This window comes from Temnothorax nylanderi, unplaced genomic scaffold (genome assembly GCF_030848795.1).
Source record: "Temnothorax nylanderi isolate EJ_2023f unplaced genomic scaffold, tnyl_v1.0 TNYL_tig0086_pilon, whole genome shotgun sequence".
In the NCBI taxonomy this organism is placed as follows: Eukaryota; Metazoa; Arthropoda; class Insecta; order Hymenoptera; family Formicidae; genus Temnothorax; species Temnothorax nylanderi.
The window spans coordinates 581,247-804,473 of record NW_027249148.1 but is presented as its reverse complement, the minus strand read 5'-3'; the positions used below and the strand labels follow the sequence as shown (position 1 = coordinate 804,473).

Below are 223,227 nucleotides of genomic sequence, written 5' to 3'. Positions count from 1 at the left end.
CGGTATGCGTCGCCTCGAACATCATTATAATTTATCGCCCTGTCCCTCCTTCATACTTCCTGTCACCTCTCTTTCTTTTTCACCGCGTTCTCCAACATCAACTGTCGACGATTGCGTTTTTTTGATAACTTTTTGAAATACGTGATGGCACTTTCGACGATTACGTTCTTATCTCTTTGCGCTTTAACGTGAATGAAATTTGGCTGAATATTTACGAGGTTGAGTTAAAATAAAGGACCATTAAGGATAATCGTGATGTTGAAATGAATATGGAATATTTATAATCCTTTCATCTGATGATCCTCATTTCGAAGGTAAATTTCAGGCAATTCTCGACAAAGATTTATTTTCAGGGAAGAACGTACCAAAATATTCCCGCACGAATGAAGCAGGATCTCTCCGGATATCATTTTTAATGCAAAAAGTTTACGCATTGTTTATTTCGTGTTCGATGTTAAAAACTATTATGTTACAAATTATATCCGTATCTGAATCCAAGGATTATTTTGCCACCGTTGAATAAAATTCGCACGTTTTTTTTTTCACGTGTCGCTTACTCGCGTGTGCGTGATTAAAAACTTGCCTTTGTAACGCAAATCAGCGATGCGCTGAAAACACTTTGCGCATAACGTATGCATTACACGCGCTGACGAAAAAAAAAAAAAAACAATAAATCCGTGGCCCAAACAAAACGCATAGAGACGAATAGGCTGTAAAATTAATTCTCGATATGTGTATCTCGGGTACGGATTGCAAACGTAATGGCCGATGAATAGCTCGTTATCTTCTCTTCTTCCATCCATATTGTTTATCGGTCCCGCGTATTCACGGTCTGCCCAAATTTGCAACTATCATATGCCACTATAATAATATAATAATATAATATTTTTGTTAATGTTTTAGAATTGATTCAGAATTGTGACTGTCTTACGAAACTGCATATTGTGTTTTTAGTGAAATATGAAGTTGATTTTTTTGGATAACAAGCGATCAAAAATAAAATAAGTGATAAAATATTGCTTGCCATTTAGAATTTTATATTAAGATATCAAATTGAAATTTAATGAGTGATCTTCTTTGATATCTTTAGTAAGAAAAAGTTAACTCTGAATTTTATTGGCGTAATCTAACATTTTCCACAGCGTCATATTAAAGAATATATTATTAATAAATTGATCAATAAAATATATAATAAATGCTTAATATAGATACAATATATACACTGAGAGAAAAAAGTCGAAGTATTCAGTAACAAATGTTATTTGTGACATTTTCTTCAATATTTATTGGTTATAAAAAAATTTGACTATGATAACAGAATATACATTTCTGTGAAATATACCTAATTTTTCTTATTAATTGTAAAAAAATTTTCGTTTATTTCTTGCTGGAAAAATAAATCTACCTACGGCAAACTTATATTTTTTTACAGCAATAAAATATTTAGTTACTATAGGATTGATCTTTATAGACAAATGATTTATTTCCGGGAACTAAATTTATTCCCTAGAAACAAATGTTCATTTGTTTGGTTACTGATTCGCATTGCATCATGCATATGGCGCGGAATTGGCGGACTAGTGGCAGTGCATTGTCGTTCCGTGGTTGCTGTGATCCTGTGATCCATGTTGAGTGTGATTCATATCGACTCGATGCTTTAAGTTGCAAGTTGCAATGGAAGACAAAGTGAAAAATATTTTATTCACGTTACGTCTACAACGATGGAGCGAGAATCTAATAAGTAAGTTTGCAACATAATATCTCTTATATCAGAGCAAAATGACGCTTTTCAATACAGACGTACTTTTACTTTTCTGCTTTGTTGGCTGAGAACGAATGTTCTTGATGTGTTAGTTCTATAAATTGCTGTCATTTTCATGAATGTAACTTACGAAATATACCTAGAAAAGAAGTATCTAACCTATTCTAAGTTGTGTAGAAAGTCCATAATTAATAATTAAGATCTTTTTTAGTGACGCTCATTACATGATACGTAAAAACAAAGTGCCACTTTGATCTAAATCTACTTTATTTAACATAGGGTATACAAGGCATATGTAAACATTGTTCTAGGTTTAACAACATATGCGCGAAATGTCCTGAAGATTTTATGCAGCGGTATTTTTTAAAACAGTAAAGTAATTTTTTTGAAAAAATTATAAATTACATAAAATTATAAATTGCACTAGAAAATATGTAATAAAATTTCTTTTTGTACTTATAACATTTTTGTGTTGTAACGTTTTCTACGAATACTTGAATTTTTCTCCTATAATTTTCTATAATTTTGTGCATATGTTGTTAAACCTAGAATAATATAATGTATATATTAAACTCCACATTATCATCAAATTAATTCCAATTTTTAGATAATGATGTCAACTATGATACTCTGAAATACATGACTATTAATCAGTGTCCAGAACTAGCTGAAGTTATACCATCGGTAGGTGCAAGAATTGCACTACAAAATTATTTCCGCAGTAATGATTTATGCAAAGAAATCAGTGCCCCTTCTGACAATAACCTTTCTCTGGCTCCGACTTCTATGCCTTTTGTGACTCCAACTTTGACACTTGCTCTTACGCCACAAGAGATATTTGACGAATCAGTTACAGAAGATTGATGAAACAGTGGACATGATGGTATGTAAAATTCTCCAGAACTGTTTAAAGTATGTGTGTAATATTACAAATAAGAAAAAATATAATTCATTTTTCTTATGTTTTGTTACATTTGCATAAGTATTGCTATATTTCTTGTCATATTGTGTCACATAATTTGTTACATTTCAATATAACAAATTGAAACCGCGGACGAGACCGCGTACATCATGCTGAAGAGGTGGCTGGACTCGTTCGAGTGGCTGAGGAGAACTCGCGTTAAGGATGGCAAGTCGGTCTATTCCTATGCTACGAACATGACCGTCGACCAGGTAAGAAGTGTACTTACCTGCATTTCTACAACTAACCAGCCTGACGTGTGTCGTACGGATGGTGGAATACATGAATGTTTATATTCTAGATAAATGAAGTGAAAAACATACTTGCAGACATGAAGCAAAAATTAGAAGTACGCTATGAGCTTAATTCGAAGAAGCAAAATAATACAGTGCAGAAGCAAGTAATTTGAAGAAGCAAAATAATACATTCTTTTACTGTATTATTTTGCTTCTTTGAATTATTGGATTCTTCACCATTTTACCATGGAGGTAGAGACGAATGAGTTGGACGCGCCGAATAGCGACATTGGATTGAAATTGCCAGAAATACCGACGGAAGAACCCTTATATATAAGTCTGTGTAGCGATAGTGACCAGTTTATATCGTGCGATGAGTTTTTTTTTCTAATACAAAAGATACGTGTTAGATTTTTGATCATTGATACTAGGCCGAAGGTCCATTATGAAAGTTCCATGATACTGTCGGAGAGATGTATTAACATTCCACAGATGTATTAATATGTGGAATGTTAATACATCTGTCCGACAGTATCGACAGTATCCGACAGTAAATGTCTATATTCCGTGCCGATCGAGTGGAATGCTACGCGAGAGACTCCGGCACAGTGCGTTCATGTAAAAATATTGAAGGAGATCCTTATCCATTCAGATTTTCGAGAAATGGGATCACGGTATAGTCTTATTATGCTTTATACCAGGATCACTTTTCTCGAAAATCTGAATGGAGGCTATCAGGAATGGCTGGAGCGGTATCCAGCATTTACAACGAATCCCAATATCCAAATACCAAATATCAACAATATCAAGAATGAGATTTTGGAGACATTTGAATATCCAGATTTGTTCGCAGTGTACTCTAACGAGGAAGAAGAGCGGATAAGAAAGAACAAATTGAATAACAAGAACATCGACGTGGAAATGGATCATGGTGACAACAAATCAGCGATATCCAGGCATATCAAATCGAACAGCAATGACACAGTTTCTCCAAACAAATCCAAGAATTTCGTTACTCAGGTAACGAAACATAAATCAATTGACAAACGGCCGTCTCGGGGCGACAGTGTGAATGGGCAACGATTGGATAGTTCCGAAAGTTCAATAGTTGCCCATTCACATTGTCGCCCCGATATTGTCTCCGCCTAAGAAAAGAAAGTTGATCAAAGTGTTACAAACGTGAGCGTGAAACCTATTATTATTGATCACAGTAGTAAACCAATCACCTTGAAGACGAGTGATCTACGATGTAAGGAAGTATTAAGATTTATGAAAAAGTTGAATGAACTGGCGAAATCGAAAGAGAAGCTTGCCAACGAATTGTATTAATTCAAGTGTTGTCATTGTATTTTTAACAAGATTAAAAAAACTGTTAAGTTATTGTACTCTGTAAAATAAACATATACAGAATAAATTAACTTTGATGTATAATTGTTATTTTTATGCTATGTTCCATACTATATTTATATTAAATTTTTCAGGAAAATGGACACATGTACAAAGTTTTTTTACATCTTTATTGAATTTATTCAACTTAAAGTTCGAAGGACAACTTTTCCCTTTTTAACAGAAAAATAAAAATAGTTCTTCCAATATCATGAGAATTTCCCAATTTCCAAGCCAATTTCATATTTATCTAAGAAATAATGCGATAATTAATTTTATTTAATGTTTTCATAACTTGTTTAATAGATCAAAAATTCTTATTCTAACTTTATAATACAAGTATATTTCTTCTAGCTCGACGAAGAGAACTGTTTGTACTAAATAACTAACAAATCATAAATCGAATAAATTCAATACAAACGTAAAAATATTTGTACATATAGGTCTGCATTTTTCACATCAGAAATCCATATTATTCTGTGAATGTAGTATAATAAAATGTATTCACATAAATATTTATTTCAATATATAATATAACATTATTAATTGAAATAAAATTAAATTAAGAGAAGAAATTATAGTTATTTAGCTACATTCAATTTATTTGTCAGAAATATATCGATTTATAAAAATTTTAAAATTTTGATATTTGCGATTAAATAACTTATGCCAAGGAAATAAACAATTATTTGTCATAAATAATACTTATTTCAAAAATGAAATATATGGTTTATTTACTAGAAATAAAATTTTATTTCGCCGTATTTAAATAAGAGATTTATTTCTATGAAATAAGGCTTATATCCCACAAATAAATTTTTAAGTATTTTTTTCTCAGTGTAGATAATAATGATAAAATTATATAATAACAATAAGATTTATGATAAAAATCGTTCAATATTTCTCTTTACAATTAGGTATGTGAAGAGCTGATAAAGTTCGGTTAGTATAAAATGATCATTGCCTATAGCCGCGAAAAGTCATCGTACGAGTTAAACGCGAATATTATCCACTCTCACGTGATTTTACTCGCTCATTAAATCTTGGATATAGCCTTCTCTTTGCCGTCGATACGAGAATTTACGAGCAATACATCCGCATTGCTTTGTAAAGGACGTATACATCCTGCGGAGAGTGCACTCTCATCGAATACGTGACGGGGCATCGAGGGTTGGCCGCAGGGCCAGTGGGCGTTCACGTGTCACGCGTGTCGCAACACGCGCGTGTTATCGCGCAAAATGACACGTCCGTCGCGGACGCGTATAACAGCCGGATGTAGTTTGGACGCGGGAAGACAGGAAGAGCCACGGAGCGAGGCTCTGGTCGACGTGACATGAATAAAAGATCGAGCGCATGTGTCTCGGGCTACTTTTCTCGGCGCGCCGATATTGACTGTCGTCTTGACGTTCGCGCCTCGATATCGTCCGCCGAACCGTTCGTCGTAATTAACCCTTTGAGTGCTTTTTCAATTGTTTTTAGATCTTCGCGCTCGATGAATATACAGACTGAAACGAAACATTTGCAGTTTATACCGTTTGCTTGACTATTTAACTTGTGGAATTGAATAAAAATTTATTTGAACATTATTCTTTTCCATTAAAAGCAATAATTTTTAATGTGAAAATCTGAGTGAAATTTTATTTTAAGGCAAAGTTTAAATTAGATGTGGAGATTAATAATTCATTTATTTCTCTACATTTATAAGGTTGATTTTTCAAAGAATTTATCAATTTATATAAAACTGATTTTAATACAACTTAAAGTTGTTGATACTATATATACAATACATATTACTCGTTATGGTTTAACTTCTTATCTTATTGTTGAAATGAAATCTACTTATAATATGTAGAAGAATTCTAATCTTTACATAGAAATAATAGAAACGTAAATTCTAGTATTATAATATTGAATCTCATTAAGCTTTCTTTTAATTCTGCATATTTTTTTTCTTAATGAGCTTATTGGCTGTTATGTGTGCGAATATAAGTTGTTCCATCACATTATATTAAGCGCCAAGGGTTAATGATGTCAGTAATAAATAATAGCATACCGTAACACTATACTCTCGCGTGAAGGGTCGCGATGCGACGTCAACGTAATTAACCTCTCCTTATGCTCTATGAGCATAGGTGAAAACGTTTGAATTTATATCAACAGAACCAGCATGGTATAACGTTTTATTTACATTATTTTTACTTATTTTAATTATTCTCTTTATTACTAAACATATTGTCAATTTTACACATTTCTTTTCTTTCTAAAGACCGTTTTAAATAATTTTGGAGGAAAAGTATTTTTATGAATAGCTCGAATGTGTGGTTTCTTAATTTTAGAACTACACACATAGATCTTTGAGACTCAGTAAAAATTTCAAGTAGGTAACTAGCTTCCTTGAAAAGTTCTTTTTTAAATATATTCTTTCAATTTACTAAACACAGGCTTAAATTTTGATTTTATGATTAAATCCTGTGATATTTGACATTCTACTGAAAAAAAATTCGTTGAAAAATATGCATTTTTTCAGAGTTATTTGTACAAATATTCAGCTGAATTTAAAAGATTCAGTATGTAGTGTATGCAAAAATATTGCAAGACAAAGTCAGAGAGAGAGAGAAAGAGAGAGAGAGAGAGAGGCGTACATATTTTCTTCGCTTTTGTTTAAAAATTTATTTCTTGAAAAACTTATTTGTTTAAAATTTTCTGCAGCGTCTTTAACTTCTGAACATCAGAGTTATTTTCGATGCCCGCTTATATAGAAAATGTAATAAATTCGAATATGAGTTTACAGTTTTTTTTTGCTAGTAATCATTTCTATGTTCACCTGGCGTACAGCGAACGCAGACAGATTTCATATGTCAAGGTGTTATAGGGCGATACGAATCAGTGATTGACCTGACTTGACAGAGCAGGGGATCCCTTTTGTTCCGAATTTCTGCGCCTCTCGGCGAGAATCACGCTTTACGCTTGTCAATCCACCGTTCATAAATTTGCAAACAAGGATTATGGACTTTATCACGAATTAATATCCCCGCGACACTCGCTGTGGTGCCACGTAGATCGCAGATATGGCAGAATTACGCTCTGACTTTATTACTCCGTGAGTGATCCGTTTGTGATTACTTTAGTTGAAGCTATTTGAGCAAATCTTTAATCCTATGATTGCTATGATAAATAATCTCAACGAATTAGATTTCTTCCCCTCTTTGTTCATTTTTTATTGTGCGCATTAATAAATCATATTTGCTGTATTGAAAACTTAATTGCGCAATAATTATAATTCGTATAAAATATAAAATAAACGGAATTTTATATACATTTTACTACGAAACGCAAAGTAACTATTCGTGTTTTATTGCTGCATTTTCAATCCGAGAATATATACGTTACACACGTGCAATACATACAACGCAGTTTTCTAGTCTTCTTTAATATCACTTTCGTAAACAGATGAGTACACATATGCGCAATGTAAATGTGAGTCACAATAGCGCTTCATTGCGAAGTAAAGAGTATAGTTTCCGATACTACAGGCTAGTAACCGGTACGCATCCGGAAAGTACTCTTCCGGCCGTAACGATAGAAAGGCGTTCTTTGTCCGTATAAATTCGTGCTCAAGGGATATTGAGGCATTTTTCTCCCTTTTAAAAATCGCTGATCTCCACAAAACGAATAGTGATCCTAACAGATCGCCTGATCAGTTTTATACATCGTTTATAGAACTGTAGGATGATTACGCTAACACGTACTGTTTCTGACATATCTGATAATGTTATTATAATTTCTGATATTATGAATATTATAAAATCACTATGCCTCTTCTTGTAAGTACTTTCGAAAGTGTCGGTCGCTAAGCGATAATACATTTTCAAACGCATGTAGAGACGATTTCCACAATATTGCTTGCGGAAAGCTTTTTCTTTTTTAATTTCCCTCGAATCTTTTATTCATTTAAAATGTTTCAATTAAAGTCAAATGTGCATAAAAGAACTAGCGGGGCAAAGTGAAAACGAAGAACTCATAATTGCATAATAATTCATAAAAAAAAGTCGTATTACCGTATGGCAGAGTCGTGTCCGCGGATAATTTCATTTGATTCGTGCCACTCAAAGTACTTTTTACGTACTTTCGTTTAACGAGCCTTATCAAAGCGAGCCTCGTCTAGATTCCCTCGAACGAGCTCCATCCTGCTATAGGAACAAGGGAAAAAAGCTGCTTAAAAGGTTGAACGAAGATTGCCGTAATTGATAGCATGATGGATAAAAAATGCGCACCGTTAATAGAGACAGGATTCCATCATTTTGCTACGTATGATGTTCAATTAGGGACTTTTGTAACCAGATTGTGACGGAGGAATGTCGAATAATATTACGAGCCAATCGATCTTTACAAATTCTATAATGAATGATCTCTCGCAGGTAATGTACCTGCAGGTAATCTACCTTAGTAGATGCAATATGATACGTCATTGTTTTACGAATTAGATAACCCCACTAATAAAATATAAATCTAATCTCACGTGGCTCTCAGACGCGCGAATCAGTCCGTTAAATCGCTCCGCAAAACTCTTCATTGCATTTTGCAGCAAGTGGCATAAAACCTTTTAAAAATGTTTATCTGCCTCTTGTTATCGGGTACAGCAACAACAGATAACAACAATGATCGCATGAACAGCGTAATCCGGTGTAACAGTTCGCTGAAAAATTCATTCAGCCATCTGTTTTTTTTCTTTTTTTTTCCTCCCGTTGTTGTTTTCCGATTCACTCGCGCTCGGCCAACGAGAGCGCGCGGCTCGGACGAGAGCGGCAAATGGGGCCTCTCTCGGAAACAATAGACAGAGGCAACGAGCACTCGGAAATGGCCCACTTAATCGGCCCCTCTCTGACAATATATCGATACTTCGCTCCGATGGGGCGTTGCTTTTGTTGCCGAGGACAACGCGGCTACCCGATATAATTGAGCCACAAGAGCTGGCTTCCACTTACTGCCGACAGTGGTGACTATAATTATGACCATGCGATCGTATCGCAAGACATTGCATTTATCGACTTACATATCATATCATTATCTACATTCTACCTCTGTTATAAATTTAAATATGTCAATATTCACGCTTGTTCCCCGTGTTTACGATTTCAGATTATATTCCTTTGAAATTTTATCGCTAATATATGTATATGCATATCCCGAATAATTTAATTCAAATGTAACGTCTATAAAAAAATCAATTTTAAATTTGAACAAAAAGCCCAGATGAGAGATAATAATTAATCCTTTTAAATATTTAATTCTAGTCATCTGCTCTGGGACTCGTTGGTAAAACGGGCACAAACGAAATTGTGAATACGTTGCAACTTGTCGTTGCTCGACAATGCAGTAAATATGTACTACCGGCGTTCGATTTGTTCTCGCGAATTCCTCCTACATTCATATGCACTTTCGTGGAAATATCCCCTATCGCGTTTCCGGACACGATCGATCCAGCTTCCGTGAACATTCGCGTGCAATCTCGCGAGGAATTCTTGTCGCGCAACGTGACCGACTGAAGACCGGCCGAACATAAGCACTGTCTATCCGACGAAATAGCGCGGATTCCGGCTATAAAGAAATAAACGGAAATATTCTAGGGACAAAAGCGGCACTTCTGAGTAGGTATGTGTGTGTGGCGTTCTTCGTCAAAACGTGGCACGTATTCTCGAACTCTAATCAAATGTTTACCCAACTCAGCGATTCTCGATCTAAAGATTCTAAAGCGAACGCAATCCTCTTTTTATATTTTCCAGCAAAAGTTTATCTATTGTGCTCGAATATAAAGATAATATAAACTTATTTTCTTTGTGAGAAATGCACATCTTTATTATATGTATGTATAAAATACAATGGTATTATTACATAATGCTAATTAAAGAGATATATTTTAATAAAAGCAGAGTTGTATATCGATTATTTATCTATTATGGAGAATTTTGAAAGAAAACGGTAGAGGTAGAGGTAAACCTTGATAACATGAAACGAATTTCATAAATAGAAGGCAACAATTTTTTTTGCTTTCAGTACGTTTCGAAATATTGACATGTTTCCTAACGCGAGACATGTAAGCGCGGAACCGTGTGTCTCTCGAGCTCCGTCATTGTATTAACATCTCGCGGAGAATTCAGTTTAACTTTACCGCAGCTCCTTGTGAGTGCATGTGAACTGTTTGTACTGATCGAATTCGACGGTCTGGACGCACCGTTGAGATCTTTGAGTGAATATATATCACAATTAAGGATAGTTAGAGCCGTTTCGTTTGTGCCGTACCGATCGATCCTCTCGTCTCCGATGACCGTCTTATTGACCGAAAACGCCGGTGGAATCGCTCTTAACAGTTTATAGACCTGAACTGCTAAACTCTCAGGAGGGAATTCACTTCTGGGAATTGAACAGGATTTTCTGTAAATTGGACGTGGTCTCGCAGGTAACGAGCTTGCAATTCTGCTTGAATTGCTATCGATACACATGTTATTGTGTCTTTAATGTTCGCGCCTCGATTGTGTTTACGATCGTCCTTCTCACACAGTCATATTTGTATCGACAGGCTACAGTTTCCAAACGATAAACTTTGGCTATCGTCCCTCGAGCGACCTGCTCTCTCCATCTTACGATGCAGCCACGAGATATTATTTGTTCCATGTTCATTTGCAAATACTGTACGAAGCCTGCCAGTCATCGTTATCAATGCAAAGGTCCCTGCAGAAGGTTCATGCATTACACGTGTACAGTGCAAGCTTACTATGTTAATATGATAATGAACATTGTCGATAGTAATTTCTATTGCGTTTCCTGTAGTATTGATAGAGTTAATCTGAATCTTTCTCTGATCAATTTTTATCCTTCAGTTCAAAGTTCCACACCGTTGATACCCCCAAAACTAACCACAGCAAGTAGCAGTATTTGCTCTACTTCGCCTACAAATAAATCCCCGGATGTGAAGAATCAAATCGATACTCCTGGTCCATCTGGAAATTCCAACAGGAATTTTCTTCATCCCAGCGTGTACAGTTGCAAATACTGCAAGAACAGTTGCACCGATAATTGTTTTCGCTGCAAAGGTCCTTGCAGAAAGCTCTTTCATTACACGTGTATACTGCAAGCTTACCGTGATCACATCACGATGAACCTTAGAATTAAAAATTTCTATTGCGTTTCCTGTAGTATTGATAAACTTAATCAGAATCTCTGTTCGATAAATTCAAGTCCTTCAGCTGAAAGTCCCAGAAAATTCTTGAAACTGGCTCCCATTACCACCCTCCCAACACCAATCAGAGCAAGTAGCACTACTCGCTTTAAATCGCCTGTAAAGAGATCTCCGTGTGTGAGGTGTTATACTTCTGGTCCATTAAAAAATTCTAAAATAAATCCCTCTAAAACCGACACTTCTACTTGTTCTATCCCGCCTATAGAGAAATCCCCGGATGTGAAAAATCAGATCGATATTCCTCGTCCATCTGGAAATTCCAACACGAATCCCCCCGAAGTCAACGTTTCTACTTGCTCTGCTTCGCCTACAAACAAATCCCCGGATGTGAAGACTCTACAGGTCCCAAAATATTACATGACAGAAGAATATTATGATTTTCAAGAACATATTACACAAGTACAGATGCACCTTCAAGAATGTACCAAGTACCTGAAAAAACATTCCAATACTCAGGTAAAATGTTCTGTGGAGACGTCCGTTGACATATTGAGCACTTTGAGCACTGAACTGAAGAAAACAATGCAGAATATCGACAGTGTACTATTAGACATTCAAAAGGAAATTCAAACTCTTGAAGCCCAGTATCTTATAGAAGAAATAGAAATATGGAATTCTTATATAAGGAACTCTAAACTGAGAGACAAGGAAGATATTGAATAGTTACCTATATGTATGTGCTATAACTTTATGAATTGTAATCAAAACATCGATGCTGTTTTGCAAATTAATATTATGTAACTTCGAAGACATGGATCTCTCGCGTATCTTGTTAAAATTCTTCTTGAAACGACAAATTACGAAATATTCTGTCTTCTTTCTCCTTATGATAAAAGTTCCCGAGAAGACCTCTTTATTTTGCCTTTAATTCTTTTAGAATTAAACAAATCTGAATCAACGAAGAATTTTTTTAACATCGCGACAATCGTAATTGCTCCCAAATTTATAATAACAATATAAGTTAAATATTTAAATTAAAAAATGACGTTTCCTACTGAAAAATGCTTCTTCGCATCCTAGAGCATTGCCCCGAAAATTCACAATATTGATTTATATATGTACATATATATGTACGTATAAAAGTTAAAAAAAAAAGTTATTTTTGAAATAATGTTATAAACATATATGTTTATAAAATTATTTCAAAAATAATTTTTTAATTATATATATAGATATATTGTATATATATATATATATATATATGATTAAAAAATTATTGTTGAAATTATTTTTGTATATGATTCATATATGTACAATATATATATTTCTTAGCCTTTTACAATGTTTACGGTATAATTAGGCTTAGTTTTCATGCGAGAAAGGAGACAGAATTACACAAATGCCTTGTTGAAAAATATAAAACTTATATTTTAAGATAGGACCCCTATGCATATTCACGATTTAATGCGCATTCTTGATTTAACCGACGAGGTTTAATCCGATATATTTTACGTTCCCTACAAAAATCATCTTATACGTGCTGTTATTCGCACGCTTCGTGTTACACGCTTGTATCATGTGAATATTGTATAAGTATTGTAAAAATATTTTGTCAGAGCGCTTTACACATAATTATATTCTATAAGTAGTTCTGAAATAATTTTACGAAATTATTTGGATTAGCTTTCGAAATAAGAAGCCCCTTTTTTCATAATACTGCTTTTGAATAGATTAATAATATTGTGCATTAATTGTCTGAGCCACTCATGAGATTTTATTCCTTCTTTTCTTATTATTGAATCATATTGCGAATGTGTCATCTTTTCCAAATCGTCGAGATGTAACGGTTTTATTTTTTCGCTTCGTTATTAGTTATTTACAGTTACGGAAAACGTGATAAACGTTAGTATTTTAACAAATAAAATACCAACGTAAAAATGTTATTAACGAAATACGTTATTAACGTACTAAATGTTTTGCTGTAATACATATGTATGTGTAGGTATGTGTAGGTATGTGTTGCAGTAGTATTTCATGAGATAACTGACAGCACGTGACAGCGTGCAGTCGATCTTTGTATCAACATATATATGGCATTCGCAACCTCGACCACTGACACATATCTTCTCTACTGTGTTCCAGTTATATTTCAAATTTATAAAACGACAAATTTACAAAAATGTAAAGGCGATATATCTATATATACACATATGTATTTGTGATTGCACGCTCGTCGAACTTAGGGAATGACTTTGTATACAGTCCCCGTTACGCAAGGAGTTTATTCACGATGTGCTCTCGAAGTTACGAAACATCTATTATTTACGTGTTATTCTCTTCGAAGTTTTATTAAATCAACTATAGCTTTTTTAAAGATAGACTAAATGTGAGGAAGGAATTTAAATCCTATTATTTCTTAGCATATATATACTTGATATACATACATATATATATATATATATGCATATACATACACTTGAGAAATTATTACATATATTTTGTACCACACATTAAATACATGTAACCGTAAGGGTAACTTTAAAACAATTACTGTAAGTGAAATTTTTTTAATCAATCAAATCTCTTCCCAATATTTAACAAACGAGAAATTTAATTTTTTTATACATATGTAATCTAATTATATGTATGTAATCTATGTTTATGTAATCTAATAACTATTTTTTACATATCTATTATAAAATCATGCTGCGTATATCATGCTTTTTCTTAAAGTCTAAAATCTTATACTCACATGGTCTTTAAACTAGACCGTCAAATTGTGAAAAGATCACATCGACATTATCAATGAAAAATATCATAACTGCAAAACTGTAATTTTTCATAAAAATTCTACAGCAACTTTCTCCATTTAAAAATTATATATATCTTGTATAATAATCATAAATATTATCATCGCAAACAACTATTTGCATAAATATATTATTTCTTCCTATCTTCAACGTTTTGTCACATTTCGCAATTTTAGATACAAAGAACGAAGAAAAAAGCGTTAAAAGCGAATAAAGTTATAGTGTCGTTTGCGAGGTACACATGCCAAAAGTCTGTAATCTTTTTAAAGAGCTACATATTTCTCCCGCCGATTGAGACTGGGATTCCGCCGGGATTCACACGGATCGATGTGCGCCGTTTAGCGCGACCCCATTGTCCCTTTGAAAGCGTCCCGATGCTCGCAGCTGCAACGTCAGATTGGGGTGCTTCGGTTGCACCTGCAGCGTCGTATGTACCGTCGCGCGCGGGTCAATCGTTTGCCTCATCAGGCAGGAATGCCCGGCGACGTCGGCGTCGCTTGTTAACAACGACGTCGCCTTCGCGAACAAACACGCGCGCGCTCTGACCCTCGGTAGATGTATCTTATATTAAACAGTATATATACGCTTGATGTACATAACGTGTGTATATACATTTCCGCAATCGACCGTGCGAGCTTTGCCTATCGACGCCGCGCCGGCCGCTTCGCTTCAGGGAGATTGCTCTTGATGCACCGAGCGTCTGTGAGCGTCTAATCATATCCACATATATTAGACGTATCTCTAAATGTATAAATTAGTGCGCATAATTACGGGTTACAAGAGACGTGTCCAATTACGTTTGAAATTCCATTCAGACATCGCGCGAAATAGAACCGAAGCTAAGAAGAAAGATATTGAAAAATTGTCTTTAATTGTCGGTCACTTTCTGCGTACGAATTTACTTCACATATATTTATATTTATTTATGGCAATAGTATATGTCATACATTCGTTCGCGTCGGTCACGTCGAAAATCAAGCTCTTCAATTCTACTCATATAATAATGAAATCGATATCTGCCCATCAAAATACGAGCATCGACGAGAAGCAAATATATGTATATAGAATCCGAATTATTAGCGCATTGTAGACTTTTTGAAAGCCGTTTGATAAGAGCGACGTTCCGTAATCGGAAACGATCACGGGATATACAGATGCATAATGTCGAACAATCGCAAATCCGTGAGCGTATACGATCAAACAGTGCATGACCACGAATGCCATCCCAACGTAGGACGATTCTCACGCGAAATCATGTGTCAACGAATATTGTTTAACTTATAGCATAGAATCGTTGACTTATACACAAGCGGTGAGATTGCGCGTGTCCGGTTCCAAGTCGCTCTGTCAATTACACCTGTTGCAACGCTTCTATTTGCATGTTTCCGTATCCGACCGACGAAGCCGCAATCTCTCCGATTTGTAGACGTTTCGCCGTTTAGTGTTGCGTTTAGTATAGCGCGTATTGTGTCGAACGTTCCTCCTCGGGCAACTAACTCGAATCGGTGCGAACTGCCTTTATGTGCAGTCACACTTTATTGCGCGTCGCGCGACTATCGCTTTCACGTTCACGATCGCGACGAGACTCGTCCCTTCACCCGCTTGTCTTATCCCCGACAATCCTAGTCGCCGAAAAAATTGTTTCATAGGCACACTTAACGCAGTTCTAGTGCACGTATAAAACGATCGTTATACGAAATTTAATGGAACGCTTATCAGTGACGAAGGATGCTGATTTTATGGCCAAAGGGCTAACGATTCTAGAGCACGTCTTACGAAAATAAAAGATCTTCATAGTTCAATTGTTACTTTCTCATTTAAATGAAATAAAAGTAGGGAAAATTATTTTAAAAAATTTTTTTATACATTATAATTAACACTAAAACTACCGAAGATTAAAAATGAAAATAAAGGCAAAATAAAGAAAAGAGAAAATAAATTTATAAAATTAAAAAGTCAGAGAAACAAAAATTATAATGTTTTACAAATAAATAATAATTATCTAAAAAAATGTCAAACAAGTCATTTTGACTCCCTTGATAATTCTATAGTTGTAAAGAGAGCGAGAACCAGCTTTGATGCAATATAATTTTTATTGCAATGAATGTACATGCGCTCGCATGCATATGCGGTGGGTTTAACACAAACGGAGGGTAAAATCGAATGAATGGGCCATTGTGATGTCGAGTTTTAATAGCTCCCCGAGCGGCGGAATGATGTAATGTCGAAGAATGGGTAAGGGGAATCTCTTGAGCAATAATTCTGCAATCTCGTAATTATTCCTGAAGCCTATTGTATTCTGGCGCACCGGGTCGAAGCCTAACCGAGTTAAACGGCAAGCATAAGGGCGCGCATACCCGGGGTGGAAATTACAGAGCGAAACGCGTACTTTACAAGTATTTACCTTGAAGAACTCTCTCCCCGCAGTTTTACATGCGAACCGCACGAAGCTCGCTATTAGCGGATTAATTTTCAACAATTAATCGACGAAGTGTTTAATTTCCTCTTCTAAGGTTTCTAAGGTAGCGAATATCGTTATTTCAAGGAAACCGAATTTTCACAACAATTAAAACAACAGATCAAACTTTTTTTCTATAATACAAAATTTTATCTAAGAAGGAAACGCGTGCGACTTATTTAGAGCAGCTCAGATAAAAAATAAACTAATTTTCTTGTACGGTTTAAAGCTTTATGTTCAAAGTTTAAGGTAGCATTGTTATCTTAAAGTAATACGTTCTACTTATTATATCGTTAAAATATTAATCAGATTAAAGATTAGTGGTAGGTGTATGCCTACGTATTGAAACAGCGTCAATTAATATAGTAATAGAGTACAAATTATTGAATACAATTCTCAATTAGCTCGTTTTAAATTGCAGTCTTATTAGAGTTTCCGTAAAAAGTTAATACTTATGTGACGAATAACACAACATCAATCGTATTGGGAATTCGATCTTTTTTACGTTTTACGACGAACTGCTTCTAACTCTCGCGAATTATTGCGATAAGCGCGCAATGGCCAGCGCGGCGCGTTTCCGACGTCGCGTTTATTGCAACCGCAACTGCCAAAATGTATCTCGATCGTAAATTGGATATCCGGGGAATAATATTTTTTACTTCTTATCGCAATATCGCCAGCACTAATACGCCGGCCAATGTTGACGACTGATATTTTCTCGGTGGTGCGGCACCGAGATGAAACCAGCTCCCTCGCACGCTCGAATCCCCCGTCGCGCTCGCAAACCGCTAAATTTTCCGGTGAGATTTACCGTGCAACATGTACCGGAAAGTGTCGCGGACCGGTGGCGCGTTTTGTGGCGAAAATATTTGCCACGACTTTTTCAATGTTTTTCAGTCGTGACGCGTGTGTGCGCGCGTGATATCGGCGCGTGATGCGAGCGTTTACACGAGTGGGCACATACGGATACGGATACATATGTACAGATACATACGCACAGATACAGATGTGTATATATGTATATGCTTGTGTGTATATATGTATGTATATGTCTTATCCCATGACGATGGAGGGTGTCGCTCACTGCCGGGTTTATCTCCATCCATTGTTTTTCAAACGAATAAACGCGAGCGTTCTCATTTATTGCTTCTCCCCCGCCCCCTCGTCGCCATGTCAAGATAGTAAAAGTCTCCTAAACTATACGATGGGATCGCCGAGGAGTAACTGAACGTTGTGGATTTTTCGATTTTGTAAGTGTCACAGCAAACTCGTTTCCCCGTCGAAACTCGTCGATTCAACTCGAATCACAAATACCTACTGTTGGCATCATTATCCTATCGAAAACCAATTATCTTACGAACGAGAACCTGAAAAGCACTTCGTAACGTAAATCAGAATGAAAACTTGTATAGCAATGTAATAAAGTAATCGAAGTGACTGAAATAAAATAACCATTTAAAGACATGAAACTGCCAGAAATAATCGATAAATAACTATCAACTATTGAATTTTTATTTTGTCGCTATTTATATCAAGCATGAGAAAACTGCTTTTGAAAATTGATTGTCCCAATTTGCGAAGCAGATCCACGTTATGGGATAGAAATGAATTTGTAATTAGGTCAGCCATCAATCGGTGAACGCTCATGCAAAATGCAAGTTCTTTTTATAGCTGCAAGTGCAAAACCTCCGTATATGCAAGTATACTTGCAACTTGACCACACACGTGACTGTGCGTTATTTCTTTCATTTCCTGTTTTATTAAACATTCTCTCATAAAGAAATTATAAATACGACAAACTCGTGTTATGTCTCGCAAAGCGAAGGAATTATCCGCAGAAATTTATCTGTTTATTGAAAATTCGACACTTCTACTAATTAAGGATGCTTTGTTAAGCTTCAGTATTCATTAGCTTCTGCGACATACAGAGTACATTTTTGATGAAAATAACAGCATTTTCATGAAAAATATATCGCAGATAAAACGAGATAATTATGTTTCGCATTATTAACCATAATTTTAAATAATCGATACTGGAAAATTACGGAGATTTTGTTTCAAAATTTATAATAGCGTACGTTTTAACAAGCTCGTGAGAGATAACCGGTCGTAACAATCCTGATACCCTTTTTTTTCGCTTCGAATGTTCGCTACGCTGGCGCAATTTATGCTCCGCGTTACAGAATTATCCGATTATCAACTGTCATAAAATTATTCTGAACTCGCGCACTGAAAACGATAAAATTTACGCGATTTAACAAACGAAAGCTCAGCACAAGAAGACATACAATTAGAAAATTTCAGAAAAACGCTACTTTCATATACTTTCGACGCCTCTCGTTTATTTATTTATTTATTATAGAATAGAAATGTTGTAGATGATTTTTATAATTCATTCTCCATAATAACGAATAACACTTGCATTTTTTTATGACGCTGTTAACTGAGCATCTTGAGAAAAAAGCCAAACTTCCAAAATTATAAAGCAGTTCCATTTATACTATGTTTTCAATCGCGAGAGCTACGCGAATCTTTTCATTAACAGCCGTGAAGAAGAGCTCGCGTTCGCTATTCCGCGGCAAACTTAGTATTGCGCGTTCCAAGGACTATTTGCTATGCCAGCCAGAAAATTGGAGAAGTTTCCGCATTCCGTCGGGATTTCCGCGCGGATTTCGGGCGCGCGTGTACTGATTTCCGAAATATTCATACATATTGGCGCCGAGTGTCACGAAATTTATACGCGGCACATCGGCCGAATACCTGCGAATTTCTCGTGCATCCGCGCATCAGAGCGCACATGATCACGCACCGTATCCCCCGCGTCCTATATACACGCGTGTGCAGCTAATCGTAAGAGGCACGATAGAAATGTTCGACGTGGTTTCCGTTACCAATGAAAAGTAGATACAGGATTTGTCGGGATTCATTTCCATTCGAATGTACTGACATTTCGAATACTCCTCAACCTCGATTCTTTTTTTACTATATATATATGATTTACACATACTTTTGCTACTGATTCGATTAATGCGATGAAAATATCTCGATGGAAAATAAAAAATTGAGTTGGAATTCATAATCAATAAGATTAGTCATATCAAACATCGAGAGAGCTATTTAAAAAAAAATGCATTTTAAAGTCATTTTAAAACCATTTTCAAATCACATCAAGCATTTCTTTTAGCAATTTATTTTTTATTTCTGCTGGTTCCACTTCGATCACTGCAAATTCAATAAAAAGATACCTTGATATTAAGTGCTTTCCATTTACATCAAAACTCAGATAATTCTCACTTGTGACGTCGTTCTATCCTTTTTGGCGATTAATGAATAATAAAGACAGAATGACATCACAAGTGAGAATTATCTGAGTTTTGATGTAAATGGAAAGCAACTATTAATACAGAGTTTAAAAAAATTAGGTATTATCTTCATTTCAAACCTTCTTAAAGTCTTCTTTTTGAAATGCTATTTTAGAAATTGATAATTCTTTTTCATCTAATTATCATCACGATTCAAAATGACAAAATTTGAAAACATATATAATATAAAACCATTTTTAGAAGAGAGAAAAAGAACAGAATGTAAACTTAAAAATTGTTATTATCGTAGAGAAAACTTGCATATCTATCTTTTCTATGGCTTTCTTCGAATTTTAGCCCTTGAAATTTCTATCTAACGTATTTATAACATAATGTATAACGGAATGTATTGCTAGGCTTTAATCAAATAATCGGTATTATTTATCTGAAATTAACTTGAGAGAGGGAATGAAGAGTACATAAATGCATCACGGAATAGTCAAGAACATCAAAGCAATAATTATATCGTCACATGATTATGCAATACAACGACAATATCTCCACATTATTTCATTGACCGTAACAATTAGCTCTGCATTATCCCTTCAAAGGATGATTGCGCGTCTATGTAGAACGTCTATCGGGAATCACGGTCGGAATGCGTAAGCAGAATGCAACGGCCATGCATGCAAGCTCGGGCATGCGGAGAAGGACCTCGCGCGCTATTCGGAAAGGACTAAACCACCAAAGACACCGTTCCTGTCTCAGATTATCCAGCCTTTGTAGTGTATGCAAAAATATAGCGTGTACATAGCTCTCGGTGTAGCTCTAGAGAAAATTGAAATTTGTATTGAAGTTGACTGAAAATTGATCGGTATAAAATACACTCCATTGCAACTGTCGATTTTGCTGGTCGGCGAGCTCATGATTTTACGGATGAACGAGAGCTCCGTTCGATTGCGCCGCTTTATAACGCGTTGCGAAGGGCTGCGTGGAACATCGTCGCTCGTTTAATTAAGGGTATACTCGCGGAATAACGAAAGGCGTTCGCCAGCGGCGAGGCGTTTTAGTGGCCATAAATTTCCAGTGCAGTCACATAACTGGGTAAAACGTATGTCGTAACAAGAACCGGACCCGCTCGCATTCGACCAGAGAGAATGCAATTATAAAGTCCCCATGCGTGTTACCCTCGCGCTGACTGCTCGTTAAAAAGGCGGTAGATTTTATTTTTAAGATTACCTGCCAATGTGAAGTTTTGATTCGTCTGCGGGAGGTCATTCTTTTCTATCCTGATCTATCTTGAAAGAATAAACTATATACGGCTCGTGTATGACTTTATTATTTAATTGGTTGAGATATGAACGAAAATGGTTTTAAACTATGCTTTCTCGATGCTATTACAAAACTATGATATTAAAATGATGCATTATACAATATGTATCCTTGATGTTTATAATTGTTTTCATATATTTTTATAGAGAAATCTCTTTAATATAAATATACGTAGCGTTAGACGATCAGCTTCTTTCCTACGAGTTTTACTGAGCTTCCGATGTGGGCAATATTAATCAGGTAGCAATAGGTAAAAGCAGTAGCGCTATTACGCGGCTTTCCACACGATTAATCGTAACATAGAGGGTCGTGTTAATTCGGAGGTATAAGTATCCTATGATTTATTCATAGTCGGCTCGCGCGCAATTGCGCAACTAATATCCAAAAACGTGGACATCAAAATCGCACCTGAAATGTTACTTAAGAAAACCTTAATCATTCAGAAACCGCCTAACTTCAAAAATATTTGCTCTACGTTTATAAAATTTTAATTTCTTGTTTTAGTCACTTATATATTTGTGTCATTTCTTGCTACTGTTCAACTCTTTTCATAAGTTTCTTTCTTTGCTTTCGATTCCAAATCTGTGAGAGAAAAGTACTTATTGCAACGCGAGAAACGGCGGAGAAGAAGCGGCGCCTATTCACAAAATCTTTAGCGCAGCACGCGTCGGGCTGGAAAGAAAATAATCCTTCTTCAGCGTGGACGAGACCTCTATTAATCACGGCTTTTCTTTGCACGTGTGAACGCGCCGTGCCGCGCCGCGCGATAACATCGGCGCGCCATTTAATTAATGTCCCCTCGAAAGAATGGTTTCCAATCGCGAGAAATTTATTGGCTCTCGACCGTCGCCTACATTCGGCCTTGTGGCTTCCAGGCCACTCTTCTCCTCATTTTATTTATTCCGTTATGTCTCGCGAGGATGCTTCCTCGACGAAGTAAACTTCGAAGATCTGGACAAAAGGCGCGCGTTCGATTTTCTTGTCCGTTAGTCGTTTCTCCACTCTTAACTTTGTTCCTAGAGTTGTGCGAAACAGGGAATTGCCTTACTATACTAGTAAAAGATAGAAAAAAAATAGAAATATAAAATCATGGTGTATTGCAAGTAGTATAAAATGTATTCTACTTCACTATTTAAGAATATCTAATTTGAAGGAAGAGATTAAAGTTTGTGAAGCTACTTTATTAAAATTTATATTTTACTTTAACATTGTAAAGAAGTTTTATAATATAATTAATACCAATAAAATTATCACAAAAAATGTGAAAATTAATAAAACCTTAATTACTTATTTCAAAGTACAAGAAATATTTTTGTCGTAAGGGAAATATAATTGTAATCTTCAAATTTAACTTGATTCTGTCTGTAAATGTGCCAGTTGTGTATTATATTTATACATAACGAAAATAGTTTTACGAATTATATATTCTCAGCACTAATCTTAAAGTTCACAAACACCAGCACCGAGCAGCAATCAACATTCTGCTTATAATAAAATACCTTCATTAATTACAGCTTACTTTACGTACAATTTCGCCCTTTCCGCTCTTTGTTTCACCTCATTTCCATCCTTGATTATTTCCACATCGTCGAATACGCAGCCGCCCTTCGAGACTTCACCGCGTCATGTTTCATTCGCTTTCCGCTCTTTCCGGCAACGTTGGAATTAAACTATTCCATCCGGTTTGAACAACAGTTTATCGAAAGGCTCGCGCGCAGAACGATCCGATCGCGTTCCAGCAGAGTCGTTCGCGCAGAGCGAACCCCGGCTAGTTTCTCACGTTCGAGCGTCATTAACAGCAAATTAATAGGCAACGTGAACACAGCACGTCGTACATTATCGGTTTGCAATGTGTCACGCCGCCGGTTTATAGTCGTTATTCCACCGCTTTACATTCGAGTGCACTTCTCGCAGCTTTAACCAAACCTCGTACGGTCTATTCGGTGCAAGTGCCGAGTATTCTCGACGTCAATCGAAATAATTGCGATAAAGGGATAAGTGTACTAGTAGTAATTTTGCATTTTTCAACAATTATACATATAATAGTAATAAAAGAAACATCTGTATTAATTCAATGGTTATTTTGAAATCGCTAGATATCGTTGTTTTCTTTACTGTTAGTTAGATATCTCTTAATTAAATATAACAATTGTTTGATATTAAAATTATTTTTTAAGCAGTCTTATTTTAAATTCTTGATTGGCACAAAGTATTTACAGGCCATATTTGCCATGTGATTTCTCCTTGATCTTATTAATTTTATCGAGATAATGGTAAATTATCGGCATTTTCCATTTTTTTTGACATCTCAGTTAATTCGATTGTTAAATTTTAGAAGGATTTTATATAGAAAGATAATTGTAGACAAATAAATTTTAAAATGGTGTGAATAAAATTTGTCATTTAAATTAGGCAACGACAAGTGTGGAACGTCCTGTATAATCCGCAACATAATCCGCTTTGAAACCTTTTTACACACTCTGGGTAATTTACTATACGTGTTTCGCGTTCGACCGACGGGCACGTTCCATTTGTCTATTCAAAAGGAAATGGCGTGGCACGTGGGAAACCGGATCACTATTCACTTCATCCCGCAGTCCGTCTGGATTTAGTTTCGGCGGTAGGCATCGCGAGTCTGACATTCACTCGATGATCGGAACCCGCACTCGCACACGCTCGTTTGTCTTGTTACCGCAGATTCGACGAGCACTTGATTCTCCGTCCCGAATTAGCCAGTGTTTCGAATGCTGTCCGACACTGTTGTTTCAGCCTGCCGGTTCATTATCCGCGCTTCCGATTTGACAGATGAACGCCATCGTGTTTGCATTAGGTACAGCGTAAAAAAACGGCGAATGTCGAAAGGACAGTTGATTTAAACTTAAAGAGATATGTATTCAAAGCGTATATCTTTTTACAAAATAAAAAAAACTTTTTATTGCTGGTAAAAATAGCAAAATACAAACTTACTTTGCGAAAAATAATTGCGAAGTGATTTTCAGAAAGCCATATTAAACAATCTGCAATAGGTACATTTCTTTTTTAAAGAGAAAAAATACGAAAAAATTATAGAAGAGGAAAATATAAGAATAGCTTATGTGGCTATTTATAAGAAATTCCTGGTCTTTTACAATTAGAAGAAAGAATAATTTTTTTCAAGTTTTTAAAACGTTTCCAATTAATAGTCTTATACATCTAAATTTCACAATTATTTTTCTTCTTGAATTATCTTTTGTTTCTACTTTTCTTCAGCTATTTATTGCATTATCATTTAAAAACATTTGCATATGGATGTGTATGTGTGTGTCTGTAATGTGTGAGCTCGGGTCCGTGGGTTCGCTAAACCCAAATGACTGTACGGGTCAGTCATCCCTGCGGAACAGAAGAACATTTGTTTTTTATGGTTGAACATCGCAAATAGAAATATTTTACTTATATTAGAGTTCACTTTATTGACTTTAATTAAATTCACACGATATACACATTTGATTCCTATTTCTAGCGACTTTTAACGCACGAGGATACGTAGTTTTCAAGCATTTAAGGAAAGAAAAACGACGATGCAGCGCGCTGCACAAAAGTCGTTGCGAAAAGTAGTTTCAACCACTAATTTCTAGTACTTTAATCGTGTTATCGCATCTTCGATGTAGCTTAGAGAAATTATACGCAGCGACGAGAGTTAATCGTTCCGAGGCGCGGAAAGCGGGAAGGGAGACGGGACTCGCACTTAATTGCCGAATCTAAACTAACGCGAAGTCTTCGGAGCGGTCGTGCATGCGGTATCCGGCGCGCGCGTACGGGATTCCAATTAAAAGTTGATTGTTTTCTCCCTTGGCCGCGGTTCTCCTGCCAAGTTTTTGACACGGCCGGGCCCCTCTCTAGGCCGTTTCATCGCGCAATTACCTCCGCTCGGCGAAAATTGGGTCGAGCAAACGTTCAATTTCTCGCCCCATTCCGACGTGACCAAGTGTCGTCTGACGCGATACAAAGAGCGCTGTTATCTCAGCTGTCTCGCGTATCTGCGACACGTAAAAGATCGCGAATCGATCGCATCGGTGAATCTGGCCTTCAAGCTATAATGGCACAACTTATTACGTAATCATTACCGAAGAATTGAAAAATTGTCTAAGATGTATTATATGCTCGACGCTTTATATTCTCGTACATTAATATGTATTCTATGTCGCGGGAACTATAAGAAAATGACGCTTGACGATACACGTACTTTTCTTTACTCTTTACCTATAATTTCATCAATTGCATGCCTCATTGCAATCATTTCGGTTCATAGCTTTGTGACGCAACTTTCTTATAGTATTACAGGCTGCGTGAGTATGTTGCGGAATAAAATATGAAAAGCAAAAAAACATAATATACAGAGCGTAATTAATTTAAATCACTCCTTCGTAAAAAATCCTTTAATTTTAGTGCATTTCTTAAATCGGATCACGTAATAGACCTCACGGTACCAGGAGGTTAAACGAAACTGACACTATTCGCCAGGCATTGATAATGATATTATTATTGAATTAACACTCTGAGGAACGCTAAACGAGAATTCGTCCATCGTGAATTCGAGTTTGAATACTTCTCCCGGTAGAACGTTTGCCTGAGTATGAAGACAATCCTGGGTAGTCGGTATCAAAATCGGTCGCGAGCCAGGATACTGGAGGACACCAGTAGAGGACACCGAAGTATACCGGAGGATGCTGAGGGAGTTCTTCCGGTCACTTCAACTTTTGATGGTGGACATGCAATTGTCCAGAGCGTTATTCCTTCCTCGCTAACCCACCATTTCTCCGTTTCTCATCTTTTTCTCTTTCTATCTTTCTCTCTGCCCCGCGCTTTGACTTCGTGGCGATGTAATTAACTGCTGTCAGTGGCACGTGTGCTCTAAACGAGGCTGCCGAGCGGGATGAGGCGGTAGGGTGGCGGAGATCGTCGGTGGCGAGCGAGCGAGGTGGCGAGGATAGTGGGTAAACGGAGGGGATGAAAATTTCGACTCCTACCTCCTTCTCACGCCATTGCCATTTTCGTTCCCATTCCTTCCTTCCTTCCCCCCCTCATATAGCCGATCTCCTCTCACCCCGTCGTGATCACATTCTCGCTTAGGCAGCCAGCCCAACGTTGGGCTCACGCCCTTATCTATCCACTTACCCCACTTTCCCATCCCGGGCGTGAAATTGATCTTCGCTCTTTGTTCACGTGCCCGACGAGCGAAACTTTCGGAAACTTTCGAAAGCCGAAAAAGCAGAAGTGCGAGATTAGATGTAGCGAGACACGAGCCACAATCGAGATAATATCGATTGTAGCGTAGAGTGTGTTTTTTGTCTTTCACAGCGAAATTTTCGATATAATAAATTTAAATAAAGAATACGAAAATAAAAACGAGATCTCTAATCAACGAATCTATAATAATGATAGAATACCGTTTATACACGATGTTTGTCATGGATTTTCTCAAAGAGTTTATTAGAGCTTGAACTATTTATTGTACCTATTTGGATTCCTTCGATTATTATGCGTGCTTTAAAAAATAATATATGAATTAAGTGCAAGGATTTTGTAAGAGATATAAATTAATACGATACATTGGGATTTGATCCAATGTTAACTGCAAAACATATCCACTCTAAATTCCGCGAAACTATAACGGAAAAAAATAACTTTTTCCACTTTAAATAAGTGTGAAATTAAAGCGGAATTATATATATAGGACATTGTCCTATATGATAATATCTTTTATAAATATAAGAAGCACACGTTTAGGCTATGTACGGCACGTAATTGCGACGGTTACCCCGTCGATCGACACCCATATTGCTCGTCGGCAACACTTAGCGACAAAAATATATAAGAAAATACAACTGGGAAGAGAACCGTCGCGCGCCGTTAACGTAGACGACAGAGGGTGCTCCAACAGCCTAACAGATTGAACAACAAAAGATCAGGCTGCCGCTATGGTTACGTTATTTTTGTCCGCTTTAAATATATATGACGGAAACCACAATCAATGACCATGTCCTTTACATTATTTGTTATAACGTCTGTCTTAATAATAATCACTACCAGTCCTACTTATATAAAGGATTTTAAGATATATGAATAAAGTGTCACGTTAAGAATTGCGTCAGTCACGCTTAAATAAAATGGACACGAAAGAAATCCGTTTTAACATTGTATATTCCGTTATAAAATAGAACTGTCCTTTCTATATAAGGAGGATATGTTTTGCAGCGTTGTTTCTAGAACATTTCAATGTTGTTATTTAGAACATTTCAACGATGGTCAGTCTTTTGGATAATGTATTGTATTCCGTACATTTTGAATAAAAGAAAAAATTAAATAAATAGATGCCAAATTTAGTACGAAAAGTCCCAGTCAAATGAAGATAGACACTTTCACGAGGATTTCATCGGAAGAACCAAATTGACGGGTCGACAAATTAGCAAGAATTACGTTTAACCCGATTAGTCCGGTCTGCTCCGGATATGGCGTTTGCATTAGAAAGCAGCTCTAGATTCCGGTTGCACGTACTAATAGTCGATGATGGGACTGTGAAGCTTAAACTAATTATATCAGTGACTGTCACCGAACGTAAAGCTGCTTCCATGTCCACATGCAATTTATTTGCCGTTCTCGTGCGTAATTGGATCATTTCCGGCTTAGTAGTTTGACGAACGATGTAACACCGATATCCGACTGAAGATGTTCAATGCAATTTAAGTGATGTCCATTGATATGATATTACACGATACATTTGGCGTTGATATTAGACGCAGCGCGTTTTAATTTCGTTATGAATGTTATGATTACTTGATATATCTGAAAGCTTTATCTAAAACTCTAAAAGCCACTGATATTTTAATTCTACTAATTTGTTTATAGAAAACAGCGCAATCATTTACATAACATATGTCTTTATAAGAACAAACATTTCAATTCTCGGATGTATAAAAGATTTTCAAAACTTTACAGCATTTATCTTTCTATGATTTTTTTCTTCCAATTATCTTCTCTAAAGTTTTTTCCTTCTTATATAGCGAGTTCTTAAAGAAACTTTATTTTTCAATATTATTTAACTTAAAATGATCGAAATTATTCTTCTACTTTTTAAGTCTCTGTAAATTTATTAGGAAGTTATCCAAGGATTAAGCAAAATGGTTCATTTATATTTAATATGAAAGTCAAAGTATCGGAATTTTTTTCCTTTAAAGCTTTATTATATAATCCGTATTTTTATATTGTAAAATTTTAATATCAGATATCCCAGATATTTAAAATGAAATGAGATTATTTTAAATCCATTTCATCAAATAGTGAAAAGTATTCTTTTCAATTTTTTATTCTTGATTTTAAATATTACTTGCTCAAACTTTTCATTGATGTTCTAATATTATAAAAAAAGTTATTTTTAAACCGATGTATATCGTTTTCTTTGTCAAATATGGCAGTAAAAAATCAAGTAATAAAATTTATGTCTCATGCATCGTAAAAAGAAGTGATATACTTTTATTTAAGTAAAGCATTATAAAACTATTTAAAGCCACATTTAATATAATTGTAGCAAACGACTATTTTGTGATTTTAAACTTTTATGTTTCACGCAATGATTTAAATACAGAAAAAATTTTTAAAAGTATTTTATATTATGTTTTATAATATTTTCATTTATATTGTAGGTATTCTTTTTATTATAATATAAAATCTATGTTATGACATTTATAATATTATATTAAATATACATTAAGCGTATCGTATAATGTGTAATGTAGTGTGCAGACATAATTCGTCGACCACCGAGTGGGCGCGAGACTTGTCACAACAGCGAGCAGGAGCGGGCACTCAATTGGACGTATCCTGTGCCTGAACGGTAATGGTCAACGACAGGCCAAAGGCAGTCCGCGATACCCTCTGGTTTAAAGGACAAAGGAAACGCAATTCTCTCATGCAATTTCCTCGCCGGCGCCGAATGAAGTGCCGGAATTTGGCACTTCAAAGACCGCAGGAGTGGCATTGTCATTCCGGTGGTATCTACTTTTCATTTCCTTCTTGTTAGCTTTTTGTCATGCCCCTATCGATCGCACGGTTACATCACCTGACTCTGGCACATGAGACAATGAAGAACGAGATTAACGACAATATAGTATGTTTTTATACCTGAACATCATGATACTTTACGATCATAATAAAATTAATTTTTTATGCGACAATTTTTATTTAAAAAATTGTCGCTTTGTACGATTTCGTATTATCAAAAATAGGAAAGGTACAGACGCCATTTTTGTCCGACGACGACGACGACGACGACGACGTTTCTTAATTATAAAATTTAACATTTCAGACTTTGCTTCACAATACCTCAGCTCGTAGGGTACGTAGCGGAAAATAAAAACACCCATATATGTAATTCGACTCCAAGCTATCGGTCAAGCCTACTTAGAACTTGATCCGTTCACTCGTTATTGAGATCTCAAAATCTCGGGTACTCGCAACTCGTGCGTTCGCGTAAATGAGTCACGGTGCGTCTCGCTCCGCGCGTACTTGGCGCGAGACACTACCGTGTCTCTTGATATATAAAATATATATACATATGTGATAACACGATAAAATTTTTACTGTGACATAATTTATGGAATTACGTTATATAAATTTTCTCAAAAACTAACATTTTAAAATATCTAAAAAACATGACATTATTTATAATCGTCAATAAATGATTGAAGGTATAAATTATTGTATATTGTTGAATTTATAGGCATCTGTTAAGTTTTTATTATCGATACTTATTGTTAGTTGAGAATAAATCTTATATCACGATTTAAATAGTTTTGGATTTAAATTCTCGTGATGGATCAAGCTATATATAATAAAGCGCTCGCGTATGAAAGATTCATTTAATTAATAAATTCAGCCTTTTGATGAATTGTCCTCGTGGAGAAGAAGCGTTTGCGTCTAATATGCCAATGGAACATAAAGTACACGTACATGAAATGCCATACAAAAAATGGCCATCGATATTCCCTCCACTTTGCCTCAATCCTGATTGGTCGAGTTAGCGGTCCAGGGGATCGATCATGTATCTTTTTCCCTAGCGCGAAAACGTGAAAAGTGAAAAGTTTCATACCATTGAACTTAATGGCGAAAATTTTCCCTTTTTATCTTTCCGCCCTAGGGATAATGTTACTCTGAAAGAAACTCATACTGCTCGCAGTCCAGTATCAGTGGTGCTCACCGACTGCGTGTTCCCACATGTTCTCTCTTTCTTGATTTTTCATTTTATACGGATAAATTAAATCTACTTTGCATAAACAGTGAGTATAAAAATCGATTAGCTTTTCCGATTAATCTTTAATTTAGCTTTTGTCAAATTTCCATTAATTTCCTTTATTCGCTGTATTCATATATGTTCGACTTAATCGCTATTATGCATATCGATATGTAAGATGGAAAATATATTATAAATAACATAAAAAATATACATTCTTGAAAATATTAGTCACTTAGAAAACGTAAGGTAAATGTCCCTATGGCCGACACCTATAAGGCCGACCCAACAAAAGAATGGCGTTGTCAAGCGTGACGAAAATAAATTCGATAAAGAGTTTCATACTGGTGGATAGCTTCATCCATGCACTTTCCAAAAATCGTAGACTCAATCCATTCCGTCAAGTATTTTTCTAGATAGAGAAGAATAAAGGCGCACTAGTGCGTGCCCCCTCTACCGACCAGCTGTTCCCAATTCCGACCAGGCATGCCCCCATCACCGACCACCTTTTTTCAGAGCATACGAGGCGGAGGTTTCAAACGAAAAATAAACATAAAAATGAACATAAATCAATGATAAACATAAAAAATACACATAAATCATGAAAATAGGTATTTTATTTTAATTTGATGATATCACACAATCAATATCAAAGAGATTATCACTGACTTGAACGATAAAGAGAATTCATAGATGATCAGATATGTAAAAAATAAGGAATATATATTGAAATACAATTATTATTGCTCCCATTTATATTATTATAAAATTTTTTCTCATTTCTTTACCGCCAGTCACAAAAATCTATAGATATTTCTGCGTAATGTAATCTGCGTAGCAAGGAATAAATTATTGTCATGTATGCAGACTTCGATCATAAACTCTACAGCATTTATGATCAAACAACAAAATTTATATTTTTTACAGATATTTTAGTGTTCGACAGTATACTGATGTTTACGTGTACGGTACTGGGGACATGCAGGCGTTTTGCTGTGTCTAACCTCGACCATCGAATAAATAAAAAAAATGACAGTTTTTGACTAATTTTTTTTTCCGAATATGGCAATCAAACTGTAACGAACCATTTAGCGCTCGAATTATTCCTTACAAAAGGATTTTGAACGAAATACGGACTATTTAGGCGACCGACAATTCTTAACCTCACTCTTAAGAATACGCGTGGATGGTGACGTGCGGTAAGAAATGCGAAAAAAATATATCTAATTATTGTATTTACTCTGCACGTTATAATCCTTTTGTACTGCACGAATTGCGGAATTTTTTCACTCCACTAATCAACGTGTTGATGAATCGGCAGCCTCGTAAATAACGTTTCACGTCAAAGTGGTCGGTAGAGGGAACATGGTCGGCCATAGGGACATTTACCTTAAGTGCAGCAAACATGAGCAATTTTTGCAATTTTTTTCGTTTTTTCTTTGTTACTAACGTGGTAAAAAAAAAGAACACGAAGCACGTGCTCGCGATATATCAGATTTAGAAAAAAAATGTTTCCATATTTTATTTAAAAAACTTTAAGAAACTGTTTTTTCTTTAAAATATTTAATTATTTAATAATGATATACATATGTTTTTACAAATTAGTTTATATTTTCAAACACTAGCACATTATTATCTAACCTCAATTACTTTTTTCACGAGACAGACTGCTTGTGCTATACATATTGCTAGGGCACGTGGCATACTAACACAGACAGTGCGCATATGCACTAGTGGCTCAGTTTCTTCCACAGACTTCTATATACCACTAGATTGCTCATTTCGCAGCCATTTTTGCTTCCAAGAATGGAGAATGTCATTGAACATTTTTTATACTCACATGTACAAATATATATAAATACACATATACAAAAACATATACAAATCACGCGTAACGAATATATAAACTAAACTTCTCGCACTTTCTACATCGTAAAAAGAAAAAAGGAAAGATGAGCCGTACAAGAAGTTTAGCTAAAAAGAACAGATCTATTATCTATTTTCAGAATAGAATCAATGCTTGAAAACTTGTTTTCTATTGCACAATGTTTCATGCAGGAATAAGCAAATTTTGAACAAGTTGATTGATTACACAGGCACACAAAAAAAAAGTGTCTTGGCCGAGACACTACACTAGTGTATTCCCATGTACTTTTTCCCGCTGAATCCGAATCCGAAGTCAGAATTGTCGGATTGGCTAAAATTTATGAGATAACCACAAAAAAACAATTTTTTTTGCCTTTAATTCGTGTTTTTGAGCATTTTTTGTGGTTATCTCATAAATTTTAGCCAATCTGACTTCGGATTCGGATTCAGCGGGAAAAAGTACATGGGAATACACTAGTGTAGTGTCTCGGCCAAGACACTTTTTTTTTGTGTGCCTGTGTTATCTCTAAATACTCCATTATCATATATAGTAATTATAAGAAATAATATGAGAATTTTACGATCGTTATATGATATACAATCAAATAGATTAAACTAAAATCGCAAATTAATAGCGGCCCGAGCTGGATCTTGGTAGCCAAATTATTATACACACATATATTTTTTTCCGTGTATTACACATAACTTTTCCAATAATAAGTAAACTGCGCGCCGACTAGATTTGTCAGACTTATAATTAACACAGTTTCCGTTGGAGCAAAATCTCCCTCTCTCCCCGCAATTAAATCGATTTGATTTAATCATTAAATAAAGAAATTATTGCGAAAAATATTACCTCAGCCAGGATTCGAACCTGGAACCTCCCACATTCCGTGAAGGGTGTCACGTACCAATTTGACCACTGAAGCATGTGGTAATATTTATCACAATAACCGGTTAACAGTAAATTGAACGTCTTTTTCAGGCGATGTAAATAAACAATAATTATAATTATAAATCGAAATTATATCTTTACTTCCTTCTCAATAGAAATAAAAATATACAAAATTGATTCACTAATCTCAAGAAGCATTATTGAAAATTGTTAATTACAGTTATTTGATAAAATTAATTTTGATTGCACTGGACGCGCTAATTACCGTTCGGCTAAATAAAGTTTGTATGCTGTATTTTAATAAACGGACAAAAGTGTGCTACTTTTGAATGTCAATACTAATAACATGCAAAAGCAAGCAAGACAAATTTATACTGTATAATGTTTAAAGATTATATATATTATATTATTATAATAAATGTAAAGTATTATAATGCAGCATTTTAGCGTTTTTATGCCAAAAAAAGGCAAGGATTATAACCTTCATATCTTTTATCTGCTTTCAGAGAAAGAATATGACATTCCATTATCCATTTGAGAGTAAGAGTTTGAGTCAATATCCCTATATCGGCAGGGTCTCAACAGAAGAGGAAAATCCTGTTGACTTTATCTATCAATTTGTGAATAAGCATTGTGATAAAAATAATTGTATCAAGAATCTCGCCACACTTGATACTTTAGGTTACATATATGGGGCACCTACCAAATTTCCAAAATATGGAGATTTTTCAGAAACATTCATTATGGTATGCGTATATTTCGCGGGATTATTGTCCTGTAGAAGTAATCACAATTTAACATTATGCTACAAGATTTTGTAGTATTTGACACATTTTGACATTTCAATATTTTAATACAGAGAACTTATGATTTCGATATCTCATTATTATCTTCATGGGATGCAACTATTACACTTACACTACCTGGTAGGAGTATATCATGGCATGAAAAAGATATTAAACACATCAATCATATGGGTATGTAATATTTTAATTGATAAATAAAATATTATTAAAGAAGAAATTTAACGTTTCCATTGGGAAGAAATTATAATTATACTTTCTATTTTATAAGAAATCGAGTTTCATGAAGCTGTATATCCAATCAGAGTCTCTATATACGAAGTATATAATCCTGGAAACATAATTAAAATTTGGGCTCAAGATTCTTCAAATGATCGGTGGATTTTATTGTGGGGTGGATCGCCTCAGATTGTGCCTCCGATATCAAGACTATTTTCCCCACCTTTACAGCTGTGTAACTTTAAAACCAACATACTCAAACTAGAATTTAAGCACAGTATATTAGACTACACAAAGCTAGACGCTGTGATGCTTATCGGAACGTCAGAATTGATCCTTCCCAGAAATCCTGAAGAGAGTTTAACTGTTCTATTAAAAAGACTTAACTGCATGTATTCTCACCATGAGGATGTCCATAATCTAACAGCAAATTACGAAAATGCACATTTGGATATTGACCATCTTCAAAAGAATTTTCCTGAACACTGTATTATTTGTAAAAGGTATTACATTTGTCAACATTAAGTAGATAGCAAAACGTGAGTGTGCAAATCACTGCTGAAAACAGTTTATGTATTGTTACCACAAACATTGCGTAAACACGAATGAAATCGTAGCTCTATAGAATTCATATTTATGGTGCTTTGCAGCAAAAATGTGTTGTTTCCATCAATAATATTTAAACTATATAGTCAATGGAGCTTCCGGGCGTAAACTGTTGCTACCAAAATGTAACAAATAATGAATAGACCATTGCTTGAAACAAATTTAATACTGATGCTGAGCATTTACAGACGCAGCTTTACATGTTGTTTGTACAAACATTCGTCACGAATTTACGCACATATTTCGTAAATATAACTGACGTTTTGCTATCTCTGGGAATATTCAATCTTTCTTTATTCTGTTAATAATAAAAATAAATTTGTTCCGACATTATTTGCAGCGATATAGAAAACAGTTTTTATAAGAATAATTTCGGGAATGAAAAGACATCTGTACTTCTTAGGAAGATAATCCCTGATTATATGAATCATATAGATGAATCCAAAGAGCTATCACCTGACAGTTTTTCTGCGCTTTCTGTAAAGTATTCTAAGAAGTCTATTTCTCATAAAAATATTTATTTCAATGTTATCTCATGTACTAAAGTTTTGTGTTTTTCTTTTGCAGGATGAAGTAATTCTAGAAATATTAAAGCACTTAGACTTGAAGACGTTATGCCTCATGAACCAAGTAAATAAGCGCTTCAATGATTTAACACGGGACCCTCTACTATATACACGTTTGAACATGCAAAATATCTGTTGTCCTACTTATTTTTATAATATACTTTGCTACTTTACACCTAGATGTAAATATTTGCAACAATTAGATCTCACATTATGCAACTTTTCTTCTTCGCATTTCGTGCAATTTCTTGAGAATTGCGGCAGGCATTTAACGCACTTACGATTCATTGAATGCAGATCTGTCGACACACACAATGATGTCCTATTCAAAATTTCAGAGATATGCAAAAATTTGAAAGGGTATATATATATATATATATATATATATATATATAAAGATTATACAGATATCAAAATTATTGTTAAGTTGCATATGTGACCAATACATATATTTTTTAGAGTTGGTACTGGCGGGATATTTTGATAATGAAGGATTTTCATGTCTCGAAAATCTAGAGAGCCTGGAACTGTTGGCACTTCAAATATCAAAAATAGAAGCTCAATATCTTTGCAAAATACTGCAAAAAAATAAACGTATGCGTGAATTATATTTGTACTATACACTTATGGGGAGTTACTGTAGTAAGGAGGGGTCCCCAGTCGACACCGTTGCAATAGAGTTAGGAAATTCGTGTCGGGACTTGCAAATAATAAAGATAAATGAAGCAGAAATTACATCGAAGGGTATTAATGCCCTTGCTGACTGTAAGAATTTACGAACAGTGGATCTTGGGGAAATGTATGTGCTACATTTTCTTTCGAAATTCTTGAAAAAGTTACTTCGATTTTATTTTTGTGATTGAAGTTCTGTAATTATTATATGGTTCTTGTTACAGAATGGAATCGGGAGTAAACCTTGATGATAGCTTGAGCAGATTGCTTTCCTCCTGTCAACTGCTGGAAGAAATATATTTGTATAGTATTGTCCTTACTGATCGCAATTTGAAATTACTAGCGGAGTGCAAAAACTTGAAACATTTACATCTGGAAAACGTGGAATTTGTAACACCTGATAATGTTTCCATTATTCTCGAACAATGTCCTAAATTGCAACAGTTGGTCCTCCTGGCCCACGATATTAGCTCCTACTTGATTAGCCAGTGGAAGAAAAGTCATCCACATGTGTTATACGACGATGAGGGTATATAAGATGAGGAGTATATATGTGAATATTTCTATCGAATTTGATTCGAAACCATAGAAACTTATTTATACTATCGGCATAAGTGTCAGTTCAACAAAGTACAACCGATTTGAGAGTAAGTGTGTTTAAATTCTTACTAAAATACAGTACAGATGTCATTACTAAATAAAATAAACAGGGACTTATAGATTATTCTTCGAAATTTGACATAAAAACCAGTAGAAAACGGCTATTCAAAATGATACAAATTATTAAAATCTCATCAGTAAATTTCTTCTTATAACTTATTAATAGCAGCTTATTCTGACTGTTTGATTGAATCTGTTTATATCTAATAGGTAGTTTCTTTTTTGATTATTCTGGGTAGGCCAACGAAATGTCATGAAGTCTTTAGATACACACATACGGACATTTATAAAATTACGATTTTCCGACGTTTTAGAACATTCTGAACACATTGGCATCAAAAACTAGATAAACAATTTTTTCTTCGGTCTTTTCTCTACCCCTATTTCATATATAATTCTTTAAAATTTGGTTGATTAGACTTAGCTTTATATGCGATCAAAGGTCCATGTACGAAGTTTATGAAAATAAAGCTTTCTCTATGAGTAAGCAAAAAAGATAAAACTTATTAAACGTGCTAATTTATCGAATTTTGTATTATCGTCTTTTGTCAATTTCGTATATCTGGCATATTAGTATTACATAATTTCAATTTTATTACACTGAGAAAAAAAAGCTGTTGTACTTCAATTAAAGTGTTATCACGGGGTGCCAGAAACATAAGTAGTTTATTCAATTGTATTATTATTAGACCCAATATCTGGATTATTAAATCAATAATTTAATTATTGGTATAATAATCCAGATATCGGGTCTAACAATAATACAATTGAATAAATTACTTATGTTTTTGGCACCCCGTGATAGCACTTTAATTGAAGCAACAGCTTCTTTTTCTCAGTGTATAATTTCTCTTACAATTTTTTATTGAAATAATTTTATTATAATTGATATTACATATAATTAAGTCATTATACACATACACACATATTTTTAATATACTTTAGAACTACACATTATGTAATAAATAAAAAAGTTATTGCATATAATTAGTAATAAGACAATTAAATAATGTAATATTATATAATATTACGTATAACTATATATATTCAGGATTTATATAATTCAAATTTTTGACATACATAATCTATATGTATATATGTATAATTAACACATTATATTTTCAAATTATAATCCTTTCGTGTTTCTAGTCTCTACCCACCCGAACTTCTCTGTCAATGTATTTGACCTATTTATTCATATTTCTACCTATCCATATCCTATTTACTTAACGCGTCATATATTCCTACCTACCCGTATTCATTAGTTTATTTAATTTATTGTTTAATTTATTAGTATTAATTAGTCGCGACCGCGAGTACCCGAGATTAGGGAAGTATATATTAAAAATTTCAATAGTTTAAAAGATTTTAAATTCGCGGCTAAGATTAAACTGAAGACGTCATCACTTTTTTGTCTCCGCGATTACATGCACATACATATGTATATATATATATATATATATATATATATATATCCATTAGTTTCACTGCGCTGTGCTGTTAAATTTTTTCCCTATTAACACGTATCGTTAAATACATTTATCGATGTTGGAACTTAGTAAGGTATATTAAAAGCAAAATGAGTTGGTGTGTTTCGTAATACCATCTTTTCCCCTGTATATTACAGCAAAATGCAGATAAATGAATAATAGAAATATAATTTCACGAGATTAATGGCAGATACACGAGCAATCAATGCAATCAAATCGTCCGATATATAATCGGGCTTCATTTCTTGACAATTTAACACGTTTTAATCGAGAGTTATTACTTGGTTACGCGCGATCCCCGGCGAATTTCGATACGGTGATCTCATTATTTTGTTGCGACGTGTGTATGATATCGAGCCCTTTCAGGCAAAATTGATTACCGCGGTAATCTATCCTTGTCCGACGGATAGGCGAGGGGTGTTGCAGATTGCACGCGTACTCTCTTCAATCATTTGCTCTCGTCTCGTATAAACGATCGGCTCGATTTTTAACTTTCGAACAAATTCCGATCGTATTAATTGCTTCTGCGTTATTTCGCCGGAACAACACCGCGCGCGCGCGCGCATTGCATTCATTGTCGCGGGGAAGCAGGGGAAATTAATTCGGATCTACCCCTTTTTTTTTCTCGCCGCGACCGCGGCAGTTTGACGGCCCCTGACAAACGGCTAACCGCGTTAGATCGATATAGCTGTTGAGTTTACCCTGCAGGCAGGTCTAATTGTGATCGGCCGACAGTGGTCGCACTGACAATTACACGGCGACATTTCTGTTGACGCGCTGATGGTTATTATTAAATTCGGTGCTCTCTAATTGTCCGCGTTCACAAACGGCGCGAGGAAAGTGATCGGAATAAACTGGGTCGCCATCATCCACCGATGGCCGTGATGAATCATTGCAAAATCCTATCATGTTCACGTATGAAAATGTTAAACATCTCGATACAAAAGATTACGTATATATAAATACCGATGCTACTTTTTATTATTAAATTGTAAGGAAATATCCAAATATCACATCTGATAGTTATTCTTGCCAAGGCAATTTCTAATTTTGATTCGAATTCATCGCTGTTATTCATTAAACAGCGTTTTTGCACAAAGCTCCTAAGATTTCTTGTGAAATAATAATTATAGCCGCCAGCGTGGCCGCCAGCCGCAAGTCTAATCGCTCTTTTGTTTGCTGTATTATAAGCACAAATATTCCATTTAAGCTACGACCCTCGCGAGAGGAATTTCTAAACGGAATCGCAAGGTGCATCGCGATTGCGCTGGCATTGTGCAAGCAGATGTAATAATAATAAGCACAGGATGTTTGCGCTACACTTTTATATTCTCTCATTTTACTCCGTTTTCAAAATTCATATTTGAAGTTTGTCAATACTACTAACATCCCACATCCTACATCTCAGAGAACATCTTTAGACATCGTGGCTTAAATATACTTTATTACAGATTTAACTAGAAGTCTTCTAGCATTAATAATTTCTGATTTACAAACAATTAAAAATTAACCTTTGCCTTTAACATTTTTCGAAAATTAACCTTATAGATCTTTGCCAAAATAAAAAATCTGGCTTAATCAAGTTTTTTTTATTTTTACTAAATCGTTGTGCAAAATTGTTGCTACATCATTAGTAACCTCGTCCACTTGTTGATATAATCGTCCGAAGACTCTAATAATCTGCATGATCTATCCTCAGCGTTACGCCATTATTGTATTTGATCATTATTATCGTATTTCACCATATTGCATCGTAATCGGCGTGGTTCTCCTCAGGTCATCGCGAGGGTTGAGTAAGGGGATAAAGTGGAAGAAAGAGCGGCCCTCCCTCCAGCTGGGATGCAATTTCGCGGCATTAATGTTGCAAGAGCGTCAACCGCGAGCGGTTGGTGCGCCGAGAACTCGAGCTTTCCTCCCTACAGACAAACCACCCTGTACTCGACCTGTTTTCACGAGGAGCGAAATTGCACGCGAAAATTTGTACTTCCCGCGAGGTGCGACGAAAGCCTGCCAGTTTGCCGATATATTTTTGAAAAAGACTTAATTTAATATAATTAGAGCTCTGTATATTTAATTCGAAAATTGAAATTATTTTTTATACAGTCATGTAAAAGTATTTGTATTATGTAATCGCATTTATAAGATAGTCAATAGATAATTGGTGAATTATATGTGATTCATTTAAAATATTTACATACAATGTGTGGGGATGGTAGGAATAAGAAGAATACAATAATCTGCAAATCATCGAAAATAGAAATAACCGCGAGATCAAAAGTTAATTTATTTAAGTTACGAGTATAATAATATATTTCTCTAATTCCGCAGAGATGTGAACTTTTTGATTCGATTCATCATTCGATAGTAAAGAGCTAAAGTTTTCTAAATTACTATCGACGAAACTATTCGTATATTGCACGATTATAGGCTCGCACTTACATGTACCGTGGGATACAACGTTATCTGTGACAGGTATAAATAACATACATCGCGTAGTTCTGTATACATGCATACAATTCGGCTACACACAAGCCGAATTTCCTCCGTGCGTATATAATGCATGTGCATCGTACGATGGCGATATACGCGCGTTGTACGATACGGCGCGTGTATCCATATTAAACGTACATATTTGCGTGTCGCCGGCTATTATGTACTTACTATTCCAGGACTGTTGAATTGGCAGGGTAGCAGCGCGTTTCCGCCGGTTTGCGCTAAAACACTCTTGATGAATTCCGGCCTCGCGCGAGGATCAACCAGGTCGCTTTCCTTTGTCGATCCGCCTTCAATTGCGCCGTCTATAAAAATTCAGTAGAGAACTTGTACTTATTTTATTTCTAGAAAACAATTTACGGAGAGCTACTATTAAAAGTTTATTATTTTATTTGTTACTTAATAAATGATTTAAAAGATTAATTAGAAATATTGGCTCGAATTTCGGTGACAGTTACACAAATGAGATCGAGAGAAGAAGAAGACGAAGAGAGAAGGCAGAGAAAGAGAGATATTTATTTCCTTCTTCAATCAAGTAATGTTCGTTAAATCTTTGGCAATCTCTTAATTCTCTTGTTCTATATTCATTAGCTAGAAATGGCTGTCAAATCGTTTTCACTTTTAACGAGCTATTAGTTTTGAATGGATAGTCAATTGGACATTCGTTAACAAGAGAATTCGGTAAAAGTTCACGTAGAGTCTGCGAGTGGAAAGATTTTGAAGTGGAGAGGACAAGAATGTGTTGAGTGTCCTAATCATTTTCGAGAGTTTAGAAACGGATGTTTATTTAATAAAAATTTATCGCTAAATTTGCTAGGTATAATTCTTCAATAATTTAAAATTTGTTAAAGATAGTCAAGATTTGCGGTAAAAAATATTGAAAAAGGATTGAAAGGATTCTTTTTATATGATTTTGATTACAAAAATAATTCTACTTTCCGTAATAAAATAAAATTCTTGTCGTATAGATAACATGATTGCATATTGGTGTATTGATAAAATATATTCCTGTATACTCGGAAAATTAATATTTTCAACATTTTACTATCTCTGCATTATATTAATAATAAATTCCAATAACGTGTGCGTTATACAATCAGCGAACATCTTTCCTCCGTTGGACGCCGCTTCAAATTTCATAACATTTGAACGAACGGAAAATTATTGCGTAAAAGGATGATTAATATAATTATCACATTTAGTAACCCGCGCAAATAATAATGGCTAATTTTTAAACGCGTTCATAATACTCGAAATTTGACACATGCTATTTATTTTATTTGTTGAAATTATAATGTTATTTGAATACAATACAAATATAATCTGAAATATAACATCCACGTATAAGTACAATGTGAGTGTCAACGGGTATGTGTTTTATAAAAATTTAATTGTTAATGAATACGAGTAATTATTATGCGCTTTTTCAGTGATATATTTTACAATGATCTCTCTCTTCAGCAAGAAGATGCGCAATTTTTCATGCAATTTAAATTTACATGATACTTTTAACGAAAGCTTTGTGTTAGTTCGTGTCGAAGGATTTTAGCGAAAAAATTATGTTTTGAAGATATCAAAAGATTTTTAATATAATTTTTTCCTCAATTAAATGCGACCTTGCCTCAGCAAATTTATAGTCGCGTAGCTTAATCGCCAAGCTTAGCGTGAAAAATCATAATTAGCCGATTAAAATTTAACTGGTCAAATGGCCTGTGGTCTCGCTTTGTTCGATGTTAGGCGTCTCTGCGTTTACCTCTTTATTATTACAAGAAGTCATCTGAGCAGTCAGCGCGCACGTGTTTGAACTAAAGCGCAGAGCAGAGGTTTCTGGCTTTCCCTCTGGCGTTTACACCTACATTCAATATAGACCGAGGCTATTGGAGATTACGTTACCATACATGTGTATGATTAGTTCAGATTAGAGCCGACCGAATCAGTAATGGCTGCGTCGCGTATTGCGTACATCCATTCGATCGCGCGCAGCTCGAATCGCGTCCCCGTCCGCGCGCACGCTATATATACAAACAATGAATAAAGAGACGAGAGGAAATTACATCGACGCGACGCCGCTCGCCAGCAATCTCAGCGTTGTAATCCGTAACAGAGGTATTAAAATGCCGGGCGAGCGGTCATTTATATGTCGGCGTGATATTGATCGAATATTTATAATGGGCATTTATAATGGGTGCGATCGTCGCATTGCGAGATTTGCGAGCGTAATATCGTCGCATTATCAACATAAAGCACGTATCAAATATCGGTCCGCGTCGTTGATATCGGGGAATGACGAGGAGGAATTCGCTGAAATATATATTATTCAGCTATACTTATTGAAAAATTGGAGGTATACTGCTGATCTTAAATCGCAAAAAATTCATAGAAGTGAAATCTTTATGAAGCAAAAGATTTGAATTACCGTTGAAAGAGACGAAAGAAACGAATTCTTAATTATCTGATGCATCTGACGATACAGTTTATTATCAGGCAACTAAACGCGAAATATCGTGAAAAGACTTTAAAAGACTGCATCACATTTGAAAGAGAACGTTGATTATCTCTTCATCGACGCCTTGTTTTCTCCGGAAGATGATCTGTCGCTTTATTGTCTATATCTCATTCGGTCGCCCGTTTACTTGAATTGACTTTAATACGCGACTGTCAAGGCGCGAATGGAATTGAACGAGTACGAGAATGAATCGGCGAAGGTCCGTAGAAAGATATCATAAGTCTGTCCCGTGTTCCATTCAGGAACAACTGAAGTTTCTCCGCCGCGAATCGATTTCCCGCGTTCGCCTTCGGGCGCTCGTCCGTTTCGTAATTTTTCGCGATATGCGTCCAAACCGGGGCCGCGGAAACTCGGTCAGTTGGGTCTCGCGATTTACATCGCGGATCACTTCCCAAGAACAACAATGCGATGCGTTCGTCCACGCGTCGTCGGTCCCGCGGGTAAGGTTTGCTCGTGCCGCTGGTCGCTTTCGGACCGGTTAACGCAGATATGTGTGTAACGACTTGGTGCGACCACCGAAGCACGTCGTAAACCGAATTGCCGTCGGCCCGAGAAAATATACGGCGTTGACGTTGTGGGTTGTGCCGGTGACGCGACCGAACGGCACCGCGGGATTGAGGTATCCGCGCGTCGGGCGTCCCGCGCTAGATGGAATTTTTATGACCGAATGTGTTAAAAATATTATCGCGTCGTGGGGCAGGCAGTTTCGCCCGCGGAAAGCGCCGGCAGGCTCATTCGGAATGTATTGGACAATGCCTACGACCGCACTGGGCGCGCTACGTATGTATAGCCAGTGATAAAGTATTCCGAAAATGTGATTCTATCGGCTGTGGAACATATGCATACTGTGGAATAGGAGACGAGTATAGCTTGAGAATAAAATCGTCTTTTGTGATGTATTTCTCGCACGGTCGGATTTGAAAAAAGGAAGGAACGGTGAGACGGTTCGGGGATATTCTCGGATATAATTTCGTAAAATTTTCACGTGTATCTCGTGAAAGCTAATTTTGAACTTTTGTCTTCAGTAATAACGTTTTACAACATTGTTAACGTATTTTACGGAGAAACTGTACGGAAATGGTTTTTTAGCTGTCATTTAAAAGATGCAGTACACCGCGACACGAGCGCGCGTTAATATAGAGTATAATTACACTCATGCGGGTAATTCCTGAAGTGTACCACGAATATAGAATAGCTGATGATATTGGAAATTGCAGTGTTGAGCGCCGCATGTTTAGAAAGTTACGAAGCGCTTTTAGACACGCTGCATTACATAGCCATTTCGCTTATGCATATGCAGAAACGATAATATGACAGCCCGCGAAGTATTTCGTTGTATATCCTCTTCTACGAGATTACCAGCTTTCTGGTACACGAGTGTGTCGAAACTTCCCTTGTCGACCTGTCCGTGTATCTAACTTCAAACCGTGTCGTAAATCGAAAGATACCATGCGAAAATGCCGCGTGAAACATCAACGGTAATATTGTAGGTAATATTGTAATATTGTAGGTAGAATGGAGTAAGGAATTTTCGTAGATTACGAGTTATTATACGTATATGAGAATTCACACAAAACGTTATAACCTGTTTCCTAAAAACCCATTAGGAATATTAGCGACAAAATTATTTTCTGGTTCAAAATTCGCCAAATTTTTTTATAGAATAAAAAATAAGACTGTTTGTATTATTATTATAAGTATTATTATATAGATTGTTTGTATTATTATTGAGAAAAGAAAGCATTTTGACAGTAATAACAAAAAATGCTTAACATATAAAATCTTAAATGAACGTTCTAAGTACCTTTTATATTTATTATATATATTTTCGCACATGTGTGTGCGCGGAAAAATATATTTTATTTATGTACGTTTAATATCCTAATAAGTTTATTCTTTTATTACGCATTTCTATCCCCCATCTCGGGAATTGCCACATATAATCTTCGTAATATCTTCGGATCCAGGTCTGAGCTTCGGAACATATATGTGTAGATGTATTTTATGCTTGGCGTATATATCAAGTTGACGAGGTTGCGCTGTGATATAGAACGACAGATTATTACACGGATTCTGATGTCACAGGTGTTGCTCCTGGTTGCCTGTCAACAGGTTTGCGTCGTCTGACTCTGTATGCGGTCAACATCGCTAGTGAAGCGTGTATATGAACATGAAAAGCGATATGCCCCAGATAATGCAAGTGATATTTACATTTTATCATTTAATTACGATGAATTATAAGTTATGAAATAGATAAACTACGTCATTAGCAGTTAATACAGTCGGAGTATTGTTAATGTGTAAAGAAATATACTTCTTTTACTGTGTACTTCTTTCAAACTGACTTTATTATACAATCCTGTTAACACAATTCTATCTCATTTTTGCTTTTTAGAGATACACGATATTTATACAAATATTAAAATAGCAATTGAGAGTAGAATAAAAAAGATAAAACTAATATTTTTTATCTTTAATAAAATCGAAAACGGGACAGCACCACTGCAAATCCAAGTGTGTTATTTTTACACGCATAAGCATTTTTACATGCATAGTTTCACAAACGTCGGTTAACCTAAGGTTAAAAGTCAATTGACGTTTGTGGAACTGGGCCATAAACGTCTAAAAATGACACATTAGAGATTAGACTGAAACTCTTTTCACATATTTCTTTGTTAAATTACGTCATTTAACATGTTCAATCATATGTTAAATAAAAATTTAATACGTTCAATCGTGTTAAATGACATGATTTAAAACAGCATGAAAAGTGTAAGAAGAGTTTCAGCTAAAATAACACACTTGGATTTGCAGTGCAATGATTCAAGTTTAACTTTAAAAATTGCTATATAAGAATTTATAATAATAAATCGTGACTAGTAAAATTTCATTTATTTGACGTGATTATTTCTGTTCCGATTACAGGACACTCTGTTGCAGTCAATCTTAATTATAAAATCTATTTCTATTTCTGAAAATACTCAGAGATTTTCATTTATAGTTCATTCACTGTTAATATATAAATATTCCGAAACTATTGCCGCATCGTTTAGCAAAATTAGCGAATATTCCGAGAATTTTCAAACAGTCGACAAAATGTCGATAATAAGTAAATTTATCGTTGTACTAATTCTAAAATTTTAAGCTTGAAGCAATCATTTCTCTCGTAGTAGTGACAGATTAGCGGTAAGAGCGTAAAATTTTAACGAGCTATGAATAAGAGAGAAACGCAATCCAGAATATAGTGACAATCTGAATGCAGTGATACTGCAGTCGAAAGGATGACATCGGCGAAGAAGAACGAAAACAGCCCCTCGTGGTTTGCACGTGCACAAACAGCGGATCTTAAATTCCGCACCCACCGCAATAATCCCCTCTGTCTCCTTTCCCCTCCCCTTATCTCCGCATAGCCGAGTGAATGACTAGCGTAATTGCCGACGACCCAGTTGCAACCGACGCCGGGGGTTGCATTTCGAATACGACAGCGGGGCGGAGGTGGAGAGGACGAGCGAAGGGTGAGGGCGATGGAAGGGGCCGGGTTACGTTGCGCGTCAAGATTCCGTCTCGCGATTCCGTATCGGGCGATTAATCATCCGCTCGCGCTTTAATTACGATCGCCGGTGCTTTACACGTGACGACGGGGGATACGCGCGAATAATCGCACGAAGTTACTTGTCGGGCTTGTGCGAGCAGTTCCCAGGCGAACGTGGGCGTGCATTGTGTGTGCATTTTACATAGACAACCCAGTCTGCAAGTCGCCCCATTCGAGCTAGTCGAATCCTTAATATTTACAAAAGCCAATATAAACGCGAATTTTCGACCACTGAACGTTGCTAGGGGGTTGAATGGCGCTAATATTAATAATATAATTATCATTAGCTTACGCATTGTGGTCAAGAAGATTATTATCCAGATAGCATGGAAACATTCCGCCAATGTTGCAACATTCCAGATATAAGCAGGAATATTGCAAAGTTGCTGCAACGTTACTGGAATGTTCAGTGCTGTACGTTTATAAGCGTGCGCGTTATTATTTTAATGCAACAAATTGCAAGATTATTGCGATTGAGCTCACTTTGAAAGGGGAGATCGTCTGATGTGCTATTAAACGCCTTGCACGTACGGTTTCGTATGTATTAATACATCTGCACGCCGCCCGCCGTCGTGGCTATCGCTCAATTGATCAACTTCAACGGCTAAAGTTACCAACTATTCACGATAGAGCGGACACGATCGATAGCGAAAGGGCTTTGACCACCATCGCACAAAGGTCTCGTTGTGCGCATAGCAGAACCGTCAGCGCAAAGGTCTATTTAGACGGAGCGATTTTTAATATAATACCTTAATACCGTCACGTCGTTTTGCTATCAATTTTATACATAGATTGACATTTAGGATAATGTGCCATCTTGAACGAACTAATTTCAGACGTTTTTCTTATCAATTTTTATATTACATAGATTTTACATAGATTTTTATATTTTATAAACGGTGCATATTTTTTGCGATAAAAAATTTATAATAATACATAACGTATTGCATTTTAATATTACAAAGATATTTGAACGAAAAGCGCAATGAACGTGACATTACAATTTCGAGCGATAAAATCTCTGTCTCTCTCAATATCGAGCTGTTATTCAAAAGATAATATACCTACTCTTGTCTGCACATGCTTCCGAATTGAAATGCTTCGCTAGAAAATTTAGACGTTTCAATCGATCCGACAAATAAAATTATACTTGCGGAATTCGTCAGAGTGAAAATTTTGTCAGAACACGTATCGACTGTTACGATAAATTGACGGTTAAATATAGATGCATACCGATATGTGCAGCGCATAGCACAGATGCTGTGCTCTGTTTGGCAGACTCATAACGTTGGCGGCGTTCGTTCGGGAAAAATTTTTGCGCGGGTCGTCGCACAGTTCGCGCTTATCAAATATTCGGTGATTAAGGTAGGTCGAGTATATAGTTTTGTAAATCTATTTTTAAATCTGTTATCTGATACCGCGGTGTTTTGAAATGCATGCATTTATAAAAGACTCGATATCACGCGTAAACAATCTCTATTCTTCAATAGTAAATTAAGCGATAAACTTAGCGAAGTGTTAGAACAAATATGTGTATAAAATGTAAATTAATATGATATGAAGGAAAAAGGGAAGATGGTCGTATTAAAAAAATTTTTTTTATCTTTTTCTTCTTTCTTTTTCTTTTTCATTTTTCTTCTTTAATTTTATGTAATCTTCCGCAAGTGTTTTAGATTATTACGGATGTATAACAACGAGTATTGAGTTCATTATTTTTAAATATATATATCAATTCGTCTTAGAACTTAATTACGACAATAGAAGCTATTATTGTTTCTAACAGTATCGGAAATGAATATTTCTGCATCAGATAGATGCAGAAGGTTGGAACGCGATGCAATCAAAACACCGTGATGCTATTTTAAATTGCGCCGCGATTAAAAGGTTGCGGCGGAGGGATTTGATATCGTTTCCTCTCTCATCCTCCCTGGCTTCTCTTACAACATATTCGCTATTAGCGAGGTATTAAATTCTCGGACTGCTCGGCTTGGATCGCATGTCCGCTCCGCTTGTAGTGCACGTGCTCTGTTCGCACGCGAATGCGATGGAGATCGATATTATTTAATTTCCGGATGTTCGAATCTAATGTTTTTTTTTCGTCTAACAATGACGTGCATACATAAATGGTGAGCACACATAAATGTGAAGTCTAAAAGCGCACGCATTTCAGACATGGACATCTCAATAAGAAATTCCTTTTAAATTCACACACAAGTGTATTATTAATTAAATGTGTGAAAATTAGATCTAATGAAAAATTAGAACATTAAAAAATTTGACAAATTAACAAATTTTAGATTCTTAAAAGTTTGAAATAAATCTGGTGTTCTTCGTACTTGAATATGAAGTTTTAAAATCGAAGAAATTGAAGAATATATCTTGAGAAATTATAAATGTGTGTAATAATTGTAAATAAAATATGAACGGAGTTGAGAAAGATTTAGGAAGTAAGGTGTTAAAAGCACGTACACGATGAATGAAAGACAGAAGAGAATCAGGGCAGGATGGCGAAGCGTGATTGGAAGAGTGTACGTTAAATTGCATCACAGAATAGAATAAAAGTTAATTTTTTTAAAACTAATTTTTAGTTTCGTATTGAAATAATATATTGATTACAGCACATGTACTATATTACGAAGATTTTAAAGAATATCTAATAACTATCTGGCTAGACAGAAATTCATTAGTTAATATTATGTGGGCGGTGACATTTAAGAAAATAATTGCTGAAAATATACAGTGCTTTATACTGATGTATATTTGAATTGCTTCAGTATATTTGAATATACTGAAAAATTGAATCGCTGATGTTTAAGAATGTATTTATATATATTCTAGTTACGTCCTAAATATTCTCTACTTTTATTGCAAATAACTCGATTAGTATAAATAAGTATCTGGCCAGAAAATGCTTAATTATTGTTTAATTATATTATTTAAGAACTTCCGTTCCGTTTTCAAATAATTAAACAATAATTAGTTTCAACAAATAATGTATCAGGCATTAAAAATGTGAAAATTAAGTTTTTGTCGTAAATCTCAACAATTCAACATTTAAAATACGTATTCTGATTGAAAATTAACAAATAATATTTTACGTTCATTAGATATGCATGTACTGAATCAGTGATGAATACTGTCGCAATTTATTTTAGTATTAAACTTTTAATATTATGAAGTTAAATTAGTAATGCGTTTTGTTAAAAAAATAATTTGTTATTTAATAAGATAATTTTGTAATATTAATAAAAGATTATACATAATATTTATGTAGTATGCTGTTTTGTAGATATAATCTTGAATTTAGTGATTTATCAAATTTCATAGTCAGAATTCGAGTAATTTATAGGTACATTGAAGTTTTTTCGTGAGACTGAAACGTTCGTTGCGGTTTTGTTCCTAATCAGCACAAGTCCTATTATCGACTGTAGCCATTCGTAGGAAAGAAACCACTACGTGCTCTGCAGTAATTAACTCCTACCAGTTTCTATGCATAAAAAGCGCATTGTTGGCGCGGTGGCAGTTACTTAGAGGTAATTTGTTCATCTAATTGACGGCAATTTCACTGTTTTATGATGGAATAATGGAGACATAATTAAGATGTTTCAAATTTATCATTTAAAATTTAAATTCATCATTTTATTTAACTGTGAATGCTAATAATACATTAAGTAAGTAGAATATTGATTGAAAAACCGCAGTAAAAATAACATCTTGAAATTATTATCTGTTAGATTTTTTCATTAAATTTTATCAATTCGCAGTTTGTAAGAGTCAAATATCATCCATGATTTTTCTTTGCGTTGCTGTTTTATTCTTACGAGTTTTATTCTTACCGTTAATAAAAAATGGCAGTTTTTTAATTACAATAAATAATGATAAAATATTAAAATGTAAAAATTAAAAGATCTCTCACTCAGTTCCTCGAGAATGAATGTATTTTTATATTTTCATCAAAACAGTGTGGTTTTTGTATTTTTCAATCAAATCGAATAGTGATTTGCTGCTATTTTTTCGGTAAATAATGAAGCTAATAGTAGGATATATTCGGTCTCACAGGGCTGGCTACAAACTAAGTTTACTCGTCATTATCACACTAACTATGTTGCAGTTAAAGCAACGACAGTTTCGTCGTTGCAGTTTCGTTTACTCGCGCACGCTTCCGTTGCTTCCGCCTGTCGGAAATGATGCTTTTTACGTGTCACTGCTTCGCCTCTCTTATTTCGCGATGCTACGATTTTATTAAGCAGCATAGAGGAACTTGACGTTTCTCTCGATAATTAACGAAAGATATCGAATCACGTTACATGCGTATTTTTGGACGATCTTTTGTTTAATAGATGTTTCTTATTTGCGTTAAAATTCATTTTTTAACTTGATTTTATATATGGAGGGGTAAAAACCACAGTGGTGTAAGTCAAATTTTTAAAAATATTTTTTCGTGTGCATAGATGCAATTTATATATTGTATAGATTGCATCTATGCACGCGAGAAAAAATTTAAAAAAATTTGACTTACACCACTATGACTTTTACCCCTCCATATATATTTTTTAGCTTATATACCATTATTTTTAAATGATACGTGTTAACTGTTTGAATAATTTAACAGCAGAATATCATAAAAATATATTCTTCCATAAATATATAGTTACGTAACTTAAATGTGATTAAATTATGCACAGAAAGAACGAGATATAAAAATTTAAACGCACACTTAATATAGAGTAAAGTACATATAGTATATATATAAAAATACTGTTTGATTTATTTGAGATTTTATTAACAAGACATTCAATTAATTTACGATAAATTTACATTTAGAAGATTCGATTATTTGTATAAATTGGTAAAGCTATTTAAAAGACATTTGACAGCTAGAATTGCGACTTGAAATAGAATTATATGGATTGATTGTCCCAGATTTTAAAAAATTATGTTGTTTTTATCTCTTTTCACTTTTGCTGTTGCGATATTAAAAAACGTATACTTTTGGAATCTCGTAATCCATTTTTCGAAGCTACTTTTAGCGTTAAGAGGAACAGAAAAAGCTTTCAGTTTAAATGATATAAATTATTCGAGAGAAATATCTTCTGTGGTTTAATTCGGTGATTTTAACTGCAATGTACTATGTCTCCTAAAATCTCTTACAATCGAATAAATTATTTTGATTCTATTTTCATCTGACATAAATATGTGTTGAGTATTCCGCGCTTTTTAATATTGTATGAATTAAGCATATTTTTATCTCTTTAAAACGCCAACGTTGTCTACAGATAATTATTTTGACGAACATAAACTGCCGTGAGTTTAAAACTCAATTTAAAATTTGACTACATTTTACAAAGTGCAACTTTATGTTGGAATATCTAGATAGAAATATTTCCCTTTTCACAGAAGCATTTATCAAGAGAGATAAATTTCTTCTTAACGTGGAATTTCAGAATATCCTCTAGCGGATTAATTTTACGAATCAAACTGTTGCTACATTAATAGAAAAACATGTGTAAATGACGTGGAGCGGTATGCAGATTGTTCGATTCGTTCGCGGCTAGTTGAGGAGATGTACGTGTAACGCGAACTTGTAACAGAGCGCCGCAAGATCCAGAAACGCAGTCGAGGGACATGACCTACTAAAGAATGGACGTTCCCAGGGAATGCCGTACACATGGGTCGTTACGATTTAGACGTCGACGTATGAAATGGGGCGCACGCTGCCCCGGAATTTTGCAGTTCCATCCGCATCGCTTCTGCCCCCCGCGGACCGCGCCCTCCCTTCACATGGGATCGCATCTGCGGATGCAATAAGTTGCGTTGGCTCCTCTCGTATTTCTCTCCAGTTACCGCCGTGCCGTAGCATCATGCATTATCATGGTAAGGACCAAGTCCGGCAGCGTTCTATTGGAACCATCCTGACGCGCGCGAATTGAAGCCTAGCTCCCGTGTAGTATCGGCGATCGATTTGTTCCGGATATCCGATACAACGTTATAGAAGAATTTTTCTTAGCGAGCCATATATAGTACGAAAGATGCGGAACGTTATATCTTCAGACTGAGTTAAATGGCGTGGAACGTTCGAGCTTACAAAATATAATCGAACAGTACTCTTTGAGAGTCAATGAAACTATGACTCGCAAAATCCGAAATTGAGCGCATTATTATACGTTAAAAATGCATATCATTACGAATCACTGATATTAACGTGTTGCAATGATGATGCACAGAATATTGCGGTAATGCCTACGCAAAACTTTTGGCGATGTTTAAATAAAATATCTTGCTACCTTTAAAGACATCAGACATAGTAGATACACTTAGTGTGTTATTATTTGACTAGCGTCCTGCCGTCTCGTTGGATAAACGATCCCGGTATGCTCTAAGATTTGTACCTCTGTCTTATGCAAGTGCCAGGATCTTCGCACCGTAAATTAACTAGCAACGTCTTGCAACTAAAAGCGTTTGTTTTCGTTGCGGTTTTCATATATGCTGTATTCACGAAAATGTACGCTAAGGCGCACTTTCGTTCTGAATTTTGCGCGTTGCGATAAATCCGTGTTAACGTAACCAAGACAATGTAATATAGTGTGCAAGTTGCGGCACGCTATTTGGTATTTCCGCTCTTATTCGCGCTCGATGAACCGTATGATATGTAAAGAATAATAAAATAGATGGAACTGACGTTTTCACGGTTTAACGCGTATAATTCGACTGCTCGTATTCGTGAAACTTTTGCTTTACGGTCGGTTGGATTTGAGCATGGAAATAACGCCGAAAATGCACAATGCATCAATAAGAATACAATTTCAGCTAGCTTTATAATATTTTAACATCCAGGTCAAAATGGTACAGAAATCTATCATGCGCGTGCGAATTATATGAAATATACGTATACCCGAGAAAATTTTTTATATCTCTATTTTTATTTGTGTTATATTAAAAAAGATAGAAATATGTTTCATATATCTCCAAGCTTTGATTTTTCTTCGATAAATATCGCACGATTAACGGTACGAAACAAAGTAAAGAGAACTTATAGTTAAAAATTTAAACTGTAAGTTCTTTTTACTTTGTTAGACTTAAAAAATTGTGACAATAAGTTCTGTATAAATATTCACGCATACTTTACGATTGCGTTATTAATTTATGAAGATATGTATATATCCATTTCTCTCTCTTCTCCAATAACAGAAATCGGTTTATGGTGTGTCAATTATTTGCTTTCGAGCAGTGATAAAGCGAGAAATGATATGCCTGTCGATATTTTTAGTTTCCCTGCTCCCATTTATCTTCTTTCCTCCTTCCTTTTCTTTGCCTCTTGTTCTAGCTATTAACCGTTATCGAGACGATTCTTATCACATGAGAGAGGAACTCGTTAGCGCACGAAGACCATAAATCGCAGATGGGAAACAACGGAGTTCCGTTTCACGAATACGAGAGGGGCTGCTTAAATCCCCTATCGGAAGCATCTCGATAGTTATCAAAGGTCGTTTGATATCATTCGTATTCTCCATTAATACTCTCTACGATCATACGTAAGTGGTAATATAACCGTTCGTGTAAATAGAAAGATTGTTGAAGATTATTCCTGGACGATTAATGAGCACTAAAACTCCGTTTAGTCCTACAATTACATAGACTATAATACGTACAAAAAAAGGGAGTTTACAATATCGCACAAGAAGCTTTCTATATAATTATAGATCAATAAATTTAATTAATTACTATTATCATTCTTGAACATATTTTTATCGTAATTTATAATAATTTTTAGAAATATTGTGAAAGAACATTTTACACGTATTCATGAGTTAAAAGTGTTCGTACTTGTCGATCCTGGTCTTATTATTGGCTCGAGCAACGCGAGTGAGAACGATCGTTAATCACGGTAATTTGTTTAACGTGTCAATTGATTATCGACTCAAGTCGACCAAACGCGGGGCTTCCTAAGGGGCTTTCTGAAAGCGAGAGATTCATGTTGCACGAGGCGCTCGCTTTTTCGCGATGCCGTTGCATTTTTCCGGTGAACCGACGTTGAAGAGGAGCATCGCTTACCGATCGGCTGTATCAGGTAGCGCAGCGATGCCAGCAACGGCAGGATCAATAGAAACGGGGCCATGACGGCTTCGATTCAGACGTCCATCTCGCGTTCATTCACGAGGCCGGTCTGTAACAGAAAAAAAGCGCATGCAACCATATTAATAGCCCGCTGCAGTCTTCCCGGTGTTGAATGCACTGCAATGGGCTCTTCATGTCGCGGAAACCGACGTTCATTATTTCGATAATCGATCAAGTATCGTCCAGAATGGACGAATCAATTCATCCGTTCCCATTTCGCGCCAATAGCAAGCCTTTCATCTTTTATCCTCTTTCCTGTCAGAAGCATTTATTGCATTTTTGTTGTGCCTTTTTGCGGATACAAAAAGCTTCTTGCCCGTTAAAGATAAAAACTATCTTTTATTTGTGACAAGATTCAAACTGATACGAAATCCACGTTAGTTTCAATTTTCTGTTGTCTTATTTTGCTACGATTGAAAAATATATTTGACATGATAATATTATAAAATAGATTTTAATAAATATTTAATCATCTTTATTGTAGTTATTATTAGATAGGTTAAGTAAAATATATTAAATATATTAGATTTTACTTATAAATTCACATCTCATAATATTTTCATAAAATATACTTTGGATTTTACAATTTTATTGGTAGTGATTTAATCCTATTAAAAATCAAGTAAGTTTTACATCAAATATTTATATTGCAGTGTTGCACGAATTTAAAGCTGAATTAATAACCACCTCATTATAATAATAACTACAGATGTAATGCATGAATTATTTGTTAACTACAATAATTACCTGAATAATCACAATATTTAACTACGTAATTGCTAGTTAATTATGTTATTAACTAACTAATTATAATTTATAACTCGCGCGTACTAAAGTAACTGACATCTATGTTGCTTTTATTGGTATATATAATAAATAATCATTATAATATTATATTATTGCAAATTATAAAATTTACGGTAGTATAACATAATAGATTTTTACACAAAGCGTGAGTGAGTACAAATAACGATTTCTCTATAAGCTATATATGTTATTATTATTGAAACTCCGTAAGAAGATTACGCAAAGACGTAACAAGCTCTAAAAGGAGCAGAAGCTTTTAAAGGATTAATTTCCTGCTCGTAATTAGTTACAGGCATTGCAACTTCTGTGTGTGTAGGTATTTGTTTTGCTTCCCATGTACTTCGTCAGACTTGTTACGACGCCGCAATTATGGTACTAACACAAACTTTATAATCAGCTACCGAAAACTAGAGAACTGCTGCGACATGGTCACTTCATTTGCGATAATTATAATGCTATCCGGGAAAATCGTAGCATCGTGAGGTAACCAAATCGAAGACGTATACCTTAACAATTTACCGATTTTCTTTCAAGAAGTATGCAAGTACGTATCAGTGTTTATTTTATCGAACGCGAGAATATTAGTCACAGACAAGACATTAAAAAGAAGTTACCTTCTCGAGAAACTCGATTTTCATGGCGCAACGAATTATCGTCATTTCATTGCGTTCAAAGGACACTTAGCGCCGCGTCGGTGCGTGCAAATGCATAAAAAATAAAGTTTTGAAAAGAAGGATCTTTACAAAAAATAAAAAGAAAATCAAGATTATGTTCACAGAATATTCGCGGAAGCTATGATCTATTTAAGTATGAACACGTGATATACAAATGTATATATAATTTTTACATCTCATCCAGCTATACAAAATATTATCTTGAATGACGCGCTATTCGGATTTATTCTTGTCATTTTAAATCTTCGTTTTTTATTAGTAAAATAAATGGTAATAGTGTAGATTTAAAGAAACTTACGAAGTTAAGATTGAAACAATGACAGACATTTTATACGAAAGAGTTGATCCGCTAAGAAAAGTCTCGGTACGCGACGTTATTTGGCTGCATAAAGAAGCTCCCGGGATGTATCATTCGCGCTAGTCTAGTCGTTCAATTTAATAACGGCGGTCTGACACTATACGTGACCGGATTTCTATTCAATAAGTTGTAGGAGAAGAAGGTAAAGTTCTCGCGCGAACTCGACTTTCAGCGCCGCGTTCGTCTTTTCATTAATCTAGGAATACGAGTTTAATTCTCCTAAAATGGTAAATCTTCAGGATATATTATCAAATATTACCAAACACGTGGCAGCCTCTTAATTATACGTCTGATAATAAAAATGATTGAACGATTCGATAAAAACACGTTTTTTTTTCATTTATTAACACATTGCAAACAGAAGTAAAATATATCTCACAGTGGTAATTCTCATTACAACTTTTTAATTAAGTTTACGTTAAAACGCTTCACGAGAAGTATGAATCTTTTTGTGTTGAAATATCATTTGAGAATAATAGAAGAAAAGCGCGAATCTCTTTCTCGTAATTTCTTTTCCTGCTCAATTTATTATAAGCAACTAAAAGCAAATAACAAATAAAATTAACAATATACTTTTCAATGTGCATCGTGAATTATTATATGTTATTTGTTTGTGAGTGTATCAAATTATGTATAATTAACTAATCAGACGAGATACATATATTTTTAGTGTACATTTAAGAGTCTGAAAATGGAAAATGAGATATTTAAAAAAGCATAAATTTTTCTCCACCACTTTCCCTTATTTCTGTCCATTCATTGTATACAGATCTTCTCGTGGTCTTTCTATTACAAGCATTCAGTGACCTTAACACCGAGAAAAGCTTCGAACTCTCGGGAGAGAACGGCCCCGTCGCGGCAAAAAGGCGTGTGGTCACGTTATTTTGCAGATCTTCGCGCAAACTTTTTTTTTCCTCTGAATCAACTGCGCCGAAGAACGCAGAAAGGGGATGGGGCGCAGCTGGTGCTCAGGGGCGAAGAGAATTTGAATAAAACCTACGAGGAATAGGGCTTTACCTTATCCCATTCCCCTTTCGCGTCGGAAAGAAATGCAAGTTCTGCGCTTGGGAACTCGTAAAAAGCCACGCACAGTCTCTCGACATCGGCGAACCGAGCGCGGTCGATCCATAATCTCCTCTTTCCCCCTTTCCCCTCCGTTTCGCATTTGCTTCCGGTCGCGATCGCGAATCGGCCGCCTCGAACATTTGCGAAACGGTCGATTTGCGGCCCATCGTTCCATGCGTTCGCGCGAAGATACTGGAAGATACTATCCCGCCGCCGCGCTGTCGCGGAATATTCTCTTCGTTCCCGTCGCCTCGTATCATTTAGAATCGTTAAGAGCCATTTCGCCGATGGCATTATTCCCCGCCATTACGCGAATATGGAGTGTAACACGCCTACCGGGAGATTACGCGTTTTACTTGAGACAAAGGGATAGGATTGAAACGGCGGATGCTGCGAGCGAAGCCGTTACGCCTTCGAACCGAGGCGAGGTTTAATGCAACCGGCAACGCTTTCGAGGGAAGCGTTTAAACAGCATTTATATGCGCTGACATAACCGACGAGCTTTCTGCACAGCGTAATAGTAATTATCTTTTGTAATTATCGACACTGCGTTGCGACATTTCCGTAATTTTGACAAATCACAATGCATTTACGTGCGCGATCGAGACGAGCCAGAGATGTTAATAAGTTTTTCGTCGCAGATACGGAGAAGGAAGAGACAAGATTTATATAAATCGTATATATCTTTATCAATAACTACGTTATTTAAATCCAAGCGCAAGGTAACAAGATGGAAAGTTTGAATGAAAGAACTGGAAACACCTGACATCGATTCTGCGAGGACCCATTATCTACACGTCCGTTGTTATCCGTTACACAAACCGTCGTAATACTTTGAACAAATATTTGCCATTGGACTTTCGTTTGTAGTTATTCTTTCTAAAGCACACAAGATCCAATCTTAAACAAAACATTTATTCTAGCGGGAAATCCAGATTTTATTCGCACAGTGACTTTTTCAGCGGGAAAAATTTTATTCTCCCATAACGTTGCTCGGCCGGTCTATCAGATGGGCTAATACTGAAAATAATCTGGGTAAGCTTCGCTTTTCACACTCGGCCGTGAAGATAGGTTATGACTTAATGTCGCGACTCACTCTGAGCTTACGTTTAGCATAAAAATTTGCGAAGAGATAATTAGCTAATTGTGACAAAGCCAGACTACAGTTTTTGCATAAACAACGTTGCGGAGATTTCTTCACGTGCGCACTTAATCCCAAAAACTTAATTTTTAGGAAGAGACCAATGTCTCTCGTGATGTTGCCCCGGATGAAAATCAACTCGCCTGATAGAATGCCGCGACGCGGGCAAAAGTTCCATTCCATTCGCGCTGTTTTCAGATGCGCGCCACAACCACGACGACGCAGTTGCGCATAGTGGATATTTTACTTGCATGGGTAGCTATGCAAGTATGCGTTGCAACACGCCTCGCAACGGCATCCCCAGCCATCGCATCACCCTCAAAGCGCTTGCTTCATTTAACCAACAGGCCACGAAGTGGAATATTCTGTCGGGTCCTATTCTCTCCGCCGTCCTCACGCCCCATTTCCGGTTACTTCTTTCATACTTGTTTCCCGGCGTATACCCGTAAACGTCTTTAAGACGACGATTATAATTTTTAACTCCACGGTAAACTCAGTGTCTTTCCCTCTTTAAAGTTTAATTATAGTGAAGTCGGAGTTGCTACGCGCACATAAAATAATTAGCATAAAACAACGCGTTGCGACGGAGTTAATTTTATGCATGGTCTTTTAATTGGGTCATATAAAAGTAAAAAGAATGGATTGTGTAAGACATCATAGTTATCTCTCTTGAAAACATAAATTTCTTCAACTGTATAACGTTTCTTCCAGACGTTGAAATAAACTTAGGTTTTTATTGTATCATATGTTACACAACTCATATATGAAATTAAACTTACAAATGTTTAACTTGAAATGAGAAAAATACCAAAAATTATGTTAAATGTGTGTTTTCTACATGTAAACTTGTTATCGATATTTATTTCTAATTTCTAACATTGCGCGATTTTTCAACGTTCTCCGATGTTATTGCAGATTTTATATTCTAATTTTTGTTCGTTTATTTTCGTAACGAATTTATGCTCATTGCAAAATACCTGTGAAACAGTTCCTATATTGTTTTTTTTTTCTTTTTCAATCTTGAGCTCATTTATTTCATGAAATAGAATAATTCCATCTTCTCCATTTTGTAAAATTTCTCGACCTATGACTGCCGACGATTTTTTGTTGCCCCAGATGTATTTTAATACGGTACTGTGTCTGTTTAACATGATTAACGTGATTAACGTGCAGATTTTCGCAGCAGTATCTCTGCAAATCTAATCACCAGCGGAATTGCACGGAAGTAAATCCGCGCGAGATAACACAAGTTCTGCAGCAGCAAGTCATTAATCGCGCATTGATCTCGGCTGACATTTATTTCGCCGTGCATTTTACATTAAGATACATTTCATGACAAAGAAAAGCACAAAGAAATTGTCATTGATATTACATGCAGTGATAATCTAACAATGATTTAAATGCCAGAGAAAGTTTCAACTAATTTAAATATATTCTCTAACGCAATTCTCTCTGTCACACATTTTCCTGGTACGTGATACCAGGAAAACGTGACAATCGTTATTCCTTAATTATTATATCACTAATTATGTACATTCCAACGTTGTTCGGCGCTCGCAGTGATCCAAACTTATTGAGAGCGAAGTTTCTGTATGCAGAACGTTCGTCCTTGTCACACCAATTCGTTCGTAAACTGTCATCTTCGAGTCAGCTGCCAGCCATATCCTGTATGAACGGTAGGTAATTCGAGCCGAGGTTCCAACTTGTCCATCCGCCATATGCGCGAATCCGCCGCAACTGTGCACCCAGGCGTCGCGCGTCGACGGTACCGCGTCAAGTTCCCAACGGACACTCGCCTATCATTCTCGCCCAACGGCTCCCTCGTCTGTTCAATATCCCGCGAAGTGGAATATCTGACTTCCTCTTAGATTCTACAGTTTAGTCCCTCGTTCGTTCACGCGCGAACCCATACAATGACCGAAATCGTTTCCCACACCCGCGGTACCACATCACCTTCAGCACACTCGTCATCAAACACTCCCCTGAAAGCTGCGGAACGGGACTTCGGTACCTCGCCTTGTCAGATTTTGATGGCCGCTCATCTTGTTTTCTGAGTTTCTCGAATGGCTCCCAACCCACTACGATCCGACCCGATTCAAATGAAAGTACGAGCGCCGTGTGCGCCGTAGTTCCTATTTTCCATGCCAAGCGTGCCACTTTTCGTTGTTTCAGGGAAATCCCGTTGTGCAAATTCTGCTCGTCGGAAATCCGAGTCCGGAAAAAAATTCCGTCGTATTTTTTAAAAAGTTTGGCTCTCTGTTGGTGCCGAGTAACGTTTGAATGCATAATAACAGTGTAATTAAGCAACAGCTAAGCAATTTGCCCATTACTATTAATAACGTTTATACAGTAACATATACATACATTAATATCATATTTATTATTATGTTTCAATATGTATCATACATTTAAATATGACATATCAATATATCATATTTATTATCTTATAGTGCAAACTTTGTACATAAATGTATAGAGTTAGACATTTTCGGTAAATTAAAATTAAAATTAATTAAACTTATTAAAATTCTTTTTTAATTAATTATAAAATTTATTAAAATTATTTTCAAAATTAATTTCTATTCCGAATTTTTCATTTAATATCATAGACATGACGAAGAGATAAAAAAGTAGCCAGCTTAAGAAATGGAAATTTTCAATTCCATTTTCAATTAAATCCAGAAGCATTCAGTTTCCAACGAACCTAAATGGATCGCTTTACAAACTAAAGGATTTACGTACATAATCTATATTTTCAATGATAGTGGGCGTCGTCGTGTAAAAAAATGTAGTTATGTGAGAAAAACAATTTTATTCCGAGCGGCTTATCTATACTATTGCAGCATTCGCGATACTTTTTATTATATAACAGATTACAACCAAACGTATTATTCACGTTATGTAGAGAATTTCAATGCACGATATCAAATTGGCTCTACGGCACGAATGTTAGATATAGTTAACACAAATTTCATTTTTATTGCACAACGCATCGCGTTTATCCGCTTATCTAGCCTGCTAAAATTTTGCTTTTACTTCGATAGCGTTAATTATCGCGCTTCCCCTCGCGCGAGATAAAATTGTATAATTACATCGATATATAATATTAATCGATTCGATTAAAACATGTAAAGAAAATTACCCCGCAGTTACTGCGTATATATAAACTCGTTGATGACACATATATACGAACGTGGAGGATGCAAATAGATTTATCAATTCGACCCATCTATTACATGGGAACACAAAAGCGAATCGCCACTAAAGACCACGAGCCCACGCACACACAATCGCATCCTCTACTAGTGATCCGCATCGACTATTTGATTATCATAAATAGCATCTGCAGCGAGAATCGCGTTCTCCACGGGCAGACAGTTCATGCCATGAGCGCGATAACGAAACGGAATATCGATAAAAGTGTATCTATCTAGCTTAGAACGATTTAATTTCAAGATAATGTCATTGCCAATATTCTTCGCTGTCGTCATTTCGCAATCTCTGCGTTCTATCGTATACACTCTCCGATGAAAATCAACGATTTGAAACATTTAAAATAGCATAAAAATCTATGTTTGCTTGATTGTTAACTTAAATTAAAATAAAGACATCTCAAAGTAAATTAGATGTAACTTTGTCGACAATTAGTATCCACAATAATATTCATATGTATATGACATATATGCTAGACCTACTATATTTGCTAAAGTTTTTAAATTTATTTTACTTGTACCACGAAAGAAACTTGTTGTAAAGTAATGTATTGATATTAAAAATTAAAAATGAATTCTTATAAGAATAATTGAAGAGATTAATTGAAAATAATTTATTATTTGAAATTAATCTACATAAATCTTTTTATTAATTAAATGTGTGTGCAAATTATATTAATTATAAAACTATATCCAACTATGTTACTCTTAAGGATCTGTTTTCCTAAAAGTGCAATATTTACTTGAAATAAAATGTCAAGGAAGTTCTTATAAAATTTGATAAGTATACTTTCTGAAAAGAAATCGTCGACTTCCATTCGATTTCTCTCGTAAGAAAAATCTATTCGATGTCTACGGGTTAATATACATTATATGTATATAGTCGCATTTTTTCACCTAATCCTAATTCTTACCTACGATGAGAAGCAGCACATTATATAAAATCAACCGTTACATAAAAGTGGAAAGGAGCTAGCTCGGACGTTGAATCGGGTCACGGGCTATTTGCTAGTAGGATTTTCGGTGACCGGTCGAGCTTACGAAGTAGCTTGGTATTTTCTTTGAAAGTACAGTAAGGTTGGGTGAATGAGATTAGACGGAAAATCGGATTAACGTTAAAAACCGGCGCTTCAGAACAAACGTAGGGATTGGGCGTAAGAACACATGCCGTTTGGTAAACAAACAAGATAATAGAGTAATGTAAGCGGTACTTATCGGTGACCCAACACAGATTATTAGATACGGTTAGTAATTAGATTAGCTTGACCCTTCTCGTCGAAAGATTATTTTGAAATTCTTGCAAAATCGCACTAATATTGCATTATATTCTCCGGCATTGTCGTGGAATAGTAAATGTTTAATCCAGTTTGCGACAGAGCCAACGGTGGCACAAAACCGTTTGCATTATTTTTCGACGCCGCGCATAAAAATTTATCTTTTTATTTCCCGTCATCACGTGCGCGCTGCTGTTCATGTATATTACAACCATGCCCCAATCAATGTTAAGAGTTCCATATATCCATTAAGATCTTCAGCAAAAATAATCTCCACGCGCATAGCAGTTTTCCCGAATCGATGATCGGAATGGCGCGGAACTCAGAAGTACCGCGATATTGGAAACTTTGAAGAACCTTTCAATGCTCGATTCAATAGATTAAACGAAGAAGAGACGTACCTATACCTACGAAAATACTGCGGCGTGAACAACGGGGCGAGAAGGGACGATCGTATAAGGATCATTTCGTTGCATGAATCCTACAAAGCGACGAGCGATAAAATGCATCGCGTTAAAACATTGAGTAACGTGTTCATTCTTCATTCATGTCTTATCCAATCAGGCGACAGTACCCCACAGAAAGCAAAGTTCCGGGGTGAAACTCAGTGTCTCGAGGAGCGAGTTAACTGGGAAGGCCATTAGCATAGCCCGGGGATGAGTTTCGGTTAATTTCGTGGTTAGCACCCGGGACCCCGCCCAAAAGTACTACCGTATTCCGGTAGTTCTCCCTCGGGATTTCCGCCTGCGGGGTTAAAAATTACGGCGAGCGCTTGATGGCGATTGCAACTTTATTCGCACGCGCGAAAAATTATCGCTGTTATCGTTGCCGCGTAAGCCGAGTAATCGTGAAATCGAATTTATGTTAGTCGTGAGTTATTTGTAAGTGGATAAAATTTATGCGATTGAACTCTATTTATTTTTATGTTAATTGTCATAAGATTATACTTAGAAACCAAATCATATTCATAAATATTCTATGTTATACCTTAATAATTACTTTATTCTTTTATATTTCAATTTTTAATATATTTACTTTAATAATTTCTGATAATTTCTGATTTCGAGAATAACGAGTAATAAAGCAACGAAAAGATGCTCCTGGAAACAAAAGATTAAAATAGAAAAATGAAGAATCATAGGCAGGACTGAGCTTCTGACGCTCTTCTAATTCACGCGATGTATTCTGGAAGCATCGTTGCTCCTATCATGCGAGCGAGTTTATTTCTGAATACCGTGAAAAATATTACATCTCTCAACTTTGCACGTCGCTGCTGCGAAACGAAAATATCGAAACTGGATCGGGCAAACTGTGAATAACGAAAATATCAAAAACTCTAGATATTTCGAAAATCGGAATTTCCTTACTATTTTGGCTCGCTTGCAGCTCAGTGGAGGCTGTGCAACGGAAGCCAATCGCAATGTATGCCGTTGAATTCCGCCCGCATTCGTACACCCACGCTTTTCGGCTATGAGTAACTTTCGACGTGAGCCACTGAACGACTGAACTCCAAGCGGCTTCGCCGCTTCTCATTTCGCGCGCGGAACCCAAACGTTCGGGGATGCGCATTCATAGAAGCGTGCGTACGTGTTTCTATGCACTTCATTTCGAACGCTCGCCGTTGTGCAAAGTTATCGAAGCATATCCTTATCGTCGCACACCATACGAGAAAAGCAGAAGACAAAGGAAGAGAGGAAAAGAGAGCGGGGGAGTGACGAAATAATAATGCATACCATGTTGCAAAGACGAGGATGGAGTTTTATCCTAAATAAAACGGTTCGATGTACAATCTAACATTCGTCGATCCTTACGTTATTCCAGGGTATCACGTTCGTCCTTTCAGAGTTTTTGTTTTTTTCTTCACATTTCTCGTTGTCCTCATTTTCCTTCCCATCGATTGTCATTCGTGTGTTTTACTTTCGGTGTACTCGCATTTTTCTTGCCTCCGTAAATATTGTTTTTGTTTTTAACGCAGGACTAGTTTGGAGTTTTACTTTTTTAACTTGTTCTTTTTACGCAATAAATATAAGACTTTTCTTCATGTTTTTTCGGGGGGAAGAAACAAACAAACAAACAAACAAACGATTGTAAATTGATCAAGAAATCTGTCATTAAAATTAAAGTAAAGTTTTGTAGGATATTCCGTAAATAATGAAAATTATGATTTAATGTAGACATATTTTTCCCGCATGTCTATAATTACATCGCAACAAAATTGGTTTAATTAAAATATATGTATATTGATTGTAAAACATTAATAGTTTATAGTAAAAAATATAATAAGTGAAAATCTTTAGGGGCTGTCCTACAAATACATATATAGGTATTTTGCTTTTCTAGTGTTACGTCGACTTCCTCGATGAGTGATGGACAATGGCGTTCTACACGTGTCGAAGTACCTGACATCCTTCGACAAACAGTTCGTCCAGCCGTTTAATTTAATCCCAAGAGCGGTAAGTTAATTTCTATTTAAGGTTCTCTATTTCTTGTATCTGCGAAACTTTTTAATAGAACGAAGTTTTTCGAGCAATAAATCTGACATCGAATAAAAGCGTCGCGTTCCAATTTATTGAGTCGCTTTCGACGGGGATGCATAATACAGTGGCAAGTGGCACAACGGCATTTACATCGAGCGGTGATACGTCGCGGCTTGACAAATCGTCTCGTTAAGAAGTTATTCTCCGTGGCCATCGGTAGTCTATTTTCTGCGCCATGAACGTGCATTAAGTCGTTCTAGCAACCGGAAGACAGCTTAAGTGTCTCGAGATACCGTACCCCGTTTCTACTTCTTCTCTCATTTTCCGTTTCGTTATCCGTCATTGTCTTTGGTCCGCTCGTCAGGCTCGTCGCTATTTCTTTAGCTTTTTTTCTCACGTTATCGCAGCTTCTTCGCTATATCCCCCGTCTTTCTCGCGAAAGATTCTAATGGCTATATTTTATCGCGCTTCGAACATGATATAAAATATAATATATATATACAGAAGTAATGGAAATAAAAAAATGAAATGTTAGACATTTTTTTTGCAACGTATATATTGCGATATACGCCGTGTAAATATTTTGTAACGCGCAACCTGTTATCCTAACATAATAAAATCGCGGAATGTAAGAATAACATGCAACGACGAAAAATATGTTAATTAATGTCGCGTGATCAAGCGACCTCGCAGCATAGTTGTCGTTGTTTATGATGCTAAGAACAATACTTTCGTCGTGACGTATTCGCTGTATAACGCACGTGTGAAAAAAAGATTTTTTATCTCATTTTTAGCCACCGGGACGGGAAAAATATATTTTCCGTGTCCGCGCGCGGCTGTGACAGTCCTTTTTCAACACGCCGTATAAAACATCGTTATTGCCGACAGGACTAGCTGAGATATTTCCATTCAACGCACATTTCTGCGTGATGTTGCGCGAAAAAAAATTAGCGGTATTAATTACTTGGACGGCGACGCGGCGTCAGCGAGGGGCAAACAACGCGAGCATAATATCGCGCAAATATTACGTAATATTCGCAAGTTCTGATAAATTTTTATGTTTTCTTAATGCAAATTCAATTCGGGTACGGCTGAAATGCGGACGTAATTGTTGTCGCAGACTCGTGGGATCTCGCGAATTGATATGCGTTAAAAAATATTTTCCCTGCAAATACGAGTCCGCGCAAATATTCCGCGTATCGACGGACCCCGCTTTGATCATCTCTCGTCTCATTTTCTACCCGCGAATGGCTTTTCAACAATTCTCTTTCTCTCTTTTTCTCACGATTTCATCATGAGATTGAATATTACGTGTGCAAAGTCGAGGTACAATATGCGAAATAAATGTTTCGCATATATGTTCTTCTCGGCGGATTCATTTAAATTAATTATCGAATTGATTCGGTCGCTTTGGACAGTTCTCACAATTCACGAGTAATCAGTATATATAATAGTAAAGTACATCATGTACGTAATATTACAGTCCACTCGTGCGACGACCGCGACCACGTGAGGAATTAATTTCGAGATGGTGCTTAGACTAACTTGGAAATTTGCATACGAAACGCGCGCGCTCCTCGCGCTTCGTTGCGAATTACAATGTATTCTAATTCACGCCGTAAGCTCGTGCGTTGCGTCTTCGCTTGTCGGATGTAAATTACAGCGGTATATCGAGCATTACGGGATCTCCGAAGAACTCATTTTCGAGGATTACGTCGGTCGCTTCTCGCGTATCATACCGAATCCGGCTGCAATCCGTAAGGTCTCTCGGTCTCTCGCACGGTTAATTTACGCGGTAATTGCAGTTACAGTTGATGGATTTGCCGCTGACTGTGTATTGAATTAACGGCCGAGTAATTAATTCCGCGTTAACCACGTTATCGGGATGAAAATTGCGCGGATGCAAATGCGTGACTTAACGTTTTATACGCGCTCGTAAAATCGAAACGACTTTATTACGGCCGTTTGTAGCGAAATTATCAAACGGTCATCAAAATTTACTCGACACGTTCTAAATTTCCCCGTATATTATAGTGTTTCACACGTCGCGTAATTAATATTTTTCTTTGAGACAGAAAAAATGGAGATAGACGCAAAATAAATTATTGCACAGAGTTAAGCCCCTTACACACAATAGGCGATAGCGACAGCGACAAAGTTGCCGACAAAGCTACAGCTTTTGTCGGCAACTTTGTCGCTGTCGCTATCGCTATCGCTATCGCCTATTGTGCAAGGGGCTTTAATGTGATAACTACAATATAAAAAGAATATTAAATCGGTATGCGTGAAAAATGTGACGCGAAATGCTCAGGCATGAGATCCCATGATAATGTATCTCGAATATCGTTATCCGGAGATTGATCGTCGTTTTACTGGAATATGAGAATTCATGCTTTCGCCAAGCCCCATATCATATTGATATCACAGGGATTTAGCTGAGCCGAAAAAATCGGGTAATAAAAGCCACTATATCGAAGTAATAAGCGTCTGCCGAGGCACGTACGAAATTTCTGCGGCAATCGGGAACATATTCCGTGCATCTGTTCCGTCCCGCTCACGTAGTCATAACACGTATGTCATCAGACGGATCTGATTAGGATCTCGGCAAATGGGTACGCCGCGCTATCCTTTTAGCCGCGCAATCCTAACACAACAGAGCTGTAACTCCATTCAAATTTGAGCCCGAACAAAACGCTCCGGCTGTAATGAGAGTCTGCGCTTTCCGAATCTACATTATGCTGTGTTTTATATATTTGAATCATGGCATACAGTGGCATAACACAACATAGACTCTCAGGTTTTCCCTCGACAGAACGTATTAAACATCAAACGAGAAAAATACTATTTATTTCAACATCAAGGTATAAGAACCCTTAAGTTAGGTACGATTAAAGGTTAGCCTTTTAACGAATGAAATATCAAGTGGATATAAATAAATTATGAAATTGTGTGCGTTTAAAACAACATTATTGGTGGCATGCATTTATTTTAATAATATAATTACCAAAATTCACTTGTCTCCTCGGGCATTTATCGATTTCAAAAATCTATTAAATGTCCAAAAGGCCGCGATGTTAACACGACCGCGATCGACAGATTATTATCGCGCGATTTAATATTCGATTTAGGAAACGGCCGTTACTCCAGCTAGGACCGCTATTAGCTCGGTCAAGCGTGGACGAAGTTTATGATACGAACGACGATGAATAATAGCGTTATACGGAAAATCGTTAGTCCGCCGTTAATGGCGCGACCTCGCTAGGAAATCCTGCCGGTAAACACTCGTAAACTCGATTCGTTCGCCCATCTCGATAATGGATATCGAATCGCGCGCACTGCTCCGCGAAAATTCTGTCATTCGTGTATCGGAGCGTGTGAACGATAGCATGTGAACGCGTATCCAGCGTGGAGCCTGCGCAAAATGTATTCGCAAATAAGGCAAACAATTTTTGAATGTGTGCATATATATATATATAATTGTATTAGTATATGCGTTATTACATACGAAAATATGTGCGTTAATGTTTTTTTTAAATATAGTATATAATATATAATATATAACTTTAATATATATATCTACGATTATTTTTGTCAATATCTCGGTCGCAAATCCGTAACAATTTTAAGCCCCTTCTCTCTAAATTTGTGTTGGAAAAAATTATTTGGTATGTAAAACAGTCGCGCAACTCCCTTTTTAAATAGAAATTTATTTTCCCGCAAATGAATTCGCAAGTTAGCGATTCAAACTGTACTTAAGTATGCGCATTATAATAATGCGAGTATTGAAGTTTGCAGCACACAAGGGACTTTAATATCAATTATTTATACGCAAAAAGCTAGTCCACAAACGTGTTGGGGTGAGCGTTACGCCAGCAGATCAAAGTAGAGTCAGCAATATAGCATAGTGGTATCACGTGCTAATGCCTTTCGTTAAAATTGTTTGCTATGGAGCAAATGGAGTTTCGGTTCTTTCGCGGAGCGAACCACTAACGAGACGTTAAATTAAATATTGTTTTATTTCGCTTCGACGTAATGCGTTTTTTGCCCAGTGTAACATAAAGTGCAGTCTTTAATTAAGTATAATAGTTACGCGCCATTGCATACGTATGCACGTTCGTGAACGGTAATCTGAAATTTTTTAGATGTACGTTATCGTGGAATCACGAAAAGAGGAAAGAAAAATCCAATTTATCTCGAGAAGATAGTCCCTGAATATTTAAATCTCTTGCTGTGCAATACTTTTGATGCGCCGTGTGTGACTCAGGAAGATTGTAGTTCTTTAAAACTACAGATAGGAAAGCTCGTATTAAGGAAAACGAATCAAGAGTCAATGATGAATTATCGTAAACAATTGCGCAATTGAAAATAACGAGTTAACGACGAGATGCTCATTAACATTTTACACGAAACGCAAACGCTAGCGATCGATGCAATTCTTACAGCACGCGGTAAACAATGTTATAAAATTCGAATCTTTTGCAAGCGTAACGAATTCGAGCACGAGTAAGCTCGGGAACAATACGAAGCCCGAGAGCCCAGCGAAGAAAGCAATTGTCGCGCAATTCAGCGAGAGATCAGGCGGGAAGGAAAATGCCGGAAGTGAACAGGACGCGGAAGCGGTGGTTTTCGCCCCGAATTCCGTTCGTTCACGAGCGAAAAGAAAATCCAGGATGGTAGTTTTACATTCGCCCGAGATGATCCCGAGGTAACTCGCCGAAGACAATTGCGAGGAAACCAATTCGGTAGTAGACTTTCCGTTTTTTTTTTCCTCGACGTTTCTTGCAGCACGAACGAACCGAAAAGGATCGGAAATTATCAGATAATCGCGAATAATCCGAAGTGATCTAACGTGCAAAAAGTTGTACGTAATGAGCGTTTTTTCTTTCTTCTAATGGATCTTCTATCATCTTAAACGCTTCGCTAATATACATATAGGTATATATATAGAACATTCTTAAAATTTCCTCATTGTCCTTCTTACCAGTCATAGACACTGCAATCAATTTGCACAATCTACTTTTCATTAAAAATTTTCAAAAGGTCTTCAGTTCTTACAAATCTTTTAAATTTCTAGCATCAATGCATTGACGACAGTATTTTTTAAATCGAATGAATGTAATTAAAATTAATTCAAGCATAAAATAGTATATTACACTACAAGGGCCGAAAGTTGAATTTTCGGCCCTGCGCGTCATGATGCCCCGAGGCGAAGCCGAGGGCATCATGACGAGCAGGACCGAGATTTCAACTTTTGGCCCGCGTAGTGTATACGATTTTTCTTCATAGCCGGTCGAAAGTACGTTATTAAGAACAATATTGATGACTATTTTTAAGGTTAAAGGGCGTTAAGGTTTAAGGTTATAGAGGGCGCGCGTGTACTTCTCACAGGGAGTAAATGTTAAACTTTCGTCCCTGCTATTAGGGACGAAAGTACGTACTTTCGACCGAGATATGAAGAAAAATAGTTTTGTTACCCATTTAAAATGATTGTTATAAAGGTTTTTAATGTGAAATAATTAATAATACAATTTTTTAGTGTCCAAAGGCAATAATATTTCATTCCACTTCAATCACAGGTATTATAATTAACAAACTTTATTTAATTAATATAATATATGTTTAATAAAAGAAATATATATATATTTAATATATACATATATTTCATATATATGTACATTTAATATATGTACAATATGTACATATAGGTATTTAAAAAATATTTTTTAATTATAAAATTGTGTTCTATAAATTAAACAATCCAGTTTGACAGTTTGCGATATCGTAAATTCTGATCCCGGAATTTAATGGATTTGATTTGTTCTTTAATAAAATTACTACCAAATTATTATCTATCGCAACCAGAATTACATGAGGATTCAACAAACACGGCTTTATTCCTCTGTGAGACATTCTGTCGAGAATTACTTGTGCGAAGTATTCGCGGATCTCTTTAACCGCACGTTTTTCATCTCACTCGGCATTTTCTCCTGTAATTCTGCGAAGAACAGGTTGAATGCAAGCTGCAGTCATCTTAGGGTGCATCGTCTTGAAGCGATTACGCCATCCGACTCTGTGGTCCTTATAGCCCAATAGGAGCATTTACAATAGATAGTTTTAACGGTTTTTTTTTTGTTATAATTATATAATATAATAATACCAATATTTGAATCTAGCCGAAATGCGAATTTAGAAACGAGATATACAATAGAGATAAAACTGTTTTAAATATGTTTAATCAATATTCAGTTTGCTTTGCAACAGAAATATAACGTTGCTTTGCAATGAACATATTAATTATCGTTTGGTTAAAACACAATAACTATATAATACATTTGTACGCTTGAATTTCAACCCGCAGAAATTATTCTTTTTTATCCCAATAATAACCTTTAACAAACACAAAAGATCCAACTAAATTACTTAACAATGAACGCGTAGGTACTTGGTATTTTAGTAGCATACATGCAAACAGAAAAGTTGTCGGAGTTTAATTTTCGAGGAAACAGCGAACATGAGCCAGCTTAAGGATAATTGAAAATACCGTACAGCTATAGCGAATAAAATTCTCAGTGGATTAAGGGCAATAGAGAGGTAAAACGCTCACTTCTGAAATTGACGAGTTACAAGGAGAAAAGTACAAAGCATCTCAGTGTTTTACACAAAAGTTACGCCGCAAACTACTCGGAAACTGCAGTAGTGCTCGCAAAAGTTGAATAATGAGGATAACCAGGAAAGTATGACCGTGCGAGAGCATACTGCAAATTTTATTTTGCTAAAAACATGATCTTTTCCACTTCCGTCTTCGCATTTCTTATTTATAGTGCCTCATAGACTCATTGAAGCAATAAAGCTTCTCTCTCATTAATTATATCACAAACACAGATGAAAGTCTCTGAAAAGAGCTTTCGTTATTTAAATCTTAAGTGTTTCAGAAAACTTAGATTTCGAAATTAATAGATTGTTTCTTATACGTATCGATTTAATAAAAGTTCTTTATCTTCGTAAAACTAATTAAAACTTGGCCATTTTATCTTTCCAAAAACAGTTAAGTTTCCATTTCGCTCATATTCATACATTTAAAGATAAGAAAGAAAAGATCCTTAAAAGAATGATTTTCGACACGGAAATTTTTGAAATGTATAAAAAGATTATTAAAGAAACTGCATGTTTACTTCCCACATCATCAGAAATTCTTGCGAGGTTTTTTCTTTATCTGGAAGAGAAAAATTTAAGCAAAATGGAGACGTGGATTTTCGGGTAAATAGCCGTCATTTCTCTATGTTTTAGCCAGAGACAAATAAAATATAACAAGTGTAATTACGAGAGGTACTCATTAATGAGGACGTCGCGACGCGCGACAGCACTGCGGCAAAGTTCCGCTAAAAAGGGACTCGAGGCGGCGGAAGATATTTTTATGTACGGTTGGGTGAATCGTCCACTCGCGCAATGTAACCTTCATAAACCATCACCAACGATCGCCGCCACGATGCACGGCGGTAACGATAACTCGTGGGTGTTCTGGCGTTTCGTTGCAGGCCAGCTCGTTGGGTGAGTCGTTGGTGGCCGTTTGCATGAAATTATCGTGGCGCTCGCGAGTTTTACCGCTGGGATGCAAAAAGCGGTATACTAAGTGCGCCTCGCTAACTTGCGGCTAACTCGGTGGTCGCCTGTTTTCCGTAGAGGGTGTCCCCCGAGCGATTACCGTTGTTCCTGTTGATGGTAAGTTTGTCGACCAATTTAAGACAGGCTTTTTCTTGATTTGTTTATAACTTCTTAGCCATAAACATGAATTCCTTCAGTGTAATACTAGATAGAACATAGTTTTTAAACTGAAAAAAATTACTCATACTTATACGTACACAAAGAAAATGTTGTAACATAAAATAAGAAATAGTTCTTTTTTATATTTTATTGAAAGATAACGATATAACTACACATTACAGTGTGTTATAGTTATTATAAAAATTACAACGTACATTATAAAAAATTATCAATATTTTAAACTTGATATGAATTTAAAAAATACAAGATTTATTCTGTAATCAATCAATTTTTTATATATATAATAAATTACTATATTGATATTACAATTTTGCTACAATATTTTCTTCGTGTATGAATACCTTAATAGTTGCATAATAAATTGTATATAATATTGGATAATAATATTGAATTAAATTGAGGTCAATCGCGCTGCAGCCCTTCAATTTCGATGTTAAGTAACCCGGTAATTAGACCATTCCGCGAAATTTTCGCGAAAGAAAGATTGATTTTACATTCATCAAGTAATTTGTCAAGAACACAAACTGCAGAGTAACGGCGAGACTGGGTACATACGAAGCATAAAAAGGCGCGTTCGTAAGCGCGGCGCAGAAACTTTAGCAATTAATTTTGTATTTGAGTGCACTTTATTCTACTGCGCGATACTTAATTCACGAATGGCAGCGCCGAGATAAGGACTGTTTGCGTTTAGAATGGGTCGGATGCATTACCATGTACAAACACGTGCGGGATACTTCCGTATTCGTGGCGCACTTGAGAAGAATAGAAAAGATAGATCGAGAGAAGGGCATCAATTTTCAAATTCATCCTCAAGCAAGAACAAGGAAAAATTAATACGAAAATATCTAAAAATTGTAATATTCTATAACTATATATTCAATAAACGGTAATATTCAATAGCAATAAAAAACCAGATACATTTTATAATCAATAAAATGAGATATTTTATATAAAATTTAAAAATAAAATAAGACTCGATTTAAAAAAAACTGCGTTGCAGTTACAATATACTGAATAAAGTCGATAAACGTGGTCGAAAAATATAACTTGGAATTTACCGATCTGTTAACAGCGGACGCGCTAAATAGTCTCTGGTTAATTACTGCCAGCAAGCACGAAGTTCCTTTGTCCTACAACTCTCATTTTCCACAATCGCAACGAAATTTACCAGATTCTCGTTGCCGGTGAGTTTCTGATGCCGTCGACGAATTGCGTGACGTACAATTTGCAAACTTCACCTTCGCGTTAGCGATACAGTGACACGGTCCAGATAGCATGCTTAGTCCAATGGTCACTAAACGGAAATATCTGACAAATTTTATCACAAAACGGAAAAAATCAAGAATTTATTCAGTTCGATTAAAAATATTTTTAGAATCTTGTCAATACAGACAGTAAAGGTTCTTTTGTCTAGATATTATTAAAAAGATATAATTAAACAGAAATAATAATTAAATAACATCCCTAAATAATATGACATAATTATATATAAATGTTTTGCTGTCAGACAAATTTTTTAAATGACGTGCCTCGCTTCGTGCCTTTTCATTATTTTTCCAATTTATTAAAACGCACCATATTTTTCGCGGCGACTCGAACACAGGATACATCGCGTGTTAAACTGCCAACATCAACACGATTTAATTCGGTTAACAATATCAGCTGAATTTTAAAAGCACAATTATTATTTCGATTACTATTTCATTATTTTGACATAACATTATTCCGCCAGTGTTGTTCACTGAAATGCAAAACACGCTAGGAATTCAATTTTCAATATCGGAAACTTCGATAGTATGTTCAATATTGTAAGTATGATAACCAGCCATACGATTAAATGTCAGGGGATATTATAAAAAATTATATAAAAGAGCTCTCCCCCCTTCGTTCTCAGTCTTTTTTTTTTCAATTTTTATGCTAATAGCTTTTCTTCCTAAAATTCATCTTCAATATTATGGAATCCACAAAATATAAACCCAATACGTAGATACATCGGATATTCTCGAGGATACTTTTTATTTCGTTGTACATCGGTCATCAGCTGATTGCGCTTGGCTTTGCGGGACGTCGACGTAGACACGTAAAGAACTCTTCCTTCGCCACATTTCTTCTCGCGGTGATAAGTCAGACTTTAAGAGACCGCGATCGCAGATATCTTATCTACGGTCTCCCTTTAAAGGCGCGTTTCCGTCGCCGATGTATGCGCGCAAAACCACCTTGAAATTTATCTCGGTGTACGTTATCGTTACCGTAATCGTTACCGTTATCGTCGTCGACTAGAATGGAGTTTGAGAACCGCGGGAGGTAGAGTTTTCACTACGCGGACTATTATTAACTCGTGATAGATAACTATCGATCATTAAATCTATCGACTGTTTTTAATGCGCGACATCGCGAAGAACGGAAAGTATTAAAGTTCAAGAGCTTCAGCGACTCTTATGTAATTACTAATTTTTTTTCTATCGAGAAGGAGAAAAGCTATTCTATTTTATTATTTGAACAAATACCCATTCTTTTTACCCGTGCCTTTTTCGCAGAATTCTGCAATATTCATTCTCTATTGAAATAAAAGCAGTTCTGTATTTTTTATTTATTAATTAACTATTTATCAAAAAGAAATCTATATCTCTCTAGTAAAAAATTATCGAAAGAGAAATTCACTATAAAATCGACTGCAAAAATTATTAGCTACTAGATGTTCAAAAAAATTTACTTTATAAATTAATATTACCATATTAGAAATCCTAATAATCTTAATAATAAACTCTTAATATATATTCCATAGCTCATTTTAATCATAATTTACCATATTATATTCATTTCCTGCCAATCCCTTTAGTCCGTCATATTTGAACATTCTCTTTCCCTTTCTGTTAATTGCCCGTCGTCACGACGTGATTAAAACTTTTTCCACACCCTCTCTTTTTTTCCTCAGAGCTACCCCGGTAATAACGATTATTTATTTCATTGTCGGATATCGCGCGTGTCCGGCCACGCTGTCGCGGGCCGCTGATTGCAGTGTGTTACGAGAAAAGTTTCCGCCGCCACGGTGGCAACGAGCAATAATGACGATTCCCGGGATTTTCAGCAGTTTTCAATCGCGCACTCTCGTATCTGAGGAGAATATAAACTAATTTGGGAAAATTCAATATCAAAGAGCTCGCAAGACACGTTAATTTACTCATTCGTTATGCTAAAAACGAAGGAAAAGAAACCGTACAGAAACGAGAGCTAAATTCTAATCTGAAGAATCATAATGATCTTTCTTTGGAAACTTTAAAGAAAGAAGTAAGCATTTTGAGAAGTTGTGTATCTTAACTCTGACTGCACGCATCTCGCGAAGTAAAATTCGCGGCAACGCCGTCCAGATTGCATGTTTCCTCCGGTGCGGAAAATTTTCTGAACATAATTACCCGCGATCAGCCGATCTGAAATATCCCCGATTCGCCGCGAGAAAGAGTATTACGGTACTTTCGGAAAGTTCATGATCGGAGTGGGAAAACTTTTTAACGTCGCTATTCGCAGCGAGAAATTTCCGCGACGCGGAAAATGCGAGATCGCGCTTTATTCGTACTATAGTGCTGTGTAATTAATTCGACTAATTGCGAGGGGTTTGGGGAAGCGAAATAAACGCGTTTTCCAATAGGAGTCTCTAAAGCACAATTGCTCGGTGTAACCGACATGAACGTGAATTATAAAAAAGTTAGTAGATTTATTGAGTTTATTCCAATTAAGATTAATCCCACTGTTGTTACAATAGAAATTGCAATCAAAATGATGTTACGATAACATACATTCTGCTGCGTGTTAGAATAGATATTATGGTTAGATATGGTTTGATATAACAATTCGATATAACAATAAAATTAATGGTACGGCTTGATATAATAATAATTAAATAATTTGATACAATTTCTCATGCAACAGAATTGAATAGCTAAGATTGCCTTAAACGTTTCAAAAATTATGTAAAATTGTCGCGACCTAAAAAGTCCTGCAACTTAATTAAAGTCACAACACGTAACTAGTAGAAAAATTTGCCAGTTAGCAAATTTATTGTTATATATATCAATTTGTTGCGACAACGCTAACCGGGTTACATTCGCACAATCCATACGCACTCTAAAAGAAATCATGATTAAGCATTTCGGCAAGCAAATGCATTATGTTATAAAACTCGAAGTAAAACATTGAAACATTTTGAAACCTACTTTGTCAACGATGAAAGCAAAGAAAGTGGATCGACGCCACATCCAAGAACTCCCTATCAGTGCGAGAACTTGTGAGATTCCGGCAACACTGTAACTATACCTGAAGACTGCAACTAATTGTAAAGTAAGTTCTTTTATCAGTAAACATTGAGTGAACGAACATTCGTGCAAAATTTTATGAGAGATTAGGCGGAATTCTTTTCTATAATAAGTGTGACTCTATATACTAGGAGGCTGACTAACGTCTAGTCTCGAGGGTCTAGCGTTTACTCTGTCATTATTTTCATTAGCAGGGAGCGAGTTGTCATATCCGGTTGATCAGGGGATATTGCTGGCCTATCAATATTGTGATGTGAGATTCCGTTTTGGGCATATTTTCGTTCGAATGACAGTAAAAATAAACAACTGCGCCTGTTATCGCGAATATCGCGGGTCACTCCGGTTGCTGCTTGTATCGGATTCACTGAATTCAGTTTATCGATTGAAAGTTGTGCTGATTTACTTAATAGCCACGATGTATTCTATATACGGGTCAACTCGATCCCTCCGACATTCACGCTGCTTTTCAAGAAAATTTTTGACTTATAGTAGGAGTGCGATTAGCGTTTTTTCCTCGGCTTATCGCATTCAGTCTGCATGGTCAGCTGTCCGTTGCTGAGTCTGCTCGGTGGTTGAGGAGGTGTGGGTGCAGGTCAATGTCAGCGCGCCTCAAATATCGCTATCAGCTGACTGCCTGACGGTTGCGTGAATATCTCACGTCGACTTTTTTCTTCCGATATACGTGCTCCTTGACTTTATCTCCAGAGATTTTTGGGATTTTGTATGGAACGTTTCCATGGTTCTCTATTGACAATGTGCCTTCACTTCTTGCAGTATGAAAATGTTTTCTAGGATATTTCGGTAATCCTTCCAAGATGTTTGGACTGTCCTACTGGAAATACCTCTATAATCTCTCTTGGATGTCTTGGCGACCCCGTTGCTGTCACAAATTATGTTGTGCCGCTCCAGGCACAACGGGATTCTCTGTTAAGGTTCGTCTTAGGAGCTCTTTGGAACTCCGAGTCTCTCCCGAGAGAATTTTGCACAGATGTTTGCTCACTCAGTGTTTATTAAAGAAATTACAATTTATAGCATAAAATATATACATATATATATATATATACATGTAATAAAATTTTTATTTTTTAAGATTCAAGGCAATTTGGAAAAGTAAGCTCATCAAAATCTGCAGAAAAAACTTTCTGTCTTCTCAAAATCTCGATATTAATTAAAAATATGTTTCCGGAATTCTTGAATGAGATGAGACAGAAGAATGTCTCACATGTCAGTTAAAATACTTTTATTTCCGTAAGTGTTGTATTACGCGTCCTGCAAAATTTTTAATCTCTTCTCTTAATATTCTGCATTAGAATATCCACAAAAGTAGAATAAGCTTGAATTTTCTCGGCTGCGCAACATTTTCCTAGGAGGAAAGTTAATTTAATTACCGCGTATTTTAACGAGATTGTAAAAGGTAAATGTTCAAAAGTGGAATAAATTCATTGTTTTGCGCTATACCGCGACAGAACAAAGAAACACGAGAAAATTCTTGATACACGATTATATCGTAAGCAAAGCATTGAAGCTGTAACGTGATTAAATACAAAGTAGACTGCATAAAGTAAATTTTACGAAATCAGGTGAGATCGTGCAATCGCGGTAATTGTCTCGTATAATATAAAAACAAGATTTCATTAACTAAAAGTAGACAGATACGCAAAACTCATCACTTCACACGACTACGCGTTTGCATAGTCTGTAGATCTCTGATTATTATTATAAGATTTATATATGAAAGACGTTCTTTTTAGAAAAAAAGAAATTACATCTGTATATCATTGTTTTCGTATAGGAATTCCTCTGGATATTCAAACAAGATATTAGAAAAAACTGCAAAATGTAAAAATTTAAGTACATTATTTTAAAATAGTTATATATCCAGACCATAGTCTTTTAAGATATAATGAAATTAATTTAATTATTTTTTTAATAACATCGTCACAGTAAATAACAGTAGGTAAACTAATGAATCCATCAGTAATCAATAACGTTTTAATTTTCGTTTTGTTTTTATTTCAGTAGACCTCCGCTCGCTCTCTCTCTTTCTTTCTCTGCTGCTCTCTGGCAAAATAATATACGAATAAAAAATATATTTTTTTTTCAATTGTAACTTGTCTGTGTGGTGATCGTGTGCAACAGCAAAGGAAAACATTATCGCGGAATAAATGGTGCAAAACGCACTGACAATGTCTCGACCGTTTACCTACAGAAGCGTCATCCATGCAGATAGATTTTGCCGATCGATGTAATCTATTCCAACCAGCTATCGGGTTAGCGTAAAATTCGCACGATGATTCTCCCTCTCCCGCACCCCCTCACTCGGTTCTTCCGCTCGCAACCCTCGTTCTCTCTTTCCCTCGTTCTCTCTTTCGTCTTTCTACCCTTTAACGGGGATCCACCGCTGCCGATCGAGGTCAGACACTTGGATTTCACACGATTTATAATGCAGCTCTTTCGAATAGGATGGAATACGAAAGAGAGCACGAACCAGAAATACGATCATCATATACGCGAATTCGTTGCGAATATCCTCCCACGCACCACAAAAACCCCCGAAATCAAACAAAACACTAACGCCTACGATTACTTATAATTCTCGATTAATTAATTATTAATTTAAAGAAGCTAGTGTCTTATATAAAGAATATTAATATACTATTTCAAACAAGTAATACATATGTTTAAAATTTAGTAAGAATATTTAAGGAGGTTCCGTCACTACAAAAATATGCAGCCAGTTTCATGAAATTTTAATATGTTGTTCTGGAATGCAAAATAGAATTATGTGAATTTTTTGGGAATTTTTCACCGTCCCGTTTTGAAAAAAATCTACTCCAAAAATTTTAAAATACAATTTTTGGAGTAGATTTTTTTCAAAACGGGACGGTGAAAAATTCCCAAAAAATTCACATAATTCTATTTTGCATTCCAGAACAACATATTAAAATTTCATGAAACTGGCTGTATTTTTAACATAGGTTCTTATGGGAAATGACATATTGCACACCTTCAGAATGAAATAAGTGCAAGAAAAAATGCAAATGATAAGGAAAAAAAAATATGCACATGTAACTTAATAATTTACAAATAAATGAGTGAAAGAAAGGGGAAGGTTACCGCACATTTCGTAGAAAAATTAATTATTAAAGCATAAATTGCTTGATTTTTCGTCTGCTAGACTGCCACGATCGTGAGCAGCTTCACGCACTATACACGCGGCGACCAATCAGAGCAATCCTTTTCATTCCCACTACTTCAAACGCTAGTGCGCTGTTGCCAGAACCCCCGCGTCCCACTACTCCCCCCGATGAAGCAACCGAACCTCCTTAAGATTACTTCGTACTTTACGAATTATCAATTCATGTGCGTGTAAGAAACAAAAAGCAATTCTCCAGAAAGCCATTCTTACATCAAACAAAACAAATCAGAAAATAATTATAAAATTGCACTTTCTCAATTTGTAGTTTTCAAAATTAGTAAAATTTAATATCTACGATTTTTCTCAAGTTTCCTTATTTAATCTTATTAAAAATCTTGTTTTTTATTATAGATATTAAAAAATTAATATTTTTAATATCAGAAAAATGTAACAAGTTTCATTTTTTTATACCTATTCTCTTTCATATATGCAATTCGTTATATCAAGAATGAGATATTCCACTTATTATCATGATAAATGCCATTACAATTTCTTCAAGATGTAAACCAATACAAGCAATTTTAATAAGATTACATTATAAGCAATTTCAACAAGAAAATACTCGGCAAGTTTCAAAACGTTGGACGGTTTAGAACGAGAACGTGTTTACCCCAGTATACTAACCCTAACAACCCCCGATAATGCCTCGACCGGAGCCGACCGCAACAGCAGACGTCGAGTTTGGCATTACAGGGGCTAAATCCCGTCAAACCAATCACGGCCCGGCCCACGGCTATGAGATGTCCTTCAATCACTTTCCTACCCTCCTCATCCATCGCCGGTACCCGCATTCTCCCCTAAATTGCCCCCGTCGTTTGCGTTTGATATGTACTTGTAGTGTAATTTACTGAAAGAAGGCACTTACAAGTAAACCTGTAATAGACTTGGGAAATTGACAGGGAAATATCTATGATAATTTAACTTCCTGCTTTATTGCGATAGATTTCTTAGGAGGAAATTATTTAATATTAAAATAACGTTAATTTTAGGCATATTATACGTCTATAAATGTACGCCTACAGGCGTATGTTTTGGTAAAATTCCATTAATTTTCACGACATGATACGAATATCATGTGAAAATTAATGGAATTAATACAGAGTAGTTTTAAAATATCTCACATACAATTAAATGCCTTTAAAAACATGTAATTATTACACTTATCGCACAAATCTATTGATTACAACAGGCGACACTGCATGACACTAACCTCTCATTTTTTGACAAGTTGCGTTCGCACATGCGTCCGGCGATCGGGACTACTGATACTTTTAATCTTTAATGTACCGGACACTTAAAAATATCGTTTTAATTGTTATTTTTAGGATGAATTTCGTCAAAACGAGTTTCTAACTAATTTTTAAAATTAGATAATTGATTATTTATTTACATATATAATTAAATATTCAATTTTCATACTATTAGCTACATGCTTACGCTTAACGAATCTGTTAACGATTGGCCATCATTTTGACAAACAACAGACACGTGCTCATTTAATCAATTTTTTTAAATACAAAAATTTTTAATTAGGTTTACTTCTTTTTCTCTAATTGATTGTTAAAAATTAAAGTTTTTTTTACAATAATTATTATTTTCATTTTTAATTGTTCAAATAAATAGTAAGGCCGGTATTCATAGTCGAATTTTATATTTAAGACTGTCTTAAGTATGATCTTAAGATGTTATGAACCAATCACAGAGCCGTATTAGCATCTTAAGACATTACTTAAGACTTGAAATAAGATTCGACTATGAATACGGACCTAAGTATTTTTCTCCAATGTGGTCGGACACTGGGACGTGTCCGTACACTGGGACGTTTACCTTATTATAATTTACATAATGTGGTGTTTTGAAAGTATTTTTGTATATAATGCGTTGAAAACAGCTATAAATGCCAAGCGATCGTCGTCGCACTCGCATTTACGATATGTATGTCTATCGGTATAGTTCAGTTTTGTTATTTTGTTGTCTGTTTAGCTATCCGCTACGGTAAAAAATGAAGTATTCTTTGTTTGTTTTACTAATTCTGGTGATGGCGATTATGAGCCGTGAAAATGTCGAAGTGAAATATATATACGAATGGAAATATGCTGATTATGCGTGGCAAAGTCAAGAGCAAATGGAAGTCGCGGTAGCTTCTGGCAATTACAACCTAACAAGTGCTTATTATATGATGCATCCAAAGCAGATGGTAGGTTGATGGCAGGCTATTCAAAGAAGTACTGATTTTATACAGAAATATGAATACTTCTATTATGTTAAATGACAGTTTATGGTTGTATAGCATTGAACTACTCTCTATAATCACATTATGATCTATATACATATACATTTGATTATATATACTTCAATATTGCTAATGTAATAGATAGCATTATTACGTCTGTGAAAAATTCGCGAAATAAATATATCTTTTAATAACGCGCAAGTTCCGTTTAGAATTTTAGAAACAAAATTCTTATAGATGGTAGAGTATTCATTACTATACCGAGAGAAATGGGCCCTAGTTCACCTGCTACTTTGGCAACAGTAACTGATGTAATGGGAACAGGAGGTCCACTTTTAAGTCCATATCCAAATTGGAGTTGGCATACTAGTAGGTGTATGTGCGATGGTATTGTAAATGTTCACCGAACGCATGTAAGTATTAATATCTTTCGTCCCAACGGTTTTTACATCTTACAGTTAGGTATTGTTTTTTAAATGACCAACAATTTATTATGTGTTACACCTATATGCACTGCAGTCAGCTTGCACAATATGTGACAATATGTGAAGTGAAATTTTTATTTTCCCCTCAGATTCGATGCAATCATCTTTTTGTTCTGGATAACGGCAAAATTGGACTCGATCAAATTTGTGATCCAAAATTATTGATTTTCAATTTAGACGATGATACGTTAATTAAAACTATTCACATTCCAATTGAGCTCGCCACTAATCAAACGGGTTTTGGATTATTGGTAACGCCTTTAGTTTATGTTCCCGGAAACTGCTCGCGATTCTTGGATGAAATGATTGTTAGTATGTCCTCTCTTTTAATCACAGTAGTACACGGAAAAAACAATAATGTTGTATTAACTGCATTAGCTAACAGCAGTCTAATTGAAAATAATTGTGTCAATTTAATAACACAATATTAACGAAATAAATGTCATGCTTTTGTTTTAATGAAATGTTATTTGTCTAATACTGTTATTAAATCAACAAAGTTATTTTTAATTAGACTGTTATTAGCTGTTAATACATCATTTTTTCCGTATACATATTCGCTTATACAAATATTATTTAGTTATATTCAATACACATATATAAATACAGGTATTTATAGCTGACATGCAAGGTTCCGGTTTAGTGATGTATGACGCATCTACAAAGCGTATATGCAGAGTCGAATCTGATTACATGAAACCGACTTCTACTTTTGTTTCCGTAGCAAATGAAAATTTTACTTATGTGGGCGGTATCTTCAGTATGACAATCATTTACGATGGCAAGTACTTTTTAATACAAAGAATATTGCTTCAATTTTAATATCTGAGCTTATTATGGCGAATGTTAAGAATTTTATAATTCTAACTTTAAATTAATATTTGTACCACATTTTTATTTGTAATTTCTTTTTTTTGCTTAATATATATTAACACGTACATGTCATGTATATTTATGTTATGCGCGCTGATAACATAATCCATAAAACATAGAAAACTTTCTTGCAAATAATCAATAGCATTTCGCTGATTTTTATGATCTTTTTATATTATTTCTTTTATAAATATTTTAGACTTATATTATGCTGCTGTATCGGGAAAGGAAATCTATAAGATAAAAATGAAGACGCTATTAGAATGTCCAAATAAAGAACAGGCTAATAAACAAAGTAAAGTTGTGATTAAATTATCAAGCCTATCAGGACAGATAGCATCAACGGCGGGACATGCAATACTTTATAGCGATTCTTTGACAATGTCTATTTTAGGCACGAACGTTTGTACGAAATCCAATAAAAACACGGTAAGATATCTGAATGCACTTATTCTTTACGTATTAATCGATAATAAATTATTTAAAATTTTATTAACGATTGTCACATCTAATAGTTGTTACTACGATTTTATCGTTGTTAAATAAAACATTAATTTTAAGGTGGTACTCGCACAAGACTTCGAAAAATTGCAAACTGTATGTTCGCTGAAAGTTTCATATTTTTTCAATGAGGTAACGGGTCTATCAAATAGATTTCAGCGTCACGTTCTTGGTACCATGGATATATATGAAATAAATTTCCGCTATTTCACAATGAATTTAGCAGAAGTACAGAATGAAATTTTCAGAAGTGCAAAAGGAGATATGATTTCTCCAACCACTACTAACGATAACTTTTGGGTATCATGGTTACTTAACGTATTGAACGAATATTTTCACATATGTACACGGAGAGAATTTTTTGTTATATTTTACCCTTAAATTCACTACAAACTTGGGACAACTTGGCAACCAAGGAATTTTTAAAATACACAAAAGACATTTTACAAACAACGTGATAAAAATTACCAAGCAGATTGGTAAATTTTGAAAAATTATTGAAATTTTCTAGATATATTTTAGTAAAATTAATCGAACATATTTTATATTTTAATGTAATAGATATTAATATTTTTTATTATGGTAGATATTAATCAGAATAGCTCGCATAAAATTCTTGGTGGTACATGTTGTCCCACAACTACCATGATTTCAGGGTAAATTTTAAGAGAAAATTCTCTCCGTGTATGATTTAAATTTACATGTACAATATGTATTATATGTATAAGTCTTACATACATAATTCTACTACAAAAAATTAATCTGTTTCCTTTTAATTTAATTTTAAGAAAATTTGAGGATTTGTGAATTATACATACACATAAAAATAATAAATAATAATTGACATCTATAAGTAAATAATAAATTATTTAGGAAGAGTTTTCCAAATATAATCTCCGACTATTATCTTCCAAATATAACTTCATAAAATAAACGAGCACAGTAACAACTGTGCCGCAAACAACGTAGAACTACGTCAACTGTCACTATTTCATGTTAAAGTATTCAGCGAAGGAAAATAGACGTAGGGCTACGTGTCAACTGTCACTATTATTTAGCGAAAGACAGTTGACGTAGCCCTACGTCTACTTTCCTTCGCTGAATACTTTAACATGAAATAGTGACAGTTGACGTAGTCCGATATAAATACTATAAAATATAATTATAGGATAGCGCATGAATTGCTATTTCCACGCAAATGTGTATTTCCAAAACGATGATTATACTGAATAACAATTAATACGTCATTTATTACAATTTTTCAGACTGTGATTAATTCTTTACTATTTGTGGTTTTATAAATAATAAATGTTACATAAAAACAAATGGTCGTTTTTTATATAATATTTTATGCACTATCTTTTTAAAGACATATCCACAAAACGCATTATCACATTGTTTAGAATTCCATTCTTTTATAATATCTTTTAAATATACAAACGAAATGAGTATCTTGAGCGGAAAAAGTGCTGGCATAAAACCTTGAGAACCCTTACGTAAACGTAGGTAAAGCACGATGGGAGTCAAGCACAATATGTTCATCCGATTTTACGAGGCAGAGAAGGGAAAAGGAGATGAAGCCGCGGACGGAAAGAAAGAGCGGAGAGTGGATCGTACTCTTCTACATCCTTCGCGAAGGGCTCATGAATCATGGCACCGACTAGGAGGTAAAACTCCTCATCCGTTATCAGCTTGGCAATAAAACTCTTGCCCCCTTCTAATAGACACGACACCCCGCCATCCCATCGCCTTCGATCCTTTCGCAACCCAGATTCGCCCGGCGTTCACCACGGTCGGGAGAAGAAAAGTACGATTCACGTTAGATAGTGACAACTTCAGTATGAGATATCTCTGTACCTGTCCGATTGAGTTCTCCGCGAGTCTCTTCCTTTTTCATTATATATATGACGACATATTCAAGCTTGAATTTGAGAAAGAATTCAAAACTTTAGATATTTTACAATGAGATTTTATTTCATTGTCAGAGATTGTAAACTTTTGTTGTCCATTAGATATATTTACAGGCCCTGTTATTTTATTACTCTTTCCTTATTTTAAATAAATTTTTGGGTGTAAAACTCTTTTTTATAAAGGACAGTATAGTTTATATACATATATATAAGTTTTCAAAATAAATTACTCCAAAATAAACTAATTTATTGATATATCTTTTAATTCATAGTTTTTTATTTAGAATTAGTCAATATTAACTAAATATAGAAGTGACTATCTAAATAAAACTTTCATGTAAATAAAAAAATATATATGAATAAAGTACATATATGTTTCTTTAATTTTATTTATATCTCCTTTTTAATTTGTATAATCATTTTATTTACCTATACAACTATTCTTCTATCTTACAGATAGTTATTAATAATTAAGCTAAATTAAAAACTTTTAAATCAATTAATAGGTAGGTCAAGTAATTTGTTTATTTTAGAATTTAAATTTATTTTGAAAGTCTAAATTAATTTAATAAATATCATGTAAATCACGTTTGTAATCCTGCACGTTCTGCGTATTATTATGGAAGTGTTAAAGACATCAATTTGACAGCATTACTAATTTCTAAACGATTGAGAAAGTACGGAACGCAAATCGAGTTAAGCGCAATTTCAAGCGCGAATGATCAGCTTGAATCGGCCGTGGTATAAAAAGCGCCAATCTTTCATACCATTCTTTCTCGTTATCGTCGCAGATCCAATAATCCAATTAAAAGTGGCGGTCATATCATTCGCAGGGCTCATCGGTGTCGTATTCGTCGGCCGGTAGACTTCTCTGTCGCAAATGACGTAATTCGTTTAAACGATCTGTGTGAGATGTAACAAACGCGAACGATATTTCAGAGAATTCTCTTATTTGCTTCAGCTACGTGCATTAACGTTACCAGCGATGCAGTTCATTAATTTCTTGTCGATCACCGCCCGACTTTCATTCTGTACTCATAGAGAGGAGAGCCTAGATTATCCGATGATCTCAAGGGAGAGCAGGATCAAATATAGAATTCGATTCGAGAAAGCGAACAGTGATGCAAACAACTGATTCGATCATCGATTGTGTGGTCCTGTATTTTATTTATTTTACCTTTCTGTTACCTGATATCACGCAAAAGTGTTACATGATTTGCACTAATGATAATCTTAAAACAATCACAGTCAAAAAAAGAGAAAGTGATTATTGTTATTTAATTCGAATCTTTATTACATTCACTTACGTATAGCCGATTTTATAAAATAAACCACAGTTTAATAGAAATATCAGTTAATCTTTTTCGTTATAATGTAAATACACGCCATTATTCCGGACTTATTCCATTTTCTCTAGTCTTCCTCCTCTATCTATTTACCTACTCGCGTTCACCTACGATCCGGAGAGAGATAGCAGTAGAGATATATTGCTCCAGTTACTTATTCCATGTTCCGACTTTTCCATCTGACATCTCTCTCTCTCTCTCTCTCTCTCTCTCTCTCTCTCGATCTCTCTTACACACAAACACACACACACACACACTCAAGCAATCGATATCTTGCGCCTTACCGATCGCCGCGTTTATCCCGCGAGAGGAAAAGCGACAAAACTTTAGACGGCGAAAAGTTTTGCCGTTACAATATAAAAGTTTCACGCGGCGAAGGAACGGACAAGGATCGCGCGTCTAACAAACGGGAGCACGCTCGTAACGCGGCGCGAGCGATCGGAATTGCGCCGCGCTTCAGATGCATTCGATCGCGCGCGTTTCTCTCTTCCTCCAACCCCTCGCGCGACACGACGGTAATCGAATTCCACGGATTCGCAATTATTTCGAAAGTTCACGACCGACGGTAGGTTTAACGACCCGTACGTGATAACGATGGGCGCGATCTAGAAATCCATGTCGACCTGCACGGGTGTCGCGGCGCCAGATGTATTTCCGCCGTACGTGAGGTCGGGCCTAGACGCGCGGAGGTGGAAAATCTTTACGTTACGAAGCCTCGAATTCAAGCAATTATTTTGTTTCTCTCTTTACTTCGAGAGATTTAAGACGGAAACATATCGAATAAATCCGATGATGGATTTAACGTTTGCACACATACTGCACTTCTGTTGGTATAATTAAAATACACCGAAGTGTATGTGCCAAAAGGTTTGTAACACGAGAATCGTTAATTGTCCAGTTACATCGCGTATTTCGGGATGTCTCTTGTCTCTTTTATCGATCGCAATCAGTCTAGCCATTCATAATCTTTGACGGCTCACGGGTTATATCGGGCTTCTAATTCTTTTGTTCGCCGCCCATTCGCGTCGTCCGTATTTTCGACGAGTGTCAAATCTGTTCCTGTTATTTCGAAAGCTCCCATTCCACCTCTCTCTCTCTCGTCCGCGCTCGATACGCTCATCCGGCAGGATGCAAAGGGTAAATAAAATAAAAGTATGTATCGCGGAACGATTTGTGGAAAACGGAATAAAATCGTCCGGTGACGCGGACATCGCTCATTTGGCGGAAATACTTGTGACGGTTATTATACGGCAGATCGCGCACGCACACGAACGTATGTAAAAGCAACCATTTACAGCTTTAAACCTTTAGCTGTCCAAATCGTACATAATATGTACAGAATATCGTCCTTAGAATCGGTAATAAAATACAGCAATTGGTCAAAAAACAGCCTTGACCTAAGGGCGTAATTTTTTTTTAGTGGTAAAGGTAACAGTAGAAAGTGTTAATACATTCGCGTAATCAAATTTAATTAATTTCTTACATGCGAATATGATGGCATTTACTACGCAATTCGATCTGCGACTAGAAAGTTGAAATAAAAATTTAAAATCAAACAAAGCTGTCCTCAGATATTCAAACTTTATTTTCCGTTCAGCGCATTAAAAATGGAAAATCGCTTTTGACGGAGACATAAACGTTTTCACGTGACATATCTGCCGATGCAAGCTTTCCCCAAGATATTTAAAATGACATTTAAAAAATAATAAGAGAAGAAACATTTTAAATTTATCGTATGCGCCAAATATTTCAAATGCTCGTCACGTTTGCTTCCAGCTTCAAATATTTTCAGAAAATTACGTTTAATTTTTTCCTTGTGGAAAGCCGAGGGCAAACCTCATTATCGGGCGATCTTGTACAAATTGCCTGTCCGAACGCGCGTTTCGTAGAAAAAAACTCTCTGTATGTTATCGTGGGAAAAGTGATACAATAACGCGTGCTACCGCCACGAACGCATTATCGTACCCTCGTTTCAATGGCGATATCGCCCGATGACGAGAACTTATTGCTTTTAAAAATATATGTCAACACGAGCAATCGATAATTCGGCATAGTCGACATTAAATCACCTCGCTTTGCGGTTCGACCGCTTTTTCGTTGCACGTCGGATTAAACGTTGCAGCGACGGTGCATCGTGCGATCGCGTGTAATGCCCGTTTGCATTTAAGCTTAAATGTCAACGTCACGGTAGTCGAATCTCGGTAGTCGACGGACACGTATATCTCTTGTCGAGCAGAACGAAAAGGAACTTACTCTCAAACATCGCGAATAACGCATAATGCACTGACTCACTCGAAATCGCGATGAAGATGAATTATTCTCGCAATTGTATCGCATTTAACGGATACGCGTTTATCGGCACCGAGGTAACACCGGCGTTTTTACAGCGGATTAGAGAGGCTTTTGGCTTTACCGATCGCGCGATGCCAATTTTATTAATCTCCGAGTCCTCAACTTTGCGAAAGATAGATAGCGTTAATGCGACCCGGCAACCGCGGCGATGCAAAATGACGCAAGTTGCTCCGTTTAAGGACGACCTCCCGAATTGCTTCCCTATCTCGTATCGCGCGTAATCGGATTAACGTAAGTTCTCCCGTGTTTTCCTTTAAGTTCCGGTTAACTTTCCACGGGAGTATCCGTGACGCTTGAGCGATCCGAACGCTTCAGCGACGTCGCGGTTATATCGGAGTTTGCTTGTTGCATGTCACGAGCACAGTTACCACTTGTTACCCCCCCTCCCCGCAATCCCTTCGCTTCCCTCTCAATATTCTCTAAATCTTATTTTTTTATATTGAGTTAATTAAAAAATCGTGAAACCAAAAATTTTCAGGAGGAAGGACTCTTACAATCATTATATTATAATATTATAATGAAAATCTAATGATAATTAATTTTGTTAAAACAATTGTTTGTTGTGACGAAATGTAATAATTATAACTTTTACAAAACAAGTACATACAAACTATAGCTTGCATACACGGAAACAGAACAGTTTTGCTGAAGTATCTAAAAATTTAGCTAGATACAGATCTGAAAATAATTTTGTTGCACCATCAAAATAATTATGTAGAACACTCAAATTGATTGCTAAAATGTCAAAACTTTTTACAGCATTATTATCATACTTCAGCGACCTACTATATAAATATTTTGATGGTGCAACAAAATTATTTTCAAATCTATGATACTTTTGCACTTATTCCTATTGGTATCAAATTTGATTCTTTTATCCGTTTACCGCCTATCGCGGAGGAGCATTGAGATATTCTCATCGAGTGACACATCCGATATATATTTGGTCTACATAACTTTTATACATCGCCGTCGCCGCACGTGGACAACGAAATGGACCGATTTACAAAAGCGTTGCAAATTTACGCCACACGCGAATATACCTGTCGATCGAGGAATTTATCATTGATTTGCGGTCCGCGAATTTGCGGGGGCGTCGGCCGCCGAGGCGTAAATTGCGACGGATTAATCGCGGATCAGACGCGCATTGAAACGCGCGCGCACGAATAATACTTCGTCGAATAATTCTCGCTCGTTTCATTATTTCCTTTCTCTGTCGTGCTCGAAATACGGCCGCGGAAAATAATCACGCCGGATGGTAAATAGCTTTTTGGCTCGTCGAAATAATTTAATTCCCGATTAACGATGTTATCTCGCTGGCTGGGCTAGATGATTTTGCCAGAGCGATATTTCAGCGCGCCCGGGAGTTCTAGATTCACACGCGCTCTCATCAGTTTCGTCGGTGAAGTTCAACATCTGTTTCGGTTGCCGCATTTCCGATTTTTATACACCGAGTCTTTTTTTTTTTCATTTTTAAGCCGGATATAAAAGTGCGATGGGGTTTTCGCTGCGCTGTCAAAAATGGCTGTTAGCGGCCGAGCGATTTGTTTTTAATCCATTTTACAGTACGTATAATACAAGGATTTATCCATTGTGCTCGCATTAAATACGGATGATTGACTAATTGAATTAATAGAATAGCATGTATTAGTGTTAGTAAAATACTGAGATGTTTAATTAAAATAAACACCAATTGAGACGCTATCGCACTTCGGTAATGCGATATTACGTCGTCTTCTCTAAAACAGCAATCACGCGATCAACGGCCGTGGACAGCATCAAAATTCCGTCAATGTCAAACATCGTAGCCGACAGCGGCATTCACCACGGCATTCGACGTATTAAACCATACGTGTTAAACCGTAACGGTTGCAAACCACTGGCTCGTGAATTATTCCAAGCTCGGCGGGCACAAATACGGGTAGAGGGAGTGGGAGTCAAATATCCTTGTCGCGCGAGCACAATTTGTATAGTCCTGATGCCCCGACGTTTATAAGACGCCTGGAATTTTCGTCGTGGAAACAATGCCTGTCGTGCGACGACGCTTCGGTCGCATTTTATTACGCGATTACGTACAGAAACGTTCCGGCGAATGGACATAAATCTCGCTGATTTTCGTGGAGGGACAACACCGGGGCTGTCTGTATTGCGACTGCCGAAAATCAAGAGACACGCCACATCGACAAATTAGTGTGTCGGCGCGAGGTGTACGCCGGTTAGCAGAAGCGCAAACGGTTTATTTCTTTCTCGCAGAAGAGAAAGACACGCGTGTCAACGAAATAATTGGCACACAGTCGCTCAATATGAACCCGGTTGTTCAAGGCGCTTCGTGTTTCAGCGCACGTGACAATTAGGTGAAAAGACCGCGCGCATAAATTTCTAGAAAGATAGCGTTCTTTAATAGGTTCATTATTACAGATTTATTTAAATGCTTAAGTACATAATTAATGATATTTGTATGTAAATGAATAATTAATATAATTAATTATATATTTTACATATAAATGAATAAGAAGCATGAATAATAATATAATTAACTAGTTGTTAATATCCAACGTGTTAAATCATGCGCAATGAAAAAATATTTAATATCATTTTTAATACTTCAACATCTCATCGCTAACATCATTTCCTGCGACACGATAACAGAACGCAATTCCCGGCACGTCACTTCTAAATCCTATGTATACAAAAGACAAATGTCTTATCTGGCAGATTGTAAATCGCGCTCGCGAATATTCATGCGACGTCGCCGCGCGATTTGCATTCATCATTGCCCGCTCGCGAATTATAACACGAGGTCTCCTCTGCCGATCGATATTAGCGAATTCTCTTGCCGGCGCGCATATGCACATCACGCGAATTTCCCGAGTTTCTCCACACGACTATTCGCGCTTCCGTTCCCGAAGTTCCATAAAGAATCGACGAGCAGGGAGGAAATAGCTTTATTTTAATTCTTGAAGACATCGTGCCACTCGTTCTTATGCCAAAATTCTACGACATTGTTCCCCGTCGATCTCTAACGTTGCGAAACTACTCATGAACTTTATAGGCTTTGATTATCATATCGTTTATACCGTGTATTATATATAACAATAGAATACATAGATAATATTTCCTTATGTTTGCCTAATTTATTGTAATATATGAATTTATTATATATGACTTTATCTTGCATCTTTGGTGTGACATATAGTTTTACTGGACGTCTAGATATAATTAAAAAATTTTTTTATTATAAAGGCATACAATGAGATATGTGTAAATTTGAAAAAATATATATAGAAACTATGCATATAAATAAATTGTATTACTGAAGACTGCTTTATATCCGTGTGTCTTCGCAGAAAAATTGAAAGAGTTTTATTTATGACAGTAATTTCTGCACACACTGTATATAAATTTAATTTCAACTAAATTATAAATTTTGATTATTCCGGTCTATTAGATATTAGGTTACTGTTGGCTGTTTACTAGTTTCGCTTCACTAGATTAAAATATGAGATAATATTAATATTAATTATTATAATTAATTGCATAAAAAATTTGTAATTATATACGCATCAAATACATTAATTAACTCAATAGTAATTACTCTAACACCACAAATTGACGCGATGATTATATTAATCAATAATAAGTTCAGCTCATTACCACGATAATGTCAATTAATTTCTTCTCGCGGAAGTTGCGAAAGAAAAATCCAACTCGGGAAGAAATGCAAATGAATGTTTGTCGATTATACAAAATCTCGAGGGACAGAGCGAGAAGTTAACGCCGCAAGAAAACGCTGCAACGGGAAACGGCATCAATCTCTTTCTTTCTTCGCTCTCGTCGCAAAAGTGTACAAGGCTAATAATTTCTAAACCATCCTTGAACGACTCGGTGAAGCTAACCGTTTATCATCGCGGGACACATTCGGAACGGGAATAAAGGGACGGTTTTCCGAAAGGGGGCCCGAGGACGACGGTAGCGAGATCAGATGAAGAAGAGCTGCAGTCAAGATTGGCGAAAATACCGTGGAAATAATGCCGAGCGTGCGCGTCACCGCGCGTGACATATGAAGCGAAAGGATTTATTACACGCGCGTCACTTTCTGCCCCGATTTACCATGTACGCGACGTAACTGCACTTTTTGCGGAGCATCATACGCGCCGTTCTCCATTTCCCTCTCCTGCGTAAATTGCGTTTCCGTCCGTCTGGTTAATGCGATGCCTCTCGTCAGCGTAGAGTTGCTCGAAATCCGATCGATCCGATACGGTTCTCATTCGCGGTTTACGTATTTCGAGATGGGTCGTCGACGGTTTGTGACGTAGACCGAGTAAACGCGATTCTATAATCTGGCCTAACACGCGTGATATCTAAGTAAACGTTTGTCTGAAAGGCCTGGCATATTTGGGCAAAATATTTTTCAAGATTTTTAATATCAAAGAACGATCGAAGACATCAACATTTTCGCGATCTCGAATGGAAAAAATTTGATTGTACTGAAATCACTGATATTATATTCTCTGAATCTTTGTTTCTTATGGCAAATCTCTGCTATCTTTTATTTTATTTTAAAAGTCTGTTTTAAATTAATAAGAAATCGAACTAAAATTTTTTGCGAACGTAAGATAACTGTTGGCATCTAAATTCGGAATCGCTCTTGAGAAGGATTAGATTTAATCCACATAGGTTTATGTACGATTTGGAAATGTGTTTGGAACTGATATAAATTTATTAATAGACTCGTCACAAATTTTGTATCATATTTTCATATTTTTATACGTAGAAGTGTAAAGATGTAATAATGTAGAAATAAAGATAATATCAGATTCACCTCGTTTCCGATCGTAAAACCAATAATGAACTATCCTATATATACGTGATATTTTGTTACTAGGATGTGTATAAACTCGAGTTAACTCGCTCACTATCCGCGGACGCAAACAAACTTGCTAAAAATTAACTAGTAGCATGAACATCCTTTTCATCGGTGTACACGGAAGTTACTTCTCGTGCTGCCGCAGCTGATGCGAGCAACATGGGAACGGTCGACGCGCAGCCCTTCGACGAGACAGATTAACATTGTCGATACGTCGTCGATGTCGATCAACGTCCGTGACACGGGAACGCATTTGTCGTATATCTGTTAGCGGGGTGGCGTTCCACGACCGATGGTACACGAGTTGCTCCGCACGAGGTTACAAGATGTATTTAGGAACATTAGATCAAAAAAATATTTATATAATCGAAAAGATGAATGGATTTTTTTTATCAATTCAACAATTTTGCGATATTAATCCATTTTGTATTTGATAACCGATGCGTTCCGTGTGATAAATTTGAGAAATTCTTATGACATATTATAATAAGTAGAAAGTTGGCATATTTTTTTATTATCTATCTTTTATTTTAATAACAAAAAGATTAGGGAGCCAAAAATATTTATAACGGTTTCTCTTAATTCTACTCTGCATTCTACTTAATATTCTATTAACTTCTATTAACTTAATATTCTATAGGTCTACAATTTTTATTAGATAATTAGATATAATTATTAGATAATTTATTAGATAAAAATAGCTGATTCTTCATATCTATCACATTAAATCGAGGAAGACTCGTCCTAAAATTTTTTTTTGTCAATGATCTTGTACATTTAATTGGTCAATATGCAAAATGATTGTATACCATCAATAATGCGGACTCGCACAGGTTTTCATTTATTACTTTATTATTTTGATTCATTTGATAGTGTCATTGATGCTATCGATATGTATTAAATTACGCGATTGGTTATCTATCGTTCCGACATATATCAGTGTGAAATTTCGAAACCAAGTGCTTCTATATATTTTAATACCAACGCGACTCCTCTGAATAAATTGTGGCGGCAATCGAATTAATGAAAATCGGTATATATCGACTTAATTCCGTCACTCGTTGTGTAACTGCAATCGATGTGACGAACTGCAGTGACGAGTACTTATATCAACCATAATTCTGGCAGAGGCATGCGTAGCCCAGGGATATGACGAGGCTCGTTAGAAAGCTCTTTGCCTCCATTATTCTCCTCATTCGCCTTTTGTTTTCTCTTTTGTGGTTTCCTCTTCTCCTTTGAGCTAATAATCACTGAACATGATTCATATTAGAAAGCCCCCTTCCGCTTCGAGTACGGCGCAGTCGAATGCATTGCAAGTAAGCTTTTATTTCGTTCTTCGTTATTGCTAACGAGATACCATTAAAAACCGCTAGTTTTACGAGAGTTTACATAGTTGGAAAAGTTCACTGTGCGCGCAAATGCCTTCGGTAGATATTACTGCCAGAATAAAAAGCAATAGGTCAGAACAACTATGGATCACAAGAGAAACGCAGTCACGCCGCGGGAAAAACAGATATCAGCATGTATGCGCATCCATTTTCTTTAACTGAATATCTTGCAATCACATTTCGCGCGCCTTTCTCTAAAGCCCCTTGCACAATAGGCGATAGCGATAGCGATAGCGACAGCGACAGCGACAAAGTTGATGCCGACAAAGGTAGCTTTGTCGGCAACCTTGTCGCTATCGCTATCGCCTATTGTGCAAGGGGCTTTATATCTTTTATATCAGAATTGAGTTCTATTTTAAATTATTTGTATCAAGCATTATTGATTGACTTTATATTTCTTTCATTATATTTTTCGAGATTATTTAGACTATTTAGAGCGCAGAAGAATGTATGAATTAAATTATTCTCTTTCACTTTGTTAATAACAGAAACAATTATATATTAATAAATAAATTATATATATAATTTTAGCTGGAGTAACTAAAAAGTACACTACCTTACCATTAAAAATTTTCTTTTTATTATTGGTGTAGAAACCGAACACTCAAGATTACTCATCAAAGTATATACCTCTTATATGTACAATGTATACATATAGAATTGATTTTAATAAAAATGTCAGCAAAGAAAATATAATTAATCGTAACAGCATTGAAAGAATATTTTATAATTACTGCGTTAACAGAATTTATAATAAGGACATTTCGATGGCCCAGATATCACAATTAAATTTTTGCACATTAAATTCGGAGAACTTCTGCATTTGTATTTTCTCATTAAATAATATTTACAGCACGGTATGCGTTTATATACGGGGATTGATAGGAATGCTCGGATCTGCAAATTTCACCGGTAGAAAATAAACTATCTTGAGAAGAGGAGATTTATCTCGAGTTATGCCGGCCAGTAGTTACGGCGTTCGTGGTCAGACGTATTTCACAGCGAGCAGTAGTTACCGCTCCCGCAATTCATACGCCAGGAAATCGGATGAACTGATTAGATTCTAGATACGGTCGACACCCGCGGCGACATTGTGCAACAGCAGGTATAAAGGTCGATACCGCGATCTTTATCTAAATTGTAAACTTTGATGGTATTTCCTGCGCGATACCAGAACATTTCAATACGCCGAAATTAAATGTTGCAACGAGATTTGAAATAATAATAGTAATAATAATAAATTTATATTAATACTAATGAATTTATTGAATGCAATAATATAATAGCAAGTAGTAAAATAAGAAAGTAACAAATGATGAACGCCATTTGCAAATAAGAGGCGAGATTGCAGCTAACAGGTCGAATCGATATTTAACCCAATTCGCGTTGTTAATTTTTAATTTAATAATTTGGTATCTTCAAATTAATGTACCTATGAGATAAAATTTATTTTAATTTTCAACGATTGCGTGGTTGCATAAAAAGATGCCGTTTTATTAGCGTTTCTCGTCATGTTTCTTGCACAGATGAATTTACCGCACTGGATTTATTGATTTTAATAAATTTATGGGTCACGAAGATTTCCGTGGCTTATCGTCAGTGAAGCCCCCGGATTTATATACGTTTGGGAAATTAATATCGTGCGAATGATATTAAATAAAACATTGTGATCATCGATTACCGTAAATTGATGAGCTCTACACTCGGTTTAGTACTATCGTTTAGTCCTCATCGTGTTTCATGGTTCCGGCCGTTCACGGGTCAATGTTATGTATATGAATACTGCAGTTTATCATGTGTGCGGCGCGTAAATACACGCGCAAGCACATACACCTATGCATACACACGTAAAGCATGCTGCTAGTAATAGATACTGCATTTGATTAAAATATTAAATATAACGTTATAGAAAATAAAATCGTTGCGAAAAGCCGGATTTTGTTGTTGCTACCAATTTTTTTATATAACAAGAGGACTGCAAAATATTTGTTAAGTCAATTTACCTCTGGAATTTATCATGTTAGAGAACTATTTTGTTTCGCTTAAAGTCAACATATTTTTTAAAATCATTTGTAATTTTTCTCTGGCTGATTAAGTTACTAGCGACGTGATTTTTTTCTGTTCCGTGATTCAACAGAGTACTGCAGAGTACTTTATGCTCTTTCAAGTACCTATCAGTAGAGTAGGAGATCACATAAAGAATCACACAGTACTCACTTCAATGCGTAGTATTCTATTGTAGATTCCTTTTTTTATGTTCTGGATTCTGGTGCTCGGTCTTATCTACGATGCACTGCGCGACCGAAAAAAATGTTCTCGGAGCATTGTCCGTCTCTTCGCGCGGCCGGGTCGTTACCACGAGCTCGACACGCCGGTCCTCGTCGATAATTGGCTCAAAATGTGTACACTTGCGTCGGCGTTACCACGCCGTAGGCTACGCCACACGTTTGCGTTTGCGGCTGCCCCGAAGCCGCGCGTTTCAGGTTCCGCCGACGACTGACTATCGCTTTTGGGCACGGCGCCTGCGCCCCTTCTCGTCCACCTACGATCCTGCCGCGTGCACCACGCGTCTTTCTGAACCTCGAGGCCAATAATTGTAGAATCAGAAAACAACGAGGCATATTGACATATCGACATATCGATTTAATAATCGTTAGGAAATGCTCAAAGACGATGTAATTATGCGTCAGGTAGCATTTCAGTTTGTAACTGCTTCAATATTTGTTTAATAAATTTGTTAAGACAATAATTAATTGTTTAATAGATAAATTGTTTAACTTTAAGATGATCAAGAAATAATAAATATTAATGATATTATAAAATAATTTTGTAACGTCACAATTCAGATTGAAAATTTCTGTACTAAAAATGTTCCACTTCATCCTACCATCTATTATAATTTCTATGAAATTTTACATTTTATGGAACTTTTTTTTAGCCCAGCAACGCTTTTGAATAATATCGATTACATTGTCGCGATTTATATCATAAAAAGCCCGCGTTGCGGTCAATTCGCATGTCAGGGTTGATCGGCCATCCGTGATTTTCGAATTAATGCGTCAAGTGGGACCTGCGGATGTTACCGTTTGTATATTCGCTGGAAATTGAATTTTCGGAACGATGCCACCATGCGTAGGCGCGACATTTCACTGGGAAATTCGTCCCATTAAACACGACGCAAGGGCGTTATCATTATGACGAGCGAATAAATAAGGACGTTAACCAACGAGTGTGTAAATGCGACTCTGCGACGCGAAACAAAATATCACGTGTGATAATAAAATGCAGCCGACGCTGTCGAAGCTTTTGATTGTTTGAGATTAAAATAAGCCGCCAGTCGCTTTCTCACTAACGAGTCGTCCGCGCTTAATTGGCAACGAGCCGGGTTCCGTTACCTTCGCGAAAATTTTGCAAGCAGAAATAACGTGCGAATTTTCTGTCTTCTCTCTCACCTTAAAAATGCGAAAAAGTAAAAATTGAAATTTGAAATTCATCGTCGCGTCAATAAATATGAATATATAAGACGTGTATAAAATTCATATTATGTTTTAATATGAAAATGAAAAATCACATAACGGAATCGTTTAAATAACTCTCAAATCTGACTGTGAAAATATTGAAGTTTCGATTAAAACATTTCATCAGATAAGCTGATAAGAGATAAATGAAAACCATGCGCGGAGCGTATGATGTAATTTGCCGAGATTTAATTGACTTCCGGCGATATTTCTCTTCTTGATTTTACGGGAATGGTCACCGATTTTCCACGACGTTAACGACCTGCATTTTGCAATAAAAATACTCGAAAAACCGCGCGTGAAAATTCGTGCCAGGAAATGATGATGTTAGGCGGCGGCAGCGGCCAAGGAAAACGCGAAGGTGGATAAAAAAATGGGCGCACGCGAAAATACTCTCTCGCGACCGTAACAGATTGGCAGTGGAACTGTCGGGTCAGCATTTTCTTGCAGGCACCGGGGCCAGGAGGCTTCAGATTAAAAGGTTCGGAGCCCGCTCGGCCGTAATAAGAGTCAGCATCTTTCTCTGGGCAATATTTCACGTCATTACACACCATTTCACCGCAATTAAGATTTGAAAATTTTGGCCGCCCGCGGTTTATCCAAGACTCTTTTTTCCGGTCGCGACCGCTCCAAATGTGACCCGGTTTGTTGGTTAATTATCCGTAGCCTCCAATCTTTGATAACACCATTTGTGAGATGAATCAAATACTATACTATTTGGAAGTATAAATAAAAGTAAGCGTTTGTGATTTACATAGAATATTCGCATAGAGTAAAACATCGGAAATGTAGGCAGATATCAAAAGTATTAAATAATCGTTAAAAAAATGATGTCCATTGAACGATCATTGGGAAATTAAAAAAAAAGTAATAGCTATTGTGATTTTATTATTAGAGAAACATTACATTAATTTAGCTTGTATGTTCGACTATTTTTTCTTAATTTTGTGATTTATGTAATAAATTATTAATACCTAACGATCAATACAATAAACGCGAGTTCGAAAGCTGCTATTTATCGGAAATGTTTAATTTCAGATTTCCTACGGAAAGAATGGTTTTACTGAAGTATTTAAAAATTTAGCTAGATACAGATCTGAAAATAATTTTGTTATACCATCGAAATAATTTTAGTAGGTCGCTGAAGTATGATGATAATGCTGTAAAAAAATTTTGACATTTTAGCAATAAGTTTGAGTGTTCTACATAATTATTTTGATGGTGCAACAAAATTATTTTCAGATCTGTACCTAACTAAATTTTTTAATACTTCAGCAAAACCGTTCTTTTCGTGTATAATATATATTTAACTATAATTTAACAATTCTGGCTAAGAAAATGACTATCGAAAATGTAATTTATAAAATAAAGACACGTTACAAAAAGCGAGCAATAAATTGACAGATATGCAGTTTCCTTGCAGCACAATATCTATTTTATTTATATGAAATTTAACGCGCGAAAAAAACGCGTCTCTTTCTTCTTCAGAACCTAGATAAATTGAAGCAAAGATCTACGTTTATTTATATCCAAGTCTTTACGTAACAAATATATGCAAATAGAATGCCAGCAGGAGCGACGTTTATATCCGCACTGTGGAAATTTCAATTTCGTGCAGGAGGAAAACCTCGCACGGCGGATTGCGAAGGCACAGATAGCGCGACGAAAGTGTGAACGTAACAACATGTAAATCCTATGAAAAAGCGAGAAATGGGAAGATACGCGCTTGTATGAAACTTTGGCGGCCATTACGCGAGCGACAAATGCGACGGAAGTTCAGAAACGCCCTCGTGTTTTGCGAAACGTGTGTCTTTTCCCTTGCCGAGGGTATTCTTGACGTCGTGTCGATCGCGAAGCTTATAAACGACGACGAGGACGACAACGACGACGACGAAGTAGTAATGCCTCTCGAATTCCGTCACTTCCCGCTTGGCGATTTTTACGAACTTTGATCGACGCTGGTTACCTATACTGAGAGCGAAAATCTAGGTCGTTGCGCATTGCCGAAGTCGACGAGACGATTCGACTTCGATCTCTGACGTTACCCTCGCACTTCCGGAGCTCCGTGTAATCTTGTATCATACTCGAATATCCGCGTTGAGACGAGGGCCTGCATTGCTCTCTCGCTTTGAGATTATTCGTGCCGCGCGATTGTTCGGCATCGATTCGTGTCGAGAATGTTGCATTCTATTTCGATATTTATTTTTCATGGAAGAAAATCAGAGTCAGAAAACCACACGTTAGATTTGGATAATCATGCATTGCAGATTCATTGGTTTTTTGATAATAATCTTAATAGTTATTAATTTTTAATTAATATCGTATAAAATATGTCTCTTGGTTATACCAAGTATTGTCATACCCGTTTAAATAACTTTCTTCTTTGAAGATGCTTATAGGACTGTCCATATTGTCTGAGTATTACATCGATTACCCTCGAGGATTGCCTCGCATAAACCGTTTCGTGTGCCAAATAACAGCTCTTTCGTTCGGCCGTTTTGCCGTCATTTATAAATCATCACGCTCGAAGACACCTGTTCCCAGCGGATCATGCTTAGAGCGCTCTAATCGGATTTTCGACGGCTCTCGCCTTCCGGTTACGGAACCGGATAATCGCATTGGTCGTCTCCGGCACAAGCGGCATTAGTTTATGGCGTTGATTCTCCGCTGCGGCGCGGCGGATGCAACGCGAGCGATTCGATTACAGGGCTGAGTGTATCCGCGATCGTGTCGCGCCGCGAATCGAAGGCCGAGTCCCGCGGCGAAATTGCGTTACGCTAATTGCCAGCACCGTCAGATGGATCGCCCCCGTCCGCGTCAAATTTGCTGCAAGCTTTGCTCGTGATCCCCTCTCTGCTCCGGGTTCAATTAAGAATACCGGCGATTTTCCCCCTGGTGAAACGAGCTCGTTCCTTGCGCCGGGCATCGCGAGAGAATTCATAATCAAATTAATTCCATTTCACGCGGCACATTTACGCGCAATGTAAATTTGCCAGGTCGGTTTGCGTCGATCAGTTGAAAAATTTAGCCAAAAATTTCATTCGTGCACATCCCTGTTATTACGGACGAGAGGAAATTTCATATCGCGAGTCGATTATTACGGATTATTTTTTTTTTATCTCGGTTACCTTGATGGTACAAAACCTTTTTCGAACGTACGGAACAGATTTTTGCGCTGACGCGCGCATCAATTTTTTGTTAGCTCGCACGTTCGAATGGCGGCCCCACGAGAGGTGAAAAAATTCCGTTGTATTTCTGTTGTTGCTGTGACGGGTGAGACGGATATTTGCATTTACGAGTCGATTTGGGTTTACCGAATTTGTCGACGCAGCGCAATTTTTTGTTCGTCCTATCTTTAATCCGTCCTAACGTCGTTATCAATGTTCGGTACCTCGCTCGAAATTTTAAAGACTGTTAATTACAAATTTTAATCACGATAAAGAAATATCCGATTTGTCGGACTATGGAGTAGAGATAATTTTATTTTTAGCTTTTTAAAAAGTACAAATCTTACAGTTCGTTGTGGTGAATAAATTTACGGCAAAGGCATAAATAATTCGCAAATTTCCATAATAAGGGACGTTCTCCGTTTCCTTTTGATGGAGATAAAAGAGCGTCTCATTATGTAATACCGAACAATAAAATATTCAGGAGATTTTCGCGTTCAAAGTGCAGAACGGTCGTCTGATGTAGATCACAGCTTTGATTCACAAACGATCCGTTAAGCGTGTTACCTCTTTGGACTTTGGCTGTCATCTCGCGACAAATTTGTTCAAAGACAGCGCGAAGGTGAAGAATGCGGGTGAATAATGAAGTTTTGCTAGGAATGAGATGTCTCGAAGGGTCCCGTATTGGAAACCCGGCGAGCAGATTTCGCTAACGACCAAAGGAAGCTTGGATAAAGAAGCGTCTTGGCCACAGTAATCCGAGCTTTAGGAGCGCAAACGACAATGCGCGGCTTTGTCACGCCTGAATAATTTATAACAATCATAGAGCGCCATATAATGCACGATGACTGCGCTAAGAAGATTCTTTGTCCTTGCAGGTCGACTACTGCATAAAATATGTAAGGCGAATATTTCCGATTTCCTTTTCGATAATTCTAAATATAATTATAACTTTCTTTATGTGAAGAGCGTGGAGTCGATAAATAACGATTATTTGCTAGAAAGATGCATATGTATTAAAAGACATAAAAATAACTCGTCCTTTTTCTGCACGATAAGGACAATTTTTGGCGCTTCAGTAAAATAAAAAATTACAGCGTTTGTCTTGTCTAAAATACGATCTTTTAGATTCACTCGGGCGCACATCGGTTTGGCGACGAAAATGTCAACGAAACCATGCGGTACTCTGTGCGATATGTTCGCGGTTTCGATTTACGGCGAGCGGTCGTGCAAGTTAATCAACCTCGGTCGAGACATCTGGCCATCGTAAAAACATTTACCGAAGACACGGGAAGCTTTTTCGATAAGGGTGGACCGGAAGAGCACTTCGCGAGTGGGACACGAGAGAACGGAGTTGGCTAACGAACGGACGGGCGATCCAACCGCGAATACGTGAACTGACCGTGAAAGTTTCTGAGAGCTACGACGACCTCTGAAGTTCTCACGAGCCCGAAGTTTTCGTTGTGCGACGAGGTGGAAAGCTGAGCAAAAGTACATCAACCGAGACTGAGTAGCACTTTTTTTTTCGAGCACAACGACGCCGACGACGTCATGTTTGCGAAAGAGCACAGATTCCGGTGCTGTTCGTAAGATTGATATAGAAAAAGTTGTCATACAATTATTCAATCACATTTGACATTCTTCGCAGTGTGAATTTTATGATGCTGTCAATAAATAAATGATTTTTACTTATAAGTACTTATATTCCTATCGACTTCTTTATTTCAAGAAACAGCAAATTTGCAAGTTCTTTAAAGGAGAGTTATAGCTTTTTATCCGATTTATAAAAGTTGTTTTCTTTTTGCCCCTTTAACAAAAATCTCAATTTGCACGCTTTACTTAGCCTGTATTACATTCTCTTAAATTCGATATATTCTGTGCATGGAAAGCTCCACTTAATGCTGAATTTTGATTCATAGAGAATCAACACTTTTACAGGAGGAATATGCGAGAGTAAAATTGAAGAACACTGTTTACTTTAACATTTTCCATCGCTGATATTTACGTAATAAAATAAATACTCGTGGTGAATCCAAGCAAGAGGTTTGAAGAGCTTTTCTTTGAAGCATTTCATAAAGTATGCGCGGTTACGTACGATCGCAAATACGTTTGATAAACGGCTCATACTATGGAGATGAAGGAAAGCTTGACGAGCGTACGCGGAAGTACTATAAAGAACAATACGATCCCATAAACGAGTCGCAACGTTTATTCGGAAGTCATACCGAGATCACGCCTGATCTATCAAATTTTTCTCACGACTCTATATGACGTATTTTCGCTGGTCTCACACGTAGTGCGCATCAGACGCGGATGCCCGGCATTCACAAACACGTAAATTCCTTGCACGAGATCTGCATTCAGGTCGCGGAAAGAAAATTGGGCGATATATGATATCGTTTTGTTCAGATTCTTCGTGGCTCAGATTTACTTCGATTTATTATGAGATAAGGAAAAAATATATGTTATAGTTATAATTCAAGAAGACTGCGTAAGGCTTTAGTCACTCTTCTCACGTCTCTATTAAAGATAAAACATTTCAGCAACATGTGAAATTTACGAGATCTAGAACGTTGGAAATTACATATTATATATTTTTCTAACTTCTCTATGATATATCTCGCGATGACATATTATGTTTAATTTCTAACGTTTTAGGTTTCGCAAATATAATGCAGTTACTGTGTTTGAGAGAGAAAGGAAATTAAAAATAAAAATATAATATATATTAAAATGTTAAAATAAATGTGAACAACTTTTTTGGAAGTTTAAAATTAATTGTTATTTACTTATTCGTATCTACTTGACGAGAGGGTGGATCGCATGTATATAGTCTCAATCGCATGTAGGCAAATTATTTTGAAAGAAAACGCGCGGAGAGACAAAACGGTGGTATACGATCGTTGCATTCGTCAATGTATTACGCGCCAGATAACTGAACGCTTGAACGTGGAAATCCGTTCCTTGTCAGTCGCTTCCCGACAAAATACCACGAGCAGCGGCAGCTTTCTTCCGCATGCGTTCACGTACGTATACGAGCGAGCGGAAACAGCTATGCGGACGTGCAACCGAGACACGAGAACCAAAAGCCGCGCGCGTGTGTCGCGGCGCATAGCTGAGACATATAGCTGAGACGTATAGTGCTCGGTTATCGCCAACGCCGATTCGCGGCGGGATGTAAATCGCTAAGAAATTCCGATCTACACGAACGAGAACGGAGAAAGAAGAGGTGAGCACGAGAGTGTAATATAGGGCGGCAATAGCGGTGACGGACAAAAAAGCGCGTTATATGTGTCACCAAGCAGGAGAGAATACGAGCGGGAGGAACAAGATGCAAAGAAAACGCTTGAAATTGTGTTCGACCGTGTTACAATGGATACGAGTTATCGTTAGTGAGGGCCATTCGAAGCGATATGCATTCGCTATTTTCAAACAAACCACGTAAACGCTCGTCCGAAGATATCGATATCTCGCTTCCGGACATATTAAGGATATGGTAAAACTGAAGCGATTTTGAGAGCGCGAAACAAATGCGAAACCGATTGTTTTACGAGTTTCGTTACAAATGTTTCCGTTTAGCATCCGCGAGAAATTCCGTGGATATAGGTTTTGCAGGCGAGCGGCGAGTAAGTGAAAATTTGCTGGATAAAAATGCGTCGTGAAATCGGTCGTTTTGAAAAACGAATATAATTTACCGTAAATTATAGCACTGAATTATTACGTTACGCGAATATAATCGTTCTCACTCAATTTATGATAAATGCAATCAATAATATTAATAGTATCAATAATATCAAGGAAAACAGGATGCATGCAAATGTTAAGAACATAGAAGAAAACCGGAAACAAAGTTGTAAAAACGTAAGAGATAAGAAACAAGATTTTATTAGTGAAAAAGATCAATGAGGAGTATAAATCAAGCGGAAGGATAACGAGGACGAGAGGGACAAAGTGCGATTGACCGAAAGATAGGGACAAGAGAGATGTAATGTCGCAAGAACATTAGTGATAAAAGAATGAAAAAAGGCTGAGGAGCTGAATAATTAACCATAAGATAGAAGGCCAGAAGAAAAGCCAGGAATAAATCATTAAGATTGTGCGAAGAAATACTTTTGATGATGGAGCAAATATTGATCATAAATAAGCGTTGATAAATTGTAGGCGATTTAATTCGCCTTATAAAATCTATATACTTAACCGTTTTTACTTAAAAGTTGTGCGAAATTTTACATAACACTGTGCGTGTTGAACTTTATTATATTTCCTAGAAAAACGCTATAAATAATAATCTTATCTTTTTATTGTACAGGTTGCTTGATTGAGGATATCATTGTGATAAGATATATTTAATCCTGAAATGTTTTAATTCGAACTTAGCTTACAGTTTCAGTTTTGAGTCCAGAAATGCGATAAAAACAAATCAATTTGTAGAGGCCACCCGCTGATTCCAATATTTCCAATTAACGGTCCTCTTTTTGTGCATTTTTTATATTATTTATTATTTATATTTTATTTCTTAATTTATAATTAATTTTATTTTAAAATCAATTTAATATTTTATATCAATTATTATATCAATTTAATTATTAATAAGTTATAATATCTATTTGAAGGAAAAGATATATCTTATTTGATTGAGAGCATTCATTAAATTATGTAAATTAATTTATTACTGTTACTTTCGGCCAAATTCTTGTGTTTTGAAAAATATAAAATTATATAAAATTACATAATTTTAATAAATCGTGAATTTTATTCGAATTATTTAATCCGGTATTCGTGTATTATTCCGCGCATTCAATCTGGAAATAATAATTACTTTTAAATTAGTGACACAACTTCAATGCAGTACATGATATATTCAAATTTATCATTTAATATAAATCTATTTTACCGTTACAAAACATTTAATGCTTTATATATAATCTAAATGATATTTTAATTTTAAATATAAATTCCAAATATAAAAATTCATGTATGTCAAATATTCTATTTTATAATCCAAATTAATTTAATCGAACGGGCTACATCGCTACATCAAGTTTAACAATTGAAGAATAAATTTTATCTTGGTTAAAATATATATCAAAAAGCATTTAAATTAATTTATCATTATTATTTTACATTAAACATTTTTGCATTTAGAAGTAAATAAAATGATGGAGTTCTGATAAATGGACATTTCTTTTTAATTTAATATAAATTATAAAAATAAAATTGTTGATTGATTATCACATACGTATTAATCATCAGAATACGACGATCGCACGGCTCTCTTGACGTTAATTATCATGCGACGCGAAATACATATGAAATATTATTACATAAACAGTCAATATAGTACACGTGGCTTTTTATTACTTGAATTATTTATAATTCAGTAATTCGTTTACACCTATTATTCCGCGCTCTTAATTGGTTGTCCCTCCCTATATGAAATATTTAATGCACAATAAAATAAACGTGCATCGAATATTTTTTATCTCTCATATTTCAAATTAGTAATTTTTCGATCAGTCGTTACCTTTGTGTTGATTTATTATCATTGTCTAAGATAACGATTAATTTTGTTAGACTCGTTAACAATAGGCCTACATGGTTTTACATGCAACAGTTAAAATCTACATCTGGTGATTGTGGGATACCTACAATTTCAGCTGAGAATGAATAACGATCGAAAATTTCAAGCGTACGAAGAGCGAATCGAAAATTAGTTGCAAACATTCTATCAAATAAGGATAGGTTCTGTACAAAGAAGTATGTAGAAGGATATAGAAGAGATCTATAGACATGAGAGAAACGAAAAAGGTTGAGAGAGATTGAAGAAGAGATGGGAAGAAAATATCAAATGGTTGCTCGAGGTCGATGTTTAGAGAAAAGCAAATGCATGCCCTGCGCAGTTACAAAACGTTGCGTGCCAGTAGCTACGCTGCTTTTCAGCGACGATACAGGATGAACGACACGAAGACGTAGAAAGAGGAAATAAGAGAGATAAAGGGAGAATCGGTCGAGTCGATCGCAATAAAAGAATCGATATAACGCGAGAGATAAAGCGCGGAGGACTGTTGTGCTAGAGAAGTTGCGTTCTAAGCGAAACAAGGAACAGGGAGAGCTCCGAAAATAACGGCGAGGGAGGAAAGAAAAGATTCGTGCAGGGGGTGGAAAAACGTGCGTCTCGTCGTAGTCGTAGTCGTCGCCGTCGTCGTCGTCGTTTGGGTTGGCTTCTGTCGCGCGAGCAAAATTGCGGCTGTTTATCTAACCCAACCGACAGAAATTCCATTTCATCTTGCGTCTCGCATTTACCGCGCTGCGTTCTCTCCTTATTCACCACAGGATATCGCCGTCTCGCACTCCTCTCCCTTCCCTGCCCCTCGCTCTAGGCCATCCTCCACAGCTTTTTCTCGTTGACTCTTATTTATTTCATTCGCGGCCATTCTCACTGTGTACGCGACTTATCCGCGTCCCCCATCGGGCCGCAACTCACAGAGATAAGTTGTGGCGCGCCCGGGAGAGCAGCGTACGTACCTTCGTACCCTCATACGCCAACCCTCTAATACGCCTACGAGTGGCCTTCCGCATTACACAGTCATTCCCTCCTGGCCATCGGTCCACGTCTATCCGAAGACGGACTGCGTCATCTGAATGTGCTGCGCGACGTGCCGTTTCCCGCCGGATGCTGTCTCCCGTTGATAAGAGCCTTTCTTACCCCCACGTCGCGCGAAATATCATTTATGATACGTATCGCGAGCTTGACGAGAATTTAGCATGCAGCTTGAGAATATTTCCACACTTGCTTGCGTGGGCTACGTTTCTCTGTCCGAATTCATTTTTCACTTTCCTAAATCAGCCAATTTAGTTAAAGTTGTATAAGGAGCCATCAATTTTCTCGGAAAAGATCAACAATTTAGAGAGAGTGAATAACTTTCTATTGTTGAAAAGGTTTCGCCTTAAAAAGTCGAGTTTAAAACTGTGATTTTCTGTTAATAAAATATACACAAATAACAAATATTTACAAAAAGAATAATTTTTCACTTTCTCTTTGTAAATCGTATTAAAAACCGATGCTGGCGCAAATATGCAATATCATTTAACTTGGTACGTTTACTCGTTAAATTACCTTTTGCAAACTACGTATGGCAAACATCATATAATTTTCAAATCTGTGTACAGATTTAATAATTAGCTTGTTTCTCAACCAGCGGTGGATATAACGTTTTATCCATACGGATTTGTCGTCGCGCTCGATTTCATCGATAACAAGTCTCAGTTTTCGCAACTGTCGCGAAATCGCGGGAGAGTGGCCATCCCACGTAGGGGCAATATCTATCGGCAATAGAGAAAATAAAGTTTCCGCGGCCCCGAAGTTTTCGCATCCGCGTGACCCGCGAACAAGAAACTTACTCTAGATTTTGTTTCGAGGTTTCGCGGATACGACTACCGCGAAAGCGCGCGCGATAGCGTGGATTATGCCGCTTTTTGGGTATCACCAAACCGGTGTGTGTGTGCTCTCTCGCTTATAAGGCGGATTATACGGCGAGCGATCCGTGGTGATCGGCTTATTTCCTTCTTTCGTATTGTGGCGGCGCGGAGCGTGTGATTTAAAATTATAGAGAAATATCCTTGCGTGATATTCGACCGTGCGGTGAACTTATGTTCGTTTCCATTTCGACGTTGACTCTTTATTGAATATAAGCTAACGAGCGTGTAAACCAGTTATATTTTCTAAACAGTTCTCATTTTCAAGCGTAAAAGCGCTTGGAAAAAAATTTAGCTATCTCTGTTCCGCGACGTAATTTATGTTCCAGTCGTCACGATACGTACTTCCAAGCGTGCGTAATTTATTCTGGAACTAGGGGGTATGTGTGCAATATGTACGCGCGAGAAACTCCGGCACGCTAAAGTAGTATAGCTAATGAATGCTTCGCGATAAATATTTCATAATGTTCCCTCGTGTCGACATTTTATATTTCCTTGATCGCGATCTCTTATAAAAAAAACGCTTTCTATCGGGCAAAATATAAATAATGGCAAATAGAATTCTCATAATCAGTCCAAATCTATCAAAAGTTTATGTGATATTAGTTAGTATTAATTCTGTTACATTAATGGAATACTGCACTATAAAGCAGTACGTTACATTAATAACATTATAGCGTTTAACAACAGTTTATCGGAATAATAATTTAGTATATTTTTCAAGTTACAAAGTTGAGAGCGTTCCGTTAATGAAATTTCAATTTCGGTGGAATCTCTATACCGAATATACAGAGTCAGCCGAAGGAGGATAATGTATAATTTATGAGTTTATGACTTATAGTTTATACAATACAGTAAATAGACAGCGGTCGATAAAAGCATTAATGTGTTGGATCGTGAAACGTGATGTTGCTCGTAATTTACATATGTTTCACAGAAACACTAAACTTTAATGAATTTACGATAAAATAACCGTTCAAACATTGAAGCAAAGAAATCCCAGGATTTTAGCTTAACAGATAATCTCGTATAACCTTTCTATTTTGCCTCTTATTTATAATGTGTATATGACATCTACTCTTACTCATTTAATTATAATGACATCCATAAAGAGAAACGAACACGTTGCAGGTAACGAATCTTCGCTCTGGGAAGTGATTATTTTGGAAAGAAATTTGATAGAAAAAACGAACATGATGACGAGACTCATTTTTATCCGTCTCTTTTATCTCGCATATATAATGATCCAACGATATGCGAAATCGCGCGCGTATTAAATGTTTTAGTACGCGACCGGATGATTTATCGTGGTCGACGTTTATCGCCCTTAGCGGAGAGTAATCCAAGGATGGACCGAAAAAGCTTTTGATCTTCACTTACTCGCGTCGTAATGGCTTCTGGCTCGTCGATTTAACGTTTCTTAATATAACATATGTATGTTAAATATACCTTGACAGTCAATATGCACTTTATAAATTTTAGAAAAGAGAATGCATCATATTTAGATAACAGACGTATTATCACAATTATTCTTAATAGAAAAATAGATAATGTAATTGATTAGATTTGACAATCTTATGAATGTTACCTCTCGAGCTTAAAGTTAACGAGAGTTTAGACTTGCATCAACGTTCGTTTTTTTTATTAGTTTATAAAAAACATTATAGAGTGTTCTATAAGAGAGAAATTTCGAAATTATTTGCTTACACTAACATTTTATGCTAATAAACATATCGCGAGTGCAAACACGATATATAGTTGGAGTGATTTACGCAAATACATTAATATTAACGATACACATGATTATATATGTGCAACGATAATTGACAATAAACACTAGCACTGTACGTGATGAAATTCTACGTTTACTTACGCGTGACGTTTAATGGCCGTATATATTGTCGTTCATTAAAGTTTAACGAAACGCTGCACCTAATATTAAACGTTATTTGACGCAAAATGTGGTTGCAATTGTACACAAGAGTATAGAAATAATAACCGTATATTTACATTCAATGATAAAACACAAGGAATGAAGAGGATTGGCGAATGGCATTATTTTGCGACAAAAAATTAAATGTTCAATATTTTACGATGGAACTATGTAAAATTACCGTTCTACGATCGACAATAAAATCCATCATAAATTGAAATTTAGTTTCACATTATTTTAACTGAATATGATTTTAGTTTTTAGCAAACACGCATTTCGCGAAATATAATTCTCATTTGTTTATTATTCTCTTCAATCTATTAAAAAATTCGTCCATTTAGTTAGTCGACGTGAGATTCGCCGCAGAGTGACGTTCTCCATTCTGGCGGGCAACGAGATAAAAATTGTCGTTTTACCGACGCTGAGCTTTAAGAATAACAGCAGCGGGTTTGAAAGACGTTTAACGCCGGTCGAGTCCCATTAATCTCTCGGGCGCTGTTACTCGGCTGCATAAAAATATGGCGACACGACGGCAGCATGAATAAAAATCCGGGCTTTATCCTTACGCCATTCTCTCGACGTTTCCCTTTTTCGCCGTGATGTTTTGCATAAAATGGCGTTGTGCCCCACTGTTGTAGGATTGCATCGCATTGTGTATCCTGCTGTTTATATCTCGTTATTAAGACCCGTTCTTCCGAGAGCGATTTAGAGCGGTCACGGGAATGGTCATCGTGGTCGCGATGTTCCCACCGTTAATCTGGTATCACCATGAGAAACCGTTGTAACCGTCTCTCTCTTTCACCAAGGTAACGTCCCGCGTCTGACGTCCGGTCGATTAATGCTCAGCCACAAAAGCTCCGAAGCTACCGCGAGCGAATATTAATCTTTTTTTTTTTTACCGCTACATTGTATCTTCGCAGCATTCAAGACGCGGGGGGAGCCGGTGGAATTTTACCAACGTGGACAGATAGCGACAAAACGGGCTGAAATAGCTATTCAAATTTTAAGCGACATAAACGGTATCTTGTTACTGCTCTGTTTGCTACGACGTAGCGGATAATAAACCGGCCACGCGATGCGTGAACGACTGTATTAGTTTCTTTATGCTTATGTGTACTCTTTAATTAGACGTATAAATTATACACTGCAATTCAGCACAGTTGCAAAATAAACTTTATGCGGAGCCCGCTATATATTTCTTTTATTTTATTTGTTAATTTACTTTACTCAATTATTAATATGAAGATCATGCATATGCATTTGTATTAAGGATATGAATATTAAATTAAAAACTTAATTACCAACTAAATCAATTTAATTGCCTACTTAAAATTATAACATTTAATTATTAATTAATTACAACACGAAAAACAGTTCGAAAAAAGTACAGCAACTTTCAATATATGACATAATTAGTATTTTTTTAAATATTAAAAGAATTTTTTTATTTTGAAAAAATCCACTTTGATATTTTTAAAATTTTCAGCGTAGAGAAGTCTTTCAAAGATTATTTGAACCTTGAAGTCTACAATTTTCTTAATCAGAATCAATAGTGCAGCTGTTAACCGTAATTCATTCCCTTTTTTTTTACATCTCGTATCTTTTTCTCTCGCTCTATTTTCTCTTGAATCTCATTATTAAATCATTCGCGGTCTTTGCTAATACTAACAAATGCGCGAAAGTCCTGGCGTCTTTACCGCGTGAACCATGCAAAAGCGTCAGTGCCATCGACCAGCGGCGGGCACGCCAAAGTGACGCTGGGAGGAACGGACGATTTAGTGCCGGTCGTGCTTCCCCGTGGTGCAAAGCGAGCTTAACGCCGTGGTGGATCTCAATAAAATCGCAGAGCAGTAAATAACTTAACGACGGTCCGCAGCCGGACTGCTCCCGCGAGGACACAACGGGGAGTTTCCCGGCCAACTTCCCGGCAAGTTCGACGTGCCGTTGTAACTACGTACCACCCGGCAGTAGATATTACCGCATGGATGTGGGAGCGACAAGCGAGACTCCGCAGCATCTGCGAGTGCAGCTGGCTCTCGATATTTCTCCCGTTTCGTTCGCGACGCGGCTGAGCGCCACGACGTTTTTCACGGCGGGATTTATGGAAGACGATACTACTCGCGGTTCACCTCCGTTTAACTTGACCAGTACAAGTATGGCGAGAAACATTATTCCACATATATTCCCGACACGCACAAACAGTCCTCCGTGTTATTACGGATTAATGGTTCATTTTCGTCCAAACTCACTAGGAGGGCGAATATTCGCCAAATGGTTGTCGGACCCTTAAACGCATTTTTTCCCTTGCTTTATGTACCTACATTCAGTTACGAATAAGAAGAATGATTAAAGTAGCGAACGTAAAAAATGTATGTGAGCAACAAATAAGATAAAGATTTCAAGATTTTATTTATGAATATTGGAAATAGTTATACACAAACTTGTAATTATAACGGATTTAACTGCAAAATATTCTATAAGACAAAATAGCAGTTTTAAATGTCTTTTCCTAAAAACGGTATTTTTTTACACGCCTTTATTGGGTTTCGCTTCATTAAACGCCTATTATCAATTTCGTTAAATCTAATCTCAATGCAACTGATGTAGATTATTTTATTGATACTATTAGGAAGCAATTCAATTTAAAAAGCCGATTTAGTTTCTTAATTGTAGCACGGTTTTTTTTCATTATAGTCACAGATAAATAGTATGCTTTTCAAGTGATCAATTGAGTGTATAACCTTTTCCATCCTTTATCAATATTAAATCTATCCCGAAATAATAATCATGTTAAATTAATTTAACTAGCCATACGAATACGCTTATCATTGTGCTCTGCAAGAAGGTACGCGCGCGGAATACGCTGATAAGCGAGCCATATGAATATATCTCTTCGGAAGGTACGTATTAAGCACAGAGTGTGAGCGTAAAGGAGACAGAGAGAAATGGAGTCGAAGGAAAAAAGTTGCCCCGTCGCGAATTCCACGAAACGGACGGATGGCGCGGCAAAATAGCGGCATGGGGTGCGGTATAGCGGGGTAAGAAATCCGTTGTACGTGTTAATGATTCTTTTTACGAGGACAAACGACCGCGGACGATAAATGCCGGGAAGGGTGGATGGAGCTCCGGTGTGAGGGTGGCAGGCGGGGACGGAAATGGGGGATGTCCGTGAATAATGATCTCCCGGGCGAGCTGAGTGCCATTGCGAGACACTTTTTAATCCCTATCACCGATTTCTCCAGTTATGCATGGTCGGCACGCGATTAGGTACAGGGAAAGAATGGGAGAGTAAATGTGTTTTGTAAATTGTCGTTTTCGTCGAGGCGAAACTGATATAGCAAGCGATTCCCGTCGTTTTTCTCCGCCTTCCATTGTGATATAATGATATGCGATTTCATGTAATATAATTCTTCATATTTCTTAAATCAGGAAATTTAAATTTGTTAAAAGCTTTACTTATGGTTTCTTATTTCCAAGAGCCCGCAGTTCGCATTCGTAATGTTAATCTTGTGTGTATATACTTAAGGAAAAAGACCATTAAAACTCGGATCTTCGGCTCATTAGAGCAGCGCACATCTTTCTGCGCTTTATTAAATAAAAAATGTATATGGTCAAATAAGGAAAAATATAATACAATAATGTTCATCATACGTAGAACGTTACATATTCAAATAGAAATAATAGATTATTTATGTAGATATTACAGTTATTAATTTTTTAACTTTTAATTAAATAATATCTTTATTTATGTAATAGTATAGATAAAGATTTAGTAATATATGCAATCGCGTTGTGGAAATCACATCGTAGACAGTCAACGGTGAATAAAAAAATTGCAAATTAAAATTTCGACTTTATATGTATAATGCAGTTTGCATTTTATTGCACACACCAAAAACTTTGAATATTGAAAAAATTGGAATTTTTCATGAAGCATCGAGATATCTGCGAATGAATGCGAAGCATATACATTGTGCATACTGTCCAATAATTAAAAGCAAAATTTTTAATTAATATTTTTAACAACTTCACAAAGCAAATGCATATAAATGTTTGTCACATCTCGCGTATTTACATGACACATATGTTTGCTGAACAGTATTTTTAATTAAATTTATTTTTCTCGACCGTATTTTGTTCCGCGACTATTTTTGCTTGATTTCTGAAGTCTGGGATTTGTTGTCGGAATGAAAAAGTTCAATGTACGATCAATTGTACAGCCCAGTTTTGGATTCTTTCCCTTGGCATTAACGACTCGTCACAGATGATATTTCCCATCCGCTTTTAACTTTTTTCTTCGCACTTTCAAGACCTCCCTTTTTCGGCAGCTCTACTTTAAGTTCTTTTCTCACACATACATAAAGTAATATTTTATACGCAAATAAGAAAAAACGATATAAGCTTATAATTAAATGACTGCTCAGCCATTGTGTTGCTCAGTGTTGCTACTCAATCAATATCTCAATATCTCAAAATTTATTTACTTTTGCTATTGATAGATTTAAGTTATATTAATTATTTGAGCCAAATGTAAACGCTCAGTATAATAAATAAATCGAACGATCTGTATTTCGCTCTTGAAACTATGAATATCTCATGATTTTTGTATATAAAAAGTGCTTTTTACTTGACTGAGAACACAGAAGAATATTCTTAGAACATACTTCTTTGTTCAGGTGAGAGTCATCGAGTGATATTTTACTTTTTCTGACTTCCTCTCCTCTTGATGTTTCCATCGGAATTTCTCAGCGCGTGCTTTTGTCGCGATTGTTCTTTCAGTTCGAAGAGCACGTACGTTTCTGAAACGTTTTGATCTCAGGATCGTGTCTATTTGCCGTCTGACAAACTCAATTACTATATCAGAAACTTTATTCGCGAAAAGATGTGTGTGACGAAAAGTGAAAATAAAGCAGACTTTTTAGGTCTTACTTTATAAGAATTCTTTATAATCTTGATTTTTTTCGTAATTAAAAATTCTTTAAATCAATATTCGCCATTTTTTAGTTCACAAATTCGAGATGTTTGTTTTTAATTTTATCTATTTTGATTACAAAGTACTTTTTTTGTCCTTCCAAAATTACAGATAATTACGTTAACATGTAAAAACATTCATAGATCGATGTCCATGATAAATTTGATTTTATTAACTTGCTTTGAAAGGAAATGCAGTTCCGGATTTCTATTGGTGGCGAAACGTATGATCACGATCCTGACCTCTCGTAAAACAGATTCCTCGCGATGTACGTTTGACGGTGCACGTGCTTTGCATCGATATATTTCCGTGTAAATTCGACATACGCCCCCTATGAGATTTCCGGGTTGCCTTGCCTTGCCTTTGTCGACATACCGAGAGAATTTGCTTTATTTTTTAAGAGTTTCCTTTAAGAGCTAAACCTCGAACGTATACTGAAATATTGAAATCGCGTAGCCATTTCGATACATTTCTTCTCTTTTCGCAACGAACAAAGAAGAAATATCTTTTGTAGTTTAAAAAATTGTCTTATTTATATATATTTGAGACTTTAAATTCAAATTCTTATTCCCCGAGATGTGAAAGAAATGTATTCCAAAAAGTGTGTATATGTAAATGTAAAATGCGTAATACAGTTAATGGAAGAAAAGCAGCGATTGGTTTCGCGTTGGAAAATCGCAACGCGTGTGCGAGAAAAGTTCCGAGTTTTGTAGGAAAATGTTCTCGCCATCGATGATTCCATTAAGCGAGATAGTCTTGTTTTATCGCGGCGCGGCGCGGGCGTTCCGATTCTCGATTTGAGTTTCACGCCCGTGTATATGTTCTCGTTTTTGTTCCCGAGGCTCTGACACTCTCGCTCGTGGGCGGGCTCCTTATCGAAACGGCGCGTATGCAGAAGTGAGATGTAGATGCAACCGAGGAATCGAGCTGCTTTTATGCGGGGAGAAGAAGCCCGTGTATATGCGAGGGGCAAGCGAGGGAGAATAAAGTAGGAAGCATCGAAGTTTTGTTCCATTTCAGAGCAGCGCTCCCAGGTGGCTTTGATATCGTAAACGCCTCCGTGCAGTATTCCCGCTTTCCCCCGGCTCTTTTGTGCACGTTTACTGCACACGTTGCTTGCCTGACATCCTGGGACATAGATCTTGCCGGACAGCTTTCCGAGCCGGTCGGTGCATTAAATTTGCGGCGACTGTTAGACCGATCAATGAGCCTGCATCAGACTGTCGATACCAATTCTCCCTCTAACGAGCATACCGACGAAATTGCTTTTTACGCTTTCGTTTCTCAACCCGAGTATTACGAGAACGAGAGTGACGCGGATAGAAATATAGGTCGAAGAGGAAGAACTCCTCGCTCTCACTAATATATAAGATAATATTCCATTATCTTAACATAAAACTGGAAAGAGACTTGTGAGTAGCGTTGCGAATTCGAGTTACATTGTTTTCCTTCGCGCGTGCAAAGGCACTTGCGAATCCTCCTCACTTTATCCCGTGTATAGAGAGGATACCCAAGCATGTTAAATACAAATGCTCTCAATCTCGATAGCATTCGCTTCGTGATTTCTTACTAGCCAGTGCCGCACATATGCATCGATCTTTCTCCGTATCTATCTATCTGGCCCCGCTGTTCTTTTTCTTTCTCGTACAAAAGTACATACGACGGTGAACGCGCGCGTAAATCTTGATAGATAAATCTCTGCGCACAAGTTGAAACGATGTCCGTTTCATCGTCCGCTCGACAACCTGCACGGTTTTCTCCAAGCAGCCTGATCTTGACAAACGTTCTCACATACCTTGTACAATTTTCTCTTTACTTCATTTTTATTCTTTACTCCACCGTGAATAGATATAATACAATTCAATAGTGTAATTTATACTTTTAATTAAATATTTGCTTTTAATATATCAATACTAAATATTTATTTTATATAGCTTGCAAAATTATTGGTACACATTAACATTTTTAATACTTTTAAATCATCCTATATAAGAATATATAAAACTTCGCTGCGAATCTGCTATGTATCCTTTATGCAAAGTACTACAACGTGTAATAACGGGGTTGAAAAGTGCATTTGATATTTATGCGTATTGCGTTTGTGAAAACGTTTTGCTTTACTATGCAATTTCGTACTCCACTTATCATCGAGACTATAATCGTAAAGCAGCTAGAAATATTTCCAGGGAAAGGTTCAAGAGATGGAAAGTAACGGTGTACTTATCGACGTTTATATAACAGTAAGAATATTATAACATCATTTTATATGTATATATTTTGGGCCTCTATAAGCGAATTTGCAACTTTTTAAGCGTTATTTGTGAACGCTAGTAAATGTATATAAAATTCTCCGAATACCTAATTTATCATCAACTTATCACCTGCTTTATCTACATCGTATAAAGCGCATACGTTTATAGCCTTATAATTGGCAGAACATATCGCATTCTCCATCTGCTCCGGCTTATCCCAAAAATAATTAACGTATTTCTATTTGTGCACGACTTTCATTTTAACGCTAAAGTTGATAGTTGTCTTCGACAGAATTAATATAGCAAGTAGATATCTATCTGCTACGCTAAAAATGGGGCTTCCTCTATTATATAGATATATATAGAATCTATTATTACACACAATAAAATAACGTAACCAAACAGTATCGAGACATGTATCTTACAAAAAGACGAAGGCGATGATGATCGGTTGTAAAATATTGCATATAGTTAATATATAGTTTTTTCTCGAATTTATATAGAAATGTTTTTAAAAGCCTTATTATATGCAATCTATAATAATCTATAATAATAATTGCAGCCTTGTTAAAAGTTCTTCGATATAGCATTATTATGCATTTATACGGATAATGACACCTACAATGACACTTGTTGCATCTAGTGCGCAACATGTAACATGTTATCTTTTATCAATTTTTAAGAAAACAATTTGAAACCTCATCCATTCTCTGAGATTTCTTTTTTTGTTTTTACAATTGTAAAACAAATCACTATGTTGGATGTCAATTATATCGCGCGTGTCCGATTTTATTTTCTTATATTACAGTCGTTGCAAAAATGCGAGGATTTTATCGTCGAATCTGAAGCGCCCCGACGTCGTTACTGTCATTCCTTGCAGGCGCAGAAACGACAGTGAAATTTACGAGCCACCATCAACGAGAAAGCGGTGTCTCAGCGTGAGAATCAATTAACGCTCGCCACAGAAAACGACGAGCGGAGAGGCGAGAGATGGAAGAGCAGAGGGCGAGAGATTTGAGTTGAGCTTCTGAGGAGACGGAGACTCTCGTCTAGAGGATCACGAAGATCCGGAACCTTGCGGCCGGTCTGTAAACACCGACGGACCGCCGTCGCTCTAAACTAAGCAAACGTGTTACATCCGATGCATATGCATCGGTCATTTCCACTTGGCTTGGTCGCATAAATTCTGATTGGGACCCTACGCGCTGTATGCGGTGACGGTTTGCAAATCAGACGTAGAATAGTCTTGCGGCGTTCGTCAAACAACTCCTCTTCCTCTTGATCATCAGTACCCCATTCATTATAATCTGCCTGTCAGCTGCCCCTCATTGAGTTTATCGTCTTTAACCCACCAATGTACTACGGGCGTTAAATTAACCTCGCTCGAGTATGTTATACAAAATACATGCTGACAAGCAGCAAATTTTGGTATTCCGTCGAGAATAAAATCGAAAGGATACTTATAGGGTCTGATCAAGTTTCTTATTATGAAAACATCGACTTTCTGTTCTTCAAAATCTATACATGAATAAAAGTCTAGAATACAGTAGTATAGAACACACTAGTCTGTATGTAAATTGCTTACATATTTAATTTTGGAGATATTGATTTACTAAAATTTTAATTTTAATTTTAATAATTATCTTAATGTTAATTCATTATTTGATTTTAATCTTAATAATTATCATTGATTTTATTATTGCTATTTGGAAATGAATACGATAATAAATGAATACTATACCAAAAATATTTTGCTTTTGTCTTTCTCTAGTATTGGAAAAAGGAGAAGAGAACTAAGATCTCTGGGAAACTTAGAAAACTTACTTTATAACTTTATATCGCTCGGTTAAATCGGCGGGAAGTAATCCGTTGATAATACGATAACACGTGTAATAACAAAAAGAGTGGCGGAAGATGAGCGGTAATTAAATTATGCTCACCCCAAATAGCTCGGTAAACATTAGCAATAGCGTACACGGTCGGTGGGTGACGGCGTATTAATTATCCATAAGTGGGCTTACCCTGATCACGCAATTGACCGATTTAAAGTAAATTAAACACTCGAACGTACGTTTGTATTGTCCCCTTTGCAAAATAGCGCGACCGCGATGCGGTTTACTTTTTAGTTCTTGCAATTTATTCAAAGTTATATCCCAGCGCGTGAAACTCTTTCTCTCTTTTTTTTTTCTCTATCGTCTATCCACTGCACGTTTAATCGCGTGCCGAACAAGGGAACGCTTTTATCGGGATGGTACACAATTAGATTAATAAAACTTTGCAGCGGTGCGGCGTTCGCCCGGTCGGCCGCGCGTTATTTCACGCCGCTTGTTTCGCACGGGACCGCGATTCTATAAGGTTTGAGAATAGGATTTTACGTGCCCAACGCGATTAAATGCTCGACTCGCGTCTGCGATTATTGTGCCGCAATCGTTAAGACCAGGTTGTTTTTTTTTTTGCGACGGCGAGGGCACGTCGCCGTCGGATGTGTTTGCAAATTTTACGGCCAAACTGATTTTCTACGCTCACTGCAGTGGGATAATTGCGAAAAGCTCCGGTTTAATTCGGAAGCTGATTATATTTAAATCATATGCATAAGACACGATGTAGATGGATAAAGTAGAAAATGCTCGATTTACGAAAAGTTGCAATATGAAAATTCATATCTCTCGCAACGTATATTTTAATTATAAAGCTTAAACACTCGTAATTGTCTAGTTAAAATTTTATAACGTTATATTATAAAATTTTTAATTAATTTTAAAGTCTTATACACAACATGCCATTTTCAAAGCCGCTACATGAACGAAACAAAAAATTTTTCTTTATTTCTCAGATAATTTACGAAATCGATTGTTAAAATTTGTATTTAAAAATTATATTAATTGACTTTGTATTTTCACACATTAAGATCTTCAATATTAAAAATGTTCTTTTGAGTCTCATTTTTGTTATGATAAAGAGAAGTAAATTATTGAAAGAAACGATTGAGTTCCTAATGTGCGAAGTATTCTAAGAGTCAGATAATTACCGCGATGTTTGCAATAAAACTTCAAAAAAATTTGTCCTTATTTTGTTGGACTAGAATTACTTTAAAAGTCCGCAAATAGCTAGAAAACACAAGAAAGTTTATGACCTTAATGATGCATCTTCATCACATGCACTTTTTACTATTTGACCATGCTGGCGAGCCATTTTTACAACGTCATAATTGTTTTTCTGGTTACGTCGCAATTAACCGAGTGGTAACAAAGAGGCATCCGTATGCATTCCGCGTTTTCCGCAAACGCATAGAAAAATTTACAGAGATAACAACACCGTGAAAATTTTATTCTCTCGATATCAAAGATATATCTGATATTTTCTTTATACGTTAAATCCGGTTGTTTATATTCCTGTTCTCCTCCAGCTACCCACTTGGCTTTGAACATCGATATCTTTCGCATTGTACATTCGCCGCGTCGCGTGCCCGTTGTTTTGCGCGACAAAATTTATGGTATTGACATTATACCCGTTCGTATTAATAGATGCAACGCCAGCGAACGGGCGCACGTACGGATGCATCGCGCAGAATGCACACGTGTGTCCTTGCCGCTCGTGCGGCCTCAGCAGTGTTTGGACACGATTTAGGGTCAGGTGCATCGCCACCGTACCTGGGAGATACGCAAATGAAACCGGGGCGCGCGGAAATACGCTCGGGATTACATCAAACTGGAATTATATTCCATCGAATCATAAAACATTGCTGAAACGAATTGCACTGCCGCGACACTATTTTATCCTCGACAGCCATAAGCTGTAGTATAAAATACTTATAAAACGGAATGCCTTAAATATAAACAATGATTTCAATATTCGGAGATCGAGACGAGTTACCGAGAGCAAATAATCGGGGGGGTAAATTTCTTGTTATATTTATATTCCTTCTTTATTGTTTTTGTCTTCTTAATTCTAAATCTCGTTGATTTAAAAAGTATATAATTAATATTTGCGATAGAATGTGTCTGTTATTAATAATATTTTTTTCGAAAACAGATTTCTTAATGCTGCTGGATAATAAAATTTGGAAAAGGTATATTCTGAAAAATGCAACGGTTTGAGGGTGAAAATGGAAAGTTTTGTCTTCGTACTTTAGTGAAAAGAATGGCTTTTGTTCCTCTAATTGAAAATTTTCCCGGAACTTCATACCTTCTTCAGAATGTCCGATTCAATTAAATTTGCGTTAGCATTTCTTTCTACGACTTTTATATTGGAGCAGAAAAGTGAAGTTCGAGAGTGATTAATAACGGAATAATAATAGTTAACCAATTTGCGAAATTGTGAATAATCTGTCAAAGCAAAAATTATGAAACTCAGATAAAGTATGGTTTTGATATCAAATTGCGATGCCGGTTTTACATATCTGCTATAAGATTACAACTATCTTCTTTTTTCCTCTATAGAATTATAGAGAACTAACGCTAATAACTTAATAACGCTCCGAAATTATACATTTATAAATATACGTAATATTTTTAGTTAGGATTATCCCAATAATCTGCGTTATACATATTTTTATTTAATATGAAACTCCTGTTGTCACACCCACGACGAGGTATGGAAGGAGTTAAACTGTCCGGCTGCAATATCAACTACAATAAGTCCGAGTATAGATCCGAATTTCAGACCACAATCTCGTTCGCCAGCTACGAGCTCGATACATCTCGTGCTGGTGTGGCGGACGATTATCCTCTAACCGAACAGTTCGTGCGGCGAACCGTTTCGGAGATTTCGATCCTGTCGGCGGAATTTCGGAGGCGGATTAGGTGTATTTGCGCGCGTTCACGTAGACGTATTTCGTTGCGAGGGCAACGGATGACAGCGCGACGTTCCGTTCTGATCTGACGAAGGATCATCAGGGACGTCGATCCCGTAGTGACGCGCGTCCTGGCGACGCGACGCGACGACGGCGAACAAAACGTATTCTCTGACGCGGCGAAATTGCACGGCGGGGCTCCACCTGCAGCGTATCGACATCGGTTTTACGACGGCAGGTTGGAAGAATACGGGACCTTTCTGCGAGCTCGTTCGCTTTTATGAAATCGACTATTGTTACGACGTGTATGTACTGTATGTACGATCGGCACCGGACCGGCTGAGGTGACCAGCTGCCGGTTCGCTGTCCGGAAGCTGCCCGGAGGGCGAGCGAATGAGCGTGTCCGAGAAAGCTGTCGGGAACGGATACGATGACGAGTCCACGCGGGAAGGTGGAAACAGCGAGAACGGAGATGTACAGATTGGTCAGAAACGAGAACGACAACGAAAAAGAAAATAAATTGATAAAGACGGGAACATATAGCTCGCTGAAGAGAAAAAGGACAGAGATAAAATGATCGAGAAAGATAGAGGCGCATACAGGGTGTCCTGTAAGCTGATGTTCTTTCAAGATTCTACAAAACTGGAGTCAATTTTGTTACAGTAATGCTGTAACGCTAAGTATTTAGTTGAGCATTGAACTTCTGTTAAAATAAAGTACAATTAAATTGAATTAAAATCTTCTTTCATTAGTTTGCTTCTTTTAATTCGTGAAAACTCTTTAGTCTACAGTGTAGAATAATTTTGTAATTTTTGACAGTTCTTATTGTTAAAGCAATAAACATAATGTCTTAGTTAATCTTCGGTTTATTTGTTGAAGGTACATTAGCTTCTTTTGGGACACCTCATATACAAAAAGCCGACGCAGGAAACAGATAAAGATAGACAAGGCCAAGGAAAGAAGGTAGATTTATAAGGACGGAGACACGTAGTCCATAAGAAGCAATGGGCGAGGAAATGAGAGGGGATGTAAAGATGTGGACAGACTTCCTTTCAGAGGAAGGCAGGAAGAAAGGTAAGAAAGAGGCAGAAAAGAGAAATTTTCGCGATTTGATCGAGAGAGTTTTCATGAGTAGCTGTAGTTACGGCACGGGTGATACGTGAACCGAATAAAATCCGATGTCGAAAATATGCTCGCTCCAAACACCGCCTCGCGCCCGCCAAAAAAGCCGAACCGACCGCCCGAATCTTCACGATGCGGGATCTTTATTTCATGTTTTTACGGTCTTATCCCCGTTCAAGTGACTCGACTTTGTTCGTTTCCTTTCTCGGCAAGCTACCCCGTCGAAGCTTCGATCCGCACGGTCAACAAGCGCACCGGGATATCGATGCATATGCAAACAAACGGCGAAGCGTAGATTTTATGACTGCTTCGATACGTAGATCCATATTATGTCAACACACACACAATTTGAAAGAATTTCTATCTACCCACTTCACCGGGAAGAATCACATTACACAGATGTTTGCGACGAAGAGAATGTCTTTACAAGTTTGTCCAGAAAAGAATAGAATAGAATAAAACCAAATGGTAGAACAGAATGCAAAATTAAAATTTTGCGAGGGAAATAAAACCAATTAAAATCAGTATTAATAGATGTGTGGAACATCGTTTCAAATTAACATTTTCACTTTTCACAAATTACACGTTACAAATAGAGCTTTCGAAATGCCTTATTCTTAAGTATTTATTATTATATATAAAGATAACAAAATGGTTTTTTTATTACTTACGTAATGCTCTCTCTTTGTGTCTTGTAATTTGTAAGAGTTGATCAATTTGTAATACGTTATTAAAAATTCTTTCTTAGTCGATGGTATATGTAAATCATTTATGTAGCATTTTACAAGTCGCGAATTAAGACCAGCAGTCAAGACAAATCGGTGAGTTAAAAAACGAAGTATTGCCTGCACAAACAAAAAGACTAATAAAAATAGCAATACGGCGAGACGGTACTATTGAATAAAGATGAGTTGCCCGTTACTAAATATACAGATATAAGATTTTCACATAATCTCGAGAGATAGCTGCGAATAGATATTATTTTTCCGTATCTTCCGTTATCTCGATATTGCAATATATTTGCAAATATACATACGGAATGCTTCGACAAAATTTACATGCGCGTATCGAGTATATGTTATATATACTCAATATTATTAAAATTTTTTTCATTTGATATTATTTTCGATATTATTTGTCAATAATGACCAGCGGAAAATAAATGGAAATGACGGTAGACCATGTTACAATAATTTGCGGATAGCAAACACATTTATTAGTACGTTTGTCAGTAACCTTAACATCACAATGTAACATAAAAATTTAATAATTACACGACTAATATTTATATATTAAGTAAATATTTGTTGTGTGTTTTACATAAATTTATGTCATGCATTTTATTCATTATCATATTATTTATCAAATACGTTTCTTCTTGAATTATATAATTAATTTTTTACAATTATTTTTTATAGAAAGAAAGCAGAAGAAATTTCAAAAAGTTAAATATCACATGTCTAGCAACAATAATAATATAATTAATAGATCTGATAGAAATCTTGATACTGTAAAGTAATAGTATTAAATTTTTCTAGGAAAATTTCGCCGTCCAAGACTTCAAATTTATCTTCTTTTTTCCTCACACGTATGAATCCTCTCCGTTTCCTCACATCGAAAAATACTTACGGTGCTTTTATAGAACGCCTTGCACGAAACGCCGTGTAACCCCGAAGGAAATACGATCTGAAATATAACCGGATTAGTTTTTCTCGGCCTACCGCGAAAATCACTTCGCTGCTGTCTGACCATACGGCAGACTCTTTCTACTGAAAGATTTTCTTCTTTCGCATATCCCGTGTAAGTACGTATATGCAGCATTCCTATTCTCTCTTTCTTTGTCTAGTTTTTTCTTCTCTCTTGCCTATTCGCACCAAAAATTCTCTTATACGCAGAAAATCACGTAAATGTAAATAAACAATAAATATTTCGAAAGAAACAGAAACAGTTTTTATGTTGTGCGGATAATCGGCAGATGGTTATAGCGAAATGGACGAGCGGATGAGGTTGCGCGATCATTCCGGCTTTATGGGAAGCGACGATGGGATAAACTCTCAAGGGATCAAGGGATAAGAACAATTTCCGCGAGGTTTCATGGAACGGAAGAGTGACGCCGGCACCTTGATCCGTACTCTCCGTGACAAGACCGACGGACCACCTAACTTTTACTCCTTTCCTATTCTGTTCTCTTCCTCGAACTTAAACGTGCAGCGGAGAAAAAGAGAGTTGGACTCGAAAATCACATCTAAATCTATACCAATGGCATTTCTTTAACGCGCCAGATTTTAGATAAGCTTTCCTTTAATCCAAGAATACAATCTGATACAAAACTGAAGCGTAATTATTTAATTTGAAAATTAATGTTATGTGTAAAAAAACATCATATTTATAATATTAATAATTTAGTAGAGCCATTTATACTAATATTAGTTAAAATGAGAGTTCATTCTTTATCTCGTTTTAAGTGGTTTTTTTCCCACAAAGATATACCGTTTTATATAATTAAATTCTGATTAAATTTAATTTTAACACTTATTAGAGTAATCGAATATTTAAATTTGTTATATCAGATTATATTAGATGTTCTAATGTTATATTAGATATAAAAATTGTTTTTTTTCTGAGAAATCTATTATTAAATTAATGTATAACAAAATTAGTTGACAGAATATATCTTTCCTATTATACGAACAACGTCGGGTTATTCTTTGTGATATTTTTGTCTTATCTTTTTGTTTTTTCTGAACTGGATATGGATAATACGTATGACATTTTTGCAACAAGAATATTATCAATATTCGTATTCTGTAGCTTCCACATCGTCATCGCCATTCTGATTAAGAAAATATTATGCACTTCGTATGAAAGCCCGAAATGGTAATACATGTCAAAATTAGAAGATTCATATTTGTTCTGCTCGGACAATTTCATTTCGAAAGTAGCGCGCATCATATCAGTTGCATACATTCATATCATATCAGAGAACGCATTATAATGCAAATGTAGGTTCCGAATAACTCTCGTGTATTTTAGATTCAGTTCATTCCTCTAGTTAATTCGACCATTTTGCTCGGCATAAAACCAACCAGTGTCTAATCAGTTTTATGTTAATTTCTGTTATATGTATTAGTTATATGTTAAGAATTTTATTAAAATATATAGTTTTGACAATATCTGTTTATGAATAATTATAAAATAATTATAAGTGTACATGTTTAATCTTTATGTATAAATGTCACGCGAATTTTAAAAATATATAAACAGCAATTTTCAACTGTGTTTCGTAATAAATTTCAAGTTATTTATTTTTCAATGATATGAACGGTCTTAATGAAAAAGAAGGGTTATGCAATAGCTTCTCGAGGCATCATTTCGTCGTAAATCCAACCAAGATATCCTGCACACGACTGCAATATGAGCGTATTTACGTTTTAAATCATTTATACAGACTTAAGAACGGTTCATTTGTCATGAAATAAAAAACCCGGTCCAGCAGTTTTAGCGAAATAAACCGCAAAATCGTGTGATTTAGTACGTTTTATAGGTACAGCCAGGCCCTTATTCTCGACGTGAAGAGGAGCAATTAGAGGTAGACGTAAACAGCCGGTGATAAATTACACGAAGGGCTAGTGGGCCACTAGATCAATAGAGACTGCCGAAAACGTCTTTGTCCTGTGCAGCGTGGTGTTTACACGCGCGCGTATATAAGCGAATAGTTCTGGTATACATGACGCGACAGACGAAATAATAGCGCGTACAGCAGCGTTCATGAATTCTGAACTACATCAAGTCACGAATTTGATATCGTTATCTCTTTTTGTGCTTTCACGAGGATTTTTAATTTTTTTCTTAATTTTTATTTTTACTACGTGAATTGTATGGTATGATTCATAAATCATCGAATACATTTAAGAATCGTTCAGTATAGAATTACAAGATCATATAGATAATTAAGAAAATTTATAGAATTAAACGATTATTATATTGTATATATTATATAATCTGACTTAATAAAATGAATAATTATTGTATTATGTAAACTGATGTCCATCAAATTAAAAACCTATTAGAAAATTAGATCTTTATTGCAAATAACGTCAGCTATAATTTTGATTTATTTTACCGCAAGAGTGCAGGTGATGCACAAAGATAATGATCAGATTGATTAATAAATGTAGTAAAAAAAACGTGCAGCGGTAAAATTGACTACTAAGAACTTCGTTAAAAATAATATGCAGGATAAGAATAAGTAATTTGTATGCACGTGCATCAGTGTCGCCCGAATTCTATTTAATGAAAATGTATTCCGTGATACGATCGCTTCTTGGTCTCGGATATTGTTTTTTCCCTCTTCGCGTCGAAAAAACCTGGTTCGGAAATGTTGGTTCGCGAGCCAAACGACCAGTAGTTTCCGCCAATGTGGCCTGACAATAAACATTGGACTTGTCCGGCGGATGCTCTTACGCGGATACATACCAGGAACAATAGCATTTGCGGCCATTGACTCGAATTCCCCTCAATCTTCATTCCGTTGCACGTCTTTTCCAATCAGGGACTAGCTCTGTTGCCGCTCCATTTGTTAGTTTATCGACTCATCGTAAATTGCGTGTAAATATGCTCAAGGTCCATTAATGCTTAATGTCTGTGTACCGAACGAACGAAAATTGATGCGGAGAAACGTGAATATGAGATAAGTAAAAATATACGTATTTTATTTTCGCGTATATTTTATTTAAAAAGGTCTATATTATATACATTTTAAGCGTTTTATATTGTAAACGTAAGTTACAAAAATTGTGGAAACTTAATGAGAAAGCTAATACCTTTGGCTAATTGCCGCAATAATATTATGATAATTTTTAATATTTTATGTTAAATTGCCAAATCTTTAAATATGTGTGTCGAACGAATATTAGAATATTAAAATCGATAATACATGTTCACGGCACAAACGGAGCGGCTACACCTTCGGACAATGCAAATGGCTTAACTTAGCGAATTTATCCTAAAAAAAGAATCTATACGGCGGCACCAGATCGCAAACGGTTAATATCGGATCTAGTATCGGTTGCAGCTGTTCGGAAAAGCCGAATGAAACACGCGTGAAACACGATACCGAGCGCTTCAGCCCCCAAATTGATTTGATATATCGCGATACATACCCGCTCGTTGTGTCTCTCTATTTTTTTGGAGATCTGACGACGCGAATGTAACACTGAAACATCCACGGATTGATATCTTTGTCGCGCGCACAAAAGGCTGTTTTCTAAAAAATAAAGGACCTCTGAAAGTTGAAAGGATTCTCTCGCGTTACTGTTTCTTGTTGGCACGAACGCAATCAGACAAAGAGCTAACTTTTACAGAAAACGGAACACTAGTACTGTGTGACTTTAAAACAATTTAAGTGTAAATCTATACTTTTAAATTTATCGATGAGGATTAGTGATGCGATAATCAATTTCAAGTGTAAATCCATATACTTCCGAATTTATCGATGAAGGTTAATGATAATCAAGAGAGATGGATTTAAAGCATTGAAGAATTATTTTCGGAAAGAAGCATCAGTACGACTATCAGGGACGACTATTAACGAACATTTTGTATATTGAGAAGATAAAACGGTGTTAGTCACAGTGAATTTATTGCGGGTAAACAGCAATTAATTTATTAAGCTTTCGCAACGCGCATTAATAAGGATACTGAGAATACATTTACTCTCAGTTTAGCGAGTAAATTTATCTTTTACCTCTCCAGTTTTGGGTACGGGTTGTGGTACATGAGTACCGTGCCAAGGAAACGAAAGCGAGTAAACAACTTTGACTGCTAATGCTCAGAAGACGAGGAGCACTCACAGATAAGAAGGTAAACAAAGATGCAGTTCGCAGAACCGAACAGAGTCCAAGATGCACCCTTGTAAACAGCATCTCGATCCTTGCAACCACAACGTAGTAGCTACGTCAGGTTTACACGAAGCTAATAGAGGGAAGCAAGCCAAGTGGTATAGTGATATGCTAGACATCTACTCGTTTGAAATTAATGATTAAATTACAGTGAATTGCGAAGCTAGTCGGGTTGCCATGGAGATACAAATGATTATTAATAAGTTTAATTTTCGTATATATTTATAGGTACACACATACGCGTCGCTATACTAATATATTATTTATAAAATATTTAATTGCGATGGGGGGAGTTGTCAAGAGAAGTATTTAAAGTCATAATAATAATGAATTTAATTATCAGATTTTTTTATTTATAAGTCACTACTTAAGGGAGTAGACAACCTTGACAAGCAAAAAATTTATCCTTTTTTTTTCAAGTTAAATATTTAAGAAATAAAAAACTCTGAGTATTTGAAACTTTGGCACATAATTCTATATTCTTTTATGGCTTAAAAGAAAAAGAATAAATTTATGGTTATTTTAAAAAAGGTCTATTTTTTTTGCTTGTCAAGGTTGTCTACCTCCTAATTATTTGCTTGGCACAGTCACAACTCGAGAATACTCTCGATTGCTTATAAATAAAACTAAAATAAGCGAGGCATTCACCACACGATTCGTTACTATTTACGTGCAAACTCCGCGTTAAGAATTAAAGTTTATTCGTTTCTATTAAACAAAGTCGTGAAGTTTAGGTTTATAATATTGAAAATCTAGCTTGATCGTTACTCGAACCGTGAAACAAGTGGTAAATTTTTAACTGTTAACGGGAGAGCTGAAGAAAAAGGAGGAGCTATTGTTGCGCGTTGCAATGAATTCTGTAAAGCTCGGCAGTCTCGTGGGCCTTGAATGTTTCAAGAGCGGTGGATACAGATCGGGCCTGCGGTTGCTGGCATGACACTAGCAATCCATTCGGCTGTGGAGAGACGCGAAGCATCGCGCGGATTTAACGGATAACGATTATAGCCGCCGCGCTTTTTCCGTCTTTCTGCGGATTTACGAGCGGGCAACGTCAGCTCGTGGTATAAGGCGGATTCGTCGGTATATCGGATATTTTTATCGATGCTCGCGACGGGGGGGAGGGCAAGAGGTTGCTCCCGATGGCGCGCGATGGGTCCGGAGATTGGGTCGAGCGTGAGCTGAATCTCCTTTTGAATACGGATGAGCGGTATGATGAAATTTGCACGCGCACGATCGCGCGAATTCGTGTATTCGCGCGCGCTTTAAACGCGTTCGCGACCGATTTGAATGGCCAAACGGATTTAGACCGCCACGTGTTTCCAATCGTCAAAATCGCGGCCGCCTAATCCGGAATATTTTTGAAAATCACGGACCGATTGTTACTGTATCACAATGCACGTCAATTGAATAAATCAAGTGTACATTTTCGCGTGAGGCTACTGATTATTTATCGTCACTGTGTGTCTCGCTTTTCGTTTTTCTGCGTAAATTCACATGTATTTAATAAGCTTTTGATAACGCGATTGATTCTTTTAAATAAAACTATTGAAAAATGATCCATGTCCACATAGTCCATAAAATTGCAAGCTTATAAATTACCATGAAATATCCTTGCAATATTTGTTTCGAAATCTATTCGAGATAAATATTAAAATTCTAATGGCATTCAATAATGTTTAAACTATCCATACAGTTTGCATAAATTCACATTGATAGCACGAAAAAAAATAACGACAAAAAATAAAAATGTATGACGAACATAACTGTATTAAAATCTAAAATATGAGTGATTCGTTGGATGTCTCATTCGTTTGACATTTTACTGTTTACATAAATCGTTCCGTTTTTATTACCACGCTTTAATGTTTTCGGGCTGCTTTGACAGATCCCAAGTGAATTTCGTTATCCTCGAAAAGGATGACATACTAACATTGCCGTCAATTTATGTAAGCTTTCACGAGGCCAATGCGGCTTACGCTTTTTACGATGTCCAATCAAAGATAATGTCTTCCCAAAATTTTAAAAATGTTTACTAACAATGTCTATCGAATTTTATGAAATTTTTCGGTAATAAAATGATAATCAGATGAACTCAGAAAGTTTCTTACAAAATAATGTTACAGAATATCATATGTCCGCAAGAGTTTATTATACTAATAATAGTGCGTTATGCATGTGGCTCATATTATTTTATATATTAACTCATTTCGCGATAATTATTAGACTTCATTACAGTTGATAATGTTATAAATGCATTCTGAGATCTTGTTACCGTGCTGGGAGCATATGTATGTATATTTATACGTTGAAATATACGCGGAATTTTGTTCTATCGATTCAACGTAGCTTTATTTATTATACCGTCGAGATTTCGCATGAAATAGTAAATGGTTAGCAGTAAATACGCTACAGGAATGTCGATGGTGATCTCCAGAGGCAAATCATGAAATCACTATAGCAATTGTGTGACGGAATGCCCGATGGGATTTTCTGGATACGCTAATGCCACGTTTTGTAATTCGGCAACACAATTTTCTAACGTTTTTATGGCACTTAAAACATTTGATACAAGAAAGTAGCTATAAAATAAAATTTGTTATCGTCGATTTATTGAAATTTAATTTATCAAGTTAATATGAAATATGAAATATCTCCCGTTGCCTTTTGTTGTCACATTTTTAAGTGGACATAGATTCCAGATTTGCGACAGAATTTGCTGGCATATATATGCAATAAAAAATTTCGGCAGATTTTCTTAAAAAAAAAAAAAAGTTAGAGAAAAGGAAAAAGAAAATCAGAATGGCAATTGGGTAATCAGACAGAACGGGATCGTTCTAGTCTGATAAGTGGCGAGTCTGCGAGCCTAACATTTGAAAGTCGAGAGATTTAGAATGGTCGTCCTCTTTGTCGAGTCCGTATAGCCCTACGTTTTCCCTTCCCGATCTCCTCTGCCCCTTCGTCCACAGATAAGGTAGGATCTCTTATTTTCTCGAGACGTAAATCACGCGACAGACGTTCCAGTTTGTACGAGAGGGCTAACGCGCGCGAGAAAGGGAGAGAGAAAAAGGGTTGCAGGAGAAGATAGAGCGCGACTGAGACTGGAGTAATCGCTGGAAGGGTGGCGCAAAGAGTTGCGCGAGACAGAGACAGGGGGACCAGGGCGATTTGCATATCTCATGAAAGGAATAATCGATGCCACTTAACGTACTCTCTCTCTCTCTCTCTCTCTCTCTCTCTCTCTCTCTCTCTCTCTCTCTCTCTCTCTCTCTCTCTCTCTCTCTCTCTCTCTCTCTCTCTCTCTCTCTCTCTCTCTCTCTCTCTCTCTCTTTAATTGCGACGGACTAAGCTCGGAAATCGCTTTTGAGGCATTCCAGCAGGCAGCAATAAACCAGGAACGAGACGGGCACGTCATGTCGTTTAAATGATAAGCAGTCAAGTGTAAGTAGGTACAGCGTAACGATCTCGCGAGAATAAATTTGATCGAGAAATGAACGTTCACTGATAACAATAAAACTGCGCCGATCTAATACCGATAGATAGATATTTTACGTTAATATATTCAGTTTTTACAAAGCTATGTATGTTACTGCACTATCATTCATGACTGAAAACAGCAGCTTTTCAGTTATGAATGATCAGCAAATCACCCCGATCATAGAAACGAGCCATATATTAAGCACATGATTGATTTTGCTACATCAATCATGTGGTACTTGTCAGTTAATGGTACCATCGAGAAATTGAACTCGAAATCAAAGTATACAGAGACGTTATATCCGAGCCAAAGTGGAAAGGCTGGAATTACAGAAATGAGAGAATCGACTTCGGAAATATCAAGACCGAGCCTGCACAAAGAAAAGCAGAAATCGAGCAAGAATAAAGTTGCGAAATCGAGAGGAGGATCGGAGGGAAGCCAAAAATTACATGGATACTGCATACTATTCGATATATATTCGACGGCGGCGCATTGGCGCCCCTGAGCACGTTTACGTGATATTTCGTCGAAAATTAAATTCATAAGACGAGACGCCAATCGCGTATTCATTGGGCACATCGCCAGTCAGGGGGAGACGTTTGTGTTTTTCTGACTAGTCTCTCAATAACCGCATCTGGCACGCCGATCGAGTTTGTATTTTGCAGATATGATACGATACTTTCAAGAATTCATAAGCGATTCGGGTTTATACTGGCCATATTAGATTATGATTAATTCTTGTATCATATTGAATATCTCGGGTTGTTCGGATTTATAGAAATTATTCGTTAAAAAAGATAGTTTAAGCACGAAGATAGTGGTAACTCGGATAAAAATTTTTAGAGAATGTTAAACGAAATACATTTATAAGTAATTGTATTTTTGTAAACAACTGAAAAATTTTGAATTAAATATAAATGTAATATTTAAATTGAAATGGTGCTGCGGGGTCTCTAAAACCTTAAGGAATTTAATAGACCGTTTTACGCGACTAACACAAAAGCTTTGACCAGTTTATATCCGCTATCCCGACAGATTTTCAATATATTTTATTATAACTTATTTTACGAGAATATTGCGTCATTATATTTATATATTAATAATATGCAAAAGAGGTACTTTGGTAGAAAATTACTAAAAGGATTATTCATGCATCAAAAAAATGTACACAGGTATACAAAAGTATACACGGAGAACACTATCGATCCGGTTTATCATGTTCTCGTAAAAAAAAAAAAAAAAAAAAAAAACCTTGATTTAAAAAATAATAATTTCATTGAAAAACTAGTGAAACTTATCCATTAGGTTTTTGCTTCTACAACTTGTCACACAACTTATTCGGTCGAAGAAATTAATGATGCCACCATTACATTAGTGCATAGTTGCAAAATAATAACGCAAACACTTTTTCCGTATACGCATCACCACCAGTATTTCATATTCTGAGAAGCTGAACATTATAACTATCTATGTTACATTTAAAAAAACTGCAAAATTTAGCATATCAGAATACACTGAATATTCACAATGTTTCCCGCATTACGTTTTATGATTAAATATTCAAAGTGCTCAACATTTTCATTTTAATGGCTGTCGTAACATTTTGCCATTATTTACCATGCTTACAAATGTATAATGTAATACGCGGTTTAATCGTTATGATCGTTAGCAAAACGAAAGGAAGCATTTAAAACTATAATCGTATGTCTTGTGAGTTCGCATAACATCGAAAAAGTTGTGAATCGATATTGCAATAATTCTCAAAAATGAGGAACCTAACAATAAATTTTTGCCAGAATTATTTTCGTTAAATAAGCATGCTTTGCATTAATATCGCGTACACTTGTGCGTTATCGCTAATTGCGTCAGGCTATTGATTAAACGTTGAAATATTTAATTATACATATATAATCACATTCGTATTAATTACTGATAAGCTATCGATACAGGAATTTATTTTCGACGATTACTGCATTGCCGTGATTGCATTACATATTGGAGTAGCTCTTATTGCGTACAAACAGAATCATATATTTCATCCCTTTCCAATTATATTTTATATTTTTATCCGAGGGGTAATCACGCCCTCTGATTATGGGGCTTTATTTGCAATCGAATATCCAAGGAATAATCCATGCATTTATTGTCGCGAGTTCTTCAAATTTTCATGTAATGCTAATTCAAATTATCTCAGAAAGAGATATATTATATATCTAAAAGATCCACTTTTGCTCGCCAAAAGCCGAAGAAACTTCCGTAAAACTTGGAGTTGCCCTTAAACTTTTTACGACGTCTTTGCAGTCTATTGGAATAGTGATAGTTTGGTGAGGATTCATGCGAAAGGAGATACGATTTAAGCGTATTCGCGTACGTTTCAGTACAGTTAATGTAATAATTAAACAAAAGACAGACAGAAAATATAGCAACAGTAATTATTCATGTATTATGGATATTATAATGGATATTATAATGGATAATAATATGTAATGAATAAAAAGGAATAAAAATAGCGAGTAGCAACGTTTCATAATGGAAGCTTTTGTGAAATGTTTGTTGCAATGAGATTTCTACAATGTATTTAGATTAAAAAAAAAGAGAAAAAAAGAGAAACAATAAATAGATGTTACCGTCGCGATAATAATTCCAAGGGTTTTGCTTCTCCAGCGCGCACGAGCTCTGGAAATGCTCAAATAGTTATGTAACACAAAACAAAGTTAACTCTCGAAATAAAAGCTTTAAAATCCTTAACCAGACGTATATGGATAGGATACTACGATAACATGAAATTCAACGACCGTGAGAGTGGCTCGAGAGATAGCGTCTGGCTTCAGATTTTGAAGTGTTATAACAAAAAGCAATACCAATAGAATTGCTTGCAATGTACAGAAAAAGAACAAAATTCTCGATGCTTTAGGTATTTCCTAAGACAGTATATAATATTGATAATAAGCATCACGCTTCATTGACGAAAATAATCCCAGCCGGCAAAGGCTATGCTGAAACCACACTTTCATTTTGAATCTGAAGCACAACATATTAGATGTTGCGTTTAAACTTTAAAATAAACTTTTATTTAAAAAGAGAAATTTGACTGCAAGTGCATTGTGCATTTCTGTAGTAACTGTGTTTAATTATAATATAGTGATTTTTTTTATTAAGTCTGCTTTCACGACTTCCTTACCTAATTGCTATGATAGGAAACGACATGCGATGTTTATTTCGTTGTAATATTATTTCGGCCACTTGCAAATGTAAAATAAATTATCTTGTGCAAGACCAGAATTGTTTTTCTTAACGAACGCATTTTTATCGCGCGATGTCAATTTTTAATGATATACGCTGTATATTGCACAGTATAATATTTTGAATTTTATCACGTAAGCTTAGGTAACGTTGCAAAATACTAAATACAAGCCTGGATTTATCCTACAGTTTTATCTTTTTAAGATAAAATTTATATATACTCGCGAGCTCCCCTTGCTGAATCTTTTATTCTTTTTTCGTGAATTTCTTTTTTAACTACATCAAGATAATTTCGCCGACGCTGTATTAAGATAATTTGAATCATTCTCGAAAATAGATCAAGTCTAACAAGCATAATAGACTCCCGGCTTTAAGACCGCTATATGACGCTTCCGCCAAAACTGTGACAACAGCCTCGCTCAGGCAATTTAAATTTTACAGCTAGTCTTGACATGCAAGCGGCATTATGCATGCCGGCCGTACATGCCGGGTTTTTCTGTTAAATGTGTCCTCCTCGCATTCGCGAATTGCAAAATTCAATTCGGACCTACTCCCCGTTACCCGTTATCCACACGCGAATACATTTTACGATGAATATTTCACGGCTTATGCATTTATATTTTATCGCGCTTCTCTTAGCAGCCTCCGATAATCACATTTTACAAAGCATTTCAGACAGACACCGTCAGATGAGATTTTAGAATGTCCGCTCGCTTTTTACGTGATTGGAATGCAGACGAGATGTTTGAAATGTCAAAGTCATAATACATTTGCACAATTCGTGAGGCGTTCTACGCGGTTACATGATTATTTATTTTCTCCAATTTGCTCAGCTTTACTGTAATACGAAAACGCAAAATTTTCTCAAGAAAAACTAGTACTTGATAAAAACCGAAATTTATTCCTTCTCTGCGACCATTAAAGTTTGAATTAGATTTACAATTTGCGTATAGTTCGCAAAAGAAATATAGTGAAACGATACGATAATAGTTTTTACTTAGTACGAACTTTTGAGCAAACTTTAAGTCTATCCTTTTTACTAAGTTTTTTAAGGAGAGAATTTTAGAGGAGAGTAGGAAGACACAGGACCGCGGGAAAATATCTTTTATTTCCGTTTATCCCACATTGAGATTCTTATCCTACCGCGTCGGTTCTCTCGAGCAAGTTTGGTTAAAATACAACATTTGGAAATACTCGCGTGTTGTGCGGAGGTACTATTTAAGTTTCAGAACAAGGCAGCTTTTTTTATTTCAAGACGTTAGGGCTTACATTATACGATCGATACTTGTGTTTCTTTGGTTTCAATTTCTGGATTCGAATCTCTGCTTTTTTAATAAACAATTACACCTCGTTCGCGTATCAAGAGGATCAAGTCATCGTGCGCTGACAGTTAACTTTAAGCAATATTAAATTTATCTTTGGATCAAAGTAGAATCATCGTTACGTGCATGCAAGCAGAGCTCAATAATCAAGCATGTTCGTATCGCGTGTGCAGTTTATATGCAGATAGGTACTCGGGCACGTTCACAGTGAATTTCGCCATTGACACACCAGCAAGACGACATGGTTACTCATTACGTATACTTAATTAGAAAACTTCGGCACCGCTACATAGGACGGGAATAAATCATGGCGCGGCATCTCCATCGCGTCTGACCGAGCTTGCTGCGCGTAACTGCACCACGCGATAATATGCACTAAAGTGATAAAAGACTAGAAGTGATAAACGACGCGAGAAGGAAGCATTCCTTATAATCTGTTTACTTTCCTGTTTAGTGAATCTTGTATCATAAACAGTAGAGATAACCGAAAACTGTTATATCTAAATATTTTTTGTCTACTTGCTTTAAAAATTTTCCTGTTTAGGCCACACGATTTATTTCAATTTCGCTATTCGTATCATATTTTTTTACATTTAATATTTAACAGATTAATTGGCGAATTAATCTGTTAAATATTAAATATAAGTAAATATAATTTGTTATTTGGTATATGATGATATGTTAAGATTTATAAGGGATTATACGCGCCGAGATTAATATAGAATTAATTTCCGAAATATTTTGTAGGAGCATCAAAAAATTAAAAATTAATTTAAAAAATTTCAGATATTTTTAAACGGATACCGTCATATTTTATTTCGAACGTCAAATGTTCGCGATCATTCTCGTTTTTTAAATTTTTGAGCTTAGATCGTGATTTATTTCAATTTTGCCAATTACATCTAAAAACCGATCATTACTGAACATCGGAAAAATTTCTCATCGAGAGAAAGGTCTGATAGAACTTGATTTGTTACTGACGGTGTTGAGATTTAAGTTTTATTACAAGAAACGAATACACTAGATGGTAACGACGACGTGACAAAAGGCGTTAAATTATAAATCAACAGGCAAGCTTGTAAGCTGCAAGGAACTTTAGTCAGTTACTCGTTGTAATGTCCAAAGTTCAGTATACCGCAGTTGATGACTCTCGGCGAGAAATGACGTGAAATCCAAATGAATGTTATATCATCCAACAGCAAACAATATTGTTGTTACTGCACGGAGAGAATTTTCTCTTAAAATTTACCCTGAAATCATGGTAGTTGTGGGACAACATGTACCACCAAGAATTTTATGTGAGCTATTCTGATTAATATCCACCATAATAAGAAATATTAATATCTATTTCATTAAAATATAAAATATATTTGATTAATTTTACTAAAATATATCTAGGAAATTTCAATAATTTTTAAAAATTTACCAATCTGCATGGTAATTTTTATCACGTTGTTTGTAAAATGTCTTTTGTATATTTTAAAAATTCCTTGGTTGCCAAGTTGTCCCAAGTTTGTAGTGAATTTAAGGGTAAAATATAACAAAAAATTCTCTCCGTGTGTAAATATTTTATTCTCGCGAAATAAATTTTTATGTTAATATAAATACATCTTGTAACTATATTGCCAGTGCGTTGCAAGAATTATTTTTAATATTTGGCAATGCAAAAAGAATTATATATATTTTTAATAACATTTTCAATATAATTGATTAACTTTAAAACAATCGATATGAAGAATTCTTCGGCAATGAAATATTTGTTAGATTTCATGCCATTTTATTTTGCTTTGAACAATACATTGTTCTTTAAGTCGTCATCAATAAATATAAATGGATGGACTTTGAAAGACTAGAATAAAATTGGCACACATTTTAAAATAAGTAAATTATGTAGAAATGTGGTTGTGAAATTTCCTGTTCTTTTTTTATCTACGTTTTATGATATGCATATTAAAAAATATTGTTTCCTTGCTGCCATCTTACATTATATTTAATCCTGGAACGATATAAGAAGAGGTTAAATAAAAGCCTCAAATTCTATTTTAAAAATATCTAAGAAGTGGAACGAAAGAAAGAAATATAGAAAGATACCTAAATATTAATATTTAATATTTTTCTCTATCATGTGTTCAATAAATAATTTATTTTTATTTCTCTCTTTAATACAACATGTAAATATCTTGTTCTCCAATCTTCATTGTCCGTTATGAATGTTGCTTTCTTATACATATGATAAAGCGATGATTATAAATGTTCCAGGATTAAACCTTTACGCTAATCTATTCTAGCCCATCCATTTCAAGGTACTGGATCAGTGAAATATTGTATCCATTTGTAACAATACTCATAGATCCATTGCCATGATTAAAATAAATAATTTGACACTCACCGATGCGATGCGTAACGACGGAGTTATAGCTACGTTGCATATCTACGTTGATCTGTAATTCAAATATAAAATTCATATTATAGCATGATTTATGCATATTGAATTTATAAGTAATATTAAATTATTAATAAAAATAATTGCCCCCATTGAATTTCTTATTCGTCTCTTTTCTTTATTTAATAAGATACGCAATATCGCTTTCGAAAAATCTTTTTCTTAATTCTAAACTTATATAGAATTTTGTAAAAAGATCCGTTTCTTTAATTTAAATCATTAAATTAAATAACGTATGTAAACGGGAATAGTTAGTAACAAATTACTCACCCCAGAGTTGCTCCGTCGTCGCCCGATGCCATCCAGGCCTCCTCCTCCTCTCAGATTCCTTCATCGCACTCAAGTAGCACAACACTCGCGAAAACACAGTTAATTACGACCGCATTAATTACCAATTATCTGAATACCACGATTGCGCGATACTTTGGACGGCACTCCCAACGCCACCGCCTTGATACGCTTATAAATCATTAATTACGGAAGTTTATAACGGGCTGATAATTTCTAATTATTACTGCAGACACAAACTTCTTACGTATCCATGCATGTATCGTACCATCGTTGAATATAAATTCAATGATACGATATGGTACGTCTTTATATCTATATCACGGTATTAAATAATAAGAGAAATCATGGTATTAAAATTTTGATACGCAACGATACAATGTTTTTCATCTACACGCATACGCAACGATGATACGATATACGAATATGTTATAAGTCTGTATCCGCCTTTAACATATGTAAGAAATGATCGTGATTTGGCTCTTGGTACACGGAAAAAAATTTAGCTAAATTTAGTCGTAAAATAGGGATAACTAATTTTTTTGCAGCAAGAGCTATATTTTTTGCAGCGAGAGCTAAAGTTTAGCAATAGTAGCAAAACCTTTTGTTCTCGCTGCAAAAAAATGTTAGTTATCCCTATTTTACGACTTATTTTAGCTATAGTAGCTAATCTTTTTTTTCCGTGTACGTGTCGCTATCGCGTCTCGAGAGGTAATGCGACGGAGCACGGAGCGGCTCGAGAATTATAGCGCGACCTTGGCTGCGTTCGGGGAGCGCGCTATTAGCGCTATTGCATCATTCTATCTTTATCGCTCATCAAGTGTAGAACAAGGATAGAATAAGCAAATAGCGCTAATAGGGCGCTCCCCGAACGCAGCCCTTGTGTAAAAACATACTACGTCACGCGAAGACAATGAACGCCGCGCGCCGCGCCGCGCGCCGAGCCGAATATTTAACGTAAACAAATTTATTCATTATATTTCAAACGGTTTTCGATATGAATGCGATGAATCATCATATGTTTTATACTTCGTTTTGTGCAGCGTCGCTTGATATAGTTTCTATGATTAATTCTATTTGATTAAAAAAATTGTTTTAAAAAAGACTAAATAATTTGTGTAATAATTAAAATTCACTGTATTTAATTTGTTAAGATAGCTGATTATTTCATTTTATGGATTTGTTAATGTCGCTTAAGACACTACTGGTTAATTTTATAACTTGAGAATTATATTACTAATTATAGAGTCGATTATCTTTGATAGTATATAATCGTAACGTTAAACATTACAATTCATTTAAAGTGATTCAATTTAGCTTCTCGCGAGATATGGGTTTATTAATCTTTTGTATACTATTTGCATAATATAATGCTGAACGTTGTTGTGAGTGGTTCGAATGATGTTTATTAATTAAGCGGGAGCGTGATAAAATGGATTAAATACCAGAACGGTACCATTAATAGCCATCTCACGGCATTTAATTTTGATCAATGCGCCGTTTAAATCGTACCATCAGCTAACAGAACGGTAAAGTTAAATCGCACAATACTTAATATGCGGCCAACCAAGCTATTCCGTGAGCTCTTCGTTGAAGAGCTCACAGAAAAATTCAAGAGTTACTTATTGATCTTATTGTTCTAAAATAAATATAATGAATATAATTAATTTTCAGAGACACTAATGAAGACATTATAGAATGACAGACGATTAACAAACTCCTAGAATACGTTCAAAAATATGCTTTAGAATAAATCTTGGTTCACTTTAAGGCAGAAAAAACCTTTTGGAAATATAATATAGGATGTATATTAAATTAATAATATTAAAAAATTTTTTTAAATTGAGATATTAATAAAATTTTTGTTACATCTTTATATATCAAATATATACGAGTAATTTGGAACGACTGCTGAAGGCGAGACGCGCCTCAAATATTCCGAAACCCCGTCGGGGCGCCACGTGAAAAGTTCGAAGGCTCAATTTCGTTAGTGAGTTTCGCGGCAGCACGGCGATTCGTCGGCCGTGTGAAATACGAGCCTCGAGAAGAACGTAAAACGAAATTAATCTCCGGTCGGCAACGGAAGCGCAGCCTGGTTATAGAATTGGCTGAGAGCCGGCTGCGCGCCGGCGAGTGCGGGAGCGCACGCTGAAAGGGCGTACGGGGGTATACGGCCGGGGTACGGCGCGAGATCGTCGAATGTCGCCCGGAATGAAAATTGGTATAGACGTCGCTCACCTGCACAGACCCATATTGTATGACACCGCGAGAGATTCGGATGATTTATTAGGTAATATCACGGCTCCGGGCGAAAACCTCCGCCCGGTCCGCTTTTTCTTCCTCCCCGACCTTGCGCCCCCGCGCGATCCTGTAACAGAGTATAACGTTTCTGTGTGTTCGCGCGTGCGTATACATGTGTGTGAGTGTGTGTATGTCCTCCGTCTCTCCGCTTGTGTTATCCTACCTCTTTCTACCCTATCGTTCCGTACACGTTGTGCACGAGACGTCGATTGAAAGTATGACGTTAAAGAATCCATTGACGAGATTGAGAGATCGTCCGTATAACGGGTCACGTTTATTTTCAGGGGGCGCGGATCGATTCGGATATTTGGTGTAGAACGCTCGAGAACGATATTTTGTTTCCTCTGTACAAGCATTGTGATCGCGAGAACGTTACTCTCTGTCTGTTCTTTCTTAAAATCTATTGGTTCTTTGATACTTTTGTCAAGGATGTATCGAATCCAAAAATTATAAAGGAATGATTATTCTCTCGATAGGTCCGAATATTGTACATGGCAATCGTATTGCGCACAACAGTTATTAAAAATTATTGGTTATTATTATATATAGTTAACATCATTACGTTGCTTTTCATCATTCCATCATAATTCCCTAAGGTTCACTCGACGACAGATATGCATATCCGCATTCATAATGATACGAATGACGTAGACATTTGCGGGCAAACAATTAAAATTAAACCGAGGTAATTATCTCTTCTGTGAAATTAAATATATGTCGCAATTATATTTAGCCGCTTGCTATTCTTTCTCGCAGCTGCGCGCTCACCACCAGTCTCGTGGGACGATTATCAGCTGCCAACGAGCACGGGGCAAACGTTATTCCCCAATGATCGCGCGATAATATGAAACGTGTGCAATCAACCCGCGATAGTATGTACCGTTGTAAGCATCGGCTTCAGCGCGACGGCGCGGCGCGGCGGCGATGAAATGTTGCGCGCGGCTGCGCCGACGAAAATTAGGAGCATTTCCCAATTTTCGTCTGGATATGACGTGAAACCGCCGCGGCCGCCGGAATCAGGAATGCTCTTGTACGTGATAGTGTTACCGATTTCGCCGCGAGGAAACCGCCGCAGCTACAAGCGGAATGATAACGACGCCCGCGCACTTATCTCTCCCGCCTGCACTTTATGTTTCGTGATACCCCAGAGATATCCGAAATAACACCGACCGACGCTTAGACTTTTTATAAAGCCACTCGATTTAGCTTTTTTACAGCGATTTTTAATGGACCTATCTTCAAAGGATCTGCGGTCGTCGTTTCACTCTGTATATGTTTATACGTTGAAATTTATTTTATGCATCTATTCCAATCGATTTTTTTGTATGAGGGGGAATTTATAAATTTCCGCAAAATTGTACGAATATCGCTTGATTGAGCGAACTCTCAGTTTCACGTTTCCAACGTAAGAGAAAAACTGATATACATTACGCACGATTACCGCGAGTAACAGGTACATTGCATTGCGAAGAGCCTTTAGATAGGATTAGGCTTTAGAGGTCGTGTAACATTTTACCTGTAGTTTACTTGTGTGTACATTCTCTGCAATATCTTGTGGAAAATATTACTGATGCGCGCACTCATATCATTATGAAATATATACTTTTGATCTCGTAAATCAACGATGAAAATTTTATTCGCCGGCCGGTACTATGCAGATGTGGGCGGGTTTGCACGTCGCACATCAAAAAGATTTGCCTTGCTCATCTAGCGCGACAGACGCGAAACATCGCGGTGAGGGTAGTGGAATCGCGGGGATCAAAGATTTCTCCTTCAATCTTGCTGAGTGGTGTGGCACGAGTAATTTTACCGCGAATAACGAGCGCTGCCACTGCCGGAGCCGCCTCGCTGCATGGCATCGAGCAAAGTGCCTTTTTTTCGGGGGTGGTCGCGCCCTCCCGACAGGGAGGGTTAAACCGATTCCGCAACGTTTCGGCTGCGCGCCGCGTCCTATATACCTGCGTTGCATGATACGATTTCAGACGTCAACTGGCTCAAAGGACGAGCCGGGAATAACGCTCAAAGCCAGGACCAATTGAGACCGATGCAATCTCGTTTCGTGATCGAGCGATGCAGCGCGGATGTGCGCCTGATCGACAGGTTTCATCGGGATCAGCGTTACATCAAACTTTTCAAACAGGAGAGGCAAAAATAAGAGAACCAGTACGCGAAAGAAATTGCTATACAAAGAAATGTTACTGAATTAATAAGAGGGAGATATTTTGAGATTTTCTTATTTAATCTTTTCGTTTTGTACAAGAGCGATAATAATAAGGCAGTCGCACCAATTTAGGAATAGAAAATTATACTACCGTGAAGTATATACTTCTCTCATTATCACGATTCGATAAAAAATCATATATCTAAAGTGCAAGATAAGAGTATGTATTTTATTTTACATTACATATAGAAAAATACTTTGGTTTATTCTTTTTAATACTACATTCTAATTTTGCATAAGCAAAGTATTTAAAGCAAAAAGAATGTTATGCGAAATGAAATTAGAAAAGGAAAATCTTTAGCTTAAACTAAAATTCCAATTATCTCATAGTTATTACAATATGTGTCTACGCCTAATAGTAATAACTAGTCACGACACGAAAATGTACGAGGCTGACTTTACCGCTCTCTTCACTTGACATAAAGACATGTCTCTTGATATTCCACGACTTTACAATATATTTCAAAACTACCGAATGTCTTTTTAATGAGATAACTTAAAATTAACTTTTCCTTATCAAAAGTGCCGGGAAAAGTCTTCCCATATTATAACTTTCTAATTTTTTGCGTCATGATTTCTGTTCCAACATGTCTTTGTAACTATATCTCAAATTAAAATTCACTTAAAGCGCATTTCAATTTAAATTAAATGTAGAGTATCGTTATCCATTTAGCATCCTGAAGTTTAGCTGGCAAAAGACTTCTTCTCTTTTAATCATTTGTAACTCTAATTGTTCCTCAACATTTGTACTAAGAAAAGATCTTTGAAAAAAAAATTCTAAAAAAAAAGAAGTTAACAACTCTTAAAAAAGCGAGCGAAATGTCACGAAACTCGAAATAATATATGACAGTTATTGTATAATGATAACGGCTAGCGTCGGTGAGTCTCGAGAAAGAGGATTCGGATTTTAACTCGGTAGAGTGGCCCGCACTGTTGACACATCACGTCGCGGTCGCCGGCATTATTGTACCAAAAATTGTAACAAATAACATCAACGTTTTCGCGAAAAAGAAACATTGAAGAAAAGCTCGGCACTGTAACTATACTACTATCCAGCCGACTCGACAAAATTAGCAACTTTATTAATTTCCACTATGCCGATATTAATAACAATTTGTATATCTTACAGAATCGAGAATATGTTTAGCTCCGTCTTCTCTGTACGCGCCCGATACCACAGAATGATGAACGAATGACTTATAAGAGACAAACACGAGATCCTTGCCGCTATTTGGCTTGTTTCGCATAAATCTAACTGGCTGTCAGTGTCACGCGAAAATATTTATTCTTTGTCAAGAATCTCGAAATTATGTGGCACTCATCTTCGTCTCTATTTATCGAGTATGTTAATATTGAAACAATTTGTCTATTCTCGTCCTTCTTGATACAAGTGTTAAATGAATTGCATCTCACTTCTCAGCATAATTCCCTTTTAAATTTTTTATCACAATTCTAAACTCTCGATATACCGGCGTCCCTGCGATACATGTTTAATAAGATCTATAAATTGTATTTCAGGATATATGTACGGGGCGGAATCGTCCCTTTTTACGTCAGCGGTTGCAAATCGTCGGTTTATATTTGTTATTCCGAGCAGGGTGCCAGAAGCAATCTCCCTCGGCTCAGGGAGAAAAGGGAGACTCGTAGAGAACGGCGAGACTCGGCCATTTGCGAAGGCGGATGGGAAAGAATTATCTCGTTGGTGCTGAAAACAAGTACGCCGATTGTTTCCTTTTTCCGCGACCGTTCACTGAATATTTTTAATTTGCAAAGCTGACACAGCGTCGCGTCGTGTACAAAGAACGGACAGTACGGTGCACGGACAGTTGCACGATTACCAGGCCATCCGATACGTTTCGCGTTAACGGACGCTATTTGTATATGATCGCTTTGAATTAAAAAGGATTTTACAAAGCTTCCAGCCGCTGATAAAGCTTTTTCATAAATTAACTATATATTCATTCCGATGGTTCACACAAAGCTAATGCAGAATCGAATAAAAATCCTCCGGACAGCTTTATTATTAATATCTCAATTGAATTTATATCGTGGCGGGTCGGCGCGATTTCCGCTCGAAAAGCGATATCTTCCGGCGTTAAAAAAATATTATGGAGCCTGTGAAAATGCAGCGCCCTAATGATAGAATTAATTGTTTCAATAACACTGATAAAATATTTATACGCGAATATATTAGGTGTCGTATGTCATAAAAATTTCACTGTTATTTCAGCGTACAATCGTATCCCATTAACTCTTCATTTTTTCTTATGCTTCGTGACCTCGCAGGACTGAATACTTCCGTAACTCCTGTAATTTTTTCGCGCATAAAATAGCGACTCTACCTGTATATAATGCGAGAAAATTATCTGTCATATCAAAATTGTTATATCGTGAAAATTTCTTATTTCTACTTAGAAGAGCAAAAACGAAATACTTAAATCTTGACGAGCTTAGTGAACAGTGTAAAGTTCAATTCTTGTGAGAAAATAAAGTATAATAGTTCATTATATAAATGATGATACGAAAAGTTCATAACGGTAACTTCTGCAATAACATTCAAAATCACATATTATAAAAGAATATCAAAATAAGACTTTACCGGTTTTTAAATCAGTCAACTTTGAACTTAAATCTCTTTTTTAGTAACACGAGAACTGGTTCATGTCTATCTTCTGAACATTATGCTCATCCTGCTCTAATAAATGATTACGATTATTTGATTATTGATTGACTCATTTCGTAAGAAAGAAAGCGAGAGAGCGAGAGAGAGAGAGAGAGAGAGAGAGAGAGAAAAGCAAAGATAAAAAGAATAACGTGTCGTGTTTCAATGTTCGACGGAGCGTCCAACGTATTCGCGAGAGATTTTATCGGATTCTAACAAGACTAGTCTCAGCTTTCTCTCCTACTCGGAGCTGAGTTTTCGCAAAGGACCAGTTCATCGTGCTCCTAATTTCGTTTGCCCGGCCGGGATTTCGGTGACTTTAACCCGAGAAATCCTTGAGATGCGGCGCACTGCTCGCGCACGCTCGCGCGCTTCTCGTGATTTTTCTCGTTTCTACGCTGAGAGCACTTCTCGGACCATCCTCTCTTCTATACTGCCGGAACTTTCTGAGGTTCTTTCGCTTCGTTTTTTTTCCTTCTTGCAAAAAGAAAACGGTAAGACGGCAGGCAAGATAAACTTTGCGCGCGAAACCTGCGGGTTTTCCGTCAAAGACGAGGACGAACGGGGTTAAATAGGCGCCTTTTACATAACACTAGGTGAATCGACGTTTTTTTGCGACTGATTGCAATTCTTTAATCTATTAAGAGCTAAGCGAATAAAATTGCTATTTAAGCCTCGTTGCGACGCAACTAGGAAACCGTAATGAATATTTGGATGCAGGCAGACTGCTTAATTCGAACAAATTAAAGTATTTTAAAAATTCCTCTAACATTTAAAGCTTCGTTTAAGTAAAGATTAGTAAGTAAAGTTAAAATTAAATAAAAAATAAAATTTTTTCACTTACTCTTAAATTATATTTTATAAATGTTCTACATTTGCAATTTTTTTATTATTTAAAAGTTGTTAGAACATCCAACATTTTTATTAATGGAAGTCAATTATGAATTGTAACTCGAAAAATCCAAGACGAAAAAAAGGCTTGAAGCATTTCGTCTATGCTATAAGAGCACTTGATAATTACATATAAAATTATCTCAACCCCCTACAAAGTATTAACTTCGTTTGGATGCAAATTCATTTAAAAGGGGCGAGTCATTTTTCGTCGATGCATCCAACAGCGAAATCCTGCCCGAGGGAACTCCCGTGAAATTAATAACAGTTAAAAATCGCATCGGACACGCTTATTCCGGCATAGTATAGCTGTCCTTATTAACGGCGGATATTTAAATCACCCGGCACGTTCCTGTGTAAGTAAGTGCGCCGCGTATAAACCGACTTACGGCGTAATATAGCCCGCCGCAGAGTGAATTATATTTCATTTATGCGCGTTAGGATTAGCGGCCATTAGTCAATGTTATATCTTAATTAGCATGCGCATCCGCTACCCCGTTTACGCTGAGCTTAATTTGACATTTCTTGCATCGCGGAGATACGCGGGGGAGAGAAATCGCGATAAACAACCGCGACAATCGCAATAACGAATCTCCACGTTCTGCAGTAATATTTTTGTACTTTACCAAAACGAACGTCTTGTATTTTATCCGGATAATCTCCATAATCCGAATCGATTCTGCTTCATGAGAACTGACTCTTTCCGCCAAGAAAAACCGATTTTGCGATAAACTGATGTGCTTCTCTTGCATCTTATTATAATTCTTTCATCGCTAAAATCGCGTGATCTTGATTCTATTTTTTGCTTCATATCTTCCTCGTCGTTGTTATTTTCATGAATTCTTTTTATTCATGATCCCTTATCTATAAATTTTCCGATTATCTTGTAGCGTGGAAATTTATATGATAATATCTGTTAATATTATCAGAATTTTACGATGCTAAAATAATTACATTTCTATTACAGAAATTAATCATCTGATATTCGTTCAAAAACAACGTTGTGACTCGTATTTGTATTTTTAAAGCTCTTCGAAGTTTTTCAACTTGTCCTGTTAAAGAATTGTACTTTTCTCTTTCTCCTCTCTTTTAAGAATATAAAAATTGCGATAACCAAGTTGAAAAATCTCTGAACAGAGGCATTTCTTTAGAAGTTTAAGTAGGATGTCGAGAGATCGTAAAATTACGAGCGTAATTATTTGAAGATTATGACGGGCTTGGGTACCCGCCATTAATTCCACCAATTTTCCTCCATTTTACTACAAGTTTCGAGTTACCTTCCTTTTTATGCGTCGCTTTTACTTCGTCGCCGCCATGGTTTTTATGTCATCTGAAGACCGTTAATTGGCAAGATTAACAGCCGACGATGCGCCGTGTAAAACAACGTCCAAGAAAATTACTCTGGCACACTTTCGCCCCCATCTCAGGTCGATACCCAGAAAATGATCGCCCGCAGAAAACAACTGCAGTTTTTCACAGCATCTTTTTCGTACCCGACCCGGATGACGTCGACGTCGTTAATTGTTTCGTTGCCGCTGCGAAATATTGCCTTCGTGGCTGATTTTAACGAAGAGCTAATCACACGTAACAAAAACCAGGAACGGAACAATGAAGTATAGGAGTATCAAAAAAGGATTAATTTGACGCAATTGAGAACGAAGTGATTTATCCATCGGATTTCGCGAAACATTTAACAGATACCTCCGAAATTTCCCTATTTTATTTCGCATGAAATAGAATAGAAAATTAGATTTATTCGTTGATTTGCATTTCAGAAACTTAACAGTTCATGCGAATAAACTAAATAAAAGGCGGTAATGGCGTAAAAGAAACAGAGAAAAAATAGGTACTTTATCTTCTTTTTTGAATATTAAGAACGTATTTTCTTTCTGATGCATTTTAGAATCTTTAATTTTAGATTGCAAAATAAATTATCCTGACCCATGTTTGAGACAGCGGATTAGGAATGTGTTAATTATCGGAAAATCCTTCATGATTTCCGATAACATATTATATCTACAAAGTTATTTTTGCCATCAGGAAAATAGCTAATAGAATCGAGACATCTATAGAGTCTATAGATCAAAGAAATGTGAAGAAACTGTTATATAGAGTATTCCATAATTATTGTACAATATTTTAGTAGAATATTAAACTGACTATTACTGAAAATCAGATGTGTATATGTATGTGGAAGCGCGTATAATTCACGGATTTCTTATTCGTAAAAATTTGCAATCTGTAAAGGTAAATATCTCCGACATTTTTTAATGTTTTTGGATATTACAATCATATTCCCGTATTCATGTAACCATGTTTTACGACCACCATAAATATTCAAACCGAAAAAACAGAAATACACCCAAGCGATATGCATCTGCAATGCGTTTTTTAAGCAAAGAGCTGAATTAAATAGATATTTCATTAAAACGTGATTATTTTTATAAAGTAAAATATGTAAGATTATCAGATCATAAAATTTCACGTCCCTTTTACTCACTGGTCTGTCATCTTTACTGCAAAAAGCGTATTTTTATCTCGGTGATATTGAAGCATTTATGCGAGGTAAACTGCGTGTACGGTCGATTAAGTTAAATACTTTTACCATAAATACTTTTACCATAAAAGACTTAATTGAATTATCATAATCAAGTTGCCATCGTTTAAAAGAGATGTTAACCGTGAATGCTATAAATATCCAAGTGAGACAGAAAACAATTATACGTCTAAATAAGTTGTATTGATAATGCACTCATGCCGTGCTGATATATAGATCAGAAAATATTTTGTCTGAGACAGGTATAAAATTACTAAAATCACGGAGTTTTTAAATAACGGAGTAACAAGCGGAGTTCTTCATTATTCAAAAATGATGCGACAATTGCATTGCTGTTTTGAAAGCATCAAATTTACAAGCTGCAAACTGTGTAAAATTAATGAAGTTTAATGCTTCTGCAAAACTGTATTGCATTAAACTTTAACAGACTCTAATTAATTATGACTATTATACAAATGTAACAGCAAAGCGTAATAAAAATGATCTGAATATAAACGTTTATTTATTGTTACGTGTTAAAATTGAAAATAGAAGAAAGACTTAAGAGATGCTATACTGAGAAAAAAAATTGTTAATCCGAAAAAATATTTAGTCCGATATGTTCAACTAAACATTTTAGTTAGTTAACTAAACATTAGTTGTTTTAACAATTTATTTAGTTTCTTTAATCAAGAATTAATTAATTCAACTAATGTTTAGTTAACTAACTAAAATGTTCATCGTTGAACGTATCGGACTAAATATTTCTTGGGATTAACAAATTTTTTTTCTCGGTGTACCTGAGTTATTCATATCGATAGAATAATTACTAATTACCAATATTTTCTAAATTAATGTATATTGAAGACTATTCCCCTATGAAGTTATCACGTTTTCTAACGCAAAAAATGCGATTTTATGTCGTAGATGTTAAAGCAATTATACGCAAAGCGAGTTGTATACCGCAATTGCAATACCCATTACTGCTTCAAATTGTGAAAGTCGGTGTTACGCTTGTCCGCTCTGCACATTCGCTTTTCAGAAAGACAGCTTTCTGCTTTCTCCGGTCTGCTTACTAATAGCTTATTCCGTCACCGCGCGATTGTAACGAGGAACCTTTGAGGTATTCCTTCACCGTAATCCAGAAAGGTCGACGAGGGTAACTTAGCCCTTTGTCGACAGCATGTCGGGGTTGAAAAACGAGCTAGCTTCTTTCGTTTTTCTTAAAGATCGCCTTTGCCTTCGATGCGCGAAAAGCTGCAACTTGCGTGACGCGATTGGGTTTCAAGATCACCTATAGCTGCTTGTCATGTATAACGTGTGCTTAAAAAAAAAAAAGAAACATTTTTTTCTCTTTTTTATTTTTATACGTCAGTTATAGTAATTGCACGCTTATTGATCTGTCAAAAATATATTTATTTATTTTAATATACTTTTTGAGTAATTTTTCATCGTTGCGTCAAAGTTAATTTGCAAAGAAATAAGAAAAGAAAGAGAGATTATACTTTAATTATTCTGTCATTGTGACTGTATTTTAGTAATTATAGTTTAAAGACATCAACCATCAGCAAATATAATATTTTTATTTAGCATAATTTAAGCTACCTCTGTTCAATATCTTATTTATGAATATAAGATATAAATTAAGTGCAATATATCGATTCTGTTATGTGATTAACTTGTTTTGATCTGAGGAAAAATAAGAGAAAAGTGTTGCTTCATGTCGCTTCTATTTCTATCTTCTACTTTTCTGTCTCGGGAAAGAGAGGAGATTTTTATTTGCTAAGAGAGAGAGAGAGAGAGAGAGAGAGAGAGAGAGAGAGAGAGAGAGAGAGAGAGAGAGAGAGAGAGAGAGAGAGTACCAGTAAGTAAATCTTATGAAGAGAGAAAAAGGGAGAAAACAAAGTAAAAAAAAAACTAGTTTAAAAACAGCTCTATTTATTGTTTTTACCTCGCGGAAAAAGATTGACGCGCGCCCACAATTTATTTTTCCTCTCACCTGCGGATATTAGCGAGATCGAGTGCGATTCGATTTATTAATACTATCGCGAAAAATCATCGTTTTTCAGCAGCAAACGAGTAAAAATCGCGCCCAATGTATTTTTTCGAATTCTCCATTTATTACCAGCGCAAGCATCCCCAATTCTCACGTAGGTAAAAGCAGATAGTGCATGTTTGCCGTACACATGCGTGAAAATACGCCAAATCTGCATTCGTTCGCACTGTTTACGCGAAAAATTCGCAATGCGTTTGACTTCTCTCTTTTCATTTCTGATTTTTTCTCTCTTTTTTTTTGGTTCTATTCAACAACGGATTGCGTCGCGCTAACAAGCCGATGGCGTGTTATTTAACCGATGAATTTACACGCACGCAAAATTGTATGGTCCGACGGGGAGGGGGGAAGAGGAGGTTGATGGAAAGAGAGAGGAGGATGAAACACCGCGCGGCGTGTGATGCGAGCTGAGTCTCCCCCGAAAATTCGACGCCTGGCAAAATCGATGACCGCGAGCGTTTAATTTCGCGGTATATCGCGATGAATTTTGTTCTCTTATTTTTTTGTATTATCGCACTACCGCGACCGGTGTAAATTTCATAGTTAATGTTAACAGCTTTGCGGTGTGTGAAATTTTCCGGTCGCCTCAATCCCAACATTAATTCCCTGCCTGCGCGCTCCCGCGTGTCGGTTCCGAATGCGGTTGTGCGTTGTCCTCGAATCGCGGGTACAGCGCGAACGATGAATACGAGCAGTATAGACGATGATTCTATTCGCAAGCAATGCTGACATATCGATTAGAACGTATGTATGCCGTTTACGATTCATTATCTGCGTTATTATGCATATATTTTTTTAATGTTATGCAGCTTTCATGTTAAACTCTTTTGTGTTAAATATTATAGATTTCTTTGTATTAGGAGAAGCCTTGTCTTTTTAAGGCTATTTCTAACATTGTTACAACGCTTATCTTTTTTTTAATAAAATTTAATTAATTAATTTTTTATAATTTTACATGTTATGAAATATGTCATAAAATAAATATTCTTATTTATTTAAATTAAAATTAATTAATAAAAATTACTTTCTAATGTTGTAATGATTTTATACACATTTTATACATACATTTTTTTATGTCTAGATTTAAATATGGAAAGATGTTTGATAATATTTTCATCTAAATCTATTTAATATACCATGTTAAATTTATTTGCGTAATGCGTTATTAATCCGAAAGCACGCAATGTTATCTGATCTATGTATTTTTCAAGGAAAATTTGATAATGCGCATAGATTTGCTTTCAAGATTTATATTACAGATTGTTAATTCAATACGGTGGATTAAATAAATATTGTATTATCCATATTATATTATTTTAATATAAAATATCACATTCCCCCCCTTCACGGTTTTATTATTACATATATTTTTTTCACATTGTATTTCATTATGCCTTTCTAATAAATACAAGATGAGAAAAATGTTAGGTACGTATATAATCATGAAGATATAGATATAAGAAAAAATTAAAAAACTAAAACATAAATTGCATAAGTGATTAAAGTAAGCGATATATAAAACAAAAAAACAAAGAACTGCAAAAATATTAAGAACTCCAAGATTTAGCTCTTTTCGATTTTCCTCAGCTCAAACTTTATTCTTTATCATTTTTTGTCATTAAATAATTTACTCATCATTGTTTACTCGATTTCGATTGTCGTGAATATATCTCTGTGCACATATCTGTACGTCAGATATGTGATGGGACCTACAATTTAACGCCGATTCCGAACATAGAAAAGTTCTCATGGCAAGATTACTCTCAGTGGATTTGCCAGTACACTTTCTGAGGGGTGGCGATCGAATAAAATCCATCGGCTTTTGGTTGGATTTGAACTCGGATCTTCGGCTCATTAAGAACAGATTACATCTCTCTGCGCCACAATCGCCACTATCAAACGATATTAATGGAAGTATATCTTCTCTTCCATTCTACATATAACTTTCTAGAACTGATGGATGCTTTCGAACAAAATTATTCTTTTATATAGACTGACTCGTGTTGACGTTCCATAAATTATCTCCCGTTTTAGATTGCGGAGGACCGTTCCCGGGGTTTAGGGTTAACCATTCAATTAAGCTTCCTCCCCGGCGAGGAAGACCTCCCGGGCCGAAACCTCGAAATCTCGCGTGCACAAGCCGGACGACAAGAGCTTGCGTTTACGCGTGCACGATCGGTCAACTGGCATATCAATTATGCACGCACTCGTACGCGTCGGCCCATTAATTTTGGCCGCGCTTTCCATTAATTTCCATCAATCTGTCAGTAATTTTCTCCAATCAATCACCTTCTGCCCAGACACGCTCCATGCGATACCTACCATTCGCGCGTATCCTCTCACCCTCTTGCTCCGGGAGACGCGCTCTATCTTTATATTAAATTAATGGTTGGCGAGGCAATTTCGTTTGGCAATACGGTTTCGCGCAACAAAGTAATCGCGCGCCGCGCATCGTTCCCCTTTATCTCTCTTCGTTCCCTAAAAGCTCCCTTCGTTCCCTTCCACGCAGGAAATTTCATTTAGCGCCGGAGGTCCGTGCATCACGTATTCGCGGTTTTCGTTTCGTCGCTACCAAATGAGGCGACCGAAATTCCATGGCCTTTGCCATTTCCGCCGCGAAACCACACATAGCCACGTACAGTCGTATCTTTTAACCCCTATCTTTGCAACAGACGAAACATGCGCCTTAAAGCAGGGACGAAGACTGTAAATGTTACTGATACTTTCGATATTATGAGATAATTCTACGATATTTTATCTTCTGCTTGTAAGAATAATTAATAATTTGAAAATGTAGCAGATAAATATTACAGTAATATTGTATAAAAATTATATAACATATTACTTAATATTGTATTAGTTTTTATATTACTAGAAAAAATCTTCTATTTTATAGCAATAAATATATATTATATGTATATATGTATATACATATATATGACGTGAGATCCAATATATATATATACATATTGAATCTCACGTCATATTACTACTTTAACTGGTAAAATCCAGTTATCAATTACCTCAATAGATATGTTAATTTATCACTCACCAACCCCGATGCGCAACAGCGGAATTATATCTGCCACGTAGCTACGTTGATTCTGTAATAAACAAATAAAAAATTCGTATTAAAACAGTGTTCAAAAAATTTAATGTTTTAAACGTTTAAAGTTTTTAACTTTTATGCGCATTGAACGTTTGATTCATTATTTAATTAGATATTTGTTTAAATAATTATTATACACTTTCTAAAAATAATCTTTACATAAATCAATTTTTATCAAATATTAAATTATTCCTTTTCTTCTACTATTATTTCTAAATCATGGTGAAATAAAAAGGCTCAAGAATAAACAAAAAAAATTACTCTCATACAAAATAAAAATTAATATTTACCGCAAAGTTGTTCCGCAGGCGCCTGATGCCTCTCCCAGGCCTCCTCCTCCTCTCAGGCTGTCCTCGATCTTGGGTTGTTAGCTCCCTCGATGCTCGACACAACTCCACCAGCATCACACGCCGCGTAAGTACACGCAGATAACTATAATCGCGCGATATTTAATGCGTCACTCCCGAAAACGTAACAACCGATTTTGTTTGTGGAAAAATCACCCGCGATAACCGTATTATCTCGACGCGTTCAGAGCCGGACAACTGACTCGATTTGCCCGATTAAGGACTTAGCCCCGCGTGGTCAGTATGAATAGTGTTCGACAGAGAGAAGAGAGATCCTCGAAAAGTAGAAAGCGAACTCTCTACAATGAGGATCATCTCCCCTCGCCACCGACACGTCTGGTAGCGACCCTTCCACGCACAGTGAAGTCAAATGATCTGGGCAGTTCTTGTTGATGCGATCCAGGCCGTCCCCGTTCAAGGACCACGCACGAGACAGCCGTCACGTCTGAGAACGTGGAAATTGACGCAGTTATATGCTATAATTGATTAAAAACGACGCGACGATCCCGAAATGCGAATTAACGGTCGATTCTTTCCGGCGGATTCGGACAGCGAAGAAACGCCGGAATTCCGAATAATCCGACGACTTCGAGCGGCACTCTCGAAAATGAAACGCGACGAACCGTTTATACAATCGGCGACGATTGAGTTAAGTTTCCTCGGTTCTTCGGTAAAACCGGAATAGCCTGTAAAAGATAAAATTACGCGTACGTTTAGGTCGGTACACTTGGTTGAGATATATAAAAATACAAGTACGCGAGAATAGAAATATGCGAGAATAATACTATAGTTGAAAGGATTGTGTGTAGAAATATATATATAGAAATAATTTTCTTAGTATGTGCGCGTAAAATCATTTTTAAAAAACAAATTGAAAGAACAAATCAGGGTAGAATATAACATGTTTTGTTTACATAATTTTAAGTGGGTATTAAAAAATTTTCAAATTTGTTCGAAACTATTCCTGAAAAAACTATTTTTTTATCGCAAGCGGCAGTCTCGAAATGAAGTAACTCGCATCAAGATCGAGATCGAGAAAACCAATCAGCATCGCGGAAAAGACACAACAATGAACTTTCGATGCCTTTTTCAGAAAGGGAATCCTTTATTTTATTTTTATCATTGAGCATTTATGATTGTACCTAAACATTTGTCTGACAACACGTAGGATTTCATAACTTTTATAATTTTATTTTTGAAATCACGGAGCGTTCGCCTAACGAAGCAGAATAGAATTCAATCAATCAATCCTGTCTCCGTCTGTCAGACGCGTTGCGGTGACGCGCCATCGGCCGTGGGACAGCCGGTGACCAAAAATACAAGAGTACGGCGTCGAAGTTGATCGGCGTTTTAGGCAGACGAACGAAAAAGATGCGTTCATCGAAACGCAATTCTCAGCTAATACCGTTAGCCACGTCGATACGTCAAGTTACGCCTCCGTGTTAAAAAGCAGTCGCGATAAAAGGGAATGGCGAAATCAAATGATGCTCTGTATCGAAGTTTCGCAGAATGAAATCGCAGGTGTATATATACGCGACACTCGTAGATACGAGAACGCTGTGAGAAATGCGAGTAAAATTGTTCTTTTACAAGTTTAGAGAAGAAGTTGCCGAGTTATTCTCTAACCATGCACATATATTTTTTGTTTTAGCAAAAATTAATTTAATAGTTAATTAGTTTAGTTTAAGAAGTTTAAGGTCTAAGATATTTTAGCAAGCGCACTTCTCGTGAACTATCTGAATTTGTTAAAATGCTGACGACGTATTAAATCTATTACGGATGTCTGATTAAAAAAGTATGCTCGAAACGCTCAGGTTGTTTAAATATATCTTACGGTCAGAAAACCGTAATCTATATATATATATTTTCTGACCGTAAGATATATATATAGATATATATAGATATCGTTTATATAAGAGCTAGAGAAATACGAGCGTTTGATATTATCGGAATTATTAACTTTTAATACATATGATACATGGTTTGATTACATATGAAAGTTTGAAACGCGCTACAAAATTTTCGAGCTCGAAAAACCGCGAGTTTTTTTCGTTTTTAAGAATTTTATTATGATGTGACATTTCTCGTTGCATATCGCATTGCCTAACTATTTGTGCTTGCAACAATTTTATCTTTATCTATGATACAAATAAATGTTTATTAAGTTTTAACAAAAAGGAGAAATAGAATAATCGCTAAATGTTTCCATTATTCATGCAGCATTATTTGTGCGGCAAAATTTTGGCTACATGAAAAATTCATTGTCAATAAATCCTCCTACACATGTGGAAGAAAGGATTCCGTGGAGCCGCAAACTTGCTTGATACAAAGTTAAAATTGACTCTTCGAGGTAGAGAATCTTGGGAAGTTACTAAGTAAGTAACTTTGAGAAATTGCCTCCGTCTATTTCTATCGATCAATCGACACATTTCCCATTCGACATCTCCCTATTCTTAACGCATGAGTTGATCGATTAAAGATTAAAGTAATGCTATCTTAATTTGTTAGCAATTTTTGATTCGCGAGTATCACCACGGTTAAAAATGCCGCGATGTTAGCGATAATCAGACTAGCAAATTTTATACGCGTGTCATGAGAGGATTTTAAAGCATCTGTCAAAGTAATTGGTTAGTCACTCACATACAGTTTTATTGGAGCGTTATGAATTGAAACTTTCCAACTGTTAAAAAGCTAAATGTATAAGCATACATGTTTGTGACACTTGTAATTTTTTTCGTAAATTCGTTCTGTCACACGAATGAATATTCAAGATACGAATTATATTGAATTTGCAAAAAGAGAAAGAAAAATATTAATGCGCGTTGTAAGTTGTAAGCGGTAATGATAGAAACAAATAACCGGCTTTATTTGAGGAAGTGTTCTCGTTTGCTAAAATGATATCTACGACAGCGCCATATTGACCGTCGTAACACAGATGTAGTGCTAATACAGTGACCCAGTGATGTGTATGGGGCTTAACTCTGGCGCTATACGCTATAAATATATTTCCTATGTGGAAAAAGGGTGGCTTACGGCTCTTTGCCCACTTCGATATCGGCTTTTCCGTGTCATCAACAACAGTCTTTAGTACGAAAAAATTTCCGATCGAAGTCTCTATAGAACGCAGGCCTTTAGTGAACGCTGCCGTGAGGTAATGCTGATTTAGTTATTGCATGTTGCAAAGATACATAGCTTATTTTATAGCAACATTAAAATAATGGCTCATTTCTCTTTGCATTTTATTATTATTATTGCCAAAGAGAGAAAAATCGCAATGGAACATAAATAATATAATTGTATGTGTTAATGATCCGTATATGTTTCGAAAGTTGCCCGTAAATCTGACCAAGAAGATGAAGGAATTAAAGAAGACTAATTTTTATGTTATCTAGAAAGTAAGTAAAAAAAGTAGATGTTTGTGAGACGCATAAAAGGCATCTAATTTTAAGGTTTCGTGATATTTCATTTCCCTCGTGCATTTTTTTCACGCCATTAAGAGTTAGTCCCCTTTTTTTTGCGTTAAACGACGACCCGCTACGAACTTCGGCGAAACGTTAGTGAAGTTTCGAACTCAGTCGAAAGTTTCCCCACGCAATAATACTTGCCACGATTTATTTTCAAGTTCCTTAAATATTTCAAGAACTTTCTATCGTTTCGTTGGTATGAAATAGTTTCCATGCCGAAGTAGGCCGAAAGTTTCGTAGCTTCGACAGGAGACAAAGTGCACGGTGTGTAGGTGAAATTCACACCTTACGACACCTTAAGTGTCTCTCGGGTAAAATTCTCGAGCTGACACGATCTGTGACGTTTGTCGATATACGCATATGTAAGTAAGAGCTATCAAATTTCTAAAACCAGAAAGCCGTTTTACACTATGTCGATATAATTTCATGCTTTTTTTTTAATTTGTTAAATATATATACATAGTCTTAAATTAAAAATGTATAACACACTGCAGAGTAGTGTAAATTCTATATTCATCAAGTTCGGTAAATATCATACAAATGTCAAAATGTCGATCACGTTTTTCCTGTCGGCGGATTCGCCGAGCTAGGAGAAGAAAGGGGAAAGAAATGAAAATTTAACAATACCTTATGGTTGGTAATCGATACCGGGAAACGTTCCGCGAAGAACTTCGAAAAGATATCGGACGGTAAGCGAGTTCTCACTGCAGGGAAAAAAAACTATGGCAAGTTGCCAGCGATGAATCTCCTACCATACCTCTCAAGCGACCTTACGAGCCCTTGCTTTTTCCTCCTTCGGCCTTTCTTTCTCTCGCGCTTGTCTCCTTTCTTCTCGATCAGTGTTCGACCGCACGACACTTGCCGTATCGCTGTGACCGCCCCCCCCCCCTCTTTCGCCCTTCTTCTCCTCTACTACTTCCACCCCTCGCTGATTCCGCTGGGGATGAAGGATCTCGTGTGCAATGTGAATTCTGAGGATCGATAAAGTACCTTAGCTACCTTACGTCAAAAAGAGGACTTCTCGATCTTTCACCCTCCTCAAATCTCGGTCGTCGAACTTGTGCGTTTTCCTCGTCTTTCTCGTACGTCAAACGTGACTGTCATTCGAGTCTTCGTCTTTCCTTTTCGGAAATTCCGATATCCGGTGAAAGCCTATTGTGATTGGGATTTTGGGATCTGATGATTCGATTTCATTCTAAGCATGATTTAGCGATTCCGTTTTTTCTGTTTGTCTACTTTTTCTTTGAAATCCTTGATTTGAATACTACAGCGGTAATACGTCATTTATGGTATACCTATGCACACTGAGGGAAAAATATTGTAGAATCAACAAAACAATTTTGTTGATTTTTCAATTTATTGATCCAATTATTTATTTTATTGAATTAAGTACACGTCTATTATTTGACCAAAATGAAATAATTGAATTCTGAAAATGGTATCATACAAAATCATTTTTTTTAAGTTAATGATCAATTTTGTTAACTCAATAAAATAATTTTGTTGAACCAAGAACATTAACGTTTTTAAAAATAGTAAATTTATTCAAAGAAATATTTAGATAATGTTATATTATGTATAATTGATAGTATAAAATATTTAGTTAAAAAGAACAAATCAATATAGTCAACAAACAAAATAGTCAAAAGAACAAAAAGAACAAAATATTTTGTACAAATATTTTGTTAAGCCAATCAAATCATCTACTTGGAAACATACAATCTTCCGGTTTTATTAAATACACAATATTTTTTTTGAAAAAAATAATTATTTCTCTCAGTGCAGGTTTTCCCCACTATCTCAAAATAGAGCATTTCTATGAAACCTTTCATAAGTCGAAATGGCGTAAAGTAAAGAAGCAATTACCATTAATTTATGTGGAAAATTTTTTTTTTATAAAAGCGAAAACCCTTTTCGGATTTCATTTGATTAGCGAAAACAGGTACTAATGTAGGTCTTTCATAAAAGTGAAGTGGCAAACTTTCAAAAAGCAGGGATACCCGTAGGATATATGAATTTACATTTTTATTTCTGTGTTTTATTGATATTAATTTCGATTGTACGCGAATATTTTTTATGTAATTTATTCCATATGAAATCATCATGACCATAATAATTGATGAGCCAGTAAAAAAAAAATGGCGAAAATTAACAATGGCAACGAAAAATTGTATCAAAAATTCTTTGTATATATCGAAATAAAAATATTAGTATATATAACAGACAAAGAGCATATATAATAAATTTCAACAATATTGAGTAAAAGATAAATAATAAAAATTCTAAAAAATATAAAACATTAAAAATTTTTTGCGCAATAACTGTGTTAAGGAGGTTGGTTCGTTCTTTGTGCGGGGAAGGGGCGCGCGGCAGGGGAAAAGCATATAGGTTAGATTTTCGTCGCGTGAAATAAACGAATTTTAGCAAATAAATATGTGGAATGCATTTAATTGCTGTTTCTTAAGGTTTAAAAAGAGTTGATTATACAATTGAAACCCAAATACGTTATTATCCACATTGAAATGTGGAAATAATAAATGTGGTCCTGTTTTATTTTTACAATTTCTTGATAACTATAAAGACGAATCATTTCAGTCTTCGAGAAAGTTCTTCCTAAATATGTAAAGAGTTATTTGCACCTATTTTCACTAAATTCTTATCATTTTTAATATGCTTTCGAGAGTTACATTACAGGTTAGGTAACATTTCTGCTGTGTCGCCCGTGTATAAGAGAGAGACAAGAGTATAACTTCAATAATTAATTACTCGACAACCATGCAGACGATTGTCTTCAACTTTGGCATGGACGACAGATTCCCATAGACGAATATTCTCCGTAAATTTGAACTAATTCTTATCAAATTGATTTTACTAACCACCCTCCTTAATATGAGAATTGGAAATATTTTAATTAATTTATTTCAATTTAAAATATAAGTAGTAAATTTGAATTTGAATTTCATATAGTGCTTTATTATCATGCTGATTATTTAAAATTTTTTTTTAGTTTTTACAATATTTTTATTAGATTATTTTTTAGAAAATAACATAACAAATGTGAAAGCACTTCTCTGTATAAAATATTATAAACATTTTAAAATTGTGTTTTTAATTATTATAAAATAGCGGTTATATCGCAGGCACGATATTTTATGGAATAGATACGAAAATCGGTATCGATGGAAATCGAGTGATTAATATTAATGCAACGGCCATATACGAAAAAATCGATTTCTCTTTCATATTTATGGATATTTAATCGGTATATTTAATCGTTAATAATTGAAAGATAACTTAATTATTGCTCCAAGTAATTACTCGGGAATAGTATAATTAATCGTTTGAGCATTATAATGACTTGGCGGTTTATAGAGGCATGATTGATCTATTTCATATATGTATATATATAATCTAGCAAAATACAATATTATATAGCCAAATAGCGGACACACACAGTTATTACTTGTTAAATATATGATTACTTTTTTGAAAAATCATGTCAAACTCGCGCGATTATCCTTCTCTTTGCCTCGATCACATAAATAGCAAAAACCTCGCACGATTGAAACGAAGAGGTAACGCAAAACGTCAATTATTATTAAGCAACATCCCGTCAAAATCTCCGTAACTGATTTGCCGTAATGCTTGATATCACGTATATTTACACGATTAACTCGTTGTCGAGGATTTGTTTGCACTTTTTCCTTTTTCTACATTACCGAGATTGTTGTTCCCATTATGGACGCATTTCATTTTATGCAGTACGGCCTATATTGCCCAGAATACTTGATTATGGCGTCAATAACATTCACGGCTTCCGTATTCTGTTTCCGTCGTCGCTTGCAAGTGAGTTCGATCGTCGAATATCAATGCGGAATATAATAGTGACCGTTTCTATAAAAATTTGACGCAGAATTATTCGCGCGCCCGTATCACAATGAAAACGCACAGCGGGACGATGTGACGGGCAACGTGATCCTTTCGGCATGTTTTAAAAAATGTTATCGATCACGCTTTTGTTTGCTAAAATTTAAAAAACTGAAAAATTTGTTCGTAATTATCGGCGCTCAACTTTTTTTAATTTACTAAAATCAGTGACTAATGTATATATTAACAAAAGCAAATTTGAACTCTCGCTATATCACGTAATATTTTAAATTACAATTTATTAGTTGCTAAAAAAATAGTTTTTATTTTTATTTTATTAACTGACCTTTAATGTATTAATGTTATATTATATTAATGACTTTCTGCTAATTGGGTTTATTTTTTACTACTTTTTTTTATTATTCATGTTGCTCCCCCTCTTTGTTGTTCCCGGGTTGTTCCATATGCTCAAGTAATTCGAAGTTTTACTACCGCGGAAATATTGCGGAAGCTTGAGTATGTCAGATTACTCGGTAAAATACGCCGATTCATCTTGTCGCTTAAGTCTAGTTTCCCGAGTCGGCTGTTGGACGTGGCGAGATGTAATGCGAGGCAGTTATGAGAGATTGTATCCGAGCGGACGTGTATGCACGTTATGTTAAAGTGAAACTCGCGTGTTCGCGCGCGCGTGTTTGAGACCTGATAACGAATATCGGATTGATGGAATTTGCAATCGGCGACAATCCCAACAAAAACCGCTCAAGCTAATTTGCTAGCGGGTCAAGCGCAACGTGTACGCCTCGTAATTACGTTTCACTGACATTGCTAGCGTTATAAGCGCGTCAAATCTGTAATCATCGATGTAACATATCTTCGTACAATTATCGGTGTAGTAAAGCATGGCTGGCGGTAAATTGCACGTTTAACCATTACACGCCCATCCAATTACACGCCAAAATCGCTAATTGGCACTTTAATATCTAAACAGCGAGGATACAATATAGAAGGGACTGTGTTTGGCATTCCGTTTTGAATATTGAAGTCCACTATTTGCTTAGAAATGGTAAACACCATTCATCTGATAGATCTTCGAAACGCGGATTTAGTTGCAGATTTAATCTCTATAACCGACCGATTTCCATTTTGTTAGAAAATATTTGTATTCCGGAGGAGAAAGGGCTTAATTCGCCGAGGTGTAGTTTACCTTTAATCATTTATATCCATGGATTTATTGATTTTCAACAATCGGATTTCTTAATCTGCCTTCTATGATATTTATAATTCAGAATAACTGCACGATTTCTGCGGCGTTCCGGAAATTAACAACAATTAATGTTTCATTGATGTATCATATAATAGGACACCGCATAGTGATACGCAGAAAAAAAAGAAGTATTAAATCAACTGATATACTTGTATTACTTGTATATGTATATATTCTTATTAGCCTAGTTATTTTATAATAATTAATGATTAGCTATAAAAGATATATGACAATGTCATGAGACAGTTATAATGAAAAATTGTATAGTAAAGATTAACAATTGACACACAAATATATAAATCAGAATTACTTTGTTTCAAGCAGCGTACCTACTTTTTATTTTTGAAATAATTAATTGATTAATTAAATTTTTATAAACCATACTTTCTCATACTATTTTCGAAAGAAAAAGATATTGTATAAATTATCGTATTGTAAAATGTATTTAAAAAATTTGGATTGAAGCTTATATAAATTTTTGTTTTGTACGATATTTTATAATTTCCAAAGGATTATTATATGAAATGATATTAATACATATATGTATATTAAAGGACCATTCGCTATATTTCTATATATTTTCTACTTATACATTAGTATAGTAGAGTACGTTTATTATTTTGCCTGAATAAATCGCATACGTCTTCCGAAACAGGCTAGTTATTTCCTTAGCGATTGAATCTCGCGTTGTAAAGTACTGTTGACCGTGAAGCAACTCGTAAGTGCGCTTTCCTGGCCACAGTTGACCTCTTAAAGTTTTCTCAAGTACTATTTTATTCATATATATAATTTCAACAAGTATTTAATAAAAGAATAATGTCTTAATGAAAATGCTTTCTCAGATATCAACTTTCTACTCTTGACTTCGCGTTTATACATTTTCTGCATTTCGAACAATAAATAGTAATACGCTGTTCTTTTATAGCGATCATTATTTCACATTACAATACAAATTAAATATGCTAGATGAAATAGATATCTGAAAACATGATTCAATAATTGTTCGCGCGACAGAACTTCGGCTGAGTAAGACTTGCGAAATACGCGTTCGAATTTCCGCGTAGATTTGTAGAAAGTGCCGAATCTATTATAGTGCGCGGTAGTTAAATACTGCAACAAGTGATAAATGTAAAGTTAATATAAGTTTTGTTTACCAATTAAAGGAGTCGACACTCGCTCAGAAACAAACCCGTACGTTCCGCGTTTTGCAAATGAACGCGAACGTAATTAAGATAGCGAAGGGGCTTCGTCTTCCGCGCGGGCGACTTAATTTACACGCTAAAAATACCGCGGCGAGTGTCGCCACGTCGCGCGTCACTAGATTCGGACGCGTACCTATGCACGGACTACGGTTTCACCCTCCACTGACGCCTCCCGTTCTTGGTTTCGCGTTCACGTACATACTTATCGCATTCTGAGAAACAAATCATACGCAATCGCCTTTTATGGTGGTCGTTATTTCGCATTATAATATAAGTCTAATACGCGAGATGAAATAGATACCCGAAAATATAATGATCGATTATTCGTGCATGCGATAGATATTCGGTAGAATAAGCGAAATGCGCGTTTCAACAGATCGCCAGTATACGAGCGCCAAATCTATTTTACGCGATAGTTAAATATTACAATAAGCGATAAATACAGATTTTAATATAGCTTTTGCTTACCGATTAAATGACTCGCGACGCCACTCGCTCTGGAGTTGATCTGCCCCGTGTCCGTGTCCGTTCTGTAAAATGAATGCGAACGTAACTACGTAATCAAGATGGCGGAGACGCTTCGTCTCCCGCGCGGTTAGCTTTACGCGTCAAGAGAATCGCGGCGGCGCGGCGGCGGCGGCAGCGGCGGCGCTGTGCGTCCTGCTCTTCGCGTTCATGCTTTTCTCGCATTTCGAGCAACAGATAATATACGCCTTTTATGACGGTTATTAATTTGCATTCTAAAGAATAGGCGGATTGATATTCTAAGTAGGCGCAATGTCCAAAGATATGATCGCCGTTTTCTCGATTGTCCGCGCGACACATTTTCGGCCGAAGTATTACGAAATACGTATTTAAAAAGATGATCAATATACGAGCGCCGTACAACGCGATAAATACCGCCGCATATAATATATGTTAATGTATGTTATGCTTACTAATTAGCCTAATTGCAAGACACGACGCCACTCCTCCCGGAGCCGATCCGTCTCACGTCCGCCTCGGTCCGCAAATGAAACGGAGTTCAGGTGGCGGACCCGTCACCCGTCACCCGCGCGGCCAACTTCACGCGTTCAGGAGCGTCGCGTCGCGGCGACGACGCGGCGACACCGTTCGTAAACTTCACGTTCATGCACATTTTCCGTATTTCAAATAAAAAATATTATACGTTTGTTCTTTATGGCGATCGTTATTTTGCATTATATATGCAAAATTTAAATATAATGTAAGCTTGAAAGATGAAATTGTAGATAGATATCCATGTCGAGTCGATTGTTCGCGCGGTAAATCTTCGGCCGAACAAGTCTTGTGAAATACGCGCGTTCGAACAGATCGTCACTGTACGAATGCCAATAATTAAATATTGTAGTAAATGATCAATATACAAAGTTAATACAAGTTTTCATTTACCAACCAAACGCATCGCGATATCACTTGTCTCGGAGTCGATCTGTCCGCGCCCGCTGTTCTGTTAATAGTGATCGGAAGGATCGCGATAAGCCTGATATCGCGTAATACGACGCGAGTCAAATAGATGATTAATGAAAATATATATTTGGTCGATCAAATAGGCATCAAACTTATAATTCTCGCGAAAACACATTATGTAAAATTGTATTATTAATAATAATCAATATACTTATTATGCGTTCTGGTTCTTTTGTTCGATTTTACGATTTACATTTCCAATTCAATATTAACTTCTTACAAATTACAAATTTCTACGTGAAAATTAAAAGCGTATTCCAAGTTTTCTATATTTTTGCTTGTATTGCTTTCAGGATTAATCGCTCGAATTTTTTCGAGAACGCAACAGGAATCCTAGAAGCCTTCGTGAAACAGTCAGAACTTTTGCAAACCACGCATATTTGGCTTTACATCGGAATTTTTCTAATTAAAGCGAGAAAACTTCGAATTGATCGTATGCCAAGTAAGTACTATTCAGTTAAAAATTTTTTTTTTTAATAATTGATTAATTAAACGCAAAAAATCCTTAAAATCTAATATTACATTTCGACGATTAAAATTTATCCTCGTTTCGACTGGGAAATAAAAATAATTTTTAATTATTTCTTTTTAAAATTTTTACGTCTCGGAGGGAGTTGAAATTATGTGACTTTAACAAATCAAGAAAATAAGTCGCCACATTTTCTTTAAATTTTATTAAAATTACACATGCACACATGTTATGCAGCTTTATCTAATTCCTATTATCTCGTTCATAGGTAACCGCATCTAACTGGCTATGCTGCAGAATCTCATCCCAGCGGCCGCAGCCGAACGTCGGCGGCACGTACTCGTCATAAAACTTGCGCGTCTTCTTGCCGAACTTGTCGCGCCGTTTCTTGCTCCTGCCGGACAGGCCGATGCTCGTGTCGTCATCGCTGTTCTCGTCCGAGCTGTCTAATTCGGACATATCAACCACCGACTCGTCGTGACCGTAACGCTTAATTTGCGTCCTTCGCCGGGGTTCAGATATCACCAGCTCGTCCTCCTCCTTCTTCTCCGTAGTATCGATCTCTGCCTTCTTCGCCCATTTCTTCCAGAAGTCGGGATCATCTATGTTGATGTCCGACCGGTTCGACGAGCATGCGAAGCTCGCCTTCGAAAAGTCGTCAAATTTCGCTCGGCTCAAGTTTGTGTTCGCTAACATAGCTTTTATTACAATTTATTTCCAAAGGTGTGCTGAGTACAATTTCGAAGAGGAGTAACACTCGCTTGAGTACTCGCGCAGAAATTATACTTGTTCTCCGATGCGGCCGAATCGTTCGGCCGCAAATAACGCAACGAACGACCGCGACGACGCATCCGCGCGAGCTGTAACGAGCGTAATCTACCGGAAACGCGGTCGGCATGCGCGTTACGGAATAAAATACTTTAAGACGAACTTCGAATGGTTCGTGAAACCGGTCCTCTGAGCGTCAGCGCGACGAGCCGAAAGCATAACGATCACAATGGAACGGAAGTACGCGTCACGTACGTGCAATCGGCCGCGCCTCCGCGATTCGTTCGCGTCTGTGCACCCGCGAGAGGATTCATTCGCGAGCATAGCAGCTTATAAAGGTCTTCCACGACCGCGAGGGCGACGGGTAAGGGAGTAGCGGGGGAAAGAATATCTCTCCGTGGGATAAAGTTTTAACTAGTAGCTCGGGGTGGTCGGAAACTCCGGTGGAGCATATTCGAGAAAATGGCTCGTTAAAGAGTGAGGCGGCGCCGAATCAGGAAGCGGCGCACGATAGGAACAGAGGGTCAGGATATGGGGGTGTGAGAGGAATGGGTGGTAGTAGATTGCGCAGGGCCCCCGGAGTTATAAGAGGCGGGGAAAGATAGCGAGTTAAGCATGCAAATGCTTACACAAAATGTAACGTCGATGTCGCCGCATAACCGTCGCCGGTTGCGCTCCCGCGGTCCTATCCGTATCACACCCCCTTTTCCCCCTCGCTCTCAAGAGCGCCTCCGGTAAACCGATGCTCGGGCTGTACTCAACGATACGGGAGCAATGCAAATTGCAATGTTGCATACATAATATATAGGTATGACTGCGAACGATCTTGGAGACACCGACTCTCGAGGATCTCCCACGTCGAAGGATCCTTATTCGGAAACTGCTGTCCGAGAATCTATCCGATGGAGAACGTTCGCGCCTCCCCAGGCCTTCTCCTCCCTTGTCCTTTCTCCGTTGTTCCCTCTTCAATCACTCACTTGTGAAGATACGATTAATTACAATCGCGCGCACATTAATAAACGATTACACGGCGCTGTACTCTCAAAGTTATAATCGCACGACTTATACTTTAATAAATTGCGACGGTAGAATAACGTAAAAAAGTATGAAGAGAATTACCATCCACTCAATATTCACGGCATCACGTAAAGCGCAACAAATCTCAAATTTATATTCTACGATTAATAAATGTTAAAATTCGAACAAATGTTAAAACGACTAATTGAAATGTGATAAACCGATGGGGAATTTAAAGCGCGATATGCAATGTATTTTAATTCAAACGCTGTCGGGCAAATAATTTTCCATGGACATCACGATACAATATATAATTCTCGTTCTCTATTATTTCGATTCCAATTTCAACTGAATCACGCAAAATATTTGTTTCAATAAAATAGTCGTCGCCTCGACACGCAAATGATATGCAGGAACTAGTTAAACACGGTTGCAGTTACTAATTGTAATATTAAATTGCGTATTCTTGTCCCGATGTCGTTACGAGAGGTAACGGCGACGACACATCAGCTCTGTTTGATCCTTTCGTTAAATTGATTTCTACTCTTAATTAATAAAAATATAATGGGAGTCGACCGCGTTAATTTTGCATTAGGGTCGAATAATACAAGGATTAAGATTAGTTGGAATTAGAAACGGTCTAATTAACGGCATGTTAAAGTCGCTGAAATTCCGAAGTTTCTCCAGGAAACCCCGATTTTTTTATCTCTGATTTTTACCTCTGATCGCTACAATGCGATTTAATTTGCCATGGATCGTTCACGTGTTCTTTATGATTTTTAAAGTAGTCAAACAAGCGAAGTCCTGACAGAAGTGTAAGTAGTATCGCGTTGAATGACAAGCTTAGGAAATTGTGACAATTAAAGATATTTAAAGAGCTTTAATTAAATCGGAAATATTGGCGCATATAATGAATTTTCGAATGAAATACAATATGCTACTTAAATGTTTTTCGACTAAAAAAGAAGTATGTAATATTATAGAACTAATACTGTAATTAATGGAATAAATGTATGAGATTAAGTTGCGTCAAGAATGATGTCATCTTCTTAAATTAGATGAAATGCGCGTAATATGCGATATAATAGATTTTAAATAGAGGATTTTAGCAGCGTTTTCGAGTGATATTCAGTCAGTAAATAATTTTGCAATCCAATTTGGTATTGATCAATTAACATGTATTATTTTGACAGAAAGATATAAATACATATTAATATCATTTTTCTTTAATTACAGAAGAGAAGTCTATATAAAGTTCTAAAAGATTTTGTAAACATAATGGCTGAGAAGGAAGAAGAGGAAGTTACAGACATACTTTGGGTAAGTTATCTTTTGCAACCTTAAACTGAATTATTAATTCTTACGATAAATTCTTACATTACATTGATTTTCCTAACATCAATTAGTTATACTGGTTTGCTTGTCTCTGTCGTTCCAAAGATACAGAATCTAAGATTCGAATTGAACTAACAATCGAGGAATTAGTTGCTTGACATTTTTCCTTAAGTAATTTCAACAGAGACATAAAAATGTTTGAGCGTATTGTTAATATATTTGTATATTTGTTTTTCAGGAAGAGACGAAGACTTTTGCTGTGGAACAGCAACAATGCTTGTATGATAGTCTTGAAATGGCACGCGCCACTGCCTGCTCGCTCGAATGTCATGATAACGCGACGATCTTGTGAATGTTCAACGTTGGTCTTGGCGCTCGGCGATCGCAAACACAACGCGCCGTACGCAGTAACAACAAATACCATGCTGCGTGCTGGTCGAGTTCTTCGAAATATGTAACATTTTGAAAAATGCAATTACGCCGAATATTCTATGTACTACGCCACGTTTACGCATTGTCGACGCTACCATTCGCACAATGAGACTTCGCAAGTAGAGCAATATTGTAGACCTGTATTGCTTTATCGGATCGACATTTTTCTGACAAACGCTTTTAATTAATATACGAGAAGGGAGAAACTTGCCAAACACACACACACACACACACACACACACACAGCGAGCTAATGTGAGGCATATCTATCCATTGTCTTCGGCTGGTGGATTGATGGATTACGGCAAGAAGATACATCGACCTGCCTATGCACAATTGCGATCCGCTTTCGCATGGCCGTCCGCCCCAAGGCCGCTTTTAATATCCGTTGAAAGATAATTTACAGGCAGGCCGGGCTGATATCACGTGCAATTAACAACCCGCAATTGGAATGCTAGACGTCTTCCGCGTTCAATTTTGCAGGCGCAGGTAATTTAATCTGCAACATTCGTGAAAAAATGTCTAATTAATAATGTGTTGACATATTAATCGGCACACTGAAAAAAAAAAATATTTAGATCCAAGAAAATATTTATTTGCATAGTACCAATGACTTATTTACTTAATATAATCACATATTTATTTAGAATTAGATATTTTTACTTAATTTAAGTAAAGATATCTAATTCTAAATAAATATGTGATTATATTAAGTAAATAAGTCATTGGTACTATGCAAATAAATATTTTCTTGGATTTAAATTTTTTTTTCAGTGCATTCGCTAACTGAAGAAGTTCGCGAATAATATTCATCGAAATATGAAATCATAAACTCGTTTCCGACCAACGTAGTTGAAAAACTGAAAAAGTTATACCCATGTTTTTTTAAGCCGGTATAATGTCGCTTTGCGTACACTCATACGTAAAAAAAGCTTGGGGTAATTTAACTTCTTGTGTTTCTGTCAATTCATTTCAACGCTGCAACCAAAAGCAGCAAATATTTTCGGAGAACTTTTTCGTTTGATATTCCGTCGGGATTATAAATTCAAAGAGATATTCTATAATATAGAGATCATCAAAAGAGAATATTTTTACATTAGAAAATCTGTCTAAATTACAGTAGACCCCCTATAATACGAGGCATGCGTTCCCTGTTATATGAATCCGTGTTATACACACACAAGTCACATAGATTATACATATATAGATTATGCATGCATATGGCAACACATATTTACAAGAGATGTAAGGATTTATTATAAAAAATGTAAAATGAATATTAAAGATGTAACAGTAAAATATTTTTTATTTTACTTGGAAATATTAAAATTTTTCCGCTGTGTTATACGAATTCGTGTTATATGAATCCATGTTATATGGAGTCTACTGTATGATAGAAATACATATGTTTGATAAAAAATATATTTAATTACTATATATTGGCATCAGAAATCCTAGAAAATAGAGACATAAAAATAAAAATTATACGAATTAAATTATTGCATTTTATCTGAAAGTAACTTAAGAACAAAACGTAAACCTCTATAAAAATAACAATTTATTTTCGCTCAACTCTACATATTTCAGATTACAAAAACGATGTTATTTATATAAATACGTTATATGAATAACATGTGTGTATACTAAATTGCTCACCAAATTAAGCAGCGAAGCGCAACGTGCGACTCGTATCGTTTGCGAGTGGCGTTATTTACTTATCGCCGGCAGATCCCAGAAGATGTTTCGCCGACGTCTTCGCCGATATCAGAGAGATACGAGTGGCATGCCAATTGCTCGGCTTGTTCCGCTCTTCTTCGCTCGTGCAGAAGCAACCGTGCCGGAATATCCAGAGACGTATCACCGGGGAATTCATCGCCATCCAATTTTGTCACGCGACCTCGCAGAACGTCACGCACGAAAAGTCGCGGATATGCGCGTCAAGGTTTATATGTCGATGCGTGTGCGTCGCGTACGATAGATTTCTGCTTCCGATCCGTTTTCCATCCCCCGATACGCGATTGCGAGATTTTTTCCATAACGCGCGTCGCGGAGCATTGATAATCAAACAAAGGTAATTTCAATTCAAATTTTATTTTTTATCGTTGCATACCTTCCTTGCTTTTTAATATGTCTATCTATGTCCTTTCTCTCATTGTCGTTTTTGAAAAGTAAACGGTATATAAGTTTGACGGAAAGTTATTTAAAAAGCCAATTTTCTGAGTATGTTTATATGTATACTACACAGAATGTATAATAGAATAATTATTTTGCATATTGAATTAATTTAAAGTTATAGTATTAAACATTAGACATATTTACAATAAACACTAAGATGCATAAATTATACATTTGTAAAAATTATAATAACATATATGGCAAAGATTTTTAAGATTTGCAAATATGTCTTTTATAATTCTGATATAATTCTTCTTCCACTCGTTAAATGAAAATTGGAAATTACATCAGTGAGTAGGTATACATACGTTTTCATTTAAATTTACAATTTTAATGTATGTGAATCCTTGATATTTGCTGCGATATTCGATACATTCTAAGCGAGCGAACGGCGAGACGAGAAGAATAAAAGGGCGGCTTCCATACGGTCGGAAAGAATATCTTTTTCCCCTTTGTTGTTGCTTCGCGCGGCAGTTGGAAAGTTGTAAACGGAAGATCTTCCGAACCAAGTTTCTTCTGGTGAAGAGAATATGACGCGCCTCACGTGCAACGAATACGAAATAAGTGTTTATTCAAAAAAGAGGAATAAATGGATGCAGCCATATCTACAAAAGCACAGAAATGATAAAACCGCTTATAAATAGCACGTTAGAGTGCCAACAATAAATTATACACAGTAACATCGTACAGTTAATAATAACAATAATTTTATTATATGTTTAATTTATAGGCAACTTGAAATCGTACATACTGTACTAAACTATAAGTTTTTTAGCGCTGATTAGTTATTGTTAGACAAAAGATACAAACTTAATTTTCGAAATTTTGATAATCACAAAATGTAATTAACAACATATACACAACTTTTTTAATTAAAAACATATTTCAACTTATTCAAAATATATTTTATTCTGAGTTTACGATATAGTTATTACGTCAAACGTAGAAAACAGTAGAATACAAAGTTAAATTAATATCCGGAATTTCGGCTTATATAAACACAGAGTAACCGCCCTCACATCTTTACCATAGAATACGAGACAGAGGAGTACTCTGGAGTCGTGACAAACAATTTGTCCGTGAAACCTCAGCTTGACTTGGAGCCAGAGTTTAGAATTTAGCCAACCAATGCAGGAGATCAATAATTCCGAGAAAGTAGAGAAGAAAATCACAGAAGCATCTGAAAACAGAAATAACACTTAATATTTTGGCCTTATAAAAAATTAAAAACATATAGATATAAAACTATAATGCTATACTTTAAATATTTCATTATCCTTGCTGTTGCTCTTTTGTATATTTTTCAAAAACTAACAGTAATTAAATACATGAAGCTCTTACGACGAATAATTTTAGTGAATTTATGGATATAAAGCAAAGAAGAAAAGAAATTGATTATCTAAATAATTAATTCCATATATGGAACATATATGTTCTTAATCATTGTTCGTGTTTGATCTAAATTAATGATATAGGTAGGTGTAAGGAGATATTTATACCTAATCCCGTTTAGTTACACAATTTGCACTTTGTTTTGATAAAATTTGTAGTAAGATAAACGTTACTAAAAAGCCATAGATCATAGTATTAAGGCACTACTTAAAAATGCAATTCCATTGATGTGTAATTTTGTTTAGTATTATAAGTGTTTCGACAATAAATTTGCTATATACTTGTAGCACATTCTTGACTATCAAACTTAGCTTCGTAAGTCGTGCCATTTACTTATATAAGTATGCTATATTTGTTTATATGGATTTGCAGGGAGGAGTTGGAGGATCGCAACTGTTAATACCGGCCGCGGCCCTACGGCCCTTTTCCTGCATCTCGGCCAGCCCTGACATCACACTCGCCCTGAATGTGCCATGTCCCCCGACTGCCGAAAGCCTGCATGAACAACCTGGTGAGCTATACTCCACACTTCCCAATCACACCATCCAGCCGGTGTATCGGGCAAGTCCCCTCCAACGAGGTAACGCGAGCACCACCACTTCTGAAACACCGTTATCTGAAATTAATTTTTTTCACATCTTTTTCTTTCTCTCTCTTCACTATACTGCAACAATACGATATTTCACTGCAGGATTATTATTACAATTGCGATTTTCATAGATTTTCGGAAGTAGCAGGTTGGCGAGAATAAATTTATCCTGAGAAAACAAAAGGCAATTGTATGTTTCGGCCAAGTACGAGATGCTATAAGAATTAAAATAACAATATTAATGCGATTTTATTCGTATTTTACTGGAGAAGCTGCAAATCAAACAACTACATCTCAGTTTGTTGAAGAGTGAAGCCCCTTTCATTTCCATATCAACTCAACCGCAAGACGAGGGCGTTTCGAAAACAAAGTTCAGAGTTTGCTCCTCAGCTTTTCTCGCTTGATTTCGTGGAGGCGTGCACCGAGTTTGTTTATAAAAATCGAATTAGTTGTTAAGCTCTGTCTACACATCCGAAAGTTGGAGACTTCCGTAATTGACGAGTTCTTCAGAGACAAATCTTCGTCTTCTTCGCTTGATTTTGTAGTCTAATTACCGCGAGCACTCGTAGATACATAAGAATTAAAATCTATTGCTAGAAATATCTTGCGTTTCTCAAAGTAACTTCTCTTTGCTCTCTCGATGAATCGTTATCTAGTTTCGTGTGGTAACGTACTTTCGACGACAGTTTGTAACAAGCCATAAATAAAGGATAGCAGCAGGCTTTCTTTGACCCATCCATTCTTTCTGCTGGCCCGTTTCCAACAAAATTCATTTTTATCGCTTTGTGGACGTGAGTACGTGTCGAGTTAGCGCATTGGTGATGTCTGAGGACAGTAGCAAACTCATAACTGAGCTAAGTTTGTGGTGCAAAGTCCTGCCACGGCGTGACTCGATTTCTCTCACGTCGTCGAAAATTGTTCTTCGGAAAATTTGTACCTTTTGGCCGTCGGTGAACGTTGGCTGAGTAAACGAGACACGAGAGTAACATCTAATGTCAAACGGCAGAAGACAACAAGCGAGCAAAAGGAATGTAATCATGGACGAACGAATTTTTATTCTTTTAGAAATAACAATTAAGTGAACAATATTAAAATAAAATCGTGGATATTCTTTTTCTTACTTATTGGATAAATAATCTAATTTTTTTACTTGCTTTACATCATAAATTGTTAATTTAAATATATTAAAACATAATTAAATATATTGCCACGAAATTGCAATATAATTAAATTAAATTAAATAATTTCTGAAAAACAATTTGCACAATGAATTATGCACCTCTCTATTTTCGTTTAAGTTCTTATTAGTCTGTTATTATTACGAAATGAGTGAATTGTATAATGATTTAAAACTTTCATTATTTCTTTGATGTACCTACTGCAATGTAGTAAAAAGCAAAATAGTTTTATCCGACATCTGCTTTTAAGCTCTCTTAATCTATTTTCATCAAGTACGCTAACCAAGTACTTACATTAAATTTACGTGTATTATTGTACAATATTTTATATAAAATTATATTAAAATAAAAGCTAACAAATATTTATATATTTAATTGTTGAAAAGATATGTCTGCAAATGTAATAGGTCTGTAATATTATATTACAATTATACGTACAAAGAAATTACTCACGCATATAATAATATAAAGTTTACCTATGCGTACGTCATTAAATTCGCGCATCTTATACTCAAATACTTTACATTGACAGATCTATCTCTTTACAACAAAGTAATCTCTTAGCCCAGATAAAAGAAGTAAAAAGAATTGTGAAAGAAATTCAATGTACCTGCAATGAAATAAAAAGTATAGACAAGTAACGTGATATTACAGAAAAGTATTAAAGAGTTTTGTAGAAATCGGGAAAGGAGCTGGCTCTTTGAATCCTTAGAACAATTTCTCGAGATAAGGAGTTACCAATGAGAAAGTATTTTCTTAATTATCATTCTTCTGGATACGGTACCAAAGAAAAGAAATAGGAGAGTATTGGAAAAGGAACCTCGGCAAAGAAACTCTTGACTGATGCGCGTTTCGAGATAGATAACAATCTGCTGCAAGAAGTAAAAAACATTTGCTTATAACTCACTTTGCAAATGAATGCTTTGATATACTTATAATAGGGAAACTTTTTTAAAACGCTAATATATCTTAACGGTATACATTCTATCTTGTGTATGTGATGACGTGGATTTATACATACATTTATTGCGAAAATTGTTTTCCTCTTTCTTCGCAGTTTTTAAAAGAGATTAACAAGAACATAGCAATATAATTCTTTGCCTTTTAAACTTGCCTAAGCGAAAGAGAGACAGAGAGAAATTACTATTAAAATATTCAATTAAGTTTTTTAATTAATTTATATGATTTTTCACTATTTATCACTTTTCACGCACAATGAGACCATCGCAAAAAAACACGTATAAAAATATACTGTATTCCAAATAACTGTTTTTAATTCCACAGCAGTAATAATTATTTAATAAATCTATGCAAACAGGAACAAATATGAAACTATAAATTTTTGTCAATGTTATTCCACGATTTCGACATGCAACATTTGTTGATATTTGATCAATATAATTTTAACCCTTTATGTGCAAAGTTTATTATCGTGTAATAAACTAATGTATACACGATATAAGCTCGTCATTTGAGAGCAACAAGTTCAGAAATGACCGGAACATTTTATATATTATTCAACGTTACAGAGTGTCACAGAACTCGCATACTTTTCTTAGACCACACGTGGTAAAAGTTGTATATTCCCAGATGACAATTCGTGCGGGGTCATGTTACCTTCACGGCGTGATTATCACACCGTGCATGCACGAACGCATCATGCTCGCTTCACGAAGTGATTTTGGCATACGTGCGCGCATAGAAGGTCGCACTATGCCATCACGTGTGGTTACACGTGTGATGGTACAGTGATTACGCACACGTGATGGCATAGTGAACACACACGTGATGACATAGTGCGATCTTTTACGATTAATATATAATTGATGATGAATTATAATATTGATAGTAAAAGATCGCACTACATATAAAAATAATATTTAAATATTTAAATACGTATAAATTCGGGTACGATTCATTGTATCAGAATTGTATGCGAGTTTGTACATATATAGATATATATAGGTATTATCGCTCCGCGTGTACTTGGCGCGAGACACTGTCTCTTGATAATATTCGCGCGCGATTTATTATATTATAATATTTAATAACAAAATGCCCGCATATCGATTAAAAAAGCAATTTTATTGTAATTGTTATTTTATTATATCATTATTATTTTTATTATTTTATTTAATTATTTTAATTATTTTAATTATTTTATTTATTTATTTATTTTATATTTTTTTATTATTTTACTTTTACATTCCCTCTGGAATACTTTCTCTTACAATTAGATTCTCAATTTCTTTCCTCGCTGTGAGACAAAAGGATGGAGTCGCAGCTGATTAACCGAGGGTAGTTATCGTTGAACTGCCGGTGGAGCACATGGTTATGTCGATTAGCCTGTCATTTTTGTACCTTGCCAGTTGAATATAAACTTTGTCTCCAGACATGTGTGCTCGCATAACTGATATAAGGGTTTATTTGTTGCAGGTTGCGTTCGAAGAAGTCTGCGTGACTGCGTCAATTGTCACACCGAGTCAATTGTTAAGCTCTTTTCATCAAGTCTCCTAGGTGAGTGTTTTAAAGTCATGCTTTTCCTCTTTTCCCCTTTGAAAGAAGGGAAACACTATGGAGCAATAAATTACATTTAGCTGCCAATATGGAGCAGCTTAACTGTGAATGCTGTTTGTTGCCTGTGTTTATTATTCCAAAAAACCGAATTAAATTCGCATACATGTTACTTTTATCTCGTTATCTGCCAGATTTCATGCAACGGCACAATCATTGCTACACACTGTATCTGAAAGAACACTGTGCACAGGTATGTGTAATCGATAAAGCGCAATGCATTAACCAATATATTAATTTCCTTTTATTGTGTGATTTTTCTAATGTATCTGACAAAGAGCAGCTTGTTATTGGATGACTAAGCCACGCTCCACTATTAGACCAGTCATATTAGACATCGAACCTTCCAATTAATCTTCCCAGGTTGCAACCACCATGAATCGCTTTGATTTGAGGTGCTATAAGTGGGTTTTATTTTGCTTCGCAAAATTAACGCGCAATAAAAAGTTATTAACAATATCATCAACAAAAAACACGATTTTTTAAATTTTTTCTCAAATATCTCGAAAACTAAGCAAGATAGGGTAACTAACTATACGTACCTTTTTTGTAGGGCGTAAAATTATCTACAATAATGATCTGAACAACATTTATCGTCAAGTTAGTCGTTTAGCTTGCACGCGTCGTCAAAGTCCGAGACTCGGATCCCGAAAACCCTCGATTTCATTGTTTTTTTTATGTTGCGCCGGTGATTTTTTCCGTCATTTAAAATGGAATAAAAAATCCCCAAAAAATCACACATCATCTGAGAACGACAAAGAATACTTTTCATGATGCAACCGATTTTTTAGACCCTTTTTCTTTAGTTTGTAGCTATGTAAGCAAAAAATTTTGATTTTTTGGAATAGTCTTAGTTTTTCGCTGTTTTCTGGCCTTATAATTTATTTGAGACGAATTTTATTGTATGCATCTTGTTGTGGACGAAATTTGCAACAAAAAAGGACCCTTGTATTTTTTTCGTACGACAAACGCTGATTTTTTTATTGACGCGCAAAGTTATACAATATTGCGCACAGGTCGGATAACGCTTGTTTTACACTAAAATAATTATTTTTTATTAAAATTTACGTGATTTTTCGCATTATTATTGAACCATATTGCAAAGCCGTTTTTTGCACGCTCTACAAAAAAGGTACGTATAGTTAGTTACCCTATCTTGCTTAGTTTTCGAGATATTTGAGAAAAAATTTAAAAAATCGTGTTTTTTGTTGATAATATTGTTAATAACTTTTTATTGCGCGTTAATTTTGCGAAGCAAAATAAAACCCACTTATAGCACCTCAAATCAAAGCGATTCATGGTGATTGCAACCTGGGAAGATTAATTGGAAGGTTAACCCCCTAAATTAGTCTAATATGACTGGCCTATGTATATATCTCGTTTGTTTCGTTTCTACTTGCAAATTCAGATTTTATACAAATAGCACTATTTCTACAGAATATAAATCAGTAATTGTCAGTGACGAGAAATTTGACGGCGCATAAAAGCAATTGACGACTATTTTCTGGTATCCGATTGAGTTTTATACTGAACAAAATTAAGAACACATTCGAGGAAAGAGTTAAGATGAATAATGATCATACGTGCGAAGTGTAAAATTATTTTTGAGTCAAACAATGGAATTTCTCATCACATCTATGTACGCACAAAATGGAAATGAAATATGAAACTTTATTCGGAAATCCAAAAGTTACGTTATTGCGTGATAAAAATATTTCAAAATTTTATATATCCGTTGAGCCGTTTATTTTTTCCAAGCTATTTTATTCGCTTTATACTAAATCCCAGTATTTAATATAACTGAAATTTTGGGTAAGCCGAAATTGTGCCTGTCACTGTGTTAATAATAAAATTGCAATAGTATGCAATATTAAATCAAATTGTTGAAATCTAATAATTAATTACATAATTTCGCTATAACAATCGGTTATGCCTATATAAAAATGTGCGTACATAGCACAGAAAAATGTTAAATAACTATTACTTTGGTTGATTAAATATTCCTGAGAATATTCAATATTCAATAATCAGTTACAAATTTAATGTATATTTATCATAAGAAAATCAGGCTCTTATAATTAGTATTCTAATATTACGCATAATTAATTAATGAAGACCAAATATTTCATTCTAAAGGTCTATTAAATTTATTAAATTATTGATGTAATACAGGAATATTATTCTCTTAAAAAAATCATCTTTTCTAAAATGGAAAATTCTTTAGCAAACCGAACATAGTGATATATTCACTCACTTCTTCAACCAATCGATATTAAGGAGTAGGAAACGGTGCCAAACATGAACAAAGACCGGAGCGAATGCGAAATAGATGTTTCTTCCGGCAGCAATCCAACCTGTCAATCTTTGCTTCCTTAGTTTACCTTTGTTTCACGCCTGCTGAACGCGATGGGGATAACTTAACTCTTATTTATCGTGGCGCATTTATCGTGCGCCAAATGTCTCTCTCTCTTTCTCGCTTACATCTCTTATTAAAGTACAGCGGCGCCGAAAATCACATTGGAATCCGTTGCGCAAAGCCGACCGGGCATACTCCGAGTATCCTTCCTTTAGGGCAAATCAGCTGACACGGGGAGCTCTGGAAAATAAAAGGGAATGAAACGACGAGGCCAGGGACGGATTCCTTCGAATCTGAAGCTTAACCGTTTACGTGAAATTGGAACGCGAAATGGTCTGCAACTGCCCAATGTTTCAATCCGCTGGTGTGCCAATAACACCCGACGGAAATCTAACGGACGCTACGTCTCGCGTTATCGAATAACGATGCATTATCGACCAAACGCGATAAAAACTAATGCGGATGAAAAACGCGGTAAGTTTTTACCCCCCTTCGTTTTAAAGGCTCGAGAACGAAGTCCGCGAACGCTCCTCAGTTACAAACACCCTTCGGACGGATATCCTCCGCGAACGATTATTCCTATCGAAAGGATTAAGCCGCGATACAGTGTGACACAGATGCGCCCCTGAGGGAAGAGTCTCCGAGGGGTTGAACGTTCCAGACATTGGCAACGCGGGTGTCTACTCGCGTTGAGAGTCGCGTCTAGTAAGGTATGTACCTAGCGTACTGGAAAGGCGAGTTCATAGAGAGCAAGGCAGAGTTCCAAAGATATATTGCTAGCTCAACAACCTTCTAACAATAATCTATACCTAACTTCCACCGCATCCTCCTCCACCGCCTTCACCTTCTCGTTCCGACATTGCTTTACCCCATTTCCTCCCTTCCTCCCTCCCCCCCCCTCTCTCTCTCTCTCTCTCTCTCTCTCTCTCTCTCTCTCTCTCTCTCTCTCTCTCTCTCTCTCTCTCTCCCCCTCTCTCTGTTTCATCTCTTTTTGCTTGCTGTTGAACATGCTATGTGGCCTCAAGCGCATTCTGTTTCTCTCGCCCTGTACCAGAGTGGCCCGTTTTCTCAGCTTGGACATAATATCTCATGAAGTGGTAGAGATACGGACATTTTTGAATAAAAGTTGAATTGCTGCGCAGTGGAATCGATTAAATCTTTAAAAATGATTCTAAAGTATGCCGGGATTATTTTGATTGATCTAAGTTTCCGTGATAACATTGAGAAACATATGTTTAATCTAAATCATTACTGACAATTCATGAAATTATAGATACTATTAATCTAAATCTTTATTAATTTGCAAGATAAATAATTAATTTCGATAATCTAGCACACGGTACAAGATCTGGTATCGCATTTTCAAATATTGCTTAAACTTTTTCGCTTTATCACACACGGTTTTATCTAACATGGGCCTTAAAACTATTTGAATTTCATTTAAACGAAAAGCAAACTTCCTACAATGTAAGAATAAAAACAGATAGATAATTGCGAATGAAAATGAAACGAATACCTCGTATATTGATACGCTGTTTCAAGAGCCTTGAAGTTAAACTCTCCAATGAACTGCTCGTAATTTCACTTGCGTTACCCTGGCTCGTGGAAGTGTTTAATGTTACGTAGCTGACAGGACTTTCTTGCCGTTTGTGTCCACGGGCGTATCCTGTTGCCATCAATGTGACATAGTATCTCCAACAATAGCTTCCCGTTTGAAGATGCTGTTTGCCTTAGCGTGAACACTCATTAACTGGTCGTAACTGATCGTAACTCAAAGTTCCTGCAAATTAGCCAACGTTAAGTATCGATTTACCATTACCAAATTATCGAACGATAATACTTATGAGCAGAATATTGTACAAGACGAAAGCACAAAAGGATCATACGATATTATTGCAATATTAAACTAAATAAAAATGAATACAATATAATATTAAAAATATAAGTTTAATAATATTTAAATAAATATATAAAATGCATAGTCTTTAAATATAAGAAACATAAAAAAGTCACATTGCAATTATACCGCTTGTATTAATATATTTACATCAAATTTCAAGAACTTGTTTTTTGCTAAAAATAAAGATGACTTTTTTCTCGATAAATATTTGATATAATCTTGTCGAAAATTATCTTTCTCAGCGCTAGATATTTCCAATATTAAACATGTGTAAAAATTTAATTTAAAATTTAACTTAATCTCAATTTCTATATTATTTAAAATCTTAGGATATTCTAATAATCCAATTAAAATTAATAAATTAAATTTTAATATCTGTATTTTTTTAAAATTAATTTAATGTTCAATATTTTTATTTTCAATTTATTTATTAAAGTATAAATAGGGCAAATTTTTGACGTAAATTTTTGTTGCGATAATTTTGTTGCCCAGTGTATTTAAAGTAAAAATTGTAGTGGTATGTGATATAAGATAGGTATCCAAATTATTCTTTTATCTATTTGTGAGCAATAATCGTTTCTTTAATTTCGGTATTTGTCTATTTATGTTACAGTACGATTATTATTTCTATAGAAATAATAATCGTTTTGAAACGTGAGCATACACCACTTATATTGTTATTTAAAATGCAGTACAAAAATACAGATCGAAGCAACAGGTACAACATCGCTGCGAATAGCGTGTAAAGTTCGATTTTCGATTTCTTTGCTATTCGATTCATCCATTTTACTAATTCGTGAGTTGTTTTAGTTGTCGAGTGATTTCGCCGTGCTTTTTTCGCGTTATTTTTCCGTTTCTATTCAATAAATCAAGCATTATGTGATCTTGCGCGATTAATATCGGTAATGCCGCGAAACGCGCGGTATAGTTAATTGATGCTTAGTGCGTGTGTAATTATAATTTATGTTATAATGAGTAAAAAGTACATAATTGTGAATTGGGACGTTGTTTCGAACTTATTCTACAAAAATGTAGAAGTCTCAGTGGTCGTGCGATCGAATCTATACGAAAGAATCTACATAAAGAAATCGTATATACGTATAGATTCGCGGAAATCGCTGTATTTCTTTTTTATTTGCCGTTGCGTTCGTCGCCAGGGAGCTTTTCTCGGAATTCAAACGCTCGAGGATCACCTCATTATTTGGGCCAATCGCGTGTTTCCGTTATCGCGCGCGTAGTAATTTCGGCAAGACGCCGCGCCCCGCCGCCCGCGCCCGGCCGCGCGAAGGAATGTAAGGGGTGGGGTGGGGGACAGTTCACACTAGGACACCGCGCGATACGGCCGCTGGCGACGTTGGATTCTTCCGACCTTCGATCAGCTTCGATCGTAATCGTATTCGGTCGCGAGCGAGCGTGATGTGTGTAACGTGGTGTGATGTGGCGTATTCGTCTCTATTGAACGAAGGTACGGAGGGGACACGGTGTTCGCGAGTATCGGTACGACGATCTCTCGCAATCGGAATAGCCGACATGGCCGCTTATCGCGAAAAATGCGGATTAATCGTCGTCCAGCATGGTGTACGCGACGCTTGCGGAGCCTGGAATATCGACTCGCGATCGGGGCCGGCGTTCGAGACAATTTTACATCGAAGGCATCCGAGTATCGTGCCTCGCCTCTCCTGTCCTGTAAGTAAGTACGCAACGCTTCATTCGTTTGACGCGAGTAATTGCGCTCGCGAATGCGATCGCCATGTCGATATCGTCCCGTCGAGAAGCTCGCGCGGTTTTCGTCGCGTGTTTTCGTTATCGCGCGCGTAGTAATTTCGGCAAGTACGCCGCGCCCCGCGCCCCGCGCCCGGCCGCGCGAAGGAATGTAAGGGGTGGGGTGGGGGGTAGGGGACAGTTCTCATCAGGACACCGCGCGATACGGCCGTGACGTCGCGACGCGGCGTGGATCCTTCCGACCTTCGATCAGCTTCGATCGTAATCGTATTCAGTCGCGAGGTACCGAGGGGACACGGTGTTCGCGAGTACGTTCGACGATCTCGCAATCAGAATAGCCGACATGGCCGCTTATCGCGAAAAATGCGGGTTAATCGTCGTCCAGCATGGTGGACGCGACGCTTGCGGAGCCTGCGTTTTCTCGTCGCCGTGTTTCGCGCATGACGGTGGAATCCCTGGAATATCGACCCGCGATCGAGGCCGGCCTGTAGTACACATCGGAGGCATCCGAGTATCGTGCCTCGCCTCTCCTGTCCTGTAAGTAAGTACGCAACGCTTCATATTCGTTTGACCCGAGTAATTGCGCTCGCGAATGCGATCGCCAAATCGCCATGTCGATGTCGTCCCGTCGAGAAGCTCGCGCGGTTTTCGTCGCGAGCGCGATATACATCCGCCATGTTTTTCGTCGGTGCCGTTTTCCTGGAAGACGCTCGTCGCGGTCATTTTTTTTCGGATGACGGGACAAATATTTTTTATACGCGAGCGTTACTTCTACTGTATAGTAACTTACGATAAGTCACTCATTTACGTGGAATCGAATTATCGTCGAGCACGACACTTGGTCAAAATATGTCGTGCTGGACGTTAAACTGTTAAGAATCATTAATCGAGCGATATATATCTGTTTGTAAAACGACCGCCGACGTCGCGTCGCACCCTCAGCTCACTTTTATCATAAATGCGCGCATTTAACATATAGTTTACGTTACATGTACTGTAGAATCTTAGAAATAAATGCGCGCATTTATCGATAAAAGTGAACTGAGCCAAAGTCTACTACGGTTTGCAGACTATATATCGTTGTAGAAATTGGATGCAGAAATATAAATTTAGTTCACCCCCATGCTATATTCTTCACCTTTACATCAAAACATCTCTGAAATTGGTTTGACGCACATAGAGCGTAACAAACGTTTCTTGCTGTTTCTGCGTCACACACGTTACTTTCCTTTTGCATCTGCCGGAAATCCGACTGAAGTTGATTAACGATAAATCGGGAAAAATATTCGAAGAATAATGTTTTACTTATTGGTGTTTGCTAACATCAAGAAGATCACCATTAAGAAGTTAATATATTATGTCTTGTTCAATTTAGAAATTAATTGGATCTGAAAATTAAATAATTTCCTTTCGCACGAGCCGAAATAATTAATAAGATATTTTCTTTTTTCTATTATATGCAAAATGAAGATAAACCTCGAATAATACACGAATCGCCGGTTCAGATTACGGAAAACTGTGATAAATCGAATGTTTATTTAATACATGTGCTTTGCGGAATTTAATACGGATACCGAGGCATGTATATAATGTATTCTATAATATTGACTTTCGTTAACGTTCTTTCGGACGATCGGTTTCGATTTTCTCAATCGTCAACTTGACTCGTGTTTCGCGCTAGCGTCGTCGTATTTTTTATGGCTTTACATACATTTTTATAATCAAAATACTTAAGAAATTTGTACTGTTGTAGACATGTTCTTTAGATATTAAAATTGGAATAAAATTACAATTATCTTTTGTGTTGCAGTGGAGCTGCTGGTATCGGTGCAGCAAGTACTGTAGTTGTCAGCTGGATTTTCGCTCGTGAACATCGCCGCGTCGTGAGTGAGTGCGCCGACGGAGATGCGACATCGGAGGAGGACCACGGAGAGGAGGAGGAGGAGGCCTGGGGGGCATCAGGTGACGGCGAAGCAATCGTCGGGTGAGTACTTGATTGTTATTCATTTATTATTTTGCTGTCCTGTGGTGGATTCTGCCACTTTCTGAAGCGCGCGACGTGATTGATTACGTTATACTCGAATCATTACTCTTACAATACCGTTCGAGGTTTAAATCCGGCACAATTTCGCCGGAGTTCGATCTCCGGCATACGCGAGAAGAGATATTACCTCGCGAACGTCGCGATATTCACACGGTTGTAATATTACTTGCACAATTTTTCGCGGATTAATTATACGAACGATGTTAATGCTGAAATATGCTGCCATTTGCAGCGGCCGCGATCGTTTCTTAAATTAGTATTTTAAAATCAGCTATGTGGTAAAATGTACTCAGTTTTAAGAATTTAACGGGCGCGATAATTATTTACTTTAAGTATCGATTATCTGGCACTGGTTTAATGTAAAAATATTTATGTTTCAGATCAATGCAGTGTTAGCAACTCCGCTGTTGCACATCGACCGGTAAGTCCCAATTTCTTTCGCGTCCCGCGAAACGCAAAGATGCACGCACTGTCGACGCACAGTCTATTGGCCGTGTTTGGAGCACTGAGCAGTACTGCTTGAGAGCCAAACTTATTATAGGAAGAAGAAGAAGACACGTCCAGTTTACATGTCAATCAAACCTCTCTGATGTGTATAGAGGTTATATTTACATGTATAGAGACTGTGCGTGGATAGTGCGTGATGTATCTTGCGTTTCGCGAACTGTGAACTATATACAGGTGCCTTAATTATTGGAGGCGTGAAAACTATTACGTAGCCGCGTCTCAAAAGGAATTGAGTCTTTACCTATTACTAATGTATAACTTGGAAGACTGCATAAAGCCATGAATCACACTGAATTGTACATACTTTTGTTGTGTTAGTTACAGCTGTTAGCTAAGATAGCGAACTTACAGTTTGTGATCGATATGATCATAGCAGACAAGTTTACTTTGCTAAGAAACCGATGTAATAACAGCAGTGGCAAATTCTTTTGCTGCAGCAGCAAATACAATTTCAGCAAACCATGATTAGCTGCAACGGTGAAAATTTTTTTTTCCGTGAACATTTTTCTTTTTATGGTGAGACATATAATGTTGCTACTGTGCATTTTTTTTATAATTTTTGTCATCTCTAATTCGTATGAGTAGACCAGTTCACTTTCTGTGCTTCTGTGCAGTCGAAAATTAAATTATTATTTTGCTGTTAATTTACTCTTTATTTTTAAGCTTAGTTCTAAACTTATTTTGAACATATTTTTATTGTTGGTGCTTTTCGGAAAATTAAAAGTTTCAAAAATACCTCGGTTAAGGACTATAGTCTACTCATAGGTATATATTAGTTCAATTTGTTCGCGTCATCACGTTAGTGATAGTGAACATCAGCAAGATTTTAAGACAGTGACCATTCAGAACAATATTGACTACGATTACACGGCGGCTTATAATCTGGTTTAATAACTATATACTATCCAATCCAAAATTTTTCTTTTTTCGATTATAATGATCATTTAAATGTGAGTCTATTTTGATATTATAAACATTTGAATCAATTTCTTTTAATATATACATATTAAAAGTTGTAGTTTAAGTATTAAAAGAGGCATATTTAAATAATCATTATATGACATCTGTGCTACTACTTTTTAGATTTCCAAATTTTGAAGTTACATTGACATTTTACTACGCTATTTTTACTGGGATTTTAACATATTGAAATAAATAAATAATTACCTTATTTCAGATAAGTACGTTAACTTTTTCTTCTTCCTCGTTTACTGAATCCTTGTTTAAGACATTTTCGTTATTTTTTTTTAAACTTGCAGCTGAAAATTATTATCAAAAATATATTTTAAAAGAAATACCTACAGATTTCTCTAAACATTTTTACGTAAAATGTTAATATTTAATTATTTAAAGTATAAAAACTATTAAATTAAATATATATAAGTGTGTAAAACTTAAATTAAATGTATATAATTATTATTATAAATAATTTGGAAACTTGAGTTTGTCAATTATATTTTTAATATCCCTTCGTGTAAAGAAATTTTAAACACATTAATCGGATTTTAAATATTTTATTCAACTATGATATATTCAATGTTAATGGTTGTTAAGGATCGAACATAGCAATCTCGATGTAAGCATCGGGCCGCGAGGCTGACCGCTACGTGCCTGCCGTCAGTCGCGTGGCACGTATTCGATCCGGGGTTGTCGATCACGCCGCTCCGCGTGGTTGATCACGCGTCGATGCCGCCCCACGCACAGGTGCGAGCATGCCGGCGAGAATCGGAGCACGGCGCAACTCCGGACACGCGCAGTGTCTTTGTTCGTGATAACTGCGCCCCTCGCGCAACGCCGTCAATCATCGGATCAATCAGAGAGCGCCGCGTTTCTCTAGCTCGAGAATTACAAAAGGAATTATTAATTTTAATTTTAAATTTGCAAAGTTTGATTATATGGTTTTAAGTTTTAATACTTGATAATCTAAACATTTAAAATTATTTAACCTCTGATAGCAAAGCGTGAGTGTGCAAAATCATGCAAACGTGTTGCTGAAACCAATTTATGTATATATATATACATATATATATATATATATATATATATATATATATATATATATATATATATACACACATATACAATAAAAAGTAATATAGAAATTAAAATTTGATTGAATTAGTTTAATAATATGGATTCATAATATAACCATTTGTTTTTATTTTTTTTGCAGTTGTTGGTAGAGCTGGATAACAAGGCACAAGTAACACAGCTGCTGGGCGACGAAAAGAGCTCCACCAGATGTGGCTCGCGGTCCAGTCTGGCTAATATCGAACGTGAACAAAGTCACGAAGAGGTGAGTCTCTTTCTCTCTCGCGTTTGTCATTTTGACATAAAAATTAGCCGTATGCACTTCCGTATGCCATGCAGTAGTTGACATAAACATTTATAGCCGTCTACTATCCTTTTCTTCTTTTTTTTTCGTTTCGCCCCGTCGTCCGGCACAACCTGATCTGACCGAATTCTGGCCGAATTTCATCAGCGACCGCACACGCACGCATTTGAATGTAATCGAACGCAGGCAAACAGTTCGCTGCCATTGGTGTAAAGGACGCTACACGAAGGACAGTCAGCGGCGAGCAGTGGCCACCACCAACATAACTAGTGCTAACTCGAGTTTAAAAGTAAGATTTTCCTAGCTTTTGGCATTTATTCGTTATCTATATGGGCCAGGCGGATTCCGTTTTTCGTTTTTCGTTAGCTTCTATTCCGCCTTATCGCATCAAGTCCGTTTTCTTCAGCTGCGTATTCTGTATTTTTTTTGTAACAGTTTTTATCTATCCTCTTTCACTCTCTAATGCTTTCTTGTATGTAACACTTACCTTAAATGCAAAATTTGTACTGCAGCTAAAGAAAACAGCTCTATTGCACAGTATAAGTAAAAACAGCAGGTACTTCGACACCTACTATTCTTACTGTGTCTATTATATCGTGCTCTCATTCGTCATCCGTCGACGATTTTTTTAAACGTCACTGAATAAGTAGATGTACTTCTAGGGCGAGAACTTTAAAATATATCTTTTCGTCTTATCTTTCATATTTAATATACCTGTAAAGGATTCATATCAATCGATTGATTTCTGAATATCTTTTGGTATCATATAATAGAAAACTATTAAAATATTAAAATTAATTGATTAGATTTGAAATAGAATATTAAAATTAAAAATATTAAGATAAAGTTTTAAGTCCGACAAAGAATCGACGCGCAGTTTAATAAGTTAGAAAATATATATGTATATACATATATCGATGATTTATGATTACAGTTAAGCAAAATCGCCTGACAACCAGCAAGTGTAGCGTCCACGCGGTTGTTCCTGGCGAGTGAAGTTGGCCATGTGACTTACGAAATTCTCTCCGCCATGTAAGACTCGCTCGTCGCGTATACCTGCGGGGCATCACGGGCTGACGGGATCGTCGAGCGGATCGTACAGGCATCTCCGACGTCCGGCAATCCTTCCATCATCGTATAATAAAGTACGCGCCGCGTCGCGAGATTAATACCGGGAGTGCCGTGCAAAGTGTCGCGCGATCATGAGCGACGATATCGTCGATTTTCGCTCGTGAATGTCGTGAGTGAGTGCGTCGAGATGCGACATTGGTGAAGGACCACGGAGAGGAGGAGGGGGCCTGGGAGGCATCGGGCAACGGCGGAACGACCGTAAGGTGAGTAATATTCGTTTATTATTTTGCTGTTCCGTGGCGGATTCCACCACTTTCTCAAGCGCGACGTGATTCGCCCTTACATTATACTCGAATCATTAATTCATTACTCGTACAATCGGTACAAGTATCGACTATCTTGGGCACTGCAATGCTAATGTAAAAATATTTGTATGTTTCAGATAATTTATCTGATTAACGTATTACAACTCCGCTGTTGCGCATCGGCCGGTGAGTGATTTTTTAATTATTTTCCTTGTAAGTCTGAAACTATTTTTAGCGTAAATTAACCCTCCAGTCATGTGAAAATTTAAAATATAAAAGGGCGCATGGAGAGGCAATTACATCCCATATTATTTATGATATAAATATTAAACTAATTAATATTTTTTGTTTTCTTTTGCAACAGAAACAAGAGTTCTAAAAGCTGATGCATGATTTCTAGTATAAATTGTTGTCAATTCTGCATATTTTCTTTTTGCTTCTTCGGAGATGTCATGAATAATATGAATCCCCCAAGAGTGGGAACGGCTTCCAAATTTAATATAGGCAATTTTTCGTATTTACTCAATGGCGTGCGGTAAAAAGGTTGATTGCTAAATACTTCATCAGGCCAATCCACAAAATTTAATTAGCAAAGTCGTTAATTGTAAAAAAAAAACTAATTCTTTTTTTTACTTGCATAATGCTCATGTATTTCCACTATTCGTATTACTATCTATCCCAACATTATTGGCTATTACAATCGAGTGTTACTCAGTACTAAAAGAGATCGTTAATAACAAATTCAGACAGTTTTATTTTAAAATTCCGCGTTTGAAATTATCAACAATGTAGCGTGCAACGTTTAAATTAAGAATAAGAAGATTTGATGTTAAGCCAATGATCAAATATTATGTTTGTTCATAAAATTTATCGGAATTTTGGATATTATAGAATTATAAATATATTTGAAAAAAATGAAGTAAAATTTGACAAATCGTTAGGTATAAAATTAAAAATTTGTGAAACAGAATATTCATCTCGTTTCTTATTAAGCACATTTGTGAATTTCATGCCACATCAAAATAGATTTTATTTGCTAGACAAATTACTAAATAACATTCCACAATAAATACTTGTTAAAGATCATTGCAAGAAAAAATTGCATTATTTCCTTGTTCTCAAGCACGATCACTGTTTTGATAAAAGAATTTTATCACTGTTCTTCATGTTGGATAAAACCGCCGGGAAAACGTAACAATCCTCATCATGAAAAGTTATTTCTCATCAATCCCTGAGATCCATTCACGATTTTTATGGTACTTCGTTGAAAATTCTTGGCAATTCTTGAAAGCAATTCGATAATGAGCAAACGATGATTAGCTTTTAACTTTCAAAGTCGAGTCACGAAATTAATTTAAGAGAAGATTTCAGTCTTCTTATTAAATATTATTTATTTTTAATAATGTTAGTGTTGTATTAGTATTGTCTTGATAAAAAAAGATTATAGAATGATTATGGACATAGCAATTGTTTACACAGAATTTTGATTGTTAATTAGATAAATCAAATATGACTCAGTTTGTCTATTTTTAGTGATTTCTTTGACAAAGAATACAGTTAAGAACGAGTATATTTTAATTCTTAATTTTTCATTTAAAGAAAAAAAAAACATTTCTTTTTCTCTTTCCAAATATCAGAAATCCTGCCATTTCCAGGAGATATTTATATCATAATATTAATTATTAAATAATTTGAATTTTTCTTATGATATATCTAATGTTTTAAACTGAAATACATGCGTGAACTGTGACACCTTATTTAGCAATTTCGAGCCTTTATTGATTTAATAATTTTATGAAAAATTTCACGTATATTTATTGAATATTTTTATGATAACATGGATATAATTCAATATGTGCGGATACTTGAGAAATTCAAGACAGATCGAATGGGTATCCAGATATCAATGGAATATCGATTATTTAAATTATTTTTAATATGCTTAAGTTAATTTATAGAAAAATAATTGATAGATTTTGTCTCTTTTTGACTAATATATTTTCAAATTCCGCTGTTATTGGGTTTGACATGTTTCGCGAACACTTTGTAACCAAGAATTATACGCACATAAGTTAGGATAAAAGCGCATGGATTTTATTATCATTAAATATACTCGTTTTCTAACCAGTTTTCTATAAGAATCGTTCTATCTATATACTCATTAATAAAAAAAGAAATTTTACTTAATAATGGAAACATATCAATCTCTTGCAATAAACAGATAAATATCAATTATATTATCGCAAAAATATTCAGGATTGTATATTTGCATTGTGCAAAAATTTGAAAAGTAGTGATTGTCATTGACTTGCTACCTAAAATCATTGCTATCGAAAGTAGTCTGAAAAATCCGGGATTCATTCTCTTATAGGTATACTTCTATAGCGGTGTCTTTAATATTCAACGGGGATTGCTTAATTTTCCTTCACGAGTTGATCTCATGAGGTCCAATAGAAGTAGGGCATATTTCGCTTTCCGTCCTTTCTTGTGCCGGCTACTAATCAGTGTATTATCCGGCGGAGGGGCCTCAATCTGGCCAAGTCGTTGAACCAGTTATTCTCCTGTAATTATATATATTCGATTAATATGGAACAATCAAAAAGTTAGCACTGCTTGTACAGCTTTCTAGCTGTAATAAATTTAATACAGCCATAAAAATATTAAAAATTTTTCCGTATAATTATATTACAAATTTTTCGAAAATTAATAGCGATAACTTGATTAATTCTTAAATATAATTTTCTACGACTAATATCCATCAGTCACGTTATAAAAATCATTATAAAATCCAAATTAAAAAATTATTATAAAATCCAAAACTCTTCTATTTAGAATAAAAAATTGCATCTTTAAGAGTAAAAAATATTATTGTACTATCCACTTAAGTTGCTCAAATCGTGTCGCGTTGTAATCTCGCATTGTACAATCTCCAATTCTCTTTTAAAGACACTCACATACATTTTCATAAGAATGATCGTCCAATAGTATTCCATAGCGCAATTTTCCACGTAGCTACAGAGGCAGTAGTAGCGATGCATCGAGAAAAAGGGAGAGAGGGATAAGAGAAACGGGTCCGTAGATGAATAAAAGGGAGAGAAACGGAGAGAAAAATATAAGAGAACGTCAGTAACGACTAACGCAAGCTTCGCGAAGAAGGGAAGGACGGCATCTTTTAGTAATTACCCGCCTCCGGAGGGCGCATTACTCTTTGTCGGCCGACGTACCTCGGATCTTATCGTTGAGAAAGAGAAGGGATGAGGAGTAGTGAAGTAAAATATAGAACTGCAGTACTGGGAACCACTTTTGTGGAATAAGACGAGGAATAGAGAGTCGGTTGCAATCCTTACTCTACTGGGCGAAATTGCGTTGGGCGACATTTTCATCTTCGCCTTTGTCCGTTCCATGGATGCGCATTTCATTCTATAAAAGCATAATAATCATTTTGATATCGTTAAACTGTACCGCTGTAAATAAGAGTGTCTTTTCTGTAAAAATATTGAAATGCGTATTAAATAAATTACTTCACCGCTCATCCATGAAGAAAATCAATGAAAAATCTTCTCTAAACTTGATTGGGTCTCGCAAAATTGTTATCGATGACACTTTTATATTCGTTTAACGGCGTGTGATATAACATAACAGCTGCTTTAAAAAAAAAAAACAGCCTTGGCATTACACGAAAATAAAGCAACAAGTAGCGTGCTCGAAGGCGAAATTGATCCTTAAGCTTTAAGTACACTCTGAATGTCCGTACAGAATCTGTGCGGGATTATAAGACGATAGCTATTATCCGATTGCTCCTATACCGTCAAGAAATTCAAAATTACCGGCCTTATCCAGCTATTCAGGTTTTCAGCGCTCTCCGCGTATATAATATCCGATAATGAGATCGCGGCAGAATGATTGATCATATTATATATGTGGCGTCATTGATTTTCCATAGTGAGCGCGACAACAAGTCTTGTTAATCTTGCAAGGCTTAGAATCGAAGACATTCTACATAGATGACAATGTTAAATAAAAGTGAGAGATTAATAACTTTCGCGTCGATAGAATTAATTTAAAAGCCGATGTACACATTTGTTCTTATTGTTTCATTCAAATCAAGGTAACGGTGCAAATTGTTGAAACATATAAATTTCAATAAGTTTTAGTTTTCATTGCATTGTATAGAAATTTGATTGCTTGTATCATAACATTTAATTGAGTTTGTAAAAAATATTGTCTGTTCGGTTCTAAAGCTCCAATTAGCCCAATTGTCTGACATTTCAATCGTAAATTTATTGACATATCGTGCACATGTAAAAATAACTATCGGAAAAAATTATATTTTCCCATCGCATACTGCAAAAGATATCAAAAATAGAATTGAAAAACGCATATCTTCGATTTCTGATACAAAAAATAACATAATACGTCAATAATATGTCATAACGTGTGTGTGTCTAAATATAATATTACTTTTATTGGCGGGAAGGGGGGAAGTTATATAATTTCTGTGGAGAAAAATGCCTTTTTCAAGGAGAAAGGAAATACTCTTAAAAGGTATATTGCACCTTTAAGATAACGGCATACGCTTGTAAAATAAAAGTAAAATCGTGATAGACTTGTAACTGTCGACGCAACAAGTAGTACAAGTGAGTACCTATCGGGATGGGAACCGCAAATCTTCGCACGATGTACACTTCCAACACACCTCGCATCACCGTGACATCTCGGGATAAAAGTTCACGGGGGTTGAGCATTTTTATCGCCGGCGTATTCTGTCGCCAGTGGCGTTCCTCTACAGCCGTACAAAAGCGGGTGCTCTCGTATTACAATCGTATTGTTCGCAAAATAGAAATCCATTTGCAGGTTCAGTTTTCCTCGAGATGTACATGAGCTACCTGTAAACGATAAAATAAAAATGCTTTAATTTAAAATAAAATTCGAAAGATGACTTAAATGACTATTAAATAAATATTAAAATTATTTATTGTTAACTTATTAAAGATTGCCCGTACTTTACAAATTTCCGCTGTGTCTAATTTTGAAAACTATTGATGTGTCGACATTCATGCAGCTATCATTCGCTATTCCTTACGTTTCAATATCGAATCATAAAATATAATCAACTGTGATATAACATCTATCCATATACCGTTTTAGCTTCATCGTATGTAAACAATTTTATTAGAGGTGATATTCGAGTAATTCCCGCGAATAGTGCTCGATTATTGAAACATAAAAAATAGATTGGCATCTAATGTTAAAGGCTGCATTCCCCTTAGAGACTGCGAGTCACAACATCACAACGAAATCAATTCCAAATTAGTCGCGTATTTATACGTATCGACAAAACGTCACTATGTTAATAAAATTGAAATGTTATTTTATTTATTTTGTAAAATTTTGCACAATGTACCTAAAGTATAGTAACACAACAAACGCCAATTAAGTAATAAAATAAAGACCAATATGCTGGCTATTGTTTTTCAGATAAAGATAGATTTTATTAACCTGTCGATATCATCGTGAAATTTTCCTCTATAAAATCGAAAAAATAGTGACAAATATGATGGACGCAAAAACAAAAAACATGATTGTACTTTTTATTTATGGATTGTATTCATATCTTTCAAATATTTTACATAATCGGATAAAAATATCGTTTCTGTGTAATTATATACGACGATTTGCACACGTTTCAGAGAAATTCATATACCGGTACTCATAGAAACTATTGCCCAGTTTTTCAAAAACTATGTATCGTGAAAATCGTGAAAAAATTTATTTAAAAAAAAAGGAGAAAACAAGCCAAATAAAGTTTACAGCTCGTATATCAAATAATAAGGTCATTTTTTTAAATTTAACTCTCAGTATATTTAAATCGCTAAGGATTGGATATGACTACCTGACAATCTTACAATTTTATCTAAATCTAATGGTAGAATCAAGTGGTTTAAATCTCTTTAATCTCCGTTTGTCGAACTTTTCTGAGAGAAGTTTAGTCGCAAGCGTATTTGGATGCGAATCCAGTCTTAATATGTACTTCTCAGAATAATGTTTTATTGTATCTTTAACGGTTGCGATTTTCAGGTCTCTACGTATAATTTCATTGGGTACAAACCAAGGCGCGTTTACACGTATTCGAAGGACTTTGGACTGAAATCTTTCTAGGATTTCTATGTTTGAGTTCGAGGCCGATCCCCAAAGTTGAATTCCATATGTCCACACCGGAGTTAAGATTGATTTGTAGAGCAGTACTTTATTGTAAAGAGAGTTTGGATCTGCGTCCTAGCAGCCAGTACATCTTTCTGATTTTATGATCTAGTTACATCCTTTTTTTCCATATGTGAGTTTTCCACGTTAGCCTGCGGTCCAGATTCATACCTAAATATTTGACTGATTCAGATTGCGGAATTTCCTTATTGTTTAGTTTGATCGGCGGGCATGTATCTTTGTTCAGAGTAAATGTTACATGAACAGATTTTTGTTCGTTTACCATTATGCGCCAGGTTTTAAGCCATACTTGTAATTTCTCAATATTCTTTTGGAGGTTACTTATTGCAATTTTCGGGTCCTTATGTGAGGATAGAAGAGCTGTATCGTCAGCAAAAGTGCATGTGGTTGTCTGTTGAGTTGTTGGTAAATCGGATGTAAATAGGAGGTACAGCAAGGGGCCCAGAACACTACCTTGTGGGACTCCAGATTTGATGGGCCGCAGTTCTGAGTACTCTTCCTGATGTTTTACTATGAAGTATCTGTCTGTTAAGTATGACTTTAATAATAGATACAGGTTATGTGGCAGGAGTTTTTTAATTTTATATAGTAACCCCGGATGCCAAACTTTATCGAAAGCTTGTGTTATATCTAAAAATACCGCTGAGCAGTACTTCTTTTCCTCCAGAGCTTTATTTATTTCTCTAACTACTCTATGTACTTGCTCAATTGTTGCGTGCTGCTCCCGAAAGCCAAATTGGTGTTCTGGGAAGATCTTTTCACTTTTCAGAATTGGTTTGATTCTTCTTAATAACAGTTTTTCAAAAATCTTAGACAGGATGGGCAACAGGCTGATGGATCTGTATGAAGTACATTTCTCTGGGTCTTTTCCCTGTTTAGGAATTAGAGTTATTTGTGCTACTTTCCATAGTGCTGGGAAGTAGCTTAGCCTTATTGTAGCATTGAATATAATTGTTAGAAATCTTATAGTCTTAAGTGGTAGCTCTTTATACGTATTATTGACGTATGGGTGGAATTTGTCGTTGTGGATTTTTTATTTTTCTCGTGGCCTTCCAGAGCGAATAATAATCAGTGGCTTCTGTGGGTGCTAAATTGGAGAGGTACTCTTCTACTTCTTTGTTTTGCTCACTACTTATTATTTCCTTCAATTGCTTGACAGCCTTATTAAATTTTTCCTTATCTAGTGGAGACCTAGTTTTCTGCCAGATTTTCCTGAGATTTCTTTTTTCCAGAATTTTGGATTTTATGTTTGTTGAACAGTGCGTTACTTTTTCGGAGTTTTGTTTCTCAGGTGTTGATTCCCACGCAGCTTTTTGAACTAAGATGTTGAAATTATCTATTGCAATTTCCAGATCCTCCTCGGTTTTGAGACGTATGTTGCAAGTTAAATGTTCGCTAAGAATTTCTCTGAATAGGTTCCAATTGGTGTTTTTATTGTACAGGATTGGGGATTTCTCTTTCTTAAGGTCATTTTAATGATAATTTAATCATTCTGTGTTGCTGCCGTATTCCCTGATACTTATCGCCTTATTACGCGCAATCGTACAAACTTCCCGTCCGTTTGTTGCCTTTTTGCGGTGAATGCATTCACGATGACGCAGACAAACGGGAGCTTTTAGGTTTCAGGTTCGTTTCGATCCATTCAGTCGCGGCGCGTCGCGTCTCACATCACTGTGGAAACAATGCCGCGAGATCCATTTGCGGGATGAAAGTACGAACGGAAATGCAGGCGACGATCGCCGCGTGCCGTTTAAACAAGCAGACTTGCCTGTTAAACGGCAGTCTCGACTGTCATATCAAGGCCGAATATAAAGCTGCCTGTAAGCTAAACGAAGTTCTCAAATGTGTGCAAGTAGGGGCACACAGAATGTACAAGCGAGTACACGATATATCACGATCCCATAACCCTTTTCCTGTCAGCGTACCGTCTCACTGTGCAATATGATATGTCTTTTCATGATATCTATATATATAAAATAGATTCCCTGTATGTATATAATTTCCTTCGCCTTATGTAATTTCATAAAAGAGAACATAACACACACGCGGTTTACACACGTACACACAACATTACATGAGACACATTACAGACTCGCAGGAAGAATATAAACAAAAAAATAATTAAAAAAATATTTTTTAATTAGAAATTTAAGTTATTTAACGTAGATACTTATCTTGAGCTAATCACAACTAAAAAGCAGTTGTGATTAATTCAAATCGTCACAACTACTATTAATGGAGCAAAATTTGAAAATTCTTTTCATGATATAATTTATATTGCAAAAGCGACACGTGTTCTGAACGTCGATGAAACTTTTCTCGTTTTTGCTCGGCGCTTGACAAAATGTTTCCAGCGCACTAGATCATGTATACATAAGCAATGCCTTTTTCATTGAATAATAATGTTCAGCTGCACAGTCTCGTGCAGAGTCAATTTACTTTCTAAATAAAAGGCGACGGTCAACGACGGCAATGATAATATCTGTATATTCCGACGACAGAACGAGCGGATCTAGTATGAAATTAAAAGTTCCGTCATTTTATTCTGTTTAACTTTACTGATATTTCTTTTCGCTAATCTACTACAACATTTCTTCGTAAAATTTGAACTCTAATCTGATTCATCCCGCGTGTAAACTTCGTTTTATTGTATAATAAAATTATTTTTGTCTGCGACGTTTTGTAAATTAATTGATGCAATTATGTTTGCGGCTTAAGCATGGACGAACATAAAGTAAAATTTATATCGATTTTGATTCATGCTTTATTCAATGTTATGCACATATACAAATATTAGTGCAAAGCCTGTTCTTCGGTTCTTATAAATATTTTGCATGTTATCGTATAATGTTCACTATGACTAGAATGTTAATACGCCGCAGGTGAAAAGAGCATATTTACAATTCTCGCTTTGCGTGTGAAAATAATTTATAGTCAGTGCATCGCAAATAAATCTGAGAAAACGATTCGTGTTTACGTGAACGTATAAAACAGTTCCATTTATCGTGTCTCATCACTTCCTTATGCATATGCAAATATGCATAAATTAATAAAACCATTTATATATTTCGCGAAATGTGTAAAAAACTGTGACCATAACGTCGCATATATATATATATATATAAACATTTGCAATCGTATTCTGTTACAAAATAATTAAACGTCATTTTGTTGAACCAATATTTTATTATGTCTCTAAATATATTTAATCCAAATATATTTAATCTGTATTAATGTAATCACAAATAATCGTTATCAAATTTAACCACAGTTATTATAAAACTACAAACACGATACATTTTTTTCTATGAATCATCTAATTTTAATAAAAGATCACGTTTAATTATTTCTGTAGAAAATAAGTCTGAAGATACGAAAGCGGCGTGGCGTGACTTTTCCTTTTCTTATGTCCACCGTCACGTGAACTTTTAATTACTACTTTATCCTGCAAATTATAAAATCAGCTGCCACGAGCCGGAGACCTTGCAATTTTCTTACCACGCGTTTTCTCCTCGTTTTCTCTCTCTCTCTTCCTCTCTTTATTCATTGGCCGAGCCCCTTACGATCGTGCCATTTTTTCATTCTTTTAAGCGATCTAATTGTAAATCTACTGTGCTTTTGCCGTGCAAGTACCGAAGAAGCATTCATGTTTCTCGTGCTTGACCAACGGCAGTGCACTTTATTGTTTCCGCTAATGCACTTTTATATCGCAGCAATAATAAACCGGCAGCGCGCCACTCCGGTAATCCTTACCGTAATGATATTACCCGGCCAAACGTGCGCAGATGGTGGTGATAATGGTTAACGTTAATTGGATGTGCGTTGTTGTTGCTTTCTGCGAAATCCTGCTGACCCAAATCCCCGTCTCGGTGATGCATTTCCGGATAGCTGTAACGTAGCAAAAAATATCATTAGTTAATAATTACATAAAACAAAAAGAAATAAGGAAAAAGAACAGCAGTAATTGATAAAGATTGCATGCCGAAGAAAAAAAAATAGAGAGAGAAAAGGAAAAGGTTAGGTGTTGCAGAAAACATTTACCTATGCTCATCCAAGTGTATTGTATTGTAATGGATACTTTATTACCCACAAGGGGTTTCAAAGGGCGTTTTGTAGAAACGTACCCAACCCTGTACACTTTCACAACATCTTTTCCAACATCTTTTCCAACACACACATTGGCGTTTTGAAGGGACGTACCCAACCCTGTACAAATTCTCTTTTCCTATCCCGACCTGGCCTTTGGCCTTATACATCCTCAATCCCTCCCTTCCCTTCTCGTTCCCTATCCTTTTCTTTTCCGTCGCTACATCCTTTCCTTCCCCTACTCCGTTATCTCTTCTTCTTTTCCCCTGAAGACTTCAATGCCAGAACCTTCTTCCTTCCTTCTCGCTACTCCTTCCTCCTCTTCTCTGCACTCACCTCTCTCTTATCCTTCAGATCCTTCTCCGTCTGCTTTTCTCCTCCTCACCTCTCACCTCTTTCACGTCTATTCATAGTCTCCTGTTCGTTACGACTGCTGTCCTTCCTCTGTCTCGTCATGAAATCTAGGGTTATATGACACCTTGCTCCTTCCTCCACTTCTCTGTACCGGTCTCTTTCCTGGTCTTTTAAATCCTTCTCCATCTGCTTCTTTCCTCCTCCCATTTCACCTTCTTCCCGTCTATCCATAGTCTCTTGTTCGTTACAACTGCTGATCTTCCTTTCGCTCTTTCTTCCCTAGCCTTCTCCACTAATCTGTGCCTGTAGGCTCTCTCTTCCATCGTCAGTTCTTCATCTACTCCCACCTCCCATCTTCTCCATATCTCTTCACTCTTTTCTATTATGTCTTTCTTATCTTCCTCCTCCTCGAGCTCCATGAAAATCACCTCTTTCTTGTCTGCACCTGTCACCTCCGACACCCTTACCGGTATTATTCTCCCCGTCATCCTCTCCATAATTATTTCAATCCACTCTCTTCTTTCTCTTGATCCTTCTCCTGCTACTCTCCTCCATATGAGTGTCCTTTTCCTCTTCTCTGCATTCTCCCTTTTCTCTTTTTCGTCCTTTCGCTCCGTCTCTCTTTCTGTCTTTTCCTCTTCTTCTCCTTACTTCCTCTTACCTCTCTTCCATCAATCGCCACATCCTATTCTTCTCTGCTGCGTATTCCTTCTCTCTGCCTCTATCTTCCATCCCCCTTTCGTCTCTCCTAACCTCTCTTTTTCCACAGCTACTCCCAACTTCCTGTACCTTCATCGCTCTTCTCTCCGCTTCATTCTCGCTCCATCCCCCTTTTTTCTTTGTTCCTTCTTCACTCCCTCTGGCCTCCTTTCGGTTCCTCCTCTCCGCTTCACCGTGAATAGAGGTTGGACTCGTCTCTATCTCCTTCGACAAGGGTTACCCTTGAAGCAGCGTCTGTTCACCGTACGCATCCTGCCGGGATCGCAGTTTGCTCATAAGCGTTTTTTATCTCCGCACTCAAACCTCCTTACTGGCTCAGGGGTGGAATTTTTGCCCCGTGGCAAGGGGGGCTTACGTAACACGATCCAAGTCCCACTACCAACATCGTGCACGGGCCGCTCTACCGTTAGCCCAACTCTCCTGCGGCCGAAGTAGTTCCCGTCTTAAAGATTTACGTCGAAGACGGGTCCCTCCCAGACGACGGGTAGAGGTACAGGCTACCACTGCATAGAAGAAGTATAATAGGTATTAATATCAAATAAAAAGAAATTCGATATTAATAGCAAAGAAAGATCACGAGCTTCCGCTTCCTTTTCTTTGTTCCTCCTTTTACATGTATCGTTATCATTAGTTCTCATTATAATCGTTGCAATTTCTAATATATCTGATATTGTAGGAATTTTACTGTAGGCAATTATAATAATTATTAGAAGTTTAATGATATACATTTTTATACTGTTAAATAGTGTAAAATAACTGTGTAGCAACTGGAAACGACGCTACAGAACTAGTTCCCGTTTTATATATATATAGACGCAGAGAGAAACCTCTCGGAATTATGTCTTGTACTGAACATTTTATTGTACTGTTATGTTTCAATCTGGCAAAACGATAATGATCTAAATGATAATGATCACGTTGAGCGAATATATGAAAACGATAATGATGACTGGACTTGTCTTTGATTTTTTTTTGCTCATCCAAGTGTAGTTACGTAATTCTATAAATACTCGCGCAATAGAATTTGCAAACATGCCTCTTCTTAACTCGTTTTACAGTTAAGGCAAATAGCTTTTAATTTGCCTCGAATCTCTATTCTGCGAGGTATATAAGAGAAAAGAGTTTCAGGGAAAAGAGAGACGGAGACGTAAATGAGCAGAGCCAAAAGCATTATCTAGTTTTCGTTCTAGTTCTCGCCAATCACGAGGCAGCTGTCTCTCCCATATTCTTAATTTTCTGCTATCTAAATCCACCGTCTAGATACTCTAGGTCAACATCCAACACATAGGATAGCGTGTGCTACGGCAAAGAACATACATAGCTTGATCTCCCTCTTCAGTTTTATCCACCTACAGATCGGCGCTCTCTATCTGCCGGCTCTCTTTACAATCCTTGCTGTTCGTTTTCTTTTCCTTTCTCTCTCTTTATTTCGCAACTAAGAACGCCGTGTCTCTTATCTTAATTCTCCCCGAATGTCGCAGTGAAACGTGACGTTCAAACTTGTGCCCTTCGTTTCGGCCGCAATTTCCGAAGGGGGTGGACGGTGCCTTTCAAAGAACCTTCACTCTTTCGATGATACTAATCTTATTGAAAGCGTCGTGTATCGTTACGTTCGCGACGCCCTCGCTTAATAAAATTCCACCTTCTTGTTTGGTCAACTTTTATCAGTTTACTTAGAAGATATAAGAAAGACAGAAGGAGAGAAAGGGAGAACAAGGGAAAAATAGGCTTGAGAATCGAAACACAATTATGGAAGACACAAAAATAAAGCTAACTCTTTGAGGCACTTTAGGGCTTTGTGCGCAGGCTTGAAATTTTTTATTGCAAGACAACCATGGAGATATTGATTTACACGGATTTCTACACTGCGTCATATTTATAAACTGTACAAATAATATATATAAATATTTTATTATACTAAGTTATATAAAAGTTGTATGAAACTTTTAACTAAAAATTAAATGTTTTATTTATAAAATTAATGAAGATAAAGTTGATCGATGGAAGGGTGATGAAAATTATTAAAATTTAATAATCTGGATAAAAATATGTATAAAAAATTAGATATTAAATATTACGCAGGTTAACGAGAAAAGATATTAATAATATCGCTGATAATAATAATATAAATGTAACGAATATCTATAAATTTTTCAATAGGATATACAGAAATATTTAACAAATGTAACATCGCCCCTGACGAGTGGTAATGACGTAATTTATTTAAAAACATTTTTCCCCTTTTCCCTGGGTAATAAATAATGTTTTAAATTACATTTCTATTAAATCTTTTAACGTGTTTGTGAAAGTCATTTGTAATCATTTGTAATCAGATCGGTGCCGAGCCTAGAGCATTATTGACCACAACTCAGACGGTACTAAAAGGTGATGGTGCAGCGGTTAGACAGATAGGCAGAAGCATGGAAAGACTTGGAATACAACCTACCGATATATTTTATTACTTCAGATTTAATCTACAAGATACAAACACAATACATATGTTTTGTATTAAGCATGCAGAAGACTGTTGGCGTCTCTCTCTTACTTGAGTTGGCGTTTTTGTCTCTTTCTACTAAAATCTTAAAAGCGACGCTCGAGCATCGCTCGTGTTTTGTTTACATTAAGGTAATTTCTTTTTTTTTTTTTTTGGAAGGCGCGCCGCGGCTCCGACGGTAAGCGCGAGCCTTCAAAATGTGGTAGTAATTTAGTTGTATCGCGGTGACAGCAAAGCGAGATCCATCGACATATAGTATGGACTACGCGATCCCTACATAAAAGTCTTCAAAAAGTGTCCTGACTTCTACCTCGTTCCCTCTTTGTCTGTACGCGACCTCTACCAGTCGTAGCCTCTTTTCTTCCACCGGTGAGTCGCCGGTCATATTTTTCTATACCTGGCGTAGTCCATACTATATGTCGATGGCGAGATCAAATAATTTATTGTTCTGCGATCCCGCGTTCAATTCCTTGAAGTCGGTCGCGTTCGGCATACCGCGCTTGTTTTTTTGCAGCGCTCGTCGCTTGTCGGATCTCGAAACCGATGCTCGAGTCTCATGTTTTGGGTTTCTGTCGCGGCTCGCGGCTATTGTCAGCTTTTTTCCTTGAAATTACGCGGTTCGGAATATGGCGAATTCGGCGTGCCGTGATGCGGCACCGGCTCCGAATCCGATTGCGGCGACGGTGCCCGCCAATTATGGGAATAGACAGGTCGTGGCGAGGGGTTGGGCTGTGGAGATCGCTGTACGGAGATACATAGGGTGGCGTCGGTGGCTGAATGAACAACTGCAACTGCAACAGCAACATCAGCATCTGCCATGTGTTCTGCTGCTGTTGCTGCTGCTCGAAGAGTTTTTCTACCCTTCACTATTTATATAGGCCATAATATTTTGGCCTCTAATTTTACGTGTACTCGTGAGGTATTTTTCGCAACTTGAAGAAGCAGGAACAAGCGCGATTTCCATAATCGATATACCGGGGAGAAGGCGTGCTCCGATCTTGGAGACTTCTCCCGCACCAAGGGAGACCGTGCCTTGTTTCTACTTCTCGATTCGATGCCGCTCTCTTCTCCTTCCTCCCACGAACCGTGCGCTTTTTCTCGATTTTCTCCGGTTATTTCCCGAGAGAAGAGTCATCATCCCCGGGTAGAAATTTCCAGGATCTTCGATCGTGTGTCTTGTGCCGATTATTTGAGTTCCGGCCAAATTACGATTTCCTGTATCGACTGTTTCGTAACTCCCTTGTTAGCTGTCGTAGCTTTGTCATCTTGCTTTCAGGGAAGAGCTGTGTCACACAATAAATGTTTGTTTTTAGAAAATTGTTTTATTAATATTTTCACATGGACATGTTCTGGCGAGACAATTTTTGACCCCATTGGTAAAAACACGTCGGATTTTGCTTCTTCAAATGTCGATAAATTATCATGACTCTGTTAGTTTTTTTGGGTGGTGCTCCAACAAATTCTATTTTTGGAAGTGAAGGCAAGTGGAAAGATCTATTGCCAAGTTCTGATAATGATTTCAACTCATTGTGTATATTTATTATAAATATCTTAGTTTTTGCAGCCTCCATTAAGCTATTTGATCTCTTGAGCTTTTCCAAAATTCCAATAAATCTAGTAGGGTCAGAATTGGTCAACTCTTTAGTTAAAGCATTGATTTGAATTTCTAAACTACCAGTAACTGTTTCCCAAGTTAATCCCCATAAATCTAAAAATGTTGGTTCCATAAGAGGCTCATGCTTTTTGATATGATTTTCCAACCATGGAAATATCTTTACCCCCAGATGAGAGCCTGATGTGATATCAACAAACCATTCTTTCTTCAGTGTAGGGAATCTCTTTTCTACATATTTTCCATATTCTCTATAGAACTCAATCTTGTCTGGTGATAGAGCATTGCTTACATGTCTTGAATACTGATGATAGACAGGGTGTTGTCGGTCTGCCATTGTTGGTTTTCTTTATATCTTTTGTACATCTGTACATCTTTCCTACGGTATCTTTGTATAATGACTTCTTTTTATAATAGGTTTTAAAAACTTAGGTTTCAGTTTGGTCCAATATGAACTATCTTGAATACATATCGGTTTTTTTTACATCAAATTATATAAATCTTTAATTATTTTAGATGAAATTTGAAATTTATTACATCATTTTTTAATGAAAGTTGTTAAATTGACGTCATGTTTTTCATGTTAATATTGCTAATTTAACAAGTTAGCATGAAACACATTCGTCCGCGGACCGAGTCACGCTTTATACAGGGAAATTGTTGTTAACATATATAGCTACACAAGTGCGCTTGAGAGAAAACGATCATTAATTATACTTATATGAAATTCTATTTCAGTCCCGCTGAACTACTTTATTATAGTCCATGCGTCCATTAATAAAGAAGTCTGTTTACCTCATATCTCATGGACTATAATAAAGTATTCAGTATGAATTACGCGTTCATATATTTCTATTTTTAACAACTGTTTAGTATGAATATTTAAAATAGATTAAAAATAGATATTTAAAATATGTTGTTAAATATAAACAACATTGTTAATTTAGGGACCCGGATTGGATGAAAATATCGGTTCGGTTCGGTTTCGGTCCATTAAAATATTTAATAAAGGTTTCGGTTTCGATTTCGGTTTTCTAGCTAACAAAAGTATCGGTATTTTGTAAATTACAGTTTTTTTCGGTTCTGGTTCATTAAAATTTTTTTGGATTTTTTTTTAAATTAAATTATATGCATACTGCGTTTGTGGATATGTACTTATCGGTTTGGTTCCGGTTTTGGTCCATTAAAATACTTAATAAAGGTTTTGGGGTTTCGGTTTTCGTCAGCGTCGTATAATCTAGAAAGCAAGATTAAAAAGGATATAATTAGCGCGAAAAAAGTCATGCATTCTCGCACTGTGGATGTCGCGATAGTCATGATTTGCGAGAAAATAAACTAATTTCGAAGCTATTTTCTTCAGGCGACAGGCACAGACTCATCATAAATGCAACAATTCGCTCTAGCAACATTGTGTTGATCTTGCTCTTTGGCATATATATTACATCCATACAATATTAATACCACGGATATATGGTATCCGTTGTATGGATCCACAATGTTTTTAGTAATACATGCAGCTGTGCTGAACTTAGCATATGGTCATGTTATTAAAATTCGTGCGTTTTTCATTACTGATCTTTGAACTATACTCGTGCATTTGCTTTCTTGTTTCAGAATAAAATGGATTTAAATCAAATTTGTTTGAAAAGTATGTTTGAAATGTTGTGCTGGCACAGGCAAGCACGTTGAAATATAGGTAACGACGAGAAGTATAATGATAAGCGTGTCCAAGATTCCACTACGTATATAGGTAGCTTGCATCGGTCGATTCGTAACGCGACGATTCGTAAAACGAGCTCCATACGAGTGCGTAAACGCGGAACATGCAGTGTTTCCTGTGCGTTACACACGCATTGCGTAAAATTTAATTGGCCGCGTTACGCTCAATTACATCAACGCGTTCAGCAGGTTTTTTTTCTCCCCCCCCCCCCTCTCTCGCTCGCTCGCAGAACACGTCGTTGAGCGTGAAACGTGCTACTTGACGAAACGACTTTTTTTTCCGCTTCGTCGTTTTGTTGCCCACAGCGCGTCACGCGAAGGGTCGTTATTTTAACGACACGACTTAACGCTTTTAATTCGCGTTATCGGGTGCTCGATAAAGCGCCCTAGTATAATCATTCGGGGAAACTATTAGCTCTTTGTTTTGTTTTTTAACACACGATACATGCTAAATCGAATCAATAAAGATCACGAAAGAAAACGGTCAATCGTTGGTGTAGTGTGCGGTTGTATACATGTGTCTACAGGGCTTGTAATATATTTTTTTTCTTGTAGATTTTCTCTGTATTTTTATATTACAATTATCTTTAAATTTCTTTACATTTGACAATTAAATGTTCATTAGTCATCTATTTGACTCTCATATTTACAAAAGAAAAAAACTATAATTCTTTCTTTTACTCGCATAATGCTCATGTATTTCCATTATTCGTATTCGTATTCGTATTGCCTATCATTCAAAGAAGTTTTTTTTTAAATTTTTTTATAATTTTTTTATAATTTTTGAAAATGTTTTATGTTGCTTGCACATAAATGTGTTTAGCTTGATCTGTGGAATTGTTGCAGATCAAAGACCTGCCCGCAATGTCGGGTCCGAACAACCGTGGAGACGATACATAGAATATATTTCAATTTGTCAAACAGCGACAATATCGCAGAAGATGCTGCAGCAATGTTTAGATGCGAACAATTACAGGAAAGAGAATGAACATTTGAAGAAAAATCTTCAACATTTAAAAAAGTATGTTTTTTTCATAGTATTTATAAGTTTTAAATATATACGTATTTGGGGATACGTATTTGGGGATGTCGATGTCGATCGTGGATGATAGTGATGGAGAGGAGGAGTGTATGGTTGGATGCAACGATGGTACGTGGAGGAAACGTCCCCAAAAATACCATGCGACTCTCTGCGAGTCGCGATGGTGCCGCTCCACTATATGCCCGCCTGACTCTTGTCGTCCGATGAGATCGTCGGTGAGAGTGTTGATCAGGGGAATTCCTATCTATCCCAACATTATTGGCTATTACAATCGAGTGTTATTTGTCGGCATTGATAATTAACCAACAATTAATGTTGGTTATAAAATTTTCTACATAATTTACTTGACATTTTGACGAATCCTTTTATTTCAACTTCTTGTCCTTTCTCAAAATCGACGTTATCCTCAGGCTTATAATCGGTGATTTGAATTTCCAGTTTATATTTACCGTCTGTAATAGAACCACTACCAATAGTTTTGAAACTATTTGAACATATATTTAAACTGGTTTTAAGAAGTTTTTCTTATTCCTAACTAATTTAAACTGAATAGTACTTGAAATAGGATCAATTCGTAGTTTTCTCGCTTTAATTAGAAAAATTCAGATGTAAAGCCAAATATGCGTGGTTTGCAAAAGTTCTGATTGTTTCACGAAGGCTTCTAGTGACCCAAAAAACCCCTGGATGCAAAGTTTCACGGAAATTCAAATTTTTGTTTTTACGTCCGCCATATTGGACCCACCATTTTGAATTTTAAAAATCCGAATACGTATTCGTAATCAGCGACCCAAAAAACCCCTGGATGCAAAGTTTCACGGAAATTATTTAAATTTTTGATTTTACATCCGCCATATTGGATCCGCCATTTTGAATTTTAAAAATTCGAGAACGGATTTGTAATCAGCGCCCCAAAAAACCCCCGGATGCAAAGTTTCATTAAAATTGGTAAAGAAGAATAATTCGACTCAAAGGGTTAATTTTAAAAAATATTAATAAAAGTTTAAAAAAACTGGAGGGTGATGGAGCAATTCTGACTTCATATTCGTTTTCAGCGGCTCAAAATACGTAGGAATAGCATAGTCAGATCCCCAGCACAACCTACTTTTTTTTTGTGGGCCTGTGTTATTAATAATACAATTTTACATAATGTGTTTTCGCGAGAATTATAAGTTTGATGCCTATTTGATCGACCAAATATATATTTTCATTAATCATCTATTTGACTCGCGTCGTATTACGCGATATCAGGCCTATCGCCATTCCGATCACTTAATGGAACGGCGGGCGCGGACAGATCGACTCCGAGACAAGTGATATTGCGCGACGCGTTTGGTAAATAAAACCTGTAGAACTTTGCATTGATCATTTACTACATATTCAACTCGCATACTCACTTGAGTACTACAATATTCAACTATCGGCATACTCACTTGAGTCTGACGTGCTATAGCTCATGTTGTGTTTGGTTCGTTAAGTCAGGATGTATTTTTAAATGTTTTTTAAAATTTGAATAATTCCAGATGTAACTAATTATTATTTTACATTTTTGCACATGAGCTTCATGTTTCGGTAAGTCCCAAGTAATATTGCCGTAGCTCGTCAGTTAGTATATAATGCAACAAATGTAGAAGAACAATAAGCTTACAACGTCATAATAATTTAAGGCCATTAAGAGCACACTAGGTGATCATGGACTATATCCGCGTAATTTAAGGCCATTAAGAGCACACCTAGGTGATCATGGAATATATCCCGACACACATTATATACTAACTGACGAGCTACGGCAATATTACTGGGACTTACCGAAACATGAAGCTTAGTGCAAAAAATGTAAAATAATAATTAGTTACATCTGGAATTATTCAAATTCCAGATTCACTGATATGACTATTCACTGATTCAGCAGTACTAATCACTGATTCAGATTTAGAGAGTTTATTTGTGTTATTACAATTTGAATCTCCATTTTTTATTGTAAATTCTTATAGCTTTCTTTGTAAGTTTTTAAAATTTTTTTAAATTGGGTTGTAGCACAATGGCTATTATGTTTGGGTGAAAACTTCATCGCCCCGTGCAAGTTGGGCGTTTACATTTTTTTCTAGATGAGTAATGTCTAAATACTTGTCAGATTTGTCTACTTGATTATCAACTAATGGTCCTTTCTTCGTTTTTTTCCATCTTATTCATTTTATTTTCTTCTCAATAAGGCGTGGACTCCGCCTTAAAACCCGTTTAGCATTTTGCTTCTCTCCTTGATCTTGCATTTTGGGTGTAATAGTGAAATCCTCGTCCAGTAGTTTAACATGACTTTGAGACTTAAAAAATTTAATAGGACGTGCCATTGTATCCGATATGTTTAAACAACTTTATTTGTGTTATTACAATTTATTAAAAATTAGACGTACCATTAGGATGTAAACAGCGTCGTTAAATATTGGTTACTTATATCTACTAGGTAATGGACGAATAATGAAACTTGGAGTAAGATTTACCTATTGTCAAATAAGTGTTCGATTTCGCTCGATAAAGCAATAGCTGAATAATAGAAACGGCCAAATTACGAGCAATTAATAGGTGTATATTTATTAAAACCACTTTGACAACGTATGTGTTCGCAATATAAAAAAACCACCAATTCCACCAATTGGTTTTGTCTAAGCAATGTCGAAATTCGTTGTCACATGAACAAAGTGACATTGTATACTTGTGCTTATTGTATTTTATTCCTGTTATGTCGTATTTCTTTGACGGTTTCCGGGCAATGGTCATGTGTGCGACAGCATCTATCTAAGTCCGAAAAAATGCCCAATTGATCGTACGAGGATGACGTGTTTCCTTTTCCGCACCATAATGTGCCCGGAAATATTTCAAAAATACGAAAGGTGCGCCCTTGCTTCTCATTGTCTTCTCCGATTGAACGATTAAGATTCTCCATAAATTGGAGAACCTCAATATACAATTCACAGGTAAATTCGTCTGTAAACTCAGGGTGAGGGTGCGTATTGTCTTTTATATTACACAATTCGTGTGTACATGTATCTTCGGTATTATGAAGTGCGAACCTATTGTCTAGTCCCCGGAGACGTATTACGTTCGAATAAATCGATTCTTCTTTATTTATTTCGTTGGTCGTGTCCTCTCTGTCTGGTACAATTGCCCGTGCAGCAGCTATTCCACTGCAGTACCCGCATAATGTCCGTCTGCGTAGCGTCTCGAGAGATTCATTCTCACAGAAATTTCTAATTCACGTTATTCACCGCTAGTATTGTCTTTTTTTGATGATTTTCATTGTCACGACTTGTAAATATATTGCAGTGAAATACGTTTTTACCAGAACTTTTTAAGTTTTTCTTGTTTGATTAAAAGTAGTATTATACATATTTCAGATTTTTAGCTTGTAGAAAAAAATTGAAATTAAATATTCTCTGAAATTAAATATTCTCTTTTAAAACAAAAAATCCAGGAGATAAAATTTTTCTAGAAAAGAATATCTTTACACACAGAATTATGTTATTTGGCGAAGTAATGTTTGATAATTTCTGCTAGGTATTATCTTTTAAGACAAACTTAGTTTCGCCTTTTATAAGATTTTTTAATAACTCCAAACATTGAGAATTTTTATACTAACTGCTGCCAATTTTCAGAAATACGGTATTATATAGTTAAATACGAAGATTTTTATACTATTAATTACATAGCCGATAGCGTGAATTTCTCTCATAATATTTCAAGAATTAGCCAGACTTTTACTTTCAAAATGAAATTCCCCGCTTGTTTATCCGCGGACAGGTTGGCAGATCTCGTAAGAGAGAAACAGTGGCGCAGCATAAGATTACATATGTAACGACATCGTAACATGCTCAAGAGGGTAAGAGACAGAGATGAGCATAGGATATAAAACTCCCTCCATCTCTGCGAGCCGCGAGAAAAGCTATCTGACGCACTTTCGCGTCGTAAAGGTTCCGCTTCAAAAGTGACTGCTATGCCACAGGGATTCTTTGGGCTAAAGTAAAATGCACAACGCATACATACGCGCAAACGTTGCAAGCATATTTTCTGCGTCATGTGTTATGTGAAATTCCGCGAGATTGGCTTGGCGCGAACGCAGACACATTTGTGAATTATAGAAAGACCACGCGAGTTTTTGAGATACAGCGTGCATAAAATGTTTATTTTATAAAATTGAGCATAATCAACATAAAAGTCATTTCTATTGTTATTAAGCTTATTGATCAACCTTTCATGCATGCGATTGTTCAACGCGTGCGTACCGTTCTATGTCGTAGGTATATGCCCGCAAGAAAAAGTGCTTCTCTCCCCGGTTAAAAAAAAGTCTTCGGTTACTATGACGTAACAGTATCGCCGTAAGGTACCTCCTACTCTTGCGATATGTTGGTGTTTCGCTGACGGAAGTGCCGGAGGTCTTCGAGTCGTTCGAACCCTTTTACCCACGGCGCTTCCACGACGAGACTAAACTCATTATCAGATGCTCGCTGGTTCGGAAACTGGGGCACCCTCACCTAGCCTCCATCGACCCAACGGGCGAATTTTATCGGATTATGGCCTTAATCGCGCCGTGATAGGAACGGCATAAATGCCGTAAACCTCTGCGTCTCGATAGACAGCGAAAGTCGACAAATTGCGCCTTTTAAGAAGAAGCACGACTTCCGCGCGCGCGAGGGTGCCATGGCGTGATTAAAAAGATGCAAAGTCGGCTGTTACCATCGACGTGGATTTATCATTGAGTAGAGAGCGAAGGTATTCGGTATCGTTGCGTAAAATGCTATATAGATTGAACTGACAGAAATAGATCTGAGTAGAGATTGATGATATTTCCATAATTTTCTCTCTTCCATCATGATCTAAAACAAGCTTATTCAAGAATTTATGCCTAATACTATATTTATCTTTAAGATAACCGGGGGCGGCCCGGGGTGGCCCGAAGAACGATACTAAGAAATCATAACATATTAACATATAATTAAAACGACAGTAGAAAAAGAAAATAATAATAAATTAATTGATCTTTTTGCGAATGAAAGTATAATACATACGTGTCCGTTGTAAGGCATATGTGGCGTTGCAGAGTAACCGGATCCGATAATAAATGAATTGGAGCTTGAAGATAATAATATGTCCCGAATGTCCCACGGAACATCGAAACTCGGGTTACGCAAAAAATCGTTACAATTACCGATTTCTATTATCGCTGTTTTGCCATTTAACCCTGTTGAATTTTAAGGCAATTTGACATTTTAATAAAGTATTAGAAATTTAATTCCTTAGATTTCTTACCTATATTTATCTTTAAGATAAATATAGTATAACGGATTGCTGGAATAACGACCAGAAGTCAAAATTCTTTACAGAGCAATGTATTACGACAACCCAATGTTGGTAGAGAAACTCGTGCCAAGCGAAAAGCGGAAGTGTCGCCGTTTAAAGAAAAAACACATAAAAGATGCGCTTTTGCAAACATCACCAATGTATGTGTACTCTACACAATTATTATATCAAAATTTAAATGTATATTTTGATTCAGTGGTAAGATTTAAATGCAATTTTCAGCTCGATTTTTATGTCGACGTCCACTCTTTCCTCATGAAAATCAAACCACTATTTTTTTAATTTATCCCAAACACAGCATTGTAATATTTACATTAATGTTCATTATTTCACATTTGGTAGTAGGCCATTACCACATCGCTGGCAGGGCCGAACCATACATCGAAAAAGATGGTTACTCAAACCAAATCAATTGAAAGTAACGTTGCTTTGCCAGAGAAACCTGCAGACGTTGCTGTATCAAAAATTGTACCGGCAAAAGCAAAACTAGTGCCTCGTGTTAAGCCTATTATAAAAAAAGATGATAAAACGGAGACTGCCAACAAAGTTGTAAATAATAGAATGAGTTCAGATTTGGAGAGATCAGAGGATACATCAGTGCTTTAGAAGATATTACATTTTGTTTTACTTTATTCCGTGTATGCAGTACTAATAGACTAAATATATACAGGTTGATGAAAAAACAAATGAGAAAAGGGAGAAATCAGTGGAAAAACAAACGGAGAAAGATGAACAAAGTGAACCATCGTCTTCTGCGAGTGAGGATAAGGTTTCGGCCGCCAGTTTGTTGATCGCCATACCTGTAAGACAATTACCCGAAGGTGTCCAATGGGACTTTGATGTCGAGAATTGGCTAGATCCGTACCAGGTGTCACACTATGCGATGGACATCTTCGAGTATCTGAAAGAACGAGAACGCCTATTCCCCATCGGCAATTACATGGATCGGCAAGTATGCCTCTCGCAATGGATGAGAGCGCTACTGGTCGATTGCGATGTTTAGTTGAACGTATCGGACTAAATATTTCTTGGGAGTGACACATTTTTTTTCTCAGTGTATGTTCTCTGTAATTGGCGCTGTAATTTAAAAAGAGATATTATTTCTTTTTTGTAATTGTAATAGATCACTTGAAGCGCGACTCATCTTTGATAAGGTAACGTAATTATTTTGTCATGTGTATCACTTGAGTTATAATTTTTTGGAAATAAAAATGCTGCTTAGGTTTTTTCGAGATTTTTCGAGATACAAAGATTACGTCTATCACTTGTTACTTCGGTTTTTTCGAGGTAAAGATACTACTGCTTAGGTTTTGTCGAGATTTTTCGAGATACAAAGATCATACGTCTACCACTTGTTACTTAGATTTTTTTGAGGTATAATATTACCACTGTTTTTTTTTTCGAGGTAACAACATATACACTACTATGCGTGTACTTGGCACCTTTCTTTACCTTTTTTTTAAAAAAGGTAATTTTGTACAGTATAAATTATCGCAAAAATTCTGCCGTGGTAGATTTAGCGTAGTTTCCACGAGGAAACGAGATTCCCGGCCGAAGGGGAAAGATGCGCACGTCTTTTGTCTCAATGCCGGCGCGGCGGCGGCCCGAGGGAACCTCGGCAACGGGACGGTAGAAGGGAATCTCGGCGGAGACGCCTCCTTAATTCTTTAATGTGGAATATTTCTGCACTTAATTAAACGTACTGGGCGCCGTCGGTCCCGCGGCCGTAAGGGCGTCGAGTTTCCTGAGTGCTGCTTGTTATAAAGCACGCCTTTTATTCTTGGCGTTCCTCTCCAATTCCGCGCGCCCCTCGCTTTCTCGCACTACCCTGTTCTTTCAGCTTCGTCTCTTCTTGCCTCGAGCACTCGGTGGCCACACCCGACCCCATTCCCTCCATGGGCTTCAACTCGTCAAAGCTAATGTACAGGCGTAATTCCTCCTCTCAACTGGTACGAAGATTCTTTGACAGCGTGGACGAGCGAGCTCTTTACGCTCGACACTCTTTTTGTCATCGTATTAGTAGACATAAAATGATTGTCAGAGAAGAGTTATAGAGATAAATAGATAGAGAGAGAGATAGGAGGATGGAGAGGGAGACAGAGAGTGGAATCGCGGAGCTTGACCTGCGTGAAGTTAGCACCCCATTTTTGAAATTTTGAAATTCTAAAAGTTGTTCCGTTTTTCGCGTTTGTTCATTTTTACGGTGTTTCGCTCGGACATATATTTTGCATCGTCCTGACATGAAATGTTCTGTAACATCTAAAATGAAAAGCAGAGGTGTAGAATCGAAGCGTTGAATTTTATATATATATATATATATATATATATATATATATATATATATATATATATATATATATTGTACAACACTCGATAAAATTTAAATAATCGCGATGCTTTTTTTTTTTACAAAGGACGGATATTTTATGTATGTTACTAACGAAATTCGCGTACTTCGGCCGTACTTCAATTTAAAATGAACGAAATATAAATCACTGCTGATTCAATGGCGCCAATTGGTATTGATAAAAACATTTCAAAAATTTTTGTATGCAGCGTGAAAAAATGAAAGTATATGCCATTTACACACATGCAGCATTATTGATTGTGTGCTTGAATATCAATTGCAAATTTTTAATATGTTCATGTTTTTAGAATCTCCATCTGAATCAGACTACATATGTTTGATTCGATACATTGCTATTTCTATTTTAACTCGTAAAAGCAGTTCTCTATTCAGTTCTCTATTATCGCTAGTTCTGAGATAGCAAATTAAAACAAATTAGCGCTATAACGAAGTTATAAAAGATTTTATGGACTTGCCAAAATAAACAAGAGTTTAAAAACGATTTAACCATAAGTCAAATTTACAAATTAACTAAAGTGCAATTCACTTACTAAACTACATCATCACAGGTACATCCTGATATTACACTTCTCTTGATACAACGTGTAACGACGTCTCAACATCCTAACTATAGTTGCCTTCAGCGATATCTGCGCGGGTTATCCGCTGCATGAATATATAACTTTTAGTATCACCATACTTAGGGCTGATGTTATTACGCCTATCAGATAATCCCGCAGCGAACGGTCGCGCAACCGTTGTTGTAGGAGCAAAGGAGGAAAACCTCTCTTCATAAAAGTCTCATAGCGATAGGGAGACGAAGTAGTGTACCTTGCACGCGAAAGTACGAGCCGGCCGGCCCGGCTGGAGGAGCAGTCGCCGGCGGAATGCAATTTGTATTAATTTCAACGGAATTAGGAGTTACGCCTTGGGCCGCAATTAAAATTTGCATAAACAAATTTTGCTCGTCGGTTTAAGCTCGGGAAAGATGGGGAAGTCGTTTCCCTACTTTTCCGCTCCCTCTCTCCCCCCCTTACTTCCTTTCGGCTAGAACGAATTTCCGTATCTCTGTCCATCGTCTCATGTCTACCGTTGTTGTACATCGCAGATGTGCAGTGCATTTCGCCAAATAGAGAACATCTATAACGCTATTCTCATTTGTTTCTCGAGTATATTTTACGTGATCTCTTGCGTTGATAAAATTCTAAATTCTCATCTGTACTTCTTGCAGTGCGTATTCTTATCACGTCATCCCGTGATTTGTGAAGCCTGGTTCTCACAAAAGAAAATAAATATATAAATCACGCAGTACAGAGATGAATTGTTATTGATTGATTGATTGATTGATTGATATAATTTATTATGCCCAAGCAAGGCTAAAGGGCAAAAAGTAATATAGCAGTTACAGTAATATCACAATACTACAGCAGTTACAATACTACATCAATTACAATAATATAGCAGTTACAATACTACATCAATTACAATAATATAGCAGTTACAAGATCCGGCTCTGGCTCCAGCTCCATCTCCCGCTCCATCTCCCGCTCCAGCTCCCGATCCAGCTCCTGCTCCAGCTCCCGCTCCAGCTCCCGCTGGCGCTGGCGCTGCAGAGACGCTTGGTACCGCCGTCGCCGTAGCTCCCGTAGCTCCTGCGTCCACCGGTGCCGCCGCCGCTGGAAAGCATTCATCTCGAGCTGCAATTGCCGCCGGTTTTCCTCGTTCGAAGCGGACGTATCGACAATGGACGGAACGCTCCAATGCGCGTCGTTTTTCCGTTCTGGCTGCCAAACGTGTAACGGAAGGTTGCACGAAAATTCCTTCCTGGGATCACGAAACACGGGAACGGGAGTGTCGAGTGGATAGTCAAGCGTGTATGGGTTAAACGTCCGCATCAGGTCGCGAGCGGCCAGCGACGCCCCCGCTCCGCCACCCTTCTGCACGATGATACGATGTAACTCGTCGTCCCTCACTCGTCTCCAGTGTCTGATATACAGACTTGGGTTCCAACTTACTTGCTTTCTGTATAGCTTTTTCTCTCAAAATTTTGTCGTTCTCCAATTTAATACTCATTTTCAAGTGCACATCTTTATTTCTGAAGCTCCGAAGCTTGCGATGAGGAACGATGTAAAAGAGCGAAATAAATAGACGTGATGATGAAGACTGGTAGAAAAATATGTATTAAGTTATCTTCGTGAACTAGAAGCGAATTAACGAACGTGCTTGATGGTATTGCATTTATATATTCTTTGCAAAAAAAAAAAAAAAAAGAAAGTATATCATGTCAAAATAAACGGAATGCAAAGCGCGACACTCGATAATGAGATATGATTTTGCAGGATCAAATTTGAAACAATAACTTTAGAGATTGCACAATTA

The 223,227-nt window shown here is 36.2% G+C and overlaps 3 protein-coding genes, 1 long non-coding RNA gene and 3 pseudogenes across 9 annotated transcripts; all 7 read left to right on the top strand.

Moving 5' to 3' along the window:
• The first annotated feature begins 2,639 nt into the window (after positions 1 to 2,639).
• LOC139774756 (uncharacterized) lies at positions 2,640 to 4,288 on the top strand (annotated as a pseudogene).
• A 6,106-nt stretch (positions 4,289 to 10,394) lies between these two features.
• Positions 10,395 to 12,695, top strand: LOC139774734 (uncharacterized). The gene is made up of 2 exons (XM_071710162.1): positions 10,395 to 10,802; positions 10,923 to 12,695. Exon 2 carries the CDS (start codon positions 10,989 to 10,991, stop codon positions 12,243 to 12,245), a length of 1,257 nt encoding a protein of 418 aa, XP_071566263.1. The 5' UTR covers positions 10,395 to 10,802; positions 10,923 to 10,988; the 3' UTR covers positions 12,246 to 12,695.
• A 21,264-nt stretch (positions 12,696 to 33,959) lies between these two features.
• On the top strand, positions 33,960 to 40,316 carry LOC139774732 (F-box/LRR-repeat protein 4-like). 4 transcript variants are annotated; one of them, XM_071710158.1, is made up of 7 exons: positions 33,960 to 34,196; positions 34,310 to 34,427; positions 34,525 to 34,975; positions 35,419 to 35,557; positions 35,646 to 36,443; positions 36,541 to 36,963; positions 40,243 to 40,316. In XM_071710158.1, the coding sequence occupies exons 1-5, from the start codon at positions 33,966 to 33,968 to the stop codon at positions 36,081 to 36,083; spliced, it is 1,377 nt and encodes a 458-aa protein (XP_071566259.1). In that variant the 5' UTR covers positions 33,960 to 33,965; the 3' UTR covers positions 36,084 to 36,443; positions 36,541 to 36,963; positions 40,243 to 40,316. The 4 variants fall into 4 exon arrangements, with proteins under 4 accessions (XP_071566259.1, XP_071566261.1, XP_071566260.1 ...); XM_071710160.1 differs by lacking the exon at positions 40,243 to 40,316 and having other exon boundaries at positions 35,646 to 35,826; positions 36,161 to 36,443; positions 36,541 to 38,020; XM_071710159.1 differs by lacking the exon at positions 40,243 to 40,316 and having other exon boundaries at positions 35,646 to 36,238; positions 36,541 to 38,020.
• Positions 40,317 to 65,991: 25,675 nt separating this feature from the next.
• LOC139774733 (uncharacterized) lies at positions 65,992 to 175,000 on the top strand. The gene is made up of 6 exons (XR_011718659.1): positions 65,992 to 66,156; positions 126,416 to 126,610; positions 159,411 to 159,516; positions 171,028 to 171,176; positions 171,472 to 174,308; positions 174,562 to 175,000. It is a non-coding gene; the product is annotated as an uncharacterized lncRNA (long non-coding RNA).
• On the top strand, positions 83,385 to 86,539 carry LOC139774736 (major royal jelly protein 3-like; annotated as a pseudogene).
• Positions 175,001 to 188,274: 13,274 nt separating the features above from the next.
• On the top strand, positions 188,275 to 193,816 carry LOC139774738 (uncharacterized). 3 transcript variants are annotated; one of them, XM_071710167.1, is made up of 5 exons: positions 188,275 to 188,600; positions 190,452 to 190,625; positions 191,066 to 191,106; positions 193,366 to 193,488; positions 193,675 to 193,816. In XM_071710167.1, exons 2-5 carry the CDS (start codon positions 190,547 to 190,549, stop codon positions 193,738 to 193,740), a joined length of 309 nt encoding a protein of 102 aa, XP_071566268.1. In that variant the 5' UTR covers positions 188,275 to 188,600; positions 190,452 to 190,546; the 3' UTR covers positions 193,741 to 193,816. The 3 variants fall into 3 exon arrangements, with proteins under 3 accessions (XP_071566268.1, XP_071566266.1, XP_071566267.1); XM_071710165.1 differs by having other exon boundaries at positions 193,366 to 193,816; XM_071710166.1 differs by lacking the exon at positions 188,275 to 188,600 and adding an exon at positions 188,901 to 189,182 and having other exon boundaries at positions 193,366 to 193,816.
• Positions 193,817 to 213,196: 19,380 nt separating this feature from the next.
• LOC139774755 (uncharacterized) lies at positions 213,197 to 219,518 on the top strand (annotated as a pseudogene).
• The last annotated feature ends 3,709 nt before the right edge of the window (positions 219,519 to 223,227 follow it).

Excerpts from the sequence above, each read along its gene's own strand:
- LOC139774734 (XM_071710162.1), top strand. The coding sequence starts at position 10,989 with ATGCAGCCACGAGATATTATTTGTTCCATGTTCATTTGCAAATACTGT.
- LOC139774738 (XM_071710165.1), top strand. The coding sequence starts at position 190,547 with ATGCGACATCGGAGGAGGACCACGGAGAGGAGGAGGAGGAGGCCTGGG. Across the intron at positions 190,626-191,065 it reads GACGGCGAAGCAATCGTCGG|ATCAATGCAGTGTTAGCAAC; the intron begins GTGAGTACTTGA and ends TTTATGTTTCAG. Across the intron at positions 191,107-193,365 it reads CCGCTGTTGCACATCGACCG|TTGTTGGTAGAGCTGGATAA; the intron begins GTAAGTCCCAAT and ends TTTTTTTTGCAG.
- LOC139774732 (XM_071710158.1), top strand. The coding sequence starts at position 33,966 with ATGACATTCCATTATCCATTTGAGAGTAAGAGTTTGAGTCAATATCCC. Across the intron at positions 34,197-34,309 it reads TTTCAGAAACATTCATTATG|AGAACTTATGATTTCGATAT; the intron begins GTATGCGTATAT and ends ATTTTAATACAG. Across the intron at positions 34,428-34,524 it reads TAAACACATCAATCATATGG|AAATCGAGTTTCATGAAGCT; the intron begins GTATGTAATATT and ends CTATTTTATAAG.